At 36.7% G+C, this 288358-nt stretch overlaps 4 protein-coding genes and 1 long non-coding RNA gene across 11 annotated transcripts; 2 read left to right on the top strand and 3 right to left on the bottom strand.

Annotated features, from left to right (window-relative positions):
- The first annotated feature begins 73357 nt into the window (after positions 1-73357).
- Positions 73358-94163, top strand: POPDC3 (popeye domain cAMP effector 3). 2 transcript variants are annotated; one of them, XM_081293784.1, is made up of 4 exons: positions 73358-73669; positions 90693-91418; positions 92366-92474; positions 93701-94163. In XM_081293784.1, exons 2-4 carry the CDS (start codon positions 90934-90936, stop codon positions 93992-93994), a joined length of 888 nt encoding a protein of 295 aa, XP_081149910.1. In that variant the 5' UTR covers positions 73358-73669; positions 90693-90933; the 3' UTR covers positions 93995-94163. The 2 variants fall into 2 exon arrangements, 1 of the variants encoding a protein (XP_081149910.1); XR_014021912.1 differs by having other exon boundaries at positions 73378-73669; positions 90693-91047; positions 93701-93729.
- Positions 91425-110143, bottom strand: LOC308648778. Of its 2 annotated transcripts, XR_014021913.1 has the most exons (4): positions 110014-110143; positions 105431-105524; positions 92614-92694; positions 91425-91642 (listed from the first exon to the last, which is right to left on the bottom strand). It is a non-coding gene; the product is annotated as an uncharacterized lncRNA (long non-coding RNA). The 2 variants fall into 2 exon arrangements; XR_014021914.1 differs by lacking the exon at positions 110014-110143 and having other exon boundaries at positions 105431-105591.
- A 492-nt stretch (positions 110144-110635) lies between these two features.
- POPDC1 (popeye domain cAMP effector 1) lies at positions 110636-145780 on the top strand. Of its 4 annotated transcripts, none has more exons than XM_081293780.1 (9): positions 110639-110970; positions 112060-112150; positions 114403-114639; positions 117219-117343; positions 120085-120272; positions 120994-121102; positions 127986-128153; positions 129040-129181; positions 141992-145780. In XM_081293780.1, the coding sequence occupies exons 1-9, from the start codon at positions 110779-110781 to the stop codon at positions 142114-142116; spliced, it is 1377 nt and encodes a 458-aa protein (XP_081149906.1). In that variant the 5' UTR covers positions 110639-110778; the 3' UTR covers positions 142117-145780. The 4 variants fall into 4 exon arrangements, with proteins under 4 accessions (XP_081149909.1, XP_081149906.1, XP_081149907.1 ...); XM_081293781.1 differs by lacking the exon at positions 110639-110970 and adding an exon at positions 110979-111580; XM_081293783.1 differs by lacking the exon at positions 112060-112150 and having other exon boundaries at positions 110636-110970.
- Positions 145781-159689: 13909 nt separating this feature from the next.
- Positions 159690-160166, bottom strand: LOC308650168 (ATP synthase F(0) complex subunit C3, mitochondrial-like). The gene has a single exon (XM_081296179.1). It carries the CDS (start codon positions 160149-160151, stop codon positions 159741-159743), a length of 411 nt encoding a protein of 136 aa, XP_081152305.1. The 5' UTR covers positions 160152-160166; the 3' UTR covers positions 159690-159740.
- Positions 160167-173188: 13022 nt separating this feature from the next.
- On the bottom strand, positions 173189-287649 carry LIN28B (lin-28 homolog B; the record flags this gene model as incomplete). Of its 2 annotated transcripts, XM_081295401.1 has the most annotated exons (5): positions 173189-173558; positions 219017-219088; positions 221478-221662; positions 279796-279983; positions 287613-287649. In XM_081295401.1, the coding sequence occupies 5 exons, from the start codon at positions 287647-287649 to the stop codon at positions 173189-173191; spliced, it is 852 nt and encodes a 283-aa protein (XP_081151527.1). The 2 variants fall into 2 exon arrangements, with proteins under 2 accessions (XP_081151527.1, XP_081151528.1); XM_081295402.1 differs by lacking the exon at positions 219017-219088.
- Positions 287650-288358: the final 709 nt, after the last annotated feature.

Genomic DNA, 288358 nt, shown 5'->3' with positions numbered 1-288358 from the left:
TCCCTCAGAATCCAGAGAAGCTCCCAAATATACCATATAACCCCAGAAATACAACCATTTGTACCTCAACCCCCAGAACCACCTGTGTTCACCCAGCAGAAAGCAAGGAAGACCCTCTCCCAAACCCATAGCTTTGGGACTGCAGCTACTCACACAAAAGGGCTTGTCATTATCCAAGCTTGTTCTCTGGGAAGCTTGGAAAGAAGTTCCCATAAATATCTTGTAGCTCTAAGACCATGGCTACCAATGCCCCACGGCTCAGCCCCATCTGAGCATACCCTGCCTGAACTAGGGACATTCTCATGTATATCCTGCAGTTTCAGAACCACAAATACCAAACTATTTGCTGCCACTATCCATATTTAACCTGTGAGAAGTAGAAAAGGTTTCTTCCACATTCTATACCTCCAGTAACATGGATACTAGTGCCACAAGACCAAACATTAACAGCACATGTCCTGGGGAGCTTGGAGAATGCCTCCTTCACAGCCCATAGACTTGGAACCCAGCTGCTGGTCCCAGAAACCCTGGCATCATTTGCATTTATCCCTTAGGACCTGGAGAATACACCATCTAGGTCCTACAGCTCAAGGAAAGCTGCTACCACTCACAATTACCCTAAGACCCTAGGGGAGATCCCTTTAAGACCCATAACTTTAAGTCCATGGTTTCTGTGGTCATAAATCCCAGCGTTACCTGTGCTTATTCCATGGGACTGGGGAAGGTTCCATTCTGTCCTGTGGCACAAGAACAGTGGCTGCTGGACATCTTTAGAGTCCTAAGGAAGGAATACTTCATATCATATGGCTTAAGGACCATGGCTGCTGACACACAACTCTTGGTGTCACCTGTGCTTGCCTGGAGGTACTTGAGCACAGCCCTCTCCATATCCTGACCACTAAGCCCCACTGCATCAGAGTTCAACTCTGTGCAGCCTGACGACACACACCTTTGGAAGCTGAAGTCATTTTCAACTCTTGTCATAAACTGCTGCAGTCTAGACTGCTGAGGCCCTCAGACACTACTGACATCAATCAGAGCTGAACAAGTCACAGAGACTACCATTTGGGGCGTATCTATAACCAAAGTTAAAGACCCTATTTAAATGACACCCTATATCCCATCTAAATGAAACAAAACCTTTTCTTACAAAAGCTCTAAAATTAGAAGAGATGAACACTATACCAGAATCAACAAAGGAACAAAAGAAGCATGATATCTCCAAAGGAAAACAATAATTCTCCAGAAATAGATCCAGATTTGAAGGAAATCTATGAAGTGCTTACAGGGAGATGCAAGAGAATACAGACAGACAATACAATGAAAAAATAATTCAGGATATAAAGGAGAAATTCACCAAAGAGAAAGAAATCATTAAAAAAAGACAATCTGAAATCTTGGAGTTAAAAACATCAATAAAATAAAATAAATAAAAATCCCAAATTAAAAAGACACCATAAAGATCACAGCACAAATACAATTGAAACCGAAGAAAATACAAAAGACCAACTAAACAAAAGAGATAGTTTTTCAAAGGATAAACAAAATTGCCAAACCTTTAGCTAAACTAAAAAAAGGGAAGATCCAAATAAAAGCAAAGATGAAAAAAGAGACATTACAACTGATGCCATAGAAATACAAAGAATCATAAGGAAATACTAGGAACAATTATATGCTTTAAAAAAAAAAAATTGGGAAACCTGGAAGAAACGGATAAATCTCTGAACACATACAACCTACCAAAATTGAATCATGACAACATAGATGAGATTATCTAACAGACAAATAACAGTGACGAGTGATGAGATTGAAGTAGTAATAAAAAGATTTCCATCTTAAAAAAAAAAAAAAAAAGTCCAGGCTTTCCTGCTGAATTCTACAAAACATTTAAGGAAAGAATTCTAATTCTTTTTAACTATTCTAAAAATTCAAATGGAAGGAATTTTTATAAGGCCAGGCCAGCATTACTCTGATACCAAAAACCAAACAAAGATACAACAACAACAAAAAGACAACTACAAACATTTTGACACAAATGTAAAAATTCTCAGTAAAATACCACAAACACCTATAATCCCAGCTACTTCAGAGGCCAAGGCAAGATAATTGCAAGTTTGAGGGCAGCTGGGCAACATAATGAGAACCCATCTCAAAATAAAATATAAAGGGCTGAGGATGTAGCTCAGTGGTAGCGCTCTTTCCTAGCAAGCTTGAAGCCATGGGTTCAATATCCAGTACCATGGGGTGGGGAGCATGGGGGAACTATCAAACCAATTTCAGCAGTACTTCAGAAAGATCATAAACCATGATCAAGTGGGATCCACCCTAGAGGTGCAAGGATGGTTCAACATATGCAAATCAATACATATGATAAAACACATCAACAGAAGAAAGGACCAAAACCATATGATCATCTCAATAGATGCAGAAAAGGCTTTTGATGAAAGTCAACATCTCTGTGATAAAAACTCTCAAATCAGGCATAGAGGTGACTTTTTTTTTTTTTTCAAAATACTAAAGGATATATATGAAAAACCCACAGCAAATATCATTTATTGGGGAAAAACTGAAGACATTTCTTCTTAGATCTGGAACAAGACAAGGATGTTCACATTTACCACCCTCATTTAATATAGTAGTGGAAGTCTTAGAATAATTAGGCAAGAGAAAAACTTTCGACAGCCAAATTGGAAAGGAAGAAGTTAAATTACCCATGTTTGCAGATGATAGGATTTTATACATAGAAAAACCTAAATACTCCATCAAAAAGCTGTTAGAGCTGATAATAAAATTCATGTTGCTGGATACAAAAATAGACATACCAAAAAGTAGCATTTTATATACCAATAATGAACTTGCTAAAAAAGAAAGCAATCCCATTCACAATAACTACTAAAAATAAATATTTAGGAATAAGCTAAAATAAGAAAGTCAAAGATCTCTAAAATGAAAGAATTATAAAACTCTGATTAAAGAAATTATAGCAGACTATTCTAGTCAGTTTTCATGTCACTGTGACCAAAATACCCAATAAGAGCAACTTGGAGGAGGAAAAGTTTATTTGGGGCTCACTGTATGAGAGGTTTCAGCACATAGACAGCAGACTCCATTGCTTTGGGCCCAGCAGAGCAAAGCTGCTCAGCTTATGGTGGGGGTCAGGAAGTGGGGGGGGGTCAAGAAAGGGGCTACCTTTTCAGGGCATCCTACCCCCAGTCACCCACCTCCTACAGCCATGCTCCATCAGCCTACAGTTACCACTCAGTCAGTTCATTCAAACTGGGATGGACAGGTTAGAGCTCTCATGATCTAATCATAACACTTTTGAATGTTCCTGCATTGACAGAAGTTTTGGGGGGATATCTCATATCCAAACCATAATGAGGACATACCAAAAAAGAAATCAAAGATATTCCACTTACATAGGTACCATGAATACTGTTAAAAGCATCAGCATAAGTGAATGCCAACTTTCCCACTGAAATAAAAGGCTTACTTAATCTAAATAAATAAAAAATAAAAGCAGCCAACTGTTTTTTGACAAAGGTGCTTTTTAATAAACAGCATTGGAAAATTTGGATACGCATATGCAGATTCCTTCCTATCACTCCACACAACTCAAAATGGAGCAAAAACCTAAATGTAAAAATCTGAAACTATGAAATCACTACAAGAAAACAGAGGAAACATTACAAGACTGCGGTGTAAGCAATGGTTTTTCAGATCAGACCCAAAGGCACAGGCAATGGAAGCAAAAATAGACATACAGGATTATATCAAACTAAGAAGACTGCACAGAAGAGATCATCAACAGAGTTAAGAGACAACCTACAGAATGAGACAAAATATTTACAAGCTACTCATCCAACAAGGGATTCATATCCAGAATATATGAGGAACTCAAACAGCTGAATACTCACAATATAATAGTAATCCAAGCCAGGCATGGACACATAACCCTGAAACTCAGGAGGCTAGGCAGGAGGATCACAAGTTTGAAGGCAGCCTCAGAAACTTAGTGAGGACTTAAGCAACTTAGTGAGATCCTGTTTCAATATAAAAAAAATTAAAAAGGGCTGGGGATGTGGCTCAGTGGGAAAGTACCCCTCAGTTCAATCCCCAGTACCAGACAAATAACAATTAAAAATGGGCTATAGATCTAAATAGATACTTCTAAAAAGAAGACATACAAATGACCAAAAAGTATATGAAAATAATACTCATTTTTACTAATCAGGAAAATGCAAATCAAACACATGAGATATCACCTAACTTAGAATGGCTATCAAAAAAAAAAATTTGTAAATGCAAGCAAGAGTGTGGAGAAAGGAAACTCTTATATATTGTTTGTTGGGAACATAAGTTATTGCATGTATTGTGGATATTCCTCAAAAACTAAAAGCCTAGGACTACCATATAACCCACAAGGACTCCTATTACAATTTCCCTCTAAGCACTAATTTCACACATCCCATAGTTTGAAATGTTGTATTTTTATTTAGTTCAAAATATTTTTTTCTAGAGAATTCTTTGACTCATGTGTTATTTAATCTCCATGTATTTGGGGATTTTACCATTATTTTTCTGTTACTGATTTCTGGTTCAGTTTTGATGTGGCCTGAAAGCAGACACTGTATGACTTCTGTTCTTTTGTGAAGGTGTCTTTCAGGGCCTGGAAAGTGATCTGTTCCATGTGAGCTTGACAGGAACGTGCATTCTGCTCTGGTTGCATGAGGTAGACTGGGGAAGTCAATTATACACAGCTGACTTAAGGTGTTAAGTTCAACGATGTTCTTACCGATTTTCTGCCAGCTGGCTCTGTTCATTTCCAGTAAAGGGGTGAAATCTCCAACAATGTGGACTCATCTATTTCTACATATAGTTCTATTAGTGTCTGCCTCACATAGTTTGTATATGTTGAGGGCATATACATTGAGGATTATGTGTTCTTGGGGAACTGACTCCTTTATCACTATATAATGCTTTTGTTTATCCTTGATAACTTCTCTTGCTTTAAAGTCTGCTGTATCTGAAATTAACATAGCTACCCTTGCTTTCTTTTTCTTAGCATGGTACATACTTATTTGGTGCTGGAGGTTAATCCCAGGGCCGTGTACATGCCAGGCAAAGCACTACCACTGAGCTACTACCCCAACCCTTCATGCATTTACTTCTAATACACATTTAAAGTGGTTACTTGTAGACAACAAGTTGGCTCTTCTTTTTTGATCCACTCTGACCACATGTCTTTTCACTGGTATATTTTAGACCATTGTTATTCAAAGTTATTATTGGTATCATTAGATTAGTATCTACCATATCTTAGTTTTCTTGTTGCTTGTTGCCTTGTTCCAATTTTTATCTTCCAAACATTTTATGCCTTTTATAGTTTTATGATTCCATTTCCTCTCCTTTCTTAGCATATCCATTATATAGACGCTCCCTCGACTTACATACAGTACAGTTGTAACTCAATAAACTCATTATGAGTTGAAAAGATTTTAAGTAAAAAATGCCATACACCTAACAAAAAATATACACACGCATATTTAAAAAGGTAGTAGGGGTTAAGAACAGAGAGCTCTAAAAAATTTCATATGGTTCCTTATCCTCTACCTCTGCCAAAGTGCAAGGGGATTTCTCTGAGACTTAACCATGAGAACCTGGACAAGCTCCTGGAGATAAATCTCACAATATTGTAGGGACACCCTGTGACCAGGTCCTCCAGATGTTTTTAACTGTCAGTTGTCCAGCAACTTATCATAATGGTTCAGTTTTTCCTGCCCCAGCACTGGCTCCAGGACTCCCTGTATTTACCTGTCTGTCACTCCCATCTTGGAGTCAGCAGTTTGCCCAGGGTCTGCCCTTCTCTCACATATCTAAGAAGTCTTGATTTTTCAGTCTGCTCAGCTTTTAAACGTTGTTAGGACAGAATGGTGATTTCCAAACTCCTTACATTTGGAAGGAAAACTGGAAATCTACAAATGCATCATTTTTTAACTTTCAAGAAAAAAAATAGGGGACTTAAAATATGACAAAAATCTTAAGTAATGAAGTTTTGTCAGGTGCAGTGGCACATGCCTGCAATCCCAGCAACTTGGGGAGCTGAGGTGGAAGGATCACAAGTTCAAAGACAGCCTCAGCAACTTAGTGAGACCGTGTTTTAAAATAAAAAGTGCTGGGAATGTGGCTCAGTGGTTAAGCACCTCCAAATTAGATCCCTTGTACTCACCCCACCTCCCAAAAAGGAAAGAAATGAATTTTCTCATAGATAATACATTTTTTTGTTGTTAATTAACCAGTAAGATAAAGGTTTAGGGAGAAGATCTTTATCTTATACTCTGACCACACACAAGTGAGAAATTAAAAACAAACAAAGTATGATGAATTCGAAATATTCTGTTTATTATCTTGTGAGTTTGGAGGCTAAAATGTAAACCCAACAAACTCCAAATTAATTATTTATAAAATCAGTTGAAAGAACTTATCAGGGCTTATACTGTGTAGAATTTTACATTTGGGATTATCACAATGTCTTTAGTAAAAAGATTGAGTTATTACATCATAGGGTCAAACCACTACATTTTATTTGTTTCATGTGTGTACCTTGGAAGAATTACAGGAATATTCTGAAATTAAATGAGACACGAAAAAGTAGAAACCAGGAAAAAAAAACAACACATAAAACCTTAAAGGAACAGAGAAACTGATGTTCAGTTACAGGGTTGATCTGAAGTTGAACACTGAATTTGCACCGATTTTAACTCCTAGATGAACTTGGACAAATCATTCTAAACTTCAGGAGCCCAGACTCTTCAACTATTAAATTAAAATGCTATTTATCTTTAAAAGTTATTACACAATATGTGGGTTAAGGGAGTAAACGACTTCCCTGACCAGAGATGGTCTTCCTCTTTAGCTGATCTTATTCTACATCCTCTTCCTACAGGCTATCCCTGTGCTGCAGAGTCATAGTCTGGTCTGTGCCCTGTACTGGTGATAGCTGAGGTTCAACAGGCTCTCCATCTGCCCACTGGTGATAGCATCTGCACCCTGACTCCTTTCTCTGGCCATCATCCCAAAGAGGAGTTGTCAGGATATGCATCTCATCACCTGCTTCGCCTCTTTTTTCTCTTCTCTTTCAGACATTCTACCCACCCTAAGTCATTCACTGATTTCTCTCAAACCATCAAGTTTATTAAGATCTTATCCACCAGAATAGCTCTTGGAAAGTACTAAAGAAATTCTCTATCCATGGAGCTTAGCTTTAAAAGCTCATGATTTTCTGAAGATACAGAAGTACAACTCTTGAAGTCCAAGATCAAACATTGATCTTTCTATTTATATTCCCACCGTGGCAATCCTAGTCCTCCCCCAAGCCAAACAATTCTACTCAGAAAATACAAATCTGTATTTTAACATTTTTCAAAAAATGTGCATATTCTCCAGAATGCCACATTTCTCCCTATAACAATTTCTGTCCATCTCACACTATCCCTCTCCTCATTAGAAAAGTTCCTCTAAGAGGAATAACTTCAGCTAAGAACTTGAGGGAAATTGAGATAGAAAAAGGTAGTTGAGGATAAGCAAGTCAGTGTGGCTCTTTGCTTTTCACAACTACTGCCTTTATGTCACGTCTATACCCTAAGACAACTGGATCCAGCCCCTTTCCTTTTGATACTATTTCAGAAAATAATGGACACCATGCTGTCAGAACTTCAGAACACATTTTCAAACCTCTGAGTTACAGAAACTCCTTTTGCTGCCCTAGTGGTTGTCTGCACTCCTCAAAAAGTCTCCTCACTCTCAACCATGGTTCTACTGAGGACTTTGTGAAATTCCTTATACAGGCATTTTATTCATTCCTTGTGAGCAATGTAGAGATGAGTAAGTCCTGCATTCCAAGAAAGAACAATTGAATGAGGGACAGAGAAGGGAGGTGAGCAACATAATTAGCTGTAAGCAATGGAAAATATGGCAAGTACAAAATGCTACAGAAACTCTAACAGGATTCAAAGGATGCACTTGTCACATCAAGGTCATTGAGTCATGTCTGGAAAATGCCCCAACAACTATTAAACATCCAGTAGAAGGAGAATCCATGGGACTTGAGTTCTCCTAATGGTTACTAAGGAAACTACCTTGACACAAACCATCGTGCTCATGTCCATTGGCTTCTAATCAAGTGGAGGAGGTTGAAGTACAACAAGACCCTCAAATTAAATGGTACCACTGCCAAGTGGTATTAGAAGCTGGATGGAAAAGGGAGCCAGGAATAGAATACAATGGCCAGCATAGAAATCTGCTGCTGGGGGCTGGGGATGTGGCTCAAGCGGTAGCACGCTCGCCTGGCATGCATGTGGCCCGGGTTCGATCCTCAGCACCACATACCAACAAAGATGTTGTGTCCGCCGAGAACTAAAAAATAATAAATATTTAAAAAAAAAAAAAAAGAAATCTGCTGCTGTTCCATGTGGTGTTCCAAGTTTCTGATTATGAGTGGACTCTGGCTTTGGAAACCAGATAAGTGGGAGATAAAGCTGCTATTATACCCTGAAACTTGAGACCACACTTTTTACCCCCAGGATTTTCATCCAGTTAGAAGAGTGGGGTCTATAGAGAACCGTGAAAGCAAAGAAGCAAAAATGAGGAGAGCTAGTAATGGTTAAATGTAAAAGCAAATAGGGAGATATATTAAGAACTGGAAATCACTCACATTACTAACTATTGAAGCCAGAAGTTTATATATTAGATAAACTTTGAATAAATCATGCAAGGATGAGGAGGAAGGAATACAGAGCTAGAAAGGTCCCCTGGGATGGAAGCTAACAAATGTAGTGAGAGAAATCAAACAAAATTGAGAATAAGCAACCCAAACATTCATTGGAGAAATGTTACTAGGAACTTGGAAATTAAAACAGACCAATTTAAATAAACACTTAAGGGTCTCTTATTTCACATCATGTGCTGGGTGCTGGCAAAGCCCTATCAGAGCGAGCAGGGTACAACTCTAGGCCTGGGCTCTGGCCAAAGAATGCTATACTTCACTTCATCGTACCATAATCTGACAGCAAGGAGTAACATGCTTAGGAAACTGTCATTCAGTCTAAAGTCTAGAAAAAAAAGTGAGTCAAAGGGCTAGATATATAAGATTTAGCCAGGCCCATCCAGGAAAGGGGATGCCAATTCTGTGTATTTTATGTCTCTATGTAAATGAATAAATTGATGTTCTGACTTGCCAGTGAGGCCTGGTAACTCTGATGCAAGGTTCAACAAACTACAAAGGAAGGTGGAAAAGGGGATTTTTATTGAAGATGGACACATAGGAGGTAGGATAAGTGATAAGTCTTGCCATATCCTTTGAGTAGAAAAAATATTTCTGAAAAATCTATAGAACAAAAAGTTGAAAAGATAAAATACAAATGTCAGAATTGGATGTTAGTGGAAGGAAGCAGACCAAAATTTAAACTAAGAAATTTCTTGATGCTCACTTTCTGTGTGCTAATTCTACAAGGCTCACCCCAACAGGTTATGAAGATCATATGGATAAAAGCCCTATGATAAGAGGACAAGTACTCCAGAAATATTTCTTGACTCTGTCATTAGAGGAAGTAAGGCATTGTTTAAACATGATTATTTCTCAGTTTAATAAATTGTTTTTAGGGCAGAATATGACAAGATCTGAGTGTCAAAGGTCAAAACATGCGCCACTTAAATATTGATGCTGGAGAAACACCAAGGAAGGGGAGGAAGATGTGTACAAACTCAGAAAGACATGTCCTGGAAAAGATTATGTTAAGTGGAACAAAGTAGAACAGCATAAAGGCCAAAAGTCTGGGGACAAATAGGAAAATCTTATCTCATGGGATAGAAAATTGATTGAGAACATTGAGAAAGATGTGAAATAATACTCAGGCAGTTCATGCCACCTGTCTAGACCTCAGTAAATCTTCAAAACATAGAAACTGTATTAGACAATCTCTGAGGTCAGATGCATCTTTAAAATTTCATTACCAAATGATACTGAAGAACCAGCATAAAGCCTGGTTTTAGTGTTTTACAAAGAACAGATACACTAAAGGCAGGCAGGAAGGATAGAGCTGCCAGTCACTCCTCTCCAATTTGAAACAGTGTGGAAAGAAACACCTCCCACTTGGGGGAGGGATAAAGAATTAGGACCAGGCCTTAAGTTTGAAATCTAGTACCAGCCCTGCCACAATAAACCCCAAGGCTGGTAAGTGCAGCATGACCCTTACCCCAAGGCTGATACCTTGGACCAAGTCACGGTACTCCAGTTGGCCAGGTTGTTAACTGCCACCTCTATCCTTCTCCAAACTTGAATGGCAGAACGGGGAGTAAGTATCAACCTAGTGGGGAGCATGAAAACTAGCACTAGACTTTGCCTTGGAGCTCAGTGCTGAGCCCACCATGGTAAGGCTCAGCACCAGACAGATATCAAAGGTCACTATAACCAGGCCAGACCTCATAGAGCCTCTAGACTTGCCCTGGAATCAGGCAGAGACCTATACACCGGGAGGATGGACTGGAGTTTTGCTCTATATCATTTCCAGCCTGGAGTGGCCCTGGAACCTGCCTTGTAGAATGTGCAGGTCCTTATAGCTGTGAGACTCAGGTGCAACCAAGCTTAGTGTCAGCCTAGTGACCAAAAGACTGCCCTTACCAACGCTGTCCCAACCTCAGACACCATAGCATGAAGCAAGACTCCATTTACTGAAAGTAGGACAGGGTTTACTGAGGTAGCACAGGACTTTTCCTTGGAACTTGGTGCCAGACTGGTAGAACCTAATACCAGACAGATGAAGTCTCTGGAATCACCCCAGTGCCAGGTGAAGACACAAGGCTTGGGTCTATCGAACTTTTCTTCTGGCCAGCGTCACCTGGTTAATTGCAGCAGTAGGCAGTCCATAGCAGTATGGGCCTTGGTCCTTGCCCTGTGTTGGGGTCAGGTGGGTTGGGGGCTCAGGATGTGACACAGTGTTATGGTATTGTTAGACACAAGTAGCATAGAAGTCTGAGGCTGATCCTACACAGTGATCCTGCCCAGAACTGTGCAGAACCTCTTAGTGCCTGATCAGAGGCTGGTGACTGTAAAGAAGGCATTGAGTCCTACACTAACCACAGAGAGCAAATTGGGGGAAATAGACCATGCTCTTAGGCACTTTCCTGGTTTAGGCTGCATATATTGCAGATTTGGGACAAAGCTGGACTTGGATCACCCTCTAGTGCAGAAACAATGACAACACACCAACAACGAGCTCCTGGCAAACCAGGACCAAGGGTATCATCTAGTGCTAAAATAGTAGAAGTGTCTACAGGCTCAGAGAAAATAAGCAGATTACTTAAAATTTCTGGAAAGACAAGTACAAACAAAGCCAGATTAAGAAGATTGAAATCACACACCAAACATCAAGAACTTTCAGGAAACCATGAACTCATTTAGTAGTCTAAATAAAGTGCCACAACAGCCAAATTATAGAACCCAGCTGTCTGTCAATAGATAAATGGATCAAGAAAATATGATACACACACAAATGGAGTTTTATTCAGTCATAAATAGGAATGAAATAATAGCATTTATTGGTAAATGGATGAAAATGAAGATCATGCTAAGTGAAATAAGCCAGACTCAGAAATATCAAGGATCAAATGTTTTCTCTCATATGTGGAAGTTAGAGCAAAATAAGGGAAAGAAGGCAGTGGGGGAAGGGATCAGATATCAAAGATATAGGGAAGACCCATGCCAGATCCCAGGGCCTGGATCAGGACCACCCCTGCGGACCCATGTGTGAGGTTAGGCCAAGGTTAGGCACAGGACCACCCCATCAACCAGCAGACCCACAATGGAGCCCAGGCCTATCCTACCTCCAACTTGGGACACTGAAGCTATTGCCATACCCTCCCCATGCAGTAGCCTCCACCTTGGGACAACAGATAGGGCCTAGAGACAGCTGCATCTCCAAACGGGCAGCCCATCCTTTCAGTCCCATCTATGAAAGTGATTGTATCCCTCTATGAACACCCCCAGTGCTATCTTGAGTTACCTCTGCTATTGTCTCCACCACCTTTAGTTGCAATAGCATCCATCTTAAGACCCTAGCCAGGGACAGGAAGTCCAATACCAAGGTGAGGTACAGGTATTCTGCATGGATACTACAAGATTATAGGCTAGAAACTGTAATACCTCAGATCCACACTGCAAAAAAAGGAAGACACACAGACAATATGAAAAAAACAAGGGAAGAAAATGCCCCCAAAAAACCAAAATACTACAATAACAGACTCCATGGACAGCACAGTTGATGAAATGTCAGAGAAGGAGTTCAGAATGTACATAATTAAAATAATCTACAAATTAAAGAATGACCTAACTGAGCAAATACAGGCAAAAATTTATTAATTCAACAAAGAGATAAGAGAACAAATGTAGGCAACCATTGATGACACCAACAAAGAGATAAGGGAGCAAGCACAGGTAGCAAAAGATTACTTCAAGAAAGAGATTCTGAAAAAAAAAATCAGAAATCCTTGAAATGAAGGAAACAATAAATGAAATAAAGCATCACCATCAGACATCACTTGAATGACAGAACATCAGATACTGAAGACAAAATATACATCTTGAAAATAATGTTGACAACACAGTGAAGATGGTAAAAAAACATGAACAGAACATCCATGAACAGAACATCCAAGAACAATGGGATAGCATCAAAAGACCAAGTCTAAGATTTACTGGGATAGAGGAAGGGACAGAGATTCAAGCCAAAGGAATGCACAATCTCTTCAAAGAAATAATATCAGAAAATTCCCCAAACATGAAGAATGAATTGAAAAATAAAATATAAGAGGCTTACAGGATACCAACTGTACAAAATTATAACAGATCTACACCAAGGCATTATAATGAAAATTCCTAGCATACAGAATAAGGTAGAATCTTAAAGGCTGAAAGAGAGGAATCAGATCATGTATAAGGGGAGACCAATTTGGATCTCAGAAGATTTTTCAACCAAGACTCTCAAAGCCAGGGGATCATGGAACAACATACACCACGCTCTGAAAGAAAATGGATGCCATCCAAGAATCTTATCTCCAGCAAAATTAAGCTTCATATTTGATGACAAAATAAAAACCTTTCATGATAAACAAAAATTAAAATAATTTAGGCTGGGGATATGGCTCAAGCGGTAGCGCGCTCGCCTGGCATGCATGCGGTCCGGGTTCAATCCTCAGCACCACATACAAAGATGTTATGTCTGTTGAAAACTAAAAAAAATAAATATTAAAAAATTCTCTCTCCCTCTCTCTCAAAAAAAATTTTAAAAAAAGAATTTATAGTGAGAAAGCCTATAATACAGAGCATTCTCAGCAAAATATTTCAGGAGGAGCAAATGAAAAACAACAATGAAAATAAGCAAAGGGAGGAACTACACTAAGGAAAGGCCAATCAAAGGAGAAACCAAGTTAAAAACCCAAAATAAACCAAAATGTCTGGGAATACAAATCATATTTCAATAATAACCCTGAATGTGAATGGCCTAAACTCAATTAAAAGACAGACTGATAGATTGGATTAAAAAAAAAAGACCCAACAATATGCCACCTTCAAGAGACTCATCTCACAGAAAAAGACATCCACAGAAAGGTAAAAGCATGGGAAAAAAACTTACCACCCACATGGACCATGTAAACAAGCAGGGATTTCTATTCTCATATCATACCAAGTCGACTTCAAAGCAAAGCTAGTGAAAAAGGATAAAGAAGGACATTTCATACTGCTGAAGGGATTTATACATCAACAACACATAACAGTCATAAATATCTATGCCCCAAACAATGAGGCATCTATATATATCACACAAACCCTCAACCACAAGAACCAAATAAACCACAACACGATAATACTATGTGACTTTAATATACCTCTCTCACTACAAAAACTAAACAAAAAACTCTATAATACAATCAATAATTTGGACTTTACGGGCATATACAGAATATTCCATCCATTAATGAGCAAATACACTTTCTTCTCAGCAGCACATGGATCCTTCTCCAAAATAGGCCATATGTTATGCCATAAAGCAAGTTTTAGCAAATACAAAAGAATAGAGATACTACCCTGCATTCTATCTGACCATAATGGAATGAAATTAGAAATCAATGATAAAATAAAAAGTAGAAGTTACTCCAACACCTAGAGACTAAACAATATGCTATTGAATGATTCATGGGTAACAGAAGACATCAGGGAGGAGATTTTAAAAAATTATTAGAGTAAATGAGAACTCTGATACAATTTATCAATATCTATGGAACTCTATGAAGGCAGTGCTAAGAGGAAAGTTCACTTCATTAAGCTCATTCATTAAAAGAAGAAAAAGTCAACAAACAAATAACCTGAAACTATATCTCAAAGCCCTAGGAAAAAAAGAACAAACCAACACCAAAAGAAGTAGAAGACAGGAAATAATTAAAATCAGGAAAGAAATCAATGAAATTGAAACAAAAGAAACAATCAAAAAATTGACAAAACAAAAAGCTGGTTTCTTGAAAAAGTAAATAAAATAAACCCTTTGCCACCCTAATGTAAAGGAGAGAACTCAAATTACTAAAATTCATGATGAAAAAGGAAATATCATGACAGACACTATTGAAATACAAAAGACATTTAGAAACTATTTTGAAAATTTATACTCCAGTAAAATAGAAAACCTCGAAGATGCCAACAAATTTCTAGAGGCATATGATCAACCCAAATTAAGTCAAGAGGACAAATACAATTTAAACAGATCAATATCAAGCAAGGAAATAGAAGACGCCATCAAAAGCCAACCAACGAAGAAAAGCCTAGAACCAGACAGATTCACAGCTGAGTTCTACAAGACTTACAAAGAAGAATTAATACCAATATTCCTCAAATTAGTCCTTGAAATAGAAAAAGAGGGAACTCTTCCATACTCATTCTAAGAAGCTAGTATCATTCTGATACCAAAACCAGGCAGAGACACATCAAAGAAAGAAAAATTTAGACCAATATCCCTGATGAACATTGATGTAAAATTCTCAAAAAAAAAAAAAAATCCTGGCAAATCACATACAAAAACATATTTAAAAAATAGTGCACCATGATCAAGTTGGGTTCTTTCCAGGGATGCAAGGTTGGTTCAACATACGGAAATCAATAAATATAATTCATCACATCAATAGCCTTAGTGATTAAGAATCACATGACTATCAATTGATGCAGAGAAAGCATTTGACAAAATACAGCACCCTTTCATGTTCAAAACACTAGAAAAACTAGGGATAGTAGGAACATACCTCAACATTGTAAAAGCTATCTATGCTAAACCAAAGGCCAACATCATTCTAAATGGAGAAAAATTGGAAGTATTCCCTCAAAAAATGGGGACAAGACATGGATGCCCTATTTCACCACTTCTATTCAATATAGTCCATGAAATTCTAGCCAGAGCAATTAGACAAAATAAATCAAAGGGATACAAATAGGAAAAGAAGAACTCAAACTATCATTATTTGCTGACAACATGATTCAATACTTAGAGGATCCAAAAACTCCACCAGAAAAATGTCTAGAATTAATAATAAATTCAGCAAAGTAGCAGGATATAAAATCAACACCCACAAATCAAATGCATTTCTACACATCAGTGATGAGTCCCCTGAAAGACAAATCCTCTGAACCACAAGAATCAAATAAACCACACAAAACTTACCCTATTTACAATAGCCTCAAAAAAATTTAAATAAGGGGCTAGGGTTACGGCTCAACAGTAGAGCCCTTGCCTCGCACGTGCAAGGCCTTGGGTTCGATCCTCAGCACCATATAAAAATAAATAAATAAAATAAAGTTATTGTGTACAACTACAAAGAAATAAATATAAAAATTTAAATAAATAAAATAATTGGGAATCAACAAAAGAGGTGAAATATTTGTACAATGAAAACTACAGAACACTAAAGAAAGAAACTGAAGAGACCTTAGAAGATGGAAAGATCTCCCATGCTCTTGGATAGACAAAATTAATATTGTCAAAATGGCCATACTACCCAAAACACTATACAGATTCAATGTGATTCCAATTAAAATCCCAATGTCATTCCTTATAGATATAGAAAAAGTAATCATTAAATCATTTGGAAAAATAAGAGACCCAGAATAGTCAAGCAATCCTTAGCAAAAAGTGAGCAGGAGGCATCACAATATCAGACCTTAAACTATACTACAAAGCTCTAATAACAAAAATGACAAGGTATTGGCACCAAAGTAGACATGTAGATCAATGGTACAGAATAGAAGACACAAAGACAAACTCACATAAATACAGTTATCTCATACTAGACAAAGGTGCCAAAAACATACATTGGAAAAAAAATAGCCTCTTCAACAAACAGTGCTAGGAGAACTGGGAATCCATATGCAACAAAATGAAAATAAACCCCTATCTCTCACCATGCACAAAACTCAACTCACAGTGGATCAAGGACTTAGGAATTAGACCAGAAACCCTGCACCTAATAAAGGAAAAAGTAGGCCCAAATCTTCATGTTGAATTAGGCCCTGACCTCCTTAACAAGACTCCTAAAGTACAAGAAATAAAATCAAGAATCAATAAATGGGATAGATTCAAACTAAAAAGCTTCTTCTTAGCAAAACAAAAACAAAAACAAAAAACAATCAATGAGGTGAAGACAGCATCCATTTTGGGAGCAAAGTTTTGCCACACACACAGATACAGCACTAATCTCCAGGATATATGAAGAATTCAAAAAACTTAACACCAAAAAAGCCAAACAACCCAATCAATAAATGGACTAAGGAACTGAACAGACACTTCTCAGAAGATGATATACAATCAATCAACAAATATATGAAAAAATGTTCAGCATCTCTAGTAATTAGAGAAATGCAAATCAAAACTAATATTTCATCTTATGCCAGTAAGAATAACAGTTATCAAGAACACAAACAACAATAAGTGTTGGTGAAAATGTTGGGGGGGAAAGCACAGTCATACATTGCTGGTGGGTCTGCAAATTCTGGAAAGCAGTATGGAATTTCCTTAGAAAACTTGGAATGGAAACACCATTTTACCCAGCTATCTCACTCCTGGGTCTATACACTCTAAGGACTTAAAATTTGCATACTATAGTACCACAGCCACATCAAAGTTTATAACAGCTCAATTCACAACAGTTAAACTGTGGAACCAACCTAGATGCCCTTCAATAGATGAATGGATAAAGACACTGATACACACACACACAAAAAAATATTACTCAACATTAAAAGAGAATAAAATTATGGCATTTACAGGTAAATGGATGATGGAGTTGGAAAATATCATGCAAAGCAAAGTAAGCCAATCCCAAAAAACCAAAGACCGAATGTTCTGATAAGTGGATGCTGACCCATAAATTGGCGGGGGGGATGGAGAAACTTTGGGCAAAGGGGAGGGGGGATATGGGGGCAGGAAAGATGGTGGAACTAGAAGGACAGTATTACCCTAGGTACATGCATGACTGCACATATGGTGTAATACAACATTGTGTAAAATCAGAGAAATGAAAAGTTGTGCTGTAATTGTGTACAATGAATCAAAATGCATTCTGCTGCCATATATACCTAATTAAAATAATTAATTAATAAGAAAAGATATAGGGAAGATATGTGGAGTAGAAGTAGAATGAGAGGGAGGGAGGAAGAAAGGGAAAGAAATATGGAATGAATCTAACAGAATTATGTTATACACATATATAAATGTACTAAAGGCAGTATCTTTTTATGTATATGTAGAAAGTACCAATCAAAGTAAATGAGTGAAAGGAAGATCAATAGAATAGATGTAGAGGAGGGAGTAAAGGGGGAGTGAGGAGAGGAAAAAAGGAGTGAAGAATGAGGATTGAAATGAAACTCCTTTATGTATAATTATGTCAAAAGGAGCCCAAATACTATGTATAAATATGAGGCTCTAATAAAAAAAATCACAATCACTAAAATCAGGAAAAACCTCACCACTTCTACTTAATATGGTAAAGAAAATCCTGTTTAAGACACTTGAACATGAAAAATAAATTAAATCAGCCAGATAGAAGTGAAATAAGAAGACCTATTTCTATTCATGGATGATATGACCTTGTATATACAGAATCCAAAGAATCCATAAAATGACTTTATGAACTGATAATCAAGTTCAGCGGGTTTTCAGAACACATGGTCAGTAGAGAAAAAAATCTTTTTTAAACAAACTAGAATATAAAATCCAAAAATAAAATTAAGATCAAATTTTACTTAGTATCAAAAAATATTTAGGAATAAATTTAACATGTAAGTTCAAAACATGTAGTCTGGAAATGAATTGTCAGCAAATTAAGGAAAATCTAAGTATATATGAAGACAGATTGGAAAACTTAATATTGTTAAGATGTCAATATTTGCCAAATTAATCTACAGATTTAAAAATTTCTATAAAAATATTGGTTTTTCCTTTTTTTTTTCAGAAATTGACAAGTGGATCCTAAAATTTTTATGCATATGCAAGAACAGAATAGCTAAACAATCTTGAAAAAGACAACATTTGGAGAGCTCTCAACTTCAAAATATTTTGTTGTTGATGTTTATATAGTTACTACCAAGATAAATCTTGCATACAATAAAAAATAAAGTGCCAGAAAAGGAGCAGACAGTAACTAGTATGAGTGAGGTCTTGGAGAACTCAAATAGCTAATTTAAGGAAAGTTGACACACTTTAAGAAAACAAACAATTTAATATTTTAACAGATAGAAGCATTTTTAAAAAGTCAAACAGAAACCCTGGGCCTAAAAATACACCAAGCAAAATTAAAAATGCAATAAAACAGGATAAATCGAACAGAAGAAAGAATTAAGGGGCTGGGGAATGTAGTTCAGTGGAAGAGCATTTATAGCACACAGGAGGCCCTGAGTTCAATCTCCAGCACTGAGGTGGAAAAAACAAAAGAGCTCCAAGTTAGGCTATTTGGAAAAAGAGAAGGAAAAAGTTAAAAGAATGAAGAGAAATGAAGAAAAACCATGAGAACTTTAGAAGAACATTAAAATAGCAAATATTTAGGTTATTGGGGGTTCATTAAGAACTTGGAAATGGAAATAGAAATCTTATCTAAAAAGATAATAGTAGAAAGCTTTTCTAACATAGAATAAAAATAGCCAGGTATAGGAAGGTCAAAGTCAGTCATTTTTGTTGTTGTTTTAACTCAACCAAGTTTACCATGGGACATTATACTCAACTCTCAAGAGCTGAGAAATAAAGATTCTGAAAGTTTCAACACACACACACACACACACACACACACACACACACACACAACCCCAATAAGCCTGACAGCAGAAATCTTACAGGCCAGAGGAAAGAGGTATGAGATTTTCACCATACTGAAGGAAAAATGACCAATCAATAATAGTGTACTCAAAAAAGCTAAACTATAAAAATGATAAAGTCATGCCCAAATAAAAGCTGAGAGAATATGCCTCCACTAAATTTATTCTATAAGAAGTACCTACAGGGTTCTTCAAAATGAGAGAGATATTTTAGTGGAACTCCTTTCTCCACAGAAAAGTCTTAACTGGACTTCTCCAGAAATCTTCACCATGACTGATTTTAGGACTGTCAGCAAAAGAGTTTTTACAAAAGAGTTCAGTGTAGATAAACTTCTAATTTTCGCGTTGCCCTGTTTTACTTGGCCACTGACCAGGAAGAAATCAGCACTCCAGGTGCTGGACACCCCTTTACTAGTTTTTCACAAACATGTATTCAGTATAGTAGTTTGTAGAAATGTGTAAGCAAGGTCTCTGGCCTTGAGCTGGGGCTTCACAGAGATGTCTACATTTTTAAGATAAGAGAAATTACCAATTGGGCTCCATGGTAACAGCTGGCAGGGGAAGGAAAGAAAGGGGAGAAGAAGCTCTCCCCTCCTCAGGTGTTGTCCTTGAAGGGTTAACTTGCCCAGAAAAGGGAAAGAAAAAAGCTGCTTTATGTGAACTTCTGCAGACTGGGAACTTCTGAGCCTCTCTTCTTACACAGTGGACATAAAATTCTGAAACTACCTGAACTCAGGGTTCAGGGGATTGATTGATTTCAGCAAAAGCTGTGCCCACTGAACCTGGCTGAAGCCAAATAAAACTTTTTCCTGCTGTCTTTGGTGCCTTGCCTCATGTGTCCCTACAACAGTATTAAATAGTAAGAAGAAAACATCAGAAGATTGCATAATTACTTGTAAGTTTTTAGACAAGCTTAGAATGCACTAATATTGTCAACATGGCACATAAACCATTCATATCTTTAGCATGAACTAAAACCTGAAGTAATTGAAATCATTAATATGTTGATAGGCAAAAAACAGAGTCAAAAGGGGCCAAAAATTCAGAATATGAGGAGGAATGGAATACAAGTTAGAGTTTAATTAGTGTATTTTTTTTGTTTCTTTTTTCTTATTTTTACAATCATGTTATCATTCCAAAATAGTTTAGTTAAAAATCAAGACATGTTTTTTAGAAGCCTCACACTTACTACAAAGCAAAAATCTATAATTAGAAATACCAAAAATACCAAGCAAGAAATCAACACTAATAGAAGAAATCTCTTAACCACAAGGAAGATCCTAAGAAAGGGAGTAAGAAATGAAGGGCTATAAAATTAGAAAAAAAAGTTACAAAATAGTTATAATAAGACTTTACTTACCTATTACTACTAAATCTAAATAAATTAAATTCTCCAATTAAGAAACACAGAGTGGGGCTGGCATGGTAGCTCAGTGGTAGAGCGCTCGCATAGCCATGTGCAAGTCCCCGAGTTCAATCCTCAGCACCACATAAAAATAAAGGCATTGTGTCTTTATTTTTTAGCTATATTATCTTCAACTATAGCTAAAAAAATAAATATTAAAAAAACTTTTTTAAAAAAAGAAACACAGAATGACTGAATAAAAAGATAAGACCCAACTATACACTGCTCACAACAAACTCATTGCAACTCTAAGGACATGCATAAACTGAAAGTGAAACAATAAACTAAGATATTCCATGCAAACAGTATCCAAAAGAAAGCAGGAATAGTCATACTAAGATCAGATTTTAAAACTTCAAATCAAAAGTAGCAGAGAGAGACAAGGAAGGTCATTACATAATTAAGGGTCAATTCAAAAAGATGAAATATTTCTAAATATATGTGCACCAAATATTGGCACACTCAAATATATAATGCAAGTATTAATAGACATAATGACAATTGTGGACTTTAATATCCTTACCTTCAGCAATGGACAGATCATCCAGAGAGAAAAATCAACAAAAACAGTCAAACTACCCTCTGGACCAAACAGAACTTAAAGATATGTACAGAACATTCCATCCAGCAGCTGCAGAATACACATTCTTCTCATCAACACATGGAACATTCTCCAGGACAGATCATAAGACAGACTATAAAACAAGTGTCAACCAATTTTTAAAATCTGAAAATCATATTGAGTATCTTTTCCAACCAAAATGGAATACAACTAAAAATCAATAATATTGAAAAGCTAAACAAATACATAGATATTAAGCAATTAACAATTGATCAATCAATGGATTAGGAAGAACAAGAAGGAAATTTAAAAGTTTCTCAAAACAAATGAAAATGGAGACAAAACATATCAAAATATGTAGGTTACAACAACAGCAGAACTAAAGGGAAAAGTTTATAGCAAGCAATGTCCACATCATAAAAACAGAAAGATTTCATAACACTAAAAACATACTTGAAAACCCACTCAGTAAAAGGGCAAAAGATCTTAAGGGACATTTCTCAAAAGAATAAGTTCAAATGGCCACCAGACATACGAAAACATGTTTAACAATCTTAGTAAATAGGGAAATAGAGTCAAAACTACACTGAGATCTCGCCAGATGCCTGTGCTAGCCAGATGAGCTGGGTTCAAAAAAGCTGGCTGCAACTAAGAAAACAGCGAACAAACCACACAACACATGGACATGAGTTTCTCAGGTCTAGGGTGGGACTGCTCTGTGACCTCAAGGGTCCTCTTCCACGCTGGAAGGCAAGAGAGTGAGTGAGTGCACCCGGAACCCCTCTATTTATTTAAAAGACATTCAGTAGAGTATTCCAACAACAACCACCACCACAAAAAAAAAGAAAGACTTCAAACAAACCACTTACCACTACATCTCAAAGATAGAAAAATAAGAACCAAACCTGAAATAAGATGAAGAAATAAGATCAGAGGCCCAGCAAACAGGCAAGAGAAAATAGTCAAATTGTCACTATTTGCAGATAATATGATCTGCAAAAAGAACCCAAAGACTTTGCAAAAAAATTATGTGTGTATATTCTAATATATATATATATATATGTTATATATAATATATATGTTATATATAATATATATGTTATATATAATATGTATGTTATATATAATATGTATGTTATATATAATATGTATGTTATATATAATATGTATGTTATATATAATATGTATGTTATATATAATATGTATGTTATATATAATATGTATGTTATATATAATATGTATGTTATATATAATATGTATGTTATATATAATATGTATGTTATATATAATATGTATGTTATATATGTTATATATAATATATATATATTAGAATAAACAAATTATGGAAAATTGCAGGATACAAAAATCAACATACCAAAATAAGTTGCATTACTGTATACCAATAGTGAATTTTCTGAGGAAGAAATCAAGGAAATGGTCTCATTTACAATAGCTCCAAAAGGATGAAATATCTAGGAATAAATTTAAAAAGAGGTGAAAGATCTGCAGTGAAAACAATAAAACACTGATGAAAGCAATTGGAAAAGACAAAAATATGGAAACACATCCCATGTTCATTGATAGTAAGCATCAATATTGTTAAAATGTCCATACTGCCCAGATTAAATACAATTTCTATCAAAATACCAGTGATATTTTCTCATAGAATTAAAAAAAAAATCCTAAAATATGTATTAGACCACAAAACCCAAATAATCAAAGCCTTCTTGAGCAAAAAAAAGATGCAAAGAGATCATCTTTTTGCTACAAAGCTGTAGCAATCAAAACACCATGGTATTAGCATAAAACAGACACATAAACCAATCGTACAGGTCTGGGGTTGTGGCTCAGCGATAGAGTGTTCGCCTGGCATGCGTGAGGCCCTGGGTTCAATCCTCACCACCACATAAAAAATAAACAAAATAAAGGTATTGTGTACAACTAAAACATTAAAAAATAAAAATAAACCCAATGGTACAAATAGAAAGTTCTGAAGTAAACTCTCACATTTATAGCAAACTGATGTCCAACAAAGGTACCGATGACATGCACTGGAAAGAATAGTCATTTCAATAAATGTTGCTGGAAAATTAAATCTCTACTGACAAGAGAGATTACACCCTTATCTCTTACCAGTTACAAAAATCAACTCAGAATGGATCAAATAATTAAATGTCAGCCTCAGAACAAGAAAACTACTAGAAAAAAAAAAACAAAAAACAGAGGAAATGCTTCAGGATATTGGAATGGGCAAGGAGTTTTTTTGAACAGGACCTGAAAAGCACAAGAAATGAGCAAAACTTGACAAATGGCATTGCACGAAATTAAAAAGCTTCAATACAGGTAACAATTATCAGAGTGAAGAGATATCCTACTTAATAGGAGAAAATATCTGCAAACTATTCATTTCACAAGGGGTTGATATCTAGAATGTATAAGGAACTTCAAAAATTCAATAACAAAAAAAAAGAAAAAGCCAATTTAAAAACCAAGCAATAGACCTAAATAGACATTTCTGAAGAGACATACTAATGGCAGAAAGTATATGAAAAAATGAAAAATGTTCAACATCCCTAATCAGGGAAATGCAAATTGAAATCCCAGTGAGATAGCACACTTCTCCAGTAAGAATGGCTATTACCAAACAAACTGAAAGTGACAAGTGCTGTAGAAGAACCCTTGTGCATTGTTGGTGGGAATGTGAATTATACAATCGTTATGGAAAACAGTATAGACGTTTCTCAAAGTAAAACACAGAACTACCATGTGACCCAGTCCTAGGCCTATAGCTAAAGGAACTGGAATCAGTATGTAGAAGAGATAGCTGCACTTCCATGTTTATTGAAGCACTACTCATACTAACCAAGAAATGGAAATAACTTAAGTGTCCTTCAGCTGATAAAGGGATTATAAAAAATGTGGTGCACATACATAATGGAATACTGCCCAATTATTAAAAAAACAATGAAATCCTGTCACTTGCACAACATGGATGAAATTGGAAATGCTAAGTGAAATAAATCACATATAGAAACAGAAGCACCACATGAGTTCACTCATAGGAAAAAGCTAAACATTTTGATTTCATAGAAGTTGAGAACAGAATGATGGTTATCAGAGGCTGGTAATGTAGGGAAGGGGAGGATGGGAAAATGTTGGTCAGTGGGCAGGAAGCTGCTCTTCTACCACAGAGTAGTGTGGCTATAGGAGTGACTGTGTGCTATACATCTCTAAAAGCTAGAAGAAAGCATTTTAAATCTTTTCACCATGAAAAAGTGATAAATATTGAGGAAATTATGTATGTTGAACTTGATTTAAGCATTACACAGTGCATACATGTATCAAAATATCACATGGGACTCTATGTGTACAATTTTTATGTTTTGATGTATCTGTTAAATTTTTAAAAGGAAAATAAATCTTCAAAAAACTGCTTGTTGGCTCTTTGAGCAGCACCATGGTAGTTGGCAAGAACAATCACCTTACTGAAGACTGGTATTATGTGAAAGCACCTACAATGATCAATGTAAGAAATATCTGAGCAACACTGGTCATAAGGACCCAAGAAACCAAAATTGCACTGATGGCCTCAAGAACTGTGTGTTTAAAGTAATCCTTGGTCATCTGCAGAATGAAAAGTTGCATTTTAAAAATTCAAACTAATTATTGAGACTGCTCAGGGAAAAACTGCCTAACTTCCATAGCATGAATCTTACCCATGACCAAATGTGTTCCATGGCCAAAAAAAATGGCAGACCAGTTTTTCATTGTTAGAAAAGCAAAAATGGTGAAGAAGCATTAAGTTTGAACTTAGAAAACTCATGAAGCTTTGTGGTAAAAGTGGTAATTTCTTAAAAATCTGTTAGGAATCACGAGTCCAAAAAATCTGTTTGTATTTTTAATAGTGACAAAAATTCCTGTTTGGGAAAAAAAAAATGTGAGCTCAATTTCAAAGCCCTTCACAAACATCCAGCAGTTCATATTTTCAGTATCATTTAACTAGCTCAGTTGAGCATGGGTTGAGTCCCCAGTGGACTCTGGTCTTGAAGACATTTGAATACATGTTACAAAAACATGAAGTTGACAACCGATATCATACATAGACCAATTAAGACTGACAAAATAACAAAATGTTTAAATAATGATGTTGAAATTTTAGAAGGGCCAAATAACTCCAAATGAAAAGGAAGAAAAAGAGTTTAAATTTTTAGTGTCTTTAGGTCATCATTAATATTAGTACAGTGTATGAATGGTTTTAGTTAAACCCTTAGAAATCCCTCATGCTCTCATCAAGAGCACAGAGCAAGAAAGAATGTACTCCGAAATGAGAAGTCATAGCGCTCTTGTCCAGCATCCCACATATTTGAATGTTCTAACATTTGTTTCTTGAGAATATGTGCCGATTTTAGGTGAATTAATAGTTTATCTTCCTGACACTTCCATCCCCCTCCTGTCACCTTTGCCAAAGATCATCAATAAAAATCAGAAAGAAGTTTTCCTGCACTAAAAAGGGAGTCTATGCTGCTCACTGTTTGCTGTCACGATGACAGGCGGCTGCATCAAGCCAAGAAGTAGCCTAAATGTTTAATGAAGCAGGAAAGTCATTCTTCAGTTGCAGTGCAGACCCACTAGACAGCCTGAAAAGATCACCTCCGTTTTAAACTGGGAATAGGTTGCTGAATATTTAATGCATGCCACAGTATTCAGCTCTGTGAGAGGCCAAGCAAGGGTCAAGTTATGACTGCCTGCTGTTCCTGCAATTTCAAATTCCCTCCGGTTTATTAAAGCTGGAAGGTATCAAGGTTGAACCAAGACAGCCTTCAGCAGCACCCTTCGTAGCACTGTATAAGTGCAAATTAAAATGGGAAGTCACAGTTCTGTCCTGGTGAAGCATTATTAAGAATTAGAAGCAATCTTTCAGGAAAAACGAGTAGGTCTAGCTTTTATTGCCAATATTTACAAAGGTGATAGGAAGAGAAGTAATCAATAATCCTTACTGTGATGCTAGGAAAGAGATCTTACATTCAGTTGATTATTGATTTGTGGCGTCAAATAACTTCTACCAACTGAATAATCCTCGCCCAAAAAAAGAATATTTTTGTGAACAATTTCAGAGCCAAATTAAATCTTCAACTGGTTTAAAATCTGTTGAAATAATGTGGGAGTTGATAGTGGTTTGGACGAGGATAGCAGAAGTAGAAGAAGCATTGTTGATTAAAAATACATCAAGGATGACTGCAAGATTTTTGGCCAGAGCATGTAGAATGGAGTTGCAATTTATTGAGAATAAAAAGGAATGCAAGTAGTTTTAAGAGGAAAATAAAAACTACACTTTCAGAGAATGTTAAAATTGAGATGCCCACTAGACAACCAAATCTAAATGTCTGTTAGACACTTGGATAAACTGTTGTTCTGGGTGGAGATATTTCCGATTCATCATCATAGAAATGGATTTTAAAACCCACTTGAATCAAATGTATGAAATATGATATGTCAAGAAAAATGTAATGTTTTGAACAACCAATAATAAAAATTTTTAAAAAAGATTAAATAGCAAAAAATAAATAAAATAATATTCTCCCCCACACACACACAAAAAAAGAAATGGATTTTAATAAAACCACACAGGGAATGGAGAGAGTCGAAGAGTTCTGAAGCCTGAACCCAGTGGCACTCCAACATATCATGGTTATGAAGTTGAAAAGAACCTGCAAAGGAGACTGAGGAAGAGCCCCAGCATGCACGAAGCCATAAAAGAAGGGTAAAGGGAATCTCAAGTGAATAAAATGTTTCAGTGTGCGAATAACCAGTTGGGTCAAAGGCTCCTGATAGGTTATGTGGAATGAGAATTGGCCACTAGATTGGTAACATGGAAGTCATTAGTGTCTTTAATATATCTGAAGAATAACAGATAATTCTGAATATATGGGGGTCAAGAGAATAGGAGGGTTGGTGGAGAAGGTGAAATATAGGAGTGTACAGAAAAGTTTTGGTATAATGGCAGGCAAGAAAATGGGTGATGACTGTAACTGGAAGATGGAGTCAAGGGGGTTTTGTTGTTTGTTCTGTTTTGGATGGGAAATATTACCCTGCATTTGTACATTGATGGGAATAATCCAAAAGAGGGGGAAAATAGCAATGAGGAAAGAAAGTGCTATCCTGAGAGGAAGAGGATAGAATCTATGCAAATCTATGCATGGACAATTCATCCACTGAAACAGGAGAGGGGCAGCGTTAAGCACACAGGAGCAGATTACTAGATTTAATAGGGTAGGTTGTCTTTCAATTCTATTTTATAAAGCTGTATTTTGGGGGAAAGTGAATTATAAAATCTAAGATACTTTTGGCTACAAAAAGCAAAATATCCAAGCAAATATGGCTTAAATAATAATGGGGATTAATATAATAAGTTCCAAGGTAGACAGTTCCAGGTTTCGTCAAGTAGTTCAGGGATGATTCCACAGATCAAGCTCTTTCCAAATTTACATTTGAAATCTTCATGGTATTAACTTGGTCTTTTTGACTTGTCCCTTGCTGGTTGTAAGATGGCTTGGCAGAAGTAGTATCTGGCTGAACAAGGATAGCATAGATGAGTGTACTCTTCAAGGTTACTTAGAAATGGCTTGTGAGTTGTGTTGACTGAGCAGTCCCATAAAGGTTCTGCAAGCTGAAGCCCAAGGAAGGCAGATGGTGTGATCCAGTCCAAGTCCAAAGTTACAATGAACTGGATTCTATATCAAGAGAACCAGGAGAATTTATCTTGTATAATCCAATCCAAAATCTGAAAGCTGAGGGCCAGGAGTACCTCAGGTAGGAGAAAATTGATATTCCAACTCCAGCAATTAGCCAAAAAGTGGGGAAGTCTTCCTTCCTCTGGTTTTTGTCCTAATCAGGCCCTCAGTTGATTCAATGGTAAATGGATTCAATTCCCACCCACATTGGAGAAGGCCATTTACCAATTCAAAGGCTGATATCATTCAGAAGCACCCTCATAAACATACCAGAAATATTCTTTAATCTGGGCACCCCATAATGAGTTGATACATAAAACTAACCATTAGGGAAAAAAAAAAGAGAGCTTCATGGCTCCCTCACATATTTCATCTTTCTAGATGGGAAAATGTTTTCTGCCCAACGAACTTCTTTCTTAAGCCTATGGGAGAGGATTGTCACATGTGTATGTCTGGAAGGAAGACAGCTGGCCATGTGAGCATCTGGCATTTTCAAACACCTTGGTGAGAAGCCAACTCTATGTCAGGGGATGAAGGTTGGCCACTAGTCTGACTGTCAACAATGCCAGCACCAAAGGTAGAAAGAGACACAGGTTAATTTTAGACAACATTAATAAGCATGCATTTTAAAGATAACTACTAAAAATAGAAATAAATTTTATTTTAGATTAAACTTTTAGATTAAAGTAGAGATAAATTAAGAAAACAAATGGAGATAGGGAAAGTGATTCATCCACGGTCAAACAATTAACACAGAGATAAAACTAGAACCCAGAGATATGGATGCCTAATCGTGCACTTTTTTCATAAAAATTGTGGTCCTTGATTTACATTCTTAGCATTACACCACCATGGTTTCATTACTATCGTAAATAATGTATGTTACACGCATACATGCATACACGCACACACAGGTCAGTTTCCTAACCAATTGTCATATAGTGCTTTTTTTAAAAAGCATTGACAAAGATGCATTTCTTGTCATATCTCTTATATTCCCTGGATCCAAACCATATAGTCACACAGTTCTCAAATAGCATAATGGGGGCATCAGTGACACACTAGAGAAAGGTAAGGTCTACAGAGCCTATGACCTTGACAATCTTACAAATCATATTACCACCACCATCTTGTTCTCCATGCTTACCTCAAAGTCACTGCCATTCACGCTTCTCTTATAGATCTATAGCAATACTTTTTTAAAATTGAGTATGTATGTGTGTCTATCTCCTCAAATTTACCATTTAAACCACTTTTAGTGAATAATTCAGGGGTATTAAGTACTTTTACAAGGTTGTGTAACCATCCCCTCCATTTCCAGAACTTTTTAAATATCCCACATGGAAACTCTATACTCATAAAAAATAACTCCCACTCACTCCTCCCCACCAGTCCCTGATAATCACTATTTTTTTGTCTTTATGAATTTGATTTTTCTAGATACTTCAAATAAGTGGCATCATACATTTGTCTTTTCATGTCCAAGTTATTTCATTTGTATAGTGGTCCTCAAGGTTTATTTCATTTGTATAGTGGTCCTCAAGGTTTATTTCATTTGTATAGTGGTACTCAAGGTTTATCCATGTTTTATATGCAAGAATTTTAATTTTTATGGTTGAATAATATTCTATTTTATGAACAGTCTGCATTTTGATTATCCATCTGTTGATGGACACTTGGGCTAATTCCACCTTTTTGCCATCTAATATTCACACTGCCAAGACTAGAGAATTTGTCTTCCTTTTCTTTGTTCTTTTAGTTTAGCCTCTATATTCGATCCTAGCTTAATTCCCTCCAAGGCTCTTTGTTGATCTTTCAACCTGCAAACTACACCTTGGCTACTTTAATCATTCTTGTTCCCTTGCTTGAATTCTTCATCTTTCAACTCAAAAGGTAACTTCCAGTTGCTTCTCAATCCACACATTTAAGAATTATCAATGAGAAATACCCCTTCCTCCTTGTCTTAACTGGATTTCTTTCACTCTATACTCTGGTTAAACCAAATAGCTAACCAGTATTCATATATCACTTATTTATTCTTATAAAACAGATCTTTCTACCTAGTTAATATCCTAATATCCCCCTTTCTAATCATCTTTTCAAATGTTCCTAAAAGCATTTCTTTGAATATTCATAAACCATTTTTTCTATAAGCTTCTGACAAGTCCAAGTTGTCATTAATTGTACCAAAAATGCTCTTGGTCATGAGTAGATTTGTCTATTTGTGGAAATTGATCAATGGAGATTCAGGGGCTAACTGTAAATGGCTACATGAGGGTTGTGCAATAAGAACTTGGATTAAGGATAGGTAAGTATGTCTTCTATTTTATGTTTTGACGTTTTGTGGCCTTACTGGTTTGGGAAGTGACTGTTCCTCCCAGAGCTGGTTAACTCCTAGGAATAATAAACAACACATCTACAAATATGTCTTTCATATATGAAACCCTCCAGCCCCAAGTCCCTATTCTCAACCACTTCCTTTATCAGACTCAAACACACAAAGGCCAATATTTTCCTTGCCCTAAATCAACCAAGGACCAAACAACACACCAGATAACATAAGCTACTCATATGGCCCAGATATGCCAACATTATTTTGGACTAGCTAACCCTAGGCAGTTTCCCATGCCCTATCTTGCTTTTCCCGTGGAAAGCACAGTGAAGGCCCTGGCTGGACTTTCCTTTTACTTCTTCTGCCTCATACATAACTTGGTGCTTCTTCATGTGGCTCTTTGACATGTCATGTCCCCCTTCCCTTGGGAGCTGTAAGTAATTAATTCTTCTTTCAGTGTTATTAACCTGTGTTGTCACTCAATCACCTCCATAAATTAAAAACGCTGCAGGTATGGTAGAAATAAAGGGCCAGTCAAAACCACAGTGGTGTTCCTTACATTCTGATGGGGAGACTAGTGCCGAGGTTCTTTTATTAACTGCCCCATCTAAACCCAAAAACCATACTGTGCAAAAGGGGTTTACACAGTAAGTCTGATGTTCTCTTTCAAAGGGCCTATTTTGAAGTCTAGCCCTTGGTTAGCATCAGGGGACTCAGATTTTGTGAGGTTTACCAACATTAACTGATAAGAATGACTGTTTCTAAACTACTTGCACCACATGTTTTATGATGAACACATGTCTTCCATACAGGAGTCAGGAATTTTGGATATATGCCAGGCAGAGGGTGCCTCTGTGATTGACCCCAAATAAAAACCAGGACACCGAGTCTCCAATGTTTGCAACATTACTCATGTGTTGTTATAACTCATTCCTGGAGGAATTAAGCACATCTTGTGACTCTACTGAAAGAGAACCTGTGGAAGCTGTGCCTGGCCTCCTTAGACTTTATCTCATGTGCTGTTCTCTTTGCAATTGTGCTTGGTATTCTTTCATTGTAATAAATCATTGCCATAATTATAACTGAGTCCTGTGAGTCATGAAAGTCATTGGTACAGTTCAGATGCTGTCATTTTCCCTCGCTTTTCTACTCAAAGCAATCTTGGTCCACATCCATCATTCAAGTCTGATGCATACTATCATCATTTTCAAGGTTTTCTCCTCCCTATTATTATGAAAGCATCCCACAAGAAGTTTCCAGCCTACGGCTGCTATTTCACCATGGCCTCTTTTCCTATGGCCCAGGCAGTCTGCAATGGTGTCCACAAGCTGAAATATGGATGCCTTATGCCTCCTATCCCACCCTTCTACCAAAGTTCAGACAACCCTATCTAAACAGAACCCCAAAACCAGGATGTCATTTCTAGGAATTTCATCACAGCCCCTTCCTTACTTGAAGATACAGCCTCCCCTTCCTTTTCAGAGAATTAGTTTACATACTAGTTCCTCAAAATTTGGTCCATAGTCCCCAGTAACTGTTAATGACCTCTATAGGCTAGGAATCCAGTGTTCAAGAGCAAAAATAATACCCAATATATAGGGGTAAAAGGCACGTGTGTGTGTGTGTGTGTGTGTGTGTGTGTGTGTGTGTGTGTGTAACAAAGCGTGGAGATAAAGGAAGAATGGCTACAAATTAATCCTTTATTATTTGAATCTTCTGCAACAGTATGAATAAAACATAATAAATTAACATGTTATCCTGCTACAAATACAGTAAACTTTGTTATTTAAGGAACATTCTGACCAAAGTCATCTACTTCATAATATCAGTGAGCAACTTTCCTTATCTCACTGCAGCTAACAGGCAATTCACTATGACTCAAACTTTCTCTGATACCTAATCTCCACAGGACATCTCCAGCTTATTCTTTGTCTATAACATCCACACACACAACTTCCAACAGTGATCTATAACTGAGAAAAGATTCTAACTGAAGCTGTTGACACTAGAGGCATTAAAATTAATCCTGGAAAACTAACAATCACAGATAACCATAAAAGCTATTTGACTTAGATTTATTGGACTCAGGTATCCAGTTCCTGTTGGGAGACTTGGCAAAAAGATTTGCATTCCTCTGCATCAATGCTGAAATTCTGAGAGGGGTTTCCTGACACCTCACACCATCAAACCCTCTGGATCCATGCCCTGAAGCCCCTTTTAGGGCCATTTGATACTGGTGTCATTTAATCCTCTGGGCCCAAAGAAGATTCACTTGTGCCAAAATTTTCTCTACAAAGAGCACCATTAAAGCTTCTAGAATATTGTTAAATATATAGCACAATTCTTTGATAAAAGGAACCAGAGCTTATATAATAAATGACTGTAAGGCAGCAAAAGTACAAGGAAAGCCTTTCAGGCCAGAAAAGAAGTATTCAAAAACTAAGTGAAAGTTTAAAAGATGGGGCATATGGAAGGAACACAGGAACAAGCCTGAAAGAACTTCCACAGGACAAAACTGGAATGATCCGAGTAATGAAATAAATAACGTAGCACTGGATTATAACCCAAAGTACAACATGAATATTCCTGGGTCCTCACTGAGAAACAATTGAATAAATTTGTGAGAAGAGACAAATCCTCCTCACAAAGACCTCCCAATAACATGTAGATACTTCACCCCCAAGTGGGTAGAGTCTAAACCACCCTTCTATCTGGTGTAGTAACCTGCTTCCAAAGGCTGAACAGCAAGGGGAGCCGGGACAAAGTAGCAGCAACCTAGCAAACAGTACCTTGGCCAGGTGATCAAGGTTAACATCACCATGATGAGTCACATTCACTGTACATACCCTTCAATCTGATGTGATGAGAAGAGAAACAAACAAACAAATACAGACTCAGAAATGTCAGACCAAAGAAGAGTGTGGAGATACCACAATTCCACACAATGTGGCATCCTGGCTAGGACCTGGGAACACAGAAGTACAGTAGTGGGAAACACCAGTGTAATCTCAATGAAATCAGCAGTTGATATATCCCAGTGTAATTTCTTAGTTTTGACAAAATATATATTTATTTATATATATATATATATATATGTTGCATAAGATGCTAACATTCAGGGGAGTTGATACAGAAACTTTGTACTATATTTGCAATTTTCTATAAATATGAAATTATTCCAAAATAAAAAAACTTTAAGATATAAGCATACACACTAGACCCATCTCAATCCCTGGTTTCATGTTCTGTGGTTTCAGTTTGGGGCCATCAACAGTGGTCTGAAAATATTAAATAAAAAATTGTAGAATTAAATGACTTAAGTTTTCAACTGCCCAATGTTCTGAGGGTTATTTGAATGCAAACCACAATACCATGACAGTAGTTCTAATAACTGAGATGGCTAGTGACTAGCGGGCAGGTTGCATATACAGTGTGGATATACTGGACAAAGGGATGATTCAATTCCTGGTTGGGATAGAAGATTTCATCATGCTATTTAGAACTACTTCCCAGGATCAATGGAAAAGGTCAATAATAAATCTGTCACCATGTCTCTGTCATTCCCATTACCTCACATCACATAGGCATGTGTCATCTCACATTTTCACAAGGATGGGTACAGTACAGTACAATTAATTTTTGAAAGAAAGACCACTTTTGCATAACTCATTGTAGTATATTGTTACAATTGTTCTATTATTCTTTGCTTTACTCTCTTACTATGTCTAATTTCAAATTAAACTATCATAGATAGCATAGGAAAAGCTATGGTACATTTGAGGCTTGGACTCCGATTTCAGGCATCCACTGGGGGCCTGGAATACATTCCTTGCAGATAAGGGGGCTACTCTGTGTGCGCGCATTGCTATGGGCGCCAACTCAAGCAGATAAAAGTGCTTCAAGCAAATCAGTCTTCTCTTTATCCTGATGTTTCTATCTTAATTTATTCTTAATTTGCTTTGCCTGGAAGCCGAAACCCAATTCCTTAAAATCGACCAGGATAAGTGGATCTGGACAAGAGCCCTCTCCTCATGAATTAAAATTAGTATTATAGAAACACTTTCAACCCTAGAGACAGCACTTATGATGCTTTGGGGCAACAACTGCCAAAGAGGAGCAAATAAGAGTTATAGGTCACCATTGAGAAGGCTTCCTCTCAGCATTTTGTAATTAACAGTTTATTTCAGTGCCATAATTCAGCATAAAAGAATCCGCAAAGGAACCAGCAGCCTGTGCCATTAAAAATTGCTAGTGAATGTGTTATTTGCAGCTATTAACACTTCTCAGTTGTGATCTTTGGTAATTACTTTCATACTCCAACACCACCTTCATTTTTCACTCCAATTTCTTCTAAAGCTCTCTTGGAACATGGAATATTTGAATTTTATCTGCAAAATCTAATTTCTAAAAAATATTCACTGGATCATTTCTTTATTTTTAATACAACCCAGGTCTTTGCGTATGTTAGGTAAACACTCTACCACTGAGCTAAACTACCAGCCCATAGTCTTCATTTTATAGTTGAGGAACAAGGAGCTACAAAGATGCTAAATGACTCTGCCAAGGTCACCCAGCTAACCTAGCAGACATTGTTCACAGGGTATTTAAAAATCATCTGGATCATTTCTTCAATATTTATTTGAACAAAATAAAATCCCCCTTCTACATGAGAGCAAACATTTAAAAAATGTTACTATATAGTTTTATACCATACTTTTCACAACACACTTTCATACACCAAAACCCTGTCTTACAACAACCCTTTTAATGCAGGCAGGGCAGATGGGCAGGTCGGTTGGCAGAATCTCTCATGGTGGAAGGAGCTGGAGTTGAGAGGATAGGACTGTCTGACATCACAGAGACAGGATGTGCTGGGCATACCCTGACTTCTCATCAGGACCATGCATGGCAATCATTCAGGAGCCTGGAAAGCCCCCCAGCTGATGACTAAGACTCCCCAAGAGAGTATTCTGGCACTTGCTATGACAAGCTTTGATCCTGGGTAGAATATTTACCAAAACCACAGGCTAACACCTTGACAGGATACTTCTTACTCTGTCCTAAATGGAATCAGGAACTACACAGAATTTAGCCTCCTATATAAACCTCAGGAACATGGGTTTAGAAGCCTGGAGACACAGAAGTTGTAATGATCATTCGTTTTTACTTTTTAGAATTGGGGATTGAACTTGGGGTCTTGTACATACCAAACCTGTGCTCTACCACGGGACTACACCCTCAGCCCTTTCCATTTTTCAGATGAAGAAGTGATTTACTCCAAGTGAACTATGCAGCCAGACTGTCTGGTTTCAAATCCAGATTCAGTCCCCTGCAGTGGGACTACACCTTAGCAATAAGTAGCCCCTCAAAGGTGTAATGGTTCAGAGTTAAAGGTCATTTTTCATCTATGTGATATTCCAAGGAAGGCTCAGAGACCCAGGTTCCTTGCACCTGTGGCCCCATAATCCCCCAGGGATCATCACAGTCTGTACTCAGCCGGCAGAAACTGAAAGAACAAGGAAAGCACTTCTTAAAACTTTCATCTAGAAATGGTACACTCTCACCTTCCAGCTGCCATCCTCATCTGAGGGGGGCTAGGAAATACCCATTGGTGATACATCAAGAAGAAACACCCTGTGAGCAATGTCTGCTGCGTTAGCTGGGTGACCTTGGCAGAATCATTTAGCATCTTTATAGTTCATTGTTCCTCAACTATAAAATGAAGACTGTGGGCTGGTAGTTTAGCCCAATGGTAGAGTGCTTGGCTAACATATGCAAAGACCTGGGTTCTATTAAAAATAAATAAATAAAATATTGCTGCAAAGTTTTTATAAGGGTTCAGTGAGCTAACACATGGAAAGCTCTGGAAATCAGTAAATCTGCCGTAAACACAGGCTATTGTCCTTACCATCTTCACCCTGGCTATTTTTACCATGATTACTAAAAAACACAGTAGCAAGGATTAAGTCTACATCTTTTGACTCAATCCAAGGAGAACTTTTCCTACTTTTCCACACTGCTGCTACCGTCTGGAGCATTTATATAAAGTGATTCTCAACTGTCTTCCTAAAATACAAATGTTATTTCTCTAAAAAGCACAAATGAGAAAATCTGGTCACAATAATTGGAAACAACTGTTGGGAGCTAATAGAAGGACATAGACTTTATCTGATTTCAAGTTATATTCCAGTTTTTTTGTCTTACACTGAAATTTTTCATTTCAATGAAAGGCAGTACAAAAAAAAAAAATGCCATGCCAGGAAGAAAATCCAACTAGCAGCTCGTTGTCCTCTAATCCTGTATTTTGAGGGGAGAATATACATATTTAATTTTTTTCAGAGAACATTCTAGTATCTCTGCCTTCATTTTTTTTTTTTTATGAAGGACATATTAAAGCAGCCATGAGTGCTTACTTGATTATTCCTTTCCCTTCTAGCCTTTTGGCTAAAGCAAATTATCTTGTTCCATTTTTAGTTAATTCTATTTGCTTGATTATTAAGAATATCAGGAAATGAAAATTTCCTTCAGTAAATAAACCAGACACTTTCGATCACGTAAATAAAAATAGAAGAGCAAATACCACTTATGAACAATATAAGCTGTTCATTCAATATCCTTGTGCTATTTCACCATCTAATGTTGCCATTTGTCTGTGAAATAAACCAGGGCTTTATTGTAAATGTACTATGATTATGATTCAACTCTCAGGCCTGCATCTTGCCAACTGCCTAGACTCGATTATTATCCTATCTCACTTATCAGAGAGAAAAAGCTGCAACATAGCGGATCCAGCCTGTCATTGTCGGAATAATATAAAACTGGGTTTGAAGCATCAATTTTTTCTCACTGAAAAAGGCAGCATTAAACAAGTAGATCTTGAAGAGACATAATCTGGTCATCTTGTTCACTTCCAAAGTCATGGAAGTGAAAAGAAAGTCTGCTCACACTCTCTCTCCCAGATAGGCCACCTCTGCACTCAGGAAAATTCTGGGAGCGGAATTTTTCAAGTATGTGCTGAAGGAAAGAATGCTTTGGAGCCCTGTTCTGGAAAACCTCCTGAACGCTTCTGAGTGTACCTCAACTGATTGGGTGACCACCAGAGGTCTCTCTGGGAGGGGATCTTAGACCATTGTGGCAGGGACTGCCATTTGTCTGCCAACATCTGCTCTTTACTCTTTGATAGTGATAGAACTATAGCTGTATACACTGCTATCCAGCAAGATCACACTAGTGTAGCCATAGAAATTTTTACCCAAAGAATATAAGAAGTGATAACGTGCCACCTCCAGCCTGAGATTTAAGACACCAAAGGGACTCTCAGCCTTCCCCATTCCTGAAGGTTAGAGCCCAGATGTGGCAGTCTTAGCCTTGACAGTGCACAGAGTACCCTAGGGTTTCACTACTCCAGTGTGATCAGGAAACAGCAGCACCACATCCCCTGGGAACTCTTTAAAAATCAGAATCCCAAGGAAAGGTAGCAGAATACAACAGACACTAATATGGCATTATGTAAAAATGTGAATATGTAACAGATGTGATTCTGCAATCTATATTTGGGGTGAAAATGGGAGTTCAAAACACAATTTGAGTCTAATGTATGAAAGATGATATATCATGAGCTATGTAATGCTTTAAATAATCAATAAAAAAATTAAAAAAAAAATCAGAATCCCAGGTCCCACCCCAGACATACTAAAGCAATCTACATTTTAACAAGATTCCTAGAGGAATCCAATACACGTGCTGGCCAGAGGATGGCAGAGCTGAGGCCTGGAATGGACCCACGTTCTCCTGTGATCAAAGCTGTCCCATTGACCTGAAATGCTCACTCTGCTACTCTTTATAACCGGAAGAAACTTTTACTTAAGACATGGTATCTGGACTGTCTTCATTACCGATGCTTAGATTTATCCTTCAGTAATGTGATACTGTTTACAGGGTCTCATTTTAAACTTGCCTGGGGAGGTCCTATTCTAAAGTCATTCAGTTCTAAAACTCTGCCCACAAGTCTGCACTCTGAGGATCCACCAGGTGTGACCTCAGTTTCCAAAAGGTAGCTCCCACTACTAAGTGGGAATCCTTGTCCAATAAGAAGGAGCTAAGTCAGAAAGTTGAAAAGAGGAAAAGAGTTCCTAATGAGTGGTCACTATGGGAATCAAGGCTAAAAATCAAGAGATGAGCTGTAGATGAAACTGCAGAGGCATCTCTGGGGACTTGAGGGATTCTCGTGGCTATCTGCAGCAGCTACCTTCCAGGTGTGCCTTCATGCCCTAACTTCCCCTGCCTAAGTTTCTACCATCTATGCAGAGAATTGCAGTCTTTGCTCTGCCAAGCTAAACCCAAAAGTTGTTTCAAGGTCAACATCTCATTTGGAAGTGACCAAATTATATTCCCAATTGGTGCTTCTCACCTGAATTCAAGCATTCTTAATTACCCACACAATTCTAACATGTTAGCACAGCTTGCAACACAACACATACTGACAACTATGTTCATATCAATTCCTCTACCCTCTCCCTCATCACAGGACTCTTCCATGGGCCCTTTCTGTTTTTCCACACAAATACGTCGCCATTCCAAAGAAACTCTTTTCTGTCCCCTTGTTTTGCATGTGCTTTTTCCTCATGCACTTGTCAATTGTTTTCCTGTTGAGAACTTAATTTTTTTCTTTTTGAAACTTTCCAAAAATCTTTAACAAGATTTTTCTTTCCCCACTTGGATTTACCTTTTGTATCCTGCTACTTCACACTTCAGACTATGGCTCTGGATACCATTCCCCACCAAAATGAACCATGGCTCCCTGCAGAAGCATTCGTTCCAGGTGTGGGGCAGTGAACATGCCCAGAAGCATGGAAGTTCTCCAAGACTTTGGGGGACACATCAGGAGTCAGGAAACGACTTGCCATGGCTCCCACTGGCCAACAAAGGGAAGGTGGGCATGGATTTAGAAGAGAAAAAAAGTCAAGCATTAATCTTATGTTCCTTATTTGAAGTGTACTTCAAAGCATATAAGATGTCCTCATGTTTGCATACCCCAACTCTTCTTTGGCCAATTGCTACTGGATATTCCACTGCCACTGTTCCTGCTCTCCTAACATTGCCACCTGGCTTGCCTCCCCAGAGGTCAGGCTGGGCTTGGGTCTGGCACATGGTTATCTGATGCCCAGCTCCAACCTGAGGAGGTGAGCACCACAGCTCTGGTTCCTCCCATTATTTCTGGGCCCAGTTGAAGAGCTAAATATTAATGCAGGGATCTGGCTTCTCCAGCTGCTGCCCGGGGCAGTCTAACTCCAGAAGTTTAAAGGTGATAACAGCTCCTAAGGTGAAATTTCACCAGTGAAAGACAATATATGGGAAATCATCAAGATAAACTTGCCTTCCTCCCTCCCCTATGGACACTTCCAAAGTGTAGGATCTCCCCCTGGCACCCAGGAAGATGTCCTATGTGACCAAGAAGGCAGCTGTGTATTTTTGCAAGGCGATGCCAGCTCAGTAACATGCACTCCTGCCTTTGCTTTTCCTCCTTCCCACATCATTTCCCTTCAGATTCCCTCCAGCTGCTCTTGGGTTGTCTCCCCCAGTAAAACCTGCAACTTTCCCTCAGGCTTTGGGTTCTAGGGAACTTAGGGAATTCATAGCTAAATAAATGGTTGAAGCAGAAAAATTTGATAGATCTAGAACATCATCATTTTGCTACCTCTTATAAAATGAGCTTGTTATTTTATATCTATCAGTGACTGATAATATCACAAGCCAGATAAGTAGATACTCCTCCTAATTGAAGCAGGTAGAGAGAGAACTCCTGCGCACTGGTTTCTGTGGTGGGAGGAAGAGTCTTTCTCCTTTTCCTATTTTACTTTCTAATCCAGGTATTCCTCTGTTCCCTAAACACACCCACCATCCCTTGTTAATCTATGTCTAACTAAAATAGGCGGCAGTAGATATGTGTATATATGTGTGAACGGATAGACACACACCATATTCTTCTGTTTCTCATTTAATCCTAATTAAAATTTATGTGCCTCAGGGGTGGGATATAAACCTCCTCCGTTATTTCCTCTCCTAATCCTCCAGAGTATGCAAAACAGGCTTCTGCAGACTGTGGGTGGACACTCAATGAAAATTATTAACGAGCTGATGAGTTACAGTAGGGAATGTCATAATTTGCTTGGCTTTTCTAGGAAATAATGATTTAGTTTTTATGAATGTGAATAAAAAGCTGGCTCTCTGGGTTTCACAAAGTTATTTTCACTAACACATTCACAATTCTAAAAATTCTCCAGACTTAAGAAATCAATGGTTTAAGATTTAAAAGATTACATCTTATTGCATGGAACAATTCTCTTATGCAGGAATTCAATTTTGCAATAAGAGATTCCCATAACAACACAGATCAGTATGAGATTTAGTGTTTTATCCTTGGCACAGGCATTATCCTTAATTTCTGAGAGTACTAAAGATGCTGGAATAGGGAGCTAGCTGTGGCCTATTGGAAAATACACACACACACACACACACACACACACACACACACAAATGGGCTTCTCAAGAACATTGTTGGTTTGGGCAGCATGGCCTCTCATTGCAGAGAAACCCCTTCTCCATCCATTGTTTACAGAATCACATATTTGTACCAAAATATTTTGTTTCTTGAAGCTCTTTGGACTTTTGCCATAATGAGGATCTGAATTTTACAAGGTCAGTAAGGGTTATCAATAGACTCAGCGTCTACAAACCAATTCTAGCAAACTGAGCTGCAGGATGGCTATTATAAGAGAACCAGCATCAGCAGAATTAATGAAGAAAATTAATGACTTTCTCAGTCAGTGCAAAAAAGTGGGGACTTTGTAACAAGCTGCACAGAAGCTGCTAGCACAGACTGATTCCAAGACTTCTTTGTTTTATTCTGTACTGTTTACTGTGAGGTTCACAATGTAAGTAATTTCGCTTTGGGTTTTATTTTGTGCTGGTGATTGAAATCCAGGCCTCACACATGCTGGGAAAATGCTCTTCCTTTAGGCCACACCTCCAGCCTCACTGGGATTTTCTATCTCCTTTTTTTTTTTTTTTTTTTTTTTTGCTCTATTTTGCTAATATAAACCTAATTCCTAAATATAAGAAAAATAACAATTAAAAATAATAATACACATAAATACATCCTGGGAGCAAATTTTTACCCCTCACACATAAGATAGAGCACTAATCTCTAGGGTATATAAAGAACTCAAAAAGCTAAACACCAAAAAACAAAAACAAAAAAACAAATAACCCAATCAATAAATGGGCCAAGGATCTGAACAGACACTTCTCAGAAGAGGATATACAATCAATCAACAAATATATGAAAAAATGTTCATCATCTCTAGCAATTAGAGAGATGCAAATCAAAACTACTCTAAGATATCATCTCATTCCAATCATCTCACTCCAATGGCAGCTATTATGAAGCCAAACAACAATAAGTGTTGGCAAGGATGTGGGGGAAAAGGTACACTCATACATAGCTGGTGGGACTGCAAATTGGTGCAGCCATTAAGGAAAGCAGTATGGAGATTCCTTGGAAATCTGGGAATGGAACCACCATTTGACCCAGCTATCCCTCTCCTTGGTCTATACCCAGAGGACTTAATATCAGCATACTACAGGGACACAGCCACATCAATGGTTATAGCAGCACAATTCACAATAGCTAAACTATGGAGTCAACCTAGATGCCCTTCAGTAGATGAATGGATAAAAAAAATGTGGCATATATACAATGGAATTTTACTCAGCAATACAAGAGAATAAAATCATGGCATTTGCAGGTAAATGGATAGTGTTGGAGAAGATAATGCTAAGTGAAGTTAACCAATCCCAAAAAACCAAATGCCAAATGTTTTCTCTGATATAAGGAGGCTGATTATAGTGGGGTAGGGAGGGGGAGCGTGGGAGGAATAGATGAACTTTAGATAGGGCAGAGGGGTGGGAGGGAAAGGGGGCAGGGGGTTAGCAAGGATGGTAAAATATGACAGACATCATTATCCAAAGTACATGAATGAAGACACAAATTGGTGTCAACATACTTCATATACAACCAGAAATATGAAAAACTATGCTGTATATGTGTAATAAGAATTGTAATGCATTCTGCTGACATTTTAAAATAAGAAAATAACAAAAAATGTTCAATAAATTATTATTTGCAATAACTATCCCAAGAAATAAGGAAATTGGCATTCTCCAATCTGCCCTACTCCTTCTATGTACTTTTTAAACTAGATATTTATATTAAAATGATTAAAACTATCATATCCACTAACAATCAAAGAGAATAAGCAAAACACCAATTTTGTTCAAAGTCTGCTGGGAATGTTTGCTTAAGTGTGGTGGATCCTATCGGGAAGATTCTAAAGATGTTTACTAAATGCCAAAAAGTTTAAGAAAATATGGCTAATAACTTGCTATTGGGAATGTTAACAGTACTTTAATTTAATAGATAATGTAACAATCATGTTTCATTGTTTTGATGAAAAACAGTAATAACAATTTGGGAAAGATATATTGCCTATCTTTTTCCAATCAACTTTAAGGTATAATTTACATACAATAAAATATACCCATATTAAGCATAAAGTTTGAGTTTGATAACCATATATCCATGTGATCATCACCATAATCATTTATAAATATAAATCATTTCCCTCATGCTAAAGAGATTCCTCATATACTTTTACATGTAGTTCACCTTTCCCCTGGCAAACAAAAATCTGCCTTTCTGCCTCTTTAGGTTATTTTTTCCTGTTTTAGTATTTTATATAATTAGGATCATACAAATACACAGAATGTGGCTGCCTTCTTTTGTTCAGATTAATGGTTTTGAGATTCAGCTAATTTTGCATGAAAAAATAATTAACTTCTTTCTGTTTTAAGTGTTATCCACTGGGTGTATATTTCAAATATATTCTCTGGACCAGTTGTTTTTATCATGCAGTACAATGTAGTAAATTGAGAATTTCCTACTTTTAAACAGATGCCAGATTTTGATTAGATGCATCCAGTGTCATCACTATGAAAATGTTCAAATGGTTGTATTGACTAATTTTTGTTAAACTGATATGAAAATAATATTTAAAGGCTTAAATAATTGAATAGACACTGAACACAGTATGATTACAAGGACCAGTATTATGTTACTAACTGTAACATTGTTGTATTATATTACCTGCAATGGGAGATACATTGCTCATTGCTTAAAGACTTCTTTTTGTAAAAGTCATTCTTTACTTGTCTTACCAAATAAGCTTTTTTATATTCATGAATTTGTCATGCTTCGTTGAATGTGGTGAATAAGAAATCATCTTGATACCACCCTTGTATTTTTTTATTCCTTGCCCTTCTGCCTTTTTGCAAGTTGGAATAGTATTTTCAACTTCCTCAGAGACACTGAATTTGATAAAATACTCCATTTTCACTATCAGTTAAAAATTTAAAGGTTTAAATATTTAAAACATAAAACAAAAAATGAAGAGAAACGCACCCAAATCCTTATTCTGAGAAACTATATTTAATATCTATATTTGTCAATTTATTCAGCAGATCTCTGTAACTGACTTAAAAACATTTATCCATATAGATAAGAATTGGATCGTGGCAGATAAAAATAAAAAAAAATAGTTAGAATAGTACAATTGCCGATTTTTTTTATTCATTTTTTATGTCACCAGTAAGTTTGCGAAATAAGCATAATGCTTAAAACACACTTAGGCACAAAGAATTCTCAGCCAAGAAATTAGTATAAAAACATGAGCTAAAATAGTCATCTTGAAATTTCTTTTCATAAAAATAAAATTTGAAAAGTAGATTGTGCTACCAAATCAAGTGTTATATTTTACAGAAAACAAGGCAGAACATCTTAACTGAGTAAGGAGGAAGTCAGAACGTGGGAAGCGAAGCTGAGAGATTGTTGGCTCCCATCAAGTTCTTGTTTTAGTGCAAGAGGAGGGAAAAAATTAAAGTTTAAAAAAATACATAATGTTGTAAATGAGGGAAAATAATGCAGGGTCAGAGGACAGAACAGAGGCCATACCAGATAGGCTGGTCAGGAAAGGGCCCAGAGGAGAGACCTTTGTGCCACAGTGAGGCACAAAGCATGTGAAGATCTGGAGAGAACACACCAAGCAGAGGGAAGAACAAAGGTGGTTTATTCCCTCAACATAGCCTCCGTGATTCTTAGAATATGGTCTGGTCAGGTCTTGATCATGGATTCTCCAAATAAATGAAAATAATATAAGCCAGACTCAGTTACACACAGTCTATCTCTTCCTCCCCTCGTGCATCCCACCACCAAGCCAACCAGGAAAATGAATTGGCTACAAGCTTTCTGAACTGTTGTGTGCATGAGAGTTGGAGAGCCCACCAAAAGCAAAAGGTGAACATCACAGGTCGACTGAAGCCTGCCAGGCATTTAGTTAGCTCTTGCTTTTCATTGTGGTAATAAGGCTTCAGTTTTCTCTGCATCTAAACTTTTTCAGTAAAGGACAGTTTGCCTGTGGGAATCTAGGTAGCAAGAGGCATCATGAGAAGAGCTGAAGGCTACCTCCAGCTGAAAAGAGCAGATGAGGTCGCTTGGACCAATTCTTTCACTGACATCCCCTACAAAATCTGGATTAAAATTTTTTAATCTTAAAAGCATTATAGAAATAAATGATAAGAAGGATTTACCAGGCCAAAATTTTGAAGAGAGAAGCTCTTTTATCCTGGAGATTCTGGCCAATCTGGAAAGAGCAGCTACAAGGTGATCTTGTAAGAACAGGGAGGTGGTAGGAAGGCATGTTAAAATTAAAGTCTAGTACCAACAGAGATTAGAAGCTGCACACTCCCTCCCAAGGTCCAGGGCTGGGCCTCTGAAGGGTGACACAATGAAAGAGAGGATACTGACCTCTAATCAAATATCAAACATTGACCTTGTACTATTATCATCCTTGGGTGTTTGCAGAAGGAAATACTTCAGGAAAGAAAAAACATCATTCTAGTTTAAATTATTTCTGTATTTTTTTTCCCAAATAAAATGCCCAGCACCTCCCCCCCAAAAAATATGTGGTACATAAAGAAGTAAGACAACATGAGCCACAAACATTAGAATTATTAGATAAAAACTAATACAATTATGTTCATAATAATAAAGGGCAACCTTGGAAACTTTTAGTGCTTTTTAAAATAGTCTACAGTGAAGTCAGAGAAACAAGAGAAGAAAATTTAAAAGTGAAGGTATTAGGCAGAAGATACAGTACAGAAGTTTACATTCATCTTGAGTCACAGAAAGAGAGAAGAAAGCAGCAGAGTAATACCGGAAGAAATAAAATCAGAGTTTCCCAGACTTTAAAGATCTTAATCCACAGACTCAGGAAACCTGACAAAGTCCAAGAAGGATTTGTTTTAAATACCCCCATGGACTCAAAGTGACATTGCAGAAAGCCAAAGGGGGGAGGGAGGATCTTGAAAGAATAAGAGACAGGAACTAGGCTTCATTCCCAAGTCTTCTATGAATCAGCCATGAAACCTTGACCAAAGTACCTTTCTGTACCATTTCTGCACTATGCAAATAATAATGATTAGGGTCCGTGGTGGAGAAAATTTGACAAGACTATTTATGTAAAATTCCTCAAACAGTTACTGGCACATAAAATTCCCTTCTTTGAGATAGGTCTACAACTCAATCATCAGGACTTTGCAGGTCCAGCCTTGTGAACAATACTTTTTATTAACACTTCTAATTGTACAAATAAGTGTGTTTTACTGTGATACTTTCCTACATGCATATGCATGAATTACACATTGATCATGCCCACTCTCCCTTCCAGTCTCATCCTGCTTTCTCCCCTCCAACCAATCAGCCCATGAACAGTTTGAGATAATTTTAAACTTCCAATGCAGATTTTTTTCTTAAATTATTTCAAGATATAATATTGAATTCAGAAATATAGTCAGACATTCCATTAGGTTAATGACATCAATGCCTTTTAACCTTTGAGTTAGAAGAGGTAAAGGGAATACTGATCAGAAATTAAATAAGACCTCTGCCCAGTGCTTTGAAAATCATTTTCCACAAACACCTCTGAGAGTTGGTTTATTTTTGCAGTCTAAGTACTGTAACACTTCAAGTTCTTACTCAATTTTTCTTATTTGCCTTAATTATGAAAACCTTAAGGGTAAAATCTACACTGTCAAAAAAGAAAAAGTGGAAACTTACAAATACTGTCTAATCAAATTCTTCAACATCCTCTTTCATAATTCTATTAAAAATTCTTTTACTTTATGGTAAAAGCCTTTTTTCCTTCAAAAATTGGCTGCATTCTTGAATTCATATGTGCTAAAAATTTCTGAATGCAATATAGGAAATCTTGCAAAAAATTATTATATGTGCATGTGGGAAAATATCTTCTTAAGTAGTGATACAGCAAAAGAATGTTAAAAGAATGTTTATTGCTGTATAGAGGGAAACAGTACGCATATTTTTTATGTTGACTCTACATATCCTTTTTTATCTTTAAACATTTACTTTTGCATTACTAGAACTCACATTGCTAGTAGTTGAATAAGGCCCTAATATTTTATTCTTTTTCCTCTAAAAGGAAAATTCCTGTGGATTTTCTTTGTGTTTCATGTTTCCTGAGGATTGGCCTCATTTTATAGATCTCAAAAATCCACATATCTTATTTAATACTTGAAAGTCACAGTTAAGTCCTTGCTTCAATATTACAGTACAATAGATTAATTCTTTGCTCTGAGTCTTAGATGAGGAGAAAATCAGATCTTCATAACCAATAGAACTTCATGTGTTCTAAAAATTAAAAATCTTAGTCAATAATGAGATGTTTAATATTGAATGCACCAGAATAAGAACCCTAACTCCCACTGAGCATGAATAGCTATAAGCACCATGAATTCTCAAAGTTGGTTATCACTCCTTAGACATCATTTTTGAAGTTTTCTGCTTGATACTAAGAAGTCCTCCATTCCCCTCACCTGCTGGGGAATCATGATGGGAAATCACTTCTCCCTCTCCTAGGAATGAGAACATTCATCAATAACAGACTTGATCCAGCAGAAGAATGAGTATGTGAACCTGAAGAACAGGTCTCTTACAATATACCAGTCAGATAAAAAAGAAAGACTATTTAAGACATTAAGGACAGCACTGAACAAATAACTACATTTTTTAAAAAATCTTATTTATTTAAATTGTTGATGGACCTTTATTTTTTTTATTGATATGCAGTATTGAGAATTGAACCCAGTGCCTCACACATTCAAGGCAAGTGCTCTACCACTGAGCCATAACCCCAGCCCATATATCTACATTTTTTGATACCTGAAGGTAAGGAGAAAAAACTTTGGGACTGTGGCTCAGTGGTAAAGTGCTTTCCTCGCATGTGTGAGGCACTGGGTTCAGTCCTCAGCACCACATAGAAATAAATAAATAAAAGTTAAAAAAAAAAACTTAAGGGCACAGAAAACCTACTCAATAAGATCAGAAAACTTCCCTAATCTTGGGAAAGATATAGATTTTAATGTACAGGAGTTTTATAAGACCCCAAATACACATAATTAGAAAAGATATTCACTATAGCATATTATAGTCAAACTGGCAAAACTACAAGACAGAGAAAGCTCTAAAATCTGCAAGAGAAAAGCACCAAGTCATATTTAAGGGTATCCCTGTAAGACTCACAGCAGATTTCTCAGCAGAAACCCTCCTACAAACCAGGAGGAAGTGCAATGATATTCTGAGTTCAAACTTCCAACCAAGAATACTATAACCAGCAAGGATATCCTTTGGAAATGAGTAATAAAGTCCTTCCAAGACAAGCAAAAACAAGGAAGTCATAACCACCAGACCAGATGCTTCAAACTACCTTCGTGAAAATATAAATCCAACAATAATAGTAGACACACAAAAGAGAAAAGAACCAAATATTATCAATCCAGTAAACCACCATCAAACCACAAAATAAATGAAGAAGAAAGAACATTTAAAAGTTGAAGAAAATCAAAATGATAGGCGCTAAATGCTCACCTATCAATAATAACTTTAAGTGCAACTGGACTAAATTCTCCAATTAAAAGACACAGATTGGGCTGGGGATGTGGCTCAAGCAGTAACGCGCTCACCTGGCATGCGTGGGGCTCTGGGTTCGATCCTCAGCACCACATAAAAATAAAGATGTATCCACTGAAAACTAAAAAATAAACATTAAAAAATTCTTTTTTAAAAAAAGACACAGATTGGCTGAATGGATATAAAAACAAAATGTAACAATATTCTGAGTACAAGAAACTTACCAATAAATACACAAATAGACTAACAAGGATGAAAAATGATATTGCAAGCAAATGAAAATTTAAAGTGAGCAAAAACTATACTTACCTGGCAAAACAGACTTTAAGAAAAAGCTAAGGAAAAAAGAAGGTCACTGTGTAACAAGGGATCAATTCAAAAAGATATGATAGTAAATCCTTATAACCCTAATGTTGAAACACCCAATTTTATTAAACAAACAATAATAGACCTAAAGGGAGAGAGGTAGACTCTAATACAATAATAGAAGAAGATTTCAACACCCTACTTTCATTGATGGACAAATCATCCATATTAGAAAAAAGGAAATGCTAGCATTTTAAATCAAACGGACTCAACGGATATTTACAGAATATTCCATCCCAAAGCTGAGGAATGTACTTCAGTGCAAGGAACTTTCCCTAGAATAGACCATATATTGGACTACAAAACAATTGAACAAATTTTTAAAAATTAAAGTCATACTGTGTATCTATTCTTATCACAATGGAATAAAGCTAGAAGTTAACAAAAGAAATTTTTAGAAATTACACAAATACATGAAGATTCAATCCACTACTGAATGATCACCAAAAAGGGGGTGAGGGTGGATTTAAAAATTCCTTGAAACAAATGAAAATGGAAATAAATACCAAAACTTGTGGGATACAACAAAAGCAGTACTAGCAAGGAAGTTTATGGCAGTAAGTGCCTACATAAAAACAAAAAATCCCAGATTTCAAATAAACAACTTAACTATACATCACAAGGATTTAAAAAACAAAGAACCTACCCTGAAATTAAAAGAAGGGAAGTAATAACAAAGACCAGAGCAGAAATGAAATAGATAAGATACAGAAGATCAATGAAAGGGTTGGTTTTTCAAAATGATCCATGCAATTGACAAAACTTTAGCTAGACTAACCAAAAAGAAAAGGTAATGCTCAAATATAGTCAGGTGAAAAAGGAAAAAAAAATACAACCAATAACAGAGAATGCAAAGGATTATTAAGGATTGTTTTTAAAAATTATATACTAACAAATTGGAAAAACTAAAATAAATGGGAAAATTTCAGGATACATATGACCTACCCAAAGCCCATGAGGACATAAAAGAAACACTGAACTAGATAGATCAATTTCAAGTAATGAGATTGAATCAGATCTGATGTCTTCCTTACTGAGTTTTACCCTTTTTTTTTTTGAAGAACTAATGCTAATTTTTCTCAGTCCCAAAGATTAAGGAAGGAACCCTTCCAAACTCATTCTATGAGGTCAACATTTTTGTTACTAAAACCTAACATGACTACACCAACAAAAAAAGAACTATGTTTATTAGATGCAAAAATTCTCAACAAAATATTAGCAAATCAGATTCTACAGCACATCAAAAAGGTCGTTCATTGAACAGGTCAGTTTCATTCTAGAGATGCAAAGATAAATGTTATAATCAATAAAATGAAGGATAAAAATTCATATGAACATTTCAATAGATGCAGAAAAAGCATTTGATAAAATTTGCCAGAGCAATTAAGCAAGAGAAAGAAAGAAAAGACATATAATTAGGAAGGAATAAGTCAAGTTGTCCTTATTTGCCTTTGATATGATTCTCTATAGAAAAACCTATGGGGTTCTCCAAAAGACTATTAAACTGATAAATGAATTCAGTAAAACAGAATACAAAAATCAAGATAAAAATGATAGCTTTTCCATACACCAGTAACAAATTTACTAAGAAATCATGAAAGCAAGCTGGTTCCCAACAACTACAAAAAAGATAAAATACCCAGGAACAAGCTTAACCAAGGAAGTGAAAGACCTTTACAATAAAAATGACAAAACATTGATGAAAGAAACTAAAGACACATGAAGATGGAAAGACCTCTCACATTCTTGTACCAGAAGCATGTTGTTAAAATATCCATATTACCCAAAGCAATCTATAAATTCAATGCAATCCACATCAAAATACCAATGACATTCTCCACAGGACTAGAAAAGTAAATCCTAAAATTTATATGGAAATTTTATAAAAGATAAAAAAAAGAGTAGAGCTGGGGGCATTGCAATACCTAATTTCAAGACATAGTAACCCAAGCAACACGGCTTTGGCATCAAAACAGACACAGACTGATGGAACAGAATAGAAATCCTAAAATAAGCCCACATATCTAACAGCCAAGTGATTCTTTACAGAGGCACCAAAAACATATACTGGATAAAGAATAGCCTCGTTAGTAAAAGGTGCTGGGGAAACTGGATATTTCCGTCTTCAGTTCAGAAGTCTGAAACTCAACCACTTTCTCACCCTGTACAAAGCAAAACAAGATGGATCAAAGACTTAAGTGCAAGATCTAAAACTACCAGAATAAAACATAGGGGAAACACTTCAAGACATTGGTATAGGCAATGATTTTCTGGACAGCAAGCACACCAACACATGAGAAGCAAAAGTAAAACTTGCCAAATGGGATGACATCAAACTAAAATTTTTTGCACAGCAAAAGAAACAATCAGTGAAGAGAGAAACTACAGGAAATATTTGCCAACTCTTCATCTGACAGAGGGCTAATATCTAGAATATATAAAAAAGAGAAAACTTTTAAAAAGTTTTTTTAGTTTTTTTTAATCCAGTTAAAATAAATACAAATAATCAAATATATGAAATATATATTTGAATAATATATATGAAAATATCGCATTGATCACCAGGGAAATACAAATCAAAACCACAATGAGAGCTGGGCATGGTGGCACATACCTGTATTCCCAGAGGCAAGAGAATCACAAGTTCAAGGGCAGCCTTGGCAACTTAGTGAGGCCCTATTTCAAAATAAAAAAAAAATTAAAAAGGGCTAAGGATGTGGCTCAGTGATTAAGCATTCCTGGGTTCAATCCCTGGTACCAAAAAACAAAACAAAACCCATAACAAGACACAAGTTAGAATGGCAATGACATGGAGAAAAAGGAATTTACATACTCTTGATGGGAAGGTAATTAGTGCAGTCTTTATGGAGAAGAGTAGAGATGTTCTTCAAAGAACTAAAAGCAGATCTACCATGTGATCCAGTTATCCCACTTCTGGATATATATCTCCAAAGGACATGCAATGAGCATACCAAAGAGATACCTATACGTTTCTTCACACTATTCACAATAGCTAAGATATGAAATCAGCCTTGGTGCCCATTAACAACAGTTCAGTAGACAAAGAAAATGTGATATAAACAGGGTACAATGGTGGTGGCTGCCTATAATCTCAGCAACTTGAGAGGCTCAATCAGGAGGATCACAAGTTCAAGGCCAGCCTGGGTAACTTAGCAAGATTGCCTCAAAATTGAAAAGTCAAAAGAGATGAGGACATGCTCAGTGATAAAATGCCTCGATTCAGTCACCAGTACCCACTCCACAAAATGAGGTACATAGACACAATAGCATATTAATGCAGCCATAAAGAATTGACTCCTGGGCTGGGACTGTAACTCAGTGGTAGAGTGCTTGCCTAGCATGCATGAGGCACTGGGTTCAATTCTCAGCACCACATAATAATAATAATAAACAAATAAAATAAAGGCATTTGTCCATCTACAACTACAAATTTTTTTTTTAAAAAAGAGAATTGATTCCTGTTATTAGCAGCAAAATGGATGGAACTGTAGATCATTGTGTTAAATAAGTCAGACACAAAGACAAGTACCACATGTTCTCATATGTGGATGCTCAAAAAGTCCACCTGAAGGTAGGATAGTGACTAGAGATTGGTCAGGGGAAGGGAGCATGGACAAAAGGAGGTTAGATTAATGCACACTTATATGTATGGAAATGGCACGGAATCTCATTAATATATTAATTCTATACATATTACATATATTATTAATATAATAAAATTTTAAAACTCCAATGGGAGGAGGACATTCTACAAAATACCCAGCTAGTATGCCTTTAAACTGTCAAGGCAAGTCTAAGAAATGGTCATAAGCAATAGAAGCCTATAACATGGTAACTAAAGGTAATATGGTATTCCAATAGGATTCTGGAGCAGAAAAAGAACATGAAGTAAAAATTAAGGAAATATGAGGAAACCTATGGACTTTAGTTAATACCAATATTGGCTCATTAATTATGACAATTTCTCCTACTGCCAATGTTTTAGTAAGTTAAGCATGGAGTATGTAGAAACTCTGTACAACCTTTGTGAATCTTCTGTGTATATATAAAACTATGATTCTCTATAGAAAAACCTATGGGATTCTCCAAAAGACTATTAAACTTATGATAAATGAATTCATAAATGAATGTAAAGTTAATTTCAAAATAAGTTTCAAGAAACTAGATGTAGCTGGGCACAGTGCCATGTGTCTGAAGTCCCAGCTACTTCTTGAGGAGGGAGACTTAGTTGTGATTTCTAGTCTGACTAATAAAGATTCTCTTTCTGCCTGCACCAGTCTTTATAAATGAAGAAGCACTGGGCTTTATTTACTCATTCATATTTAAGTATTTGATTTTTAATTCTGAGTCTTGTGGTCTGCTTTACCTGAAATTCAGTTTTCATCCATAAAATTAAAGTGATGATAGAGGCAGTATGCAAAAATAGCTTAGGGAATGATTTTTTAAAAATACATGTTTGGAAAGATGAACTTGTAAGATTGGTGCTATGGTTTGGATAGGAGTTGAATGTGTCTCCTAGTGTCCATATGCAATATTGGGCAGTGGTGGAAACTCTAAGAGGCAGGGCCTACTAGGATGCAATTAGGTCACTGGGGTATCAACCTTGAAAGAGATTAAAGCCAGTTAGCTCCTGTGATACTGGATTGTCAAGAGAACAGTAATTCTGGCCCCTAAACCTGTCTGGCTTTCTGCCTCACCATGTGACCTCTCCCTTGAACACACACTCAACGTGCCATCCACCATATTGTAGTATAGCCAGAGGCCTTCAACAGAACCAAACAATGTTGATACTGAGTTCTTAAGTCTCCAAGGCTATGAACTAAACTTTTCTGTCAAAGCAACAGAAAGTGTACTAAATAATTGGGTTCTTACCAACACAACTCAATATCTCCAACAATGATAGGCAAGTTGGCTGCCTCCATTCTTCACAGGAAAGTCTAAACTGGCCTGCCTCTGGCTACCTCCTTTAGGATACCTCATTAACTTCCAAAGAAAAATAACTACCCTCCCACACTGGCAATTCAAGGCTTCCAGATAATATTTCATGAGATAAGGCTTTGCAAGAATTTTGGGTAGCCTGTCAGAGTATCAGCTCATCTGTGAGGCACATAGCTTTTCATCTTTGATGGTGTCAGAAAAGGTGAATGGAAAAAATTCATCAAGAGACAATAAGTAGAAAAATGTCACAGCAGCACTAAGAACACTCAAAAAGGGTCTATTGTTTTTCTGCATTGATATAGCTTTTCATGTATATTTATTTTCCATAAAAGAGGAGACAAGCACACAATTAATCAAGGACACAAATGAAAAGCCATGCTGTCTAGCTTTATTTCATTATGAATACTTCTAGCATTCTTTGTTTCAGCACTACTAACACAAGTGGAAATTAATTAGAACAAGAAAGGTAAGCTCTTTGGGGGACATACATCTATCTTTATCCTAAGGAAATAAATATAGTGATTATCTGAAGGGGTTTCAAGGTTGAGTTTGGAGGGGGTGTGTGTGTGTGTGTGTGTGTATAATAGTAGTTGTGATCATCAGAAATCTATTAATTAACCTGAGATAACACTAAACGCTAGAATTATAGTGCTATATACATAGAAGTTTTGTTCTTAGAACTGTGCGCAATAAAACGGCTTGAACTGTATGCAAATAACAGAAGGAATTAACATCTTCACCTGAAAGTTATCATAATTTGCTCCCCAGCCATCAAAACATTTTCATGAGTCTTAGGAATTCTCTACTTTATGAGTTGTGGTCAGAGGTAAAGTCCACCTTTCACCACCCAAGCCAAGATTTCCAGACTCATTCTCACAGCATCAACTGCTGTTAGCAATCTAGGCTCGATCAAATAGATACAGACTAAATCAAGGAATGGGGAGGAGCAGGGGTAGCAGGAATTGTTCCACCAGCAGCACCCAGTGCTATGGAGCCGCAGTGGCAGTGCCATGATAGAGTGTGCTGTCCAGTACCCAAGCTGTAAAATCCTGTGTGCAGTCCCAGCAGCAGTGTCCTCACTTGACCAACTTTCTGCTGTAATTTCGGATATCCCTGATCCAATCAGGGCTACCTAATTTCAGTGGGGAAAGCAGAATTCAATCTTCTGGTATTTATGTGAGGCACCAAGCATGTTTTATATAAATTACTGTTTAAATCAAGGTGGGTTGGCTTATTTTTCTTACAAAAGCAGCCTGATACAAGAATGATTATAGGAAATAGGGAGAAATCTGCAATTGATTACTTGACCTGGTTGAAGTAAAAAGCAATAAGAATTCAGTTAGTAGTGAAAGATGGGCAGTGGGAGGGACTCCAGCCTTCTGAGGACCTAAAGAGGTGAATTTATTTCATTGTTTTCCCATGGCTATATGGAACAAAGTACTCTTAAGTGGTTATTGCCACAGAGCAAGGTTTAACCAATCTCAGCAATGTTGACATTTGGGGCTGGACCATCCTGTTATGGGGCCATCCCATGCATTGGAGGATGTTTAGCAGTATTCCTGGCCTCTATACATTAGATGCCAATAACACCACCACACACTGTAATGACAACTGATGTCTCCAGACATTGCCATTTCCCCTGGCCAAGCAAGCAACAATGGCTCTGGTTTGAAGCTGAAGGACTTTTGAATGCGTAGCTTGGTAAAGGATAATGATAATCCTTCATTTTCCAGTCCTTAGTCCTAGGGATAGAGAAAACAATGGACTCCATTTACTTTGCCAAAAGTCTCCCTTATCTCTTATCTACAAGTCTATTAGAGACAAAGGCCAGTCTCAAATTACAATCCTGCTTCTAACTTAATGGGGTCAGTGCTACTCAAAGAGCTGCAAATGGGGAGGCCATGTGGAACTCAGGCAAGTCCATTCTAAGACCCATCACCCCCAGCTGCTGGGGTGGTGCCTGCACAAACCCTTCAGCTGTCCAACCTCTTTAGAATTGCTGCAGCTGAAGACAGTTGTCCTGTCCAAGGTCAAAACTCCTTCAATGGGAAGTCCACATCCAGTGACTGAGGACACAGGGGTATGATTGCCTGTTCCTTCACTTCAATCTCAGGACAACTCCTAAAGGCTTCCCCAGTGACTGAACTCTCTGTGGGTTCAGCTAAGATCTTGACTGAGATGCACTGGAGCCAAGGGTAAGTTGGCAAGGGGGCTCCCTGGGAGAGGGTGGGGAGGGAACCCCGATTTAAAGCATTTACCAATTTCCATGCAAGCCAACTACAGTGTACTGAGTCATAGCTTCTCCCTCAGCCTCTATTTTCTTCCCTTCTGTTCTACAGGTGGTAATCTCAAGAGCATATGCTGATGAAACTCTTGCTCCATTCCATCTCAAAGCCTGTTTCTTAAGGATTCAACCTGTGACACGTAGTGACCTGTTTTAAGTCAGCTATTTCATCACTGTGACTAAAAGACCCAACCAGCACAGTTGTAGAAGATTAAAGGTTTATTTAAGGTCTCATGGTTTCAAGGTCTCAATCCATAGACAACAGGCTCCATTCCTTAGTGCTCAAGTTTAGGCAGAACACTGTGGCAGAGAGAAGCAGCTCACATGGTGATCAGAAAGCAGATAGACTCCCCTGGCCAGATACAAATATATACCCAAAGCCACACCCTAATTCCCACCTCCTCCAGCCACACCCTTCAGTTACCACTTCAATTACCAATCAGTTAATCCCTATCAGGGGATTAAATCATTGAGTTATGGCTATAACCCAATCAATTTACCTTCAAACATTTTTGCATTGTCTCACACGTGAGCTTTTGGAGGACACCTCACATACAAACCATAACATGACCCATGAGTGGTGACCCCTATAAAGTGGGACAAATGTCCCTTGAGAGAAAAAAGTCTCAACATTCTAATCATGAAAAGCCTACTTCAAAGTATTTTGGGAAGACAGTGAAGCATGTTTAACAAGACCAAGCATGCATTTTAGGAAGGTTGCTCTGGAAGCAGAACACAGAATAAGCAGGAGTGGCAAGAGATCATTACAGTCCAGCTGGAACAGTGACGGTGGAGCTGCAGGGGAAAGCCCACTACAAATTGGGAGTACTTAGTGACGAATTAGTTGTGAGGTTGAAGAAGGGAAAGAGTTGAAGTTTACAATCACTGCTAATTTGTGAGACTGGTCAGACTAGTTCATGGCAGAAAATTTAGGAAGAAAGTAAATTTCAAGTAGGATGAGTTCAAAGTATGTAATTGTTTAAGTCAGCTTTTCTACTAAGGGACCAAAAGACCTGACCATAGCAGTTTTTTTTCTTTTTTTTTTTTTATTGTTGGTTGTTCAAAACATTACATAGTTCTTGATATATCATATTACACACTTTGATTCAAGTGGGTTATGAACTCCCATTTTTACCCCGTATACAGATTGCAGAATCACAACAGTTACACTTCCATTGACTTACATATTGCCATACTAGTATTTGTTGTATTCTGCTGCCTTTCCTATCCTCTACTGTCCCCCCCTCCCATCCCCTCCCCTCCCCTCTTCTCTCTCTACCCCCTCCACTGTAATTCATTTCTCCCCCTAGTATTATTTTTCCCTTTCCCCTCACTTCCTCTTGTATGTAATTTTGTATAACCCTGCAGGTCTCCTATTTCCATGCAGTTTCCCTTCTCTCTCCCTTTCCCTCCCACCTCTCATCCCTGTTTAATGTTAATCTTCTTCTCACGCCGTCCCTACTCTGTTCTTGGTTACTCTCCTTATATCAAAGAAGACATTTGGCATTTGTTTTTTAGGGATTGGCTGGCTTCACTTAGCATAATCTGCTCTAATGCCATCCATTTCCCTCCAAATTCTATGATTTTGTCATTTTTTAATGCAGAGTAATACTCCATTGTGTATAAATGCCACATTTTTTTTTATCCATGCATCTACTGAAGGGCATCTAGGTTGGTTCCACGGTCTTGCTATTGTGAATTGTACTGCTATGAACATCGATGTAGCAGTGTCCCTGTAGCATGCTCTTTTTAGGTCTTTAGGGAATAGACCGAGAAGGGGAATAGCTGGGTCAAATGGTGGTTCCATTCCCAGCTTTCCAAGAAATCTCCATACTGCTTTCCAAATTGGCTGCACCAATTTGCAGTCCCACCAACAATGAACAAGTGTACCCTTTTCACCACATCCTCGACAGCACTTGTTGTTTGACTTCATAATGGCTGCCAATCTTACTGGAGTGAGATGGTATCTTAGGGTGGTTTTGATTTGCATTTCTCTGACTGCTAGCGATGTTGAGCATTTTTTCATGTACTTGTTGATTCATTGTATGTCCTCCTCTGAGAAGTGTCTGTTCAGGTCCTTGGCCCATTTGTTGATTGGGTTATTTGTTGTCTTATTGTCTAATTTTTTGAGTTCTTTGTATACTCTGGATATTAGGGCTCTATCTGAAGTGTGAGGAGTAAAGATTTGTTCCCAGGATGTAGGCTCCCTATTTACCTCTCTTATTGACCATAGCCGTTTTAGAGGAGGAAAAGTTTATTTGCAGCTCAATGTTTCAGAAGTCTCAATTCACAGATGGCCTACTCTGTTGCTCTGGGCCCAAGATGAAGCAGAACACCACAGCGTAAAGGTGTGGAAGAGGAAAACATTTTGAGGTTTTGGTCACTAGGAAGCAGAGAGAGTTCCGTTCACCAGGGACAAAATATATACCCCAAAGGCGTGCCCCCGTGATTTACCTCCTCCAGCAGCACCCTATTTGCCTACAACAGTTACCACTCAGTTAATTCATTCAAATGGCTTAATGTGTTGATTAGGTTAAGGCTCTCATAACCCAATCATTTCACCTTTAAACTTTCTTGTTTTGTCTCACACACGAGCTTTTTGAAGGATAACTCATATCTAAACTATAACAACCATGAATTCAAAGTGGACCATCAAGGAGGAAATATTCAGCAGGGATATATATGTGTGCAGGTATATACGTGTGTGTGTGTGTGTGTGTGTGTGTGTGTGTGTGTGAGAGAGAGAGAGAGAGAGAGAGAGAGAGAGAGGAGAGAGATGGGACAGAGAGGGGAGAGAGGGGACAGAGAGGAGAGAGAGAGAGGGAGAGAGGAGAGAGGGAGGGAAAGAGAGTGAGACATACATCACATCATGTTACTTATATTCATACCCTGAATAGTTCTGAAGGCTGTATAAATAGATGAAAAAAATAAAGTGAAGGAGATTAAGACAGGAGAATTTAATCCACAGAAGACAGACCTTACACAACAACAGCTAAAGAAGGACGACCAAGTCTGTCCTGAACTTCCCTGTGGTAAAACAGAGGGAAATCATTGTGATTTTTCTTGGTCTGGTCTTTCTTATTTGGTCTTAACATTTATTCTGTCAAGAATGGCCATTTATTAAGATAGCTGTGAACTTGAGGGGAAAGTTAGGTTCCAGTGTATTGATCAAATGAGATGCTATGAGGAGATAAAACTAAATTGCATGAAACAAAAGTGTTACTTACAGAGTCAGAGAGTTTAGGGTTGCTGACAAGTAGCAGAGGAAAATCCAGGAGACGTCAGGGAGCTGAGCCAACACCAAGGAGCTGGAGAGAACTATGGGACTATTCTTTTAGTAAGGCCCACAGGCCTCATGGATTGGCTGATTTAAGGAAAACTCGTGCAAGGTGGGGGGGCTTGTTTGCTTGACTCTGGTGCTGACCCGTAGGTTCATCATGGTCAGCAGCTGTGTGGTATATTGGTCTGGGGTCTGTGGAATGAGGAACAAGGGGCTCTGATTATAAACAACCACACACACATGGAGGGAAAGTTTTAACAAAGACAAATGTGACAATTTAATGCCAAACCTATAAATGCATGTCAAGGCAGCAACTACCTTAAATTTGTGATAGAAACATAATTAAGCACATGGTTCATTGAGTCTCAGATTAAAAGCATGTCTGTGTGGGCTAGAGGTGTGGCTCAGTGGAAGAGCCCTTGCCTGGCATGCACAAGGCCCTGGGTTTGATTCCCTAGCACAGGGATGAGGCAAGGCAAGGAAATCAGTGGCTTCAGAGACTCACCTGTCCTCAGGCAGTGAGTTCTAAGGGGAAACATCTTCCAGAGCTAATCACAAGTTGGCTATAAACAAAAGGAGACTTAGAAGAGAAGCCCATGGTAGAGAAGGAGATGTAAGAGTCAAGGGGTATAGGTGGTAGTGATGATCTGGGCACAAGGAGAGTTTGTAATGAGAGAACTAGAACCTAACTTCCCCTCAAATTCACAGCTATCTTGACTTACGGCCTCTCCTGACAGAGAAACTTTAAGACCAAAGTAGAAAGACCAGACAGAGGAAAATCACAACTATTTCCCCTTTTTTTTTGCCACTAGAAAGTGTAGGACAGATTTGCTGGCCATTCTGTAGCTGTTTAACTTCTGCCTTTTGTGGATTAAACTCTTCTGTCTTAATCCCCTTCACTTCATTTTTCCATCTATTTTTTAAATCTTGTATATATTTATACAGCCTTGCTTTGGAACTATTCAGGCTATGACTGTGAAGCCTAAGGATGGAATCTTGAAGATGACTGATATTTAAGAGAAAAGCTGGAAGTGCAAGAGGGGAAAGAGAAGCATAACTGAGCTGCCCAAGGCTCACCACCATCCGAATTGCAGATGCACAAATTGGAAGTACTTGCAAATGTATTTAACTTCAACCATCTACTTACATGACAGCAGAAACTGTGGTCTTAAAATAAACCAATGAGAACCTTTTGATGTTTGTTTGAAGGGGGGGGGGGAATCAGGAATCTCTATCCTGTCTTTTCAAAAACACAGGTAAAGTCACTGTCAATTAACATAATCCAAACGCAGAGGGAATATTAGGTTATAGCAATGATGCCATGAAATAACTGGCATTACACTGGCAGATTTTCTATAGGAGGCATTAATAACATTTTCTATCTTGACTCTAATTTTAAAGTAAAAACTACATCACCTCAGGAGTAACTGAGTCATCAGGAAAGATAATATTTTTGAAGAATAAGTTTCTCCCACCAGCTTGTCTGAAGAGTATAAAAGTTATGTTCACTTTTTTTCTATTTGCTTTGCAAATAAATTCCTCTCTACATCCTACCTAAACAAAGGAATCACTCAGTTTATCTCTGGATTAGGTGATAAATGAAAAGAGGTAATCACTGCCCTGAAAAAAGTTGAGGTCAGCCTACTCTATGAGAAGGAAGGCTTGAAAGAATCAGTTCAGATCATCGAAGGCACTGTTTTCCATAAGAGGATGGTGAAAGCATGAACACCCAGAAAAAACAAAGAAACAATGTAAATAGAAATGACAGCATCTCCTTAATCCAAATAGTTTCTGACAAGTCTTCAACCAGTGGAAATGTCATGGGGGGAAATACACTATTTTGCATCCAATTTTAAAAGAAATAGAAAATGGGAGTGGGCTGTGGATTTTGTAGGAGAAAGGAATGAACAGATGTAAAACAGGCAACCATATGAAAAGCCCATTGAGGAGAACTGGATGATTAATACACTACAAACATGTTGGGACAGCATGATTTATCTCTATCTCAGACTGGAAACCTACGATGCAGAAAATGAGGTTAAAATGAAAAATGTAGGAATCCTGACAAACAGCAGAATAATGGATAATCTATGTTTAAAGTAAGGGGATAAATTAAAAAGGAAGAACCATGGAGCTGGGGTTGTGGCTCAGTGGTAGAGCGTTTGCCTTGGCATGTGTGAGGCCCTGGGTTCAATCCTTAGTACTGCATATAAATAAATAAAAGATACACTGATATGGCTGGGGTTGTGGCTCAGCGGTAGAGTGCTCGCCTAGCACATTCGAGGCCCTGGGTTTGATCCACCACATATAAATAAAATAAAGATACAACTACAACTAAAAAATAAATATTTTAAAAAAAGATCTATTGATGACTAAAAATATTTTTTATAAAGGAAGAACCAAAATTCTTCTCATAAAGAGTTCAAGAATCTTATGACAAGTCTTCATGAGTATGCAGAGTTGGAATACCTCCGTAGACAACTTGGGATTTTTCTCTAGCACAAGACAAACCATAGATCTAGAATGAAATAGACCACAGCATTTCTTAGTAAGATGATGATGTTTTAGTAGGAACAAAGAACATGTTACAGAGAGAGAAAGGGTAGGAAATGGAAGCCACTTACATTTTTCTGGTAGACAGAGGAATGATTCAGAATTCCCAAGAAAATAGCGGTACTCAGATAACTGTCATTGCACAAATTAAAACAACCTAGAACTAAACTTGCTTTTTGACATATTCTAATAACATTAGTAATAATAGAAATAAAAGATCACTCATCAAGTGCCAGGCAAGTTGGTTCATATATACAAATGGTTCTCTGCTTGCAGTGGTTTGGCTTAATGATCATGTAACTATACAATGATTCAAAAGCAGTCAGCATTTATTAGAAACCATACTTGGAATTTTAAATCTTAATCTTTGCCTAGGTTAACGATGTGCCTTGTGATATTCTCTCAAGATGCCAGGTAGAGGCAGCTTCCAACCAGCCTCATGACTACGAGGGTCAGCAACTGATATTCTCTGCTTTACTGTGTTGCTAAACTATGATGTTCTATGGGTCAGGTGTATTAAATGTTTTTTCAGCTATGATGGGTTTATTGGGATGTGATCTTGTCATAAATCAAGGAGTATTTGGATTCCTTTTTTATATATGAAGAAACATACTCAGAGTGGACAGAATAACTGTCTGAGAATAAGATTAATACATGAGTCAGACTTCTGATGCCCTAAGAGAACAGGGTACTTCATAAGCCTGTGGTATCATTTAGGGAAAAGTAGTGTTTTCCTATACCTAGAAGAATAAGTCTATTTATTCTCATTTCTCAAGAAAGACCCCCAAGCTTTCTGGAAAATTAATTAAACAGCTATAATTTAATATGTTAATGCTTTTGTTAGCACCGTCCTTTATTTAAAAATCAAGAGCAGTCTCATGTACATATCTTTCTTTATTAAATATTTTTATGACTTTATTTCATTTGGTATTTTTAAAAATTATTTTTAGTTGTAGATGAACACAATGCCTTTATTTTATTTATTTTTACATGATAGGCAAGTGCTCTACCATTGAGCCACAACCCTGGAATATTTTTTGAACTGTAAAATTTTATTGAAGTATATATAAAGTGTGCACGTGAGACCCTGTCTCAGAATAAAAAATAAAATAGGGCTGGGGATGTAGCTCAGTGGAAGAGCACCCCTGTGTTCAATCCCTCATACCGAAAACAACAAACAAAAAATTGTTTATGTATGAGAATCCATATAGTTGCACGTGGTGGTAGTTTGTTTTCATTAGTGTATAGTATTTCACCAGTGACAGATGTTTGTCCTTATTTTCAGTTTTGACAGGAAAAACAACAACATTGCTGCAGATACTCCATGTGCCCTTTTGGTGATTATGTGGGATCTTTTGCAATAATTCAGATTTTTTGGCAGTATTTTTGAGGACTTTGAATGGAACTTTAAAATATATCAGTTCTCTCTTTTTAGTGTATATTCCTCATGTGTTGTGTACTTAACATATCCTGTACATGTTCCAAGAGCACAGGTGCAAAATTTTACCTAGTGTACAAGTCAAGGAATAGAATTGGTAATATACACGCAATGTAAGAAGATTTCAAATCATTAATGCAATTTATCTGGGGAAATCAGATATTCTATTTCCTTTAAGTCAGTTTTGTTAAGTCAGAGATAAATTCATAGGAAATTATAATTCATAATTAATTACAGGACTGACTGTAATTGATGGAGCTGTGTGCAGGTACACAGCTTCATTGTATCATTCTCTTCCTTTCTGTGTTTGTTCGAAATTTTTCATATCAGAATATTTCTTAAGTTACCAGGGATGATTATATTTTATAAATGTCCTTTTGATTTACTACTCAATAGTTAACTTTAAAAATTAAACAGTGGGCTAGGGATGTGGCCTGGGTTCAATCCCTGGTATAAAACAAACAAACATTAAAAAGTGAATTCAGCTTTGCCAATATAAACTTGATACAACTTAAATCATTTGAATGCTTCCTTATCTGTTTTAAGGGAAAGACTTAGTTTGATATAACTTAGTAGTTTTATCCTTGAATACTTCAAATACTTTTTATAATAAAGTGAATATGAAGGAAAATTATTTATACTAATTGCTAAAACATATAGCAAAGAATTTTAATGGTATGAAGACTGTCAAAATCTCTCATTTTCTTGCAAAGACTGAATCTTTAAGTCCATTTCTTCAAGCTTAGCTTCTTCCCAAAATAGATACCAGCACTAACAGCAATTTCATGTCTCAATTTCCCTGCTACATAACCACTAGAATGCATTTCACTCTATTCAGAACAGGAATTTCACTGAATTTATCTTTGTATTTATAATCCAGCAGGGTACTTGGCCCCTGGTTCATACTCAATAAACAGGAGGGTTATATATTGCATTATGCCAGTTCCCGCCTCCCTCACCAGCTTATGGTGAAGTTTAAAGGAGATGAAAGTCAAAATCTTGTAAATTGAATATGTGATTAGGTTTGATCCTCTCCCCACCCCACCCCCAGGGAGAAAGCAGGGCTTTGTCATCATTGGAAGAAGCTTCTTTGAGTGGAGGAGAAGGCCACTTCTGTCACCCAGTCCACCATCACAAGCAAATGGAGACATGTCCTGCTGTTTTTATTTCTTCTCTCTAGGCCAAGTGGGTCTACCCAGAATGGAATGAAGAGGTTGGAGTCAAGGGAGAACAAGAAAAGCTATTGCCTGCTGCCACTTATGCCATGGTTATCTCTTCAGGGACATGCCACTCAGAGGATATTTTGACCTTAACTTAGTCATTTTGGTTAATGATCAAGAGGAACATGGTGAGAACACACGGGAGGGCACACATCATAAATAAAGAACACAAAAGAGTGATAATTGCTCCCTGTATTGTTACCCAATTTATTTTCTGAAATAGCTCAAACATTAAATGGAAGTAATATAAATTCAACCTCTCTCCTTTGTTCTTGATAAGGTAAGAGAAGTTTGAGAGGGCACTTATTATTCCTGCCTTTTTTTGTTCTTCCACAGTCAAGACAAAATAAAATAAATAAATAAAATAATTATATCATACTAATAAATATAATTAAATATATTTCATGGAGTGTGAAATTATTTCAGTTAAATTTGAGCTTGGTATTTAATATGCCAGTTTATCATAGAAATTGATTTTTCTGCACAAATCAAAAATAAAAGAGATTTTTAGAATAAATCTCAATGGAACTCAATAACTGGCCATTATGAGCAGATTTTAAAAAGCCACAATTAAGAGGTGGCCTACATATATTATATTTTAGGTGTTTAGAGGAATTTTTATAATTTCTCCTTTGTCTAGCAAATACTTGTTTTTCTATAAGGCATAAGATGGATAAATTAAAGGGCTGGGGTTGTGGCTCAGCAGAAAAACACTCACCTAGCATGTGTGAGGCACTGGGTTCAATCCTCAGCACCACATTAAAATAAATAAATTAATTAAATAAAGCTTTGTGTCCAACTACAACTAAAACAAACTTTTTTTTTTAAAGATGGATACATTAAAGAGTTACACACTCAGGACTGGCTAAGGGACAGTTTTACATTTGGATATATTTAAATCCCTACATCCACTTCTTTTCTTTCTGCAACTACCGATAGTTTCACTTCTCAAATCCTCCTGTAATGACTCTGGACAAGTTCTTCCACCCCTTGCAGAACACAAGCATACAAATTAGTCAATCCTAATCCACAGGAGCCAATAACATACATGTAGCTCAGAAACATTCCTCATAGCATACCTTCCTCATAGCATCCAGGAAGAACCTCACAACCTACTTAGTCCCAAAGATCTATTTACTCTTTGAGTCAATAATCTCAATTCATGAGGAGAATCGTGCACCAGATAGATATACTTTATACAATTTACCTAACTAGGTAATTTTTCTAGGGAATGTGGTTACCTACACATTGACAAGCTGTTTTCTTTACTCAATAGGGAACTGGAGTTTCTTGAAACATTGGAGGGAGGGGAGGGATACCTTCTCTTACCATTCCTTTCTAAGCTTCTCTACTCTCCAATCTCCTTTGGCAGCTCAGGGATGACAAAGAATTGCTGCTGGTTGTCTATACAAGTTAACCAGATCTGGCCCACTTGTATGTTTGCCTCTGAGATGGAAGGAAGTCAAAGTCTCTCAAACTAAGATCAGTTGCTTTGGTTCCATTTCCAATACAGGTTGGTTCATTTGTTTTTTGTTTTTTTTTCTATCAATCACTTTGGTTAGAGAGCAGTAGGTAACACAACAAAGGAATTCATATGGCCCAAAACAGAGAGTGTGTGTGTGTGTGTGTGTGTGTGTGTGTGTGTGTGTTGTTTAGGTAATTTAGAAAAAGCATACTGTATTTGAAAGATACCAGGAATCAGTGTCATGTAACCCAGTTTCCTGTTGCATTAAATGTCTCTTACATGCACATACTTGTCAGTGGCCAAGTGAATTCAAAGGCAAAACCTACGTAGCACAGCCTTCACACAGCCTTTCCCAGATTCTGAAGAACAGCTTGTGGTGCCTGTTTGATCCAAGGAAGCCTGGCTCCATTGCAAGGATGGCTTGCTCATTCTGCTGATGAATTAGTTGTATTAACGTGCCAGAAACAAAACAACAATCTGGAGATGATTTCTATAAAACTTGATGTTTCATCCAAATGTGATTAACACAGCCAACAATTTTGCCCTTGCTACTGTGAAATAACTCAGAGCCAGAGGTTGAGTTAATCAGGGCTAATCTTTTGTTCACATTTGCAGAACTGTGTCATTTGATTTTCCTTCCTTTCTGGATAATAGGTTTTTTTTTTTTTTTTTTGAGACAGTCATAAATAAGACTCTTGTTTTTCCAGTCTGAAGATTTTTTTTTTTCAGTTTGAAGATTTTTCAGTGAGAATCAGAATATGGAATTAGCCAGACAAGAGGTTCATCTGGGGTTGCAGAGGACTCAGGGGTATTGACAACTATGCAAATTTTGTAATAAACTGGACATTAGATAGATAATGGCTTTCAAAGCTACAGTGTGGTAGGTCAGAAGCTATAAATATTGTCTGGTCTTTATACGTGGGGAATCAGCAGAGGAGTATGGCTACATATGCATACTTAGGAATTAGAGTGAGAGAGTTTGAACATGGTCTCCATTACTTTAGGGCACAGTGGGAACTGAAAATAGTTGCCAGAAACTGTTCTGTGCCTCAATTTCCCATCAACAACCTCAATGAGAAACTGAATGAGAATAGTCTAAGTAAAGCTCCTAACACAAAGTAAGTGCTCAACAAATAGTAGCTTTTCCTATTAGCTGCTTAAATATTAAATGAATGTGCTTTAGATGATGGTAATGGTGACACACCGAATTGAAGAAAATAGTGAGAATTTATCTTATTTATATTAGTGCTAACTCAAAGTATTAATACACTAATTTTCTACATAATTCACACTGACTTTTTTATGTGTATTTAGTAGATTTTATATATATATACACTTTGTACATGGGAGAAAACTGGTGTACAGAATGCTTTCTGAATACATGATGATTTGATGACAGCAATCTGACTCAGAAGGTGGCAAACAACTCAGTGTTTGGGTACAGAACATGATTTCTATTTTAAACATCTGAATCCTTTAGATCTCAGTTTCTTTAGCAGGCAGGGTTTGAGATGCAGACAAGATAACCTCATAACCCCTCCCTGATTCTTCATTAAGTGGTGAAGCTGGGATTAAAATGAGTCATTTAGATACTAAAATATGTGTATTCAATTACTGTGTTAGACTGCTTCCCAAGTTAGGGCCAGAGACAGCCATTTGCTAGAATTTCCCAACCAGCAACATGCTAGAGCAGCAATATGGTGCAGCCTTAATAGGTGCAGCCTGTTGGAGCCCCTGGAGTGGAAATCCAGCTCTGCCACATAGGCTGTTAAACACTGGAAAAATAATCTCTCCTCACTGAAGCTTCCTTATCTAGAAATTGGGAATGGAAACAATATCTGCTTATAAATACATAGGAAGATTAAGCACCTTAATACATGGAGCTTGCTTAGAAGAGTGCCTGACCCCACTATAAGCAGTTGTTAGCTGTAACTTACTTTGATAGGCATCCTAAGATTTTGTGTTTTTTCATTTGTTTGTTATTAGATATCAGGCAATTTCTTTATTTGCAACACTTTCTATTTTGTTTTAAAAATCTGCGTATGGACCGTTTATCTCTTAGTATTGACTTCTTCAAACACTGCTCACGTATGAGTTTTTGTTTTATCTTTGTATTTTCTATATTGCAGGGCATTCCAGGAACTGCAGGAGATATTTCTAAATCAAGTCATCTCTCTTTGAGTAATATATATGTTAAATTATTTATCTTTGGGCAATAGTTCAAAGATCACTGAGTTTTTAAAAATGGGTTTTAGGAATGTTTTATAAACTTCTGGGATGCAAAACTATAGTCAAGTCTTATCTATGAATTTTGGTTCTGATCATAGAGCTAGGCTCTAAACTGAGCATTTAAGGCAAAAATTAAAGACAGTTTTTAAAAAACTCTTGAAAATTTGCTAGACTACAGGACAGTTCTGTTTTTTAGCAAATCCAGAGTTGACATATTTTCTCAGCTTTGAAAATTAATATTTCTTCCACTGAATACTTTATGAAGCAATTGCCTTGTATATAAGGAACTTTTATGTGAAAAATATATACAACATAAACCAAGGACTTTATATATGCCATCTTACTTTCTAATTATAATGACTTAAAGAAGTGTTATTGTTCATTTCATCTGGGAAGGACCGAGACCAGGCAAAGCCAATGACTTGCCAGTGGTCACCAGCAGCCGAACTACAAAGCATAATTTTGATCTCAATTCTCTTGGACATGAAAGCCCCTTGTTTCCCTGTACTACATGTTCCCTTTCCCTGGAGTCACTCTTAGATGGCATTGAGGGGCACAAATTGTCTTATATTCTGCTCAAGACTGCTTAGTATTAGAGAGAATTCTGAGTTTAGAGCTCCTCAACTTCAATTGAATACAAAGACATTGGAGACAATCCAGAGAAGATTAAGGAACCAGTTTGAAAGAAGTCCCAAGAGAGATTCAGTTGAAGAGTGGAAAGATTTAGAGAGGGACAGAAAGGGCATTACTGACTCTGCTGGGTTTTAGGGCCATAAATAACTCATGCAGGAAAATGAAGGAAAATCATCCCTGGCTTATTGCTGCTTGGTTTCAGCCCTTCTGGAAAATGGGGTTGGCTGGGTGAATGGCCTCCTGATATGTGCCTTTCTATATTATGATTCTAGGAATCCACTCCCAGGCATTGCTAATAAATGTAGCAAAGTGAGAGAGATTGGACACCATCAGCTGACTCCTGGAATGCCTTTCTAAAGGAGAACAGACAGGACTCTTTTCCTCACATTTACTGATGAGTAAATGAGACCTAGAGATACAATTCACAGGAAAATGTCTATTTAATGGACACTTCTGATGACCAGGAAGCCCCAAAGGAAAATGCTTTTCATGTCAGTTTCTCAGACTCCAAAGACATCACTGAAAGAGAGGGGAGGGGGGATGACAACAATTATGGGAAAAATGTCTAGGCCTGGAGGAGGTACACAGAGGTACTTAGTCACTCCCAATTGGTGGGTTGGTTCGATTAGAGGAAAGGTTGTCCTGTGTTGCTTGTGGCTGTGTCATCTTCCAGTGGCCCTATGAGCAGCCCTTCTCTGCTATTTAAATAGGTCTTTAAAAGGGGATAATTATCACCTGGTCCACAATAAAGTCAAGATTCTTTTTGAGGGATGAAGGGTGTACAGGGATTGAACCCAGGGGGCTTAACCACTGAGCCACGACCCAACCCCTTTTAATTTATTTTTTCTATTTTGAGACAGGGTGTTGCTCATTTGCTTAGGGCCTTGCTAAGAAGCTGAGGCTAGCTTTGAACTTGTGATCCTCCAGCCTCAACCTCCCAAGCCATTGGGATTAAACACTTGCACCATAGCACTTGGCTCAAAATCCTTTCTTGTGCTTTTGGCTCTTGCTAAAGAGTTCTTTGCCTTTTTAATTGCTTTTTTCCTAATTATACACACAATATAATTCATATAAAAAGGAAAAAGGTGTAAAAATGAGATAAATATCACTTTCAATATCAAAGATCATATATTTGCTATACATATTTTCCCTTACAAAACTCAGATATATGTGGGTACTGATGACAATTAGTTGTGAAATAACTTATGTGCCAAATACTGCTAAGAGCTTACTACACTTCATTTCATGGAATAAAAGCAAACCCAGAGAGGAGATGCTTGACACTTCCTCCAGGTCCAGTTCAATCTGGCACCTTTAAAGATCCAGATAAATTTCTTTACCCTTTCCTTAAAAAGAAAAAAAAAGAAATGATACTATACATCTGAATCATCTTATCATCATAATTATAGTCTTAGAAGCATGGTTAATATTAAGACCTAAAGAGAACTAATGAAAATTAAAACTGATCAGCCTCCAGGCTCTAGTAATCTGAAAATTCAACAATGGCCCACCCCACTTAGTCATAAGCACAATGATGGAACTAGCTGTCCAGTCTCAGAACTGTTAAGAGTTTGTGAATCAGCCACACTTTATTCCAATGGTATTCTATGTGGATCTACTATTCCATTCAGTTCTAGCAGTTATTTTGTGAATGCAATGCTACTATGCAGCTGGCAGTCCTGTAAATTGCCATAGCCACTTTAGAGAACAGTTTGTTGGTAGTAGTAAAATGAAAATGGATATAACTCAGAGCTCTACTTCTGGATACATGCCTTAGGGAAATCACATATGTATATAAGAAGTCATGCACACAGCATTGGTTTGTTATTTCAAAATTCCAGAAACAATCTAAATAGTTAAGGGAAAGGATATATTGTGACATACAAATATAATAATAATAATAATAATAATAATAATAATAATAATAGAATAATATCATGAAATCATTTAAAAGAATGATTTATATGTTAGGAGAGAAATGAGTACCAAGCTATGTATTGTCCAAAAAGATAATTAACAAATACAGTTTGATGCCATACAATATATATTAGTATATGATACTATATACACATGTTATTTGTATAGTAAAAATACATAATAATAAAAAAAGAAAATGAAGGATATAGAGAAAAGAGCTAGAGAAAATTATTAAAGGATTAAAGAAAAAAAAATCAAAGAAGCATCAAAGGAAGGAAGCAAGGGAGAGCAAGCCAGACTAGATAGGATCTGGAAACAGGGACAATTAGCAAGGGGTTGAGACTGAAGCAGGAGCAAGTTGATGTCAAGGGGCAGGAAGAGGGGAGACTTTGGAAGGCTCAAGTTAAAGCTTTACCAAGCGGATTAAGTGAGATTTGATTTAAGTACTTTGCCTGCTCCTAGTTCTTTACCATAAACATTCCACACATTGCTGAACAACTTTTTATGTAAGCAGAGTTCACTGTCATGGTGGCCTACTTCATGGATCCTGTTTGAAGTGCTAGGACCTAGGTATGGTAAGAAAGTGTGGGTGGCCTCTAGGAGCTGAAAACAGCTTCTAGACAGGAGAAGCCAGACAACTGTCCAGCCACAGCAGTTGGAGTCAAGAGAAGAACCTGAAGGGCCTGAAGGAGGAAGACTATTGATCTTGGACACACAATCTTTGAAGCAAAAACACAACTGGAAGTCCCTGGGAATCCTAGACTTTTGGGGGTGCACCATTCCATCAGAGTTTTTGTCCTGTGAAGACTCTGTGTCTGATCAGGGCAGGAAAATACATGTGAAGGGGTAACAAAGAGAAAAATCTTAACACATAACAAGGCAGCAATATTTAACACACTTACCAATAAACAGATTGTAATTTATGTACACTTTCACAATTTGGGGATGAATCAGGAGCCCAAACATGAATTATCTGGGTCCTCTGCTGAGGGTTTCTCAAAGCTGCAAATAAGGTGTAGTCTATTTTTGTTTCTGACCTTGATGCTTGACTTTGGAAAAATCTACTTCCAAGGTCACTTAGACTGTTGCTAGAATTCACTTCTGTGCGTTGCTAGGAAAGAGAAGCCTGACTTCTAGCTGGCTGGCTGTTGGCTGGAAGCTGTTTTTCAGCTCCTAGAAGCCACTCACACTTTCTTACCACTCTTAGGTCCCCAGCATGGCAGCTTCATCAACTGGACAGGACAGTCTCTAGAGGAGCTTGCCAGCAAGAGGGAGTCTTACAATGAACTGTAGTCACAGGAGTGACATTCTTTGCCTTTACTATATTTATTTTTTAGAAGCAGGTCACAGGTCCCAACTCATTCAAAAGGAGGGGATCCAAACGAAAGATCAGTGCAGAGGATCATAGGGGCCACCCCAGAATCCATCACATAGCATGTCTTTGTTGCTTTTGAGTTTTTAAGTTTATAATAATCCTGAATATAATCCTTAAAAATTTTAAATATGGAACATTAAATAAGAGGTCAGATCTAAACCCAGAGTACATCTGATGTCAAAACTGAGAGCCTTCTCACTTCCCTAGCCATATTTCTCTCTCTCTCTCTCTCTCTCTCTCACACACACACACACACACACACACACACACACACACACATATATATATATATATATATATATATATATATATATATATATGATTAGATCCAGTTCAAACTGAATTTCCAACATTTGAACAAATTCCTAAAATGAAGACAAAGAGCTAAGGCCTGAGAATCCAGTAGTTTCTGGCCCTTGATGAGATGTAGGAATATGATTTTTTGACCCTTAGTTCTAGTATCAATAAAAGGGACATTTTGTCATTCATTACTTCTGTGGTTATTCTGGGACTCAGAAGAGACACCGATTACTCAATAAATATTTGTTCCTGGAATTACTAATAGCAACATGGTTATATAAGATAAAGCGAGCAAGAAGTAGTGGAGAAAAATCCTTGGATAAACTGTGTTTTACTGACATCTCACCAACCACCACGTGGTTTAGTTACCCAAGCAAAAGCAAAACAAAACTTTGCTAATTTCCTAGAAAGAAAAAAAGTACTGGATTATTGCTTTAAATTGCATGCAATTTAAAATTTGAAATTTTAAATTTTCGTCGTGTTTTCAATTTTTTTTCTTTATCCATTGCTCTATGCCCTTTAATCATTTTTCTTAACCTATGAAACATAAATAACCATGCTCATTGATTTGGATGAAGAGGTAAACCTTTCTCTATCTTATACACCCATATATTCTCATTCCCCCTCTGATCGTTTCCCTCTTCATTTTGCTTATGGACTGCGTGGAGTAGGAGGTGAGAGGGCAGAGACAGTGGCTTTTGGGTCTGCTACTTAGCTCCACTGCTCTCTGCGTAGTATAATAGCGAATTCTGGATTCATTTACACTTCGGGAAGGACGTCTTTGGAAACTTTGGTCTTCAGGGGTCACGAGACTCCCTAGCAATTTTGCACCCCAGGGGCCTCACGGCCAGCTCCAGAGAGGAGTTGGGGATGTCCGGCCGAGGCGCGGCCGCCACCCCCCGCCCGCACGGCTGCGACCCGGAGCGCGCGCCCGTGCCGGGCCCCCGCCCGCGCCGCCGCTCGGTTCCGAAGAGGACTGCGGTCACTCTGAGCCCGGCGGCGGGGTAGACCACGCGGGGCGAGCGCTGAGGGCTTCCACCGACCAGCTGGCCCTGCGCACTCAGCTGGGAAACTTCTGCAGGTGCAAGGCCGGAGCTCCGCGCAGGGCCGGAGAAGGACAGGTAAGGAGGAGCCCAGGGGTGCCGCGGCCTCCGCCTTCCGGAGCTGTCCGCACCCTAGCACCTCGCAACCGCTTCTGCAACTTTGCGGGTGAGGCTTGGCTTGGCTTGGGCCCCGCCCGGGGGTGGGGGCTGCCAGGCCCCCCGACCACAGGGTGCGCAGGTGCTTTGCCTTCCTGCGTTCCAGCGCTGCCCGCCCACTCGCGCCACCTGAGAGCTCCGGGGTACCCGTGGCGGGGCTCGCTGCTGCTCAGGTGCTGGGGTCAGCTGCTGCGGTTTCCGCCAGCGCTGGCCCGAAATGCGAATCATCTGCCCTAAGGGCTTCCAGGAGAATACTCCTTCTAAATCTCCCACAGGTCTCTCTTTTACCCCAGGCACTTTGGGTTCAAAGAAAAAGGACAGATTTGCGAGGGAGAAAAGCTGCCCAGAGGGGCCTGAAGGTCTGGGGTTTCACCTTGGGGAAGTCTTGCCACCACCCCGAGTTTCTTTTCCCCTGTCTGTAAACCAAGGCCCTGACTGGGATCAAGTGTTTCCAAATGGAGTTGGCACGAAGAAACTGCTCATCAAGATAGCTCTGACTTGTTCTCTATACTTGAGGATCCCCCATGCCAAAAAGAAAGAAAAAAAAAATACGGAATTTGTAAACCACTAAATTTCCTCTTCACCAAAGTCTGTTACAGAGGCATAGTTTTGAGGGTCTACATTTTAGAAAGATTGAAGCCACAGAATAAAAATACAGTAAGAGGGTCAGGGTAAAGAATTAATTTAGCCAGGAGGCATATGCAAAAAGTGAAAAATACTGTTTCTCAATTATTTAAAATTTTATTTAATCTATTGGGAAGTATATTTAGAAGACCACTTTTGAAGGTAATTTAAATTACTAAGCTTGCTTCCTGAATTTTCACTCTCATTCTTCCATCATTTCAAATTTGAAAGCCTGAAAACCGCAATTGAGTTTTATGGCAGCCTTAAAACATTATGGCTGCCTATTCACACTAAGTTTAGTGGCTGTTTTGCTTTTAGTGTTAAGGCTAGGGACTGTTGCATGGAAAAAAAAAACTGTCTTGTAATAGTATTGAAATTTGGTATTGTTCTTTATGGCATCAGAAAAACAAACAAGAACTACATAAACAAAAATTGGATCTCAGCTACTATATTTGCAAAATTAAGAGATCTACCTGAATCTAGATAAACTATGAAAAAAATTGTGTTTGTGTCTTCAAGAGTTGGGACCACAAACATTAATTGAAATGTAGGCTAAGATCATCTGTCCTCAAAATGTACATTTTTATATGGGAGATATTTGATAGTTGAGTTTCCTTAGTCATATAGATAAGTCTCTTAAAATAGCTCAGTCAGGGGCTGGGGCTGTAGCTCAGTGGTAAAACACCTGCCTCACACTTGTAAGGCACTGGGTTCCATCCTCAGCACCACATAAAAATAAATAAATATTGTGTCCATCTACAACTAAAAAAAAAAAAAAAATAGCTGAATCATTGTATACCCAGTGCTTCTAAACAAGTAAAAATGTGTCATGGGAACCCAAAAATCTCTTACCACTTACTACAGGACTGGCTTAAGGGTGTTGACACACTAGAGCATTCCTGCCTGCTTATTTTGAAACAGTCTGCAAGAAACATTAAGAATGTTATGAAGCAATTGCTACAGTATATAACAATATATAAGCAACATGGCAGGCAAGAAATTTCAAAACTGCTTTGGAAAATATCTGATAGATTTGCAAACCTGCAAATTGCAATTGAGGTTGTTTTGTAATTATGGTATTGGCCAACAGGGATTATGGGCTATACAGAATATTAATTTACCTGTAATAGAAGAGTCATGAATTTGATTTTTTTAAGAAAAAGGGAAAATATTTCTCTGAATAGTCATAGGAAAATATCTTGAAAGTTACAACAGGTATTTTCTAAAATAAATAACCCAAATTTGCTGGTTTATATCAGCAAATATATCTAGAGAATCCAAGGATTAATTCACAGACCTAAAATGAGACATGACACTTTGTGTTCTGTAACCCAACAATAACCTCCAGTGGCTCCCACACACTGACTTTGGCCAAGGAAGAAAGGAACTGTGGAACAGTACTAGAAGGACAAGCCACTGGCTAAACTTGAAGGAAAATCTGCATCTCTCTGAGCCTTGTTTTCTATTCTGCACAGTGCTGATACCAGTTGAGCATCCCTAATCCAAGAATCTGAACTACAAAATGTTCCAAAATATGAAACTCTTTGACTGCCAGTAGGATGGTCAAAAAGTTGCAGATTTTAGAATATTTCTGATTGTGGATTTGGGGAGAAATAAGAATGCTCAACTGGTGTGTGTGTGTGTGTGTGTGTGTGTGTGTGTGTGTGTGTACACACACACTAAACCTGAGATTTGAAACATTTCAAGTCCCAAGCATTGGTGATAAGGGATACTCAATAATATTTGGATTGTGGAGATGCAGTGACTCCTAGGTAGTTTGGTGTAAGAGCTAGTGCCTTCACTTAGTAAGATTGCTTGTGCTTAGTAAGAGCACAGATAATCTTGGTTCTCTCTGCCCTCCTTAGAAGGTGTTTATTGACTGAATAAATTGTAGGCAGAATAGTAGGTTTCAGTGTTTGCTTTTAATTTAAAAATTTTGATTGGAAAAATCTTGGTATTTTTTTGAATCTGGGTAATGGTTATATGGCATAATGAGTTCACTTTATACTATTTTGTATATGTTTAAAATTATTAGAAAACAAAATTTAAGTGAATCTGAAAAGAGCACATTATAAGAAACCTTTCTAATTCAGCATTTTATTTAAAATTATGATTTTCTTATTAGTATATGTATCTTGGGTATTTATTTATTTTTTATTTGGGGTATTTAAATGTGGGTAAGCACTAATTATAAATAGGGAGTGGATAGGACAAGAATGGTATGGAGAAAAGAATCCATGGTGATCATCAATTATTTTGTGAAATCTACCATGAAATGATCTAAAGAAATATGACAAAGTTGATATTTGTTAGTTCTGGTTCTTCCATTCATGGATTTTTATTGTATTATTTGAAATTTTTATATTTAAAAATTTTCCAATGTAAAGTCCCCTTATTGTTTTCTAATATCATTATAAAGAATGGAAATAATGCAGATACTGTTTATGAAAAGAAAAAAGTAAAAATAGTGTCACTATCCAGAAATACTCGTCTTTAACATTAAAGGAAAATCGTTCTATGTCTATGCATTTATACAAACAAGATATGTTGAAAAAAGACAGAAATACTTTACAACAAAAAGTAGGATTATTAAATAAACTGTCTCCCTACTTTGAATTCCTTTATAACAAACTGTAGCCTAATTTTGTGTGTAAAGAAGCAAAACCTTATATAAAAGTGTATTTTTTGGTAACAAACAGCCAAGTTTCAGCCAATCATAGACAGTCAACTCATCATACCACGACTGTGGCCAGTCAAGTGATTTCTTCCTTTACTTTGGCTCCCTGTTAGGCTATGAAATTTTGCTACTTATGCTACTGGGTAGAAATCTGTGAATCTCTTCTGGTCCTAAATTCTGCCTGATTCATGGATAATTTTTTGTTCAAATAAACTCAATTTGTCTCAAGTTTTTCTTTTCACAGAATAATAATGGAGTTGCTTTCTAAATAAAAATGTTATGATACAAAGAAAAAACTGTAGTGAAAATGGAGAAATTGGTGAACTTATCATCAGTATTCCTCCATACTAAGAGATAACAAGTCCTAAACAAATCTTCCAGATTAAAAGGCTTCTGGATACTCCTCAAGATCAGACTGTTTAAAACATGTACTGGTTTGGACAGTCAGTGGCTTCCTGTTAGAAAAGACAAAGCCCTGGCACTTTTAATCTATCCCTCCCATACTTTCACTCCTCCTATCCCAATTTTGTTTCATGTATTTATGTTTTCATCTTGTCAGGATCCATAACATTTGTACTGTTTTACAAGCCTCATTTCAGACATTTTTAAAATTATTTTTAGTTTTATAACTAAATAGAATCACAGCTATTTACTGGTCCTTTTACAATGGTGTCTTACATATCAACTTTTAAATTTTGATTCATATATCCATGGCTAGATTTTGGCACCATTCTGTGTGTGTGTGTGCTCACATGAGTGTTTAAAAAAGGGCTCATTTTCAGTGTCTTGTTATGGTTGGAATGTATCTTTTATTCCTATATTTGAATCATTGTTTGGCTAGTTGTAACATTGTCCAGCAGACTCCTAACCTCTGAATTATATAGCCTGTGCTCCATTTGCTTTTGGTATCTAATGTAGCTGTAAAGAAGTCTAAGGTCAGCATCTGGATTTTCCCCTCTGCAAATGACTTGCTTAATTTCACAACTTGGCTACTCTACATCATGGTTAAGTTCTGCATTATTTTTTCATGGAACTTGTTACATCCTTTCTATAGGAATAATCTGTTCCTAATTTCAAGATGATTTTTTTCCTTATATTTTTTCTTTCCATTTTGTAATTTTCTACTTCAAAGACACCAGTAATTTTTACATCTTATCTTTGTCCTCCATATCATTTATGGTCTGTATTTATTTCTCCAGAATGATTGTCTAATGATTAAAAATGTAACTCATAGCTGGGCACAGTGGCACACACTTATAATCCCAGCAGCTCAGGAGGCTGAGGCAGGAGAATCTTGAGTTCAAAGCCAGCCTCAGCAACTGCGAGGCACTAAGCAATTCAGTGAGACCCTGTCTCTAAACAATATACAAAACAGGGCTGCCAACATGGCTCAATGGTCCAGTGCCCCTGAGTTCAATCTCAAGTACCAAAACAAACAAACAAACAAATAAAATGTAACTCATGCCAGGGTGGTGCTGCATGCCTGTAATCCCAGCAGCTCGGGAGGCTAAAGCAGGAGGATCTCAATTTCAAGGCCTGCCTCAGCAACTTAGCAAGATCCTGTCTCAAAATAAAATATAAAAAAGGACTAGAGATGTGGCTCAGTAGTTAAGCGGCCCTGGGTTCAATCCCTAATACCCACCCACCCCAAAATTATAACTCATTGCTGGGCCCAGTGGCCCACACCTTCAATCCATACCCTGTCTCAAAATAAAAATGAAAAGTGTGGGGGAGTATGTAGCTCAAGGGTAATGCACCCCTGGGTTCAATCCCTAGTACCCCAAAAGGAAAAAAATAATTAATTCATTCATAAACAAAAATGTAGCATGGCATAAACAACAATAGGCCAGGAATGAAGATGTCAGGGCATCTTCTGACTTGGGCAAGTCTTTCATACAGACTTCCATGAAGAGGTTTCCTTGCTTGAAACAGGAACAAATACTGCACAGCTGCCACTACCTCCCCAAGTCCCCAGGATCTGCACAGCTATGAAACCACATAGATTGAGCACTTCATGCATGCAAGTCCTGACAGTTACTGCTCAACAGATGCTGGTTGTTATTACTTAATATTTTCCTCTCCATTCAAGATCAGGGATGGATGATGTTAAAAACCAAGCTCCAAACACATGTTACATTATAATTGTTCTGGAAGCCATGGTGCATGAATGATAGATAGTTCCTGTTTCCTCTGTTACAAAGGGAAATTTAATCTCCACGAAAAAAGAGATAAACAAATACACTTTTAAACCTTCTGTTTGGAATTTTATCTTATTGTAGAAGCTAAGCTTTGTTTTCTGTTCCTTGTGTTCATTTTCAAATTTAAATGAAATCTTAGAAACTCAAGGAAACCCATCAACTAATGCATTATGACCAATGCCTAGTCAGATAGGAAAGGAAATTGAATATAAAGATTTTGATTTCACTGTGGGGGAAAATAATTCCTGAAAAAGAACTTTTGTTTGGGAATGAGAAAGATAACCATAAACAGATGTAAATGTAGTTATTTTAGTCTAGATTTATTTCACCTGATACAGATCTTAGCAGCTGAGTTCTCAAGACTACATGCAGAATGGCAGTTTGCAGCCAGAGTTGGCCTCTGAAGTTTTGTCTGCTTAGCACTAGCTCTTAACAGTATTATTTACCATCATTTTAAAATCAGGAGATTGCCAATAAACTCTGGATTTCTGGCTTTTCTTGCACAACCAGATGATCTTTTAACACTGGGCTCACCACAGTCAGCTAGGGCTAAGGATGGACTGGTACCTTGGACGGAGTATACACAGTTCAGGTGGATTTCCTCTTACCAGGCTTCACTCATTTATGTGGGCTGCCGTTGTCTAGGAACCATTAGTGTGTGCCCTGGTGATCACAGCATACTCTATTCCTTATCTCAAGGATGTAAACTGAGGTCCAGAGGTTAAATACCAGAACCAGGAATAGAGCCCAGGTCCTCTGTGTCCATCATTTAACTACATCATGCTCCCCTCCTTCTTGACCACTTCAGACTAACTCAATAAAAAGGTCTTGTGATTTTTTTCTGTCAGTGTATTATTGACAGCCAATGCCAAAGACTGATTTCCGTGTAACCAAAGACATCTTATGAGCAAAGAAATATTCTACTATTATGTATTAATATTCATCACAGTCTTTGTGGAACTAACAAAATTGTAAAGCTACAGATGTATCATAGCAGGAATTGTTGACAGATATAGTAAATATTCACCATTAAAATATGCAACAAGACAAGAATTAAAAGGTCAATGTACTAATAAAATATTTTCATAGGCTAATTTAATAAAAGGGTAAGTCTGATTGTTTTTTAATGAAACACTTCAATTATTTAATGAAATTTATATGTGAAGATTTTTTTCAGTGTCATGTAACTTATGTCTTAATACTTAAACCCATAAGAGAATGATAGTTGTTTGTGATGAGTAGAAGAATTTCAGTATACCCTTTAGGCAAAATGAGTTTTGTTACTAAGGATTTAGAAAGAAAAAAATACTACCTATGTGTTAGTTTATACCTCAATAAACCTATTCTTTGTTATCCAAAATGATATATATCAATACAATATGCTTCTCCAGTGATGTTTGAGGGGATTGAGGATGTTTTTAGTCTCTGATGGAAACTGTAAAAGACAAGCTTGTTTGCTTTCTGACTTTTAAGACTTTAGACTGTCTTTTAAACGGTAGCACTTATTTAAAATTTAGTAATCAACAACTGACTTTAAATGAGTTTTAAGTAGTTTATTTTCAGATAAGATATACTTTTAGCTATATAAGATAGTATATGTAACATAGACCACATAATCTGGAAACTGGACTTGAATAGTGTCAACATATGAATTTCATCAAAATGCAACTTCCCTGAGAGCAGGCAGGGGATTTGAATCATTGACATATTGACTGATAATATTTTACTGCCATTTTGACTGTTAATGATACAGTCAGTTATGTTACACTGCATATTTTGAAGACAGGCATTGTTCTTACACAGCTGATATATTAGAAAACAGTTTGAGCATACTGCAAACTTAATGTTTGTTTGTGTATGATTGACTCCATTAGACAGGGTGTGTGCATTGAACTGACAACATCTGAACTTGGCCATGGAGGAATACTAAATGCAAACCCACAGCTTAGACATCTGCAAGCTATCTTGGTTCTCTGTGCATTATCCTCCCAGTCATCTTTGCTACTCTTTCATACCTATGAACTTTCCTATATAAAAGAAAAAAAACCACATTCATTCATCACTCAAGTATTCCTATGCATCTTGGTTCAAAAATGTCAAATAGTGCATGTAAAAGGGAAAGCTTTAATATTGAGGAGAAGCTGGAAACAACTGAGCATTTTGAAAGAATCAAGAGAATATGTGTTATCTCTTGAGCATCAAGAACAAGGAAATAATTCACATGGAAGATTATCAGAGACAACACCACAAAAAGAAAAAGGTAAATGGCTGGAATAACTTTAGGTACTACAAAGATAGATTTAAAAAAAAAAAGCTTAAAGAAAGAGATTGTTGGGTATGTGGATTGAGTACTAAACTGTGGACAATCTTTCTTGGGAGAGAAAGCACCAGCCCTATATGAATACCTTATAAAGAAAATGACCACAACTGCAGAAATTATCTTTTCAGGCCTAGCTGTGGCTGTTACTGGGTTGGTGGTTTCAAACTCCACAAGATGTCAAATGATAAAACAAAAGAATTCCCAGAGACAATACAGAAGGTAACCGAAGAAGGCTACCTACCGCATCAAAATTTCAATTTTGATGGAATAGGTATCTACTATAAAGGCATACCTCAAGGACCTATACTTCAAAGGTTAAAAAAAAAAAGATGCCCCAGAATTTCAGGATGTGAGATAGAACAGATTGTTATTCCTTCTTCCACCACTTCCCAATAACTTACAAACTTCAACCCTTCCCATGCCACTTCCCTAAGCAAACTGCTAGTCCTTTAAAGGTTGAATGTCATGTTTTACTATTATTTTTATTAATTTCTGTCTTTTAAAAATATGCCACTGATGAAGATTTCTAGTATTATATTTCTCACTCCATTTTTCTCATAAACCCTTTTGTTTTTATTGCAGTTTTGCATACTGCAGTGATTTTGGGGGAAATCACAAATGTGTTAGCAGAACTGACTCTAGGCAATTAAAAATAACACAAAATTACTAAGTGTCACTATTGAGAGAATAAGGGTGATACCTGCTCATGGCATTCCGTGTACCAAAGATGCCCCGTTGGGACTAAGGGTCAAAAATGCCTCCCCTGACCCAGGTTATTTACCCAGCAAAAAGATAAAGAAAATATTATATAGCCAACTAGATAGCATATATTGTCTTGTTAGAGCTGTTTTCCAGGAAGAACTTGAGAACCTAAACAGAAATAGTTGAGTGGAATCACACAATTTGAAGAATTATAGACTTATTTGTTTAGAGTTAAACTGTATTTTGAGTGTCAGTCTCTGGATGTGTGTGAAACATCAAGTATTTGTCCTATCTGTAATGTAGATCATTAGTTTAGTGAACAGCCTCAAGCATAGTGAGAGGTCATAACTGTATGTGTGTGTGATTAGTCTTCTGTTGCTGTGTAAAAGCACCACACACATAGTGGCTTAAAGCAACACACATTTATTATCTCAGTTTCAGGGAATCAGGGTTCAGGTACTGTTAAACTGGATCCTCTGCCCAGCCCCTCACAACCCTATAATCAAGGTGTCAGACACATGTCTCGTTCTCTTTTGGAGCTTGGGGGTTCTCTTCCAAACTTTCAGATGGTTATAGGCTAAGGTTCCGGTTATCTTGGAAGTTACCCTGGTGGTTGGGAATTTTTTTCAGATCACAGAGGCTGCCTGCAGTTCCTTTCCTCAGGGACCCCATGAACAGTTCATAAGTGGATGTTTACCTTCTTCCAGGACAGCAGGAGCACATCTCTGATTTCTAGTCCTTCTTCAGTCTTATGTGGAGTCCTCCATAATCTAACATCATCATGGGAATGACTGTTCTGTCACCATTTGCCACATAATGTTACCTAAATAAAGGAACATCTATCCCATCCCATACACAAGTATTGCCCACCTTGGAAGGAATTATACAGGGCATATCCACCTCGTGTGGTGATGGGGATAAAGGAATCTTGAGGGCCATCTTAGAATTCTTCCTACTATAGTGTGTGCTAAATTAAGAGATTAATCGTGGTTGGAGATAATGTGATATCGACTGAGACGCAAGAATTGGAAAAGTCCAGCATAGCCTATGGGTATGCTTTGTGAAAGTGTCAAGGAGACTCCAGGCTCTCATGGTTAGGAGGATAGAAGGCATGCAGCAGCCTATTATAGGACCAGTGGTGCATGAGGAATCTCCATGCATTCTGTGGAAGCACAAGCTGGTGTGGACCCTCTGGAATCCAGAAGGACACAGTCCAATTGCCTGTATAAAAATTATGGGATTGTGTGGTATTTTCAATGTATACTGGAGGTGTCACTGGAAGATGAGATGAGAAAATTGAATCAAGTAACATAATTGCTCGGGAAAATGGAACTTTCCTAAGGCAAAAGGAGGAAGCATGCTTCCCCTGGTAGGGTAAAGGGGCTAAGAGCTTTAGGGGGTTGGCCAACCAAAAGGCATCAACCAGATGGTAACATCTATGCCTTGGGTAACATCTTACTGACTGTGGCATCTGAATATTGTAGCCAATATCATTTACATTTATATCAACTCTGTTCATAATCTTGGATAATTTATTTATACATGGATGCCTTATACATATGCACTGTTTGCAGAGATCATGCCAAGTTTTTCCATTTCCTGTCTCTCTTCCTTAAGGCTCTAGACCAGCATTGTCCAACAGAAATATAACACAAACCACACGTGTAATTTTTAATTTTCCAGTAGCAACATATTTATGAAGGTGAGAACAGGTGAACATAGCTTTAATAATAGATTTTATTGAAGCAAATATCTCCATAACACACTCATTTCAACATATAACCAATATGAAAAACATGAAAGACATACTTTTACTTTCATACTATCTTCAAAATCCATTGTGAACAACACATGTCAATTTAGACTAGCCACATTTCAGGCATTCAGTAGTCACAAGTGGCTAACATCTGCCATATTGGATAGCACAGCTCTAAGGTGCTGACTAAAGCCTCTGATCAAGGTCATTTAGCTCCAATCCTCATTTGTCCCTGTAGCTCAGATGTGGATAATCTTGCCAACTCCAGGCTTTATTCAGAGTTGTCCTGTGTGTATATAACTTTCAAGTCTGTCTTGAGATTTGAAAGGTTAAACATGGCTAAAACTGAGTTCCCTTTTCCTCTGATTACTTTCCTAACTTCCAGATCTTGTATAATTCCAAAATGTCTTCAGCCCTTCTTTGTTCAATAGGTACTTTAATTTCTTCCTTATAATCTGATATTTGGTTCCCTTTTTGCCAATTCAACATTTCAACCATTGATTCAAGTTTGGTCATATTCCACTTAGGCTTCCTGACGTGTTAACCTGCTTGTTCCAAAACTGTATTCTAAACACTGCTTGCTTTCTTCTGAGTGTTGTTATCATCATCAGACAGTGAACACTTATTGAAGGTCTACTCTAGGCTTATTTTAGAATATATATATATGTATATTTTCTAAAAACACATATAAAGTATTACTAAAATATACATATAAAATGACCAATCAGTGAAGCATACATATCATATACACACACATACATCACACACACATAATTTGTTTTCTATGTTAAAAATAAATAAATGTTTGATATGTATCCCAACTGAGAAAAACAAATTGTGACCCTTTAAAAGGCGCGCGCGCACGCACACACACACACACACACACACATATATATATGCCAGTATAGCAATATATGATGAAAGTCATGTAGTCAGATAACAAAAATCATAAAAACTGAAGGCACCTGTCAGTCCACCTGCTGTGAAATATCTGTAAACCTTGAACACTTTTGGAATGAATGCTCCTGACCTGAGCAAAGAACAGAAATAAGAACACATGCGTTAGCCAGGTTTCTGTTACTGTAATAAATACCTGAGATAGGTCAACTTATGAAGAGAAAATGTTTATTTTGGCTCACAGTTTTGGAGGGTGTAATCCATGATGGATTCATCCCATTGCTTTTGGGCCTGTGGTGAGGCAGCACATAAGAACAGAGAGAATGTGGTGAAGTAAAGCTGTTCACCTCATGGCAGCTGGAAAGCAAAAGAAAGGAAGAGGAAGGGGCTGATTCCAACATGCCCTTCAAGGGCACTCTCCCAATGACCACAGGCTCCCCCGCCAAGCCCTGCTTCTTCAAGTTCCCACCACCTCCCCTGGTGCCAAGCTGGGGATTAGGCCTTTAACACGTGTGCCTCTGGGAGACATTTAAGACCCAACGTAGCAGCATACAAGGGGAAAAATGCCTTCCTTCCCCTCTTAGAACTCAGGACTTAAAGACCCGATCCTTTATGCTGTGGTGCCTTCCCTGTCCTTCTAGATTAGTGCCTTAGTTCCTTCCCCACCCTGGTTGCCCATCAAAATTTCTGGGAAGTATGTGAAAAAAAATGCCAGTACCTGGGCCACACACAGGCCCATAATTAAGTAATGGTGTTCACTGTTGGGCCCCAATCTTAAACCTGGTGTTATGATCTGCAGTCTTCATTCAACTCTGCCACTCGGCTCTATATCTTACCAATGTTTGAAATAATCTACTCCTATCATATGGAGCCATGTTATTTGAGTTAAATTTTTTATTTTCATATTTTGTTGTCCAATTCTTTTATTTACCAGTGAGGAAACAGGTCTAGGAAGGTTAAATTCACACAGCTCTACAGGGGCACAGCTAAGACTCTTCTCAAAAGAGTGGGTCATCTCAGAGAACAGTGTGGTTACCACACACGAGCTCCCTCCCCTGGACAGACAACTAGGAACCAAAAAGTGTCACCAACATAGTCAGCATGGAAGGACAGCCAGGATCAGCAAGGAGTGGACAAAGCTGAGGTCCTATAAGCAAGCAAGGGTGACCCAGAGATCATTCAGGAAAAACGTAAATTAACGCTCTCACACTTCACTATGCATAAGAATCAATAGGGGTCTCCTTAGAAAGACCTACCTCAGGGAGACTGGCTCAGTTATTCTGGGTGGGGCCAGAGAAGGGGCATTTTTAACTAACCACTAAGGTGCTTTTCATGTGAGTAGTTAGAGGGCATCTACTGGGAATCACTAAGCACCAAGGTAGAAAATTGCAGTTGGCTTTCACAAACAGCCTTTTGGCCTCTAGAAAGTGAAGACCGGTGAGCTGGTTATTGGTCTATACCTGTAGAGCAGAAGGTCAGAACACAGAGGAGAAAAACACAGAGCTCAACCCAGCAGGACTAAGTAAATTTGTAATTTATAATTGAAAGATGAATAGCAGCCAAATTGACTCATCTGTACTTCTTCTTTAAGTTGTAATCATCTGGGGCAAAGAGGCTTTTTTTAAAACTATACTCTCCTTGTGGCCCAGATCTGTAACAGGCAAGGAATATTAGTGGTAGTGTTTGTTATTTTAAAATTTGCAAAGAATTTTTTAATACAAATCTTTTCATTTGAACTTTCTAGTACCATGTGAAGTGGATAGAATAGGTGATATACGCTCTGCTTTACTGTTAATGCCCAAGTTCACCAAGGGAGCAGAACGGAGACTAAGGTCCACATTTTCTAAATCCTGGTTCTGTACAGTGGAAGCAGAAAAATGTGGTGTAGACCGAGCTTTAGAATCAAGCAGACCTGGATGGAATGTGACCTTGAACAACTTATTTACCTTCTCTGAATTTCAATTTTCTTATCTGTAAAATGCAGATTATAGTACCTTCCTCCTGGGATTGTTAAATGAGATAACTTTTAAAATATGTCTTACACATAGTTGCTGAGTAAATGTACCATCTCAGGGATAAATAGAAAAAAAAAAGAGCTTAAGAAAATGAGAATTTAGCATATGGGACACATACCAAAGTTGGGATCTGATTCTAATTAATGAGTAGAATATTGATGGAATTTTGAGCTTGTGGGTTGCCTAGCAACCAAAACTAACTCAATACCATGGGCTACCAGAGTTGTTGTTTTTAATCAAAGCAGTAATTAAACTGCTCTTAAGAAGCTCAAGGTCATAAGCAGACAAAAGGATTCCCCTGTGAATTTGGAGTTGTGCCAGACATTTTGAAAAAGTGATGCCCCAACTCTTCAGAGTGTTTGTGCTGAAATATCTCAGATGTTGGCATCTTCCTCACTTCTGCGCCCCTGGGAGACAGAAAATGTTAGGACATCCCATGATAAAGAGGGATAGAGAAGGCAGAGTGCTTGCCTTCCTTTCCCAGAGTATTCAATCAACATTCATGGAGTGCCAGGGGTCAGGCATACTAGAACATTTTTCTTTGCCCTTGCTGCCCTTTAGAATTTCAGCATCAAAGGGAGGAATCAGTCAATGTTTAACAATACAGCAGATTATTTCATGAGTGGTTGTGTCTCCAGTATTCTGAGCATTATGGAATGAGAAGTACAGCAGGTATAGCAGGTCTTAAATATTCACTGTTCGGGTTTTTATTTTCTTGGCAAACCAGTCCTTCCCACTTGGGTTTCCCAACACATTTGTACTACTTGACTCAGAGCCTTATTGAGTGGCGACTTGGCCTGTTGGAAAGGGCATGAAGTTGGCGGGAAGGGGGCTTGTGCTTCAGACCTCAAGTGTGACTTTTACCTGAAGCCAGTGACTTCACCGATCTGTGCCCTGCTTTTCTCATTTGTAGCCTGGGCATTATGGTTCCGATTCTGCCTCCTTCGGTCAATGGGAGTGATGCAATGAGATAATAAATGTAAAAGTTTTGAATAGATAAATGCAATGTCTGAGCTAATTTGATCAATTTGTCACAGGGTTTTATATTGCCTATCACGGAGCATCCTTTATCTTCTACATTTTTCGATTCCTTTTATGATTCACAGTTTTACAACTTAAAGAGGGGAAAAATAAAAAAGCCTAGGAGCTGGGAACTATTGTGTTAATTTGCACTGAATTTTGTCTCCATCATTTGTAGCTCAGTGTACTCACTTCTTTTGCAGGGAAGGCCAACTTTATTGCTTAGGGAAGAAATACACTGGGCCACTGGGGCATTTCAGCATTTATTTACGCACAAACATGACTTAAGGCCTGAGGGCCTTTAAGGCAGGCAGGTGGTTGATGAATCATCTTCAACATTCACATAGCGCTGCTGGCACATATCAGAGGAACGCTCCTGCTCATCACCTGCCCCTGTCAGTTCTTCCTCCTCCAATAAAGTACATCTGTTTTGGTGACTGAATAAAAACACACCAAGTGGAGAAAGGCTGATGGAGTAATTTAATCAGGCAAGTCAGCACGCTTGAGCAATAGTGTCAAGGATAGAAAGATGTCTGGTCACAGTTTAATGAAACAGAAGTAGACAGGGAAGGAAGCACAGTTCCTCTTATAATCATACAGGGTCACATTTCTGGAATGTAGGGGACCCAATATCTCTGACCCATCAAGATTTTTAAGGGGGCAAGATTCCTGTAAGTATCCTTCTGAATCGCTGCAAACATTTCCCATGGCCTTTCTCTGTTAGCATCAGTTTAACATTTCATCGAGGATTATAAATTTTTAAGGAAGTTCAAACCAAAGTTCAGAGCTCCACTGGCCATTCTTTTTAATATTGGCTTTCCTGGCTATGCTTGGTATCCTGAAGAACTGATTGGTTTAGAATACCCTAGTTTTCAAAGTAAAACAGCAGGGACACTGACATTTGCAGACTGGTATTTTGCAGTTCTCACTACTCTTTGCGTTTTTTAAAAACTTTTCTTTGTTGTGACAATCCAGTAGTGTAGACTTTTGTATTTTGTTTAAAAGAGGAGACATCGAACATGCTCAGGATGCTGGTCTGCCTTGAATCTTATGGTCTCACAGATTGAGTAGGGCCGGGGAGAGAATAATGAGGGATCTGCAGAATGCTTGAAATGTATTTGAAAACAAGTAAAAATAAAAAATATGACTGTAAGTTGTAGGTCTGAGTAATTTTTCCCTCCTCCCCTCCCTTTCTTTCTGCTTTCCTCTTCCTTTCTTTTCTGATTTACCTGGAAGTATTCTTAAGTTCATCATTTCCTGATGCAAAGAATCACTGACCAAAAAGAAAAAAACAGCAACTGCAACACCAGGTGCTTCATTCTGCCTGTTTCTAGTTCTGTTGGTGAGGACACAGCTCCTTTTTACTCCAACGAAGAAGTCATTTCACCTCTACTCTGCACTCTACTTCCCTCCCCCTGCCACACACCCCTGGGGACAGGATCCGTGCTATCTGATACTCCATTGACAAGTGTTCTAGAAATTTATTTCAGAAATAAAATGCTAAATATAGCACACAAGTTCAAGACTTTTGAATGTTTCTGTGTTTATAAAAAGTCAATCTAATGAATACTTTACTCTGAAACTGTTTACTGTTAGGAAATCTGGTGGCAAATAATACATATATCCTGTAGTTCTGTCATCATGGCTAATTCTTTCCTGACTCAGATCACATATTAGCATTTTTACCATATGGCTGAAAGGGTAGAGAATATATGTGTGAGAAGCAGAGTCGGAAACATTTTTGACCATCTGGTAAATAAATGTGTAAGTAGCAGGAACATTAATATTTATTTAGTTATATGGATGCAATCTTTAACCTGAAATAACCACTAATACAGCAAAATAATACTAAATTTATATTTCTGAAATAATTTCAATCTAATTTACTAAATATTTTCATGGTCTATTATGTGTTCTAAAAATCTGAGTCCTCATTTTGTGTTTTTTATGATGATTGACTTAGTAGGGCTCCTACTATACAGTGCCAAATTTAAAACATCTTTTGGGAGAAGCTACATGATGAGATCCAACACATGGGCACCAGTGCTAAAGTTCTGCTCTGCCACTGACCGCTGTGTGTGGCCTCAGATAAATTACAAGTTCTCTCTGAGCCTGAAGTTCTTCGTGTCTAAAGAGTAAAAATCAGCATCAGACAGCATCCCTCAAAGGGCCATTGAGGGGGCTGGGGTTGGGGTTGTGGTTCCGTAGTAGAGCGCTTGCCTAGTATGCGTGAGGCACTGGGTTCGGTCCCCAGCACCACATTAAAAAAAAAAAAACTAAATAAACAAAATAAAGATATTGTGTGTCAATCTACAACTAAAAATATTTTTAAAGGGTGTGGGACACGGAGGACCCTGTATTCATGTATCAAAATCACATAGGGAGCTTGTTCAAAATACAGACACCTGGGCCCCACCCTCAGCAATTCTGCAAGTCTGGAGGCAGTCTGTGAGTCTGTGATTTTAGTCCCAAGTGATTCTGAGTAGATTGAACAACTGCTATTGCTACAAGCTGATTACAGAGCACTTAGCTTCACTGAAAAATATGAGGCTAATTCTAATAAATATGTTTTTATATGATAAAAATTTAATTAACACTTAGCAGCATTTGTGCTTAAAATATTCTAACTGTAGAAAACAGGAGGTCAACTTACATAAGTAGTGCTGTTGATTCATTAAATATAGTACCTCTCCATTCTTTTTAATTAGATCTTTTATCCTTTTTTCTCTTGCACAGAAAATAGCAAAGTATTCGTGGACTAGGTCTAAATCAGGAGCCCAGATGAACTTGAAGAAACTAACCTGGGATTCTTAGTTTTTCAAGATCCACACCCACCGAACCTTAATCACTGTCAGCTCCAGTGTTCAGGCTCCCTCTGGTTTTGTGAAGACTCTGATAATGGAAAAGCAAAGGACTTAATTTCTTGCTTCAGTATCATCTAAAGTCAACTGAAAAGTGAACCAGCCAAAGCACAGCCATGGAAAAGAATTCAAGTTTATGGAAGAACCTGATAGATGAACATCCAGTCTGCACAACCTGGAAGCAAGAGGCCGAAGGAGCCATTTATCATCTTGCCAGTATTTTATTTGTAGTAGGTTTCATGGGTGGCAGTGGATTCTTTGGGCTCCTTTATGTCTTCAGTTTGCTGGGGCTGGGTTTTCTATGCTCCGCGGTCTGGGCATGGGTAGATGTCTGTGCTGCCGACATATTTTCCTGGAATTTTGTACTGTTTGTCATCTGCTTCATGCAATTTGTTCATATTGCATATCAAGTTCGCAGCATAACCTTTGCCCGAGAATTCCAGGTGTTGTACAGCTCCCTTTTCCAGCCCCTGGGGATCTCTTTGCCCGTCTTCAGAACGATTGCTTTGAGCTCTGAAGTGGTTACTTTGGAAAAGGAGCACTGTTATGCCATGCAGGGGAAAACCTCCATTGATAAACTCTCCCTGCTTGTTTCAGGAAGGTTTGTACCCTTGGTGCTTGCATGTCTTTCCTCTGTATGAATTATCTATCTGTGTTTCTTTGCACTACATTTCTCCATTGTGCCATAGTCCTGGGTGGCATTTTGCACCCAGAGGCTTGGGAAAGTCTTTTGAGACGTGAAGACTAGATGTAAGCTTTGTTTATTTGAAGCAGTACGTGATCCAGAGGCTTACTCTTTCACCTTAGAAGTCAAATGATGTGAATCTTAAAAACAAAATGATGAATGTAGTTATTTGAATACAATATTGGTTTCAGAGCTGATCACTGCAAGTCAAAAAAGAGGATGATGCCTCCTTGAATTAATAGAATATTTATGTTTTTAAAATACTTATTTAAAGGTATTTAAATAGACTCTTTGTTAGGGTAATCTTTTAAATAACAGAGAACTTTTGTTTTTGTAATTATCTAATTTATTCAGTAAGTTCTTGCAATTGCCCACTTGTTAGAAAATAGGAGAACTTCAAGAATATATATAGTAATATAAACTTTGAAAAGCTTTGGGGAGGAAATAATAATGTGTTTATTCATATTTGAAAAGGTTGAAACTTTAGTTTACAGAGGTATTTATGGCAGAACACCATGATGCTCTTAAATGTTCTACTTAATTTAAAATCTGACTGAGGGCATCAAAACTTGTCAACATATACTGTACACAAACAAATGGACACAAACCATAAGGGTGCAACTTGATAAACTTTCTGATGGATTTCACTCCATATTCCAGGTTACCAAGGGAAGAACATCAGTATGTGAATTTTACAGGATATTGTGTCACTTACTGTGATGCATGAATTTTGTATTTTTCCCTTCAAAATTCTAAAGGACAAAAAAGTCACCAGAGATCTGAAGCACATTTCTCCATCCTCCTACCCCTAGTGATGTGTTCACTTTCTCCTTCCTTCAAATGTCGTTCTTATGTTTTGGTAGGATCAGAGTGACAGTTGATGGGGAGTTTCTGCACTACATTTACCCCTTTCAGTTCCTGGACTCTCCTGAGTGGGACTCACTGAGACCCACAGAGGAAGGCACTTTTCAGGTAAGGGACACAGACCACACAGTTAATGCTTCTTTCCAAACAGATAAACAGTGTCTGCTTAAAAATAAGTAAACAAACACGTAGAACAACAGATACAAGAATAATTATATTTAACTTTGGGATGTACTTTGCAACCTACATGAATTCCCAATTCTGTTTGACTCCTGCTGATTAATGCCGCCCGCCATACAGGTCCAGCAACAAGGAAAATAGATGTTCCCTAAGACAGAAAGGAACCATGATAAATATTCTTTTTTTTTTTAAAGAGAGAGAGTGAGAGAGAGAGAGAGAGAGAGAGAGAGAGAGAGAGAGAGATAGTTTTAATATTTATTTTTTAGTTATCGGCGGACACAACATCTTTGTTTGCATGTGGTGCTGAGGATCCAACCCTGGCCACACGCATGCCAGGCGAGCGTACTACTGCTTGAGCCACATTCCCAGCCCAATGATAAATATTCTTAAGCTTTCCTTTGTATAACTGCATATTTAGGAATTAAAATATAATTAATTGAGATTTGACTATAGCCTAAAAATTGCCAGTGTGACAATTTAGAAAACAGCAAGAACAAAAAACTGTACTGATTACAAAATAAATGTTTTAAAAATTTAAGATGCTGATGAACTTGAGATATCTTCTAGCATCAAAGTGCTTATTGTTACTATTGTGCCATCACATAGCAGTAGTTTTGAAAGATAATCATTTTGGTGGGTTCCATTTATTATGTTATACTTTCTTCCTATGGATTGATAATTCATATGCATGCATGTAAATACAAATTAATATACATATGCAAAATAGTTATATAAATTGTATACAACAGAACTATAAATTTTGTACTACAGAAACTCAGGGTTAAATGTCTACAGTCTTCAGAATTGATGTGGATTTACTTCCCTAACAATAGCCAACTTTATGTTTATAATATCAAGTAGATCTGCCTTCAATAAAATGCAAAATATAAATCCCCAAACTTGGAAAAATAGGTAAGCTGGAGATGAACACAACATCATAAATATTCATATTATAAATTATGTATATCATAATAAGTTATATGGTTTTCTTTTTCTATTTTTTACAATATTTTTTACAAATATTGCGTGTTAGTGGGATTATTTTAACCTAAAGAAGACATCAAGTCAGACTCCCTCAAACTTTGGAGCAGAAAAAATATGATTTGGCTTCTTGTTTCCTAATCTTTGTTTACATGTGGTCTTATGTTTTTTAGGTAACCCTCACAGCAGAAACTGATTGTCGATATGTGACCTGGAGAAGAAAGAAATTATATTTGCTCTTTGCTCAGCATCGTTACATCTCCCGCCTGTTTTCGGTTTTAATTGGCAGTGACATTGCAGATAAACTCTATGCCTTGAATGACAGGGTGTACGTAGGAAAAAGATACCACTATGACATTCGGTTACCCAACTACTATCACATGTCAAGTCCACAAATGTCGAGATTGCCACTGACAGAACAGTTTCGGAATTCCAGGGAAACGGTAATGAATGACATCAAAGTCTGAAGTTTTCTAACTACTAAAAAGACTCTTCATCATTCCCCAAATAAAATAGCAAAATAAAGAAAATTGAGCTCACTGATATTTTTATAAAACGAATTCAGAGGCAAGAGGACACTACCAACTGTTTCAGTCATCTCAACTTTTGTGTTGTGAATAAATTTTACAAATTGTTCTTGTATTTCTTATTGTTACCATTGGGGGAAGGCAATGCATAACTGGGAAGTTTGCCCTTTTCTGCATCAGAACTGGGAGAATGTAAATTGCACATTCTTCATCATCTTGCCCCGTTGACTTAGGCATTGCTTCTCAAGCAGCTGCCTAGGAGTTCCCACAGCATCACTGCAGGTTGCCAATGCCCCATAAGCATTTCCAGAATTCACTCTTTGGCTACAATCTCTGATGAAAGCAAGATGTATTACCATGGTAAGCAGCAATTATTTATTTTACATGTGAAGTTAATTGATATGCCTAAAAACCAGAATAAATGTGAAAGATAACAATATGCCAAACTTGAAGACTATTTTCTTGCTACAAATGAGTCCAAAGCTTAATCTTTATAATACCATTTAAAAAGAAGCATTACACAGGAAATAAAACTACATAATAATTACTGAATTTAAAAGACTGCCTATAAACAAATAGCGAAAATGTTGCACAGCATTTCAATTTCAAATGTTCGGCTGAAAGGTCAAGTGTCAGTGGTTTGACTAGACAAAGCCTCATGGTGAATACTCAGCCCACCACATGCCCCCAGGAGTCTGCCTTACACCATTCCTACAGTCTGGTGAAGAAGATGTTGAGAAAGAGACACATCCTTACTTGTAGCTCTGGTCTCTGTCTCTGAAATTGATGTGCAGGCTATTTTGATATAAAGATACACATTTAATAAGTAGGTATTGGACACTTTCTATGGCTTCAGTACAGACCTGGGCACTGAGTGTACATCCAGTAACAGATGGGATCCATTCCTCATGAGCTTACATTCTGAGGGTGAGGGAGAAGATGATAAATCAGAAAAGCCCATGGTTAGGAAAGGATAGTGCCGTGAAGAAAGATAAATCAGAGAAGGTGGATAGGAAAGAGCACTGCCATTTTACTAGAGTGTTCAAGGAAGGTGTTTCAGTCAGCTTTTTCACTGCTTTGACCAAAGGATCTTTCAAGAACAATTAGAGGAGGAAAAGTTTGTTTGAGGGCTTCACAGTTTAAGAGGTCTCAGTCCACAGACCATTTCTCAGGGCTCGAGATAAGGCAGAACATCATGGCAAGAAGAGTATGGTGGAGGGAAGCAGCTCAATACACCACATCAAGAAACAGAAAAAGAGAACTCTGTTTAATAAGCACAAAATATATACCCCCAAAGGCACACTCCCAGACCCCACGTCCTCCAGCCACACCCTACCTGCCTACAGTTACCACCCAGTTAATCCCTACCAGGGGATTAATTCACTGATTGGGATAAGGCTCTCATAACCCAATCATTTCACCTCTAAACCGTCTTGCATGGTCTCATGATCTTTTGGAGGACACCTCACATCTGAACCATAAGAAGGCCTTAGCAAGAAGGTAATGTCTGAACAAGGACCTGAAGGAGGCAAAGGAGCATTCCATGCAGATACCTGGGGGACAACAATCAGGGCAGAGGGAACAGCATGTGAGAAGGCCCTCAGAGCATAACAGACTTGTTCCAGGAGTGGTTGGAAGGCAAGCAAGATGGCAGCAGAGTAGATACTAGGGATTGAGCGAGAAGTAACTACAGGCATATTGGGTAAGGCCTAATAAGTCATGCAGGCATTTAGACTTCAGAGAGTGACCAGAGCCATTGTGAGGTTTAAAATAGAAGAGTGATATGATATGGCCTAGTTTATAGGAGGACTCTGGCTAGCCTGTGAAGAACTGGTTGGGAACAGGCAGGGCAACAGTGGACTTGGAAAGGAAGATCAGGATTCAGAGTGAGATGTCCACTGACCATTAAAGTAGACAGGCAGCTATGAATCCAGATTTGAGAGAAAGATCTGAGCTAGAGACACAACTTTGGAATATTTAGCATATAAATGGTTTCTGAAGCTATAAACCCAGATGACATGGCCAAGGGAATAAGCCTCAATACCTGCGTCCAGCACTCCAATGTTGAGGGGATGGGAAGGTGGAGGTGGGGAAGAGTCAGCAAAGGAGATGAGAAGGAGCAGCCAGTGAGACTGGAAGAACACCTGGAGAACATGGGGTCCCAGAAGCCAAATGAAGAAAGTGTTTCCAGGAGAAGGGAGTGACAAACTGGGTCAAATATGGCTGAGGCTACACCATTGGGTCAAGTGACACAGAAGTCACTGGTGGACTCAGCAGCAACAGTTTTAGTGGAATGACTAGGGATGAAAACTTTAGTGAGGCAGGTTAATGAGGGAGGCAAGGCGTAGGGAGAACAAGAATAGGTATGTGTTTTAAGCAGTTCTGATGTGAAGGGAAATAGAAAGGGACAGTAATCTCCACAGGAAGCGGAGTCCAGAGAGGTATTGTTTGCTGTTTTCAAGGCAAGAAATAATGGCCTGTGGATGGGAATGACCCAAAAGTGAAGGGTGAGTGTCTGGACTGAGGACCTTGAGCAGGTGAACTGCTGATGGGATCCACTGGACTTAAACAAGACCATGGAGAATTGATCGTGGGTAAGAAGAGGAGGCAGAGCCCTGGGGAGTGTGGCTGTTAACAAGGGAGAGAGGTGGTACGAGCTCATGAGAGTTCCCTAGGGATGACTGTTATTTTGTTAGTGACCTAGGAGGCACAGTCATCAAGGGAAATGGGAGACAATGTATTGGGGTTATGTAAAGTATAATACTTTTTCTGTGTGTTAGCATGCACTGTAAGTGGGACACTGTGACAAAGTCTGAATCATTAACCTGAGTGAGCTACTGAATGATTCAAGGTCAGCTTAAGCTAAGGGAACAGCTGGGATGATTTATTTTTTCCAGTCTCTGGCTACACTTGGCCATCACAGGTAGCTCTTACAAGCAGACACAGTGGCAGCTATCTGCTGGTACAAAGGCCTTTATGAAGCCCACTGGCTCATCCGTGGGGCTTCACACTGGCATTGGAAGAAATTCAGATTTTTCCATCTTTAAGACTGTATGGTGTTAAGTGTTAAAATAAGAGAATTCCATCTTAGTGAATACCAGGTACTTATTTAAGTATTAATTTAATAGGGACTAATTATCAGATAACTTTCTAACCATGAAAGTCAACTGAGAACAAAGCCACACTGAAATGGGATATATTTTTTTGGCTTAAATTACCTGGCATGTGGAGAATGAGAAGACTTTATATACAAGTTTTACAGAAATCTAACTATTTTTAGTATGGGGAGGAAGGAACACAAAATGGGATGAAGGGATTTTGAAAGAGGGAGGAGAGGGATGCTTGAAACCTCACAGTCTTTGTTTCCATGCACTCCGCACCCCAAGGAGATCATTGTTCTGAGATTAATCTAAGAACAGATTAATTAATTAATTGAAAGTATGTCTCTGAGCCATTACAGAGTGAGGAATTTTTCTTTCCCCTTCAATAGTGGAGCAAAAGGAAATTCATTTGCCCTCTACTCATCTAGATAGTCCGGGATGTCATATTGTAACACTGCCCAGACTCAGAAGGACAGAATTGATTTGACAGAGCAGTTACAAAGTGATACTCCTAACTAAACAGACAGAAACCATAAGAAAAACAAACTAGGCAGACAGTCCATGTTATTGTAAAAGCAATACATTATACAATATGATCTCCTGGAGATGCCTGATTGACCCAATTTATGCTCATGTATTGAGCATACATCCATACATGGCATTGGATGCTCTTCCTAATTATGTTCCATGCTCCCCTATATTGTACACTGTTAAAGAAATTAACCTTTAGAAATGATGTCCCAAATTAATATTATATTTTATAAAACTATCTATACATATCAAAGAGATCAATGTACCAAATTAATTCCACTATTGTTTTGTCATACTAAAATGTAATATATATACATATAAAATACAAATAAATATTAGTATTATATAGACCTTTTATAATAAATCAACAGTTTAATTTGATAAAATTATACATTACTTGAAGACCAAAATTCTTAAGTTATGAAAAGATGCAAAATTAAAACATTAGTTACTTTAGTTCTTAGTCATCTCACCATTAGTATTACTGTCATTTTAATAATGAATTGTACATTAGCATGTAATATCCACATGATTTGAGCATAATTTGAAGTTTTATTATTATGCTAAGTTTGACTACTTTTAATACCTGCTAGCTATTAAAGATTGACAGGGAACTTTGAAATATGATTTTTCTTCTTAAGAACTGATTTGTACCTTGAACTATAATTTACCCCTTTACTTTTTTATTTCAATTAAGACTTTGGTGATCTTAATAAGGGTAATTTTATTTTATTCATAGGATTCCAAAATATTTTTTAAACATAATTTTATAGTAGGATTTTAGCTCCACTTGATACAAAACCAGATGTTTGGGGTCATCAAAACCAAAATTACTATTCATTAAATGTAAAAATTATCTCTCAAATTATAAAACACTGTTTTACATCCATTTAGTACTTCATAGTTTACAAAGCACATGCCTACACATGATTTCATTCACTTGTTTCCTGGAATCCCATTTTATGGAGAAGGATTAGAGGCTGAATCACAGAAACGGTGACACTCAAGCTTAGCTGTAAGTCAGTATCCTCACATTTTTCATGCTACAGGTTCTCCTGATTGTATTCCTGACTTGGAGAGCAGTCAAATGCCCCCAATCTGAATTGAATGAAGATTCAACGCCAAAATGCTAATTACATATCTTGGAATTTGTCAGTGATCCCATGAGGAACGTGAGCCAAATGAGAACCTGTCTTCTGAATCGTCAGCAGTTAGCTGGAGCTCAAACACAGTCTACAAGTAAACTGTGTAATCAAGTGTAATGCTATTAAAATGTCTGGAAGTTTATACAGGGAAAGAGCAGGGCAAAGTTTCATTGATACAGTTTAAATAAGTTCTTTAAATTTGAGGTCTGTCCAATTTCATTTCAGATATTTCCATAGCTTGTGTGAGATGTCTCTAGATGCTTTATGCTCCTTGTGATACTGTTTCGCTCTCTTACTTCAGGTAGAATAAAACTTCATTTTCAATGAGACTTTGTAAGCTAAAGCTTTTTCAAATAGTAGCCAGTAAGGGTTCCAAGATATGGAAGAAATTTTTGGTTTGATAAAAGTGGTTTCTAAAGAACAGGCTATTACTATGGGGTGTACATTGGTTCTCTTGAGAGAAAAGTCTAGCCAATGAATAAGCACAATATCTGTTTTTCTGAAATAAGGGAATTCTCTCACAGTCTGTATACCTCATTCTTCACTTGGGAATAGGGCCTGACACATAACAACTTTGTAAATATTTGTGGCATGGAAGGAAAGTACTCATACCTGTTCTTGAATCTGTATCTGGATATTCACACTGAATCCAGCTCCTGATTTGATTTCAATTCTGCAGTGCCATTGGCAATTTTATCATGGAATAAGGCCTAAGACCCGTAAAAAAAAGTGCCATTTTTTTTTTCTTGCTGAAGCTGTTGAAATGAGCTTGAACAGCACCTGTTCAGAATGCACATTTATTAGTCTTTTGGTTCCAAGATCACACTTTGGGCCTGAAAATCTGCAAAATTAATTTGCTTAGAGACTCTTTGTGTTGGATGTGTTAAAAGATGAAGTTAGGCATATTGGAAGTTGGAAGAATTTATGTGAATAGACAGTTCACACACTGGGCAGCACCTGAGCACAAGAGGTTCAGCACTCCCCTGTTTGTGGGCTGGAAACTGTATGTATGTGTTCAGGGCGAGACAAATAGAATGTACTGGACTGGTTAAAATGGAAAGTCCCCAGTTAGAGGTTGTTTGGTGGTTTCTGGTGGGTAGAGCCTCTACTTGGGGGTTGTTTGGCGGTTTCTGGTAGGTTGGCTTACGTTTCATTTTACAGCATATGCTGGGCTTTGGTTTGCTTAGGTAGGAACTCAAGGCACTGGAGCCCTCTCAGCCTAATGGACTCCCAATTAAATTTTTTAAAGAACAGAAAGTGAAAATAAATTATTATGTCTCCTGTAAATAATTTCCTTTTAAATGATAAATAATGTGGTTGGTATTTGTATTTCATTTTTCTGAAAAACAAATAGTTTGGGAGTGCCTCTTACCTCACTTTCTATTTGAAATTTACTTTGCAAAATTCATCCCTGGTCTAGTGCTCGGTATAAAGAAAATTCTGATTAAATTCTTTCTGAAAAACATGAATACAATGTGCAGCAGGTATGAACTGAAGAGACACTGATTCAGCATGTGCAAAACACACCTTTCCTTTAACTTGCTATTGACCCCATCTGCACTCACACCCACTTCCCAATGATGACAAAAAAAAATTCATCCAGATCATTAAAATAAGTTTCTCTCTATTTTAGGCAGTTATTTAAAATGAATCCCTCATCTTTCTGTTTCCCTCTTTGTTCCAGGGATTCAGGGATAAGTTTACATGGCCCCATGGCATAACATAATGTCACCTTGTCCTTGGGTCAGCTGCTTTGTTGCTTGACCAATCCTTCTCTTTGGGTATCTGGCTGTTGGCCCCTAGAGGTGGCTGCCTCTGCTGTTGCTTCTGACATTGGGATCTCTACCTTCTTCCCCAACTACAGCAGCCTGACTCAGGCAATTCCCATTCAGCAGACCACTCGGTGTTTATGAATGAACCAATGAATCGTGAAGGAATCTCTGGATTAAACCATTTGGCTCCATCATCTCTTCCTACTTTCTCCAAATCTGTCTTGACCAAATTGTGAGAAAGGAGGAAATGGAGGTGACAATGGGGAGTCTGAGGAGGGCAGGGGAGTGGGCTTTCAAAATCACAGTGGGAAGGCCAGTATAATTTCAACAAATTGATATAACCCTATAGAATATTAACTGCCATTTTGTTGATATTTATCGATTCTATTAGAAAGATAATGTGACCATATTATAAATGAGTAAGAATAGAAAAAGAGAAAACTTTCACTATTCTAACTCAATTTCTATTGACCTATTGGTATATATTTCTTATGTTATTTTGCCTATTCATAATAATTTAAGTTGTAAAACACAATTTCAAAAAATTTGTTCTAGTTATGCATGACAGTAGAATGCATTTTGACACATCATACATAAATGGAGTATAACTTCTCATCTGACTGGTTGTACATGATGTACATAGAGTTGTACAGGTCATGTAATCATATACACACATAGAGTAATAATGTCCGATTCATTCTACTATCATTCCTACCCCCAGGATCCCTCCCCTCCCTTCACTCCCCTCTGTTTAGTCCAAAATACCTCTATTCCCATCCCTCCTTATTGTGAATTAGCATTGGCACATCAGAGAGAACATTCAACTTTTGGTTCTTTGGGATTGGCCTATTTCGCTTAGCATAATATTCTCCAGTTCCATCCATTTATCGGCAAATGCCACAATTCATTCTTCTTTAGGGCTGAGTAATATTCCATTGTGTATATATATACCACAGTTTCTTTCTTTTTTTAATATTTATTTTTTAATTGTAGTTGGTTGGACACAATACCTTTATTTTATTTATTTTTATGTGGTGCTGAGGATCAAACCCAGGGCCTTGCACGTGCTAGGTAAGTGCTTTGCCACTGAGCCACAACCCCAGCCCCTCCCACAGTTTCTTTATCCATTCATTTATTAAAGGTCATCTAGATTGGTTCCATAGTTTAGCTTTTGTGAATTGAGCTGCTATAAATATTGATGTGGTTGCATCACTGTAGTCTGCTTATTTTAAGTCCTTTGGGTATAAAACTAGGAGTGGGATGACTGGGTCGAATAGTGGTTCCATTCCAAGTTTTTTGAGGAATCTCCTTACTTTTTTCCATAGTCATTGCACCAATTTGCAGTCCCACCAGCAATATATGAGTCTACCTTTTCCCCCACATCCTTGCCAACATTTACTGTTACTTGTATTCTTTTCTTAAAACATTTTTTAAGTTGAGGCTAGGGATGTGGCTCAAGTGGTAGCGCGCTTGCCTGGCATGCGTGCAGCCCGGGTTCAATCCTCAGCACCACATACAAACAAAGATGTTATGTCCGCCGAGAACTAAAAAATAAATATTAAAAAAATTCTCTCTCTCTCTCTAAAAAAATATATTTTTTAAGTTGTAGATGGACACAATACCTTTATTTTATTTATTTTTTTATGTGGTGCTGAGGATCAAACCTATTGCCTCATATATGCAAGGCAAGTGCTCTGCCACTGAGCCACAATCCCAGCCCTGTTACTTGTATTCTTGATAATTGCCATTCTGACTGGAGTGAGATGGAATCTCAGTGTAGTTTTGATTTGCATTTCTCTAATTGCTAGAGATGTTGAACATTTTTTCATATATTTGTTGATTGATTATATTTCTTCTTCTGTGAAGTATCTGATCAGTTCCTTTGCCCATTTATTGATTGGGTTATTTGTTTTGTTTTGTTTTGTTTTTATGTTAAGGCAAAACACAATTTAAAAAAAATATGTACCACATCTTCTACTAGAAAAACATTTACTAATTCTTCTATTGCAAATGCATACAATAATTCAATCAACCAATATTTCTGAGTTGCAAATGTATGCAAACAACATGCTAGGTACCCTGTAGATAAGAAATATGAGTCAGAAACAATTCCTACCCTCTAGAACTTACAACCTAGGAGAAATGACACTTTTAGACAAATATGTAAAAGGTAGCAAGTGATAAAGACCAAAACAGAAATAAAGCGAGAATCTGTAACTCTGGGGAATATATACTTCCATAATAGCACTTTAAAGTAAGTAGGAAACACATGCCAACCTGTTAGGTCATTGATAATAAAGGAGTATTGAATGTCAAGTGAGTAATAGTAATATTTTCTACTATTTTTCCCCATTCAGCATCCATTTTCTAGGTACTAGAAATTTTATTTATTAAGTCAAGTCATATGAAAAGTTCAAAACATATGGGAGATTCACTGACTTGTTTCTTTCATATCTAGAAAGTTTGAAACCTTAATCTGTTCCATCTTTAAAAGTCACCAAACTTCATCATGGTAACAACACTCGATCTTATATAGAATCTTGAGCTTTTTTTGCAGGGCTGGAGGTATTGGGTATTGAACCCATAAGGGCTTTACCACCAAACTTTTTATTTTAAGACAGGGTCTCCCTAAGTTGTTTAGGGCCTTGCTAAATTGCTGAGGCTTGTCTTGAACTTGCAATCCTCCTGCCTCAGTCTCTGAGCCACTGGGTTTACAGTGTGCTTTTAAAAGTAATTGTAGAGTCTTATCTGACTCCATAGCAAACAAGCTAAAGTACAAAGTGCTGACATTATTCCTATTTTATAGATAAGCAATTTGCATAGTTTTTAGTCTTAGGGCCCCTTTACATTTTTAAAAGTTATTGGGCAAAAAAAAAAAAAAAAAAAAAAAAGACCAAAAAACTTCTATTTTTATCAGTATTTAAGATCTTAAAAATTAAAGGTAAGAAATTATAAAATCATGTTTACTTTAAAATAACAAACTCATTACATGTTAACATAGATATTTTAACAAAAAATAATATATTTTTCAAAACAAAATTATGTAGAGAGAAGAGATACAGCCCATGGAAAACACTGTACACTCACAGGAAAATGAGAATGACAAACAGAAAATAATATCTTATTATTATTATTACAATGAAAATATTTCTGGCCTGTGGACCCCTGAAAAACCTCGGGACCTCACTCTGAGAAACACTGTAAAATTGACGGCACTGAGGCTTGGAGAGGTAAAGCCATGTGCTTAAGATTATCCAGCAGGTTAATAACAGAGGTGGAACTAGAATCCTGTACCTTCTTGCTCCTTGGAGGAACACTTTTCATACTATAATATTAAGAATTTATTTCATCAAATATTTATTTTATACCTATTTATTTATCACCAAGCATAGTGACTGGCATCACCATTTATCTATCTGACCCTGCAAGGCAGAAATATCAGTATTGGGCTGGAGCTGGAACTCAGTGGTACATGAAATATCAGTGTAATCCTTAATTCATACATTTGTCACCCATTCCAAACTGGTTGACAAAATGCTTTATGAATCAGAGCTGGGAGCTCAGTGGTAGAGCACCTGCTCAGCAGATGCTGATCCCAGTAGCATAGGGAAAAAAAATAGAAAGGACAAAAACCTCACATCTGGCCTTATTTTCATGTCTACTGCCACTGCCTTAGGATAAACCATTAATATTTTTTATCTGGGTTGTTCAAACAGTTTAACTGCTCTTTGTCTTTCATTTCGATTCATCTTCCTCTTTGCATCTATCTAGAAAACTAATCCTATTAATGCACTAGCCTGCTTATATTCTTCTTAGGGCTCTTAATTGACTAAAGGATAAAGTCCAAATTAGAAATGCTCCATTTCTTTTAGATGCCATCTTCTGAGCTTATAATATATTCATATATTTCCCATCAGATAAAATGGTGGATGTAAAAAATCATAAGAAATCCCTAAATTGAGGTATGCAGTAAAAATGCACACAAGCAGTGTTGTATATAAGCCAAAATTATCTTCTGTCAGAAACTTTTACCCAAAGTATTTTCATTCCTTTCATATATTAAAAGGAGATTTGAAGACTAAAATCCCACTTTTCAAAGCACTTCTGTTTTTCTTCTTTCATAGAAGTGTGTGAGGGTGTTTGTAATTGTCAAACCAAATATCATCATGATTATTGTGTGGAGCTCTAGATTGTGCTAAATTGATCTTGGATTAAAGAAATGTTTCATCTTGTTTACTATTTTTTATGCAAAATGATGAAACTGCAAGTATGTGGCTTATAAATATATTATCAGGTATTATATATGTATTTAGCTAGAGAGGTGTCTTATTCTCATGAATTTATTACAACAATTTAAGTAGTAGTAATAATAAAAATTTGCATTTAAATAATTCTTTTCTCCTGGGAATTCTGAGTGCTTTTGCACATCAATTAATGTTGGATGGCAGTATCATCCTTCCCAACTTTATTATTCCATCTTTCTAATGTGTTGCTTTGGGTTTTGTTTCAGCCCTATGTCAATGACTTGGCTGGCTATTATCAGGCCTCCCATTTGCCTCCAAAACCAGCCATTTTTGAGAATTGATTTGTAAAACAATGATATTATATAATAGAAACTCCATGATCGAAAATTCTGCTTTCACCAGATACAGTTTAAAAGTCATTCCATGGCTTTACTTTCAATGATAGTCTCATCTATACCATCGTATTAAGAATTGTAATTAAGAACTGCCAAAAAGGAATTTTTCTACCGTTTATATCTTTTCCTTTCTAACCATTAAATACCTCATATAAACAAGTTACTTACATATGGGGGAAAAAATGTACCTTAACAATTGCATCCTTAGGGACCCAGTGGCTGCCACATTTCTCTTCCCAGAAAGTAGAGGTGCAAGTTGATACAGAGGTAGTCTTCCAGGGTCTGTGGATTCGTAGGAAGTCACAAAAGGGAAAGAACAAGAAACAAGAGAGGTTGTCACTACGGTTGCTGCCAAACCTTTTAGTCTGCCTTCTGGGGATGGCTGACTGGGCCTGGATCAGGTTTTGTTTTGAAGATCCAACTTGGCTCCCTGCCTTTGAGGCTTCTTTGGGAATCAAATGGAATTCAGAGCAACTTCTCTGATCTTTAAAAAAAAAAAAAATTTTTAAACATGATTCTGTTCTGCCTGGTTACTTATAATGAATTTCTTCATTTTGAAATAATGTCCTAAAGGATTAGGAAAGCCTGTTAAAGGCTTCACCTGTGGCCTTTGTAATTATTAACATTTAAAATAAAAAAAAAATTCACAAGTAGAACTCCTTTGTTTTAGAAGAAAAGCCATGTAAGAAAGAATAGACAGAGGGAATTTCAACGCTCTAATCTTTGACATTAAGTCACTGTATGCACATTTCTGCCAACCCAAAGATGGGTGAATTACTGTAACTTAGCTCTGCCAATGCCCAGTTTCCAGGATCTATATTCTTGCATATTTCATAAGTTTGCCTTTGAAGTCAATATCTCATTTCTGGCTACTCCAGGGAAATTCCAAACCACTGGAAATTTTAGCATGCAGCAAAGTCTTGTAATTTATAGCAAGTTTTGTTTGAAATGTCTTGTGTGTGCTGTATTTCATCTATTTAAAATAGTCAAATGCATAGAAAATGAAGCTACGCCTTAACTATTCCACATGTTCACAGGACAGTTTAATTAGTTCTTCAGACCAGGGAATTTTGATGACGGAGATTCATTTCAATTAAACAAGTAAACCGAAATGCAAATAATTTTCATCGATTGTATACTATTGTGTACGTTGTGTACTATGTGCAGAGCACTACAAGGGGGGATAGAAAATATACCCTATGGTTAGAGTAGGTAGCTAGACAGACATGAGCAGGGGAGGTGGGGAAAGGAAATTCAGGTGGTGCCCCTGGGCCGTGTCCCATGGCAGTTACACTGCTGGGGACTGCCTTCCTTTGGTCAAACAGCTCCCTGTCAATCTGGAGAAAATGGATTAGTCAGAGTCTCAGGGACTGGAACATGCTCAGAAGCACAGAGATGCTGTCCTTAGGTGATCCAGGGTTCATTGTAATATCACTACATCATGGTTCCCCTCCCTGAGACCCGACACCCCCCCACACACACACACACTGGGTTTCACTACAAAAGCCCATAAGACGGCCGCATTTCTCTTGGGCAGGTCAACTCCACATTTGCATGCTTCTCTCCTTGATGTTCTGCCTCACCACAAGCCCAGAATCAATGATGTCCAAGTGACCGTGGACCAAAATAAATATTTCACCCTTTAAGTTTATTTCCTCAGCTATTTTGTCACAGTGATGGAAAGCTAACTAACACATGTATTATTGTTGGCTTTCCAATTGTGACAAATGAGCCACACTAATATAAAATGTCAATTATCAGGGTAATAATGAGCAGACGAGAGAGTAGGTATATGGAAACTTTCTCTACTATCTACTCAATCATCTCTAAACTTAAACTGATCTAAGTCTACTCATGTTTTTTAAAAGCAAAAGAAATTGAAGAGTAAGCAATGAGGTTAGTTGTCAAACTGGTCAATGAAAAAGTTAATACAACATTTAATGAGAACCTGGAGCTGGGTATATTGGAATATGATGATAATCTTAGCTAAGGAGGCTTAGGCAGGAAGATTGCTTCAGCCCAAGAGTTTAAGGCTAGCCTAGACAGTGCAGCAAAAATGTCCCTCCCCAACCACAGAAAGAAAGAAGGTAAGAGAAAAGAAAAAAGAGAAACTTGAGTTCAGAAAGAATCTAATTAAATTGTTTACTGACCCATCTTTGACTAGCATTGTCTATAGACTATATCAGAAGAAGCTATGGCCTCCATGCAATTAGGAGTGACAATTGAAATAAAGCCTCTGATGTAACCCATGGGCATGTACTGGCTAAGAAAATACTGCTATTTGACATTGCAGTCATACCATTAAAACCAGTGACTCTTTCAGGTCTTGTTTTACTTCCACAAAACTTATTCTGTCTGAACTTTGAAGTCTCATCAGGATTTTGTCCAACTGGTAGAGGTAGACTAGAACAACCATAGAGAAATAAAGGTAGAGGGGCTGGGATATAGCTCTCACAAGCACAAGGCCCTTGTTTCAATCCTCAGCACCACAAAAAAAAAAAAAAAAAAGAAAAAGAAAAGAAAAAAGAGAAATAAAGTTAGAAATAACTGTCTATGCCAATCCAAACTATACTGGCCAGAGTTTTTACAAAATAGACAGGCTGCCCTATATTGTGTTCTTTATGCATCTTGCTCTTTTCATTGTACACATCTGTGTGAGACACCTCCTTGTTTCATATAATTCTCAAGTAATGCTCAGATCCTTTCAATTTGGCCTTTCTATGGCTAGCAGGAGGAGACCAGGGAGGCAAACCCAGAGGGTTTTGTCCAGAATTTTTATTTTGAATTTCTATTATAGAGTTGGTATTCATGTATCTATGATAAGTAATTAAACACGATAAGATACTTGTTATAAACTACGGTTTTAGTCCTAAAAGAGGGTGTGAGCCAGCTTTCCATTACATTAAAAAGTACATGAGACAAATCAACTTTAGAAGTGAAAAGGTTTGTTTGGGTTCATAGTTTAAAGGGGTTTCACTCTATAGTAGTTGGCCCAGATACTGTGGGACCTGTGGTGAGAAGCAGCACATCATGGCATAACTGTGAGTTGGAAGTAGCTACTCACCTCATGGTAGGTGGGAAGCAAAAGAAAGAGAGGCAGGGCAGAGTTGTGGCTCAGTGGTAGAGTGCTTGCCGAGCATGCATGAGGCACTGGATTTGATCCTGGCACCACATAAAAAATAAAATAAACAAAATAAAGGTATTTAAAAAAAGAAGTGTCAGGCTGGGGTTGTGGCTCAGTGGTAGAGCGCTTGCCTAGCATGCGTGGGGCACTGGGTTTGATCCTCAGCACCACATAAAAATAAAATAAAGGTATTGTATCCACCTCCAACTAAAAACTAAATGTTAAAAAAAAGTTTTTAAAAAGTGTCTTGTTTAAAAAAAGAAGAAAGAAAGAGGGAGGAGGGGGGTTTCAATATCCTCTTCAAAGGTATACCCCCAATGACCTAGCTTCCTCCAACTATACTATCTCTTCTAAAGATTCTACTATAGTCTGGAGACCAAGTCTTTGACACAGAAGCCTTTGAGGGACATTTCAGATCCAAACTATGACAAATGGGTTACAGAAAGAGGATGAGTTTGTTTCAAAACTTCCCTTTCTTCAAAAGATTACCAACCAAAAAAAAAAAAAAAAAAAAAAACCCTGGGACCAGATGAATTCTCAGCCAAATTCTACAAGACCTTCAAAGAAGAATGAATACCAATACTCCTCAAATTATTCCATGAAATAGGAAAGGAGGGAAACCTTCCAAACTCATTCTATAAATCTAGTTTCACCCTAATGCCAAAACCAGACAAAGACAAGGAAAGAAAACTTCAAATTCCCTGATGAACATAGACGAAATAATATACTAAACAGGGTATGAGCTTGCCATCACTGTTACAAAATACCTGAGAAAATCAGCTTAAAAGGATGAAATGTTTATTTTGACTCACAGTTTCAGGGGTTTCAGTTCATGGCCACTTGATCAGGTTGCTTATCTGTGTGTGGCCATACAGTACATAAAGGTGGGAGCAGGAGGAGGAGGTGAGGAGGGAAGCTTCTTACCACATAGCAGCCCTAGCAGCCCACAAGCAAAAGGTCAGGGTCCTAATAACTCCTTCAAGGGCATGCCAGTTTTTGGACAGCAACTATGGTAACTTCCTCCCACTAGGCCACACCACCTCCTAATAGTGTCACAGGCAGGGAACCAAGCCTTCAATATAGGGGCTTTTGGGGGTTCTCCAGATCCAAATTATCCCACACAGTAAGCTAGTACTAGGGACAGAATTCAAACCTTGTTGGTACCACAGTCCATATTCATGAAGGCCAGGCTGCATGCCTCTTCGCTAGAGACTTGGCCAGTGTCTTCCAGAACTATCTCTCTCTCTCTCTCTCTCTCTCTCTCTCTCTCTCTCTCTCTTTTGAGAGAGAGAGAGAGAGAATTTCAATATTTATTTTTTCAGTTTTCCGCAGACACAACATCTTTGTTTGTATGTGGTGTTGAGGATCAAACCCGGACCACATGCATGCCAGGTGAGCACGCTACCGATGAGCCACATCCCCAGAATTCTCTTTACAATGTACACATAGTGGTCTTTTTTATACTTGGATCAACTATATTTGGCATGCATGAATGACCTCATGTTCCAATAACTGGGGAAAATTCTATAATGTAATGGGACACTTCTGGTGGAAACTGGATCCCTGTCTCACAGTTCTCATTTGTCCTACAACTCTTCCCAACGAATGTCAACTCTTCATTTCTGTAATTTTTCCTGCATTTCTTACCTAATATTGTTGTCCAGTAAACAGTCAAGATTGATTGGAGCATAATTTCATATCTTACTTTTCAATTATTGGTCCCAAATCTATGTGGCAAAAATGCAAGGTGGGGCTTTGCCCACAACCAAGGGCCCTGCAGCACCACGGGAAGGCCAATTTCGGATAAGTACCCTTCTTGGAAAAAGAAAAAATAAATTAAAAAATAATAAGGTGGCATGTGTGAAAAGTCTGTGTTGTGTGGCCTCTAGAGCGACAGCAGCAGGGCGGGGCACTCGCTGGAAGGTGGTGTCCTGCGTCTTTGTGAAATCAATGTCCAGCCTCCACCGCCAGACTCCGAAGCTCAGTTGCACGCTCTCGGGGACATTCCCTGCTTGTGGGCGAGTGTCCTAGAAAAGAGTTATGTGAGTGGGTCGTTCAACTTTGGGGGGAAATGAAGAACCAGTTTTCCTATCTTGTCCCTAGGTCTCGAATTATCCTCATGGGGATGGGAGACCAAGACCCCTGGCTCAAAAAGGCCGTCCGCCCCCATTCATGCCCAAACAAGGGCAGAATTCAGAAGTAGAAAGGAAGTGAGTAAGAAACAAGCGGGCGTTTCAAACTGATAACTCGTGTGTGCAGAAAGGCCGCGGAGCTGGTGCTGGAGCTGGAACAGCCTCGCTGGGGGTCCGGGTCCCGGCGCTGTGCTCCGCCTGCCTGGGGAGAGCCGGCGGCCGGCGCGTGCGCGGTGCGGCCCCATCCCTGGCCGCCGCCGCCTCCGCCGCCGCTGCCGCGATGCCTATTTTAGTCAAAGCCGCGGCGGGCGCTGGGACCTGCCCGGGGCGACCCAGTCTCCGAAACCGCCTGCCGGCGGAGACTCGCGCCTTGGGCGCCCGTCGAGCCGCTGCGTCGCTGTTCCGCTGCCCTGCCTTTCCATCGCCAAACTTTGGGCAGCGACGCCCGGGCTCCGTGCCGGGGACAAACCAGGTAAGGAGCGGGAGGGAGGCACAGCTGCCGCCGGCTCTCCCTGGGCGCCGCTCTTTTGCAGCCCTGAGCTCCGCGAGCTAAATCGGGAAGCGAAAGTTGTACCCAGCTCCGCTGGGAGCAACTTTGTTGGCCTCCGGGGCAGCTGCCAGTGTTTCGCGCCCCGGCCAACAAGAGCGCCGCCCTCTGCCCTGATCGCTGTCCGCGCCCTCGCGACGCTCCTGTCCTTGGAGGCCACCCATCTGCTCTGATCTGGGCATCGCGACCACCGACCCTTGGATGTCAGCTGCCAAAGCTCGGGTCAGACAGTACCCGCGTTCCCAGGCGCTTGACCCACCGGGTGCCGGCTCCCGCGCTCTGCAGCGGGCAAATCCCTTGGCGAGCTCGGAGTCTCTCTCCCTAGGGCTCCTGGGGCTCCCGGGGCTCCCGGTCCCTGAGCACTCCACGGCTGCCCCGACCGCGGAGACTGCGTGCAGTCAGGTGCAGGGTGTCGCCCATCCCGGGTCCGCGGTAGAAGTGCGAGGTGGGGCATTGTGCTAGCACCGCACTTCTCGCGGCACCGGATCGTTTAGTCCCGGAGATCAATTGACCCCGGCCTTCTTTAAAGACCAGGGTGAGCGGGGCCTCAGGGGAGCAAATGACTCGCCACTTACTCCGCTTAGTTCCCGAGCCTTTGGGAATTGGGTTGTTGGCCAGACAAGTCTCAGAAACTGCCTGCTTTGGAGCATGAATAACTGCGTAAAGACTCTCAGCCATAATGCCATTTGCCATTCCGGAGATGTTTGAAGATTCAGTTAGAATAACAAAATTAATTAAATCTATTAGCAAGGTTTTACCCTGTGCTGTTTATCTTAATTTTTGTAGTTTGGTTAAGGTTTAACATTAGCTTCACCGTTTAGCTATTTAGCCTTGCCAATACCTACTTGAAAAACAAGTTATATAGGATTTTACTAGAACAGGTAATTTAAGGAATTAGACTTTGAGGATCTAATGAGAAAAAGATAACTCTTCTTGATTTAGTCAAAATTAATATGAAAGTTTACCAATTTACCCGTCTAACCTTCCTCATTACACCCATTCATTCTCGTTTAGGGGCAGTTCAGCATAAGACATTTAAGTCCACTCAGGAGTAATCAAAATAAGCTGAAACCCATAAGATCCCATCAATATTTAATGACAAGTGGTAAGTGGCATTTCACAATAGATATATATTATATCTATATATCTAGCTGTATCTGCATATCTTTAATAAGGTGTGGTGCACCAAAATATGTTTTAGGATAATCCTAAATTTTTAAATTTGCCATTGATATTTTTTGGTTCCTGTGTCCTGGATTGTAGTTTTCCTGGGCCAGAAATTGGGACTTTTAATGCCACTTGAAGAACTTTCAGATGCCTAAATTGAATCACAGTGGCTTAGTAGGCAATATTAGTATAATGGAGTGGCTGCAAGGGGGAATGTGATTAAGTCGTTACATAAACCATAGACCTTTAAAACTTAAAGGAATTTCAAAGACCATCTAGTCCAGCTGCCTCCATTCCAAGGCAGAAACAGACTGAGGAACAGCAGTAACTTTGCCTGGCTTATGTGGCTCCCTGGTGGCTTGTGCAGAAGCTGACTGTCAGCCTAGGAAAGCTAGGCACTCTTCACCAGTGAAAAGTGATTTCTAAAAGTATGTGTCATGTTTATATCCCTTCCATGTGGCTTTCATCTCTGTCTCAGTGGCATTCTTTATAGAGGCTAGGCCTTGTCATGGATGAATAAGCATTACCCTTCTTCATAGAAGACATAGAATAGTTGGAACAAATGGGACAATGGAGATGCAAATACGTTCTAGAGTACCATAGAAATGGTACTTGTTATTCATTTATGTAATGCTAGGGGACTTGACTTTAGCTTATGAGTAGTAAGGGGACACTTAATATCATCCACTCTCCTGCAGAAATTATGAGATGAATTTTGGTTTAGCTCTCAAAAGCAAACTTGGTATAGAGTAATTAAAATTACTCTCCATCCCAATAGGCTTTTTATTCATTTAGAGATTTCAAAAGTAGTTGAATTTTTGTTTTTTTCCTTTTGTAGCAAATCAACATTTAAGGCAATTATTTCTATTTGTGAGCTATTTCAGAATTACACGAAGAGATCTTTAATTTGACTATCATTTCATTGACAGTTTATAAATTTGTATGTTTCATGTATGTGTGTGTTTTGTCATCTTAAGAAATGTCAAATTCTTTCACGTTTGTCTGTTAACATCCTTTCAAAATGCCCAACCTATTTCAATTATTTTACCACCTAAAATCTTTAATATGTTAAAAAAAAAACAATGAATGGAAAAGTAATGTTAATTGTGTGGCATTATTTTGAAAAAAAAGTGTATATTTCTAAATTAGATTTAAAGGTATTCTGGGTGCCCACTTGTCATTCTTTTCCTAAACAGATTAATTCGTGTGTTCCATAAACCTATCTAGTTTTGGTCAAGGACCAAATTTGTATAATTAATAATAAAGTTTAAGGACCAGACATCAAAGATAGGTAATATAGTCAGGAAAGAGTGCTATTTTGTGTTAAGTTTTATATAAGCAGGCATAAAATATATGTTCCTTGAAATGTATTTAAATGAATCTTAATATTAGTCAAATATGTATCCGTGACCCTCCTGCATATAAATAAATTGTAAGTTTACAATTTTTTAATTTGTGAGATGCCATCAACTAGAATTATTATTTCTTTATGTATTATATCTTTACATATATATAAATAATGTATCTGATAATATTATATGCATATATAATTACTTAGTATGAATATAATGTTATATAATGATTTAATGATGTTATAAAAATAGAGCATTCAAATATCCCAAGTCTTCTAAATAGCCTAAGATTCCAAATAGCAAATTTGGGGGTATCAATTATCTTTGAAAGTATTCAAAAAAATCAGTTTTCCAGTTATTTTTCCTGTGTTTAGATTTAGTATCATCATTGTGAATATGATGAAACACTATACTGAATAAATTTGGAACTGCCGTGGTTTATGAACATTGGTGATTTTCTTTTAGACTTTTTCTTTTAGACTCCTCCCCATCAAGTACATATATATATATATATATATATATATATATATATACACACATACAAATACATAAAATATGCACATACACATCGAAATACATCGAGAACAGTTGTGCACTATGTGTAGTATTTTATATATTTCATTTAATTTGAGCATAAAACAAATGAGGTATTATTAACATCATTTAACACATAAGCAAAGAGGTATATTTAATGAGCCTATCTAGTTCTTAAGCACTGAAACAGACTATTTACCAACATTCAATTCACAGAAATAATTTTGGCATAGCCCCTCTCACAGGGGTGATGTGATATAGTTGCTACTTTTATGATTTTCCTTTTGTTTATTTGTTTTTACAGGAATTTTCAACATGAATTTTACAGAGTCCAGCCCTCTGGCAGAATCAACTGCAATAGGTTTTACACCTGGGTTAGAAAGTCTCACACCTGTGCCTTCCAATGAGACCACTTGTGAAAACTGGAGAGAGATACATCATCTAGTTTTTCATGTGGCAAATATTTGTTTTGCAGTTGGTTTGGTTATTCCAACTACTCTTCACCTTCATATGATATTTCTTAGAGGGATGTTAACTATAGGTGAGCTGCCTAACAGATTTTATATAAATGGGCTTGACCGGGGCTTCAGAATATTCCTTGTCAGGTCTATAGCATACCCCAAACTCTAAATCTTTATCATAAAATCAGTTGTGTATCAGGTAACTTAGAACATAGGCCTTCACATACTGTATCTCCCTTTTTAATTTGAAAAAGACTATTATGTTTTCATATATTTCGAATTTCCAGATATCCAGAAAATCCATGCATATGCAAAAGTGTACACGATTGTGTGATTCTTATCTTATTTCCACTGCTTGCTAACTGTGTAATTTGGGCAAATAATTTAGTTTTTCTGTCACCTCAGTTTCCTTACATGTCAAGTGTTAAAAATAAAACTACCTCCTGGGTTGTTTTAGAGAGTTAAATGAGGTGTGTCTGTGAGATATATATTTGCCTTAGAATAGTACCCGGCACATAGTAGGTACTACACAATCTCAATCATTATTATTTGAAAAGATATTTGCTATGGCCAGTAAAGCAACATTGGAAATAAAAACAATTACCCACATATAATAGTTCCAAGTAAAACTCGATATTGACGTTCACAACTATATATAGTATAGGTAGGTAGATAGGTAGGAAGATTGATTTGGCCTAGTAACCTTGATGAAACAGGTTAAGTTGAATCACATCAAAATACTGAAACAATTGAGTCTATTATTTTAGCCAGTAATTCTTGAAAAATTATTCTCCATGAAATTATTTCTGATTATCCATTTATTCAGGTGTATTTTTTTATATTTATTTTTTAGTTGGACACAATATCTTTATTTATTTATTTTTATGTGGTGCTGAGGATCGAACCCAGGGCCTCACATGTGCTAGGCGTGCGCTCTACTGCTGAGCCATACATAACCCCAGCCCATCAGGTGTATTTTTGACACCTGTAATGTGTCCGATCAAGATTGAAGAAGGCAATCTCCATCCTTCTAAAGACTGTTATGGGGACCAGGAGAAAAACGATGGGCAGTCACAGTGTGGGGGGTCGGAGTCTATGACACAGGTGTTTTCCCAGTGCCTGGGTGAGGGGGAGTGTGGGGAAGGTGTCAGCATTAGTAGGAGGTTGGAGCAAGGTCCCACTGAAGGGGTCACATGACAGCTGGCTTTTAAGATGAGCAGGACTTCTCTGAGAGTACAGTGTCCCTATTAAGGGGCACAGAAGAGAGGAAAGGAATTTCAGCATATCAGAGTGAATGAGGAGTAGCTCTTGTCCCTGAAATATATGAGAAATGACAAGAGGAGGCTGGAAGGGTAGCTAGAAAGCAGCTTGAGTGTCTTCTGCGGCTGTGTGATTCAGACAAGGTAGAAATAGTAGCAGAAGGAGCAGGATGTTAGGTTGAAAAAGAAAAAGCAAAACCCACAACTTTTTTTTAAATCCAATTACGAATCTTAAAATCAGAGTTTAGAGATGGAATGGTCCAAAGGGATCATTTAATCCAATACTTTATAAAGAGATAAGTGAAGACACAGACAGTAAAGTGATAGGCTTTATTCAGATGCTCTAAAAAATGAAGTTAAGAATTGATGAAGTTAAAAATTACAAATAAATGACTTTTTAATGTCTAAGCTTAGCTTTTGTGTGCACATATTGATATATTTGTTTCTTAGTGATCATTTCATATTAGATTTAAAATATTCACTCTCCCACCATAAAATTGAAAGAAACTGAGGATATTTTATATAAGAAACAAGAATTGATGAGAAAAAGTGGGAAGATTCCAGCAGTTGAATAGATAATTGCTGAGGTAAATTCAGATGACTAAAACATTTTGTAAAACACTTGGGTTCCCCAGTAATCACAAAAATACAAAATAAAGTATTTAATTCCTCACTATTAAGAATTTTCAAATTTTATAATATTAACAACTTGATACTGACATTCCCAACTAGTAGGTTCATTCCCTAGATTCACCTTCCACTAATTAATGACAAGCATGAAGTTGTCTACTAATTAATCACAACTTTATACTGGCTGGCATTCCCAACTAGTAGGTTTATAAATTTGTACAAATGTTTTGAAAAACAGTTCTGCAGTACTATCCAAAGCTAAGCAGTTCATTCCTAATCACAAATAAAAGATATGGTTTTATATATAAAGTTGCTTTTGCTACTTATCAAAAATTATAACCCCCAAAATATCTGTCAGTAGGGAAATGGTTAAATAAATTGTGTTTTAATCAGTTACAGCCATTAAAAACTACACATACAAAGAGTTTTTAAAGATGGGAAATCATTATTATAAGTTTTAAAAATAGGTTTTAAAATTGTCTGCTCAAAAAAAAAATTATCTGTACCATAGGTTTTCCATCAGGTAAAACTACATGAAAGTTTTAAGGCAGTATTAAATATCAGCAGTGATTTTCTTTAAGTTGTAGAATTATGAACTTTGTCCCCTTTTAACAAATATTTTTTTTAGTAGAAAACCCAAAGGAAACTTAATGCAATATTCAGTATAAATACTTCTAAAATGTGTTCGTTTATATAGAGAAGGTAAATTTGTCAAGCCACTTGCAGAAGTCATTCTAGATATCTAACATGATAACTTTGTTGTTCAACAGGTTGCACTCTTTATATCGTCTGGGCCACTCTCTACCGATGTGCCTTGGATATAATGATCTGGAACTCTGTGTTCTTGGGCATCAACATTTTGCATCTTTCATATCTTTTATACAAGAAAAGACCGGTAATTACTAAAATTATCTAAAAGGAAATATTTTAAAGATAAAAGCCTTTAAAAGTACTTTCATTCAGACTTGAAAGTGAACATCTAACACATTTATTCCCTTTAATATCATTTCTCTGAAGATTAGACTTTCTGTTTATATATTGCCTGAAAGTAAAACATTCTAGAACTGTGAAATTTGTCCTACAAATGAGTTTTTAAAACTTTTTAAATCATTAAAACATGAAAAAACATGAATAATATTCTCTTTTTTTAAATCTATTACTTGATTATATCTTTATCTATTGGTACTCAAATGTCACTTGGGAATATCTTTGCCTATTTCTAAAATGGCTAACTAATAGCCATTAGTGATAATTTCATATTAGATCTAAAATATTTATGGCAACTTCCATAAATCTACTAATGATTTCCTGAGTTTATACTCTTTTAAAAATTTTTTTTAGTATTTATTTTTTAGTTGTAGTTGAACACAATACCTTTATTTTATTTATTTATTTTTATGTGGTGCTGAGGATCGAACCCAGGACCTTGCATGTGCAAGGCAAACGTTGGACCACTGAGCCACAACCCCAGCCCCATGAGTTTATACTATTTTCTTAGTGTAATGGTTATGTATTTTTTCATATGTCCAAATTGTTCATTTTGGGTGAATAGTTGCCAAAACACCCCTATTTAACTGTTTATTTTCAATTCTGATTTATCTTGTGTTTCCTTGGTCATACCCAGAACAAAAATAGAATAGGAAAACAGCAGGGCTCCTAGAAACTACTTGAGGATGATTCCTGACTGTCCTAAGCACAAACATTTAGTGAAGGATGTAGCGCTTGCTCTGATCTTATGTCCAAGTTCAGACCTGCTCGTAGAGAGCTGCTAGGAAACACAGTGACTTACAGGAAGCCACAATTTGAATGATACATTAGATGTATACAGTAGGCATTCCACTTTGTAACCTCCTCAAACATAGTAACTCAGTTTGTTACTTTACTGTATTACTCAGTTTTCTCTAGGTCATGCTGGCCAATAAGCAACCTGAAAATCTCAGTGATATATAATAGCTATGGGCTTTTTTCCTCATTCATCTAATGTGTTGACTCGCAGTGGTGTGCAGCTGTGATTCTGTCTCATTATCATATTCATTTCAGGGTCTCTTAAGGAGCAGGTTCTGTTTGGGCCATGCATTTTCATGGCAGAGGCAGAGGTTCAAGAAAATGAAAAAGAAAATACCCATTGTTTCTTAGAATGTTTGCTCAGAAGAGACACATGTCACTTCTGCTCATATTTCATTAGCCAAAGCAAATGACATGGCCAAGCTTGACAATGGGTGGGTGCAGTAAGGGCAAGTATAATCCTTTTACAGGGGTTGGGAACAATAATATAATCTAACACACTTAACTGTTGTAGCTTGTTTCTATCAAGCATGATTGGCACACAGTAGGTGCTTGGAAAAAACTTGATGAGTGGATGCTTTCAAAGAGGAGCAGAATTAAGAGGGCTTCGTAAAGAAATCTGGGACTTGTAGGATAAGCAGAATATGAGTATGTGCCACTAGACTTCAGATCTGACTGTGCCATATTGGAGAATGTGCATGCTAGAAGAAAGATGTGTGCAAATAGTCTTAGATGCTCATTACTAGAGCTCTGGAGTTGGGGGAGGTAAGTGATTGTAAAATGAGGATAACAGTTCCTGGATACCAGAATATTTTGGAACCCCAAAATACAAGGTTCAGGAGTTGCTGATGTGATTGAAGCGCCAAAAAGGTAAAGTACTTCACATCTGTGCTTTGGTTTCTTCTTGGGCTATCGGCCTATATTCTGAAAAATATAAATTCTGGTTCTTCATCAAAATGAAACAGAGGACAAGTAAGATCACTACAAATGTTGGAGCAATGACAGGTTGGAGCAGCTCTTGTGATCTGGTCTGTAAGCTTACAAGTACATCTGCCAGAGCTTTAACTGGGACAGAGTTCATTCACAGAGCAGTGCAGCTTTCCATCCACCCAATTAGTGTGGCTTCCAGAGACATTGCTGGGCCCAGAGATGGGCCTGGGAGAATCTGAAAACAGGCGATTAAGCTGTTTTGCTTTTCTCTTCCTCCAGTAGCCAGCCTTATTCACCGGTGGGCTTTCTCCATTCTGCAGAGTTCATTTTAGTTTAGGATGAGATCAGTGCACTGAAACTGAAACCCTTTTTTCCCCTTCAGTTTGCTCATGAAGACATAAATGTGAAGCAGTGATTGCAGTTGTAGATGTTTATTTTCCTATATTGATACATTAAGTAATCATTACATGGTGATTAGATGCTTAGAGTATCTGACTATTATTTTTGTCAATTTGTTTTCACATTGATTCTTATTTTTATATAATGTATTTTCTTGCTATAATATTTAAAAGTTAATGTAATTTCTTTTGGTGTAGAATGTTCTGGGGTTGGGAAGGTGCATGTCCTGACAATATTCAGAACCTTAACAGCTGCATCAGGGTCCATAAAAAGAGGTGTGATCAATACTGTCAGTCTTCCCCCTTGTGCTCTCAGAGTTGTGTTTACTGCAAAAGTGCTGTTTTAGCACATAAAGTATAAACTCGCATCACTACTTACTCTCTAAGACTCCATTGACCTACATGCAGAAGAGTGATGGTGTTTACTACAGATTTGTTTATTTTCCAACCACATTTAGACAACAGAAGTGAGTGTTTAGGGGTTGTTGCTTTAGTGCAGCATCTGGTCATTGCTCCATTTCAGGTCAAGATTGAAAGGGAACTCACTGGCATCTACCGTCGATTATTTGAACCACTCCATGTGCCTCCAGATTTGTTCAGAAGATTGACTGGACAGTTTTGCATGATCCAAACCTTGAAAAAGGGCCAGACGTATGCCGCAGAGGATAAAACCTCAGTTGATGACCGTCTGAGTATTCTCCTGAAAGGAAAGTAAGTGCTATATGGAAGCAGGAATTCTTAGCTTGCCTTGAAATCTTTCCATAGCCCTTGGCAAGGAAAGGAGTAGAAGGACATATTGCCAACTAATGCAGGAAGCAGTCTCAGAGTATGGTGTTGATGCAGTTTTGTTTTACAAGTCAACTCTGGCACTCAGTGGAGCACCATGTTAAGGCTAGGTAGACTTTACTACTCTGAATCTTGTAGATGTCAAAGTTTTCAATTGCAGACATTTTTAACTATTTTCAAATTTTGTTAAGTTAATGAGTCAAAGTCAAAATAGGTTTAAATTTGGCTCTAACATTTAAAAAGCTTATATCTGCAATAGAGGTGATTTGCTTATTTTTGAATATCACAAAAATATATCTTCCAGGGATGTCAGTCTTCTGGGGAAAGAGCCAGTGTGTGTTGTACAGGTGTAATTATTAATAGCATCCCTTTCCTCTTAAAAGTCTCCCAGTTTGAGTAACAAATTACAGTCACTCCAGCCATAAGTGCAATGATAACCTGTTTAATAGTGAAAGCTAGTTTTTTTTTCCTTCCATTATTTTTTAAATGATGGTGTGCCTCAACAAGAGCTTTTAATCATGTCTATCATCTGTGGAATCTTTAAAACTTTTGCACAAAATATAATCCTATAAGTGTATGGTAATTTGAAGGGTTGTCATGTTATTTTGTGAAATATATGTATATTAACATTGATTTCTGTTATCAGAATGAAGGTCTCCTATCGAGGACATTTTCTGCATAACATTTACCCCTGTGCCTTTATAGATTCTCCTGAATTTAGATCAACTCAGATGCACAAAGGTGAAAAATTCCAGGTATGTTTGGCATGGTTTTTAAAAAGATAAACACTAATTCATATATCATCAAAATCTAATAAACATTAATAGAAAGGTGACCATGATTTATTTTTTTTAAAAAAAGAGATAATCACATAGCATATATAGTATTATCCCATCTTTTTTTTAAAAAAAAAAAAGGTTTAAAATATTGTGTGTATATGTACAAATAGAGGGCTAAAAAGATATCCAGTGTTAGCCATGGTGTTAACACTGTTGTTTCTGTGTTGTGAGTTTACTTGCTTTTTAAGTATTTTTCCTTTTTGCTTATTGACTTTCTATAGTTTTCCTATAGAAAATATTTTTATTATAGGAAAATGTCAGTTGTAGATAATCAGTGTTCCTGAAGCATGTAATTGATTATTTTATTAGGGAAAAATGGAAAATCAGTTTTGCCCTAGAGAATTTATTTTGTTGATACTTGTGGAAAAAAAAAAACAACTAATCACTACCCTTTTATACTCAGTGAATATGTTTAAAGGCAAAGAATAAAATCCTTCACAGTAGCAATAATTTGAACATGACCTGTTCAGTGTCATTCCTTCTGTGTGTATGTGTGTTTCATTGCTCCCTTTCATGACCCTTTGTTCTAATTTGTTTCTGTAAGTGCCCAGCCCTCCTATTGTATTTTTTGTTGGTAGAAAAATAACCAAGAACATGGTTGAGGATGTCCTTTAGTTTCAGCCTCAGGAAAAACAGAAGTAAGAAATACCCTGAGAATAGGATTGCTTATGAACAAGATGATACAAATATTCAGGTGGGAAATGGAATTGAAGGGCATGTTCCCAGCTAAGGGAGAAGAAATGGCAGTATTTCTTGAGGGCAAGATCTTAAAGTCTTGTTTTGAGATGCCACAGAGTGAAGATAAAAGAGGAAATTTGGAGTTATATACTTTAGTTTATTTCATTTACAATGACTTCAGCCCTTCCCTACTCCCATCTGGCCTAAGTAATCACACAGCTTGTTAAATTTAGGTGCATGTACTAGGAGGTCTCATTTAAGTTCCCCAACTGTGTGTGTCAGTGTTCCCATGCTAACTCCACTTAAGATACAGAAAGAAAATGCTGGTTTTTATCCTAGCCCCTATCACTCTTGTTATTGTGGAGGTCAGCTGTGGCCTGAGATTTATGTTCTTATTCTATCTTTAATCACCACCATCTGCATACTGGAGGAAGGCCACTTCTTTCTCCTCTCCTTTCCTCTGTCCTCCTTATAGCTGCTTTTTTCAAAGCACAATATTTATCTCCTGCATCTGTTTTTGTATATAGTTGCAGGTGGTTTTATGAGATAACCCAGGCTCATCCTGAGGAGACTGGGATTGAGGACTAAACTTTTGTTTCCAGAAGCAAGTGGTGCCTGAGAGGCCAGGCATACAAATATTATCACCATTTTTTCCACTGGATTTCAAATTATAAGTAAGTTTAAAAGAAAGAAAAAGAAAAAGAAAACTCATTATTTCTACTTATAGCTCTAATTTTCTTTCTTCTTGGGGACTAGGGTTGGATTTTGGTAGTTGAGAATTTTTCCTGATAACTAATGTGGAGATTCTAAGAACATGACCAAAATTGAGATATAGTAGCTTGAGGAAAGACACTGATTTGTCCTTGGCTAATCCCAGTCAGCTTTTCTCTACATAGAACCTGGGTGGCATTTCATGATTGGCCAGTGGGTGAAAATTACTCTAGTATCAACCAGCCTATGACTGTACAGTCAGAGCCAACTCCATCAGGGTAAGCTCTGGGAGAGATGGCGCTTTGATTGTTTATAAATGTTCCTGTTGACAGATACTCAAGAGTAAGAATTAACTGGTACACATTTGTGTAGGAATACTCTGTATATGGCCTCTTACTGAAGCAAGTTTACAAATGGAAAATACTATGTGCTTCCAGGGTCAACTTCTTACTTCCTGTGCCAATCACAGAGGACACTTGAAGTGGTCACTGGTCAAACTTCTTTCCCCATATGCTTTTTACCTCTAAACTTATCTCCTTCCCTAACTCTATTTAGGGAGTTTTCTAAAAAGGAGCTTCAGGGGCTGGGGCTGTTTCTCAGTGGTTAGCGCACTTGCCTGGCATGTGTGAGGCCCTGGGTTCGATCCTCAGCACCACATAAAAATAAATAAATAAAGTTATTGTGTCCAACTACAACTAAAAAAAATAGACATTTTTATTAAAAAAGGAGCTTCATCCTTTGAATTTTTATATCTTTAAATTCATTCTGTGGCCAGAGTGCTGATGAATTATATAATAGGACAAAAAGAAGAAAAGAAAAGGCAAGTCCCTAAGCAGCACAGAGTATTGCTCAAGTAAATGTGTAGTAATTATAATGACAATACACATGGTGATAGGGGTGAAGAAACAGACTCTGAACTTGCAATTCATTCTCCCTAGGTACTGGTAGGTATATACAGATCAAAGCTGCCACTTAAATTTGTTGATAGAATCTTGAGTATCACAGCCATGTATCGGTGGTACATGCCCGTAATCCCAGCAGCTCAGGAGGTTGCAGCAAGAGGATCGTGAGTTCAAAGCCAGCCTCAGCAACTTAGCAAGGTGCTAAGCAACTCAGTGAGACCCTGTCTCTAAATAAAATGCAAAATAGGACTGGGGATGTGCCTCGGTGGTAGAGTATCCCTGGGTTCAATCCCCAGACCAAAAATAATGATGATAATAATAATAATAATAATAATAAGAAGAAGAAGAAGAAGAAGAATCATCATCATCTTGAGTATCATCCTTACACCTTAAATGGTGTTTTGTGTTTGGTTTCTTTTTCTTCATGCAGTTGTCTTATCCGAAATGAGCATTCCCATTTGCACATTTTTCTTTGCATTCTATCTCATACTTTTGCCTTCCCATAGCCAGTAGCATGTCCTGGTGCTGAAAAGCCTGGAAATCAATTTCATTCACCTAAAGAGAAGAGGAAGGTCTTGGAGGCATAGGTGAATGTGTATATGTGAAACAAATGAATTGTGAAATAAGTTAATGCTAAGTTTTAATTGGTATTTAAAGAAAAGAGTATCTTAATACTAAGTAGATATTTCAGTGACACTAATAATTTGCCAGTTTTAACTCTGCTGTATTTTACTGCCCATGAGAACTCAATGAGCATCAGTTGAATAGAACAATTCTAGGATGTTTTCATTTTCCTGGTATGTAAAATGCTGTATGATGCATTAAAAAAGTAATAAATTCTTCCCTTAGGACAGTTGAGTAATCCTTTCAGACAGCTCTTTCTCTTCTTCTTTTCAGACAGCTCTTTCTGATATTAGCTCATTCCGCAAGTCTCCCAGATGCCCTCTTTCCCCCGCAGGATAGAGTCCACTATCTTTTCTTTATGGCAGGTGTAGAACTGGTTTGGAATCTAAAGTCAGGGACTCATCCAGTCAGTGCCTTGAAATAATCAGGGCAAACCCAGTTGCAAACAGTCTACTTCTCCATCTGAAAGATTTTTTGTGTCTTGCCTTGCTGTGTTTCTTGCTTTTATTGCTTTGCTTTTATTTCTTCAGTAAAATTCTTCACAAGAATTCAGACATGGTACTGCTGAAGTACCCTAATAAGAAGTAAATTTATTTTATGGAAGCTTTAAAAATTCTTATGTTGCTTTATTTGAATTTTTTCATTAAAATACACTTGACCGTTGTGACAGGAAATCATTAAATTTAACTATCTATTTGGCAGAAGTGAAACATTAGCTATCAAGCAAAATAGCCTCCGTGAATGCACTAGCCACTGGTCCCAAATACTATAGGTATAGTTTGTTATATGCATGCTGTTATTAAATATTCAATAATAATTTAAACAGGTATAAAGTAATTTTCAACTGTAAGTTAATAGATGGATTTGCTAGACAAATTATTGTGTCATGATAAAAAGTATCATGCCTCAGAGGAGACTTGAGGTAATTCACATGGTTGAAGAAAAATTAAATACATTACATGTATTGTCCAAGTCAAATTTCTACTCCTGGATGATTTCCAACTTCTCCTGTAACTCTTTGCCCCACTGCAGGTGAATTGTATTTTCCAGAGTCTCAGATGACATCTGCATAATGAAAGGACCTTAGGTCCCCTTACTCACTCTTCAGTGCTTATGTGTGTGGCTGTGCCACCATGAGTACCCAGTGCTCACTTTTCCGTTATTTCTACCATTAAACATTTGCCTTTCATTTACTTATCCACCCCCTACTCTTTCTGGGAATTTTCTATGGCTGGACCTTATACTTCTCTTCTAATAAGTCTTTTCATATTTTAGTCATACTACTTTATTATCAGCTTCCTTCATTAGAACACGGAAATAGTGGTCCTGTGTTTAGCTGTTCTTTATATGAAGGGCTCTTGATGCACTGTACAGCCAAACTTGTGGTCACTTAGCTGAATTACTAGTATGTGATTGTCTATGACCATGGGATGCATTGAATTGGATTTGGCCTGATAGGGAAATGTCTGGGCTAGCAATGAAAAGTACTCACACCACCCCCTAACTAACATGTGTTCATGAGTAAGTTTTTTGGTCTTTCTCATTTAGCATCTGACAAATGAGAAATATTGCCTGCCTTATTTTAAAGGCAATGTTAAGGATACACTTACATGATAGATGTAAAGGCATCTTAAGTGTTTAAAAGAACAATACATATATAAAATAAGTGACATTATATTCAACTATCATCCCCTGGTTACTCTCTACCACTTTCCCATGTTCTATATTTGTCAGACACTTACTGTCACCTGAGGTTGTCATATTTCTTCATTTATGATCAGCCTTCTTCACTAGAACATAAGCTTCATGGAGCAAGGATCTTATCTTGTTTACTTTGCAACTTCTGTGTAAGTCTGTATTAGTGAATTGAAAGAATGAATGGAATTTAGTGTTTTATGGAGTTTTATAGCTGCTGGTTAATTTATTAAATTCAAACATGTTTGGTTTTGGAGACACTGACTTTTTCTTTTAATATTTCCTTTTAGTTGTTGATGAACCTTTATTTTATTTATTTATATGTGGTGCTGAGAATCAAACCCAGTACCTTGCACATGCTAGGCAGGTGCTCTACCACTGAGCCACAACCCCAGCCCCAACACTGACTTTTAACATTAAAAAAAAAAATCTGAACTTTCTTTTTTTCAGGAACATTTACCCATTTTTTAAAATAGCTGAACCCTCTAATTTGCTAAAGATTGCAGATTTCAGCCTATTGGTGTAAAGGAGAGAAGCTGTGTTGCCGCAGTCTGGCTGGGCACAGAATCACGAGCCACTCAAGCAGGAACAAAACTTTATTTTTGAAAATGCCGCCAATACCCCGTACACGTCCGGGCCGGTCCACCCACGCGGTGGTGTTCTACTGGAACCCCAGAACAACTTCCTGCCCCGGAATTCCCTCCTACTGTACTTCCCCAACCAATGGGAACTCTCCAGGAGTCCCGAACAGCAGGAGTCCAATATCCATATGAATGCAAATCTTAACATAATCATATCATCTCAATGGCTAGCTGGCATCACCTTACAACCAAACGTGCCATGCATCATATTACTTGGCTGTGGCTCTTAGCACTGTGTTTTTCATTTTTTCTCTTGGTACACTTAAATACACTCTTAGCCATCTGAAATGTGTATAATTTTTGTGCCTTATGAAGGGGGGAAATTTTCTTTGAAAATATTTGCTCTGAGGCTCAGATAAGACTTCATGCCAGTTTACAAACCTTTATTATTCTCATACTGGGGCAGGCATTGGGTTTAATGTGGAGGATGTAAAAATGGTTTTTGCCTTCAACAGTATCTGCATTCATCTGTTAATTCCTTTATATAATAATCATGCATGAGAACCACTGTGTGTCAGAAGCTTGGCATTCAGACCTGAAGACACAGGATCCCTGCCATCAGTGTGCTTAGGAGACACAGATGTGTTAACAGATAAGTTTGGAGGTAGTGGCATGAGTGACATATGAAGAGGAGTACTCAGTGCTGGAAGAGGACCTGCATGGGAGAGTGGCTTATAGACACTGAGCTGTGAGAAGGTGACCCTCACTCTGGAGAAAGGATTTATTCCAGGGATTCTTGAATTCTGGGTGATGCATCTACAGTGTCCCCCCACTTCTTGTGCATCATACTTAGCAGAAAGGGTATGGCTTCACAGTCTGAGCAAATCGAGGCATCTCTGTGTGTATCCCCAGTGGGCTACCATGGAGCTAGCCTTGAAAGGCCAAGGATGCTCACCAGCTGTACTCATTGGTAACAGCCTAGGGCCTTAAAGTTTCTCAGTCTCAAGTGTGTATTTGTTGGGTCAGCTTGGCAGAAGGTCTTTTTCTGCACTGTGCCTGACAAATCTTACCTCATTTCATTTGTTTGAAGCTCTGTTCTTAAAGCTCATTATCTTCAACAGGATATAAAGAAATATTCACCTGTAAATGACAGATCCATTGTAATATCAGTCTAGCACACTCTACGGCAACATGTTGACAGGGGCCATTCTTCTGTCCCCAGACCTCACAAAACAAAACAACAGAACTCAAGAGATTTGCTTCTGTTTAGTCTGCTGAATGGAACTCAGGGGCACTCGACCACTTTAACTACCCAGCCACATCCTCAGCCCTGTTTTGTATTTTATTTAGAGATAGGGTCTCACTGAGTTGCTTAGTGCCTTGCCATTGCTGAGGCTAGCTTTGAACTTGAGATTACCCTGACTCAGCCTCCAATGCAAAATGTTTTGAAACCTAATTTTATACATGATTATAGAAACTTGGAATATAAATAATATGACAGAATCATTGCTATGATAATATCTGCTAAATGTACTCTTCCCTTCGTCCAAATTACTAGAGTCATAATTCATATTGGTAGATGTGTTTTTTCCTTTGTGTCTTTGGCAGGTCACCATTATTGCAGATGATAACTGCAGATTTTTATGCTGGTCAAGAGAAAGATTAACTTACTTTCTGGAATCAGAGCCTTTCCTGTATGAGATATTTAGATATCTTATAGGAAAAGACATTACAAATAAGCTGTATTCATTGAATGATCCCACCATAAATGATAAAGTAAGTGCTTTTCTGATTTTTTTTCTTAAATAAATATGTAGGGTGGGGTATTATTCACTTTACCCCATGTTTTCCCGAATTTTTATTAAGTAGTCTATCCTAAGTGCAAAGGGATACTTGTAAAGGAGAGATCCTTCAGCAAATTGTTTCTTAAGAGCAAGGAAGTATTTCACAATTATTTAATTTGAATCACTTAGTGAGGAGTCTATAACTGTCAGGGACCAGAATTTATGGGTATCAGGTACTGTCCTCTCTAAGAGTCTTTTAAACAAGGACTCGGGTTAGAGGGGGCCCGGGGTGGTGTGGCAGTGGGAGGCAGCAGACAGGGAAGGGCTGACAGACAAGGCCCCAAGTGCAGGAGGTTGGCATTTTTAGCCCTGGTGTCTTCTAGTCTTGCACATCTTCCTGGCCACTCCATCTCCCGGGAATCCCACAGGTAACAGGAGAGTGTAAACTTGCAAAGCTGCAAAGATCAACAGTTTGCAATTTGATCATAATCTCCCACATTTGTTTAGAAGGAAATTGAACTTATTACAGAAGAGAACTTGCAAAACACTGTTTCTGTGATGAAACGTACCGTTCTCCAAGAACATAGACTATGGCATGTGTCTCTTAACTCATCTAGTCTAGGCTATTTATCACATTAAGTTTGAACTTATTATTTCAAATTAGTAAATAGGCTATTGAGTATATTAAATTTTTATAATGTGTTTATAATAACAGCTAATAATAAAAATCATAGCTCACATTTATAGGGCACTAAATGTGTCCCAGGTCCTTTTTTCTTTTTGCACTAACTTATTTCAAGGAAAAGTACATGCTGCTTACAGGGAATAGGTGATTCAAGTTCCATAAACCTCTGAAATATTAAAACTTTGCTTTGTAGAAGGCCAAAAAGTTAGAGCACCAGCTCAGCCTTTGCGCACAGATCTCCATGCTGGAAATGAGGAACAGCATAGCCAGCTCTAGCGACGGGGAAGACGGTTTACACCAGTTTCTGCGGGGCTCCTCCAGCTTGTCTTCTCTTCGTAAGTTACCTCGAAACATAATACTCCAGGGTGCTGATCGACGTTCACAGGAAGAGGCAATTGACAACTTTAGTCAGAAAAATAACTGTGCAAGCAACTATTTAGAAACCGAAAGGTAGCAATGAAAGCACCAAATCTTCCTTAGCTTTTTCTCCCTTTACTTTGTGTCAGCTACAGTCCAACTTTAGAACACTTATTGCTGTTTCAGAAATCATTCACTTGTTCTGTCAAATACTTAAATACTGGTTCACTGGAATGGTGTAACAGTTCAAGTGGTCTGGTGGATATATGACTTTGTTGTTCTCATGATTTTGGAGTGGAAGCTGGACCCAGCAATGTGTTAAAAATGGTAGAAGCTGGGTGGAGTGGCACAGGCCTGTAATCCCAGCAGCTTGGGAGGCTGAGGCAGGAGGATCATGAGTTCAAAACCAGCCTCAGCAAAAGTGAGGTACTAAGCAACTTAGTGAGACCCTGTCTCTAAATAAAATACAATATAGGGCTGGGGATGTGGCCAAGTGCCCTTGAGTTCAATCCCTAGTACTCCCCTGCACCCCCCAAAAAAGATAGGAAAACTATTGCTGAATGTTTTACTTCTACTGATCATCTCACCCTGAGCACTGAGATTTAAAAAGTTATGGGGTAATGGGATATTCCTGAAGGTGAAAATCATTCAACAACCTGTGAGTTACCTCATTCACCTACTTACCGAGAGGTAAATTTTCCAATACTCATTTATAGTTTAGATTGCTTTATATCATTTTAAGTAACACTAACAACACAGATGTTGAAAAATTATAAGGAAAATGAGAGGAACTAAATTATTTTAATAATTTGGTGCTTAAAATTTAAGAATTATTCTGAGAGCAAAAGGACTTGGAAGAAATTCATGTGAAATTGCAAAAAGGCAGACAAATTCTTTCACTGCGTGAACTAAAAACTCTTTACATTTCCAACTGTATTCTAAACCAACTTTTTAAAAAAATGCCATCACTCTGAATACTGTTTATGTAAATGACCTTGTAACTTTGTTTAGATAAATTGGATTAAGGATTTTAAGTATTACGTAGTCACAAGAGGTTGGAATTTACAAGGCTGTATAATGGGTGAAGGAGGGGAGGCAAAACTTCACCTCTTCCCTTTTAGGGTTTTTGGCTGTGCCTAAGAAGTAAATTGACATAAGACAGATTAACAAGAGAAAAGCAGATGTATTTAGTGTAAATTTTTCATGGCCCAGAAGCCCTCATAAGGATATGAAGACCCAAAGAAGGAGTTGGAGTCAAGCACTTCTACATACTGAGTTGGACAAAGGAAGTTGTAAAAATAGCAACTAAATTATGTTGGAAGATATAGTTCGAGTTATTTAAACAAAGTTTGTACAGAATTCTATCTCTACTTCCTGTCCTTGATGAAAATGTCGTTTTCCTTCTAGTACATGGAGGGTACCTTTCACCTGGGAATTTCTTTTTATTGAAACAGAAGGAAGGTCAGAGTGATCCTCTTTTACCTGCTGTTTATTTGTTTTTCTAGTGCCTTTAACTCAAAACAGTAAATATGCCATAAGAGCAGATTGTGTGTGTATAGTGCTAGGGATTGAACCCAGGGCCTTATGCATGTGAGGCAAGCACTCTACCAACTGAGCTATATCTCCATCCCAATAAGAGCATATTTTTAATTCCTATAGATGTAAGCTTCCCAAGCAAAGTCTAGGCATAAAAATAAGTTATGGACCTAAATGGGATTTTTATTTTATATTTATTTATTTATTTTGGTACCAGGGATTGAACCCAGGGGCACTTAACCACTGAGCCAGATCCCCAGCCCTTTTCTTATTTTTGAGATAGAAAGTTGCTGAGACTGGCTTTGAAGTTACAATCTTCCTGCCTCAGCCTCCCAAACTGCTGGGATTATAGGTACGTGAGACCATGCCTGGCCCTAAAGGGGATTTTAAGGACAATATTCATGAGAAATTGGAAATGACTGCATTTCATTCCATGATAACTTTTTGAAAGTATGGACTGAGGCTCACACACAGGTTGAGTGTTACCTCAATCCATGTCTTTCCAATTCTAACAAAGGAGTAGCCATCTCAGGGCTGTTGCCATTGTTATGACAGAGGGAAGATGGTGGTGGCAGATTGTCCTAGCAGCTCCTAATGCTCCACAGTGACATGTGCTATGTGCATCCTTGTTCTCTAGACCAGAGAAGGTATTTAGCCAGAATTTTCAATGACAGGGGGTTTAAAAGCAACCCAGAAATTGTATTTCTGCCCTGCTGGCAGAAAGGGGTTAATAAGAGAAAGAAAGCAGGTAGTTTGACAGCAAGCCAGTCTACTTCAGTGGCTATTATTTTACTTCACAGATGAGGAAATGGGAAATATGAGATGCTTATTCACGTGTTCCAGTTCCACAAGGGTTTTTTTTTTCCTGGTATATAAATCTAGAGAGAGCATTTCTGATTGTAAAGCTCATGCTTGTAGACCAGATTCATAGCCATCAAGGGCTCACTGCCCAGTGTACATAGAAGCCAATACTATGGCACCGGGTTTTTGCAAAAAGAAATTTATTGAAGGCCAGCTGAAAAGGAGGTGGGAAATAAGCTCAAGTCTGTCTGTCAATCAGCCACTAGCAAAAGAATTTAAGTGGAGAAATTAAAGGCTGAGGGGTTGTAACTACAATCTTGCTAGAATAGTCCTCGCCCCATAGTCCAGTCAAGGTGAAACGTATGGATAATTGAGAACTGTTGACAGCATCCCTTGCTTCTAATCTAAGTTTTCAAGGCCCTGTTCTCTTTCTCAGGTTCTGCTTCTTAGAAAATTTTGGTTCCACCAGGCTCTCAAAGTCATTTTAGGTCTGGTACTAGGGCTCTGTGCCTGCATCCTGAAAAAACAGCTTGAATAGTTTTTAGGAAGAGAGAAGTTGCCATTTTATGGCTCAGTTTCAAAATTGCCTCTATTTTTCAAAAGAAAATAGATGCAAGTAGCATTTGACTAGTGCTGTATGATTTATAGATCATTTTCACATCCATTCTTGCATTTGAGTTTGACAACTCTGTGAGCTAGTCTCAGCAGCTGTTTTTATTCCAACAGCATGCATACATCGTGTTTGGTGGATATATTTCCAGTCTCTTAATTTCTGGGCTCCAGCAGGTATGCTAGTACCTGCATGTAATCTCAGTTACTTGGAAAGCTGAGGCAGGAGGATCACAAGTTTAAGGACAGCTTGGGCAATACAGCAAGACCGAATCTCAGAAGTCATACATTTCTTTTTCTTTTTTGGGGTTACGAGGGATTGAACTCAGAGACACTTGACCACTGAGCCACATCCCCAGCCCTACTTTGTATTTTATTTAGAAACAGGTTTCACCAAGTTGCTGAGCGCCTCGCTTTTGCTAAGGCTGGCTTTGAACTTGCGATCCTCCTGCCTCAGCCTCCTGAGCTGCTGGGATTACAGGCATGTGCCACCGTGCCTGGCTTCTCTTATATGTTTCTATATTTTGTTTTGTTTGGTCCTGTAGAACATTGTTTCTTGAATGTACAATTGAATCTCTTAGAGACCCTATTAAAGATCCTGATGCAGCAGGTCTGCAGTGGGGCTGGGAGTCCACAAGGTTAAAAAGGATCCTAGTGATGCTACTATGGTCTGGGAACTACCCTCTGACAGGCTGCAGAATTCCAGAACAGAGGGAATTCTGCAGATCGAATACTGTGGAGTGATTAGTGTCCTTGTATTTCTCATCTGCTGAGAGTTCAGGCTGGTGCATGGACTCTGGAAGGTACTACTTGCAAAGACCTCAGCCAGTGTGGGACATAATGTCACAGACAAACTTGGTATCACTACACAGTAGATGTGTCATTAAACAGAAATACAGTTCACCGAAAGGTGAGGGGAAACTTTATGGCAACTGTTTCATTGAAATGACTGCCACTCCACTTCTGACATTGTGCTTTCTTTTTGTACATGTCACACAGTGCTAAATCTACAGCAAGATCTCTGTTCCCGATCACACAGATTGTGTTCCACTTCAAACTGTCATTTAAAGGTAGAAAGTGAAATAATGAGACAACCTGAGAAAAATGCATTCAATTAACTTTTTTCACATTCCCATTCCTTCATGTACTGGGTTCCATGTTTGTTTGCATGATTGTGATACAAAAGGCAGGATCAAGAGGGACAAGAAGTCCAAGATGTGGGAGAAGGGTCTAATGCCATCACATGCTTAGCCTTCCTCTCTGCTCCTGGGCCAAGCTGCTTCTCATCAGGAAACCTGGCCACCTCCTCTCCTCATAAGGCTTTATCTCCCTGAAAATAATGTGTAAATGTTCCCCCCTCCCCTCCCTCACACACAGATTGCTTTTGCTTGGCAGTTTTCCACTAGTAAGTGGGGTTGAGCACAAGCATTGCCGTGGCAACAGGAGGGCATGTTATGTTTCCTTGAAAGTTGCAAAATTTTATTTTAGTTAATTGGGGACAAATAACCTATTGTCTGCATTGTTTTTTTTTAAAAGTGAGAGAAGCCGGGTGTGGGGGCACATGACTGTAATCCCAGTGGCTCCAGCTCCTCCGGAAGCTGAGGCAGGAGGATTATGAGTTCAAAGCCAGCCTCAGCAATTTAGCGAGGTCCTTAGCAACTTAGCTAGATCCTGTCTCTAAATAAAATATTAAAAAAGGACTGGGGATGTGGCTCATTGGTTAAGCACCCTTGGGTTCAATTCCCAGTACCAAAATAAATAAATAAATAAATAAATAAAAGTTTTAAGAAGGCAAGAGAAAATATAAGCATTATAGCCGATTAAACTCAGCTTTGCAAAAATTTGTTAAACTGTTTTCTTCATGAAATAATTAAATTTGTGATGTTGCTGAAGATACTATAAAATATTTAGAAAGATATTTCTCACTGAGAAGAAAGTCCCTGTGAATATTTTTATTGTTATTAGTGTCATGATGGTTCTCTGGAATCTACTAATCCCATATGACCTGGTTATACAAATATGCCTAAAAAAAGTTAGTTTGCATCTGGTTAGTATTCTAGTCTGTAAAGACTAGCAATGTGTTCTGATATTGAGTTTCTCTCAGATCTCTTAGGTATTCATTTACCTGGAAAGATTAAACAAAAAAAAAAAAAGCCAATATAGCATTCTTAGTTTCAAGGCTGGTTTTATAAAATAATCTCTTTAACTCAATTTGTATTTCACTCCCACTGTGAATAGACATAGACTTGTAAACAACAAGCTTTGCATGAATTATACAGAGTAAAAAGGAGATGTGATCAGGCATCACACACAGGGGGGATGAGTACATGTGTACTTCTTAAATCAACTCAAAGGGCAAGAGAAAAGTAATACTTACATTTTTGCAGATGAATAGCTTGGAGAGATTATATAACCTAGACAAGATCATTCTTGAGCGTTAAAACAAAGAAGTGTTTAATATTTTTTAAGGTCGTGCTTTGTATTTTACCTCAGTTATCCCTATCAATTTGTCAGTTTGGGAATATCAACCACTACTGTAGCAGCTGACACATCCTGAACCCCTCCATTTGCATTTCCTTTAATTCTCACAGTCGCCCTGTGGGTAGGTGTTCACCACCCCTTCTCAGGTTGAGGAGTATGATGCTTCTTCATGCTTGGTCCCCGGCCAGCAGTGGCTGTACTGACTCTAGAGCCCCATTCTCCCTGTCTAGCAGATGGCCTCTAGCCTCATATAGTATTTTCTCATCTATAAAGTGACAGAAAAGGGATTTTAAACGAGGGGGGAGGGAGAAGGGCATTTTAAATCAAATATTTAAAAATTATCTATACCAGATAGTTATTTTTGAAAAAGAAATCTTACTTTGAAACACACACACACACACACACACACACACACACACACACACACCTCACTTAATTTTAGTCCTGCTTCCAAGAAACAGTAACTTTGGAAAAAGTTTTGTTCAGAATGCTAAATAATGTGCTTTTTAAAAAATATTTTAGTGTATCCACTTAACCTTTGTTTTCTAAGGTAGCTCACTTCTAACTTCCCTTCCCCTTTCTGCTCCATATGGTAACATCACTGGTTTCTACATTTTTATTGTTTACCTTTGTAACAATAAGTGATCTTCATAAGCCTCCCCATCTTTTTCTCTGCCATTTTTAAAGCTAAGTGCACTGGCAGCCCTACCCTTCTTTATTTTTTTCCACTTCGACCTTCAGACTGTTGTGGGTCTTTTGTTAACTACCAAGGTTGTTAACCATTCTCTTTTATAACTATAGTTAAATTGTTCTTGCCTTGTGCATGGGTTGTTTCACAAAGTTTAAAAGAAATAAAAGTTGACATTATTATGGCTTCACCCAGAACCAAATAATGGACTATGCCTAAGTTTATTGCTTTTTGGTTCCAGTGTCATGACTTATTTTGTAAAAGGAAACTATTCCTAACATTGAGTACAGTGTATTCTTTTTTTGTGTACAACATAAAACTCATGCCAGTTTTTTTTTTTAAAATCTGGATACTTTTCAAACTTGTTTTATTTTTAATTGACACACGACTGTCCTTTTTTTATGGTACAGTCTGATGTTTTGACACATGTATACATTGTGTGATGCTCAAGTCAAGGTAACAGCCGTACCTTAAACATTCATTATTTCTTTGTGATGAGAACATTCAAAATCTTCTGTTTTGAAATATGCAACACATTGTTGTTAACTCCAGTCGCCCAGCTGTGCCATAGAACCCCAGTTATGTGTTCCTACTGTCACCTTGTACCCGTCACGCTAGCTTACTTACTACTTACACCCTGTTCTTTCCCCTGATGTTGTTTTGTGGCCCTGCTTGTGTTGGGAGGAAATGTCTTACCCACTGTGTCCCCACCATCTCCCAGCTTCTTTCTTATTCTTTTTGCTGAAAGCCACTTCGTTTCATAACGTATCTGAGGGGTTCCTTCTCTGTTTGAACTGTGCCTTTCCATACTGCTTTCTGCTTCTTTTTTCCTTCTCTTCTAGACCTTTTTTCTTCTCTTTGGCTTTTCTGTCTTTATATCCCCACTTTCTCAGTCCACCAATTCCGTCTCTTTCTTCCCAGTGACCTCCCTCTCAGAGCCTCCCAGCCGCCTGCCTCTTCCTGGACTGGCGGTCCCCTGGGCTGCTGCAGAGCTGCCATCTTGGAGCCTACCTTCACTCTCCTCCTGGGTTTGTCCTCTTCTTCTTGACCCCATGGCAGGAAGGGGCCGCAGGACTTCCCTTCACCACAGCTGCTCACTCACAGCTGATGCCCTCTGAGAGCTTGCCCCCTCCCCCCATGATGGTCAGGAAATGATCTGAGGATGACCCCTTGGACCAGAGAAAACCTGTTTCTAGGAGCCACTTACCTACAGGCCAGTTGCCTCCCCACCCCCTTTTCTTCTTTTGGCAGTACTGGGAACTGAACTCAGGAGGGCTCTACCACTGAGCTATACCCCCAGTTCTTTTTAAATTTTACTTTGAAATGGTTCTGCTGAAGCCAGCCCTGAACTTTCGATCTTCCCACCTCCGCCTCCCAAGTTGCTAGATTACAGGTGTGCACCAGTATGCCCAGACATCTACTCTAATTTTGTACACTTTGCTTGAGTTCCTCAATGCTGGTGCTGAGTCCATTTAAAGGAAGATTGGGAGGAAAGGCAATAGTAACCCTTCAATGTTATTGTTCAAAAAGCTTCAATTCAAACTCAATTAAAAAGAAAATAGTCTATGAAGCTCTAACTCAATGGGAGAGCACTTGCCTAGCATGCACAAGACCGTCCCCCGCCACACACACACACACACACAAAGAAATCTGATAAAAATAAGCAAAGGCAAGAAAAAGGATGATGATTCTAAGAAGTCATTACATTCTTTCCCATCCCCATTCATCAAAAATTGTATAAACCTAATTAAAATTCTAAACCCCTTATACGATTTTTAATTACTTGCTAAAGCTATTGGCCAGATGGTTAAACATAATAAAAATAATAACACTCTGAGAGGAATGAAGAAAATGTTATCAAATTGAACAGGCGAGAGGGAGAGTAATCTGAGAACATTGCATTTAGATAGATCGCAGAAGCACTGTTCCTTTTAAAAAAAGTGTTTCTTATAGCAAGAGAAGTCATTTGACAAACTTCATATCATGCTGCTTATTTGCATCTCTGACTTGAGGTAGGTTACTAAACCTCAGGAATACGCATGACTTTTCACTATGGATTTAAGAATAAAAAATATGTTTGCTTTTACTTCCTAGAAGAGGGCCTCAGACCTTCATGCAATTACAAGACCACTGAAGTAGAAATGAGCTTAGAAGGGACAGAATTATGACAAAGGGAATGTCTCTTGCATTTGTCCTACTGTGTGTACCAGTGTTTAGACACACACACACACACACACACCACCCATCTCTGGTTCATGTATAAAAAGGTTTCTGTGGCTCCTGACTCAGGAAGACAGGGAAGGCTGTGCCTTCACAGAGGCCTGTATCTGGTTTGCACTTGTGGGCAAGGACCCTGGAGGGCATGCATACGTGCCTCACAGTAAGATCCCATCCTCCTCAGCTAGGAGCAGGCAGCAGCCTCTGTCCAAACAGGTCTGCTGAGGAGAGACCCGGATGGGTGCCATGGTGCCGTCACCCACTGCCTTCTGGAACAGCAGAGGTTTCTTCTTTTTGATTCAGGGCTTTTACTACTAATTAGATGTTAGTTTTCTACATTTGCTCAAAGCCTGGGATTTTGATATTTTCTTTCTGACCCTCCGGAATGCAGCTGGTGCTATAGTTTTCTCCCTCACCTGAACATACTGGGCACGTGACATCCAGCTCAGAGACCAGTGCAGCTCCACTGGCCGCACCTTCTCGGCTTGCTGGTATCTACAGGAAAGGATGGGGCAGATGTTATTTTTTGCCACTTGGTGTAATATGGAACGTGGCCCAAGCAACAGTAGCTCTTGACATTACTGTTTAACAGTTTCACACCTGATAAGTGTGGAGTACAATTCAGTCTGAAACTGTATATTTCATGTACTTTTAGAGTAAACTGTGCTAATTAAAGCCAGAGTCCAGCAAATTGAAAGACAGTTTTAGCTAAGAGCAAAAAATAATAATAATAATAATAATAATAATAATAATAATTATAATCTCTTCCTGGTCATGACAAATGCTTCAGGATGTAGTTAACCATCCCTGTCTCCCAAATGTAAAAGTGACTTTAATAGAAGAATTATTTAATAACCAGTTTTCTGGAAAATTTATGGATATGGAATTGTTTGCCCCTCTAAAATTTAGAGTCAGTGAAAAGCAAAGCATTATTCAGAGGTTGTGGATATCCTAGTAAGATCCTTGAAGGGCAAAAGTAATGTAAAAGGCACTTAACTAATGATAAGCTCCATTTCTTCCTCTCTCCTTGCATTTATGTAAGGTGGTTGGGCCTTCAGGACAAATTTCTGATGATGCTTCAGTGCATAAAATTAATGAAAACCCAGGCAAACTTCTAAAAGGAATACATTAAGGGCCAGCTTGTGAAATATAAGCTAGTTCCCTTGCAGTGTAATATTCCCTGATTTTGGTGGTGTTGTTATTGTTGTTGTTTATACTCCAAATTGCTTTTCTATTATTAGGGAGGAAAGGAAATCATTTCCAGCCATGTATTGATGACCTGATCTATGCATTGAACAAGGAGGTCTCCTGGTAGGGTTAGGGAATAACACATATCTAAGTGGTGCCAGTTGAGCTCCTTGTATTTCAAAGCCAGCCTTTCTGTTAGCATCACAGTCCTGGAGTCCTAGATCAGACTCAGGTGATCTTTATTTTGTTGACTGTTAATATCACAGTTGGCACCAGTGATGCATGAGGCCCAGAATGACATGGCCATAAGAGTGTGCACCCTGTGTGGCTCTGATTCCTAGTAAGGGGTCAGGCAGCCAAGAGGCAGTGGGTAGCCTCTGTCAGTTACAAGGCAGGCCTTGTTCCTCACATCTGCCACCATGGGAGAAGCACATCCAGGCAGAGTTCTTGAGGCCTGGGACTTGTAGGGTTTGTAGACTCTAACTCAACCACAGGGTCTAAAGTAAAAGTGAATCAAGTATTCTCAGAATTTTGTAGAGAAATTAAGTCTTGCCAGGCTCTAGTTGTCTGAGTAGCTCACTCCCCCTCATGAGAAATGAAGTCATCCACAGCAGCTAACCTTCTGTTTTCTTCCTCAGGTTTTCCTTGCTTTAGCTTCTGAGTATAAAACAGAAAGAATAGTGTGGACACAGTGAGGATGAATTGCTCTGAAAAGCATTTTGCGTTCCTGAGAAATAAAGTGAGAGTCAGGAACCAGGTCTGATCCATTTTGGAGATCTGATCCAGGACAATTTAACCCAGAATATAGCACCTTGCAGTCACTCACTGACTCTTTTTGCTGATTCGATGAAACGGTTTTAGCAAGTGATGGCACTATGAAGCCTTATTGATGTTTCCTTGAGAAGACAGAGCTCTGGCCATGCTGTAAGAAGTGTGGAATCAGCCAATTATGTGAAAGTGATTTCCTTCAACTGCAGTGAGGGATAGTCACTCAGACTCAAAAAACAAGAGACTCAGAAAATATTTTCATGGTTCAAATCTCTGCATGAAGGGGAATGAGGTTTCCTAGTGAGATTTTTCCAGGACCTGAGGCCTGCCTGCCATGACGAAGGTCAGCAGTTTGGGGCTCGGCCTGTCCCAGATTAAACATGTTGGCCATGCATGTTTCCCACATCTTCAGCATCAACTTGTGAAATTCCCCATGTGTTGTTTCAGAGGAGGGATTTTTCCCCCCATCACTGTGTGCTTAATTCTGATGGCTCTGGCTTTGTATGGGGAACTTCTGTGAGACTGCAGGAGAGAAGAGCCTACAGCCTCAAGGTGCTTGCTTTCCAGTAAGGAGAGAAGCAAGTACTGTTACCACAGTGTGATGCAGAATTGATGCTAGAAGTTCCCCACAGAGGGAGTTGGGATTGCACATGAAGGAACCCTGTCAAGGAGCCCCGTCTTGAGGAATATGTGGATAGGAATTTGGTGACAAGGATAAGAGGTGGAAAGGAAAGAGGGAAAGCCTGGGGTGGCTTTAGAGAGCAGCAAATTTCCAAGGACTTAGACCAGAAGGAAGAAAGAGGCCCACGTTGGAGAACCCTGGATGTCACTTCTAGAGTTGTAGTCTCTTCTTACCCTTTTAATGTTATATAGTAAGTACGATGACTATTTTGCCCAGACAAATATTGTGAGAACAGAATAAATTTTTTTCCCAGAAAAGCTGAAAGTTCTTGTGAAGTCTTCACTTGGGGTTGTGGGGGTATAGCTCAGTGGTAAAGTGCTTGCCTATTATGCCCAAGGCCCTGGGTTCAGTCTCCACCACCACAAATAAAACATAACAGGAAGTTAATTTTTTCTTATTTCTGAAAACAATGCAATGATAAGTGAAGTAGTCGAGAGGGTCCGATACCCTTTGGGCTCCAAGGTGGATACCAGCCTCAGTATACTATAGATTATCACCTCCGGTTTGACAGACAGGCTTAACAACTATAGACCAATTAGTCCAACTTCCTCAGACAAAATAAATGGAGCATGTTTCTGGTATGTGGATCATCAATTATGTCTAAATGCTCTGTGTTATTGATTTGGCTTAGCAATGCCATCTTATGCCTTAAGGGTTTGTTTTATCTGATCACAAATATTCAATATCAGTTAATATTTTATGAAACTTGATCATAACTTGAGGCTAGGAATAGGATGGAAACCATGGCTATGGCAAAGACAATTTTGCTATACTCAGGACAGCTGAGACCAGAAACACAAACCCCTACTGAGCACAAATCCCATTTCCTATATTGATGTTTCTATGGGCAACAGTGAGTTTTGACAGATATTCTCATTATTTATATAATCACTTTCCTCCAAGGACCATATTAATCAATGTTATATTCTCACAGACATTTATAAAGTGATTATTTACATCCCAGGTATGATATAAGAGCTTTACAAATATTGTCATTTAACCCACATAATCACCATTTGAAGTAGATTCTGTTTTTATTATTCCTGTTTCACAGAAAAGGGAATCAAGACACTTAGTGGTCCCAAGGTCATATAGATGGTATTCATTGCCATTTGAATAGACTGGTGAATTAAAGTTGTGTCTTGTGGGTTGTTTTGATGTCTCTGGAGTGGAAACGGATAAAAACTTGCCTGAGAAGATTGCATTCTATACTCTGCGGCAGGATTCTGTTCTTGGACCATTTTAATTGAGCTCATTTTTCATAGTTTATGTCAGTAGTTATCTTTCAAGAAACTTTCCTCCCCTCCCCCCAGGTCTTTCTTCCTGATGGCTTGACTCTCCCCTCCCTTATCAGTCCAGGGAATGGCTGGACCAGAGGTGGCAAGAAACATACATTAGGAGATAGTACAGATGGAGTTAAATTCCTTAGCTTAGAAATAGAACTATTCTTTAGGGAAATTAGGAGTCAAATCAACTTTCAAGGGCCAATACTGGATACCAGTCACCATGTATGACGTTAAAGTAGGAAAATGTATTCTGAGTCCTACATAGCCTTTGGGCAGGCACTATCTATGTTTAAGAAGCTCATATCAACTAAGCACATGTGGTGGAAATCTGTTCCACATCTGTTCCATTTTGACTCATTCTTGACTTCATTGTTTTGTTGAAATACTAAATTTAGGGACACTGTACTCCTCCTAGTAGCCATTGATTCCTCCAGAGTTTTATTTTCAAGTGGAGGCTCATGGTTGACACATCACACCACTATTGGGGCAGGTTGTGCATTCAGCAGTTTTCCTTTCTGTGTTTTCTCCACAGACGTGTCTTCCCCACAACAGCGATCTTCTACCAAGATGAAGCCCATAGAGGAAGGGGTGGAGGATGATGACGAGGTCTTTGAACCAGTGTCTCCAAACACATTGAAAGTTCATCAGCTGCCTTGATCAGAATTCAACTTACCCAGGTGGAAACTGTCCTGAAGAGATCATGAGAAAATACCAGCACTTTTTCATGGCTTTTAGATTATTCTACTTCACTGCACTAAAGCTGGCACAGTCTGAGGGCAGGAAAGTGAGGAATGGTCAAAGATAGAAAAGTCATTTTCCCTGTCCTTTTTATTCTCCAGCTTTTTTAAGTTTTATTGAGCCTTCTGTACTAAACCTCATTCTATTTTGAGATAGATATTTTCACAGTATTTTCTAGATACAGCCTAGTATTGTTTTAACTGTTAAAATCTTAGGGCTCCAATGCAAATGCTTTTTCACTTATTTTTCCAAGTTGCATCTTATTTTCCTCATGGAGAATTTTTTTTCTCTACCATGGCAATCTAAAATAGGTTGTCCATTTGATAATTTTAATAAATGATATAAGTTGAAATTAAGGCTAAGGTCATGTTAGAAAGCAGAGAATGGTTTGCTTTGCTCAATTGATTTTTTTATGGGAAATTTTAGAGAAAGATGCAATTCGACTGGTTTTCTTTTTCTCCCAGGCTAGAAGTGTTCCTTCACTAGATTACATTACTCATTTGAGCACTGTAAATAGCTCCATAATGACCAAACTCATCTGAGTGAACTCACATTGCCCTTATATTATGCCATGTATCTGCCGGTCTGAAAACTGAAGCTGGAATGATAATAAACAGAAGCATTTCTGAGCTCAGCATCATATTCAGCTCAACTCGGGCTCCTTGCAATTTGGAGCCATCTTGCACCAAACCACTGGATATAGAAATGCTTTACTTGCAGGGAATTGAGAGAAGTCAAGTGGCTGAGCAAGGTCCACAGGATAAGGTAGTGGAGGTCAGCTTCCTTCTTTGGTCTGCTTCTAGAGTGTCATGTTGTTCTCTAGAAGCCAGATCTAGAGCGGTGGACTATGAATCCAGAGCTCAGTTCCAGAGCTGTGGACTATGAATGGAGCTGTGGGGTACATGGTTCACCTCAGGTCATGCTATGGATGCCCACCCAACCTACAGGGCCTCTGGGGGCCTTGATTCCACATCTCACCTTTCTGCTAGAATCATATTTCAGCCAACAGTTATATTTGCCTGGTGGGAAATGACTTGCTTAAATAGTCTGGTTATTGTGTCTGTGGCACATGGCCAGGCCACTCAGTTGAATGAGGCCTGTTGATTGGCTATGCTAGTTGCGTCCCATTCGTGTTCATTTTTTTTCTCACCTCCTAGAACCATCCCCATCACATTAAATAGCTAAGCAAAGTTCCAAATGAAATTAGCTTCAGGTGAACCGAGCCCAAAACAGTATCTCTTGCCATGAGGTGACTTCTGTTAGAGAACTAAAGGAAATGAGCCAGTCTAGGGCCACCTCATTTTCCTACATCCATTTCTTTGAAGCTAGGTATTTTATATTTCCACTTGAGTTAAATTTACATGCTAGGTCACTCCTCGACATTGACAGCTCCAGCTGTGTCCTCTAGCTCCTGACACCTTTATCAAATACTAGCTCATTCATGTCAGAGTGAAAGGGCCGACTTCTCTTTACCAGTATGGCAGTCTCTTCAGTGTTTTAAGTTAAGAATTTATTTTGGAGAAATGAAGCCATGGTGAATGGTGTACTTGGCCTTGGCTTTAAGATTGGAGCCATCTATTAGACTGAACCATCTCTTTATGATCTGAGAGCGCGCGCGCACACACACACGCAACTATGATGTGATCATGTGGGTGCTGCTTTCCTTTAACCACTGGAGTGAGGTCAGGTAGTGCATTTAGTTTACACATGCATAAGACTAATTTTCAAAATCATTCTGTAGAGTAATTAGATATGACATCCTTCCCTGAGGACAAAGTAATTTTAGATTCTGCTGCAGCTACATTTTAAATGTTCTATGGATCCATGGAAACTTGGGAGTTTTCTTACCCTGACCCATCTTCTGACTGGCTCATCTCACCTTGTTAACCCCAAGTGGCAGAGAAGGTCATCTCTAGTGAACAGCCTCGTTGTGTTTTGCAGGTTATTTTCTACAGTGCTGGGAACAAACCTGTTTTTAAAGCACACTGCTAAAAGTAGGTGATATAAAAAGAAAAGAAAATTTACTGTTTTGCTAAGATGTGTATGTGTGAAAGAGAGAGAGAGGCTCTCTAGATAAGACTGTAATGTCAAGGTAGAAGAGCCACTTAGCCTGAATAGGGAACATGAAACTATTTTTAAGTGCACACTGCCAAGGAAGACAATGAGACTCAGAGAAAAGGAGCCTTAAGCAAGCCATTGAATAGGCCTCCCATATGGGCTGGACTGCAAGTTAGCAGATAAGAAAACAGAAAAGAATATCAAGTGTAAAACCTCCTATGGATGACTTTAAATTTATTCATATAAATGAACAACTGTATCTTTGTGTCACACATAAATACATAGATAAAAACATGTTTGCTGCCAAAGTCCCCAATAGGATGCTTCCAGTGTTTTTGGCATTTACTTAGCTGTGTGATCAATGTTCTGAAATTGGCCTGAAAAAAATTATTCTATATATAACCCTGAATCTACATTTAAATATAGCATCAAGTCAGTTGTATGAATCTAGAATGTAATTATACTAGAATCTGTCATTTAAAATACTTTGAGATCCCTCAGAAATATTTATATTTATAAAAAGAATAAGATAGCAAAGATACTATATAAATCCTCTATGATGTTTATCTAATATCTTAAATTAGTAATAATGGGTGCTACATGATTATATTTCAGTCACTGTCCTTGGTTTTTTGGAGTCTTTTCCATTTCTCTCATCACTCAGTTTCATTTTAACCACGGGTCACATTTTGTGCTAGGAGCTACCAGTTTCTGCCTCTTAGGTCCTATTATGGCCCCAAAGACAGTCATTTGACTGCCGTTCCTTTATGGAAAGTTGATGTAACCTACACACTGCCATGTCCCCAGTACACCCAGATAAAGAGGCAGGTGCCCGTAGTAAAATTCCATGCTACTGTGTGGTAGCTCCCAGCCAACCACATGGTCTGCAGCCTCCACCCTTGGGAAGGTGATCTCTTCCTCCTTGCAAACCCCAGGGTGCAGCTCCAAGGATTTGCTTTTTTTTTTTTCCTTCTCCCTTTAATTTCCCTGGTCATTTCTGAAGCTACTTTATAGAAACCTTTGATCCTGCCACACCTCAGTTTCCTCTCCCTTTTCCCTTCCCAACCCTGGTTTTCCAAACTCATTTTCTAACTGTTACCAACTAGAGCAATTAGAATTCCCACCTACTCAACTCAGAGTAGCAAGGATTCAGTGGGGTGTTATGAGGGGACTGGGGGCCGAGGAATATGCTCTGCCCTGATTCTACCCCTCCAAAGACAGCTCTCACTGACGTAGCCATGATTGTCCACAGAGCCCAACACCTTGTGTGTAACTGGTATGTCATAAACTTAAGAAGTCTGCGTCTAAGTACTATTTGCAGGGTTTTCTGTTATCCTTACAACAGTTTTAAAATACGTGAGGATTTTATGAGTGCTTTATACAGACACATTATAGCAAAGTGTTTTTAGGTACCATTGACATTGATAACATTATAATAAGAATACATTATGTCTGAATACAGACTTATTGTTTAAAATGTCTTCATATATTGCTACTCGATCAAATAAATTTCTTAGAAAATGTGCATGTTTTTTATTTCACTCCTCTTACAAATGACTGGTTTAGTGTTTGATTCACTTACCTCCAGAGGTTATGGGAATTGCTCTGATTTAGATAGATGGTCTGAGCAGAGTGACAAAAGTGATGCTCTTGGGTCAGTGTCACAATTTCAAGGTGGGTGTGCCATCTTGGCTGCCTGAAAGGTAGAAGGCCACAGGCAGCAGAGACAGTGTTGACTGGATGCAGCACCTGAGAAGACTTCAAAATTTCACCACATCTGATATTCCCTTCTAGTTTCAAAAGACTCAGAAAATATAAGGAGTCACATGAAGGAGTTTCAGAGAAACTTTCCCTGGATCTGTTCTGGGGTGGGCAATGGGGAACAGTCTTCTCTTGGAGAAACCCACATTTTCTTCCATGACCTCTCTGAGGTATTGGAATGGAAACTTGACAGACCACCTCTTGGCCTTCAGGAGCCAGTCTCTGGCACCTGAAAAACGTGCCCCAGTCAACTCCAAGGCTAGACTCAAATGCATTTTATACAACCAGTGACTCAATGATCCACATCACCTAAGCCTGATGTCCAGGTTCTGGGGCCCTGAACTTCTTGCTGAGCCAATTGTGGGATAGCTTCTCTTACCTGTCTGTGCTAAGGCCTAAGAGTTTCTGTGTGTCTACTTGTGTCTATGGACAGGCATGGATACACTCTACTATCAGGTAATATTGACAGGCCTTGGCTCTGGGTTTATGGGAACAGAGGTGGTAGTGAGGGAGAGGGACATGTGAGGGGTTTCTGGCTTACATTCCTGCTGATCTTTTCCTGGCTAGTGACATGGCAGACGACCAGCTTTCACTGAAAAGCCTGAGTATCTTCTTCATGCTGAGTTTTTGAGGGGCCTTTGGAATACTGAAGAAATGTCAAGTAGGCAGCTGAATACCCAAGTCTGGAACTCAGTGGAGAGGTCTTGGCTGAAGATTCAGATTTCAAGCTGAAGATGGCACTATGAGCTTGACAGCTTCCTAATACACAAAGATTATTTTGGGAAGGTGTTTATTTTTCCCCTAGTGAATAAATGAATAATATTTAACGAACAAGTAACTTTTTGATCTTTTATTTTGAAATGTGTTAACATCGAAGATATGCATAACTCAGAGAGCCAGCATTTTTAAACAGTTAACACATGATGTTGTAAGGTCATGTAAGAGGGCAAGGTCCCGTGGTAGCTAGAACAATGTAACAGCACAAGCACATAGTGTGGTTTCAGGTTCCACATTGCAACTGACCTTTCAGAACTCTCACTGGTAGACTTTTCTTGTGGCATTAAGAATATCCACAATTAGCCGGGCACAATGGCACATGCCTGTAATCTCAGCAGGTTGGGAGGCTAAGGCAGGAAGATCACAAGTTCAAAGTCAGCCTTAGCAACTTAGCAAGGCCCTAAGCAACTTAACAAGATCCTGTCTCTAAATAAAATATTAAAAAGGCTGGGGATGTGGCTCAGTGGTTAAGCACCCTGGGTTCAATCCCTGGCAACCCCCACCCCCCATAAAAAGGAATATCCACAATTGCCTGTAAGGTTTATTAAAGTCTCCTCCCTTTTCCAAAGTCTATTTCAGGCCATATTTTCTTTATACACTTCAACCAAAACACCATACTGCATCATACGGAATGCAAAGCAGATGTGAGAATCCAGTTCTGTCTTCTATTAAGACAGACTTTTTAAAGAGTTGTAAAAATATAACACAAAGTCACTCTATAAAGATATAACAAGGAGTGAGTGAGCCGCTCCGTGCTCCTCGCCGCCGCGCCCGCAGCGTATGTTGCCGCGTCTTAAAAGAAAAAGTAAAGATCATTAAAGGAGATCTGTCGACAAAGACTAAGCACCGTGTCAAGAATGGGGCCTAGGTGGAGTGAATCCGTCACGACTCCAGCCAAGGTAGAGTGAGTCCGTCACGATTCCAGCGCAAGCAGTAAGGCTGCAGCCCCCGAGCTGCCTGGCTCTGTCGGCCCCTTTTCCTTCTCCACTCCGCCTTCCTGCTTTGCTTCTCGCCTGCCATCTCTGCTCCCACGCTCACTCCCTAAATCTAGATCTCAATTTCTTTCCCCCGCCCCACCCGCTCTCTCGCGTGCTCAGACACCCTGCGTGGGCCCCGCAGGGCTGCCTCCCTTCCCCCAGCCCACACCCCCTCCCCGGGCGTTCTGACGGCTGCGGGTGGGCTGCGGCCGCCGCCGCCACTTCCTGCAGAGCACCTTAGAGCAGACTCTTCACCGCGCGAGTAAGCCGCCAACCCGCCGAATAAATGGAACAGCTGATGAGTGACAATTTAAAATCTAAGTGATCCAAAATGGCGGCGGATGCGGAGAGATCAAGTCTCTAACCCCTTCAACTGCGCGGGCATAGGGAGAAGTAAACTATCAAAATGCTGTTTGCTCAGGACCACTAGGCAATGTAGAGCTGAAGTGGATCCGGGGCGAACAGTCTGGCCTTCTCAGAATACACCGAGCCCGGATTGGCTGCATTCTAGCTCCGGTTCACCTGCTTCTCGTGACTCAGCACTAATGATCCCGCTGAAATAACTAGTCAGCCCACCTGAACTCACAGAGGTAAAGGCCAACTGAGCATGATAGCCAGACCGAGGGTATCTGGAGTGAAGCGGGACTAGCAGCGCAGAACTCCCGGCTACCGCTCCCACCAGTGCTGACAACAGAGGTCCCTTGCACCAGCTACCAGAGGAGTTGCTACCTGAGGGCAAACAAATTCACTGGGGGTCCTCAGCCCCAAGCTCTACAAACTTAGGGTCTGAGGGAGGCAAACAGAAACGGTGTGCCCAGGCATCCATGAAAACAAGGCTTCCAGGAGCAGCAGACCTGGCGTGTAGCCAGTATTGTGGTGAGTGTCACAGGTGAGCAGGGCCTGGCTTGAGGAAACACAAGAGAGGGACCTAGGCACTCAGGATTGGAGACCCGCACCGTCTGGGAGGAAGAGCTGATGCACAGTGATTGGATCCCACCTATCAAGAAGAGAAGCTTGGCCCAGTGGGCATAGCTCCACCTACTGGAAGAGAAGTTAATCGAACTCTATGACTGCATTTATTATTATTAATTTTTATTTTTTTATGATTATTATTAGTATTTTTTAATTTTATTTTCATTTTTTGTTGTTGATGTTGTTGTTGTTCTTTAACTTTTTTTATTAATGGTTTCAATTTTTTTAATTCTTTTTATTTTATTATTATTACTACTATTTTTTAAACTTTAATTTCCATTTTTTTATTATCATTATAATTTTTTTTGGTTTTAAATTTTTGTTTTTTCATTTTTTCTTTCTTTCTTTTCACTTTTTTCTTTTGTCTTTTCATTTCTTTTCAATTTTCTTATTCCCCCTTCCTTGAATTCTACCTGCCTACACTCATTCTCTGTAGTGACTTCTTCCCTTCCCTTCTAATATCTCTCCTCCCAAGCATCAAATAAATTTATAAGAGTAAACAGTAACTCAGCAGTCAAACAGAACAAGAAGTAACATGAGCATTAAAAAGCAAGGAAGAAAAGGAGTACAAACAATGAAGGACAGCCTAAATATTCAGGAGGACCTAGAGTCATCAGAAAAATGGCCATATAAAGAATTCAAGGAATACCTTAGACAGATGGAAAGGAACCTTAAAGATCACATTGAAAATGAATTACATAAACAGATAAAAGAAGAAGTTAAGCATCTTTATCAGGAGATAGAGATTATAAAAAAAAATCAAACAATAATTCTAGAAATGAAGGAAACGATAAACCAAATTAAAAACTCAGTCGAGAGTATCACTAACAGAGTGGAACAAGTAGAAGCCAGAACATCAGATAATGCAGACAAAATGTATCATCTTGAAAAGAGTCTAGCCAACTCAGATAGACTGGTAAAAAATCACGAGAAAAACATCCAAGAGATTTGGGATAACATAAAAAAACCAAACTTACGAGTCATCAGGATAGAGGAAGGTACAGAGATTCATACCAAGGGAATGAGTAACCTGCTGAATGAAATAATTACAGAAAACTTTCCAGAAATAAAAAAGGAAACAGATATACAAATTGTAGATGCATACAGGACACCAAGCACACAAAATCACAGTAGACCAACGCCAAGACACATTGTTATGAAGATATCCAATATACAGAACAAAGAGAAAATATTAAAAGCTACAAGAGAAAGGTGGCAGATCACATTTAGGGGTAAACCAATAAGGTTAACAACGGATTTTTCATCACAGACGCTGAAAGCGAGAAGATCCTGGAACAATGTATTTCAAACACTGAAAGACAATGGATGCCAACCAAGAATTCTGTATCCAGCAAAATTAAGCTTCAGGTACGACAACGAAATAAAAATCTTTCATGATAAACAAAAGCTAAAAGAATTTGTAGCCAGAAAACCAGCATTGCAAAGCGTCTTGAGCAAAACACTACACGAGGAAGAAATGAAAAACAATAACCAAAACCATCAGTGGGAAATGCCTTGGTAAAGACAGAGGACGGGGGGAAAGCTAATCATGGAGAAACAAACTAAATTAGAAAAAAAAGAGATAAATAATCAAACATGGCAGGAAGTACAAACCATATATCAATAGTAACTCTAAACGTTAATGGCTTAAACTCTCCAATAAAGCGACATAGGCTGGTAACATGGATTAAAAAAACAAATCCAACAATATGCTGCCTCCAGGAGACACATCTGATTGGAAAAGACATACACAGGCTCAAGGTGAAAGGTTGGGAAAAAATATACCATGCACACGGTCCTCGTAAGCAAGCAGGGGTGGCCATTCTCATATCGAATAAAATCGACTTCAAGACTAAGTTAATCAAAAGGGATAAGGAAGGACATTATATACTGTTAAAGGGAACCATTCACCAACAAGACATAACAATTATCAATATTTATGCACCAAATAATGGCGCTGCGACATTCATAAAACAAACTCTCCTCAAGTTCAAGAATCAAACAGACCACAACACAATAATTATGGGTGACTTCAACACATCTCTCTCACCATTGGACAGATCCTCCAAACAAAAGTTGAATAAAGAAACTATTGACCTCAATATCACAATCAATAACCTAGACTTAACTGACATATATAGAATATATCAACCATCATCAAGTGGATATACTTTTTTCTCAGCACCACATGGATCCTTCTCAAAAATAGACCATATATTATGCAATAGGGCAACCCTCAATAAATATAAAGGGGTGGAGATAATACCATGCATTTTATCAGATCATAATGGAATGAAACTGGAAATCAATGATAAAAGAAGGAAGGAAAAATCCTACATCACATGGAAAATGAACAATATGTTACTGAATGATCAATGGGTTACAGAAGACATAAAGGAGGAAATCAAAAAATTCTTAGAGATAAATGAAAATACAGACACAACATATCGGAATCTATGGGACACAATGAAAGCAGTTTTAAGAGGGAAACTCATCGCCTGGAGGTCATTCCTCAAAAAAAGGAAAAACCAACAAATAAATGAGCTCACACTACATCTCAAAGCCCTAGAAAAGGAAGAGCAAAACAACAGCAAATGTAGCAGAAGGCAAGAAATAATTAAAATCAGAGCAGAAATCAACGAAATTGAAACAAAAGAAAATATTGAAAAAATTAACAAAACAAAAAGTTGGTTCTTTGAAAAAATAAACAAGATCGACAGACCCTTAGCCATGCTAACGAAGAGAAGAAGAGAGAGAACTCAAATTACTAACATACGAGATGAAAAAGGCAATATCACAACAGATGCTACAGAAATACAGAAGACAATTAGAAATTATTTTGAAAACCTATATTCCAATAAAATAGAAGATAGTCAAGACATTGATAAATTTCTTAGGTCATATGATTTGCCCAGACTGAGTCAGGAGGATACACACAATTTAAACAGACCAATATCAATGGATGAAATAGAAGAAGCAATCAAAAGACTACCAACCAAGAAAAGCCCAGGACCGGATCGGTACACATCGGAGTTTTACAAAACCTTTAAAGAAGAATTAATACCAATACTTTTCAAGTTATTTCAGGAAATAGAAAAAGAGGGAGCTCTACCAAATTCATTCTATGAGGCCAACATCACCCTGATTCCGAAACCAGACAAAGACACCTCAAAGAAAGAAAACTACAGACCAATATCTCTAATGAACCTAGATGCAAAAATCCTCAATAAAATTCTGGCGAATCAGATACAAAAACACATCCAAAAAATTGTGCACCATGATCAAGTAGGATTCATCCCTGGGATGCAAGGATGGTTCAACATAAGGAAATCAATAAATGTTATTCACCACATCAATAGACTTAAAGATAAGAACCATATGATCATCTTGATAGATGCAGAGAAAGCATTTGACAAAGTACAGCATCGCTTTATGTTCAAAACATTAGAAAAACTAGGGATAACAGGAACTTACCTTGACATTGTAAAAGCTATCTATGCTAAGCCTCAGGCTAGCATCATTCTGAATGGAGAAAAATTGAAGCCATTCCCTCTAAAATCCGGAACAAGACAGGGATGCCCTCTATCTCCACTTCTATTCAATATAGTTCTCGAAACACTGGCCAGAGCAATTAGACAGACAAAAGAAATTAAAGGCATAAAAATAGGAAAAGAAGAACTTAAATTATCACTATTTGCGGATGACATGATTCTATACCTAGAAGACCCAAAAGGGTCTACAAAAAAACTACTAGAACTAATAAATGAATTCAGCAAAGTGGCAGGATATAAAATCAACACACATAAATCAAAGGCATTTCTGTGTATCAGCGACATAACTTCTGAAACGGAAATGAGGAAAAACACTCCATTCACAATATCCTCAAAAAAAATAAAATACTTGGGAATCAACCTAACAAAAGAGGTGAAAGAGGGCTGGGGATGTGGCTGAAGCGGTAGCGCGCTCGCCTGGCATGCGTGCGGCCCGGGTTCGATCCTCAGCACCACATACCAACAAAGATGTTGTGTCCGCTGAGAACTAAAAAATAAATATTAAAAATTCTCTCTCTCTGTCTCTCTCTCCTCTCTCACTCTCTCTTTAAAAAAAAAAAAAAAAGCCTTCTTTAAAAAAATAAAAAGAGGTGAAAGACTTATACAATGAAAACTACAGAACCCTAAAGAGAGAAATAGAGGATCTTAGAAGATGGAAAAATATACCCTGTTCATGGATAGGCAGAACTAACATTATAAAAATGGCGATATTACCAAAAGTTCTCTATAGGTTTAATGCAATGCCAATCAAAATCCCAATGGCATTTCTTGTAGAAATAGATAAAGCAATCATGAAATTCATATGGAAAAATAAAAGACCCAGAATAGCAAAAACAATTCTAAGCAGGAAGTGTGAATCAGGTGGTATAGCGATACCAGATTTCAAACTATATTACAGAGCAATAGTAACAAAAACAGCATGGTACTGGTACCAAAACAGGCGGGTGGACCAATGGTACAGAATAGAGAACACAGAGACTAATCCACAAAGCTACAACTATCTTATATTTGATAAAGGAGCTAAAAACATGCAATGGAGGAAGGATAGCATCTTCAACAAATGGTGTTGGAAAAACTGGAAATCTATATGCAACAAAATGAAACTGAATCCCCTCCTCTCACCATGCACAAAAGTCAACTCAAAGTGGATCAAGGAGCTAGATATCAAATCAGAGACTCTGCGTCTGATAGAAGAAAAAGTTGGCTCCGATCTACATATTGTGGGGTCGGGCTCCAAATTCCTTAATAGGACACCCATAGCACGAGAGTTAATAACAAGAATCAACAAATGGGATTTTCTTAAACTGAAAAGTTTTTTTCTCAGCAAGAGAAACAATAAGAGAGGTAAATAAGGAGCCTACATCATGGGAACAAATTTTTACTCCTCACACTTCAGATAGAGCCCTAATATCCAGAGTATACAAAGAACTCAAAAAATTAGACAATAAGAAAACAAATAACCCAATCAACAAATGGGCCAAGGACATGAACAAACACTTCACAGAGAAGGACATACAATCAATCAACAAGTACATGAAAAAATGCTCACCATCTCTAGCAGTCAAGGAAATGCAAATCAAAACCACCCTAAGATACCATCTCACCCCAGTAAGATTGGCAGCCATTATGAAGTCAAACAACAACGAGTGCTGGCGAGGATGTGGGGAAAAGGGTACTCTTGTACATTGCTGGTGGGACTGCAAACGGGTGCGGCCAATTTGGAAAGCAGTATGGAGATTCCTGGGAAAGCTGGGAATGGAACCACCATTTGACCCAGCTATTGCCCTTCTCGGACTATTCCCTAAAGACCTTAAAAAAACGCACTACAGGGATACTGCCACATCAATGTTCACAGCAGCACAATTCACAATTGCTAGACTGTGGAATCAACCCAGATGCCCTTCAATAGATGAATGGATAAAAAAAATGTGGCATTTATACACCATGGAATATTACACAGCACTAAAAAATGACAAAATCATGGAATTTGCAGGAAAATGGATGGCACTAGAGCAGATTATGCTTAGTGAAGCTAGCCAATCCCTAAAAAACAAATACCAAATGTCTTCTTTGATATAATGAGAACAACTAAGAGCAGAGCAGGAAGAGTAGGAAGAAAAGATTAACATTAAACAGAGACATGAGGTGGGAGGGAAAGGGAGAAAAAAGGGAAATTGCATGGAAATGGAGGGAGACCCTCATTGTTATACAAAATTACATATAAGAGGTTGTGAGGGGAACGGGATAATAAACATAGAGGGAAATGAATTACAGTAGATGGGGTAGAGAGAGAAGATGGGAGGGGAGGAGAGGGGGGATAGTAGAGGATAGGAAAGGTAGCAGAATACAACAGTCACTAATATGGCAGTATGTAAAAATGTGGATGTGTAACCGATGTGATTCTGCAATCTGTATTTGGGGTAAAAATGGGAGTTCATAACCCACTTGATTCTAATGTATGAAATATGATATGTCAAGAGCTTTGTAATGTTGTGAACAACCAATTAAAAAAATATATAACACAAAGTTTTTCTTTAGTTTTCTATAATATTTTTCAAGTCAAATGTTCTTTAGTATATTCTTTTTAAAATGAAATATATCATTCCCTAAGCACCTCCCCTTCTGGCCCCTGTCACCTTCACCTGGTTCCCGCAATAGAACCCCAACTTTTCCCTCAGCCTCTGACTTCATGTTTGCCAGTCAACCTTTGTGCAGCTCCTAGAGTAATCTGAAAATTTTCAAGAAGGCCGGGTACAATGGTGCACACACATAATCCCAGCAGCTCGGGAGGCTGAGACAGGAGGATCTCAAGTTCAAGGCCAGCCTCAGCAACAGCGAGGCACTAAGCAACTCAGGGAGACCCTGTCTCTAAATAAAATACAAAATAGGGCTGGGGATGTGGCTCAGTGGTCAAGTGCCCCTGAGTTCAATCCCTTGTACCCCGTCCCCTGCAAAAAAAAAAAAAAAAAAAAAAGAAAGAAAATTTGCAAAGAGATGAAAACCTTTTGATGGGGTCTCCTTACCTAAGAGAAATGCCTATGTTTTAGGCACTGCCCCTATCTAGTCATCCCTCTCCCTGCACACCAGGAAAGCAAGCAGTGACTTTAGTCTCCGAGTGCAACACACTCCAGCCCACCTCTGCTGGAAATGCCTGCTCTTCCCCTTCCAGCAGGGTCCATGATAAGCTCCTGTGTCTCCCAATTCTCCCAGTTACATGCTGCACTTCTGGAGAGTTAGCCTCCCCCCACTTCCCCCTCTGCTGCTATGGGTGCCCACCCACAGTGTGGCTGGTTGTGTTATAGCTGGTTCTTATAAGAACTTTCCACACCTGCAGATTTAACCCACCCTAAATCAAAATATTGGGTGGGGGGGTGGATTGTGTTTCTACTGAGCATGTATAGATGTATAGATTTTTTCTTGTTATAATACCCTAAACACAGTATAATCGAGTTCATAACATTTCATTGTATTAGATGCAATAAGTAATCTAGAGATGATTTAAAGTATACAGAAGGTGGTATGCAAAATAGGGATGCATTTTGCATAAGGCACTTGGGCATCTGGTGGGACCCTGGAACTAATCCACCACAGGCACTGGGGTGACTGCATAGCCACAGCAGGGGCGGAGCTGCTTAGGTTCTAAAGGTCACTTCAGCTCCTTGTTGAATTTAACAAAACTTTCTTTCACTTAAGCCCTCTATTTGAACATACAACAGTTCTGGAAAAGTGGCTGAGCAGGCATTGATGTCTCCTTTCTAGAAGGGAGAGAAGCACAGAGAAAATAAATGGCCTAAGGTCACATGGCTCCAGGTGACACAAGTAGGACCCAACACCTGGTTGGTCTGGACCCTTTTCCACTTCCACCTTGCAACTTGGAAATCCCTGTTTGTTCCAATGGTGTTTTTACTTTAAGGCCTGATTCTCATTGCATTTGGGGGTCATTTTCATGTTCACGGTTCCAACACTGTCTGTGCCCACTTCCTCTTGGTTCCTGTGTCACTGGATCCTGGATGGTTGATGCTGCATTAATTATTAACTTGCTATTTACTGAGACAAACTTAACCTCAATGACTTCCAAGGTCTCCCAGCTCTCTTCTTCATCCTGTCATGAAAAAATTCACCTCCTTCTGTTGCCGAAAGTACGGTCCTTATCCCCGATGCCAATCCAATAATGGGGACAGAGTTTTGAGAAAAAGGAAAAAGATGGTTTATTGCTTTGCTAGCAAAGGAGAAACACAGGAGACTCCTGTCCCAAAGGCTGTGATTCTGCCCATCAGCAGGAACAGGGGGCTTTTATAAGAGGTGTTTCAGAGAAAATGAAATTAGGGAGGAGAGATCAGGGAAAAGTTTCGAGAAAAGAAGATCAGGGAGGAGAAGGTCATGGAGAAAGAAGAAGGTTGGGAAAAAAGAAAATAAAACATGCAAGTTTCAAAGCCACAACGGATATAGTCAAAGCATCAAGTAAAACCCTGTAACATGTCCAATATCCAGCTATGCCTGTCAAACTTCTTACCTGCCATTTACTCATCAAGCATAACAATGCTATGGTACTTAGCCTTGCTGGGCCAGCACCCAGGCCTGCTCCCTAGAGAAGGTAGCATCACAACTCCATATTTTTATGCTATTTTAAAACAACTCATACAGGAAGGGTACCTTGTACCTTAAATGATTATAGCCATTTAATTCTACATATAATTACGCCATTTGTGCAGAGACTGGCTGAGGTGAAAACTCAGAAGGATACAGATATGGAACAAACCTCTGGCCCAGTCTCCCAATGAGCCAGCTCCATTCTACACAAACCACCCAAACTGAACTAAACTGAAGCGCAAACGGATCATGTTCATAAATGCAACCCAGCTAGGACGCCACCTTTTTCTCAAAACTCTGTCCTCATTATTGGATTGGCACTGGGGACAAGGACCCCACTTCTCTGTTTCCCTCCTCTCCAGTTTTCTTAGATGGTATAAAGCTACCACCACATCTTGGTCTCAGATTCTTTCCTGAGGTTATCGAGGGGTTTGCATGCTGAAATGCACACATATTTCTACAGCGCCCTTTTCTTAGAAAAACTTAAACTATTGGCCTATGATTTGTCAGCTCATGTGAAAACGTGGGGTCCCAGTTACATTTTGCCTAACAGCTTTCTCATCTATGTGGTTCACCCCGACCTTGCTTTTAGATCAAAGTGGCTCTAAAGCACAAAGATAAAAGAGACAGAATCATGCCTCAGACTTGGCTCTAAGGTCAGATGTGTCTCTGAACACCAGCTGTCAAAATCTCTGGGGGCCACAGTATCCTATATGTACACTTTAAACTTCCCTAACATATACTTGGCTCTCAGTAAGGTGAGTCCTCATCCCCTTTCTGATTGTCAAGTTGAATCCTTAAGCCTTCTGGAATCTTGGCAACCACATCCTTATAGAGAGCCAAAGGGACAGGGGAACCCTTACAAGGCCACTTCTGCTTACTGCGGAAATGGCTGAAAGCTGGGTACCTCAGCACTCCCTCACTTCTCTGGACATGTTTGACTGGGGGCAGAAGAAGAGCCAATCCTCCACATCAGGCTGTGGAGACGCTCTGAGGTGGTAGAAAACACCAACACTTGATTCAATCACCTCCACGAGGTGGCAAGAAGGAAGAATGTGTTTAGCTGTGGCTAGCATTTAGCACATTTTGAACTAATTCCCTTCCTTATCTCCAAGGCAAGTACCTATAAACTAGGAGCAGGTAGAATGGATCTGCATGGAACACCTGATGGGTATGTTTTGGCCTTAAGAAGGATGGAGAGCTGGGCGTGGTGGTACATGCCTGTAAACCCAGCAACTCAGGAGGCTGAGACAGGACGGGGGTGGGGGATTGCAAGTTCAAAGCTGGGAATTTCTGGCTGTTCTCAAAATAAAAAATAAGAAGGGCTGTGTGTGTAGCTCAGTGGCAAAGCACCCCTGGGTTCGATCCCCAGCACCAAAAAAAAGAAGAAGAAAATAAAAGGATGGAGAGAAGTTCTTGTAGAAGCAGGTTTTCAAAAATTCACAGACTTGTATTTGGCCATTAGTTTATGTTGGGGGATTGGGCAAGTCATATCTCCTATTTGGGCCTCAGTTTCACCTGTACAATAAGATTAGACCAGGTGAGGGCTCTTCCACCTCTGTGTCCCTGGTTCCAAATGTGCACACTTGAAGGACTGGAATGATCTCTCTTGGCTCCATATGTCTCTTGTTGTCCAACTGGATGAAGGTGAGGATCATTTTTTTTTTTTTTAATGAGAATGATCTGGGTGATTAGACAAAGTCTCCCCAGCTGCCCCACCCACTATCCTGCCTATCCAAAAGAGCATTTACAACCTTGCCCTGTCCTTCAATAATGCTGTGTTGGATTAAAGTCACATCATTATTACTATTCAGAAATGTATTGGATCCTTTCATCACCAATATTCACTATTTTTCCTTTTAAACCATTCAAGAGTTTTTCAAAAGTTATCCTCAAAGCAGCTAAAAAAAAAAAAACCTCCAGAATAATGTTAATTAAGACTTTCCTCTGTAGAAGACAGAATTGTTGAATTTTAGAGAAAATTGAGTATGTAAATTATAACTAGTGCAAATGTCTCAAACTGAAGTATGCATCAGAACAATCTGGATGCTCCCAGTTTGCTGGGCCCTGCCTCCAGAGTCTGATTCTGTACATCTGAGGCAGGGATCATAGATCTACATTTCTAAATTCTGATGATACTGTCATTCAGGGAGATGTTATGATTTAAACATGAGGTGTCCCCCCAAAACTCATGTGTAAGACAATGCAAGAAAGTTTGGAGGTGAAAAGATGGAGTAATAAGAGCCTTAATCTAATCAGTGCGAAACCCACTTGAATGGATTAACTGGGTGGTGACTATAGGCAGATAGGGTGTGGCTGAAGAAGGCGTGTCACTGGGGCCTTTGGGGAATATATTTGGTGAGTGGAGCTCTGCTTCCTGATTGCTATGCCCTGAGCTGCCTTCCAACATCCACCAGGATGTTCTGCCTCACCTTGAGCCCGGAGTTCTAAAGCTAGTCTATGGACTGAGACCTCTGAAACCATGAGCCAAATAAACTCTTCCTCCTCTAATTGTTTTTGTCAGGTCTTTTGGTCACAGTAACGAAAAGCTGAATAAAACAGGGGACCACACTTTGATGGCCCTTAACTAGTCAATCTCACCCCTTTACTTGACAGATGAGGAACTATGGTTAGAAAAATTAAATGCAAGTATCTTATTCTTTCTGTTCCTATAATGAAATACCTGAGGTTGAGTTAATTCTTTTTTTTTATTATTTTTTATCTTTAATGAAATGACTTTGGAAATAATGTGCATTTCCATGACACCAATGCTACCGTTTTTGGAGTCACACAGTAAGATACACAGAATTACATCCATAATTACTATGAATGCCAACATTTCAAGTAGTAATTTCTGTTATATGGCAAACAAGATCAAGAAAGCGACCATCAAACAAAAGAGACCCATAGCTTCAGACAAGGCAAATCCCAGGAGAGCATACGAGAACAGCTGCTGCTTCAGCGAAGGATTTCTGGCATAACCAATGATAAGGCTGCCAAAGACTGTTCCAATACCAGCACCAGAACCAGCCATTCCTACTGTTGCAGCACCTGAACCAATAAATTTGGCAGCAGTATCAATGTCTCCTCTGATTGCACTGGTCTGAAACTCCCTTCGGATTAGCTGACATTCACCATTCTGGGCCCCATTAAAAACTGTAGAACCCTCTCCAGGTCTAGTCTCTGGTGGAGATAACACTGATTCAGAAATTGGTCTGTAAGCAACTCTGGATCCAGCTCGGATCAGAGCCGGGGTGCAGGTAAACATCTTAGACTCCTTGGGGCGGTGGGGTTGGAGGATCTAGGTGACAGGCGACATGACGTGGGCTCCTCTCCTGCTTTCTCTCTGCCCGGGAATTGGCAGCGGAGGCGGCAGAGGTTAAAGGAGTGGGGCCTGAGTAAGTTATTTTTAAAAAGGTTAATTCAACTCACAGTTTTGGAGGTCCAAGGGTCATAGGACCACATCTGGTAAGGGTCTCCTTACTGGTGGGGATTCTGCAGCACAGGGCAGCACATGGCAAGACAGAGCCAGCTTGCTAGCTCAGGCCTCTCTGCTTGTAGAGGAACTAATGTAATCCTGAAGGCCCACCTCAGGCCCCATCTAGTTCTACTCACCTCTCAAAGGCCCTACCTCCAAATACTATTAAGAGATGAACAGGTGGATCAAGTTTCCAACACCTGACTTCCCACACACACGTTCAAACCAGAGCACCAACTAAGGCTCAAACCCAAAGGTTTCCTGTTCACAGACAGACCAGTGCTTTTGTTGGCACTGTTACCAAAAGCTCAGTCCTTGTCCCTTACGCCAAGCTGATAACAAGGACATGGTTTGGAAAAAAAGGAAGAAGTTTTATTGCTTTGCAAGCAAAAGAGAAACACAGGGGACTCCAAAGTTGGAGTCTCCAGCTGCCCCACCCCGCTATCCTGCCTACCCAGAAAAACATTTACAAGCTTGTCCTGTCCTTCACTAATGCTGTGTGGGCTTAAGGTCATATCATTATCAGAAATGTATTGGGTCCTTTCATCACCAATATTCAATGTTTGCTTTTAAACCATTTAGAGTTTCTCAAAAGTTATTCTCATGTGATCGTGTTATCCTGTTCATGGAATGTGATTCTACCCATCAGCAAGAACAGGGGGCTTTTAAAGGGGTGATTCAAAGGCTACATTGTCGCGGGCCAGCCATGGGCTGTGTGTGTGAACTATGAGCATTTGAGTGTATGAGAGGAGTGGCCTGGTGTTGCGTGCTCTTTGAGCCCTGCAACAACACGTGTGCCCTTTCCTCTTGCTCTGCCTGTGTTCCCACACAGCACCTGAGATGAGTGTCAATCTTGCCAAGATGTCAATCAGTCTACTGACCACAGACGTCATGAAGCTAGACTCAACCCCCTGAAACCTGACCCTTTGCCTTATTTGGAAAGAACATTCCATGGAACCTCCCTCTGTGTCCCCGCTCTTTCCAACAGATGCCTAAGGTTGTGAGCCGTCACTGGACCCCAAGAAAAAGGTACTTTTAGTGTCCGTGTAATTATTTCATGCCAACCCAAATTCACCTGGAGTGACCCTGAATGATTTAGTTGCATGTTGCAGCACTACATTCCACCTGTTATGTGTTAGAGTTGTAATTCACTTGTTAATTTGGGAGCTAGATATTTCTGAGGTCTTCTGGTGCCATCCCAAAAGTCTGGGTTACTTTGTTCCTATGGTGGGTGTGTGGTCAAGGACAGAAATTCTGCCTAAATAGGGGAATAAAGGTAATCCTCTTCCCCTGAGATTAGGGAGGGGGAGAGAATAGGGAGGAGCAGGGAGACAGGAAGAAAAAGAAATATATGTCTATTTTAAAAACATATTGCAGTTAGTGGCTCGGGAGGCTGAGGCAGGAGGATTACAAGTTCAAAGCCAGCCTCAGCAAAAGCGAGGAGCTAAGCAACTCAGTGAGACCCTGTCTCTAAATAAAATACAAAATAGGGCTGGGGAGTTCAATTCCTGGTACCCACCTCCCAAATAAGTTGCAGTGACAGAGCAGCAAGGGCTACATTCAAATCATAAAGTGGATGACTGTTACAGCACTAGGTCAGGGTTCCCAGACTTTTCATAGAAGAATTACTCAAGGAACCAGTTAAACTTCTAGCTCCAGGAACTCATGCTGGGAATAGTGTTTCTTAACTCTGGCTGCACGTTGAGATCAGATTCTGATGCAATTTATCTGGGCATCAGGAGCCCTAAAAGCTTCCCAGGTGACTCAGATAGGTAGTGAATGTGAGAAGCTCTGGTCTAGAGTAGCGTGCAGGAGCCTCCCCTCATGCAGGCACACCAGGTGATGTGAGTGAAGCTGCTGGCCAGCCTGAACTAGGCAGGCTAGTGCAGTCAGGGATGGTCCTACCTCCCCCTAGGGGAAGTACAGTGGAGCAGGAGTGTTAGAGTGAGTTTGCAGAATGACTAGGAGTGAGTGGCATGGATGCAAACATTTGGACCAAAGCAAATGTAGGCAGTCTCATTGGCGGGAAATTTTTATCTTTTTAACTCTCATAGTTACTTTTTTTGGCTCTCTTTAGCCCCCCCTCCCCCCCCCCCCGGCCCCAGTACTGGGGATTGAACCTTTGAATCCAAGGTGCTCACCACCAAGCCACATCCTCTGTCCTTTTCTTTCATTTTGAGACAGGGTCTTGCTAAATTGCTGAAGCTGGCCTTGAATTTGTAGTCCTCCCCTTCAGCCTCCCCAGTCACTGGAATTATAGGCTTGTGTCCTCACACCCGGCTTCCCTGTACTGTAGCTTCTTAAAGAGTCAAAAAGGCTTGGTGTGGCTGGGTGTGGTGGTGCATTCCTGTAACCCTAGAAGCTCAGGAGGCTGAGGTAGGAGGATTGCAAGTTCAAAGTCAGCCTCAGCTGAAGTGAAACACTAAGCGACTCAGTGAGACCCTATCTCTAAATAAAATACAAAATAGGGCTGGGGATGTGGCTCTGTAGTCAAGTGCCTCTGAGCCCTGGGTTCAATTCCCAGTACTCAAAAAAGAAAAGAAGAAGAAAAGAAAAAGAAAAGCACCTGTAAAGCAAATTGGGAGGCTGAGGCAGAAGATTGGTAAAGTTCAAGGCCAGGCTGGCAACTTAGCAACACCCTGTCTCCAAAAAAAAAAAAAAAAAAAAAAAAAAAAAAAAAATCAGAAAGATGCTTATTTTACTGATTCTGGTATTTGGGAATAAAGAATATTCAAATCAGAATTCTAAGTGTCTTTTCCAGCTCTGAGCTTGGTTATGTGACCTGAGCAATAAATACAATCCCCCTGAGCCCAGTCATACATGCTTTTATAACCTAAGAATATTAATATCTTCCATCTTTAACTTCACAAGGTTTTAAGAGAACCAAATCTCAAAGAACCATGTATACTATAAATCACTATAAAAATGAATGCTATTAGTATATTAATCAGTGACACATAACTGAAAACATAAGGTGAAATATCTCCTATTTTCAAGTTGCCTTTCATAACTCATATCTGATTTGTTCTTGCTTCTTGGTGCACATAAACATTTAAATTCAATACACAGAACACCTGGGTGTGATAGCATTGCTACCTTAACAAGATATTGTTTCTCCTAAGATAATGGGGGCAGGGATGGACCTCTAAGAAGTCTGTGTGAGAATAATAACACCAAAGTTTTAAGTAATATAATCCCAATCAAGAAGTTTAGAAGTCTTTTATTTCTTATAGCCAGAAAATTGAAGGAGAAATTTAGGTTTAGTAATGTGATATGTGTTTAATGCAATATGGGCAATGACCGTTTAATTCTCTTATTACAATAAGACCTAGAAATACTCAGATAAGATTTTTTTGCCCTAGAGCTGGTGGTGTAGCTTAGTGGTAAAGCACTTGCCTATCATGCTTGAGGTCCTAAATTAAATCCCAGCAGCCCACAAAAAAGTGAGAGATACAGTGTCCTGGACATTTACCAATATTGATATTTTATCAGAATCATGAATTACACATTGAGTTCTTTTACATAAGAGCCCACAAAATCCATATAATTACACATTTTCCCAGTTAGAAATCCTCCTAGATAAGTTTATCAATCACCAAGGGTAACTGAGGTGGTAAACTCAGAAAGCAAGTGAAGGGCGCCCTCTGGTGGTTTAGAGCAACAACGGGAATGAATTAGTTCAATCTTATTTTTTTCTTAAACAATGTTATTATATTTTTCAATCTTTAAATCAGAATATGAAAATCTAGTTCTTCTAGTTTCTTAACGTCAGACACCCCCCTTATCCATAAGGAATTTTAAAAACTATGCTTAACTGATACACAAAATATTGTACATATTAATGGAGTACCATGTGATGTTTCAATACATGATACAATGTGTAATGTTTAAATCAGATTAAACATATCTATATAATTTTTATCTATAGTCATCCTAATATGCAATACCACAGTGGAACTTCTTACGCCTATCTAACTGTAACTTAGTACCCATTGATCAACCTTTCCCGGTCCGCCTCAGCCCATGCCCACCCTAATAAGGAGTTTTTGTATTTCCAAAGACTCATTGTATAATGGACTACATTAGGATACACTATTTATATTGTCATATATTATTTAGGATATCTTTTACATAAGCCTCGAGGAAAATTTTAGCGGGGGAAGTGTTTTCATTAAGAAATAATTCTTAACTAAAAACAAGCCAATATGGCACTTGTAAATAGAACCTCTTAATCTAAACTTTTTAAAATTTTTTTTTCTTAATTGTTGATAGACCTTTATTTTATTTATTTACATGTGGTGCTGAGAATTGAACCCAGTGTCTCACACATACCAGGTAAGTGCACTATGGCTGAGGCTTGGCCCCAGCCACTTAATCTAAACTTGACTCACAATTTACTGTGTATTTGTTTTGTTTTAGGGTGGGGTTGGGATTGCCTTGGGACAGTTGGAGTTTGTGATGAGGTTCCAAAGTAATTTACAGTAATTCCTGTTATCAGGCATATGAGCAGAGAACTCCTTCTCTAGAACCTCCCAGCTTTACTCATTTTTGTTTTGAGAGCTCCTCACAGATGACTCCATTTTGATCCTGACAACTTTCACATTACATGGGAGGTGCAAATTGGGGTAGGTAAAACAAATGCAATGCTCTGCCTTCACAGGAGGACAGGATAGGGTTCTGGGTCTTCCTGTGATTCTAAACGGGCCTTACTTACATTTGTTCTTTAATAGAAAAAAAGAAAAGAGACATTCATTAGAGAGCCATCTTGGATTGGATCACTGATACTTTAGTTATCAAGTTCTTCTATCATTTATATACTACAACGTCCTACCTTCCCCCAGCATAGCTTCCTGGGAGGCGAATGTGGTAAACTAGGCTTTACAAAGTCAGCAGGAGGTGCAAATTCAATACCATTGTGTATTTTCAAATGTTTATAAAACTTCAGATTGTCCAAGCCCCTACTTTTCAATGATGGTATAGGGAATTTTGTTATTAAAACACCCAAATTTGGGCTGGGGCTGGGGCTCAGTTGTAGAGCGCTTGCCTAGCATGTGTGTGGCACTGGGTTCGATCCTTAGCACCACATAAAAATAAACAAATAAAATAAAGATATTCTGTCCATCTATAACTACAAAACACCCAAATTCTTTCTCAGAACCAGTGTATACACACAAACTGATAATTCCATTGTGTTCTTAAATGTCTTAAAACATAAAACAGAAACAAAAGGAAAGGAAGTGATGAGAAGCCCCTTCACCCTTGACTTTCCACAAAACTAGTTTCACAGTCTGCCTCTCTTGTAGAACCTTCCGACTCACTCCACTGGTTCCATTCCTCTCTGTCTTCAATCTAGGAGATCCTTGAAATGTGAAGAACAGGTCATGAGAAGACACTATTGAGGAATGGAGCAAGTATCGTTTTAAAATCTGACATTTAAATCCACTTCTCTATTCTTTGTTTTATTGTCACATTGACTAGTTTCAAATTCACAATGAGGAATGGGTAAAGATATCTACTTTTTAAGCATAAAAGCAAAGAACAGAAGTGCTATGGGGTTTCTATTTATCATTTTAGCAAGAAAACTGTGAAGTAATTTTCTTGCAATATAATAATGTTGTTAAGGAATCAGCTGTTCAATTGTAATAACATTGCATTTCTGCTATTTTATGTTATTTTCTCCGATAACTAAATAAAACAGTAAACAAAAGAGTGGGTCAATTCTTTTCATCTTGAAAAATCAACTTACCTTTTCTAGTTGCTGCATTATATTCTTTTTATTCCTATTCAAATGAATAATATAGGCCATGTTGCTATTCCCCCCACACCAAGATTCTGCTATTTACTTTCATACACATTGCACCAAAATTTTCTGTCCATCAATCTGGATACTTTCTATTGAACTGTTTTCCCATTTAGTAATCTTCTGTTGCTTCTAGCCTGTTAACCTCATCTGTTGAATTCTTATTTTCAGGCATTCTAAGTTTTAGTCCTAGAATTTGTTTCACTTCTGGAACTTCTCCTATATTTATGACATTTATTTTTAAAGTCCTTGTATAATATCTGCAGTATCTTTGTGTGGTCTGTAGGTTTTGTTTCCAGCATGCTACATATGATTGGATATGACCTTACAGATGGAAATCCATTGAGGCGCTGGATGAGAGTATGTTCTCTCTCAAGAAGGGCTAAGATTGCTTTTGCAATTAGACAGCTGCTAGTGTCCAGCTAGCCACCTTGGTTCCATTAAGTGTTAGTTTTAGGCTCTGTTAGGATTGGTCTGTTTCCATTTTGCTTTTTCCAGGTATGTGACCCTCAGTTCTGGGGCCTGACCTTTATTCCTAGTTGAGCCCTCCCTCTTGTAGGATAACACAAAAAACTCAGGATGTTGCCTAGATGCATCTTAGTTGCCGAGGAACCCTGTGCTGAGGAAATCTCTAAGTCCTTTAGCTTCCCAGACAGGGGTGGGATTCAGGTGAGATAAGGAAGGTGTCTAAGGCAAGGCACCACCATGAAAATGAGCACTTGTACTCCTGAGGGGCCTCTGGCCTCACCCTGGTCCTTGATGCTGCTCTCTGCTACTGTTTCCTGCGGAGTTTTAGGATTCATTGTCTTGAAATGATCCCATGTGTTGGGGGGGCCTGCCTTCTCTGTACACTCTCCTCTTTTGAATTTGTCCTTTAAATTTCTAGCTTTTTGTCAGTTTTCTCTGCTCAGTAAGACTGCCACTTTTACATTCCCTCCCCTTCACCCCTCAGGGAGCTGTCAAGTGTTCTTAGGGAAAAGATGGGGGTGAAGGTGTGCTGGTCCCAATGCTTGCCGTTTTTTAAGGTTCAGAGCCCTTCATGCTCCTGGCTATACTGGTTACCCTCCAACACCAACAATGGGTACTTATGCTTTTGTCTAAACAAATTAGTCTCTTTTACTGATTGCTGGCATATGCAATAGACCAGACTTTGGTTCTGGTCTTTTGGGGATGCTGTTTCAAACCAGGCCATCCTTTGGCCTCAACCAAATGTGCATTTATTGTGTTGTTTCTGAATAATTTTTATTGATATGACAAAACGTTGTTTGTTTGGTGCCAGGGATCGAACCCAGGGCCTTGTGTATGCAAGGCAAGCACTCTACCAACTGAGCTATATCCTCAGCCCTGATATGACAAAACATCGTATCATAAATGTTAAGGAAAAAGCATAAGCTCCAAACCATATATAATGTAACCTAACTTTAAAAATCATCCTCATCTGTACATGTATACACACCTGTTTATCTGGCCAGATGAAAAATAAAATGTTAAGTTATTTCTAGGTAACAGAACTATGTATTATTTCTACTTTTAAAGGGTTTCCATGTTTTGAAAGGATCAATTAAAATATTACTAGCTACTTTCAGGTGATAGGATTGTGTTTTTTTAAAAGGTTTTCCATATTCTCTAAAGGTACAATACTACTTTTTATTTTTATTTTTATTTTTTGGATACTGGGGATTGAACCCAAGATTTCTTAACCACTGAGCCACATCCCCAACCCTTTTTAGTTTCTATTTTGAGACAGGGGCTCAATTAAGTTGCTTAGGGCCTCGCTAAATTGCTGATGCTGGCTCTAAACTTTGAATCCTTCTGCCTCAGTTGCTGGGATTACAGCTGTGAACCACCATGCCAGGCAAACACTTTCTTTTTTAACAAAAAGTTTTTATAACAAAATGTTCTTCACATCCTAAGTGAATCATATATCATTGAACAAGAGTGTGAATATGTGGATATATTCGATATACTTAAAGATGGCCAAGAAAAAAGTAGGAGTCCTAGTAGACTGCCAAAAAAATAAAGTGAATTATTCATGTGTCGAGTGATGGGAAGTTAAAATAATTATGGGATTGCCCAGTTTATAGAGCTCAACAGTTTTATCAAATTGTACAATGATGCATAAATTGCTGGGTCCACTTACATTCACATTTTAGATTTTTGATACTGATATATCCAGGATTTGATTGTTCCTTTCAACACCATCATAATTATCAGGAAACCCTGTTAAGAAAATTCTAAAATAATTTCTCCAAAAGGCTTTAAAATTTTTTTATGTCAGGCCACTCTTTCTGACCAAAGTATGACTTGATTCACAAATTTTCACAATCCCTGTTGGAAAACACAAGATAATTCCTAATGATGGCAGGACCCACTTTTCTTGTTTTGTATTTTTGTAAATAAATTTCACGATAATAAATAACCACCACTATCTGAGAATGTTAAAAACTTAACTTATGGTGACACTGGTGTAGGTACTGACTAAGGTGCTGACTAAATGGTGTAGGTACTGACTAAATTTTTCAAATTTAGCAATCACCCAACTCTCTCTCTCTCTCTCTCTCTCTCACTCACACACACACACACACACACACACAAACAAAATCTCCAAAACCAATCATAAATGCCAACGTTATATGTTTTATTTTTAATCAAGTAATTTTAAGCCTCAAAATATCCATAATTGAAAGAATAAGACATGAAGCATGAAGTGAGAATATAAACCCATGTCTACAGAAAGACAAATAGCGCTTCAGTCCACCGAGGTGACTGACCATGCGAGAAGTGCCATTCCAAACATCGACTCCATTTTTGTCCTTTAGAAACAGACAGTTCAAGTGTTTTTCTTCTTCACTTGTAAACAACATGAGTCAAAATGGACAATGAGGTGATCTAAATACTACGCAGGATTACTTCAAAACACTAGATAAAACACCGTATTAAAGACATATAGAAATCAGGGTCCACTTTGGTCTCTAGTATGGTTAGAGGTGTTAATACCAAAAAAGCAACACACACTAATTAAAGCCAGCTTGGTAGCGGGTGCCAGTGGCTGACAGATGTAGGCGATTCAAGAGGTAGTCAACAACATTATGTTCAAGCTGGTAACTCTCACAAGGGTTAAGCCACAGATGTATTAAATATAATACTTTCTCACAGTACAGTACTTTACCATAACTTTGCAGCTTTGTTCCAAACATAAAATTAACAAGGAATCATAGGTCAACCTTCCACTCTAAGTGAACAACTAGGAATCAGATCACACAATCACCACATCTTAAAGAGGTTGTTGACAGTTATGCGAGACAGAATTCGAAGCTTTCAACAAGTGTTCTTTCCTAAAACAAATCTCATTAAGACATCTAGAAAATTAAAGTCAGTGCGGCTGTACTTGTACATACTTTCCCAATTTTTATAACCGTGGGAAACACACATATATATTTTATGATAAACATTTCTTAGAGAAAACAGATAAATTAATTTAAGTTAACTTTAAGACTTAATGAGATTTCCCATGGCCTGTATAACTCATCATACAGTGAACATTAGAATCTATTAACACTTATGGGCTTCTATTCACAAACTAAATACAACCAGCAGTAACTTGGGACTGCACTGGTGCAAAATAAAACTGAGCCAGAATTCAAGGAAAAAAAATATTGGCAATAAAAAATATCCTATATTTGGAGGTGGGCTGATGTTAATAACATGTTGCTGGTTTTTTTTTTACATTGCACACTAAACTTCCAAGTTAAAAGCAGGTGAAAATCTTTCTAAGAATCTTTCCATTTTAAAAATACATCCCAAGACTAGAAATGCAAATATAAAAATGTTTCCACTATAATCTGCCATGTAGCAAATATGTAGCTTACAGGCTAAGAGACTGGTAGTGCATCTTCTTTAGGAATTACATTTGTGTTGACACGAGGGCGAGGTCAAGGGACAGCTTAATTCGCAGACCCTCTTCCCTCAGTAGCTAGGAATGCATTGCACTTTTGAGTTCACTCCTTGGCAAGCCAGTGCTAGCTAGTTAAGCCTCGGGAGCTGCAATATGCTTTGGCTGCAGGGCAGCAGAGATATGTAAATAAAGGAGATTGGCATCTTTTATAACTGTTTGCCCAGCATGAGCTCCCTCATCCTCAAATTCCTGCTACCCCTTCTTGCCCCCCACCTCTGGGCAAAGCAGCTATTTCCAAGATTGCTTCTGTGTTCTGTTTTGCTTAAGTAGAAGAGTGCCCATAATTCTTTAAACTAAATACAAGATAACTTCAAGGAAATACTTGGAGCCTTAGCTGACTAAAACAAGATGCTTCATGATTCACAAGAGTTTGTCAAAAACCACAGTTGTGATTTGCTATCTATAATATAGATAAAAAAGATTCTGTACCAGAGTTGTCAGCCACGTGAGGCTGGAGCAGCATAAAGGTGTGCTATGTATCAACTATGAGGTAGCTGTGTGCTGTAAACACAGTATTTAACCCATGTAAATGAACCATGTGCTCACATCAGCGATCTTCACATCTGGAAGGAGTTGAGGGATTTTCACATGAAATAAAAACAGAAGAACTGATATCTGCTATTCAGGATTTTGATCTCGGTCAAACTTGGAGGTAGTTGCTAATATCAAGTACACATACTCACACAAAGTTCTGTTATTTGGCTTGTTTTGAGTAAGCAGAACTGTGGACTACACTGTAAAGAAACAACAACATTATATGATATGTTCCCTGAGCAAAGTTCTTTGTCCTGAGTATGTTATGTAATAGTGGCAATTTTCTCATATAAAAAATAAATCCCAACTCTTAACCATAAGATAGGTTTGGTATGTGCTTTTAGTAGTTCAGTCTGGTCAGATGCTGGAACAGTTTTTAAATTGCACCTATATGGTCCACAGTTCTCAAGTGTTTCTGTTTTCATTTTTTACCATGATCTCAGCTCTGAACTTTTATATGTAAACAGGAATGTCCAATGTTCAAGTCCATAATTTCCTATGTCTATAAAGTCAAGGAACTTTGGTTTGAAATTTCAAAGTGACGTATTTTGCATTTTACTGTTAACCTGCTTGTTATACCTGCTAAAAATTAAGCAATGCCACTTTGATTTGTCTACATAATTTAAATAAGCTTGAAATCCTCACATAAGGCAAGGAAGTACTTCTCTACAGCTATATCACATTCAATATCGTCAAAGGTAAGCTTTGCTTCACAGCACACTGATATTTCAATATATACCATGGAGATTCTCAAACACTGTCATAAAATTCAAGCTGAGCTGTAAAGCACTGGCAGGCCAGTCTGAGGCATTTTCTTCTGGTGGCTAGCTGAAACAGCAGTGACTATACCAATATCCCACGACAGCACATGTGGGAGAGGGAGCAGGAACTGTTCAGCAGAACATATCACATTTGAGTCATTCTAATTTCTTTCTGATTATCTGAGCTTATGCCAACAGGCCCATACAAAACTATATTTATTGCCAATATTAAGCATATAATTAACTGGTACCTTCTTAGAGGTGTTTCAGAAATTTGCCTACAACATCTAGAACCAGGATGACTCCAAAATAACTCTGTTCATGACTGAAACATTAAGGGACCGGTACTACAACTGGTCCCTAGCTATTTGTTACTATAACTGAGAACCAATCCCAGAAGATTCTCATCCTCAGTATCTGTTTATCCTGAATTCACCATATGGGTTACTTCAGCCTAAGCACTGAAGGTAACTTCCATCAGATCAATGCTACTGTATGAGATACTTACAGCTGCGTGGTTGGAGAGGTTTTTCCCTCTGCCCCAGGCTTGTCACTCTAGTTGCCTGCCACCAAACATAACACTTTTTAGCATCATTCACAGGTCATACCTATTGGGCAACTGGGAACATCTGCTGAATTTTCATTCTCAACCCCAGTATTTTATTCATTTCCATGCTGCTTTTTTGTTGTTGTTGTTTTAGAAACGAGTTAGAGAACTCTCCAGGGGAAATAAAACCAGCCACCAAAATATATACCAAATGATTGGAGTTTTCCTCTAAGGTCTTCAGTAGTTAAAAAAAAAAAAGGAGGGCTCCCTACTCTACGTGATGGTCAGAAGATCAACTTGGTCAAGGGAAGCTGCTATTGCCACAATCCTTTAAAAACTTCAGAACATGTAAAAGATAACAATGATCTGATATCAAAATACCATTGAAAATAATCAAGTCACTACATTTATACATCACCCTCCCCTTCATTTCTCTTAATAGGCATGTGATTTATAATCAAAACATAGAATTAAAAACATTGAAATATCGGCACAGAAATTACACATTCATTGTCTTTTCTGGAGTTATGTAGCCCAGAATCAAAAATGCTTATGGCAGTTAGAGGCATATGGAGTTAAGGTACTACCTTCAAACAGGAGAGAATGAGAAAAAAAAAAAACCCCATAGATATATTTTTTAAAAAAAGGCAATCTCAAACTTGAGAGAAAATGGATATCTTAAAAACCTTTAGTACCATATGATTGGCAGCTCTGAGATCTGAAGTATCCTTTGGTTCACACAAAAGGTAACAGTCATGTTTTTATTTTTATGTAATATAAAAGAAGTGGTACTCAAAAGAACTCCAGGGGTTGTTTTTGAAACCATCTTAAATGCTTCACATGGATTTTCAATTCTTGGAGATGTCCAATTATGTGAGGGAGGGTGTGTGCTTACAGCTACATACACACATATATAAAGATAACCCCTCTTTATATGTATGTCTACATTCCTGTGTAAAATCTTCATACACACACACACAGATTCAGGCTCTCTCCCTCTCACACATGTACATACTGATACACACAGTATCTCATTCTCTGAATTACATAAAACATGACACCCTGCTCAAATGCAATTTACTTAGAGTGATTTGTCTGTTTAAAAAAATTCACAGTTCCTCAACAGTAGTTAAAATCCCAGGTAAGCTGCTGTCTGTGAAATACTGTTCCCCTGTACTTGCATGAGGTAGACTTCCCAACTGGGTAGAGAACATGATACGTTAAGAAGTATTATGTCTTTTTCCTTTTCTGAACTGAAGGCCCCTTCTTGTTTTGCTCTTCTGGTGCTGCAGAAGCCTTTGCAGAGGAAGCTTCTTGGGGTGACCTGCCTGACCGTTCTGAGATCTCTGACCTAGCCTCCTGAGGAAATGGTGGGGATGTGCAGCCGTGCCCACCTCCCACTTCTCGCGGGGAGGTCGAAGCGCATGGCTGGGATTCTGCTTCCTGTCTTCCCTGAGAACTGGCAGGCAGCTGTGCAACAGTTTTATGTGGGCAGTTTGCCACCATGTGCATGATGCTCTGACAGTAATGGCACTTCTTTGGCTGAGGAGGTAGACTACATTCCTTAGCATGATGATCAAGGCCACCACAGTTGTAGCATCTGCAAGCAAGAATGAAGAAAACATCTTAGATGTAGGTAGTATGCTTTGTTAAAAATTTAAAGTAAAAATTTGATAAGCAATGCAATTATGTAAAATAATCATTTACACAGGAATGTAGACATTAGCTTTAAAATACCAAAATACACAAACTGTCTATGAGATCAGCTTATTTTAATGTACCTTCTTAAAAGTAATGTTATTTATACCGTTATGTTATACTGGTTGCTTCAAGGACATCAGCACCAAAACATTCTGGCAACTTTAAAAAATTAATTTTGTTAAACATAACAATCAATGAAAAGCATATAAGTACTAAAACATGAAAGAATACTCATTGCCATTTACAGATGACTTGTTTAAATTTAACAGGGTATTATATTTTATTTTTGTGGTACTGGGTATTGAACCTAGGGACCCTCTACCACTGAGCTATATCCCCAGCCTTTTTTATTTTGTGACAGGGTCTCATTAAATTGCCCAGGCTAGCCTTGAACTTGCAATCCTCCTGTTCAACATCCCAAGTGTCTAGTATCACAGGTGCACATCACCACAACTGGTGCATCAGGTTATTTTTAGAGAACAGGTTAGTCCACTAGAGGGCAGTCAATATTCAACAAAATAGCCAGGTAGCTTTGAAAACAACAGTATAAAAATACAGCTGTTTGCTGTGATGTGAAATAGCAATTTGCTCAGCAAATGGAAAATATGGACCAAACTAAATTTTATGAATTTAACACCTCTTTGGGTGTTAATTATTTTTACTGTGGAAGCCAGTAGAACTAAAGCTTTTCCTTTGTACAAAATTTAGTAGTACACTGAAATTTGATATATAAATAAAATATCAAGTCAGAAAATCTGGCAAATTACCAAGTAATTTTATAGCAACACCAGGATAATACTATAAAACAAACATTCTAAATACTTAGATCAGATTAATAAAGTATTGCACTAGTTTAGTGACCAGAAAAGTTTACTTTCTTTTCCCTGTGGAAATTAGTTTTCCTTAGGGTGAATTTTTCTACATTGGAATAAAGAGTAATCCATAATATTTGAATGTACACAGGAGGGACAAGGTTTTGTAGTAGATGTTTGAAAATTTAAGTTAGTTTCTAACTTAAATTTAAATTTAATTTAGCTGAGCAAGGAAATTATTTGGAAGCTATCTCGGCTCAATTTCAATAGTTTTTCTTTTAAATTGAGATATTAAAAACAACAAAAGAAGTGGAGAAATAAAGGAAAATTTATATTTACAAAGGTTAATCTGAATATTGCAGATAGAATTTATTTAGTGATTTGTTTTCAAGTAAAATGTTTTAAAAGCTTTCTAGTCTAAATTTATTTTCTAAATACATTTATGATTCCACAATTCTCATTACAAAGCACAAATAACAGGTTACAATGTTAAAAAAAAAACACAGATAAATATGTAGTAACTGCGAGAATTACTGTAAGACCATAGGAACAACAAAAGTTAACTGTAACTAATTATATTTGTACATGTGTGAGGCAGTATCCAGCTCAACAACTTACACTACCTTATATGTCAAAGACAAACTCCTAACCTAATAAGCAGTATATGTAGAATACTTAATATTTTATCTTCTGGGATCCCTTTCACAGGTGAATTTTCTCAATTGGCAAAAACAATGGCAACTATTGTCTTCCTTCTAGTTATCAATATTAACCTTACAGATTGTAGAATAATGGATTCACAAGACAGGCTTTTATGCTGTGCAGTTATTAACCAGTGTTAATTTGTTAACTTACTATTTATCCTTGTGGTGACTTTTCCATAGGTTAAAAAAATGCATATAATTACTTATATCATGTATATTATCTTTGCAACATTAAGGTGATTGATTATACTATATTTATGTATTATCCTGTTTTTTTTTTAATTTAAGTTTAGGTTTTTTTTTTTTTACTTAAGTTAGATATATATATTCAACACAGGATCATGCTTACAAAAAATTAAAGGGAAAACCAAAAAAATCATGTGTTTTGATTATTTATTGTATTAACTCATAAGTTAACAAAAAAACATTACAGTACAGATTCAATACTGTTTCAACCATATGCTCTAAGAGATGGTGTCAAATTAAAGAATAAAAATTACTGACAAATGCTTGAAATCCACACAGAATAACACTCTCAAAATGGCATCTTTGAAATGTGACCCCATTACGTATGATAATATTTTCCCATATAGTTCTTTTCTATAATGGGTAAGTGAATACTACATTAAATTTGCCCATCTGTAAAGTATCTTTCTTTTGAATTAAGTCCACTTGCTGAGGATAACATCCAGTTAGGAGCTCATCTTCAGAGAGAGAAAAACAGGGCAGAGGGCTCAGTAAAGAGCTGGCTCTCCTGCTGACATGTCGATTTCATGTCACTGTGGCATGCACCGTGGTCTTCGACTAGGGAACTATTCTGCCCACTTTCACAAATGGCATCTTTGATTACACTCTATGCATTTAGTACCTTTGGGTTGTAAGAGTTGTTTATAAGGATACTATATAATTTTGGTTTTCATGCATTCTGATCTGCATGGTTAATTCACCCCCTTGGCTTTTCAGATACATGCTATCATATGGCCAGGCTTTGCCTTCCACATTGAAAAGATTTGCATTCAGTGTATATGTGCTTGGTTTTAGAAGGGGGAGGAGTGGTATTTATTCTCCTTTTCTATTTAATCATTCAGTGTCAATCATTCTTACTAAGAGTGCAGATCACATCCCATTAAGAAATCCCTTCCTTCCCAAGGGACTAACACCAAAATGGAAATGTCCAGCTACCTTTCAGCTCATAAATGATACCATTACCAAAAACTCCGCCAAGCTATATGTGGTTCTGGTCCCTTTTGTTCACACTCCACGCTTCTCCAAATCAGCTTGTTTTTTATTAGTTTGTATGAATTTTACATTGTGATGTGAGTATAAAAATGGCAAGTGTGGCCACATACAGCTACATGCTTAAGAAATATAAGGGTATAGTGTCACAATCAAAGACTACACAAAGAAAACTACAAACATATTTTGTTATATATATGCATAGCCCCACATAAAAAATAAAATACTTTGCTTGCCTATTACAAGTGAAACCCTGGGATGGATCCCCAGCACAGAAAAAAAAATTAAAATAATAGACAAATAAAATTATACATGTTAAGTATTTTATAAAATGCTGAACCAATGATACAAAGTATGTTTTCTTACCTATTAAACCTAAAGATGAAACAAAAATACTCTATTTAATCTTAGAATGGTTAAGTTATTCATAAAATTATAAATACTTCTAACAAGCTAACACATTCTCTAAGTATTATTTATTTTAAAAACTCTAAAGAGTAAAACAAAAATTGGAGTCATTTTAAAAGACTATCAAAGTAAGATTAAAATTTTTAACTGAAAGGAGAACTGCCTATCAACAGATAGAGCACCTAAGATGGCCAAGTAAATAGAAACCAATCTTTTAGGCTTTTATAAATCAAGACTACAAGACTGTATCAGATAATAGGTTAATAAAAATATCCAAATTTCCTAAGCCTTCATTTTTAAAAAGAAAACTGTGCTTAGTAATAAGAATTTAGGTCTGCTATGACCCTTGAAAAATCTCAAATTTTGAGGTCCAAACAAAGAAATACATAAATTATATTTTCAAATGATATCACAGCAATAATGTTCAGAACTAAGCTCAACTGAGGATCACTATAAGTATACAGAGATTTTCAAGTGATACTTCAAATGTCTTAAATTAAAGGCTTCATCAAATGTAGGTTTCCCTTGATCCCAAAAGTGATCACAACAAAAAAATTAGGGAGAGATATGATATTACAGAGAGAGAGAGAGAGAGAGCTAGCCAACCAGATGTAGCTGTCTAAAAGTGTAAGTTACGTGCTTCTCCATTGACTAAGAATTTATATGGAAATTCAAATCTACGAGGGTCAGACATTAAGGACAAAGATACAATGATCTGCAAGCTTCTCAACAGAAAGGAAATGTTGAGAGAATAGTAAGTAAAGCAGTATCAGGGACAAAGAATAGAGTGGAAAAAGTGATAGTTTTAGGCAGGAAAAGGTATAAGCCAGGAATAGATAAAAATCCCTGGAAAAGAAAGATGAGAAAAAGCATTGGTAAAGTTTCCAAATGGGATGCCAGAGGGGCTTAAGAAAAGTCACAGACTGTACAGAATTTCAGGACCCAAATTGTAAAGATAATCCACTCTCTGAAGAAATTATCATATTTAATATAGGTTTCAAGTGAAATCCAGAAAGGAGGGGTTGGGAATATATCTTAGCATGCATGAGGCCCTTAATTCAACTCTCAGCAGCAAAAAAAAAAAAAAAAAAAAGAGAGAGAGAGAGAAAAAAAACCCCTCACACAAAAACCAAATAACCCCCAAACAAACCAAAAACAAAACCCAGAAATGATACTAATAACATTCCTCAATTTTATATTTCTGATTCTAATAAATCTGAATACTTGTTTCTAATCAGTAAGTGTCAATTAGCCCAAAACATGGGAATGCTGGACCCCAGCCTGGTGGTGTTGGAGGTAGGTGGGTAGAAATATTATCAGAGAACTCAAGAGAGCCAAAAGGAAAAGACCCAGAACATAGCTTTTGATAGGAACAATGTGCCCACCCTATGCCTCCTGAGAGTAAAAGGGATTGAGATCAACCTTCCAGAGGTCCCATTTTGTCCTGATAGCTTTTATTCAATCTACATTATATATGTTTGGGTATGGCTTATTCTTTCCATAGGCTCTACCCCAAAATACCCAGAAGAGAGTTAAGAAACTGATGAGAGTTCAAAACACAATTTGAGTCTAATGTATGAAAGATGATATATCATGAGCTATGTAATGCTTTAAATAATCAATAAAAAATTAAAAAAAAAAAAGAAACTGATGAATCACAGAACTAGAGAGGTCCTTCAACAATACTCACGTTTCTCTATCAAAAACAAACATGTGCTCTATAGAGTTTGCTTCTTTTATTTCATTCTTCTTAAACCAAACTCCTAAGACTGTAAGCCAGACTATATAACATTTAATAAAGTTAATTTTAAAAATATTCTTCCTGGGCTGGGGATGTGGCTCAAGCGGTAGCACACTCGCCTGGCATGCGTGCGGCCCGGGTTCGATCCTCAGCACCACATACCAACAAAGATGTTGTGTCTGCCGAGAACTAAAAAATAATAAATATTAAAAGATTCTTCTCTCTCTCTCTCTCTCTCTCTCTCTCTCTCTCTCTCTCTCTCCTCTAAAAAAAAAAAAAAAGAAAAAAAAATATTCTTCCTAAGTACAATAGGTAAGAACATTGAATTTTCAAAAATATCAGTGGCAATGTTCTTTTAAGAAGTTTCCTAAAGAATATATGAAAAAAATATGCATTTAACCCCAGGCAAGTTTTCCTTAGTATCTTTTGAAAGCTAAAAGTCAGTATCACCCTCCTCTATTAATTTAATTAATGCTGAAAAAACAAATCTATATACATTAGGGCTAAACATACTGTTAACAAAATTAAAATGACAAAAATAATATAATTCAATTAATTTAGCACTATGTACTAAAAGTTTTTAATGTTACATAATTTAATCTTCCTCCAAACCCTGTGAAATAGGTACCACAATATCTATACTTTATTGGTGAAGAAATGAAGAAACTCAAAGAATTTACCTAGTGAAAGGAAATTTTAATTGAAAATAGTATGTTTCACTTCCGTTTTTTTTTTTTAGGGGGGATACTGAGGATTAAACCCAGAGATACTTACCCACTAAGCTACATCCCCAGCCCTTTTATTTTTTTTAAGACAGGGTCTTACCAAGTTGCTGAGGTTGAGCCTTGAACCTCCTGCTTCAGCCTCCAGAATCACTGGGATTATGGGTATGCACCACTGTTCCCAGCCACTTCCATTTTTATTATACCACAGTGTTATAACCAATAATATGGATGCCATTTTATTATATATAAATATATGTCTAAAAAATAAAATCCTGAAAGGACTCAAAAAGTTAAACACCAACAAAACAAATAACCCAATCAATAAATGGGTCAAGGACCTGAACAGACACTTATATATACAATCAATCAACAAATATATGAAAAAATGTTCAGCATCACTAACAATTAGAGAAGTGCAAATCAAAACCACTCTAAGATTTCATCTCACTCCAGTTAGAATAGCAGCTATTAAGAACACAAACAACAGTAAGTGTTGGCGAGGATGTGGGGAAAAAGGCACATTCATACATTGCTGGTGGGACTGCAAATTGGTGCAGCCAACATAGAAAGCAGTATGGAGATTTCTTGGAAAATTAGGAATGGAACCACCATTTGACCCAGCTATCTCTCTCCTTGGTCTATACCCAAAGGACTTAAAAGTAGCATACTACAGGGACACAGCCACATCAAGGTTTATAACAGCACAATTCATAATAGCTAAACTGTGGAACCAACCTAGATGCCCTTCAATAGATGAATGGATTCAAAAAATGTGGCATATATACACAATGGAATATTACTCAGCAATAAAAGAGAATAAAATCATGGCATTTGCAGGTAAATGGATGGAGTTAGAGAAAATGCTAAGTGAAGTTAGCCAATCCCAAATAACCAAATGCTGAATGTCTTCTTTGATATAAAGAGGCTGATTCCTAGTGGGACAGGGAGAGGAAGCATGGGAGGAATAGAGAAACTCTAGATAGGGCAGAGGGGTGGGAGGGGAGGGGAGGGGCATGGGGTTAGAAATGATGGTGGAATGTGTTGATCATTATTATGCAAAATACATGTATAAAGACACAAATTGGTGTGAATATACTGTGTATACAACCAAAAATATGGAAAAATTGTGCTCTATATGTGTAATAAGAATTGTAATGCATTCCGCTGTCATATATAAATAATAAAAAAATACCAGCATACACTCCTATGTGTGTGTGTGTGTGTGTGTGTGTGTGTGTGTGTGATTTGAAGTAGATTTTTCTTTGTCACTACACTGGAGAGGTCGGCCAGTTCCTCTCTTGAGCTTTCTATAAAATGAAAGGCTGGGAATAGATTAGTTCAGATTTTTTTCACTGCCAAAGCCAGGTTTTATTTCTATCCCTCCTATATTTCACACAATGAAAATTTTTGTTTTAAATATCGGCAAATATTTTTTTCATTCTCTTTAATCATATTTTTCAGACTATAAATGGGAACCTTAGGTTGATAGGCCATAATCTGTGTTACCAAACTGACTCAATAAAATTCAAGTCAAAAGAGAGAAGCTTGGGCTTGGGTTGTGGCTCAGCAGTAGAGCGCTCACCTAGCGCTTGTGAGGCCCTGGATTTGATCCTCAGCACCACATAAAAATAAATAAATAAAATAAAGGTATTGTGTCCAACTACACCTACAAAAATAAATATTTTAAAAAAGGAGAGAAAGAGAAGCCTGACATTTCAGTTAGCCCATAAAATCATACCATAATGTGAATGAAATATTTGGCCTTGAGATACCCCCATCAGATTCCACTGGTTGCAGTGAGTGTAAGTTGACTCTCTCAGAGAATAATTTGATAGCATATTTCAAAATACTGATACACATACCTTCTGATCTGGCAACTTTAATTCTAGGAATCTGCCCTCCTGGAATATTCACCAACAAGCACAATATTGTGGGTACTAAGATATGAACTAGAGCATTGTCCATATTAGTAAAAAGTTAGAAAAGGAAAATGACAACAACAACCAAACCCAGGTGGTCTGGCTGCAAAGTCCATGCTCTTTACCATTAAGCTATAAATATGTAAAACTGAAAAATAAGTTCAAGCCTGCACACACTAAGAAACACTTAGCAGATACTAAAAGGAATGAAGTAAAATAATTTTTAAAAATTGAGATTTTGGGCTGGGGTTGTGGCTCAGCAGTAGAGCACTCGCCTAGCATGTGTGAGGCCCTGAGTTTGATCCTCAACACCACATAAAAAATAAATAAATAAACAAACAAAAATGTATTGTGTCTAACCAAAAAATAAATAAATAAAAAAATTGAGATCTTTGTGTAAGATCTCCAAGAAAAACTTAAGTTAAAAAAAAAAACAGGATAATACATAAATATAGTATAATCACCTTAATGTTGCAAAGATAATATACATGATATACGTAATTATATCCATTTTTTTAACCTATGAAAAAGTCACCACAAGGATAAATAGTAAGTTAACAAATTAACACTGGTTACATCTGGGGAGGAAAACAGTTGTATGAAGAGGAATTTCCCATGAATTTTTATAGTTCCTTTTTTTAAATTACAAGAAAGAATTAATATATTATTTGTGTAATTAAAAAAGAAAAAAGAAGGACCGGGGTTGTGGCTCAGTGGTAGAGCGATTGCCTAGCATGTGTGAGGCACTGGGTTCGATCTCTGGCACCACATAAAAATAAACAAAATAAAATAAAGGTATTATGTCCATCTACAAATAAAAAATATTTTAAAAAAGAGAAAAGAAAAAAGCAATTATATGATTCCATTTCCATCTTGTAATTTAATCTTCACTGTTATTGTTAGTCACATGAATCACCTAGGAAGCTTTTAAAAATACTAATGCCTGGGTCCTACTGCAGACCTACCTCTCAAACAGAATCCTGTAGAGGGAAGCTCCAGCTGTCAGTATTTTTTAAAAAGCTCCTCAGTGGACAGTGGCAGGCAGCTACTTGAGAACTGCAACCCACAATGCAAGGGCAATCTTACCATGGGATCACTCTATAATCCTCACTACTGTAAGCAATATGGCTCAAAACAAAAAAACTGTTTTCAACAAGTCACTGATGCCTCAGAAAGGAAAAGGGGAAGAGATGATAGGAAAGGAGAAAGGGAGGGAGTGAAGTGTGTATCTTATTTCCTTTCTGGGAACCAAAAACAACTCCCTGTAATTGCTGGTTGTGACAGTTACAACCTTGCAGCATTACTGATCCCTGCTTATTTTGGAAGGAAAACACTACCCAAACCTACTGAGTTTAAATTCAGAAGTGGTTCTCTGTTTTGAGGCTATTTACATAATTATTAGTTCATAATGAGGAATAGGTTCAATGTGTATTTTCACTGTCATTAAAATGGATAAAAACTTAACAGTTCCTTGAATCAACTGCTACCTTCCCTAAACTTCATCATCATTACTGACCAACAACTGATTTCCCATAATAACTCTTTCAGTTCCCATTTTCAGTTATTTTTGATATGTCTCTTACTAAAACAATATTGACAAGCATATGTATTTGTTTGGTATGATATGCTCTTGCAAATGTTTCTCCTGATTGGTTAAATTCTGTTGGCTTTCAAAGAGAAAATTATGTACTTTCTTATGGATATTAATCTGATAATTAAAAAAGAAAATAATAACAATACTTATTAACAATAAATGTTTAGAATCAAACCCAGGTGGACTGGTTTCAGAGTCCATGCTCTTCACCACTAAGCTATAAAGATGTAAAACTAAAAAATAATTTAAAGCCTGAACATATCAAAATATGGGTATAAATAAATCTATACCCATAAGAAATCAGTAGGTAAATATGTATATATGGTATATAAATAACAAGATCTCTGCTTTTTATAAAAAATTATTAGCCATTATTTTTTTTACAAAGTTAGTATTTAAACTATATATTTCCTAAAAGAGTATCATTAACAGGGAAACTACTGCTCACTCTGGTTTTCAATATTTAAAAAGCCCAAGATAATGCTTCCTAGTGAATAATAAGCAAAAGGTGTTTGGATGGCTCTGCATTACCTTATTCTGTGGTGGCATGGAACCAAAGTGAATTCAAAAATTAAAACTGTTGGCACTGGAAATGAATTCTGTATGTCTTGCCTAAAGCTTAGTTTTTAGACCAACTAAACTGATTTGGAGTTTGTACTGATTTAAAAAGGTGTTTTTTTAATTGCCCACTGCTATGCTAACCTCTTCTGTTGTTTGGTTATATGATAAGAAACTCTCTACAGACCTTGCCTATTAGTGAATTGATTCAAGTGCTTATAATATGCATTCAATCATTTTCACAAAATCAAATGAAAAAGAAAAAAAGATTAGATACATTATGTGCATAATTTTGCATGAGATGCCAGTGAAAGGTAGGAAAATAGTCATCCGGGTAATAAGGTTTATGTACCTCACCTCTTCTGATGTCTTCTTCTGACTGCCTTTGGGGTTGTCTTCAGTTAATTAGCTTTTGGGCTCCATGATTAATGACATGTCTTATAATACCAGTTAAAAATGTACCACAGCATCTTGGAAACCAGCTAAAACACACAATAGCTCTTTTTGTAGACCTTTCATTTTATAGAAATAACATGATAAGATGGAAAATATGAGGTAAAGATATATAACATTCAGATGGCAGTGCAGGTCACCGAGAAGTAGGGATGGACATGCAACTGAATTAGAAGAGGCCACAGGGGGTGAAAGAAATCATCAGGGCTTAGGGCACTTCAATCATGGGAAATTACAAACCAGATTTTTGTATTTCATTCCATTATATTTAAAAGTACTTGGTAGATTCTGCTGCAGTCCCATGAAATAATAATCATTTGTTGAGCATCTTCTATTCTGTACCATTGATTTAAAAAGGTACATAATGATGAATTCTAAATCATAAGTTAAATATTTATTTGAAATTAAAATGTTATATCTCCTTTAGGTGACAAACAACATCCAAAGTTGAAAGAGGAGGGGGAGGGGGAGGGGTGAGGAGAAGGAGAGGATATACTCTATACTCTATAGAAGGCTGTTGCTATTAATCAAATATAAGGAAAAGATAACAATTAATTCATCTCCAAATGGTTAAAATTAGATGCTTGCTTAGATGTAAGAAACAGATTATAATATGCAATATGAAAATGTCTGCTTATTTATCTATTACAGCAGCCTGGCTAAAAACTTAAAACCCTAGAACCACTTATTTTCCACCAGACCATTCCAAATTCACCTCCAGCAAAGGTATGCCTGTGTAGTGACATGTGATCGGCTCGGCCTAACGAATTATAATTCTGCTACTGCTCTGTGTCAATTTTTTGTTTCTTGTGGTACTGAGGATCAAATACAGGGCCTTGTACATGCTAGGCATCCTTTACCACTCAGAGACATCCCCAGTTCTTTGTATGAATTTTTATTAATGCTTTTTTTCTTGCTCATCACATGACTTCTTCTAGGCTTTGGTTCTGTAAACCAGCATTATTTTTATCTGTGACATTATTTTACAAATCATTCTAAAGTCATATATACATACTGAAGATTTTAGTGCATTGAAAAAAACTTTATTAAATATAATCTGACTGGAGCACAAGAAATTTTAAAAAGAATTTTATCATGATTTTACTTAATAAGTAAAGCAATAATCTGTTACCTAGAGAAGTGAATGTAAACATCCAAATAAAAAGAATTTAAATGCCACAATAAAAATAGCTTTAAAATATTTTAGCATATAAAAAATAAAGACTTCAATATAACATAGTGACCAGCTTTTATTTTTTATATCACACACACACACACACACACACACATCTGTTAAAGCAGAAGGGAGACAGCATGATAAATTCAAAAGAAAAGAAAAGACACAGAAGCTAACAATCAGTTTTGGTGGCATGACTAATGGTACAGGTGAGGGTTAGATAAAAGTTTCAGTTTATACTGGTTGTTTGCAAGCCACAGGCAATGAAGAAGCTAGATTAAAAGATGTTATCCTAGGTTCAGTCAAGGGAACCTAGGTTGCTGGGTTATTTAAAGCTGTGGCATTACCATGATTGAGTTACCTTTAATACAAGTAATGGTGACGGTTTCTGGGTTTTTATGAAAATGATGTCAAAACACCTCCCTACTGCTATATTACTAAACTGCTAGCACTGGACTAGTACTTTATTATTGAATTTCTAAGAAATATTCACAAACATCCCATTTTGACAATGTTTATATGAACAACATTAAAAAATATTAATAGACGACCAGTATCTTAGAGCACATTGCCTGGTGTGATCATTCCAAAATGTGCCTCCATGGGCAAAGGGCAAAAGAAAGCTGTGCCAAACCATCTCCTGCCTTGATAGCTATGCAGGAATTGGAAGGAGTTTAAAGTATTTTGCTGAAATCACCAAGGAAAGGCTTCTAATGATTAATCAAGTTTGATCTCCCATTCCAGCAGCAGCTATGGTTTAGGAAAATGATGAGATATAGATGAGAAGTAAATAACCCCTGTCCATTTCTAATCTAGTCAAACTGGTCTTCTTGTGACTAGCTTTACCAAAAATCAGCAGTTCTTAAATTGTTCACCACATAGGTAGTTAGGTGTAAATTGAACAATTTTACCATGTCCAGATAATCTCTATAACTGCGATATTTTTCTCCTCTTATGTAGGTCAGTTCTGGAAAATGAGATTTTGAAGACAAAGTCATGGAAGGTATTCTTGACCTCACAGCTACTTCACCTTTCTTCTCCTTATTGCTTAGACTGTCCTTAATGTTAAAAAGCTTTATATGTGTCTAAAGCTTGATGGTCAAGCTTCATAAAAACCCAGATAACTGCAGATCTCTGTTACTGATCCCTTGTTTTCCTACTTAACTTTTTCTTTTCTTTTTCTTTTTCTTTTTTTTTTTTTTTTGGTGCCCGGTACTGAATCCTATGGTGCTTAACCACTGAGCCACATCCCTAGCTCTTTTTATATTTACTATTTTGAGACAGGGTCTCACTTAGTTGCTAAGGCTGCCTCAGCCTCCTAAACTGATGGGATTACAGGTGTATACCCCTGAGCCCAGCCCTACTTAACATCTTAAGGCTGTGCCTCTGTGAACACATGGCCACTGAGCTAAGGATGGAGGTAAAAACAGAAGATAAGTATGAGGAGGGCATTTAAGTCCTTGAATGGACTCACATTTCTAATACTTTTAATGTTTGCTAATCACAGGGCTTGATTACATACATTCCAAACTTATTTGTACATATTGTACAAGCCAAAGTTAAAGTGGCTTTTTAGTGAGGATAATTCTGTAAGTCTTTGAATGATAACTTTTCAAATCCTTTGGTTACCCTCTGGCTTTGGCTGGTAGAAGTTTACATGAAGAACTTGACACTTATTTTCTTAGTGGGACAAGAGAAACAAAGCTACTACATACTTTTTCCTAAAAAAACAAAACAAAACTCGAATAATACCCTAACAGGTGTGGTAAAAGGAAGTAAACTTGTTCAAACAATACTTAATTATTATACTCTAAAATTATGCTTATTTCAGAAAACTAACAAATATTTTAAAATATAATAGCTGCATATGGTACAATGCTACTTATTTATGACAATGAATGCAAAATTCTCTTCAATTGCTTTGTCTATATCCAGAGCATACACTTCTGGATTATCTGGCTCTATCAGGGCTATGTTATAGTTCTTCACATGACTGCTAACTGACAGCAATGCCAAGTTATTCTCTATAGAGAGAAATAGTCTATCCTGACAGAGATTCAACTGATTTCCCTACCCTACTGCAGAAGAAGTTAGTTTTGCCTCCACATGCACATTCATTTCAATACTCCTATTCTTTAGTCCTCTGAACTAGTTATAACATCTGTCTGGTTGTATCCTTTAATTGTATTTAAATAAAATCTTTTAACATTTTATTCATTTATATCTGTGTAAGAGTCATTAAGTTATCTTTTTTGAAAATTACTCTTTAACATAATAAACATGCACTAGAGAGGTCACATAAAATACAGAAGTTATCATGGGCACAGTCATTGTTCTTTTCAGCACACAGATCTAGAAAGGAGATGAGTTAAATGCACAATTAACTAAAATTCAAGGTTATTAAACCGAATTTAGTTTTTGTGTTTCTTTCTACAGTAATTTTATTTATCCTATATTTTGAAGCATTTTCCTATTTCACCACTCTGGGAATCATTTCCAAATACACTAAAAAGACATTAAAGTAACAGAAATATGATTGTTATAAAAATACTTCTTACATTTAATAAGACATAATAAAATAATATTATATAAGAATGATTAAAGTAATAAGGAGGAAATTAAAATAAGATAAAGATATAATCACTAGAGAGACAATAAGATAGTGAAACAAATCACCTCTATCTTTCCTTCCTTCAATTTTCTTATTGCATTTCTCAAGGTACTGCCTGATCTTTCAAGAATGTGTAGAGGACATTGTGAGACAGCATTTTTAATCTTTTCTCTTTTTAACCTTTCACTGAATACAGTTGAGAATTCAGAATCTTTCATTTTCTGTTCATAAAGGCAGAGAATTGACAGAGGTAGTTTCATAACTGCTAGATAAACAAGAGCACAAAAAGAAAAGTAGCTGCACTCCAGACATTAATATGATGACAAAATTAGTTGTGTAAGCAAAATCTCAGATTATGAGACTTCATATAAGGTAATATCTTCTATACATTCTCTCAAGTTCAAGAGTCAATGAGTGAACAATATATTTCTAAGGACAAAAAGGAAATTTGCTATCTAGGTGATCATTCTACAGTGCCAATGTTATTATGCACAATTTCTGAACAAAAATTTTGCTAAAAGGATGTATAACAGTATTCTTTCACCTTTTAAAAGGCTTGTACTGGGAAAATCACTTAAGATGGTTCAGAGTTTCACAATTAGTGAAGACACCGAAAGGTTGAACAGAAATTAAAACCACCATTGAAATGATCATTCTAATCAGTATCAAAAATACAACATGTTTTGAAATTACAGGCTAAGGAGAATGATTACCTTCTCTTCATCAAAATTATGAGCCATAAAAATTTTCAACAGTATTCCACTTTGGAGGTGCAAGTGAAAGAAGAACCAGAGTAATAATGAGCTGGTACTTATTAGAAATATATTTGAAATATGGGTATTTATAACACAAGTATGTTCCAGAATCATCTATGTGCAGTTACCTGCATTCAAAGAATAGTGCCCATTTTTTATACATATGACAGAAAAATATGGAATAAAAATTTGGATTTGTTACACGTAAATTCTTATTAACTTCCGGGTTTTTTAAACCATCCTTAACTTGTAAATTATTTGTAATATTATTTTAAAAGAGTCCAGTGGACATAATAATAAATGATGATGACTACTCTTCCAGGCATATTTATGGCTAATAAAATGTAGACTTTGACAGTTGCTGTAATAAAGAATGTTAAATTTTTTCAAAGGAAGAGGTCATCATCATGATCATTGGAACAACAGGTACGGCGGCTATGCAAAGGAGTTGGCCTGGCTATAGTAAGGTTGTTAAAAGCTATAAAAAAAGAGTAAGGTCTATATAGATGCAGAAATAGAAAAGAAAACATGCAAGATGAGCAAGTGGCAAGATTAATTAGACACAAGTAGAAAACTGGAAGGCATGTTTAGAAAAGTAAGTTGGCTGGCTTGGAAAAGAAAATAGAAACCTGATGACAATATTACATATGTTTTAGAATTTAATATTTTAAAATATTTCACCTTAAAATAGGGGAGAAATGAGTTTCAAAGTTTGTGCACATGCACTGTTCATGACCACAAACCTATTAATGGGGACTCCAGAATTTTAGCATATAATTCAGATGATCCATGATAAAAATCACTAATCTTACTCTCTGGATTTGCTCATCCTTAAATTCACCCTCTTGGAATCTGTTTTTAAAGATAAATGTAACTCCCACTTAGTCCACATGGCTGCTGCTGGTCTCAAGTGAGATAAATATGTTATAGTGCTTTGTAAACTATAAAGCTCTACACATAAATGCTAGGTGAAATTTCTTCTTCTACTCTGGGGTATTTATATTTCTGAACCATTTCTACCACACTAGTGGTAAGATAATTTATGGTAGAACTGAGTCCACATGAGTAAGAATAGCAAACAAGCAAGAAAATAAATAAAACAAAATGCTTAAACATTTTTCCCTTTAAAAAAAGCAGTAAAGAAGCCAGGTACAGTGGTGCATGGCTATAATCCCACAGTTCAAGAGGCCGAGACAAGGGGATACGAATTCAAAGCCAGCCTCAGCAATTTAGCAAGGCCCTGAAGCAATTCAGTGAGACTCTGTCTCTAATAAAATATAAAAGAGCACTAGGGATGTGACTCAGTGGTTAAGTGTCCCTGGGTTCAACCTCCAGTACAAAAAAAAAAAAAAAAAAAAAAAAAAAAAAAAAAAAAAAGACAGTATAGAAAGCAAACCAAATAACCTAATAGTGTGCTATAATATCTATGGAAACTATAATTAATTTATTTTCCATTCCTTATCTACTTATCTTTACTGTTCTTTTAAAAGGCGAAAGATTTGTACGATCTGAAGAGAAACCAGAGTATTTTACTGTTCTTTTAAAGGGAAAAATATCCCTTTAAATAGTTATTGCTATAATGATTATTCAAGTAAGTAATAATGGAAGAACAAAAGTTAACTGTACCTTGATGGGCATCTCTGGAGACTGCTAGTCTGAACCCTGAAGAGATGCATCAAAAATTTGGGAGACATCATTGAACAAATGGTACATAAAGCCATGTGAAGTGGAAGAGAAATTCGGGCAATGCTTTTAGAGATATTACTATTTAAAAAGTAAGAGCAATAGTAGGAATGTAACAAAAGAGGTATTTCCTTAACTAAAATCTAAAATATACTTTTATATTTGAAAAGGTCGCTGCTATTGGAGAGACCAAACAAGATGAGATGTTAAAATAGGTTGATGAATTTAAAGCAGGAGGCAATAAGGGGCATCAGGTACAATATAAAATGAATACAAAAGGACTAAGGAATGAAAGTGGGACCACACTAGTAGCATTAAATTTAACTTCCTCAAAGTTAGACAACCATTTTTAGGAATTTGATCTTCCACAGGCAGCAATTTTCTCTTAGAGTAGAGAAGATGATCTTTAAAAAGCTGTAACATATCTGCAAATCAAGAGTCCAACAGAAAAACAGAGAACAAACATGAACAGGCAATTCAGAGAAAGAGAAATGACACAAATACTTAAAAAATACCCACAGCAGCAAAAACACAAGTTGATATAAAACAATTTTAAAAAAATCAGAGGTTGGGGCTGGGGCTGGCACTCGTCTACCATGTGTGAGGCGCTGGGTTCGATCCTCAGCACCATATAAAAATAAATAAAGATATTTTAAAAAATCAATGAAGTACACATTCTTTAAAGTAACATATTCTGAACAACTATACCACTGAAAACAATAAAAAATGCTGGAAAATATTTTTTAAAACATCTTTTGGAATACTTTGTTGATGAGGTAGGAAAGTTAAGTCATGCTTATAAGTCAAAAATGAAATGAAAATTAGGATGGTAAGAGGAGCAGTGAAATAGATGTGCACTCTGGAAAAATCTGCAGAGTAGTGGAAACAACGTATGCTTTCCCTTGTGAAGTGGGTGATGCAGCAGAGGAACCAGGAAACAAAGTTTAGATCCTGCCTGAAATTAGGAATGTAATGGGAGTTCTTGCCCAATAGAGCTGGAATGCCTTAAACTTATGTTGCAATGAAAAGATGAATGAAAATGGAAGTTGCCACAAGAAAGGAGATGGAAAGAAAACTTTCCTGATTCAACTTGGTGCTAGGATTCCTCCAGAGAAAACTATCTTTCCCTTGGGCAATGACAACCACAAACCAGCCTCCACAGGCCCTCAGCTCAAGTGGGACTACGATTCAAGATGAGAATTTCTTTTAACATGGTTTCCAGTTGGTACAAATACCTGCAGGTACATAACAGAGTAAAGATAAGTTCACCCCAGAGGAAATGTACTTTCAAGTCAGGAGTCACAGAATTCTTAAGATAAAAGATCCAGAAACATAACTTTATGGATAAAAAAGAAAAAGTCATAAAAGACAAAAGAAAATTAGGCATCATGAACTAGTGAGTAGATAGACCCAAAGACTTCAGATATTAATCTGGCCAGATTCAGAGTATAAAACACATACATCCTGACATATTTAAAGAAATATTTCTTAACATTATCCAGCTAATATTTAGTTTTTATAATAAACATTTCTTTTGCCCCTATTCATATCCTAAAAATGTTTTAAATAATCTAATCTACATATATACATTATTTAAGATATATCAATCATCCTTAATTTAATATATAGGAAAAGGTATTTTATAGGAAAATAAAACACATTTCAATTAAAAATACAGTGGCAAAAGTACACAGGAAACCCAATGAAATTACCAATACTTGTATTTACCTATTATAAATGTGAATTTAAGAGAAAACAGTCTATACAAATACATGGAAGTAAGTGAAAGACAGGAGATATAGGGGATACCAGCAGGAATGTACATATAGTCAATGAGAGGGAAATCATTTTGAAGTAACATAACATCAAGGCAAATTAGTAACAAAAAAAAATGACATAATACCCTTCAAATGAGCTATACCTTACATACATGTATAGTACACAAGTAATTCCCTGTGTCATTAGATGGCAGATGACAGTGATGAAGTAAGTATAGCAGAAAACATACCACATACATTCATGCTGAGAAATAAATTCAGTGTCAAGTACATAAAAAGACCTTGGAAACCATATCCTTTAATATATGACAAGGAATACCTAATTAGAAACAAAAAATAAAATATAAGAGATTACAAATAAATTATTTCTACAAACAGCTATCACAGTATGGCTGAAAGATATTCTACATGTAATTATGAAATATAAATATTTTATCCCTGTATTACCAAAAAAATTGAGAATATATTGTTTCAATGGGCTTCTGACCATGGTAGACTTATTGTTACTACACCAGTTCTTCAATCTACAACTTTAAAACTGAAGGATACAGTAGAATAGAAGAATACATAGTGAAAAGCTGTGATGGCCAGGTATAGTAGTGCAGCCTGTAATCCCAGCTACTCGGGAAGCTGAGGCAGGAGGAGCCCAAGTTTGAGGCCAGCCTCAGCAACCTAGCGAGACCCTCTATCCAAATAAAAAAAAATTAAAAGGGCTCAGGATATAAAAAAGAAAAAGAAAAAAGGGCTCAGGATATAGCTCAGAGGAAGAACATCCCTGGGTTCAATTTCCAGTAAGCCCCCCCACCAACCAACACACACACACACACACACACACACACACACACAGAAAAAGAAATGCTGTGATGCTTGGTGAAAAAGATACACTCAGAGTAAGCCGCCATGTTTGCCCTAGCTTTGTGTAAACTTAGAAGCAAGGGGCAAAGAAATAGAATATAAATATAGCACAATAGTGTCAAAGAGCTGAAGAAACACAAATTTGAGGTCAGGGTTCCTGAAGCAGTTGTAATTCCTGGAACAGGCTGTGGGACAGAAGCAATATATGCATGGAGGACTACCCTCTCCCCTGAACACACACTCCTAAGCTGCATGTCTACAAGTTGAGTCCCTGCAAAGCGGAGCAGAAAGAGACTTTATCATTTGGCATAGAAATAAGCAAATATATCCAAGATCACACAACATAGTAGATATTAAGAGTTCTAGGCTATCCAGGGTGCAGAAACCACACTAAAATTTAAATCTAGAAATGGGCATTATATTTATTTAAAATCCTAGTTAAGCTCATGCCTTAGGAAGAAGGACCATATGCTAAAGGAAGAAGGGTTGTGTACCAGTAGTAAACAAAAAACAAGATAGATCTACTTTACTACTGAATGAAAACAAAGCTGGCAGAATTTAAATGTACCTGAAATAAAACTGCATGAAAGAACGAATCTCCATAATCTCATAAAGAAGATAAAATAAGTCAGACTCCTCACAACCTAACAGTCCAACATTTTGCATACAAGAAAGAAAATATTAGACCTGTAAAGCAGGAAAAAGCAACCCATATGTAAATAAAAATTTAGTCAAGACCCTAAGAAGACTCAAATGTTAAAAACATCACAAAGGAACTAAAAATAACTATCATAAATATGCTCAACAACATATCCTGCTTTATTCAAAAGTAAAGATAAGCAATAATTTTTTTAAAAGGGGGGGTGGGGAATCTTGGAAGAAAAAAATGAAGGGACAATTAAACAAACAGGGAATTCTACAACTGAAAATTACAATATTTAAAATGAATATATTCACTGATTGAATGACAGCATCTTAGAAGCTTTAGAAGAGTCAATGAACTTAAAGAGTGATTACAGAAATAAAAACTGAATGACAAAGAAACTAAAGGATTATAAAACATGAACAGAGTCTCTGTGATATATGAAACAATATGAAATAGGCTGATATGTACAAAAGTAGAATCTCAGAAAGGGAAAAGGGAAAGGTGCAGGAAAAAAATACTTGAAGAAATAATGGCCAAAGTCTTCCAAACTGTACTGGAAACACCTTGGATCAAGAAATATAAAAAAGCTCAGAGAACCTCAAACAAGATACAAAGAAAAACAAACCTTGATATATCATGATTAAACAAAAAGCCAAATAAAATAGCAAGGAAAAAAAAGACACATTTCATATTATGAAACCAAGAAACAAATGACGTGGGATGTCATCTTAGAAATAATGAAGGCCAGTTAACAATGGAACAACATCTTAAAAATAGTAAAAGAAAATATACTTTAAACAGAAAATTCTAAAACAGTTAAAAATATCTTTAAAATGAGTAAAATATTAACAAAAAAAATTCTAAAATTTTGGCCAGTTGACCAAAGTTCTTCAGGCTCAAGAGAAATGTTACTATGTAGAAACTTACATCTACAGGAAGGAGGGATGACAGTTGAGGATACAGCTCAGTGGAAGACAGGGCTTGCCTAGCAGAGGTTGGGTGCTGGGGACTAGAATTGAGAGATGCATACAAAAAAATAAATAAATATCCAAAGCAAAATTAATAACAGAATTGTGGAATTTTAAAATGTTTTAAAAAATATATGACCCAATAGCAGAGAGGATGACATGGGGTGGTGAGTGAATACTTTTACAGGGCTCTTATATTTTATAACACATGAGACAATATTAACCAAAAGAAAACATAAAATGAAGAGCAGAGGAACAAAAAAAAAAATGAGAAAAATAAAAAATGAAGAGTGACATGGCAGGATCTAACCATATTAATAGCTACATTAAATATAAATGGTCTCAATACTCCAATTGAAAGGCATAGATGGTCAGGTTTGGTGGGTATACCTAATTATATCCTAATTAATTAATAAAGCTAGTTGTAGTCATATTAGTATTAAATAAAGGATACTTAAAAATAGGATGTATTGCAAGGGAAGTAGAAAACTTCATAAACAAAAAAGGTCAATTCATCTGAATATGTAATATTCCCCAAAATGAACATGTCTCTGCTATTTATGGAGTATCAAAGCAAATACTGTTAGAACTCAAAGAATCAGAAAAACTGCAATCCTTATTGGAAGTAAGCTTCCTTTTTCCAGTAACTGATGAAAACACACACACACACACACACACACACACACACACACACACACACGGCGTAAATACATATTTGGGCTATATTATGAATCACCATTACCTAATTAACATTATAGAACAATGTAGTCAATACTTGCTAAATGGTGGGCTGGGGCTGTGGCTCAGTGTTAGAGGACTTGTCTGGCATGTGAGGCACTGGGTTCAATTCTCAGCAACACATATAAATAAATGAATAAAATAAAGGTCCACCAACAACTAAAGATATTTAAAAAAAAAAAAAAAACCCTGCTAAATGTGCATTCTTTTCTATATTGGAACATTATCCAGGATAGAAATCTGAGACAAAAATCAGCAGTAATAAGTTTTACAAGGATGAAATCTTACAGAATGTTTTCTGACTATAACAGAATTAAATGAAAAAATAAATAAGACAAAGAAATTTTAATATATCTAGGAAATCATACATGTTTAAATATTTAGATCAAAGAATAAATCATAAAGGAGATACAAATTTAAAAAGTTAAAATTTATGGAATACTACTACATCAGTACTTAGAGGAAAACAAGTTGCAAGTGTTTACATTAGAAGATTTAAAAATCAGTGGTTTAAGTGTCTATCTAAAGAATCTAGAAAAAGAGCAAAAGAAACCCAAAGTGAAGTAAACTAATCAAAAGAGCAGAAACCAATGATATAGAAAATATGAAAAAAATTCTAAAGCCAAAAACTGGCTTGAAAAGAGTAACCAAGTTAACAAAGTCCTAGGAAAAATGAACTAGAAACAAGAAAGAAAGAAAACAAATTATCCCTATCAAAAACAAAAGAGGAAATATTGGTAATATCTTAGGCATTTAAGGACATAAATGAATATCATGAACAACTTTATGTCAAAAACATTCCACATATCAGATAAAAAAGAACCCATTCCTGAAAAAACAATGAAAGTAAATTCACATGTGAAAAAGGAAAAATCTGCATTGCCCTCTTAATGATTAATTTTATGATATTACATGGCTAGGACATAGTAATCAATACTTATTGAAGCACCAGTCTAGCTGTTTTTGTGAAGATTAGTGTTATGGTTTCACTATTTGGCATTCCCCCCAAACCCCTGAGACAATGGAACAATGTCCAGAGATTAATACAATTAGATTATCAGAGCCATAACCTAATTATTGGATTAATCCATTTGATACGTTAAAAATTTGAAAGCATTACTATACTAGGCAGAAATTGTAGATAGGTGGGTCAAGCCTGAAGAAAGTGGGAGACTACATTTGTCCACTTGGCTCCTCCTTTTCTCCGGCTTTCTGGCTTCCATGAGCTGAGCATCTTTCCTCTGTCATACCCTTCCATCATGATGCTGTGCAATGGAATAGACTGACTATGGACTGAACCTCTGAAACCAGGAGCCAAAATAAACCTCCTCTAAGTTGTTCTTGTCAGGTGTTTTGGTAATAGTGACAAAAAGGTGATATACCCAGGATAGGGTTATTGCTGTGATCAAATCCAACCATGTGGTTCAGAAGTCTTTGGAGCTGGTTTGTCAGGAGTTTAGAAAACTTTGGACATGTCTGCATCAGGGTAGAGAAGCCTTAGACTACAGCAAGCAGATTGTGGTAAGCAGAATATAGTAAGTGATTCTGGTGGGAGCTCAGAAGACCAAAATTACAACAAAAGTGCAGACAGTAAAGATTGTGCTCATGAGGTTCAGATGGAAATGAGGGCTCTACTGGGAACTGGACGAAAACAATGAAGCTACATTCTGGCAAAAGAACTTGTCTACATTTTGCCCATGTCCTGGGACTTTTGTGTGAGGCTGAATTTAGAAATGGTGAACTAATGAATCTAGCAGAGGAAATTTCAAGGCAACACAGCATTGAGGCAATGGCATGGGTATTGCTGGCAGCTTTCAGCCAGTTTTACTGTGACAATCAGGATAGAAAACAGAACAGAAAGAATTCAAAAACCTAAGGTAGAAAAGTGCATGTAAAATAGGAGCCAGGGAAGGTATGGTTACTGAAGAAATTTATAACCCTAAAGAAAAGCTAAGTACTTTGCACAGAGACAATAGGAAAGATGTCTTGAGGACTTCTCCGGGCTCAGGAAGACCACACCCATGGGATGGTGTAAAAAGGAAAACTCTTCTAAGAAGAGACTTTGGGGACACCCTGCTCACACAGGTATGTTTAGAAAGTTGTTCACCTAGGATTTGGGTCACTATGCTCAGCTACCCAGTTACTCAGAAGCCACAGTCATCATCCAAGGGACCTGGGAACTGCAGCTGGTATCAGAGTTTGGCATCATTCATGTGGTGCTGGTTCTGTGGGCATGCAGGATGCTGGAGTTAGTGTGTCATGAAGGCTTCACTGAGATTTCAAAGGAAGGCCTGGGAGGCCAGACAAGAGGGTTGGAATTCCTGCAGACAGCGCCACAGAAGAAAGCTAGGATTGCAGTGCAGATCCTCCATATTAAAAGATGTTTGTAACTATGGAAAGTCCACTGAGGAAAGTTTCTGGCTGCAGACAGAGCCAGTCTAAGAAAGAGGCTATGTGGGCGGCAACCAGCAAGGCCACTGGGGAGGGACTACACAAGCCTTGGGAGATCACTTCTCACTGTCATGTGCCCCAAATGTTGAAAGTAGAGCTACAGAAACTAATGATTGTCCTGTTGAGTTTTAGTTTTATTTTGGTCCAATCCCTTTATTTCTCCCTTTTGGAATGGAAATGATCATGCCACTGTGTAACTGGATAAATGTAACTTGCTTTTTTAATTTTACAGTAGCTCACAATCAAGAGTTTGCTGTGAGTCTCAGAGGAAACTTTGGACTTGATTTTGGGGTAATTGTGGAACTACTGAGACTATCAGGATTGTTGGAGATAAGACTCAGAATACAAAATGCATTCTGAGATGGGCATAAGCTTTTTGGGGGCTGGGGCAAAATGTTATGGTTTGAATACGTGATATCCCCCAAAAGCTTAAAAGACAATGCAACAATGTTCAAAGGTGAGTATATTATGACAGCAGCAACCTAATCAGTAGATTAATACATTTGCTGGATTGATAATTTGAAAGGTCTACTGTATTGGATGGTAACTGTAGGCAGGCAGGGTTTGGCTGTAGGAAGTAGGTCACTAGACACATGTCCTTGGGCTTTATATCTTGTCCCTCTGGCTCCTCCTCCTTTCTTTCTGCTTCTGGCCACCATGATCAGAGAAGCTCTCCTTAGTCATACGCTTCCACCCCATGTTCTGCTTCACCTCAGGCCCAGAGCAATAAAGTCAGCTCACCATGGACGAACCTCTAAAACTGTGAGATAAGCTTTTCCTCCTCTAAACTGTTGTGGTCAGGTATTTTGGTCACAGCAAGAGAGTTTTCAATGTTATAAATACCAAACAGAGGTGGAGTAAAGCAGATAACCCTACCCATTGTGTGAGTCTCTTCTAATTAGTTAAATAGAGATACCTGAGGAAGAAGGATTGCTGTTCCCAGAGTGCCTCTGGCCTTGAGCTGCAAACATCTACTCTTCCCTTCCGGCCTATTGCTTTGCCCTTAGATTTTAGACTTGCCAGTCTACAGGAATTCTGCCTCCAAACTGCTTTAGGATTCAAACCACAACATAAATTCTTACATGGCTCTTTATCTTGCTAGCTTACCCTACAGATTTAAGATTTGTGAGCTCCTATAACAATGTGAGAAAATTCCTTTAAAAAAAAAAACTGTTCATCTATCTCTACACCTATTGGCTCTGTTTCTAAAAAACTCTAATTAACCTTCTGTTTGCTAAAAGAAAAAAAATGAATTGATAATAAAATAATTTAACAAAGAAATCTCTAAGTCCATATTGTTTCATAGGTGAGTTCTTCAAAACATTTAAAGAGAAAAGACTAAAAAATTATAAAGATTTCAAATCTCACACCAAATCATACTACAGATAAATGCAGTGCCAATCAAATTTCCAGAGGACAGGCTCAGTATATGATTTATAAAAAAATGCAAAATGCCTTGAATATCCAAGGCAATTTTGAAAAAGAAACACAAGACTAAAGAACTGGTATTATGTGATTTCAAGACCTACTCTAAAGCGACACATAGTAGGACCTTTCAACTTGGCATTATGATATTCTGGGCCAAATAATTCTTGTGGAGACTGTCTTATACATTACTGGATTTTAACAATATTGCTAACCTCCTCCCACTTGATGCCAATGCAACACCTCTCCCCAGTTATTAATAAGATCAAGGACATTTGACATAGTCAAATGTCTCCTGTAGGACAAAACCACGTCTAGCTGACAATCACTGAGATGAAGTAAATAAAACTGTATTATATTGGCATTAGGATGGACAAACAAGTTAATATGGAATAAAAACCTTAACTATGATACCTTTATGAAGCCAATGATTTCCAACAGAAGTACCAAGGCAAATCAATGAAAACAAAAAGCCTTCATCAAAAAAGAATTAGAGCCAGGAGTGGTGGTACACACCTATTATGCCAGCATCTCGGAAGGCTGAGGCGCAGGAGGATCACCAAGTTCAAAGCCAGACTCAATCTCAGTAACTTAGTAAGACCCTGTCTCAAAAATAAAAGGGGCTGGGGATATGGCTCAATGGTTAAGTGATCCTGGTATTCAACCCTCAGTACCAAAAAAATTGAAAAATAAAAAAGGAATTGGAACAATTAGACAAAGAAATGGGGGTGGGGAATCATTCTCTACTTCTGGATAAGTATTTTCTGGGTAATACTTACTAAGTAAGTATTTCCCCACCTCAAAGATAATATATGAACTGTCCCACTACACTATCCCATGTCAAAATGAATTCATTTATGAATCACCCACTTAAACACAAAAGTTATATGCTGGGAATGGTGGTAAACACGGGGCATGGTGGTATAGGCCTATAATCCCGATTGAGAGGCTGAGGCAAGAGGTTTCCAAGTTCCAGAACAGCCTCAGCAACTCAGTGAAACCCTGTCTCAAAAGGAAAAAATAAGGGAGGTGGCGCTGGGGATGTGCAGATATATCTCACCAGTAGATTGAGTGCTGCTGGGTTCCATCCCCAATACCACTAAAAAAAAAAAAAAAAAAAAAAAAACAGATATAATAAGCCTAGGGCTGTAGCTCAGTGATAGAGTGCTTTGCCTTGCATGTGAGGCACTGTGTTCGATCTTCAACACCATATAAAAAAATAAATTAATAAACAAAGATACTGTGTGTCCATCTACAACTTTAAAAAAAAAAGATATAACTATAGAACTTCTAAAAGAAAACAGGAGAATCTTGAGGTAGCTAAACACTTCTTAGAACACAATAAGCTCCAGATAATTTTTTCTTAAAAATAATGAATTGCATATTACTATAATTGAAAAGCTTCTGTTCATCAAAAGCCACTAGTACAAAAATAAAATGATAAACCTGAGTTGGAAAAAATATTCTCAGTACATTTTATCTGTCAATGAAATTATGTGCAGAACAATCTAAAAAGCTCTTTTAAGGTAACAATAAAAGGTCACCAATTTAGGAAACAAACTAGCAAAAAAGCAAACACAAATGGCTCAAAGTACATGAAAGAATGTGTGTTTAGCATCATTGAAATAAAAATAGAACTAAAATAAGCTATTCCTATTCAATCAGTAGAAAGGCTAAAATTTAAAACTCTAAAACTTGAAATTCAAAGAAAATGGAACAATCAGATGTGGTGGCACACCCATGCAATTCCATCTGTCTGGGATTCTGAGGCAGGAGGATTGTAAGTTCAAAGCCAGCCTCAGCAACTTGGCGAGGCTGAAAGACCCTCTCTAAATAAAATATTTTTTTAAATGTCGAGGGGATCTGGGGATGTGGCTAAGTGGTTAAGCGACCCTGGGTTCAATCCCCAGCAAAGAAATTAATTAATTAATTAATTAATCAAATAAAATGGAACAACCTGAAAATTACTGGTTTAAAATAAAAACTGGAAGTTTCTTAAAAGGTTTGTACAACTACTCTGTGATATAGCAACTCTACTTTTATGTAATTTCTCAAGAGAAATAAAAATATGTGGCCAAGAATGTTTATGGCAACTTTATTCATTATACCAATACATTGTTAACAACCCAAAGGCCCAAAGACAGGTAAATGAATACACATATTGCAGTACATTCATAAACTACACATCAAGATAAAAAATGAACTAAGTGATACAGACAACAACATGGGGTGACAGCATCCGAATTTACTTCTATGTCCAGGCAGGGATACTTGAGATTAGTTACAATAATCAGAGCCCGCGTGGCAATGGCAACTCCAGACAGAAGCAAACACAACTCCCTCTAAAGGAACGCTTTCCTAATTTAAGCTTGCTGTGTATTCCACAGATTATAATCAAACATGTATGATTTAATAAACAAAGATCATGAAACAATAAGAAAAAAGTCCATCGTTATGCATGAGAACCAGGCTAAACAACACTCTAGGAATTTAGATCTCCAAGGACATTATTTGAATTGTCAAAAAGAAACTCTTAGCTAGAGATAAACTTTTTTAAAGAAATAAAAGGTGAAATCACAAAAATGAATAATCAGCAAGAGACAAAAAAAATAACCAGGCGCATTTCAAAGTATAAAATCCAACAGAGCTATTAGATTTGAAAACAATATTGTTGATATTTAAAACTTGATGGACTAATTCAAAGGCATCTCAGACACAGTGAAAGGTAGGCTTAGTAAGTTGACAAATGAATCTGAGAAATTACATGAAACCCAGCAGTGACAAAATACAAGGTTAAAAATATAAAAGAGTGGTTATAAACCACCGGGATCAGAGTGAAATATTTTAAGTGTATCCTGTACTCACATTTATGTGTGTGAGAATAGAAACAATGAAGGAGAAGCAATATTTGAAGAAATAGTAACAGAATTTTCTAGGATGAATTAAGCACACTATTACATATAGCAAGCACAATAAGTGAAAATACATCCACATCTACACTTGATATCTGAAACTACAGAAACCTAAGATAAAAAGATCTTACAAACATCTAGCAACGAAGATCATCTATTAAAAAAAAATCAATGAGACTAATGGTAGATAGCTCTTACTGTAACAATGGAAAACTAGCAGCCAGCATACTGTTTAAATGCTGAGAAAATATCTGTTAATTAGAAAGGTACAACCTGGAAAACTAGCTGCTTCTTTTTTTTTTTTTTTTAAACAGGGTCTCACTATGTTGTCCTAGCTCGTCTCAAACACCAGGTCTCAACTGATTCTCTCACTTCAGCTTTGCAATTAGAAGGAATTACAGGTGCATGCTTCCATATCTGGCTGAAACTGGTGTTTTAAAATAGGAGTAATACACTTGTACACTGCTGGTGGGACTGCAAATTGGTGCGGCCAATTTGGAAAGCAGTATGGAGATACCTCGGAAAGCTGGGAATGGAACCACCATTTGACCCAGCTATTCCCCTTCTCGGACTATTCCTCAAAGACCTTAAAAGAGCGTATTATAGGGATACAGCTACATCGATGTTCATAGCAGCACAATTCACAATAGCTAGATTGTGGAACCAACCTAGATGCCCTTCAATAGATGAATGGATAAAAAAAATGTGGCATTTATACACGATGGAGTATTACTCAGCACTAAAAAATGACAAAATCATGGCATTTGCAGGGAAATGGATGGCATTAGAGCAGATTATGCTAAGTGAAGCCAGCCAATCCCTAAAAAACAAATGCCAAATGAGAAGAAGATCATCATTAAACAGGGACGAGAGGTGGGAGGAAAAGGGACAGAGAAGAGAAATTGCATGGAAATGGAAGGAGACCCTCATTGTTATACATATAAGAGGAAGTGAGGGGAAAGGGAAAAAAAAACAAGAGAGAAATGAATTACAGTAGATGGGGTAGAGAGAGAAGATGGGAGGGGAGGGGAGGGGAGGGGGGATAGTAGAGGATAGGAAGGGCAGCAGAATACAACATACACTAGTATGGTAGCATGTAAAAACGTGGATGTGTAACCGATGTGATTCTGCAATCTGTATATGGGGTAAAAATGGGAGTTCATAATCCACTTGAATAAAATGTATGAAATATGATATGTCAAGAGCTTTGTAAATGTTTTGAACAACTAATAATAAATAAATAAATAAAAGAAAAAATAAAATAAAATAGGAGTAAAATAAAGATATATTCATATTTTTAAAAAATAGTTTACCACAAACAGGTGTTCCTACAGAAAAATCTAAAAGATATATATTAGGAAAAAGGAAAATGATCCCAGTAGAAAGGTTAGAGACAGAAGAGGAAGAGTAAATGCAAAGTTTGTTAAGCATATCGATAAAAATAATTATCATAACTATAGTAATTAAAAACAAAAACAAAAATTAAAACACAGCCTATAACTTGGGAGGATTTTAGAATTTAAAATACCCTAAGTGTTATTTGTTTGAACAGAAGTAACAGTAAAAATATTTAACTATTGTTATTCTATAGGTATTAAACAATCTGAATGGTGAAGAAAATAAACAGTATGTCTACACCAATGTGTGATCACTGAGTATCAGCTTTAATTAACTTGTTGCCTAACTTAAGACTTTGTTAACTTGATAAGATTGATAGAATTTTAACGGAACCACTAAAGAAGTAGAAATAATATTACATGAACTTTGGACTACTGGGAGGGGGAGATGAAATAAAAAAAGCAATAAAAACCTCAATCGACAATAATAGAGAAAGGAGAACAAAACCAAAAAGAAAAGAGAAAAATGCAAAGTAAATAAATAAGGAAACCCTTGTAGTAAAAAATATATTAATAATGGTAGTAAATGTAGACAGTCTAAGTGTACCTACTCATTTATAGGTTTTCAGATAGGATTTTTTAAATACAAAAACAGCTCTATGTTGTTTATATGGGGCATATAAAACACAAGGATACTGAAAGAATTGAAAAGAAGGATGAAATGATATCAGGTTGTTATGGACCAAATTGTACCTCCCACCCAATACTCATATGTTGAAACCCTAACCCCTAATGTGACTGCATTTGGAGATGGGTCTTATAAAGAGGTAATTTAAGTTAAATAAGGTCAGAAGAACGGGGCCCCATTCCAATGTAAGAGATGTCCTTATCAGAGGAGGAGACAGCAGAGGTGCATGCACACAGCAAGAAGGCAGCCACCTGCATGCCAAGAAGAGGCCTCAGAAAACAATAGACCTGCTGACACCTTGATCTTGGACTTCTACTAGTCTCCAGAACTGAGAGACACTAAATCGCTGTTGTGAAACAAGGAGTATGATAAGAATATGATTTTTTTCTCTTGCCTTATGTGTATTTTAAAGTTTTGGGGGCTGGGGATGTGGCTCAAGTGGTAGCGTGCTTGCCTGGCATGCGTGCGGCCCAGGTTCGATCCTCAGCACCACATACAAAGATGTTGTGTCTGCAGAAAACTAAAAAATAAATATTAAAAAAAATACACTCTCTCTCTCAAAAAAAAGTTTTATAATGCTTATTTGTTGACTCATAATAAAAGATAATTTATTAAAATTAACAAATTAAAAAGGGGTCAAACAGTGTTATATAACATTTTCAATCAATTGTATATACGTTTAAAAACCTCTACAATAAAAATATAACAAGAATAATGGTTAAACACTGGTAGAATGAACACTAGGGTATGGGAGACAGAACTTTCACTCCATGCCTTCTTACACATTTTGGTGTTTAAACCATATGAAAGCAGTATATATCCAGAAATTTCGATTAAAAAGTAAAATAATTAGAAAGAAGAAAGTCTAGGGGAGCATGGTGGTATGCACCGCTATTCTCAGCTGCTTGGGAGGCTGAGGCAGGAGACTCACTTAAGTAGAGGAGTCTGAGGCTGGCTTGAGCAATATAGTAAGACCCTGTCTCCTGAGAAAGAGGATTTTAAGATATACAAAATATTTTTAAATAAAAATATTACTTATTTTAAAAAGAGGGGTTTAATTTACAAATTACTTTATTCTTCTTGTATTGCTACAATTTTTTTCTAAAGTGGTTTTACATTACTTTTGGAATTAAAAATATATACATGGTTTTTTTGGTTTTTGGTAGTGCTAGGGTATTGAACCCAAGGCCTCCCACATACTCAGCAAGCACTATAGGAATAAGCTGTATCCCCAGTGCAATTTTTTTTTATTTTGGAACAGTATTTCAAAATAAACTAAGTTGCTTACGGTCTTGTGAAGTTGCTGAGGCTGGCTTCAAACATGTGGTCATTCTGACTCAGTCTCCCAAGACTCTGGGATTACAGGTGTGCACCCTGCTGCCCAGCAGAGCTACTATTTCTTAATAAAACACTGCATTATTATATAAAGTTTAAAAAATTAAATTTTAAGACCAAACTTCTGAACAATGAGGAGAGTCTTGAAAACTCACCTAACCAGTGATTAAATAATTAATACTTTACATTTTAATTCATTTACTCCTTTTTCCCCAAAATTGAGAACAAAATGACTACATAATACATACATAAAATGAACATTAGCTGGGCATCATAATCCCAATGACTCAGGAGGCCGAGGCTGGAGGATCAAAAGTTTGAGGCCAGTCTCAGCAACTTAAGACAAACCTAAGCAACTTAGTAAGGCCCTGTCTCAAAATGAAAACAGATGTGGATGTTCCTTAGTGGTAAAGCACTTTTCGGTTCATTTCTCACCACAAAAATGAATACATAAAATTTCCTATCTTTCCTATCAGTATCCCCTTCTCCTGTCTTGTTTTTTTTTTTTTTTTTTTTTTTTTTTGTTCTAACATTGCTTTTTGAATATTGAGTTCTTCCAGAGTATTGACTGAGATCTCAGGGGTGACTCTCTTCTTTCACTGTTTTTTTTTTTTACTCAATTTTAAAATTTGAAATTATATTTTTAGTTCCAGAGAGCCTTCATTTCTCTTCTAAACTGATATGTTTATGTTAAAATTCTCTTCAGATGTCAGTAAGAACCACATTTTCTAGAAGTGCAGTTTTCTCTCTCAGGTTACTCTGTAAATGAATAACTGTTTGTTTGTTTGTTTTTCCCCAATCGTGGTTTTTCGTTCCTTTATGTGAATATAGAGCTGGCTTTTAGCTCCCTTGAGCAGAGTCAAAATTCTGAGATATAGAAGGTGTAATTTCTACTCTTGGGAACTGTCAGTAAGCAGACAAACCATAATTTTTCTAAGGGAGACAGGAAGATGACTGACCAAAAAGAAAGAAGCTCTTGCTCTGTACCTTCCTTTGCTCACTGAAGAATGTGTTATTTATCAAAAAAAAAAAAAAAATGAAAATACTTGGGAATAAAGTTTAATAAGAGACAAGCAAGACCTTATTGAAAAGTAGTAAGACTATACTGAGTCAGCATTAAAGAAAACTTGAGTAAATGTTAAGACATGTAAATCTTGTCCTGGGTATATTATCTTTGTATGTGTGTGTACTATTGAAAATGGTATATTTTCCTCCTTTTATTCTTAAGCACTTAAAAAAAATAGGATGAATTTTGTATAACTTTGTAATCAATCACTTCTTGTAACAATTTTAATAATTTTTAATGTATTTATGGTTTTCAAGGAAGGAAATATTTTTGCCCACCAGTAATAATAGTTTTACTTCCTCTGTGGTAAATCTTGGCATATTCAATTTTATCATTCTTTCTTTCATTTTGTTTCTGCCTTTGTTTGTCAACCTACCTACTGTTCAGATAAATGTTAGCCTCTATGTATATATATACATATTTATATTTTTTTCTTTTGAAGTACTGGGGATTGAACACAGCGGTGCTCTATCACTGAGCCACATCCCCAGCCCTTTTTATTTTTTATTTTGAAGATAAGGTCTCACTAAGTTGCCTCAAACTTGTGATCCTCTTGCCTCAGCCTCCCGAGTCACTGGAATTACAGGCATGGAGGAATGAGAACTCAAGAGGGGGGGGAGCTGGTAAAGAAGAAATACATAAACTAATAAAATTTCTAAACACATGAAGAAATGAATATTTCATGCAGGTGATACTTCCTGACAAACTACTGGTCAACCTCTTTGTCTGGTAATAGTGTGCAGAAAGTTTTCTTTTAGTTAGCACTGTTTCTCTGTATATCAGTTATTTTTGTGTATCCCCATTCAGTATCTCCCCCTTCTCATGGTACTTTGATCTTCTTTTGGAAAATCCTCCCTGCCCTACTTTTAATCTTTGTGGTCTGGATGGGACTTACCTGTCTCCCCAAAATAAGGAATTGGCAAATGACTCATGTCTGGCAAATCAGAGTACCACATTCTAGGCTGGATGAATAAAATCAATCCTGGGATCTTGGCAGAATTGCTGGGAACCATACCCCTCTTGACACTGGGATTGAACGCTCAAATCCAGATGCACCTGAAACTACTTTAATTCCTGGAATGATAAATTATGTGAGCCAATAAATTTTGTTCTCCTTCATTCAATCAGTGTTTCTCAAACCTGGGAGCATATCAAAATTACCTGCAGGGGCTTTTAAGCACAGGCAAGGACTTTCTCAACAGGACCTCTAAAGCTCAAGGGATAATGCCAAGAGTTAATAAATGGGACATCATTAAAAGCTTCTGCACAGCAAAGGAAACAATTAGGAATGTAAAGAGAAAACCCACAGAATGGGAGAAAATCTTTGCCACTCTTCCGAGAGAGGATTACTATCCAGAATATATAAAGAGCTCAAAAAACTTTATGCCAAAACCCAATTAATAAATGGGCAAATTAATTAAACAGACACTTCTTAAAAGAAGAAATACGAATGGAAAAAAAAATACATGAAAACAACGTTCAACATCATTAGCAAGTAGGGAAATTCAACTCAAAAACTACACTGAGCTTTCATCTCATACTAGTGAGAATGGCAGTTATCAAGAATACAAATAATAATAAATACTGGAGAGGGTGTAGAGAAAAAGGAACACTTTTACACTGTTGGTGGAACTGTAAATTAGTACAACCATTACGGAAATCAGTATGAAAATTCCTCAAAAGATTGGGCATTGAATCACCATATGACCCAGTTATTCCACTCCTCAATACTTATCCTGAAGAATGAAAGTCATCTTACTACAGTAATACATGCATACTCATGTTTACAGCAGCACAATTCACAACAGCCAAACTATTAGTCTAGGTGTTCATCAACAGATACATGGATAAAGAAAATGTGGTATATATACACACAATGAAGTTTTATTTAGCCATAAAGAAAAAATGAAATAATGGCATTTGCAGGAAAATGGATGGAACTAGAAACCAATCTGTTAAGTGACATACAGGATATGTGTCAGTCTGTTACCATGTCTAACAATGAGGCCCCTGCAAGAATAATGGCTTCTCCTTCACTTTTGCTTTCAAGTCTTGCACAAGTTCTTCTTTTGGGCAACCCTAACATGAAACCATCTGCAGAAGGGAATTACCAGTTACAACCATATGGACATAAAAATTCCAGCACTAAGAATATAAACAGCTAGAGAATAAGAGAGAATGGGGAAAGATATTTGTAATGTTGTAATTGCTAATGCATCAGCATCATAGTCAAACTCAGAATGTCAAGGGTCATAGATTTTCTCTAATCACAGATATTAAAGAGAAAAGAATGAAAACAAAGCTGGGGTAGATATCTTAAAAATCAAAAGATCAGTAGAAGAAAGGAACCAAGGGGTGGGAGGAAGCAGGGATGGGGGAAGTGCTGGGAAGTAATAATGCCCAAATTATATTGTCATATTGTGTGCATGTATGAATATGTAACTACAAATCCCATCAATATGTACAACTATAATACATCAATAAAAAATGTGGAAAAAAGATATTTTTAGATGTCACAGAAATAAGTTAGAATAAAGCTGGATAGGGGCTGAGGATGTGACTCAAGCGGTAGCGCGCTCGCCTGGCATGCGTGCGGCCCAGGTTCAATCCTCAGCACCACATACAAACAAAGATGTTGTGTCCACTGAAAATTGAAAAATAAATATTAAAAATTCTCTCTTTCTCTCTCCCTTAAAAAAAAAAAAAGAAAAAAAGAAAGCTGGGTAATGTTAATTAAAAAAATTACCTGGAGAGTTTGCTGGGGCAGGGGTGGGGACACCCATGGCTGAGATCCACATCCCAGGGTAACTGGGGTGAGGCTAGAGAATGTGCATTTTTAATAAGATCCTATGTGATGTTAATGCTAGTACCTTGTGCATGATAAACATACACTCTACCACTGGCTATGTGCTCATGGTCTCCAAATGAACTTTTTTTTTTTAATTCTACTTTTTTTTCATTCAGTTTTATTTTTTTTAAAAAAATCTTTTTTTAATTTATTTATATGTTGTGCTGAGGATCGAACCCAGTGCCTGGCACGTGTTAGGCAAGCGCTCTACCACTGAGCTACATACAGCCCCAGCCCCCAAATGAACTTTTTTGAACCTACAGTTTCTAATTCTGAGTTCCTGAGGTGTACAATAATTCTTACGTTCCTGATGTTAAGTTGTTCTTAGTTCAATCTGTATGTTATACTTTTATAGTCAGTAATCTTGTTAGATTTTTTAAAATTTATTCTGATTAGTATTCCAATAATTTACCTATAAATAATCTCAGATATATCTCTGTTGGTGTACCAGAGAACTTTGGTTAATTCTTTTTTAATCTTTAGATCTTTTTATAAGTTTGTCTTCTCTTATTGCATTGGTAGTACCACCAGTAAAATGTTACTAAGAGGGGACTCTATATGGACTACTGAAAACAAGGGAACAAAAAATCAAATGCTGAAATCAAAGAACAGTATCTGAAATCAGCCAAGTTAGAAAAAGTAGGAACTGGTTTAATAACAGTTTCAAACAATGATCCTGTTTAAAAAACAAAAACTACTATCCATGGAGTCTTTTATTTGTGACAATAAAGAATAGTTAACGGGGAGGCAGGCAAGTCCCTGGTTCCCATTTAACATAAGGCAAATAAGCTCCTCAAAAGATCATATCCTACTTTCTCCATTAATAAGGATGGTTATGAAATCAACTGCCTTTAGTGTATGATTCTTGGAAAACAGAGTTTTAAATTTGTATTCACTCAAGTTTCCAATTGTGAAGAAAGTTACCACATAATTTGATCCTATTTTTTATAAAATAAAAGTTATATTTTGTAGAATTTTTAATTTTTGATACATGTATACATCTTTTAATTTTTTTAATTTCTGGAGATTAAACATTTCCTATAGTCCAATCAACAAACAGCTTTCCTCCCAAAGCAAGGGAAACAGATGATTTTGTTCCTTATTAATCTATTGTTTCAAAAAATCATATAATAGATGAGATTAAACTCAGAGCATTTTACAAACTAAAATTCTTAAATTCTTCCTTGATTTATTCTAGACTTTAAGAAAATGAGCATTTCTTCCTTTCCAAGTGTTTTAAAATTTTAATGTTTCATTTCTGCTTATATTTAAAGTACCTACACTTTCAAAAGCCTTACGTTGTGTGAATGCATATATTAAAATATTACTTTATGTCAAAATTGACTATAAATCTAATTCTACAAAAAGTTAATCTGTTTTCCTGAATTACTATTTCTTACCGATAAGTACAAGCATATAATTTATATTATCATGTTATAAATTATAATATTAATGGCATAATCCTACTATACCAACAGAAATAAAAAGCTCTATGAGAACAGTTAAGTCCTAGATCTTAATCTGTTTATTTTAACCAAATTTCAAAAGTTTAAATTCCAACATAAATACAGAAGGACCTTTGCTCAGACTTCAACTTTATCAGACTACATTCCTTACTAATGGAGGATAAAGGTTGCTAAGAACTTTGTGTTTCTCCTACATTGTTACCTGGGTTGGAGGCATAAGACTAGTATTTCAGTAGGAGAATTTAGCAGCATAAATGTGGAAATTTTCTGTTGATTACTCTTCAACTTGATCAGCTCTTACTCTGTTCACACAGGAAAAGACTGGACATCATAGCTAGCAGACACAAAACATGAGAATTTGTGTTTAAATTTAAGACATTTAAGCAAACTTTAAAATTCAAGTGAGACTTTGAACAATCTCATAACATTTATTAAAAAAAACACACATACTTAATACTGGAGGCTAAACTGATTTCTCTTTTGAAAGGATCTCAAAGTTTTGAAATATTACCCAATTCTCACAATACACTTTTACTGAAACCATACAATAAATATGAGATCTTCTTTTCACTAGGAATATAGTATAAAGAAAGAAAACTAAGTTACTTCCTAAATCCATAATTTCAGCTTGCAATTTTATTAGAGATGCCTCTGGAACTTTATTTCCCCCATAGGCATTATTTTACTGCTTATTCTGCTTAGAATAAAACAACAATCAGAAATTCAACCTAAAATTCTGATTATCTGCCACTTGGCTTCTGACCGTTCCCATCAGGCATCTTGAAAGACCTATGCAGCGCCAAAATGAAGCTCAGCCCCACACAATGTCTGGCAGAGGGTGAGGGAGAACAGCACATTGTCTGCTTGGTCTGAACAGAGGTCACAGCAGGGAGAGCATCTGCTAAGATAATGCGAATGAAGGAAACAACTATAATTGCCTCATTAAGAGATCTCTGGCCAAATAATCACAAGAAGAAAGGACTTAGAAAACCACCCTAAAATTAGGTCTATAATAAGCAAAAATTAGAATAGAATAAAAAATGCAAAATTAAGGAGACTTGGGTATTCTATTGGTTTTACTAATTTCCTTAGTCACTACATAGACGAATGAACACTTGGATGCAACAGTTCAGTTATTCAACTCTAGCCCCTTGCTAATCATTAGTAGGAAGCTTAAGATGCAAATTCACAGCTGTCCAGGATACAAACGAATGTAAAATAAAGGGTTTGGGGGAATGTCTTAAAAGGGAACAACATATAGGAACTAAGAAAGAATACCTACTGATCTGTATTTTGAAATTACAATGAAAAGCATAAAATTAAAAAGCATGAGGAACATTTTAAGAGATAAAATTTAAAAGATAAAAGTCTCAGAAAGACAAAGGAGAAAAAAGAACAAATTGTCTGCCTGATAAATTTACTTTTTTCTATTTTGTACTTCCAGCTTTAAAAAATATTTAAAAAGTCAACAGTACATTATTACAGTCAAATCCTCACTCACTTCAACTATGAGCCAGTAAAGGTATATATTTTTTATTCAACATTGTTGATAAATTAAAATATTTCATATCAAAAGCTAAGAAATGTTTTCCAAGTTTAAATTTAAATACCCAAATTGGATAAAAGATTAAAATGTACTGATAGTGTGACAAACTATTTTTGCATTTCTTGATATTTTGAGGTTAAGCTCTATGAACTAATTTGTATTCTACAGTTAAAATTTACTGTTATATAAATAGTACCTTTAAGTGAATCATGGTTATTATTTTTTCTGATTCCTATGAACAGTAAAATTAGCTTGTCATACCCATAAGCCAGGTTTAAAATAAGCAAACTATTTGATGACTTTGATGTTTTGCACCCAAAATGTGCTGGCTAATTTTTCCATTCCATTTACCATTCTGGTCTTTAAACTGCCTTAATCTCCTGCCCTCAGATGTTGACCCTGTAAGAATAGGGGTCATAGGTCAGAATAGACAGACCTCAAAGGATCTGGACTATCAATTCATGCCTGAAAGATTTCTCTGCCACAATAGGAACCTACTAAACAGCAAATTCCTAAATCTAATCACACAAGTATCAGGGTGAAACAGTTATTTATTGGAATTTGTTGATTTACATTTTCAAACGTCTCTACCACCTAAACAGAATTTTAATTTTTCTTTTAGAAACAGGTACTGGGCTATTAAAAAAAAAACATGAAAAAAAATTACTGACAGAACTTGTAAAGTAAAACATATATTCCTTAGGAATGCTATGGAGATTTCAAAATACGTAGCACTAAATTTCCCAAGTATAAAGTTAATGGAAAACTTCAAATTATATCACTGAGATAATGAGTGGAAAAGGTTGTACTGCTGCAAAACAGGCAGAATTACCACTGGTTAATTTTTAGCTCAAAGGCAAATGAGGGCAATAAACAAATATTTTTCATTTTAATAAACACAATATATAGCCTTTTAATAAGGAAAGCCTAAGTTGATTATTTTAACCCCCCAAAATATAAATCTAATGACTTCCAAAATCTTCTTGCATATTTAGAGAAACTTAAGCCCACAAAATTTTGGCCCTGTAAAAAATAAGTTTAGTATCAGACATCTCCACTTTCTTGCCAAAAGGCAAGTTAACTCTTCTAAGCTGAAACAAAATCTGACAACATATAATTAGTTTCTGTTTATGTTCACCCTGGTCTTCCTGACCATAAATGTTCAACATATCATAATGTACCATTTTAATACTGGATTAAAAGGAATGTAAAGTTTCATATCAAATTTTAAGAGCTTTTTAAAAAATGATAAATTAATCAGTCTTTTATGATCACATAAAAAGAATTCCCTATACCCATACCAAAAGCAGTTATACCAAACATCTCAACAATTAACTACCTTTCTAAACAAAATACCTTACCACTTTAACTTGTGTAGAAAATTTAAAAAGCTAATGCAGTTATGCAAATTAAATATTGTAGCAAGTGAAAGGAGAGTAGCAGAATTCCAGTATTCTTTTCTAAGTTATTTTTAAAACTCTCAAGTCAACACTCTGAAAAAAGAGAACTTGCATTATTATGAATAGTACTTCTTGGAGAGTGTGGTTGGGTCAAAAGATGTGGAAGGTTAAGGAGAACAAAGACAATAGCAGTACCCCAGGAAAAAAAACAGAATTAAAAAGAAGGTAAAAGGAAAAGCCATAAACAAAAAAAAAACCCCAAAGCTATATGTACACATTCAACGTATATATCTACCACATCACTGCAAATGTTCCTAGAAGTTATATATTTATTATTAAAGATTAAAATCATTTTAATCCTTTTGCTCATTAAAAATATTTGCAAACATAAACTAAAAAGTTATTCCATAAAATATTTAATTTTATACTACAGGCTGATGTGATTATTTCATATAAATACTAAAAAGTCAACAGGAGCTAACAAAATAATCATTCTATCACCCTCCCCTACAATTTTACTGTTAGAAATTACTTCTTTTTCCTCATAGTAAATTGTGTTTTCTTAAAAGTTACCAAGTATAGGACAACTTTTTAGAAGAAACATAATTTTTTAAAAATCTTTTAGTTACAATCATCTTCATTTTATTATAAAGAAAGCTCTATAAGGCCATTAAATGTCCTACTTTTTAAAATAAACTAAGAAAAACTAAGCAGAATAAATCTAAAATTATTTCATTTGAAATTTTAAGAAACTTCTCAAATCTGGAAAATTTTAAATGAAATACAACTTTTACTATTACTGAATAACTGGACACTAGGAGTTAGATATTAAATTCAGAAGAACTTTAAAACAGTGAAAAAATAATCCCACTTAAAAAAAAAATATATATATATATATATATATATATATAGTTAATAATTAAGGTACAATCCTTAATACTATATTTTTTCCACAGAAAATATGGTTCTAACAGTAAGTTCTCTTGAGAGATGGGCCAGATTTTGAATTTGTTAAACACAAAAATTCCATGAAATCAAAATTTTAAAATTTCTACTTTTTAATTTGAAATGATAGAAGTTAAACTTTATGATCTAAAAATCACTGTAGGAGAAAGAATATTCAACAAATGGTATAATAGTCACAGGTAAAAAAATCAATCTTGACCTAAGCCTCACACTTTATTACAAAAACTAACTCTAAGTGGATCATGGATAAATAGGAAAATGTAAAAGTATTAAAATACTAGAGAAAACACAGAAGGAAATCTTTGTGACCTAGGATTAAATAAAGAATTCTTACACATGACATCAAATAAACATGAAATCAAATAAAAGTGAAAAAATTAGCTTCATCAAAACTAAAAACTTCTGCTCTATAAGAAATATTTAAGTGACTGGAAAGACAAGCCACAGACTTGTCTTTGAAGAAGCTATGTGCAAGTTATATTTCTAGCAGAGTCTTGTATCCACAATGTCTATGAAGAGTACTCTAAAACACACATAAAAAAAGTGAAAAATGGGCAAAAGACCAGAGCAGACATGTCATCAAAAAGGATACAAAGATGACATGAAAAACCATAAAAATATGTTCAGTATCAGTAACTACTATGGAAATGAGAATTAAAACCACGATAAGACATCACTACATGCCCATTAGAATGGTTAATATAAAAATTTTTTAAAAGTGACAATACCAAATGCTAGCAAAGATGCGTAGCAGGTAGAACTTTCATATATTGCTGGTGGGAGATTAAAAATAGTACACACACTCTGGAAAACAACTTGGCAGTTTCTTAGAAGTTTAAAAATATGACCATGACCACACAATTCAGCAATCTCACTCCAAAAATGAAAAGTAATCTTCACACAAATCTGTGCTGTGGCTCTGTTCATACCTGCTACAACTGGAAAACACCCAAGTGCTCTTCAACAGATGAACATATAAACAGTGTTCTACCCCCATGAAGGAATAACACTCAGCATTTTTGTAAATGAGCTATTGATACATTAAACAGTGTGAATGAATTTCAAAGGCATTATGTTAAATAAAAGTGTGTTATTCCTTTTAGATGTTGCTCATAAAGATAAAAGTATAGTGAAAGAGAACAAGTTAGTGGTTGCCAGGATATATGGTCGGAGGCAGGATAACTATAAAAGATAGCAAGAGGCTGGGTTTTGGCGGGTGATAAGACTGTTCTGAATACAGACTACATTGGCAAATACAGGAATATATACTTGTATTAAAATTCACAGAACTGCATACTCAGAGAAAAAAGTTGTCAGGCATGGTGATGTTCCAGCAGCTCGGGAGGCTGAGGCAGGAGGATCTTAAGTTCAAAGCCAGCCTCAGCAAAAGCAAGGCACCAAACAACTCAATGAGACCCTGTCTCTAAATGAAAATACAAAATAGGGTTGCGGATGTGGCTCAGTGGCCGAGTGCCCCAGAGTTCAATCCCCAGTAACAAAACAAAACAAAAGGTTAATTTTACTATACAGCCATTCAAAATAAAATAAAAACAATGTTCCAGGCAAACAAAACATATAGAAATATAACAGTATTTACTTCTCTTTTAATATAAATTAACTGGACTCTAGCTTTCAAGCACTTCAGCAAACCAAACCAATCATTTAATAACACTATTTTAAATATTTTGTGGACTATGAGTATGAAGGTGTTTTATACCAGCAAGTTCTCAAAAAATGAAAGGGACCTATCTAAAGGATCCAGAAGTCAGCCAAATGTGGGAAATTTACTCTCTACAATAAATCTGGATAGCTACAGATTATAACTCATTTAAAAAAAAAAAAAAAAAAAACAGGGCTGGGTTGTGGCTTAGTGGTAGAGTGCTTGCCTAGCATGCATGAGGCACTGACTGAAGCAGGAGGATTGTGAGTTCAAAGCCAGCCTCAGCAATTTAGTAAGACCTCAACAACAAAGTGAGACCTTGTCTCTAAATAAAATATAAAAAAAGGGCTGGAGTGTTGCACAGTGGTTAAGTGGCCCTGGATTCAATCCAAAAGATAAAAATTTTTTAAAAAGGTAAAAATAGCTCTCTGCTTTCTGATGCATGTCTGTAGTTGCTTTCCTCTGCTACATCCTCTGCCACACCCTGATGTTCTGCCTCACCACAGGCCCAGAGTAATGGAACTGGCTATGTATGGACTGAGCCCTTTGAGCCCTCTAAAAGTGTGAGACAAATAAACTTTCCCCCTTCTGTTTATTCTTGCCAGGTCTTTTGGTCACAGTAACGAAAAAGCTAACTAAAACAAACTAGAACTTGGCTGAAGTGGTAAATTATCTAAAGGAAGACATGAAATGGTTCCAACAGAGGGAAGAAGCAGAGAAATACGCTAAGGCATTTTTGAAGGAAGAGACTGATCAGATGATGACAATAAGTAACATTTCCTTTAGCATTTGCCCTATTTTAAATTTCTACCACAGACCCATGTAACTCTTTAGACCCGTGGACTGTGCATACCCATTGACAAACATTCATTAAATTTTGGTAAAAAATAAAATGAATGGAAAGGAAATATTAAGAATAATCACAGAATAAATTAGGAAAAAACAGTGTAACTTATTAATACAGGACTTTGTTCTTTGAAATACAATAAAATAAATAATGAATATGACAATAACTAGAGAATCCAGAATAAGATTTTTTAGGATACTTTATACAATTATGCTAATAAACATGAAGTATGAATCAAAATATAATTTTATTCTCATTACTAGAACTGTTTCAGAAAATAGATATGGTTAATATCCACAGAAGAACTCAAGAAAGTCATTAAAGATCTCTGAAGCCTTTTAAAGATTCAGGGAACAAATCAGTACCTTGGTAACTAACTGTTCCAGCCATCAGTTGATAAAGACCCATCTTCAGACACCACACTGTCAAACCTTGTCTTCTATTTATTTCAGTTTATAGTCAGTTGTCACAATGTTTATTTTAATATTTTATTACAGATTATAAAAAGTGGAACATGGAAAACTAGAGTGACAAAGATCATGGGCATCCTAAACTTTAAACAGATAGTTGAAAATCATTAAATATCAAACGTATCAAAGCTTTAACCACAATAAGGCATGCAATTAATGTCAGTGGTTGGCGCAGTAATTCACCTTTGACTAACACCCCCTCCTGTCTTGCTAGGTCATTCCTTCTAGGATCCCAACTATAATTCTTTGACCCCACTGCAACCTATGTCCATGAGCCTAATACCTTTTCAATGTCTTCATTCCTTACCCAGTTTAGCTCATATTTTCCATCATTACAATTGTTCCCTTCACCTTCCAATCCTTTGTTTCTCTTCCTTTTCTTTCTCAATTAGAAAAAAACTAGTTTACCTACCAACTGTAGATAATTCTGTTTTAATGCCTATTTCACATCCATAATCATGAAGTCAATGAAGGAGGAAACAGAATCATATCAACTGACTTGACTTTAAACTCATGTCCACTAACTTTAAGTGGATCTTTGGTATGGCTTGGAACTCTTTCTTCCTCTTTTCCACAATGTGTTCACTCTTCTATTTTCCTATTTCATACTTTCTCCTTATTAAATCTCCAAATCTCCTTTTACCATCACTCTCAATAAATGATCTTGCTTCAAATTTCAATAAACAAACAGTATAAAATGGTGAGAAATCTTACTTTACCCCACTTTTGTATCTGCCTACCTACCTGTATCTGTGCCTGTAGGCTGTGCCTTGCCTGAGTTTCAAAGAATGAACCAGCTATATTCACAACAGGCTCTCCCAGTTTGCTTTAAATCCCAATCTTTCTACCCAAAGAAATCACTGGAGCAACTGTCCTCTTCTACCCTGCATGTTTAATCTTTCCTTTCTATTAGATCATTTCCCATCAACACATAAACATGCTATAATTTCTTCCCTTTGGCTATGGCTTCATTTACAGCCTACTTACCGGTAAATGTCACTTATAGGTTATACTTGCTGTCTCTTCCTCTCCTTTAATTCTCTGTTGAACACAATCCAGGTAGGCATTAAGTCCCACTAGTTCACCAAACCAGCCAACTTTACTAATGACTTGTGTGTTACTAAGCAGTTCAGGTTTCAGTGGACATTTTACTTGCTCATAATACCACTGAACATCCCTGATAATCTCCCCTTTTTGGAACTGTTTCTTTCCTTCTAAAACAAAATCCCTTCTTGATTTTCCTCCTGCTTCTCTCCTTCATGCCTTTTGTTATTCTTGCTTCTCAATGCTTAGCATGCTCAGGACTTGGTCCTCTTTTCTATATATACTTATTTTGATGGTAATCTCATCTAATATTATAGCTGCAAGTATCATCTTTTCTCTAAATAATTTCATCTCCAGGCAGATTACTCCATATGCTTAATCCATTTGCTTAATCTACATCTCCACTTGGATGGTTATTATGTCTCTCCAACTAAATATATCCAAAACCACACTTTTGATTTATTGTTCCTTCTACAGTATTCCCCATCTTGGTAAATGCTGCCTCCACTTTTCCTGTTGCCCAGACCAAACAAACCTTGGAGTCATCCTGGACTCTTCTTCTCTCACAGTCCACTTCTGATCCACCAGTAAATCCTGCCGTCTCCACCTTCAAAACATATTGGAATTTTCGCTCACCACTTCTACAGCTAACATCCCAGTCCAAACCACCACCATCTCTTTCCCACAGCATTGGAAAAGCCTCGTTAATGATCTCTCAGTTTCCAATAGTACCTCTCAAATTATGCTGTAATCACAGCTGCCAGAATGATACTTTAAGGAGGTAAGTCATATTACACTACTTTTTAACCTAAAAATTTCCAATGACTTCTCATTTCCTCCAAAATCAAAGTTCTTCCAATGATTGACAAACCCCTATATGAAGGAATGACTTGCTATCTTATGCTTTAACTCTCAGCCTCCACCATCCTCCCCCTTACTGATTCCAAATAAGAAAACATATAAGGCATTAAGAACTATACTGTTATTCAGGCGAGGTAGATCATACCCATAATCCAAATGACTTGGGAGGCTGAGGCAGGAGGATCACAAGTTTGAGGCTAATCTTAGCAACTTAGACCTTGTCTTAAAATAAAAAAATAAAAAGGGCTGGGGATGTGGCTCAAGTGTAAAGTGCCCCGACGTTCAATCCCTAGTACCAATTAAAAAAAAAAAAAGAACTATACTTTTAAACATTTAATATAAAAAATAAAGGATTGTTTTCTTTTATTTTACTTTGCTTTACTTGTATTTTATTATTGTCATCATCATTATCATCTCTCTGGGAGCAGAAAACCACTCCAATTAGTTAAGTGTATCATTAAACTTTCAAACATATTCATCGATTTTCTTTAGTACAAAATGTGCTCTGAAAAATGTGGGATAGAAATAACTTATTCTCTTACTGGAGAGCTTTTCAAATCATTGAGAAAATACTGACCCGGAAATAAATGCAGTAATGATAAGTAGCTAGCTGTTTGGAAGGGAAAGAAAAGTTAGATCCATATAGCCTTCTCTCTCTTCAAAAACAAAAATAATGAGAAGAGAGAGAGAGTAATATTTAAAAGGTAAACAAAAATAGTATGAGAAAATATTGATGTATATAGTGTGCTTTTTTCTTTCTTTGTGTGTGTGTGTGTGTGTGTGTGTGTGTGTGTGTGTGTTGGGGAATTAAATCTGGGGCCTCACACATGCTAATAAGCACATGTTCTACCAGTGAGCTACACCCAGCCTCATAATAATATATTTTTAACTTTGTAGTTTGGAAGGTAGATAGCAACTAAAGTCAGATAGTATTATGGAGAAAGTCACAAACATGTTCCCATAAAAGTTCAAAACTTCAATACTATTTTTAAAAAACACTATCATTAAAATTAAAATATATTTCGTTAGTTGAAAAATATTTCTGATTTTTTATTTGAGACCAAAGATTCACATCCTAAATATACAGAGAAATTACAAGTCAGTAATAACAAATGAACATCAATAGATCAAAGGTCAAAGAATTAGAAAAACGCAATTTGTAGAATAAAAATTGAAGATGAATACCAACATAAAAACCTTTCAACTTCTAAGGTCATCAAAGGACGCAAAGTGGAACAATCTTAATTTATTAAGATTAAACAAATGACAACATTTGGTGAGAGCTGTTTGACTTTCGGAGGGGCTGTATTTTGGCCTTCATGATTCTGGACAGCAGGTGGGAAATAGGCAACAAACATTTTAAAGCATCAATTTTTTTAATCCAAAATTTTCTCTATTAAATATTTTTTCTAAGAATTCAATCAGACTTTTCAAAACTGCACATGAAACGACTTGCACAGTGCTATTATTGATAATTCAAAATACTAAAATTATCCTAAATATCCATTAACATAGTATTGTTCATTTAAATTAAATTCTGGTATGTCCATGTGGTGGAAATTTATGCAAATGTTAATGATTGACATGAAAGAGTCTGATATATTATTAAGTGAAAAAGATTTACAAGTTTCAAAACAGCATATATTTTATGATTCCCACCTATAGTTAGGATTTCAAATTATTTTTTTCCTTACTTTAGTTTTTTATGTTGTTTGGATTTTTCATATGTTAACTGGCTTTTAAAAACAAACAAAACCATCAGTATATTTTCATCTGAAAAAACAGGTGAAGTGCGGCAAATTTTGGATGTATGAAGAGCACCTCTGTCTACTGGGAACTTCAGCTCCCTATGTGTGGTCTCAGAACAGTCTGGTGAAAAAAAAAAAAAAACTATAATTTTTTTGGTGGTCAAGGGACTATGAAGTGTTTCATGTCAAATACTCAGTTTAGCACTCTCTGCAGATAATTCAAATTGCAGAACTGACTATATCCTTGATATTTGCTATTCAATTACACAGTAGTGGTATTTTCTTTTGGTACTAGATGAAGTCCAATAATATAATAAAAATAAGGAAATGTCAGAATGCTTTTCCAAATATAACAAACTCATAAATTAGCCAAGTGATAAAGATTACCTGTCTCCCTTTGGTTTTCTTTTTTGTAGTGTCTTCCCTTTGGGTCTTCTTTCACTTCCTAAGCAGGGGCTCCCACCAGGTCCTGTTACCCGTATTGATTCAAGGCCTTTGGAAGATTTTTTAAATGTGAATTCCACTGGTTCACCTTCTTTCAGACTTCTAAATCCTTCCATGAATAGTTTGCTCTATAAAGAAGGGAAAATGAACAGGGAGAGCAAGATCATCATTATCACCTATTTATAATTTCTCTCAATAATTTTAAAATTAACAAAGTAAGATATCTTGTGATCCATTACAAAAGTATAGGTTTTTAAAAGTTCAGTGACATTATTATAATGTTTAGCAATACATACAAAAATGTAAATGTGCATATTCTTTGACCCAGCAATTCTTTTTTTATATATTTACTTAGATATTTACCATTTCTTTTATTTCCAAACTATAAAGCTTTCAGCAATTCTACAAGAATTCTACTATAAACAACTTACAGAAAGTTCAAAGAAAAAAAAGGACCATCATAGTACCGTTTGGTTAACAACAACAAAAAAAATCATAACTACCCTAAGGTCCATTTAATCCCAATGATTACATTAATTACAATAAAGCCAAATAATATAATATTATAAAGTCAGTAAGATTTTGTTGTTGTTGTTGTTTTTGTTTAGTTCTACATGTATTTATGTGGGAAGATGAGCACATAATACTGTTGAGTAAAAGGTTAAGGCTAAAGAACAATATGTGTACCATGATGCCATCTATGTCATTTTTTTAAAAAGATATATGTTATTTCTGCAGAGATGGGATTTGGAACAAGACACTAAATCATAAAGAGTCATTTTCTTCAATCCTGGTCTAGGAAGGTAGGAAAGTTTTCTATATACACTTGACTGCACTTTTTGAGCTTTTTATAATTTGAAAACTGCTGAGTTCTGCAAAAAATTTAATTTCCAAATGACAAAACTGTAACTTTAATGTCAAATGCTCATTGGCTGTTTCAATCCTACTATTTTCATCAAAGTCAATATGCCAATTCAAAATCTACTAAAAATAATTCAGTAATTAGTTTTATTTCTTCTTCAAACCCTTTTATGTACAATTGACAAATCTAATTTGGAATACCATGTAGTTTGAAGAGACTTTTCTGCATCTGGGGGGAAGGGGCAAAAGAAAGAAATACAATATGGTAGAAGACCTTGGTTCAAATCCAGTTCTTCAAGTAAGCTTTGAATAAACTATTTAATTTACTTTCTATTTGTCTGTAAATTCAAGCCATTTGAATTCTGAGTTAACAATAAATCTGAAAAAGACTCCACAGAAACAAGAATTCGTGGTAAAATAAGTTTGTGAAATCCTATATGTTTCTTTTTGGGCCAATCAGATTAGCATATTAGTCTCAGAAACATCTTCCCCTCCATCACTGCCACCATAATAAAAATCTTGTTTAATGTGTCTAAACTCAGCAATTTCCTGAATTGATTGATCCTGACTTATGGGGATCAATTAAGGTTCTTTATTAATCTTCTTTATAAGCACAGATCACTAGTGTACTTAGGGAAATACAGAACCAGAAAATCTTCACCCTGACTCCGGCCAAGTTCATGATTCCAAAGGCAATTCACTGTGGTTTGTCCCCAAGGGTTCCAATACTGGAAGCCTGGTCTCCTGATGCAGCATTAGAAAACAGTGTGAAACCGTTAAGTGGGAGATTTTTTTTTTAGGGGGGGGGGGCGGGGGGGACCAGGAATTGAACTCAGGGGCACTCAACCACTGAGCACATCCCCAGCCCTTTTTGTATTTTACTTAAAGTCAGGGTCTCACTGAGTTGCTTAGTGCTTCACTGTTGCTGAGGCTAGCTTTGAACTCTCAATCCTCTGATCCTCCTGTCTCGGCCTTCGGGATTACAGGTGTGCACCACCACACCTGGCTAAGAGGGAGATCTTGAAGAAGTCAGTCACATGCATTTGGAAGCGACTGTGAGACTGCAGAGTCTCTTGTTCTCAGATGTGCCCCTGCCATGAAGCCATCTACCTTTGGGCCTTTGCCAGAGATCTAACCAATGCTCTCCACCCCACCTAGTCTTGGCCTTTAAACTTCTGGAACTATAAACTACATTAAATTTTTAAAATTACCTTGCCACAAGTGTTTTATTAAAGTAACAGAAAGCAGTTAAATACAGTAGTCCCCTTTATCCATGGTTTTGCATCTCAGGAGTTCAGTTGCCTGAAAGTCAATGGCAGTCAGAAAATATTCATACGTTTTAAATCGCTTACCATTCTGAATAGCACAATAAAATCTCTGGTCATCCCACTCCATACCACCCAGGACTTAAATCATCCCCTTCATTCTGTGGGACCACTCTGCATACACTTCCCACAGTAGTCATCTTGGTTATCAGATAAACTTGCTGTATCGTACTGCTTGTGTTGAAGTAGTCCTTATTTTACTTAATAATGATCCCAAAGGGCAGGAGTAGTGTTGCGGGCAATTAAGACACAAAAAGGAGAAGCTATAAACTGCTTCCTTTAAATGAAAAGGTGAAAGTTCTTGACTTGATGCTGATGTTGCTAAGACCTATGATAAAAACAAATCTACCCATGACATTGTAAAGAAGGAAAAAGAAATTCATACTAGTTTTTGCTGCTGCACCTCAAACTGCAAAAGTTATAGCCACAGTAGAGTGTCAAGTGCTTAGTGAAGCTGGTAAAGGCATTAGATTTGTGTTATGGGTTTAAAGGACAAAACAGTACACACAGGGATAGGTACACAGTGTTTTTCCCATGGGTCCTTGGTTTTAGGCATCCCCCAGAGGGGTCATAGAATGTGTGCTTTTCAGATAAAGGGGACTGTAATTATATATAATCCAAATCATTACAAGGAACAAATAGAAACACTTCAAAATGTAACACAAAAGGAGACTGTTCATTGTGATAAAGTAATATGATACATGATATCAGAGTTACTAACCTATTTCTAGTGATGATCACCTGACAGTGAAATCCTTCATGATGAAGTCTACAATTTGATAGCACCACTTTGCTACCTGATAGGGCAAAAACCCACAACTGTCCGCACTCTTTAAAATAACAAATCATCATTTTTAAAGCTATTTTAACAATTCTACAGCATCATCTCATTTTTTCTTCTAAGCTTTCTCTGCACTAATTATAAATAGCTCTTTTTGTTTTCATTCCCTTTCTTCCTTCCCACTCAAGAAACTGTATATGTAAGTGGGATGAAGTGAAACACAGCTGAACTACTGAAATTATGAGAATGAAGGAACAGCAGTTTTAATTTTAGATATTGTATGTTCATGTTTTGCTTCAGCAACAAAAATTCTATCACTTATCTCCTAGTTCCTAGCATACAGGTGCGTTTTTCACCAACTTAGTTTCATTTAACATCATTAAGACTTTTGATAGGTTATCATTTATAAGTGAACTACTTTCTCAAATCTAAAGCTAAATTCTGACTATTTGTCATGACATTTGGAAAGAACACTTTTTTTTCTAATTCCACCATACACACTCTCCCCTCCTCCCCTGTCATAATACCTGAGCAAAAATAAGAATGACTATCCTTACAATGGCTCTGCAATACAAAGACTACAATTCACAGAGAATTATGAGAATATTCTGTCTTTGCTATTTTATTAACATAGCTGCCATACAGGTGGAAAAGATTTGTTAAAAGGTAGGGAATTAGTTCATTATATTTGGTCACAAAAATGAACTTCTCCCCTTGATCTGCAAATTTTTATTAAAAATCCATTATTTGGGGGGGGGGTGGTGGTGGCAGGGATTGAACTCAGGGGCACTCGGCCACTGAGCCACATCCCCAGCCCTATTTTGTATTTTATTTAGAGAAAGGGTCTCACTGAGTTGCTTAGCACCTCACTTTTGCTGAGGCTAGCTTTGAACTCTCAATCTTCCTGTCTCAGCTTCCTGAGCCACAGGGATAACAGGTCTGCACTACTGTACCCAGCCAGTCATATGGATTCTTAGTTTTACCTAAACCATTTACTAAATCTTATACATTCTTTCTCATAATCTCTTTTTCATCTGCCCCATCTGGATTGCCGTTACCCACTTCAGAGCCCTAACATCCTCTATTAGGATATGTATAATAGTTATTATATTTCAACATGAGTCTCCTTCCCAATCTACAGTATCTTTCACATCTGCATATTCCCTCTGAATATATTTTTGCTTGTTAGTCTCACATCCCAAAATCTACAATAACACTCATATCTTGCTTAGATGAGAATTTATAATCTTACCTCTACTTACATTTGCCATATCCTTTTCCATTTCTCTAAAATGCAACACTTTTCTTAGTAAAACTGGTACACTTGAACTTCCCTGAAGATCATCTCAGCTCTCTATACCAGCTTATTTTGGTGAGGACACACTCTTCTACTCAGCTGTCTACCAAAAATCTTACTCACTCTTCAAGGCATAGTTCCATGATCCTTTATGTCACCATCCTCAATTGTCCCAAATTCTTTTCTTTTCTCTTTCACCTAATTGAATTTTCTATTATAGTTTCTATAGCATACTGCCATGTAATGCAAATATCTGTATATGCCTTACATCTCATTTGCTCTTTTGGACTCATCTTCTACTCTTTAGTACTCTTTAGTTCACGCACTAAGAATGTAATATACATCTTTTTTCCAAGTATTTTCCAAAGGGCTTAACATAATGCCTGCAAATAGCTACCACTCAATAAGTACTTAAAATAATTCTACAGTTAGCATCAATAAACTCAAGGATTATTAGTCTAATTCTCAATTGAAAAAAGAAAAAAATGGACTGAATTCTTTTATAAATGAGTTGCACATGCAAAACCAGATTTTTTTCTACCTACTTCTACTTCCAGTGCATAAAATTCTTTCTTTTTTTTTAAAGAGAGAGAGAGAGAATTTTAATATTTATTTTTTTTTTAGTTATCGGTGGACACGACATCTTTGTATGTGGTGCTGAGGATCGAACCCGGGCCGCAGGCATGCCAGGCAAGTGTGCTACCGCTTGAGCCACATCCCCAGCCCAAAATTCTTTCAATGTCATAAAAAGAATGTCACAAAAAGAATATCATAAAATTCATTTAATGTCAAAGACACTATATATGGTTCATCAGAAATAAAATGTAGCCACAATAAATAAATAAATAAATAAATAAATAAATAAATAAAATGTAGCCAGGTTCAGTGTTGAATGCCTGTAATCCCAGCATATTAGGAAGCTGAGGCAGAAGGACTGCAAGTTTGAGGTCAGTTTGAGCAACTTAGTGAGACCCTGTCTCACTACAGAAAGCAGCAGAAAGCAGCGATGTAGCTCAGGGGTAAAGGGCCCTTGGGTACAATCCCCAGTACCCCCCAACACACACACACACACACAAAAAAAAAAGCAGACAGTATTGCAATGGTTCAAGGTAGCAATGCTATCCAATGACTCCTTTCAAAAGTTAAAGTGGACTTTTTTCTTGTTCTTCCTTCTACCCATTATCATCTACATTTGATGTGTCTCACAATACATGAAGACTGGTCTAAGAATATAGATTGGTGATTTTTTAAAAAAAAAGTTGTACATAATAATAGAAGAACTTTTGACATATGGGCTTATATTTTCATCTATACCTAATTTGTTGGGACAAAATAAAACATACTCTGTATAGAAGAAAATCAGGAACTGAATGAATAAAGGAACAAAGTAATAAATGATAAATGAATGAAGAGTATTTAGAAGGAACTACTGATGTGTGCTAAAACACAGTGTGCTTACAATGGGACAGGCCAATTTTGAATGTGTATATCATACATGAACAGCTAATTTGGTTCCTCTTCTTCCAACAAAGTGAGATTCCCTTTTCTCTGTTTCCCTTTATTTTTATTCCAACTTTTAAAATTCATTGTGACACAAATATATTACAGAATTACAAATAGATGAGCTTTCAATTTCCTTGCTATACATATGTTCCTCCTCCCTACTGTTTAAAAGAATAATAACAGGAATATAGAGTCAAATGAGAGCAGTTCAAATGCTATATTTTATTTGTCAAGTATTTTTACCCATGTCTCCAGACAGTAATGATAGCATTACCTATTTCTCTTGGCACATAATTTCTCTCCAACCAGATTGGGAAGGCACGTAAGTGTAGCTATATGATTCTCCACAGAAATAAGAATACATTTTATTCCAGTTCAAGATAGCAAGCTGTACAGACTCACCTCAAGTTGGTCTTTAAAAGCCATCAAAATGACAATATAATAACAAAATAAAATAAAATGGATTCACAACAAGGAAGATAATGGGAAGGATGCCATCAACAGAAAACAGAATTCAGCTGCATGGCAGCCAGGAGTGGTGGCACACACCTGTAATCCCAGCAGTTTAGGAGTATGATCATGAGTTCAAAGCCAGCTTCAGCAACTTAGCAAGGCCCTGAGCATCTCAGCAAGATCCTGTCTCTAAATAAAATCTTTAAAAGGGCTGGGAATGTGGCTCAGTGGTTAAGCGCCCCTGGGTTCAATCCTCAATACCACATGTACACAAAAAAACAGAATTCAACAAATTTATTTAAGTTAGAATGTTCACTAAAAGCTGAGCTAAAGAAACCACACCCTAGAAAACTAACAGAAAGAGCTGCACTGAAGTAGGAACCAATATTCTTCAAAGGCCTAATAGGCTGTGCTAAGACACAATGCCTGTGACAAAGGACAAGAACACAGTAGGTCTTAAAACTGAGGTGTTAATGGTGTAAGAACCAAAAGCTCATTCCCTTCTTCCACCCCTATACCTACCTACACTCATGACACAGCCAAATAATGCCTCAAGGCAAATAAGAGGCACTTCTCTACAGATACTGAAGGAAATATCAGGGAGATGCTGAAGCCTGCACACAACTAGAAAAACACTGGTGTAAGTCAGCTACCTACCCATTCAACCTTAAATCATTCCTATCCCTCCTTCTTATTCCTCATTCATACACCTGAAGAGTTCTTCAAGAATCACAAAACATGTGAGGTCAAGATAATTGATAAAACCAAAAAAACCTGATACATCATTTAATTAGTACTCCCAGAGATATTTAAGGCAACATAGCTTTAATAAAACAAGAACAAAAACAATCAGAGAATTCAAAAGCCTTTTCAGAAATATGATCTTTGAGTCACACACCATGGTGCATGCCTGTAATCCTAGCAACCTGGAAGGCTGAGGCAGAGGGATCTCAAGTTTAATGCAAGCCTCAGCAACTCAGCAAGAACATGAGTCAAAATAAAAAGGCTGGAGATGTAGCTCAGAGACAGAGGTCCCTGGGTTCAATTCACAATTAAGTGTTTTGGAAGTAAAAGATGAAAAAATATTTAAAAATTTGGACAAAAACAAAGTAAGAGATGGTAGGAAGGAAGGGAGGGAGGGAGAAGAAAGAAAGGATGAAAAGAGGGAAGGAGGGAGAACGGATAAAATTAATGTGCTTCCTATATAACCTTGGACAAGTTGGATACAGTTGGACAAGGCTCCCTCTTTTCTTTTTGTAATAAAATATACATCACTACTTTTAGTTATAAGAATTTTAAAAAATCTTTATGACTTCTCCTTGTCTATGTGGACACAGATAGAAATGAATGGTGACTATTTTTTAGTCAAAACAGAAATTTTCCTTTATGCATGCTTAGTATGTCCCAATTCAGTAAATAAGAGCAAGATTTTAGGTTTTTTTTTTTTTAAATTTAAATCCCTTAAGAAAACAGAAGCTTAAAAACTATGGTGGTAGTGTTGAAGTAAATGTTTGCTGAGAATTTTACTTAAATAGAATAAATCCAATTTACTCCAAATTATCAAATAATTGCACAAGAATAGGATCATTACTTGTCTTGAATATTAAAGGAAACCTTACATAAATCCCTCCATCTGACCTGTACTTCAAAGCTGAAAAGGATGCAATAAAATTGGCAACACTTCTCAAATGACATTGGAAAAAATCCTGGATTTGAATGTTGATTCTCCTACTTACAAATTCAAGCTGCCTGACCACAAACTTACTTAAAATAAGTTTTTTTTTTTTTTTTTTTTTTTTTGCTCCAAGGGCTGGGGTTGTAGCTAGTGGTACATGTAGCATGTACAAAGCCCTAGGTTTGATCCTCAGCAACACACAAAAAATAAATTAATTAAATAAAGGCATTATGTCCATCTACACCTAAAAAATAAATATTTTTAAAAAATGTGCTCCAATTTCCTTATATATAAACTAATAATCTCTCTAGGAATAACAACTATCTGCTATAATTATTAATGGGTCCCAAATAATAAAATGTAAAATACCTAAAACAGTGCTTAGCCCAATGTCCGCAGTTCAGTAAACAGTTTATATTATTTAAGTTTCCAATGTGCTCCCCCACTTGCACACAGGTAAGGAACAGCTGAGACAAAACAAGTATGTACTGAGCATGTATCATTAGCAGCAATGGCTGAATGCTTTTACCTGCAGAATCATTTGATCCAAACTACCTTATCCCTTGTCCCCACATGGCAAATGTTTGTACATCACTGAGTTTCAATTTAAATATTACCTCCTCTTCAAAGCCTTTTATATCAATTTCAAGAAAAATGTAGGCATTCCTTTTCCCTTGTTCCAAGTGCATACCATATGTAGCACTATTGTAACACCATTCCATATTACAATATGTTTGGTTCTTAGAAAGTTATGAACTACTGGAAAGGAAATATAATTTCTCACTTCCATGCTTAAAACCATCCCAGAAACATACCAAGTACTCAATATATGTTAGAGGCAGACAGAAGCATCAAAGTGAGAAAGAGAAAGGGAGAAAATAAAAATCAGCTATATCAGGGCTGGGGACGTGGCTCAAGCGGTAGCGCGCTCGCCTGGCATGCGTGCGGCCCGGGTTCGATCCTCAGCACCACATACAAAACAAAGATGTTGTGTCCACTGATAACTAAAAAAGAAATATTAAAAAAATTCTCTCTCTCTCTCTCTAAAAAAAAAAAATTAGCTATATCTTTTCATCTTTAAGAGGAAATGAAGAACCCTAAGGTCTTATCTGATAAATGGCAGAACCAGGACTCAAAGCTCTACCTATTACCACCAAAAGCCCTGTACATCGAAATGCCCAGTATAACATACTCTGGAAAAATTCAATCACTCCTCAATAACACATTCACAATCAATATAAGATTTAGAATCCTGAAGCTTTGGCTTCCAGCAGGCCTCCCTACTCAACCCATACTCACCCTTTATCCCTTAATTTTCTTAGCTTTTAAACTTTTACCACAAAACTTCTTAGCTAATATAATGAATCATATGAAATTGATTCTTTTATGGAAGAGTATTTTATTTTATTTCTCCTCTTTGAAATTAAGTACTCAGTAAACAATGGCTAAATAAACTTATACAATTATCTACTTAACAGATGATAGCTAAATAAAGCAACTTTAAAAACGAAATTTATTGGGCTGGGGTTGTGGCTCTGTGGTAAAGTGCTTGCCTAGCATGCATGAGGCACTGGGTTTGATCCCTAATACCACATGAAAAAATAAACAAAATAAAGGTATTGTGTCCATCTACAAATAAAAACATATTTTAAAAAACAAATTTATGATCCTATGTTTCATCAAATGGAAAAATTATAGACTTGACTTTAAAAAATACATAACTCTGACTTCACATGAAGTAGCAAAATATTAGGCCCACATATACTATGTATAATTTAAGGAGGAACATGTATTACAAACCTAGAGCAGTGCTCTTACTTTTTAATTATACTCTCCCATTAGGAGCCTTTTTTTCCTATTTGTTTCCCAATGTGAATTTTAGTACCATAAATATTTGCTTATGTACTGTGGCTCTTTTTTTAAAAAAAATATTTTTTAGTTGTAGGTGGACACAATACCTTTATTTTATTTTTATGTAATGCTGAGGATCGAACTCAGTGCCTCAGGCATATTAGGTGAGCACACTTTCTCTGAGCCACAACCCTAACCCCTACTGTGGCTCTTTGAAGGACCACAAACTACTATAATATTTAGAATCCTTTTGCCCCAACAAAAAATAATTCTCACCACCATACTGTGATATCATCCCCTTTAGAATGGACACTCTAGAGCAATTACTAAAAACAGTACCAAAAAGTATATAACTAGGAAACCAATGGATTAATTATAGAGGAATTTTAGAAATACACTAATATACAAGTAGGAGAAATGGAGGAAGTTAGCTATTCACAAAAAAAGAGGTAAAGAGGAAATTATCAAAGTGGTACATCCAAATTCAGACATACAAACCATTATTACATTGTCAATGGAGTTAACACAACTAAAATGCAGAGATTAATCGATTTGCCGCCTACACGAGAGCCACTTTATAAATACTCAAAAAGGCTGAAAGAGGATAGAAAAAGACAAAATATGAAAAAAAGGAATAAGAAGGCTACAGCTTTGTTATACCACTAACATCAGAAAAGCTTTAAGACAAAGTACAATCAGAAATAGAGAAATTCCATAATGAAATTTTTAAAAACAAACTAATTAGGAACTGGGGTTATAGCTGTGGTAGAGTGCTCACCTCACACATGCAAGGCCCTGGGTTCGATCCTCAGCACCACATAAAAATAAATAAATAAAGTGAAGTTATTGTGTTCAACTACAACTACAAAAAATAAATATTTTTTTAAATAACCAACTAATTAAAATGTCGTAACAACCATAAATGTATATTGCCTGTTAACAGAGCCCTAAGACATATCAAGAATTGTAATTATAAAGAGAATTAGACAAATCCCAAACAGAAGGATAGCTGGAGATGTTTTTTATATACCATCCTCCATGATTAGAAGTAGAGAAAAAAAAAATCACTTGAGACCTTTAAAAACTATCATTTATTTTATTTATTTTAACCTACATTCATACAAAAAAAAAAGAAAAACAAATGACTACACCCAACAAATATAAAATAATTCTCTGCAATTTCACATAGCCCATAGACAGTAATAGTGGGTTATTTTTAAAAAGTTTCAAGCTGGGCACCGTGGCGCATGCTTGTAATCTTGGTGGCTATGGAAGCTGAGGCAGGAGGATAAAAAGTTCAAAGCCAGCCTCAGCAAAAGCGAGGCACTAAACAACTCAGTGAGACCCTGTCTCTAAATAAAACACAAATTAGGGCTGGGGATCTGGCTCAGTGGCCGAGTGCCCCTGACTTCAATACCTGGTACCTCCCTTCAACAAAAAAGTTTCAAGGCTGGGGATGTAACTCTGTTATGGAAAGTGTGTTTAGTATGTGTTAGGACCTGGGTTCAATCCCCAGCACCAAGGGAAAATAAAATTTCAATGTATTTCAGAGCATGTCCTCTGATCAAAACAGAATTAAAATAAAAACCAATAGAAACATCTATAATTAAATAATGTATAATATTAATATGATGGATCAAAGGAGAAATCACATGGAAAATTAATTTTTAATCAAATGATAATTTTAAATGTATCAAAATTTGTAGGATGTAACTAAAACTATCCATGGAGAAAAACTTGCAGAATTAAGTAATTATATTTTTCATATAAAAAGAGAGATCTCAAGCCAATGTCATAGGGTTTTTCCTAGGAATCTATGAAAAAAAAGAACAAAGCAAACTCAAAGTTGGTAAAGGAAGAAAGTAACAAGAAAATAAATCAACAGGGGCTAGGGATATAGCTCAGCTAGTAGAGTGCCTGCCTCAAATGCATAGGGCCCTGGGTTCAATTTCCGGCACCACAAAAGAAGAGAGAGAGAGAGAGAGAGAGAGAGAGAGAGAGAGAGAGAGAGAGACAGAGAGAGAGAGAGAACAAAAGAAAAGAAAAAAATCAATAAAATAGAGGGTAAAACAACAGAGGAAAACTAAGACAGCCAAAAGTTAGGGCTGTCAATAAATTGGATAAAACCTTAGGTAGCTTGGCAAGAAAAAAACAGAACGTGAACTACCGAAACCAGAAATCAAAATGGGTTTATCACACCCATGCCACTTTCATGTCCCTCGTTATTATTATAAGTGACTAAAATAATGTCATGGCACTTTAGGCCTCAGAAACCAAAATCTCTCTCCCTCTGACCTACTCCTGTTCTTCTTTCATCTGCTCTTTTATTCCCCAAGGCAGGTCACAGAGACTAGAATTTATCTTCTTCAAAACAGATCACAGAAACCAAAAATGTATTCTTATCTTTCCCTACCCACAACCTGCTGGCTATTAAGAAATTCTCTGACTAATCCTGTTTGATAGTAGACCATTGGACCCCCATTTCACAAGGTGTCCTGCCCATCCCCTTAAGGAAGGAATGCTACACAGAGGCCAAGAAGAATCTGAACAGACAGGCTGCGCTGAATTTCCCCACTCAGTTTATCGGCTTTATATCAGACCTTTTTTGTCCAATCGCATTTCTGCATGGTTGTCCATGCTTCAATCCAGCCTGTGTAATAGTCTCCATAAATACCCAAAGTGCGGGGTTTAGAGAGCTTCTACACAGCTGAATACATGCCAGCTAACAGGAAGGTGAACAAGAATTCATTCCCAGGGCTGGGTAACTCAGTGATAGAACACTTGCCTAGCATGCATGAGGTCCTGGCTTTGAATCCCTGGTATTGCAACAATAATAAAAAGAACTCATTCATGTGCCAGGAGGATGGCATATCCAAACTCCCCAGGGAAAGAAGCTCTCTGTGCTTAGGGTCCTTACAGACCTTGTCCTATGTATGTATGTCTTTATCTAGCTGCTTATTTGTATCCTTAAAACATTCTTTATAATGAACAGGTAAATGTAAGTTTAGTATTCTTTTGAGTTCTATGAGTTGCTCTAGCAAATTTATCAAACTCAAGGAGGAAGTAGTGGAAATCCCAAATTGCAGTTACTCTGAAGTTCCGGAGGGCTGGCTTTGCAATGAGATGAGGGCAGTCCTATGGGACTGAGCGTTCAACCTGTGGAATCTGACACTATCTATATAGTGTCAGAAATGAACTCCCAGCCCATGTCTGTTTGCTTGCTGGTGGTGGAAAACCTCAAACATTTGGTGATTTTTTTTCCATATAAAAGAGAGATCTCAAGGACTCTGTGTTGTGAGTATACAGTAGGAGAAACTGAGTCTAGGTATGGTTTTTCTACTCACTAACCAGAAGAGGTACAAGATGAAATGGAATAACTGAAAATAACAAAATGAGCCAACTAAAATATAATCCAACAAAAATTCTCAGCAGACTTTGACCAACAGAAAATATTCCCAATCCACTAAATGGCACTTCTGAAAAGTCTAAAGCTAAGTCAAAGTTAATAATGAAATACTGAATCCTTTCTCCTGGGAATGGGAGGCAATGCTCAGTACTAGCCATTACAATAAAATGTTAAAAGGCAGCAATACTGGAAAGGAAAAAGCAAACATGTCTCTATTTACAGATATTATGACTATTTATGAAGAATCCCCTAAGGAATCTTCAAGGAAACCACTAGACCACCATAATAAATGAAGGGAAGCAAATCTGATACCAATATCTACTGTATATTTATGCATTAACAGCAAAAAAACTGGAAAACAGAAATTAACAAATAGATCCCATATCAAAAACACAAAATAACTGAGAAATTATTAAAGGAAAGATGTGTAAGAGCTTTCCAGTGAAGTCTACAAAACAGCTAAATAATGGGGAAAGCCACTATGTAATGGAATGGAAGATACGATGTTGTTAACTGTTCATTCTCTACAGTTTGACAAATTCAACAAATCCCAACCACAAATTCATCAGGCTTTTGGGGTACAAAATGCTTCTAGAATCCATATAGAAACATAAAGGGCAAAGTATACAAAAGAACTGAGTATAGCACTTACACTACTTGACTACATCACTCAGTATACAGCTATATAACGATGACATTTCATACATTAGATTGAAGTGGGTTATGAACCCCCAATTTTACCCCAAATGCAGATTGCAGAATCACGTCGGTTACAAATAAACAAGGAGAGAAATGAATTACAGTAGATGGGGTAGAGAGAGAAGATGGGAGGGGAGGGGAGGGGGGATAGTAGGGGATAGGAAAGGTAGCAGAATACAACAATTACTAATAGGGCATTATGTAAAATAGTAATCTGACTTTTGACAAAGGTGCCAAAGCAATTCAGGAAGAGAAAAAATTATTTTCAATAAATAATGCTGGGAATATCCACATTCTAAAGAATAAAACTAGATCTCGATCTCTCACCAGTTACAAAAATCAACTCAAAATGGAATAAGGTCTTAAATGTAAGACCTGAAACTATGATACTACTAGAAGAAAATATAGGGCTGATCATCAGAACAGGCAAGAGGTTTTTTTGGACAACACCCCAAAAGCAAGGCAACAAAAGCAAAAATAGACCAAATTTACACCAAACTAAAATGCCTCCTCACAGTTGGGGGAGGGGGAGCATCAGGGTGAAAAGACAACCTACAAAATGAAAGAAAAGGAAAGCTGGGGCCATGGTTGTGGATCAGTGGTAGAGTGCTTCCCTAGCATGTGTGAGGCTCAGGGTTTGATCCCTGGCACCACATAAAAATAAACAAATAAAACAAAGAATTTTTTTTAAAGTTTGGCAACTATACATCTGACAGGGATCAATATCCAAAATATACAAGGAACTCCAAAAACTCAATAGCCAAAGGGGAAAAAAAAAATCAATTAAAAAATAGGCAATAGGCCTAAAGAAATATTTCTCAAAAGAAGACCAACAGGTATACAAAAGTGTTTAATGTCACTACTAATCAAGGAAATGCAAACTAAAACCACAATGAGATGTTACTTCTTTACAGTTACAATGTCTATTTTCAAAAAGAAAAAAAAAAGAGAGAAAGAGAGAGCTATCAAGCAAATGCTGATAAGGATGTGGTAGTGAAAAGGGAACCTCTGCACATTGTTGGTGGGAATATTAATTATTACAGCATTATAAAAAACAGCATGGAGGGTAACCCCCAAATTTAAAAGTAGAACCACCATATGCTCCAACAATCCTACTACTGGGTGTATCTCCAAAGGAAATGAATCAGTATGTTGAAGAGACATCTGTACTCTCATGTTCACCGCAGCACACTCACAATATTCCAGAAACAAAAAGCAACTATCAACTGATGAATGGATAAAGAAAATGTGGTACACAACAGAAAAACATTCACCCATAAAAAAAGATCACTGTGTTAAGTGAAGTAAGCCAGGCACAGAAAAACAAATACCACATGATCTTACTCATATATGGAATGTAAAAATGTTGATCTCGGGCTGGGGATGTGGTTCAAGCGGTAGCGCGCTCGCCTGGCATGCGTGCGGCCTGGGTTCGATCCTCAGCACCACATACAAACAAAGATGTTGTGTCCGCCGAAAACTACAAAATAAATATTAAAAAATTCTCTCTCTCTCTCTCTCTCTCTCTCTCTCTCTCTCTCTCTCTCTCTCTTTTTCTCACTCTCTCTTTAAAAAAAAAATGTTGATCTCCTAGAAGTTGAAAGTAGAAAAATGTCCAGGGACTGGGGAACACATGGAGCAAAAAAGACTGGGGAAAGTTTGAGTCAAGAGTCAGTTGAGGCTGGGAATGTGGCTCAAGCGGTAGCGTGCTCGCCTGGCATGCGTGGGGCCTGGGTTTGATCCTCAGCACCACATACCAACAAAGATGTTGTGTCCGCCCATAACTAAAAAATAAATATTAAAAAATTTAAAAAAAAGAGTCAGTTGAATAGGAGTAGGAAGTTCTAGAGTGCTACAGCATAGTAAAGGGACTATAATTAACAATTATATGTTGCATATTTCAGAAAGCTGGAAGAGTTTTGAAAGTTTTCAGCACAACATGATAAGTGTCTGAGGTGATACATATGTATGCTTGAACCGATTTAAACATGACACAATGTACACACATACTGAAACATCACACAGTAGACCATTAGTTTGTATAATTGTCAGGGTTTTTTGTATCTGTTCAAAAGAAACAATTCAAAAATTTTAAATCTTGTGGCTGTGGATATAGCTCAGTTGGTAGAGTGCTTGCCTCACATGCACAAAGCCCTGGGTTCAATTCCCAGCTCCACACACATAAATAAATAAAAAATTGTAAAAAAATTAAATCTTGTGAGATTATGGTATAAGCCAAAAGGATGCAAAATATGATGTAATTTTTACGTGGGTCTATTTATATCAAAGAATCCATCACCATTACACCTAGTGAACTACTAACAAATGTCTATTCCTTGTCTATGCTAGATTCAGATCTGTTAGAGATCTCAGCATCTAAAAGAGGAAAGCTTCCATTAGAGATTATGACAGTATTTCCATTGAATTCTAAATTCAATAATTTGTATACCTGTTGGTCTTGTATACCCTTCTGTCTTCTGAGGCTCTTTATGCCACTGAAAAGGCAAAAAAAGAGAAGATTTTTATAGCTCCAAAAGGTTGATCTTAGCTATCAATACAGAAGAGTTATTGCTAAACCCAGTGGCAGGAAGGCACCTATCTGGAAACCAAGGGATATTCTAGACCACTTCTTATTGCTCCCATATTCAGCAAAACCTTACAAGAACTCAAGTTCACTAGGGATGATGTAATAACATCTTCAGAAAAAGAACCTTAACTTAGACCCAAACTGAAGAAGATGTAGTAGAGAAAGTTATAAATACAAATGATAGCCAAGTAAAGACTTAAAGAAACAAGAAGTAGCATAGTTAACTGTATTTTCTCCCCTAACTGTTCTATTTACATTTATTTAACTCATCTCTCAATTTTTCATTCCCTGAAATATACGTTGTATTACTAATAGTTGTTTAATTTAGCCCATATATTGAAATGTTTGTGTATGAAACAGAGGAAGGATGAAAACAACCAGCGATACAAGCAGTGACTTGGTAAGACCCTTCCAGTAGAGGAAAAAACAAGCTTGTCCTATATATCTATATACTTATAGATATATCTATATGCCTATAGATACATATCTATATATCTCTATATATAAAAATACATTTTTTTAAAAAAAAATTTTATACTGAGGATTTAGCCCAGAAGTGTTTTACCACTTAGCCACATCCTCAGCCCTTTTTATTTTTTATTTTGAGACAGGGTCTCACTAAGCTACTTAGGGCCATCCTAAGCCTAAAATTTTTGATCCTCCTGTCTCAGCCTCCCTAGTCCCTTGGATTACAGGCATGTGCCACTGTGCCCAGCAAGCATGTCCTATATTTTGCATGTATACCTGCACTACTTAAAGCTGAGGAATGATGCTTTGGCTATTCTGTTGTGTGGAGATTAGGAAAAGTGTCAAAGGTGTGTAAATAGACTATACTACAAATTGGCTCACACAATCCCACATCAACCTAGGTAAGATAAATATCACATTTCTCAGATTGTTTTGTAGATGCCTAAGTCACTCTTAAAACTGAAAGCCAACGTGGGGCTATACCTCAGGGGTAGAGAACACGTTGGTACATCCGAGGCCCTGGGTTCCATCCCCAGCATGAAAATAAAAAGACCAGAATCACCATACACCTCCCCATGAGAGAAAGGAGCCAAAAACGATAGAAGAGAGCCTAGAGGAAACAGAAATGCTGTCAGGAGAAGTCTTGTAAAATTGTAATTAATGTCCTTAGGTAGATAAAAATTTATAATGTACCTACGAAACAAGACAGGAGCTTCCCAAAATCCTAACAGAGCTCTTGGAAATTGAATTATAATTAGAATCAACAGAAATGACAGTTGATAAAATGCTTTAAAAAGATAACAAAGATAAAAATGCTGAACAAAATGAGCCAAAGATTAAAACAAAATATAGTACCCACCAATTGGAGTTACAAAAAAAAAAAAGAGTACTTTATTGAGCATAACTCCACACACAGAAGACATGAGTTTTCACAGAAACAGGGTCAGGTCATTAGAAACCCCAGAAATCACTGTGTAGCCTCAGAGTAACCCAGCATGGCCAGGTGGGGAGGCACACACCTGTAGCCCCGACAATGAGGAGGCTGAAGCAGGAAAATGGCAAGCTGGAGGCAACACAGAGAGGACCTGGTCTGAAAATAAAATAGCTCAGTGGCAAAGCGCCCCTGGTTTCAATTCCCAGAATTGAAAAAAAAAAATTAATTTAAATTTAAATCTATATGTCAAATAAAAATAAATGATATTCCATATTAACTTACCCAAAGTCTTATAACCAGCTAGTGGCAAAAGTAGGAAAAAGTCATAATTTCCTGTCTTCTAGGTTAGTAACTCTGAGGCCCACAAGTTACAGTCTGACATAGTAAATCTCTATAACTGATTAACTTGAACAAAATTGCTGTCCACAAAAAGTTACCTACATTGCCAATTACAGTCATTGCAATGTACGATGAAAGTTATAATGAATAACTGCCCAGTTTGCATAAGCGCAATAGCTTCTCTTCAGTAAACTGGTTGTGTGTGTGTGTGTTGTGTTGCTTTGTCTGTGTTAGGGATTGAGCCCAGGGACTTATACATGATAAACACATACCATACCACTGAGCCATGGAGGAGACAAAATGATGACCTCCTCTAAAGATATATGCTGTACAGAAGCGCTAACAATAGAACTTTATGCAATGATGGGTATGCCCAAGATGGTGCTACCAACTAGCCATGTGGCTATCAAGAACTTGAAATGCTATTAGTACAACTAAGAAACCTAGTAATTTAATTTTTAATAATTTCAATTCAAATGGCCATATGAGGGCTAGGAACAACCATCGCATACAGCACAATTCTACAGTTATGTTATTAACTGAGATCAATCCCATTAATGTAAGAGAATTAATAGACAGTGACTATGATATAGCATATTATTTTGGAATGTTCTTATTTACCTGAACACTTTTGGCTTCCAATCTATACATTAGAGAGCAGTCTTGGGAGGAAACCTTTATGGCTGGTGCAAGGCTGGGTGAAGAATAAACAAATCCTCCTCTTCTAAGAAAATTGGAGGATCTCTTCAAGTACTCAGCCTGCTCCAATGATCACAGAAGGGTCACAAAGCCCTAAGGGATCTTTCCAGGCATGAAATAAGTTCTACAACTCTTTATTCTTTCATGGAATAAGTCACTGGCTACACATAAACAATGCCCAGCTTTACCATATTAAAAGTTTTGTTGTTGTTGTTGTTTTACATTACTGAATTATTCTCTCCCCAAACACCTCTACTCCTGGAAAGAGAAGCTCATGACCAGTTTGGAATGCCTGGAAAGGAAACAGAGCAAAGGTAGTGGTTGTAATCTGGTACAATGAACTGATGAGCTGCATTTTATTTAAGCAGATAGAAAAATAAATAAATAAATAAAATTTTAAGCAAAGGCTTCATTAACTTATATGATTGTGTGTGATCTCTGATACATACATTGGAAACCAACTCTAATATTTGAAAAGCTGTCTTTAAAAATTATCTCCCAGCTAAGGATATGAATTTTTTTAAATCAAGAAACACCTGAAGAATGGCTCATTTTATTTTAAGGATATCAGCACATCTACTTAATTAGCTCATCACCTTTCAATAATCCTACTGGTTTCATTCTCCCCCAGGCTCCCACCACTTCTCCAAGCTGGGGATTGAGCTAGGGAATTCTTAACCATTGCACTACATCCCCAGCTCTTTTATTTTGACACAGAGTCTCCCTAGTTGCCAAGTTGGGACTTGGCATTCCTCCTGCCTCAGCCTCTGGAGTCACTGGGATTACAGGTGTGTGCTACCACGCCCAGATTACTATTTTCTAAGGTATTTTCAGCACCAAGCTTCCTCTTGACTTACTTTTCCCTGTCTTTTTAACCTATTTGTCATTATACTTGATTGACCTTGTTAACAAATCTTCCTTTCTCTTACACATGTCCTTTTCCCTTGGAAATCTGATCATTTGTTTTTAAGACACTCATAAAACCAAAACAGTATTTTGGAGGTATGCTATCTGGGAGGGAAAAAAAGTATCTATAGAGATTATTAGTCTTTGCATGCACACATGACTTCCACCCAGCTTCCTCAGCCAGGTTCACGGAGTCACAGAGGGTCATGGGGATAATAGAATATGTGGATGGTTTAGCACATTCAGTTACCGGAATAAATAAGTCAGGCACAGATACCACCGACATGGGAAGCCTGGATTAGAATATAATACTGAAAGGAATGCCATTTTCAAGTATGAAAAACTACCTGTGTATGTTCCCAGGACTAATGATTTACATATGTTCCAAAGACACAGCATATTAGATAGGCACTGTATATGTAGACACATGTGGTACTCAGCTTACTTTTAAAAATACACCATAGTGCCAGGAATGATGGTGCAAATCTTTTATCCTGGCAATGCAGGAAGCTGAGGCAGGAGGATTGCAAGTTCAAGCCCAGTCTTTGCAACTTAGAGAGGCCCTAAGCAACTTAAGGAGACCCAGTCTCAAAATAAAAAATAAAAAGGGATGGGGATATGCCTCAGATGTTAAGCACCCCTGGGCTAAATCCCCAGTACCCAAAATAAAAAAAAAATGAAAATGAAAATTTAAAAATATCAGTAACTCAAAGCCAGTGATACCACAGACAGGATTCTAAAACATTTTCATAAGAAGGAGCTAGTTCTTATGGAATCCTGAGTTAGCAATCATGAGAGTAAGTTGAGCAACATGAGCCCTCCCACTTGCTCTGGGCTTCCTGTCTGGAGATGTGTTCTTTGGCTCCTGCATGTGCTCCTGCCATTATGCAATCATGAGGCCTTCACACAATCAAACAGATGCCAGCCTACCCTTGTACCTCCAGAACCAAAAGCAAAATAAATGTTTTTTCTTTATAAAGTTACCCAGTCTCGAGTATATTGTTATAGCAACAAAAAACGGACAATGTTTGCATTCAGCCAATAGCCTCTAACAGAATGAGATTTTAAAAATATATAAGATATATGTACATGCCAATGTATTTATATATTTTTTAGCATCTGCCATCTAAATGAGCTTTAAATTTTAAGGGAATTAGTAATGTGAACCAGATTTCAATGAGATAGAACTCTGATCTATCAGGTAGCTTTAATCAGCAGTATGACTTTGGTCATATTACTTACGCTTTCTGAATATAATAGCAATACCTTGAAAACAGGGTTATTAATAGATAAGTTAAAATAGGTCAACTATTTAGAACAGTACCTGGGATATAATAAATCATATACTTAGTCTTTATTATTCTAAGTTAAGGGCAAATTTTCAATTTAAGTTTAATAAATATCCTTAACACTTGCGTGTTCTTTTTTCCTATTTTTGAAACTAAAATGATTTTACCTGTTAAATTCAAAATCCTAGTCCAGTTACAAAAGCATCTTATTATACAGATAAAGACTCTTGAATAGTTACCCTAAGGGCAAAGCTAGATCTGAGCAAATCAGGACGAAAGGGAACTTTGCATGTGAATGTGTAAACACATTTGAAGTATTTATAAAATGACAGAAATGTTTTTCCCCCTCATCACAGTGTCTGTTCATGTTAGAAAATACAGATAATGCCAGGTGTGGTGGTGCATGCCTATAATCCCAGCTATCCAAGTAAAGGATTGAGGATGTAGCTCAGTGGTAGAATGCTTGCCCAGCTTATACATGGCCCTGGGTTCAATACCTAGTAGTGCAAAAAAAATAATAATAACAATAATAATTAAAAGAGGCAAGAATAAGGAAAAAAATAGTAAAAATCATAACACCATGATCACTTTTTTTTACCTTTTCACTACCATTACTATCATAAACTTCCTTTTATTCACTCACACATATAGATGGAAAAAATGTAACTTTCTTTTAAATACTGGGTTCCTGCTATACCCAAGAATTTATACACTACTTTTTTTAGGAAAGTAACACAAATTTCTTTCCGCTGCATTGAACATTTTAAGGTCTTGGTTTCAGCAGCTAAATGTTCCCCCTCTCTTATCCTTTTTCCAGAAAAAAAAAAAAATCTTATTTGAAACTTTTATATTAAAAAAAAAACAACAACAAAGAAACAGAGGACAGAAGTATAGTTCAGTGATAAAGCATTTGAGGCCCTGAGTTTGATTCTCAGCAAAACACACACACACACATACACACACACACACAAAAAAAAAATCTGTTGTGGTTGATGCAGAAGAGAGATGTGTTCAGCCTCCCTTCTCCCAGGGGTACTCAAAGTAATGCTACGGAAATAAAAAAAACTGATGAACACAGTTCAACAATCTGAGTTTTAGAATTTTATTCTTTTTAAATGGCTATACAATGAATGTTCCATTACACTGATGTTCATAACATAAGTAATCACCAGATGATGAGCATTTAGTTGTTTCCAATTCTTTGTTACTACAGATAGTACTATAATAAATATCTTCATGTACATCTGTCTTTATTTACACATTTTGGACAAAGATTGTCAGACTATACTCTAGGAACCTGTATCAGTATATAGTCCATCAGAGGTATATTTCTCTGCAAGCTTGCCCACTTCAAGTATTACCATCAACACTAACAACATCTTTATCAAATGTTCATTTATGATATGCTGCTTTCAACTTACATTTCCTTAATTTCTATATTTATACCTTTGTGAATTTCCATGTTCCTCTCCTTTGCCCATTTTCTATAAGGATGCTTTTTTTCCTTCATAATTTGCAAGAGTTCTTTACATTATAAGGATATTAACCTTGTAATGTCTATCTATTATAAGTAATTTCCTTACTTTTCAATTTGCCTTTCAATTTCCTTACAAGTTTCTACCAACTATTTAAGTCTACTTAATAACAAAAAAAATATTAAAAGATTAAGATTCACAGTCATGGACAATATCAAAAAATTTACCTGGTCTCCCTTACTCTCCAGATGTATTCATAGTTAATTTAGACACAATTTATTCACTTTACTTAAGTGTATAAGATTCTAATGTATAAGTAAACTTTATAAAATTAAAATAAATAATAGATTTTCTAACTAAATAAACAACTACCTTCAATAAATATAGTCATCTAAATATAAAATTGACTTTAAGTGTCAATGTCAGTGAATGATTAAATGATATTGGAGTCCAAGAGGAAATGAATGGACATGAAGAAATTAATTTTTTATATATGCAGTTGTAATATGATACAGCTGGCAAGTCTAAAGAGGAAAAAGCAGTTAAATATAACTAGTGACTTTCAACAAATTTTATACACACAAATAATGATTTAAGTATTAAAATCTGTATTTTAACAATAAATTAAACCTATATTAATAGTTTAATGTCAAAAATTAAATGAAACGATAATAAAAATCTAAATTCTATCTCTCTTTAAATTGGATTTTATACTTCATGGGCCATCTCAGAACTTCGATTATATGACAGCTTAAATTCTACCACTGTGAAACTTCATTTATTTCCAGATTTTCTTCCTTATAGAGTTAATAACATAAAATTTTTAAAAATACGGGTATGAATTAGGTACATTTATTTTAATATTCTATTATAGCATGGGTTTGATTTGTATTATACATATTCTGTCTAAAACTACTCTAATTATGATTAAAACAAATAAGATGGGTAACAAAAGTACTAAAAATTTTACACAAAAAGGACTTAAAACAATTTGTCAACAGACTTCTCCAACAATGTAAGTTTTCCTTCCTCAGTTTATTACTGTGTATAAATTAAGACATTATTTTCAAAAGCATCTCAAGAAAGACAACCTCATCAAAAAGCACAAGGGAGGAAGGATGCTCCTTCCGCTGAGTATCGCCAGCACTAATGGGGATGCTGTGCATATGAGCCCAGAGGTGTCAGCCTCCACTAATGTGCTCAGATTAATTTTTATGGGATATGAACCCAGCCACATGGAGATTATAAATTCTGATTTCAGTATGAGTGTATACATCTTACCATTAGAAATTCTACCCTTATTTTTCTCTACTGTTGTCACCAAATGTTAAACCTTTCAACCTGAAAGCATTTTATCATTTTATCTGTTTGTTATATACATGCGTATAAATTAAAACCATGTACCAACTGGCCTTTCCTTATCTTATCCCCACACCTTCCTTAATTATTGTCTCTATTGTATCCCAACTACTACTAGAGGAGTTCCTAAAACCCAGCATTTATGTCCAAGCCTTTTGGAATTCTCCTCTTCCATTATCACTGTTACACACTGAGAAAGACAAGAGGAAGCCCTGTCAGCAGGGACTATCAGTTGGGCCTGGTGTTCTTCTGTTCACCATAACCAATTCAGAGAATATCCATATCAGACAAGGCTACCAGGTGACCTCATCTAAACAGAGACAAAAACAAGAACACTCTTCAAACTGAAAAATCAATCAAACACTCCTCTTTCCTGGTTAGTATGGTTTGCTCCCTTAACTCCAGTTTTAGCTTCACTACTACACTCCTCTTGCTTTCTTGATAACATCAAGATACCCAATCACAGAATTACTCCTGCTTTCTGACAATACTCAACCCAGAGCTAACTCCTGGTTCCTTGACCCTGTCCCCAGATCGCCTAATACATAAACTTGAATCCTAGTAAGTCCTAACATCCTCTTAACTAAAATGCTCAAGATACCACGCTAGTGCTGGGGTTGTGGCTCAGTGGTAGCGCACTCACCTCGCACGTGTGAGGCCCTGGGTTTGATCCTTAGCACACATAAAATAAATAAATAAATGAATAAATGAATAAAACAAAGGTGCTGTGTACAACTACAACTAAAAAAAAAAAAAAAAGATACCATACTAAGTGCTCTGTCCCTCACTACTCCAAGTTAATAAACCCAATTTTGTTGAACTCAGTATATTTCTAGTGGTGTATGTGTGTGTGTGTGTGTGTGTGTGTGCACGCGCGCGCACACACACACACACACACACACACACGCTGATAATTACATAATAGATAATACTTTTTATTTTAACTTCATTCAAAACACAATACCTAAGAAGGCTCCCTTTATTATTAAGTGAAAGCTATTTTTAATTGGTTTTAGCTTTTTTCATTTTCAGTTTATTTTATGTTTAGTTCATCATATGCTTTTATAGTTAATACTTTGTTTCATGCATTTAATGTTAAGTAAAAAAAATTTCATTACAACTACATGTATGCACATGATATGTCCTCAACTTCCATAAAAGATAAGCTTTTTACAGTCCAAACATTTATAGTTTTCTATCATTATAAAGAGGGCCACAGATAATGTCACTAGTCCTTCTTACTTCTTGGTACTTTCTGAAGTTCTGTTCCAAAATCCTTTCCCCCACAAACACTCTTTAATTCCTTCTTTTTTTAAAAAAAATATTTTTTAGATGTTGATGGACCTTTACTTTATTCATTTATTTATATGCAGTGCTAAGAATCGAACCCAGTACCTCACACAAACTAGGCAAGCAACTCTACCACTGAGCTACAACCCCAGGCTCTAATTCCTTCTTTTTGATGTTATCCACCTCAGTTTCACCAAGATCTAAATCTGATTAGTTCCCAATCTATAATTAAGACCCACATATATATTCACCCAGAGGGTCACAGAGTCTTCATGCTCACATTTCTAAAACAGAACTCAATATCCAGCCCCCCAAATGTGCCCTTCACCTAGAATTCTCATCCTTATGTCTCTTCCATCCACTTAATACTATCCATATACCATACTTTTTTCTTCAACTACTCTCCAAGATACTTTACACCAAACTCTTAGTATAACCTTTGTGTTTCCTATCTTCCTGTCCCCACTGTTAGTGCCTTCATTAAGGTCTTCAGCACCCTTTTCTCAGAATTATAGTTCTCTTACTCCTTCAAATCCCAATATAGCACCAACCAACTACAGAAAAAATCTGTACCAATTAGTTATTTGTTTAAAATCCTCCAGTGGCTCCCAACTTTGATATCCAATGCCAAAATTATCAGCAAGTTAAGGGACAAACCCCCACCCTTCCCACCTCTTCAAGTGGCTCCCTCATCATTCTAGCACATTCAGCTATTGGAATTGTTTGATTCTGATTACAATGCTCTATGTACTTCCCCTAGATGCCTAACCAAGACTCTCCTCTTATGATGGAAAACTTAATAATTACCTCTTTAAAAAAGTATTTTCAGCACCTCCACAAATCAAGCACATTTTCTTTAGAATTCCAGTATACAAATTTCTCCCAAACATTATGTCACTTTAATGCCCTTCTTTTGTTTTTAGTTTTCTCGTCTGAACTACAAGGTCATCCAACACAGAGCTGATGATATCAATTGCTTCTTTATCCTAAATATCCTCCCCTTCCTAATTTCCCTGTCTCAGTGCTACAGAATGAAACTAGGACCTAATGTGTGCTAAGCAAGTGCTCAGCCACTGGGCTATGTTCCCAACCCTGTATCCTAAGTATCTAACATGATTTCTAACATAAAATAGAACTAAATACAAAAGTTAAGTAGTTGATTTGCTCTCAGTTAAAAAAAAATTAATTTTGCCATGAATTCTGTTCACTAAAGTGTAAGCTTCAAAATGTTTCTATTGTTATAGTTTAATGACATCTTCAGAGATAAACAGCTTCTTTGCACAAGTTACAGGAAAGAGTGACCTCACGATATGATTGGTTTATTGTTCTTGGAACTGCTTAACTGTACTGATGCTCACAAGCCACAATTAAAATTCAGGCTTTTAACTTTTATATCCTGAGATGAACAAATTAAACAATGGCAATTGGAGATATAGCTCAGTTGGTAGAGTGCTTGCCTCACATGCACAAAGCCCTCGGTTCAATCCCCAGCACCACCAAAAAAAAAAAAAAAAAAAAAAAAAAAAAAGGACATTTACTGAACAGTAGTCTTAATAATGCTAACATAAATACATAATTTCAAAGACCTTTAAATGTGAAAGAAAATGTTTTAAAGCTTTAAGAAGAAAATGAAGGAAAGTAAGCAGTTTTATAATCTGAGGATATAAAGCTAATATGAATAATTCTAAGACAAATATGAAAGGGATAAATTTTAAATACAAAAGCTGATAAATCCAATTACATTAAAAGAAACAACTTCTCAAAAGATACCATGAAATTCTTTTGGAGAGTAGAAAAGTACCAAAGTGCTCTAAATTAAATTAAGGATACATGCTATAACTTCTAGTTAGAATTAAAAATAATAATTTGAAAAGAGTAAAAATAAAAATCTAATAGAGAAGAAAAAATAGCAAAAAAAAAAAACTTAGATCCATACAAAATTAAGTAAAACAGAAGGAAAAAGGAACAAACAATAGAAAGCACAACTAGAAAACAATTCCAAGATGGCAAAGCTAAATAAAATTATATTAAGACATAAATGAACCAAAGACTCCAATTAAAACATCAAAAATTTTGAACTAAATAAAAACAATGTTAGTAAGAGACACACTAAATGTAAGATCAGAGAAGCTGAATGCAAAGGGGTCAAAAACAACATACCATGCAAAACACCAATCAGCAGAATGCCAGTACCCTATTCAATATCAGAAGAAATCCATTTTAAAGCAAAAAGTACTAAGAAATGCAGGATAGTTCAGGCTGATGCCCTGAGTTCAATCCCCACTACCCTAAAAACAAGCAAACAAAGAAAAGTGGGACATTTCACAAACGTTATTGAACAGGAAAATATAATGATCCTAATGTGTATGCACCTAATAACATGGCTTAAAAGCATATAAAAAGAAATTAATGGAATCTAAAAAAGCAATAGATAATCCTCCATTATTGGTTTCTGCTGATGATTTAATAACTTTTCTTAGTAGAAAAAGCAAACAAAAAATGAGGAAGACAGATTTGAACTACATGACTGACCATCTTGCCCTCCCCTCTATACTGCAGAACACACACTGTTGAATTGGACATAAGAAAGATCACATTCTGAGGTATGTGGTTCAGGGAATCTGAAAAGACTGAAATCAAACAAAATGTATTCTCTGATCACTATGGAATTAAACGTAAGCAAAACAGAAAATAACTACAATATGACCAAATACTTAGAAATTTAGCAACATACTGCCAAATAACCATTGGTCAAAAAAGAAACAATGAAAATATGTTGGGAACTGAATGATAATGAAATTATGACACAGTAGAACATGCTAAATGGAGTCAAAGTAGCCTCAGAGAGAAATATACAGCTTTAAGTACATTTATAGAAAAGAAAGATATAAAAATAAATAATCTGAAATTTCATTTCAAAGAAGAAATAACATATTAGCATTAGAAAACTGGAAAGAAGGAAATAAAAAGAGCAGAAATCAATGCAATACAAAGAAGATACAAAATATTTTTAAAAATTACAAAGCAATGGTAATATTGATAGATCCACTTGAAAGACAAAGAGAAATCTGAGGATATAGCTTAGTAGTAGAGCATTTGCCTAATTGTGAGGTCCTGGGTTTGATCACCAGTATAATGAGGGGGTGGGAGATAAACAGAGAAAACACAGATTTCTAGTATAAAGAATGAAAGTAGGAACATTCGTGTAGATTATACGGAAAATAGGAAAATAAGAGGCCATTATGGTCTATTTATGCAATAAATTTGAAAATCTATGTGAAATACATAAATTTCTTGAAAATCACAACTTGCAAATAGTTGACATTTTAGAAGAAAAAAATTTAACAATTCTGTACCTAACTAAAAATTTGAATCCATAATTTAAAATTTTAATTAAAAATCTTCCTATAAACAAACAAAACAAAATAACAACAAAAAAAAACCCTCCAGGCCATCTGGCTGCACTGGTGAGCCCTTTCAAACATTTAAAGACAAAATAATATAACTTAGCTGGGTGTGGTTGTGCACACCTATAATCCCAGTGACTCTGATGGCTGAGGAAGGAGGATTGCAAGTTCCAGGCCAGCCTCAGCAATTTAAAGAAATCCTGTCTCAAAGTAAAAAATTAAAAGGGCTGGGGATGTAGCTCAGTGGTAAAATGCCTCTGGGTTCAATCCCTGGTACCAAAGTAATAACAATAACAATAATAATAATATAATACTTAAACAACCAAAAAAAAAAAAAAAAAAAAACACTTTCAATGGACTAGGGATGTAGCTCAGTGACAGACCACCTGCTTAGCATGAGTGAGGTCCTGGGTACAATTTCAAGTACTGTTGAAAAAAGAAAGAAAGAAAAAAAATTACCAAGATTATAAGATGAAAGGACAATACTTTAAGATACTGTTTTTCTGTAAATAGCAAAAAATAGAAAATAAAAATTTTAAATACTATTTAATAAGATCAAAATAGATTCCATTCTCATGTATAGCTAAAAAGAACCAACAAAAAATACATATAAAAAAGAAAGAAAAATTAATAAAGCTCTAAATAGAAGCATAAACATGTTCATGAACTAAACAATGAAACATTATTTAAGATGGCATCTCTTTCCTAAAGTGATCCGTGAGTGCAAAACAATCAGTCAGAACCCCGATAGAAATGTTTTTTTCCAGGAGAAAATAACAAGCTCATTCTCTATTTGGGAAGAAAGGACCCAAAATAATGAGACAAGTATTGAAGAAGAATGAGTTTGGAGAACTTAAACAACCAGACACTACCTCACTATATTTACATTAACTGGTAGTATAATTAATGCTGGTGCAAGGACAGACAAATAGACCAAAGAATTAGCACACCCACACGTGTACTGTCACCTGATTTATGACAAAGGCTCTATTGTAACTCACTGGAAAAAGGATGATCTTTTAAAAAATTGGATGCTGGCTTAACTGGACACCCAGAACCCAAGATAAAATGAAACTTAAAATCTACTGGATTTAGCTATTCAAAAGGGAATAATTGAGGGACAGAGATAGAGATGGCAGAGTGCATGTTTGTCAGGTATGAAGCACTGGGTTTAATATCCAGCACCCTGGCCCCAAATTATCTGGATGTGGGTCATAGACCCATAAAGTTAAACCTATAGTATGTCTGGAAGAAAACAAAGGGAATATTTTCTTTTCTTTTTTTTTTAAATAATAATATATCCAGAATTTATTTTTGAGAAAGTGCAACAATGACCTTAATTTTGAAACAAAGAGTTAACCTTTTTTTTTTTAAGAGAAAGTGAGAGAGAGGGGGACAGAGAGAGAGAGAGAGAATTTTAATATTTATTTATTTATTCTTAGTTCTTGGCGGACACAACATCTTTGTTTGTATGTGGTGCTGAGGATCGAACCCGGGCCGCACACACGCCAGGCGAGCGCGCTACCGCTTGAGCCACATCCCCAGCCCAGGGAATATTTTCTTATTCTTGGTTTATGCAAAGATGTCTTCAATAGCATACATAATGCTGTCTTTTACAAAGAAAAATAAAACAAACTGGATATTATCAAAAATTTAAAACTTCTGTTCATGTACCATATTAAGAGAGTTAAAAAGGGCCGTGTGCAGTAGCACACACCTGTAATCCTAAAGACTGGGGTAGCTGAGACAGGATTATAAATTCAAGGCCAGCCTCAGCAACTTAGTGAGGCCCTAAGCAAGTTAGTGAGACTCTGTCTCAAATTAAAAAATAAAAAGGGGTAGGGATATGGCTCAGTAGTAAAGCACCCCCAGGTTAAATTTGTTAGTACCAAAAAATAAAGTTAAAAAAGCAAACCACAGATTAGGAGAATTTTGCAGAACATGTGTATAATAAAAAATTCCTATCAACTAATGTACTAATGGACTGAGTTTACAGCTCAGAGGTAGAGCACTTGCCTAGTATGCATAAGGCCCTGGGTTCAATCCCCAGCATATTTAAAAAAAAAAGTGTACTATTAAAACTATATAAAGTACTCCAACCCATCAATAAAGTATAATCAACTAAAATACAGGGAAATGATTTGAACAGGAATCAAAACAGGTCTTGGAGCTAGGGATGTGGCTCAAGCGGTAGCGTGCTTGCCTGGCATGAGCGGGGCGCTGGGTTTGATCCTCAACACCACATAAAAATAAAGATGCTGTGTCCACGAAAATTAAAAAGTAAATATTAAAAAATTCTCTCTCTCTCTCCCTCTCTCTCTCTCTTAAAAACAAAACAAAACAAAACAAAACCAGGCCTTGCTTAGTTTCCCCTAGTTTACTGCACTTAGCTTACACCCTTTTTGTCTTATTATAATTTTCCACTCTTCATTCAAACCTAGTACATGACACCACAATATAGCTTGAAATTGGCTATGGTAGAAGTATTAATAGCATGAAAACTGGCATATGTTACCGATCAATGGCTTGATTTATTGTTTTGTTGATTGTCTAGACACTTCGGAAAATGATGAAGATGTTAGTGATACAGATTAAATCTAACAATGTATCGTGTCTGCAGCCATTACACTCTAAATGCAGAAAAACTTAAGGAATAATTTTACAGTATTCAAAACCTATTAACCACTGCAACAAAGAATATTGCTCACAACATTTTAAAATAAAATTCTGATATATGTCTTTATGTTTATAGTTTATTTTTGTTACTCATTAGTGTAAAAAATACTATTTAATGCCATGTAGAACTAAAAAATAAACAAAAAAATTTTTAAAAATACCATTTAACATTCATGTAAGAAATGCACTTATTCATGTGTTGCAAGCAAGTTTCATGAGAGATATGAATGTTCAGAAAAAAAATCTATTTGGGAGGCTGGGGATGTGGCTCAAGCGGTAGCGCGCTCGCCTGGCATGTGTGCGGCCCGGGTTCGATCCTCAGCACCACATACCAACAAAGATGTTGTGTCTGCCGAGAACTAAAAAGTAAATATTAAAAAAAAAAAATTCTCTCTCTCTCTCTCCCTCTTCTCTCTTTAAAAAAAAAAAAAATCTATTTGGTGAGAATCCATTCGCTATATGAAATTTTTAAGAGTCTTGTATAATTATTATTTCTTACAAATTGTGTCCTGTATCCTTTATATCAGTAAAGTTCATAGCACACACACAAATTATTTTTGGAAAGTTAATTATGAAACATTTACTAAATCACCTGGGTTTTTTTTTTTTATGTTTATTGGTCTGAAAATTACCAAAGTCACATTCAGAATTGTTTATACTTTTAAAATATCTTCAACAGGAAAAATTTTAGGCATTCATTCAATTCAGTTCATTTTCAGTTTAGGAGCTGGACAGAAGAGATACTCTAGTACAGTGCTAGTATGGCCTAAGGCTTAATACTGGTCAATAGTTCACCACTGGACCAAGACAACTACATAAACTGAGAGTAAGCATTTGTACAAGTATTTGATCTGTAACAGATCAGAAAACTTTTTATAAAAAAGACTGAGAATCAATGCTCCAGCACACCAAAATTTGCCCTAAGAATAAATCTGACACTATCCTGCCTTCAAGAAAAGGAAGCCAGGGCTGGGATTGTGACTCAGCAGTAGAATGCTGGCCCCGAATGGTGTGGGGGGATGGGGGGCGGGACCCGGGTTCGATCCTCACCAACACATAAAAATAAAGGCATTGTGTTGTGTTCATCTCCACCTAATAAATAAATATAAAAGAAAAAAGAAAGAAAGAAAAGGAAGCCAGATGCTCTTGGCCAGAGGTCATTCCCAGAAGCTATTAGTGAAATAGGAAAATATATTAGTTAGCATCATTTCTCTTCTTTTCTTCTTCTTCTTCTTCTTTTTTTTTTTAACCTCCCTAGCTGAATTTCAGCTTTACTTACCTCAACTAATCTTGGGCTATCCTAACTCTCCTTTTAAGATGTCCAAAGTAGATGTTCTCTAAATAACTGATTTTAGCCCATCTATTGTGTCATTGTTATACAATAGATACACACACACACACACACACACACACAGTTTTTCTGGATGCCTTGAACATCATCTATGTCTCTGGCTTTGTAAAATAAAAATATATCATTAAAAATGCTTAGAAGAGACTAGAGATGTAGCTTAATGATAAGAGTGTTTGCCTAGCATTCATTCATTGTGGTGCTGGGGATCAAACCCAGCACCACAAAACACACACACATGCACGCACATGCACATACACATACAACATTTTAAGTTCATGTTATGAGCTACATAGTAAAGATGTTAATACTGATCTATAAGTCAAGTATTTACCAGTGCTTGCCCCCATAGAACCAAAACCCAAGAGATGATTTTTTTTTTTTTAAAGGAGGGTGGGAGAACATAAGGGACCAATATTCAGTAAGTATGAAATATACTATATCCTATGTCCTTGTCTTTGGAAATTGATGTATACTACATACAGTATAATAATACATTCAGAGGTTACATAGTAAATAAAGAAACAGGTCAAATTTTATATAACGAGGGAGTTCTCCAACTTATTAAATAAGGAATAAGGAATATTTTTGTCTTTCAGATAACACTAACAGAACTACTTGTTTTGGGTTTTGTTTTTGTTTTTGTTTTTGCTTTTATATTTGTTTTAGTTATAGGTAGACACAATAACCTTTATTTAATTTTTATGTGGTGCTGAGAATTGAACCCAACGCCTCATGCCTGCTAGGCAAGCTCTCTACTGCTGAGCCACAACCCCAGTCCAGAACTACTTGTTTACCAAACATGCTTTGGGCATTAGTTACCATTCAATCTCATCACTGAACTGAAGGCTAATCAAATTAATTCCTTTTTCCTATGATAATTCTATCTATAAAACTGTGTACAAAAATGTTTATGTAATGCCCAAAGGATATCCCAAATACATTCTAGCCATTTTGTAAATATTCTTTCAGTTCCTATAACTTTATTTCTAGCTAACTCAGCAGTTCAAATTTATCCATGACCTACAAATTCTTCTAACTCTGTAAATATAATAACACTTGACATATTTTAAAGAAATATCCTTGTAAAAGGGCCAAAAAATAATTTGCTCTTATTTTTCTAGGTATCCTTCCAAAAGTTTCTATGGCAACATGATTCCCTTTCAAACATGTTGGAATTGCTTTCGCTTGGTTATTGCTGGGAAGTCAACAAAAGTTTAAAAAGTTAAAAATCCTCATTTAGATTTGCAGTCATTGTCTTTTGAATAGGAAACCACTTTATAAACTGATTTATCCAAGTATTTAAATTAGCTGCAATCATTGAGGATACATGCATTACAATGAATTAGCTCTTCACTTACCAGTACAAACAAGATAACTGAAGGCTAAGAATTAAAAGTTTATAATAAAAGAGTAAAGTGATAGGGCCAGAAGAAGACAGAAGCTAAGCAGCAATGGGCAAATGATAGAAATTTCAGTTTAGTTTTCTTTTGTTAACAGCAACTTCTCCAGTAAAGAAAAATTGATTAATCAGAGAAACTGACAAGAATCACAGGAACCTAGTCAATTTCTCTCAGCAGCCAGCTCCATGTGTTAAAAGACTCTGAAGCAGAAAGACACGGATTATCAATTTTCAACAGAAGCTCTTTACACCAGGAAGACAGAGTAGGGATGGGGAGTTGAGAAACAGGGGTGCTGCAAAATGATGAGGAGCAAAAATAAATGACATTTTTAAATAACAGTGTTTTAGAAAAGACAGGAAATGATAACACTAACAATAAGGCTAAGGTGTATTTATAATGTGGAAGGCTGTCCTACATTCTTTGTGATATGGCATGAAACACATAATAGAAAAGATACATTCGACATACATTTTAACATGTGGGAATAAAATTAGTAATAACAGGTCAGGGATAGACTATAGCTGTGTTGAGAAAATTACAGTTTAAGTGGACATGGTATGAAAAGGTTAATTCTGTTTGTGTGCAAAAGGAGAAAGTAAGTATAGAGAGGAGATGCAGCAGTGAAAACCAATGAATATGTGGATGAGCATATGATGAATCAATCACTATAGTGAAAGCAACATTTTAAAACAGTGTAAAGGCTGTTGTTTCCTTTAATATTAAGTGAAAACTCTTCTTTTAAAACCGGGTTTTAATTTCTACAATTCAGGACAGAACCTTAAGTACGTTACCACTTAAACAACCAACATATGACCTAACAGAATATACATATTTGTTTATCTCTGAAACCAAATCCATGTCACATAAAATTTTCTACCTTTTAACACCATATCCTCCATCTAGAATGCTTCACCATCCTTGCTCTTCAGCCAAAACATCTTCCTTTCTCAAAAAAAATAAAAATTTACATTCTCTCAATTACCTTGGTTACATATGTAGATTCATCAAAACTCAGGCAAACCTATACATTTTAATAACAATTATTTCATGGTATTTTATTAAAGGACTATATTACAGAATTTTGAACATAGTTTAGAAGTGAAAGTGATCTTTAGATACAGTTAGCAAAATTCAATTTCATATTATCTATAAAAATTAATTAACTAGCCTATAAAACTTAAAAATTACCTTAAGACTTAAAGATGACCTAAGTTTTTGTACAAAATAAATACACATACCAAATGCTTCTACATTTTTCATGTGAAAATAAGAACACAGGGGCTGGAGGTATAATTCAGTGGTAGGGGACATTCTCAGCATGCTTGAGGCCCTGGGTTCAAAGGAAGGAAATGAAGAAGGTTGGAAGGGAGGGATGGAGTGAGACAGAGGAATAGATTAAGTTTGTTGCTTTTTCTTGAGTCAGATAGCAAAATTTCCCATTAAATAATTAAATAATTTTAAATAATTTTAAACAGTGTAAAGGCTATTGTTTCCTTTAATATTAAGTGAAAACTCTTCTTAAAATTATTAAATTTCTTTTTAATAAAATGGCTCACATATTCAGACTACTGGAATTACAAGTGGATTAAGTAAGAAATACTATGTTAGATTTACTCTTATTTAAAGAAATGTCTACTTCATCAACAAATATGATTTGGAATCTGTCACTGAAATGTGTAATGTTTTCTTATATTTTCTTTTTTCAACTTCAAAATTAATTTATATATCTATATATTTTCTTGGTAATTTCATTTTAAATTCCTCTAATTTGTAATAGGTAATAATATGACAAAGGGAATTAGAAATTTTTTTCCCATCATTGTAAATATGGTTTTAAGCAAATAACATAAATTATTCAGACATAGTTTTTTTTTTTTTTCTAACAGAGAAAGAAAATATACTAAAAGATAAATGATAGTTATCTCTGGGTTGTGGAATAATGAGATTTTTAAACTGACTTCATGCTCTTTCTTTACCTCTAAATTTCCATCAATATGTGCTACATTTACAAGCAGAAAAACATTTTATATATATATATATATATATATATATATATATATATATATATATAAAACATTTTAAAACTAAAAACTTTAAAATGTTTCATTTAGCATTTAGTCCATATTGTTACTTAAATTTCAAATAACTCAGTAGTATTTAGGCCTCTAAAATATTTTTTCCTATATTTGTGTCTAAATAAAAGATATAGATATTAACTACAAAGTATCATATATTTATTTAAAATACTTACTGAATTCACTTAATCAGACTTTCTCAGATGGAGGTGATTTTGCCCTCCAGAGAACATCTAGGGATATTTGGAGACATGTTTAGTTGTCACAATGGGGAGGTGTGCTGTGGCACCTGGTGAGTAGAGGTCAGGAATATTGCTAAACAGCAGGCATATGGTCTCTCGCAAGACAGAATCATTTGGCACAAAAGGTTCACTCTTATCCGCAGTGCCCAGGTTGAGAAATTCTGCTGCAGATTATTAACCTCAATTTTTCTTTACTAACAATGCTAATATATACAACTCAAAGTATAGTTTAGAATGCTCTAGAATTCGGACTTCTCATATTATTTTATTATCTTCCCTTTTCCACAAAATAAAACACCTTCTTTTTTTATGCTCTTCACAGAATGATTTCCAAATTTCAAATGTTAATGTTTAATTAAAGATGCTGAATTTTGTACTAAAGATTATTAGTCTACTTTCCTATTTTTCACATTGGAGATAGAAATACAAAAGAAATGAGTGAGAGGTGGAAGTTGGTATATGAGGGTAGATATTTTCATTTGTTCTATTTGGCTTCTTGCTGTATATCACACAATAGCTGTCCAATAATTATTTGTTGAATAAATAAAGTAATGGAGTTAAGTCTTGATAGAGACTGTTTGCCCCAGGTTCCCTGTGAAAAGTAACCTACATGCTCACCAAGACACTACCTTCAGGTCACATCACATACCTGCCTTTAATTGTAATGCTCCATTATCTGATTTGCCTAAATTCCAGGTACTTGTTTGTCAGGTATGGACCCAACAGCAGCTACTCAAGATTCTGCTCTGATCATTAAGATCTCAAGTATAGATGATATAAAGTTGGGTGGCATTTGAGATTAAAAAAAAAAAAGAACTTGATTATTGATTGGACATAAGTCATAAGAAAGAAACAACACTAAGTTTTCACATCTCAATAATCAAACATGTTGGAAAGGCTGAGATGCGGAAGGGTGAGAGGCATGAAATCCAGACTGGGAATCAGTACACACAAAAAAATCTGCCCAAAGAAATAGAATAAAAGCAGAGGAAAGCTAAGAAGAGCCATAGAAATAAAAGGATAGTGAATCTGTTAGCAGTATAATGTAAATAACTGCTCTCCTCAGACTGGGCAAACTGAAGCTTCATTCTAGCTTCTGTATTAATAATAATCATGTGCTTAGACTGATAAGAAACTACCTCCTTACACTGGGGATAGAGTCACTGCTCCTGGGGGGGCATACAGCAAATAGAGGTAGATACATGAACAAAAGAACTGGGATTCTGATCAGAAGGAAAGAAAAGGATGCTGGATATGTAACAAACAGTGCCTACTACAAGAATCGTAGATCTTTCCCACACAATCCAATATTTTGACAGACTAGCCCCATACAATCCTTGTGGAACTGACTTGCATCAATTATGCTCTTGTGTTACTAAGATGCCAATTTCTTAACAGGTTTTTCCCCCAGTGCTGGCGACTGAACCCAGGACCTCATGCATACTAGGCAAGCATGTTACCACTGAGCTACATTCCCAGCCCAAGATGCTGATTTGTTTTTCACCATTAAATGTTGTATTGTGTAGTTAAATTGCATCTGTCTGCTATACTTAATATTGGCCTTGTCATCCCTTAGATCAGATACACCTCTCTGCATTATAGCAATATACATTTTTTAAAAATTAAAATAAGGACATTAAGGATATTCTTTATTTCTATTTCAAGGCACTGGACTAAATGCTTAAAATATATTAACTCTGATCCTCATAATCCTATAAAATTAGTATTGGTAACTAATTTCTATAGATAGGAAATGTGAGATAAAGTAATTTGGCAAAATTCAAGTCCCTAGTAAGCGCTACAGCCAGGATTCAAACCCAGGTATCTCCCACTCCAATATCTCCATGGTTTACAATGACCCTGTTACATCTCATCTTTCCAATAGTACTGTCACTTAAAAATACATATTGGACATCCAATTCAATGTTCTCTTGACTTAAAAAGAAAATTAGATATAAGGTCCTTCTCCATCAACAAACTGCAGATGTTTTTTGACTTAGCAGCAATGGTAATAAATATAACACAGAAGCCACCATTTTTTCTGTTCAATAAAAAGGCAGAAAACCAAAACTGCCCTGGACCTACAAATGCTGCTTATCATTTATCATTCAATGTATGATGAACATCTAAGAATTATGCCATTAAAAGGGAATTAAACACTAGATTTTCTTAAACACAAAGAGTTCACACATGTTCTATTACAGAATATGAATCTGGTTAGTTTCCTATAATCTATACTCTTTTATCCAGTAAAAAACAGGGGAAAATGATACTCATTTATTACAGTTTTTTCTTTTTCAAGAAATGTTTGGGGCTGGGTGCAGTAACACATGCCTGTAATCCTAGCAGCTCAGGAGACTGATGCAGAAGGATTACAAATTCAAAGCCGGCCTCAGAAACTTAGTGAATCCCTAGGCAACTTAGCAAGACCCTGTGTTAAAATAAAACATAAAAAAGTGGGGATGCTAGGATATGGCCCATGGTTAAGTACCCTTGAGTTTAATCCCCAGTATCAAAAAAGAAAAGAAGGGCTGGGGTTGTGGCTCAGCGGTAGAGTGCTCTCCTAGCTTGTGCGAGACCCTGGGTTCAATCCTTAGCACCACATAAAAATAAATAAATAAAATAAAGGTATTGTGCCCAACTACAACTAAAAAATAAATAAATATTTTTAAAAAAGAAAATAAATTTTAGGGAAGAAATGATAAGAAAAACACATCTGGTGCTGGCGATGTGGCTCAAGCAGTAGCGCGCTCGCCTAGCGTGCGTGTGGCCCGGGTTCGATCCTCAGCACCACATACAAACGAAGATGTTGTGTCCGCCGAGAACTGAGAATAAATAAATGTTAAAATTCTCTCTCTCTCTGTCCCCCTCTTTCTCACTCTCTCTAAAAAAAAAGAAAAACACATCTAATTATTGTAGGAATAAAAAATGTGGTGAAACAATTTCCACTTGAGTATATAATTCAGTGAGCAAAACAAGAAAACAAAATATAATAGAAGATGGAGCTGGGGTTGTGGCTCAGTGGTAGAGTGCTTGTCTGGCAAGCATGAGGCACTGGGTTCAATCCTTAGCACCACATCAAAATAAAATAAAGATATTGTATCCACCTAAAACTAAAAAATAAATATTTTATAAAATATAGACTAGAAGACAGTCTATTATTTACAAAGTATTTTGGAATTAATAAGGAAGTAAGCAATTCTAGCTATAATGATGAGGAAAGTTCTGAGAAAGACCTGACTCTGGTACTGATTCCAAAGGATGGCAATGACTTCAAAAAATAAATGCAGGAAAAGAATTTGGGGGAAAGGCAGTACTGTTCGTGTAAAGTGAAAAGGCAAAAGAGTGTAAGCTACGTCCACAAAGTAGAAGGTCCTACTTCACAAAGCAAGCAATTTAAATAGGAACTATGAAAAGAAAAGCAAAGAAAGTAGATTTAATCAGATCAGAAAGAACTTGGATGTCTGCTTAAGAAATCTAAATTTTATTGAGAAACAAATAGCCAATGAAACTTTAAGCAGAGTGGATACTTCAAAAGAATTCACAAATAGCAATGTTCAGGATCAGGACCAGTAAGAAGGATAAACATGCCTGTTCACGAAGTGGTCCTCCTTGGCTTGAAAGTCATCTTCCACCATTCCTCCACCATTCCTGTCCCTCCTTCTGTCCATCAAGGCCCACTGCCCTGGACACACAGTGTTCTTTCCAGGAGCTCTTTCACTTCTCTGTACTCTTGTACATTTACAATATGGGATGCACTTGCAGGCTAAGTTCCTAGGTCTTTCCAGGGCTCATTTCAAAAGTTCTCTTCTGGACTCAGTGGAAGAATGTTTGCCTAGCACACTAGACCCTGGGTTTCATCTGCACCAAAAAAAAAAAAAAAAAAAAAACAACCAAAAGGGCTGGGGATGTGGCTCAAGCGGTAGCGCACTCGCCTGGCATGCGTGCGGCCCCGGGTTCCATCCTCAGCACCACATACAAAGATGTTATGTCCTCCAATAACTAAGGAATAAATGTTGAAAATTTCTCTCTCTCTCTCTCTCTCTCTCTCTCTCTCTCTCTCTCTCTCTCTTCTTTTCTCTCTCTTCAAAAAAAGAAAAAACAACCAAAAAATTTTCTCCCTTTATAAAGTTTTCCCTACTGCTAAATCATGCATAATTCTTACTGTAATTTTCTTATCCTACTTGTTAGCATTCTGTTGGAACTGCTTTTGAAGACACAGATTGAATATTACTGGTCTTTGTAATCTCAATACTTTGTAGAGCTAATACTCAATGAAGTTCTGTTTTCCCCTCCTGCTACAAAGCTCCCACACAACCTCTTCCTCTGATACAATGCCCTTTCACTTGTTTTTCCTGGTTCTTTTGTCTACTCATTTTTCATTCCACATCACAAATCTTCTAAACCAAAGAAGTCTTCCTCAGCTGGAGACTAGATTAGATCCCTCCCCCCCCCTCTATCTCACACACACACACACACACACACACACACACACACACACAGAGCAAGGTACACCTTTTCTTTTTTTTTTTTTTTTTTTTTTGGTGGTGCTGGGGATTGAACTCAGGGCCTTGTGCATGCAAAGCAAGCCCTCTACCAACAGAGCTATACCCCAGCCCTCACCTTTTCTTCATTGACCTGTTACAGTAGTTCTAATTTTACTTTGATGTGTGTAACTGGATTATCTGTCTCCCTGACTGTTCTTTAAATTCCATAAGGTCAGAATCCCTCTCAGCCTTTGTTCACAACTTAAGCTCTAGCGCCTAGCACAAAGTAAGCACGCTGATAAGAAATTAAAACTGCTCTAGAGTTAGGCAAGCAGCAACTCTACAATCATTTTCTTCATTAGCAAAACTGGAACAATAATTATACTTATCTTTCAGAGTTGTAAAAATCTAACAAATATAAAATGCACAGTACCTGGCACATGCAAGTACTTTTTAAGTCTACACAATGTCATTATCATTTTGCGTTGTCATTACCAATATCATGATTATTATTATTACTATAATACCAACTGTTGTAGTTGAAGGATTCTCTTGTCTGGCAGAACTAAAGCCTTAGTGGACAGGTGTGATACCAGTGGCTTTGGATGATCGGTTAGAACTCATTGGCCATTTGGTGGCAAACAGGGGTCTGTGCCTAAGGATTGGTAGTTGTGGGACTTAGTGTTGCAACCAACTAAAATACACACACACACACACACTCACTCACATACACACACAAATGTTAATCTGCGTTTTTCACCAAAAGGGAGGAACATGGGATTACAACCTAACTCTATTTTAAAATATTCTATTAAAAGATTACTTACACACTCTTAACCTTAAATCTTTTTAGCTGTTATATTTTTGTATTTTCCTTTAAACCACTAATATTTTAAAATTTCAAAATGTAAACATAATGCAATAATTTTTATTATATCTTAGATATAAATTATGACTTATAAAAATCCTGTTTAAGCTTAATTGTAAGATTCCATGACCATGTTTGAAGTTTTTCAAACAAGGGTCAACAAGATAACAAATTTAATCAAATGCATGTGTATCTAAGTAAAGAGATTACCCTTTAAAATGAAGAAACACTAGCAGAAATATCTATACCATAATGGAAAGAACTTTAGCCCTTCAGCAATCTTACCCTAGAGTTCATAGTGTTGAAACTTTATGCCACTGAATCTGCACTTTTTACTTATCCTGGGGGGAGGGAGACTGATATCATAAACAGTCTCTCTCACTTAAGACATTTCTTGATCTATCAATACCTGTTTATTTTCATTGTCAGAGTATTTTGTGAGTCGGTTTGTGGTTTCAAAAGACTTCCTGGTAAAAATGTGCTAGATACACAAATGATGTAGAGTAAAACATTCACATATACTTTCTTTGGGAATACCGGTAATAGCAGTAAGTGTATAGAAATTTTTTAAATTACCTAACCATCCAAAGTTCATTTGTTAAGAACTCACTCTCCTCCTTAATGTCAGGGAAAGCACTGGCAGAAAACATTATGAGAGAATGTGGTGAAGGACTAAATTTGACTTTATTAATGCCTAAACATACCATATAGACTCCTTTATTAATAATGACAGTAATACCTAACTATATCAAAAATAAATTCTAAATGAGTTTAGAATAAAATTTGAAAACTTTATGTTGTTAACCTCTTCTCAACTCACACTCTTCTCCAAGGAAACTTCTCCTAAAGACAGACACTTTGTGCTGAGCAACTGCTTTTTTCCTGGTATCTCTAGAGTTAGAGCTCCAGACTTCCTTCCAGAAGAGGAAGTGGGGGGGGGGGGGGGACTAAAGAAAGAGACCACTTAGGATTGTTAGGGTTGTAATAATTCCTGGTCCCTGAACAGATTATAATATTAGGACAGGGAATAATCTGGAAGAAGCAAAATGCAATCATAATTTGAGTAATTTCTTTTTTTAAATTTATAGCTGAAAATTCAAATATATAAATCAAAATAATGAATTCTGTTCCATTAAAAATTCACTCTAAAAATATTCCATGTTTTATGAGATTTTTTAATATGTTGAACACTTGATGTCATAGCAAATTCTGAATTACCTTCAGGAATAGTTATGGTTTGACAGTAACCAAATACTTTGAAACTAAAAGCTAAGAAGATGGAAAAGTGGTCATCACCTAAAAAAATAATCTCCCAAACATACATTTAAGATTCTTTTATATCAGAATTATCTTTGAAAAATACTCAATCCTAAAGAATGTGGGTATAATATGAATATATGGCCCCATTAACTTGGCTCTTCATATATTTCAACTACTTGAAAATATATTTCCTATTTATTATTAAATTTCCTTTAAAAGAAAATAAAACAAAATGACTCATCAACCTTATATTTACAATAACTTACATGAAAATACGTAGCAATACATCAAATGGTGTCACCTTCACCCCCTATCCCCAAATGAGCCCTGTACAGCTTATAGAACCTGAAGACAAAGTTAAAAAATTCATTCATTCTAGAAACTACTTTTCTCCACATAGGCTAAAGAAATATTCTGCAGGAAGAAAAATTGGTTATAAAAGGAGAAATGTTCAACTTTTTTTTTCTTTTCTTTTAATATCAAACTTTATTATTAATTAACACCAAATTTGGTAGGTTAAAAAAAATGTATCACACAAAAGACCCTGGCAGCAATTTTTAAAAGCTTTTGGGGCTGGGGATATAGCTCAGTTGATAGAGTACTTGCCTCAAATGAACAAGGCCCTGGGTTCAATCCCCAGCACCCCCCCACACACACACACAGACACACACATGCACACACACTCACAAAGTAAGCTTTTGTTTATCTTTACATAACTTACTGTGACAGATACCAGATGGATTATTTCAACAAATGTCAGTACTAGATTGATTCATATTATTAAAATGTTTAATGACAGTTGTATTTCAGGAGTATCATTCCATCCAAATAATAAATGAAGGCAGATCATGGATTTGAAAGATATGGAATTATAAACTTTTCCCAAAAAGCAAAATTTTGGTGACAATTAAAAAATCACTACACTTTTAAAATTTAATTAAGTAATAGAAATTGAAACATTCAATTGTAAAGGACACACAAAAATCATTTGCTGTAAATTTTAATGTTAGCAAAAGCATGAACCAGCACATTAATTACAGAGCTCACATCAGATCCAAGTTTTTGAAAAGTTGATAACCCACAGTTATTAACAGAAACTTTAGTTGCCTTTTTTTTAGTTGCTCAACAGACTTTAATTTTTAAAGTTTCTTAAAAACTCACCAGAACACACATTGCTAAAAATTAACTGATTTTTAGTTCTTTCATATTCATCCTGAAGAGTAGCAAAATCATATTTACAAATCAGGTTAGCTATCTTAGATTGAAAGCAAAATTATATTATTACCTATCATTGTCTTTTAAGATCTACAAGTCCATGGAAATGCAAAGAACAATCTTTTTTATATAACAGTGCTCTGAAACATTTTATTGATACAAAATATTTAAATTAAAATTCATATTAGAATTTAAAATAACATTCTTCCTAGTCCTGAAAAGTACTTACATGCATGGAAATATCATGTGCCAAAGAACAACATATTTTAAACATCAATGAAATAGAGGATACTGTTTAGGAAACTGCTATTGTTTCAGATAATCTATTTACTATTTGGAGACAAGCTACACTGTTTATTAAAATATAATTCAAACACTTGAAATGTAACTTAAGAACAAACCGAAATAATTGCAAAGATTAAATACTTAATGGTTCATGCTATCATGATTAAATCACCATATTAGGACTAAGCAGCCAACATTTATCCTCACTTAATTTCAAAATGAAATATTAAGAGTAGGGCAGTATTTTCTCCCAAACACCAGCTACACTATGCTTACAGGTGAGAGAGAAACAAGAACATATATATCTAATCAATTCTTTTTTACATTTATATATTATATATTATATTTATATATTTCTCTCTACCAGGAATTTTTCCTTGCTAAAGTCATCCCAACCACCACTTCTACATTGTTTATATTTTAAGTTCTGAGAAATAAGCTACAATTTGAAAACCTCATATGATGTTAAAATATAACTGGTTAAAAAAAAAAAGTACACTGAGACAAAAAACATCAGTATTGTCTTTTTTTTTTAATCTATTTTAGGATAGAACTTAGAGGCTTATTTAGATTTACATTAAAATATAAAAAATCTATTTGATAATAAGTTTCTTAGGACTCCTAAAAAAGAACAATATGGATGTAAAAGAAGGTAGTCATTCAAAACTCTTTAATGTATAAAATACATGAATAAGCACATTTCAATAAGTATTTCCTATAAATGTAAAACTTTGTCATCTTATTCATTCTGAGATTCACTTCAGCCCTATCTGTGACTGACTAAAAGGGAAGTCACATGACTTAAGCAATGAAAGAGAAAGAAAAGTTTTCTTTCTACAGGAAGAAACAAAAGCTTGGTATTAGCTATCCAAGGCCAATGGGTGGGGCCTGCAAGCCAAAAAGCTGTAATGAATTGAGGTTAATCTTAACGGGGCCCACTTTAACCTTCTCAAAGCATCAAAAATGTGAATATAACCAGTACTTACATAAAATAACAAACCTATAAAATAAATTAGGGTTTCACATCTACAGAATTCTGAAGGAACATAATTCAGTTTACAAACAATGTTGCTGCTTTGTTGGGGTAAAATCACCTTTACTGTGATTCCCTGCATAGATACACAGCCCATCCCCCACTGTTACACAGATACTTCACAAGCCTCTTGAATAAATAGGAGTATCCAATGTCCAGGGTGATGGGTGGTCCTGAGGTCCTGAACCAGAGCTGTATACTTTTAAGGGATGCTGAGATAAGAACAAAGTGTTTTGTGTTTGTTTAAACATGGGTCTAGATGTAAAGTCTTTACACCATTATGGTACAGCTCATAAACTTGTGCTATTATTGATTTAGGCAAGTTTTAAGTGTCAGCATAAATTAAGCACATCAAAATAAAATACTTTGGGGCTTTTTCTGATTCAAATTAACAAATGTAATTTTCTTAAAAATAATCACTACATTTCAAAGATATAAACTCTCAACCTAAGAGAGAACACCGTATCAACAAACAAGCTTTCATTCAACAGGACACTTTCATAATAATATAAAATAACATGTACTTAAATAAAATCATGTACACCAAATAAGCTGTGATGCAATGAAAAACTTCTCAAGAAAATGAAATTAACCCATGTGGAGTCACAATCAACATCAACAATTATTTCTTTTATGCTCTAGGTTTTATATAAGTCCATATAAAAAGGGGTTTTTGTTTGTTTGTGTGTTTGCTTTGTTTTGTAGTTCCAGAACAGAAAGCACGATTTACAAGTAACTTAAGGAAAAGATAAGCAATGAATAGTCCTGACCCTGGCTTCTCTGGCTTGATCAAGTGGGCCTGCAACCTGAGCCAAAGGGCGCAAATTCCTCACCATTCAAAATTCTTCAATGGCATGAGGAAAAAAACAGGGAAAGGGGCAAACATGAAAATCCAACTGTCCCTAGATTTAGTATTCAACTAAAAATTTCAAAGAGTTTAAAAAGATGAAGCTATGCTAGGTATGTCTCTCTAATATTATTGCATCTACTTAAAGGAGTTGCTGAAAACCATAATTAATTTGCAAGCACCAGTGTTTCTGTATTATAAGCAAAATCATTTACTATTAAAATCATATTTAAGGAAAAAAGTTTATATTACTCATTCCAAACTTTACAATATATCATTGACTTATTAAGTATTTAAAGTGGTACAAATAACCTCTGTGGTCAGACTTGTGTTACAGACTAAACTAAAGACAAGCCAATTCATTTAAATGAAAAAAAAAAAAATGTTACCTTAGAGAAAAGAATTTAGGCATTACAGGATGTGGGAGCCTTCTAGTTACTATTGATAATGGCCTAAGGAAATTACTTACAAAGTTAAGGAGAGAAATGGTCATGAACAAGTCCTGGCCAAAGGAATTTGAAATTTGTGCCATATAGCAAAAACTATAAAATTAAACAAAAATCTTAGGTTGATGAGTAAATTAAACTTACAACACTTTAAAATAGAATCCAACTTTTGTGATTAACAAAAGTAATAAATCTAAGTGGACTTTGATTTTTAAAAGTAGACTTATAAAAAAGATTCAAAGCAACTGGTACAAATTAAGTGTATTATTAATAGTACAATAAATTAATATGATTTTGAGTGGTGGCAAAGATAGTTTGTCCACCTATCTGAAAATTATATATTTTAAGAGTTGAGAAATCACTGTATTTAGTTCAAAACTTTAAAACTAACTTTTTGATTATTTATTTTTTATCATATTTATCCCCAAATAAAGTCAGTAAAGATTATACAATTTTACTTTGTAAAAAAGTGAACACAGTAGTATATAGAAAAAATGACTCTTTTGCTTTTATGCCTTTTATTAAAAGAAGAACCACCAACTGAAAATGTTTAATTAAAATGTATGCCATCATTTAAAAACTAAAAAATACGGGCTGGCGTTGTAGCTCAGTAGTAGAGCACTCGCCTAGCACGTGTGAGGCCCTGAGTTCAATCCTCAGCACTACATAAAAATATATAAATAAAATAAAGGTATTGTGGCCGACTATAACTAAAAAATAAAATTTTTAAATTAAATAAATAAAAATTTAAAACACATAGGCAGCAAGAATGCAGAATCCTTGAATATATCATCCAACAACGCTTTTTAATATTTATTTTTTTAGTTGTAGTTGGACACAATGCCTTTATTTATTTTTATGTGTCGCCTCGCACGTACTAGGCGTGAGCTCTACCACCGAGCCACAATTCCAGCCTCCAACAATGAATGCTTTTTACTTAGTTTTTGATCAATAAAAATTAGTTGACTAGAAAAAATTAAGAAGCAATTTTTCAAGAGTAACCTTTTCATTAAACATTATTACTTCTCAATGACAATGAGCCACCATCTTGATTATTTATACCTCTAAGGACATTTATAGAAAAAAAAAAACAGTTGAGACAGAAATTCTATAAATTTCTGAAAAGAAACAGAAGCACCAATAATCCTAATTATGCCCTTTTTTATTATTTTTTATCATATTTATCCCAAATAAAGTCATTTTCTTTTACTTTGTAAAAAAGTGAATACCAGTAGTATATAGGGGAAAAAAAATGACCCTTTGCTTTTATGCCTTTTATGAAAAGAAGAAGAACCAACTGAAAATTTTTAATTAAAATGTATGCCATTAAGCAAGCAGTGAGTTTATAGTGTATGAAAAAGTGCCATGAAGTTAAATGAAATTAAGATTGACGATTAGAGCCAGGTGCAGTGACACATGCCTATAATTCTAGCTACTTGAAATACTTAGGCAAGAGGATCACAGGTTGAGGCTGGCCTAAGAAACTTGCCAAACCCTGTCTCAAAATAAAAATAAAAGGGCTGGATTTGTAATTCAGTGGTAAAGCAGCGGTAAATTCAATCCCCAGTTACAACAACAACAAAAAGACTAACGATTAGTAAAATGCTTGTGAATTAATTTCTATCTAGCTCGGAGGCATAGAAACTGCTGGTGTAAAGGAAATTTCCAGGAAGAAATAACTAAAGAAAAACAAATTGAGAAGAAAACATGGAAATAAGTGTGGATCTTCTTTGATAAAGGATTTGGGACTGTAGCCTGTGTCCAAACCAGGTCAAGCCTGGCACGGTGGCACATACCTGAAATCCCAGCGACTCCAGAGGCTATGGCAAGAGGATATCAAATTTGAGGCCAGCCTAAGCAACTTAGACTGTGTCTCAAAATAAAAGGTAAAAAAGGCCGGGGATGTATCTCAATGGTAAAGCACTCCTGGGTTCAATCCCCAATACCTAAATACATAAATAGAGGAACCTAAATATAACAATGATTATATAGGTCAACTAGGTCAACTGAGCCTCTTCAAGAATGACTACAAATGGGCATAAGAAAACTTTCTGAAGTGATAAAAATGTTCCATGTCATAAGAGGAATGTAATTATAATTTTTCAAAACTCATTTAAGTATACACTTATTTGGTAAATTTGATTGTATATAAATTAAACCTCAATAAAGCTGATAAGGCAAAAAATAATAAAATTAATGACATAAACAGTATCTTTTAAGTGTTCTGGCAACCATTTATATGGTAAAAGTACTAATAAAAATACAGTGTTCAAATAAGGATCAAAACTAAAATCTGAGATTGCTATCTTTGAATTATTTTCATGTACTTTTTTTTTTCACTGTCTGTTACTTTACTCCTGTAAAATAGGGAGGAAACATTACTGACCACATTTTACTCATAGGAACACTAAAGCTACCAGGAGTGATTAGCCAAAAGCCAGAAACCCACCAAATAGTACAGCCAAACTAAAACCCCTCATTCCCAATGTTTTTTTCCACCATGATACCATACTACTTCTCCTTTATAATAGTTAACTGTGTGACAAACTTTGTTGGCATCCTCACCCCCTGCTTATAATAGTTAACTGTGTGACAAACTTGGCATCCTCACCCCCTGCCAAGTCCATGTTAAGTGCTTTACATATATAATAGCACTTAACCCTCATAACCTGAGTATTTTTTTTTATTTTTGAGTCTCCCCATTTAGACGCTAACAAAGTAACTTTCTTTCCCTACAGACATCTAATAAAACAAATTGGAATTTGAATTCTGATCTATTTGACCAGTCTATACCATGTTATACCATGCATTTCAATCTCACAAGGATTAATTAATAGACCACTATAATTTATCACAACAGGCCTAATTAAAACAATAATTTAGCTGGTTGTGGTGGTACATGCTTGTAATCCCAGCAACTCTGGAGGCTGAGGCAGGAGGATCCCAAGTTCGAGAACAGCCTCAGCAATTTAGTAAGACCCAAAACAACTTAGCCAGATCCTGTCTCAAAATAAAAAATAAAAAGGGCTAGGGATGTGACTCAGCAGTTAAGCACCTTAGGTTTAATCCCCAATAAATACACACACACACACACACACACACACACACACACAATAAATAAATAAATAATAATTTTTTTTCCTTCGCTTAGACTGAAGAATATATTATGTATACCTGAAAATACAGGTAAAAAATCTCATGGTGGGGCTGGGGATGTGGCTCAAGCGGTAGCACGCTCGCCTGGCATGCGTGCGGCCCGGGTTCGATCCTCAGCACCACATACCAACAAAGATGTTGTGTCCGCCGAGAACTAAAAAATAATAAATATTAAAAAATTCTCTCTCTCTCTCTCTCTCTCTCTCCTCTTTCTCTCTCTCTTAAAAAAAAAATCTCACGGTACAACAAACCATCAAAACAAAAATATAACAAAATTATTTTCAAGCCTCAGTTTATACCCTCATATTTTAAACAATGTTTTTAAAAGTGTCTTTAGTTGTAGGGGCTGGAGTTGTAGTTCAGCGGTAGAGAGCTTGCCTGGCATGGGTGAGGCACTGGGTTTGATTCTCAGCACCACATATAAATAAATAAAGGTCTATCAACAACTAAAAAGAATTTAAAAATATATTTAAAAAATATCTTTAGTTGTAGATGGACACAATTCCTTTTATTTATTCATTTATTTTATGTGGTGCTGAGGATCAAGTCAATGCCTCACATGTACTAGGCAAGTGCTCTACCATTGAGCCACAACCCTGGTGCTAAAGAATGTTTTTTGAGATGGGGTCTTGATATATTGTACTGGCTGACCTTGAACTCCTTAGCTCAAGTGACACTATTGTCTTAGCATTCCAAGTACCTGGGACCATAGGCCTGTTAAACAATACTCTATGCCACAAAACTATAATTAAAAGCCTTAGAGTTCACTATAAGAAAAATTAAACTATTACTGAGAATGTAGCTCAATGGTAGATTATTTTTGCCTAGCATGCACAAGGCCTTGGGTTCAAACCTTGTACACATAAATAAACAAGCCAACAAACTATATTAAGTATTAAGCTATCAATATTATGCAACACATTTGGCCCAACTGTAAAGAAAGTTCACAATTTAATTTTCAAGAGTATTAAGTATAAAAACATTTGTATTGAATATAAATTGTAAATAATTTAATAATGATGTTATTTTCACAAAGACAGTTTATTTATTCAACAGCAGTTTATATAATATTAGCTCTAGTCTTCACAAAAACCTAAAAAAGTTATGTTTTATTATTAAACCTTATAGTTGATGATAGAAATATAAATTATTTCTACCAATTACCTATAAATCTTATTTCAGAAGGCAATTCTAAATTGTCAAATATTTAGATCGTAGGGGAGGGAAGCAATCATCACACTATCATACCTTGCTGCTACTTAAAAGATCGGATGAATCTTAATATACCAAAATGCAATCTAACACTTTTATTATTTCTTTAATAAAATACTCTTTAAAAGATCATTTTCTACTGCTGGGCTTGGTGGGGCACGCCTGTAATCCCAGCAGCTTGGGAGGCTGAGAGTTCAAAGCCAGCTTCAGCAACTCGAAGCACAAAGCAACTCAGTGAGACCCTGTCTCTAAACAAAATACAAAATAGGGCTGGGGATGTGGGCTCAGTGGTCAAATACCCCTGAGTTCAATCCCCGGTACCAAAAAAAAAAATATTTTAAATGTACCCCCACTAGTCTGCAAAGTACTTTCTTGAACATATTATTGTCAACAACTTAAGATATTAAGATGACAAAATCGAATAATAAAATAGGGAAGAATGGTTTAAGCTTCTAATGGACTACACATGATACAACTCCACAAACTTAGAACAACTAGGGGAAATATCTCAAGGTATGAAGAATTAATAATTGATAATGATAAAAATATCATATTCAGTCCTAAATCAAATCTAATAGCATATCACATTTAAGATATTTCCAGTTTAATTAATCAGAAATATTCTCACTTTGCTGAGGTCATACTTGGTTTAGAACTAAAAATATTATACATCATATTTTTGCTTAACAACTTTTAGGTTAATCTCAATACCAAAAGAGCTGCTTGCTTAAGATATACAAAACTATCTGCAATATTTATGTAATTTCTAAATAGGAAGAATTAAATCAAACCAAATAGTGTTTCATTGCTACCTGAAAGCAACAAAAACTGCAATCAAGGACTCACTTTAAAAAAAAAAAAAGTTTTTAGTTGTAGAACACACAGTGTCTTTATTTGTTTTTATGTGGTGCTGAGGATCGAATCCAGTGCCTCATACATGTGAGGCAAGTGCTTTACCACTGAGTTACAGCTCCAGCCCTCACTTTTTAATCTCTATGATGAGTGTAGGTAACAAACAAGATTTTAACTTTTCACGAAAGCCCAAAACTCTAAAGTAAATTAGACAGGTTAAAGAATACTAAATGCTTGTAAGTGATATGTCACTTAACTATCTATTTAAAAACCAATTCCTTGATGTACTGCCTTCATTTGTAGTCAATTGTCTTTAAAGAGAGAGGGAGAAGACAATGAATTAAAGTGGTACCCCCAGTAATCCTGGAGACATAGGAGGCTGAGGCAGGAGGATAGTAAGCTCCAGGCCAGCTTCAGCAATTTAGAGTCCCCCAGCAACTTAGCAAATAAACACTTAAAAAAAAACAGGGCTATGAATATAGTTCAGCGTTAAACCACCCCGGAGTTCAATACCCAGTACCCAAAAACAAAATAAAAATAATCAAAAATGAGTAACAAGTGTAGGATACCAAGAGCTAACTCTAATGTCAAGTATAGACTTTAGGGGATAATGAGGAGTCAAAGTAGGTTCATCAGCTTTTACAAATATACTATTCTGGTACATGATGGGAGACTGCATATATAGGTGCAGGAGGCATAAGGGAAAATCTCTGTACCTTCTCCTAATTTTGCTGTGACCCTAAAACTACTCTTGAAAAAATAAATCTAAAAAAATAAATAAATAAGTGAAAGACTTAAGGACATGGTTCAGTCATTGAATAGATACTTAGGATCTGGGTTCATTCCCAAGGCCCCCCCCCAAAAAAAAAAGTAAGCAAAAATACTTTAAAAGTAAAGCAATAACTATGTCTTAAAAACTTAAATTCATCTGTAATCCCAGCAGTTCAGAAGGCTGAGACAGGAGGATTGAGAGTTCAAAGCCAGCCTCACCAAAAGCAAGGTGCTAAGCAACTCAGTGAGACCCTGTCTCTAAATAAAAATACAAAGAGGGCTGGGGATGTGACTCAGTGGTCGAGTTTCCCTGAGTTCAATCCCTGGTACCCACTCCCCCCGCCCCCCCCCACAAAAAAAAAAAACTAAAATTCACACTTCAAGATTAAATTGAATAGGAGCATATTTTTAAATATAAATACACAAAAAGAATCTGGAAAATGAATCCTCACTTTAAAATCAAAAGGGAAGTGTTACCAAATAAAAGAGGAAAGTCTTTCAAAATGTTAATGTAAATGCCTCTTAAATTGATGTTATGGTTAAACATCTGTAAAGGATTTAGTTTGAGATTCTTCTGAAATTATCAACTAGGAAAAACATCTTAAAATTTTTGTAGATAGAAATCATCTTCAGAATATTAAAATACATAACTAGTTATAAATTTTTAGTTATAAAAATGAGCTATGAATGTTTATGATCATATTAAGTTTTCAAGATTTATTTTTGTATAAATATATTATAAAATTGGCATTTGGTTCTGGGGCTATAGTTTTGTAGAAAAATTTAGTTAACATGCCTAAGGACCCAGTTTCAATTAGCAGCCCAGAAAGAGGAAAAAAAAAAAAAGATAAAATTGCCATTTTAAACAGTCCTGATAGTAACAGTCATATATTCTGCATATAAAAGGTCTTCATGCTAAATTATCACAAAAATAAACATGGGGTCCGAGGTTGTAGCTCAGTGGTAGAGCACTTGCCTAGCACCTGTAAAGTACTGGGTTCCATCCTCAGTACCACATAAAAATAAATAAATTAAATAAGGGTATTGTGTCCATCTACAACAAAAATATTTTTTTAAAAAAGTAAATATGACTAACTGATTAGAAATATTATGAAAAGCCTTCAAACATGAATACACTGGACTAAATTTATCTTTATAAATTATATAATTAATATTAAAAATGCACAGACATGAAGCTGGGCACTGAGGCTCATGCTTATAATTTAAACTACTAGGGAGCTGAGAGAGGAGGACCCAAAGTTTGAAGCCAGTTTGGGCTAAATTTAGCCAGGCGGTATCTCAATAAATAAATAAATAAATAAACAAGGGTTAGGTTGTAGCTCAGTAGTAGAGTACCCCTGACATGAACTCTATGCTAAATCAACTGTGTTGTAACATTTAAAATTTTCATATATTTATATTACTTATCTTCAAATATTTGCATAGTCTGACACTGTTAATACTACTTTAAACTTATTATATATGATTTCTTCTAGCCATTACTCCCTGAGGTGCTTTCTAAGCCAAGTAATAAAAGGAAATTAAAACAAAATCTCTGTAAGCTGGGAATTTTAAAGAAGAAAATATAAATAAGATATAAAGTACATAAGAACACCTATACCTGAAAAGTAAGGGATGATTTAAAAACCAAACTCATATATATGTAAGACTACTGTTAAGAGTAATTTCATTACAGTCATTTTGAAATTACTATCTTTGGGAAAACTTACTGCATAAATTATTAAATAAATGAAATATGCTTCATTAAAAGTCTTGGTATTTTATTTGGTGGCGAAGAATTACAAATACATATATAAACCCAATATTTGAAGAAAGCATTCATCTGCAAATAGGCTGAGGAGAGCTCAATAAGAATGGATTCTATATTTCTCCAGAAGAATGAAATTCAAGTGATCATGTTTTCTTAGGTATCAAGATGTTGTAAAGAAAAACTTACATGACAACAAACATCAACAGGTAGTACTGTGCAACATTCCCTTTTCCAAATATCTAATATTAATTACCATATGATTCTAAAGTGCTATCAAATATTTAAGTCCTAATGAATATTTATATTTCAAAAAACTTCTAATGACCTTTTCCAGGCAATTTAAGCATACACTTTTTAACTTATTAATATAAGGAAACTGTTAGGAGTATTACTGACACTTATAAAATAATTGATGAAATTATCTTATTAAGAACCAAGACTTGGGGCTGGGGATGTGGCTCAAGCAGTAGCGCGCTTGCCTGGCATGCGTGCGGCCCAGGTTCGATTCTCAGCACCACATACAAACAAAGATGTTGTGTCCGCCGATAACTAAAAACTAAATATTAAAAAAAAAAAAAGAACCAAGACTTAAAGATCTATATTAATCATGAGCCAAATCTTACTTCCACTGAGATAAATCTCTGGATTTTGCACTGGATTCTTGAGACATTCCTAAAACTTCATTCTATTTTACAAACTGAATCACCATCAATATTTTCAAATTTCAGTTAAATATTTTATCACATACCTCAAAAACAGTGAAGTGTGACAAAATATATAAATATAGTGCTTACATATTTAGGTCAGTTTTTAAAACTAATGTTCATTATTAAATTCTATTAACGTTTCACTATTACTTAAAATGGTTTCCGAATATATACATTCATTTTCCAGCCATAAAATACGATTTTAATTCACAAGTGAACTTCAGAAAATCACATGAAAACTGTCATTTTTAAACCACCAATTGTCACTATACTACTAGAGCACCATCTCACTGCATTCATCAACATCAGGGAAAGCGCAGCACCTGTGCATGTGTTTTTACCACTTCAGAATTTACAACCATCAACTACAGAACTACAGAAAGTTTGATTACGTTAATACCAACAAATTTTATAGAGAATTAAGTAACAACATATCTATAGCTCTAGTTTAAAATACACACACTTTTATTTCATAGCAACTAAATTGGTTTAATATGTAGTTATTTGCAGTCAATATTTTTCCTGGGTACATATTGGCATGAATTTTTAAGTATTATTTTAAAAAATAATACTAAAATCATTTTTATTTCCCCAAATACATACCATTAAAAAATGTGTTCAATATACTTACCGTATGACACATGTACTTCTGAGCACCCACCAAAAAAACTACACTATATATTATTTTATTTTTAAAATGAAAATTTTGATACTGGGGGTTGAACTCAGGGGTACTTAACAACTGAGCCACATCCCCAGCCCTAAATAATGCACATAGGTATTGGTCTACCTGAACACTGAGTTAAATTTTCTAATTGTCTATGATGCACATTATTGTATAACAAAATTATAGACACAATGGAAAAACTCTAACATGAATAAAAACTGATGTCTTCAAAAACGTTTGCATAGTAAAATTTATGGCTAAAATAAAACATTTTTAGAAATTGTACAAAATGATCTTGAATTGCAATCTGATTCTTCAGGGGATACTCACATAACACCTATACAGACCACTTATAACCATCTAATTATTACTTGTTGTTGCCTAGCTAAACTCAGTAGGATTCCTGTCTTCTTCAAAACAATTATTCATACAACTTATATGTAATTTATGTAAATCTCAATAAGAACTGCTTTAACTAGGTATCATTTAATATTGTCTTTTCTTATATACATGATGTGCAACATAAAATTAATGCAAGTAAATATTTAAAATAATGTTTATAATCTGGAAACTATTAGCTATATATAAAAAAACTTTACCAGCAATATAATCTTTCTAATTCAATGGATACAGGAATGTTTATAAACATATATCAATTAAATAGCTTAAATTTGGATGTCTTACAATTCTAAATATTAACATTGATTAATACAATGTCTAATATTTGAATTTTTTGTTAAAAGCCAAATTATAACAAGGTATCATCAGACAAAGAAGAAAAGTGCTATTTTTTCATTCATCTATAAAACAAATTTATGAGATCGTAAAGAACAATTTAACAATCTAAAGAAGGTTCAAAGGGGGAAACCAGAGCCTGAGAGAAAATGGATTTGTCAATTATTTTAGTCATTCAGTCTAAGGAGGAGGAAAGGATAATAGAAAATTTAGCTTCGTTTTGCAATATAAAATAGAAGGCATAAAATTCAGTAGCCTGCATGTGGACTCCTATTTATGCATTTAAACCCTATTTCAATTCACAAATTATGCTGATCCTTCCACATGTAAACAGCCAATAATGATGACCAGGCCTTAAGAAAAGGAAAACACACCATACAGCAAGGTCAGAAAGCTGCCAAGCACCATAGCACAACAGAGCAAAACAGGATGGTTTCATATGTTCCTATTGTTTATACACATAATTTAAAGATGTTATTACAAGGGTGGGTGTAAATATTTCCAATTCCAGAAACATACAACACAGCATTAAATTAATATATCATTTTCAAGTAGAGATACTAAGTATTTCATCTATGTCAGTCAACCTGTAGTATTAACAGCCATTCATTCAATTCTTTTTAACTTAGAAGTCAAGCCAAAATAAACCTCTTTTGTCCTAAGCCTCTATTTCTTACTACAAATTCACTTTAGAGAATTTATACTTCCTTACCTTCTTTTGATGGAAAAAAAATAGGCTTGCAAATTGTAAATTTTTTTTCTATAAAGAGATTAATTAATAGGAATGAAAGAGGAAGTGGTATTAATTTATTATTTCCCGGACAAAGTTTTGAATGGGAAGCAATGACATTCTGCCTTGTATTTAAACATCTTTAAAAACTACAATAGAATATAAGCAAAGGTGGAAATTTACCCCAAGTAACAGACAAGGACATTTTAAACACACAATCTAGAGCCGCCTTTGGCCACATTTTTTTTTTCCAGTTCAGTCTCTTAAAGAGACAGTATCCTTACACCAGTTCCCTACCGGGAGTACATTTCTTAAAATGTTTAACTACCAAGAATTCTCTTTGGCATTTCTACAAATCCATTCTAGCCCAACAGTGTTCTATTTTGTTTTACTGATTTCAAGGCAGGCAACGATAAATAGAAGAGCTACTGTGTGACTAGGTGTCTAAAATAAAAACATATACATTTCATATTACAAAGAAATGTGTTGCTTTTGTTTTTAAACCTTAAAATGATCATTGTTTCTTCATTCATTTTTCCACTCATTCATGGGCAAAGGCGACCCAGTCTGTTGTAACCAATAACACTGGAAACTACAAGAACGCAATTTCACTGCCGAATGAAAAGGAAGAAATGCTAATAACGTCAACCAGGGTCCCAATAGTCCAATATCAAAGATTTCATTTTCTGTTTAGGAAAAGATATCCTGGAAGGAGCTCACACACGTGCCCTAAAAACTGGATTACCACGTGATTTCAAAGATTTGTGTTTTTCAATATATCTAAGAGCACATTATCGTACATCTATTAAAATAACTATAGATCAATTCCTCCGCATGGAAAAAGGTGAAAAGGGGGGAAAATTTGGCTTACTTGGTGTACAAATACATCCACCGGAATATCCAAGGGGCTTCCCTCTCGGTTTATCATGGAGATGAATCCAAATCCCATGCGCACGTTGAACCACTTACAGTGGCCAGTTCCGTGCAAAACCTGGGATTCCTCCTCTGCCTGCTCTGGCAGCTTCCCGGGCTCTTCTCCACCACCTTTGCTTGCCCCGCCTGAGATGGAACAGGACAAAAAAAAAAAAAAAAAATCAGTCTGTATTTCCATACTGTGTTCATAGAAAAAGGGAGAGAGGGACTGTTGGTGAGAGAGGGAAGCGGACTAAAAAAAAAAAAAAAAAAAAAAAAAAAAGTAAGTAGCTGGAATCCTTTCTCATCTTCAGAAAATATTTTAAATGAAAAGGTTAAAAGGAAGCAGAGGAGGAGGAAGCCACACTGTTCTATCGATCATAGCAACTTCCACGTTTCTGTACATACGTGTACTTTTTTAACTCCCGGGTTTTTTTTTTTCAGCCACATATTATGTAGTACAGCATGGGAGACTTTACTTGCATAATACTGATTTAACACTGATCCCATTTAGAAAAAAAATTCAAATAAACTATTTTCTCTGGCGGTATGAGGAGGAAAGAGAAATTGTGAAGATGGTAACAACTACTAGTTAATGCACACGCGGCAGCAGTGAATCCACAGTTATTCGCAATGTGCACTCCCCTCCCCCCATAACTTTCAATTAAAGTTGGGGTGGAATGGGGGAGGGGGCAGGTGTATAAAAGTTTTCTTGGGCTCACCAACTGAAACTGCGCTTAATCACACTCACACAATTCAAACAATAGCCCCCTGAAAGCTTTTCAAGTTGTGAATCAGTGTGGGCGGTACAAAACATTTTTGGAGATCTATAACAATAGGTTTGCATAAAGCCCCATTGCGCGATAGGGGGTGAGGAGGTAATGCCCAGTATTGGGGTAAAGGGGGAAGTGGGGGACAGGCGAAGAAGGATGAGAAAGCGGGTGGGGGTGAGAAAAGAAGAAAGAAATTCACAGTAAAACAATAGAAAAGAAAATTAACCTTCGGCCATGTTGCCCCACGGGCCCTCTGCTCCAAACTCGTGAGATGAAAACTTTCCCTTTGGAACGGAGTGATCTTCTGCATCAATCTAACATCTTGATTTTGTGCGTTCACAAATTTAGCTCGCATGGTCTAATGTGCTTTCCTTCTTTTGATTTTTTTTTTCTCGTCTCTCTCCAGTTTCTGGCCCCTGGAGCACACGTGACTTTGTCAATTACATGCTTTCTTGCTACTAATTTCACCTCGGATCCTTAAGGGGCCGGCAGGAGGAAGAGATAACCAATCGCCATTTCATCTATGCTGACATCAAAATAATTTATGAATGAACACGAAAAACTCAAACATGTTATCTTAAAGACAATTTGGGACGCTTCTTTACGATAAATCAGAGTGCTGATTTTGTGCTTCTACTTAAACACAATGGAGGGTCCTTGTGAATCGTCGATTTAGAAAAAATCATATGTACACACGCGTGCCCTATCTAAATAATCTTATACCAGGGAGTCATTTAAATAAAGCAACCGATGTTATGACTTTTTTCTCTTAAAATTCAGCTACTTCATAGCAAACCTACTTAGGACCAATTTCATACTTAACACTTAGAGGAAAATATACAATTTATAAATATATAGATTAAACCCAATTACATCCCCCATTAAACTACTGTAATATACACATACCAAAAAAGCACACAATTATCTAAATGTGTCTCAAATTTTTTTATAATTTTATAAATTTTTTTTTAATAAAGTTTCACGGGGGTGGGGGGATCACTATCGCCTTTCACGTAATCAAATTGTGTTTAGATTTATCAGTTTGGGAAATTTTAGAGGGGGTTGGTAAGGAATTGTACTTCACAGGTTTCTCCGCCATCTCTTTCCGGGGGAGGAGATGTGATTAATGACTTCCTAAATAACAGCCCAGTTTTCCAGCCTAACATAGAGTGAACCTCAATCAGTGGCGATTGTTCCCCAAGAGCAAGACCACGTAGGGTGGAGGGGGAGGGGAATGCTGGGCAGGGGAGGTGCTGAAGAACCGCGAGGAACCGCCAGGAGAGGCGGCTGCAGCGCAGAGCGAGAAGGTGGGGGTGGCGGGCACTGTGGGGTCGGTGCAGAGCTGCGTACCCAGGAAAAGGTAAATTCATGATATTGACTGGACCATGACATTTTAAATGTCCACTACCAGCGGGCACAACAGTCGAATAAATGAAAATTTAATAACGGATTAGGTTCTTCCCGTCTCTTCCCCGCTGGCCCCCACTTTCAAAATGCTTACTTTTTAACCTTTCGAATGGGTTCAGGAGATTGTTGATTAGGAGATGCTGACAACATCACCCCCCATTGAATACTAACTACAGTAAATATTACAGATTAACTAGAAATGCTTTGCTTTCTTTAAAATATAAAATGTAGCCTGTTTTGAAAAATTAAAAGACCCACCAGTCTTTTTCTACCCCACCCCCCATTTCTTAAACAAGCAGTTTACGGAAAAACTAACTGCACAGATACCACTTCCCTTCTGCAAAGCTAAGTTCACCCTCCCCCACCATGCCTGCATCCCCCTCCCCATCTCCAAACAAGTCCATGTTCTCCAGCGTTTCACACATAAAATGTTGGGATTTTGAAAAGCTATTGAAAACCCCACATATACTAATTAATACCTCTTCCTCATATTAAACAACTAAAAATAAATTTAAACTAATTAGTTCAAATATAAAGAAATCGGTGCATATAAAAATGGAAGTTATTTTCAGCTGTTTCTGATAAAAGGTGTCAATCAAAACTGATCAATTTCGAAAGATTTTTTTTCCCTATGTTTCTTTTGTTTCTCAGGAAAGAGGACAAGCTTTCTGTTTTCATTTATTTTGAGGGGAATAAGGTGCCAGCTGTTTGGGAGGGGGAAAATATAAAATTCCAAATGATTTTGAAAGTGTAACAAAAGTTCCACACTTTGAAGATTTATTTCCTAACAAAACATTTACTAGGCATTGTTTTAATGGCAGAAATTGATTACTACAATTATTATACTGACTTGAGTAACTTTAATGATAGTATTAAAGGCTAAATATTACATGCAAAACAAGATAGAAACTAAGTTTTTATATTTTAAAGAATTACTTTAAAAAAAACAATAGAGAAGCATCTGAGAAAATATTCAATGTAAACCGATGTGAGGTTCTATTATTTATGTAAAAATAATTATAAAATTCACAGGCCAATATAGTTTAGTTTTGTAAGACATGATAAATCACATTTTATCTCTTTTATTAGAACATAGTTTACTCACAACTCAGGAATACAATATGCAAGTGATTCTGAATCTATTATTAAATTTAATAAAATTCAAACTTATCAATATGCGGATGCAAAGTGAGGGATAACATGGCTTAACCATATTTGGATGGTATAGTTACACAGTTGTGCCTGATTGGGGGCTTCCAGTATTAGAGGAATTAAGGTAGGGTTCACTGGACTGGTCACTGATGTCAGAGGTTATCGACTCATTCATTTCCTGAGAGGGACATCAGCCTTTCAAGTTGTGTAGAAGGCTTTTTCAACTGGGAACCCTGAGAAATACTCTAAAATTCATTCACAAAGAATTTAAGGCAAATGCATTTACATACCTTGGGGTGGGTTAAAGAAAGGGGGAGAGAAAGGGAAGGTTTTAAGGAAAAAGAGGAAGGAGGAAAGGAAGTTAAAAAAGGGAGAAAACGGAAAGCAGGAGACAGAGAATCCCACTCACCAATTCTGCCCCCTCTCTAAATCTTTTGAGCCTAAGATCCTTTTTAAACTGACCATAAGCTCTTATAGCTCATAGAGTGTTTCTTTCATATAAAATAGTCCTGTGAGTCTCTTACAATGCTTTCCAATTTGTCACCTTCCTTAAGTCTTCTGGTTTTAATTCTTTTCTCATTTCCTACTTGTTTTTAGTCCCAGAAAGACCTGTGTTTGACTCAAAACTCATGTTTTATACCTGAGAAAGCCAAATGTTTTATAGCTTGATTTATCATAGTTCTTTCAAAATGTCTTTAAAATGAGTTCAAGTAGCTACAAAGAATCGTCAACGCAATAAAGGGGGAAAAATCAGAGATAATTTAACACATGCCTGTTGGTCATCACAATCTTAGTTTCCCCATTTTAAAAGGAGGTACATGCTTTCCCAGCTTAACAACATCCCCGGTTCCCCGCCCTCTCCGCACCCCCCCCCCGCCCCCGCCCCCGCCCCCGCCCCGCAGTACAATGTAAGGAACCAAAAGGTGCCAGAGCCCACCGTGGTTGTTTTCAACTATAAGCAATGAATAACTTCTATAAAAGTACAAACAATGCTTGGTTCTTAAAACTAGGAGGAGGGTCTGCAGCACTACAGACTCTACCGGTCTCTCCTCCCGGCAAATAAGACACAGTCCATAGCCCCTGCGCGGTTGTAGTCCCCGCGCCTCCACGCGCCCCCTTCGCAACAGAGTCCCCTAAGTCCCTGGCCAGCAAATCTCCCCTTTCCTTCCACCTCCTACCCAGTAACTTCCTCTCACCTTTCTCTATTCAGTCATCTTTCCTTTTAGTCATCATATCACCACCTCCTCTGTAGAATTCCAGCCATTCAAAAGGCTGATGTTGTCTTACTAATTAAGAGACTTTTACATTTGTCATCCTGTTCCCAAGAACAAAAGAAACCCTTGCTTTCACAACTATGGCAAAAACACCGGGCACAATCTAGCATTTTTACTCAGTTTCCACATATACATTATGATTTGAGTCCTTTACAGGATGCCAGAACCTACTAAATTTAAGATAAGTAAGGTCAAGAGGAGAGGGAGAATAGGAGGACCCAAGAAAATGCCTGTCCCCGCCCCCACCGGGCCGTGCCTAAAATGGAGCTGTCTTCAAACAGACCCCAGTGCAGTCCTACCCGTCCTATCAGGAAGCCGTGAAAACATCACCACCCCAAGCGGTACCTTCTAAAGGTCTGGTAAAGCCGACTGGAGGGGCTGGACGCTTGGCTAGTTGGTTCTGGGGAACCCTGTCTGTCCTGTTTTCATCGTTCCCCGCTGCAAACTGCCAACCCACACGTCGGGGAGGATGAAGCCAGCCACTGCGTTTCAGGACACCACTTGGGAGTTACTTTCTTGACATTAAAAACATGGAATTAAACAAGGAGTACCGACTACCCGTGTTAATCTTATGGTAGAGGCTCCTCAGAACATACAGGCATGTTGTTTTTGTTTCCAGAAGCAGAAATACGTTTTCATTTAATTTTCCTATCTGAAGACAAGCAAGCTCTGGCTTAATACAACTGTTCCTTTTAGAATTTTTCATGGCTGCAGGAAATCTTAAAATTTTCTGTAATGCCTTCTTAACACATTTCTCGAGGAATAACTAAGCAAAATTGTGGAGATACAGGTAAGGATTAAATTTTAAGTTTGCCACTCAAAGTGCCTTTTTGTTTAAAAAACAAAACAAAAACAAAAAACAAGTACTTATAAACTCTTCCTTCTTTTTGGTCAGTTATGTTTCAACAAAATATTTAGAGCAACAAAATCATTTCAGAAAAGGGGCATTATTTTAGGACCACCATTATTGTAGAAAATACCTCTTTGGAAAAGTTGAAATTTCAAAAACAACTGTTATATTAACACACTTCTCTCCAAATAAATAGAAAAGAAATAAAATTTTATGATTACTACTTCTGAGTATTTTCCAAGCACACTCAACAAATACTTGCTTAAATGATTTTCATTAAATTAATAATATTATTAAAATCACATAGTAATAAGCCTTTCTTTGCTTAGAATAGCACAAAAAAGTTTTATGATTTATTTGAAAAATAAAAGGCACTATTTTTGGCCTATACTACTTGAACATGTATTTTTTAGGGTTGTTTGGATGGTTGGTTTTTGCGACAGTCTCCTTAAATTGTCCAGATTGACCCTGAACTGTGATCCTCCTGCCTCAGCCTCCAGAGTAGGTGGGCTTACAGACATCCACCACTATGCCCAGCAATTTAAAGATCTTCTTATAGTAAATATTCGGAGTTTGTGAAGAAAACTACAATTTATTTTTTTAATGTTTTTTTTAGTTGTAAATGGACACAATATCTTTATTTATTTATTATGTGGTGCTAAGGATTAAACCCAGTGCCTTACACATAAACAAGGCAAGGTCTCTACCACTGAGCTACAACACCAGCCCCAGAAAACCACAATTTAAATAATGAAAATATATAATTCTTTCACTCTCCCTAAAGCCTTGAATCAATTTATTCTTTTAAACTTTATCACATCAAAAGAAATAACTGAAAGAAGACTATGGACTATATCCCAGGTATTATTTCAATATTTATACTGTTTATTTTGGAGGGAGAGGGCAGGTATTACAAAAATAGGGAGAAAAAAGAAAAGTGGGGAGTAAAAAATGGGAAAAGTGAGAAGAAATCTTGGGTTTTAAGGAGGTTTGTGTGGGAAGAAAATCTATGGGAAAAACAGCAACCAGTTAGAAACTGGAATTCAGAGTTCTGGTCCCATTCATGAACCTGTGGTCTTGGTCACCAATTTTTTCTGGGCCTCATCTATGAAATAAGATTGGACCCAGTTGATATTCAAAGTGGTTTAGATTAAAATGTAAACTTTAGAAATAACTTTCCTTTTGAAAAAATTGGTACCTCTCCTCTCCAACTCCCTTTTAATCACATGAAACTTTATTGCAGTCACTTAACACATTGGTGTTAACACTATTTCCCAAAAGAAAAAAAAAATGTCCCTGGACTGCCCCCTATTTGCCCCTAGAGAAAATGCACAATCAATAATCAGGGGAAAATAGTTGGTATATTAAAATAGCGTAGCAACTTTTGCAACTCTTCTTTTTCATAAAGAAGAGCATCATCTCCATGTTAAAGGATTCATTCTAGAAAAAAGTAGTGCTTGTCAAATGGCAGTACCTATCCCAGCTTTTTCCACTAAACCTTCTGATCCTTACAGCTTTCCTCTGGTTACTCACAATCCTTATTTGTTCAGTTTAATAGAATATAATTTTATTTGTACTTTAGAATGCTCATAAACTTTGCTTTATCAGCTCTCATGTGTGCTTTCAAAGTACTACTAATCAAAAAAGTATTAAATTCATCAGGGCAGAATTAGTAACACAATATTATTAAATGAAACTTTCTGGAAAAGTGTGATATAAGTTAACTTCAATAATATGTGAAAATATATATCAAAATGTTAAAAAGTTCAAAAAGACTCAGTTTTGCAATAGGATTAGTAACAAACTTTGACATATGTACATGAAAAACATTGTAAATGGTGTTTCCTGGATTAGAGAAATTTTCTCACAAAAGTTGAATATATTATATTGTACAACTTATGTTACAGTGAATTATTTGAAACAACACCATGTCTCTATTTTTAGTTTAATTCAACAGATATGTGTAAATGCCTACTGGAAATTACAAAAATGAATAAGCCACAAATACTTTTCATTCATTATCATAAGCATTTAAGTGTTATTATATAGCTTTAATTCAAAAAAGGGAATCATAAATTCCAATACTGCTAAAATCAGGGGGAAAAGGAGTTAGAAGATGCCATCCATGCAATATGGTGGTAATACAAGTTTTATAGATGGACTGATCTGGATGGAGTCTGGTAGGACATGATGCTCATCTTGCCAAGGCAGAAAGCCAAAGTGGAAAATTCTAGAGGGCCTGTCAAGTTCTCTCATGTACCACTAGTGGTTTCATAAAACATCAGTTAGGTAAAATATTTAATTTAAAAAACAGACTAACCTGGGGCTGATGAAACCTGGTTGAATGACCTCATCATCTTCTGAAGAACCTAAAATCAGAGAGCTCAAGTCAGTACTACATTAATCGCCTATTTAATTGCCTTTTCTTCAACTTAATGGATCATTAGAAAGCAATAAAATGTCCAAGTTTTGACTCTGTGAAGTGACCTGTAAACTTTTTTTTTTTTACAGTTTAAAACTCACCTAGCAAATTAGACAACCAATTGGCATAAACTTGTCTTTTATTTCTATTAAAAGACATGGGTTCAAAAAAACATTTAAAACAAGATTATTAAGATGGAGTTAAAGATGACAATTTCATAAACAATGTAATTGTAACATTGTTAATTTTATGCTGTAATTTAATAATTCAAATAATTTTTCAACCACAGTTAAAATTTACCTAACCTACATTATGTGTTTATTCATGAACTAAACTATTCTCCTCAGGTATATTTTGGAATTTAAATCATCAGAAACAAATTATGATTATATACCATTGATAGTGAATCTCTGTTACATTCAAATGCTTTTTGATAGAAAATAACTTTAATACACTTAATCACTAAGTATATTTGAAGGTATCTAATATACATTAACCCAGATTTTATAAAACAAAACGTGTTCATTTAAAAATAAAAGTATTGGTGTTTCTAATATATCCATTAACAAATGCACAAAAAGTGAAACTTGCAATAAAGAGACCATCCAATAATAGCAATTGAAAGGGAAACTCCTGGTTGCCAT

Source organism: Spermophilus citellus (genome assembly GCF_964194105.1).
Source record: "Spermophilus citellus genome assembly, chromosome: 5".
Classification (NCBI taxonomy): domain Eukaryota; kingdom Metazoa; phylum Chordata; class Mammalia; order Rodentia; family Sciuridae; genus Spermophilus; species Spermophilus citellus.
This window is presented reverse-complemented; position numbering and strand designations above follow the sequence as displayed.

Excerpts from the sequence above, each read along its gene's own strand:
- POPDC3 (XM_081293784.1), top strand. The coding sequence starts at position 90,934 with ATGGAAAAGAATTCAAGTTTATGGAAGAACCTGATAGATGAACATCCA. Across the intron at positions 91,419-92,365 it reads TCCCTGCTTGTTTCAGGAAG|GATCAGAGTGACAGTTGATG; the intron begins GTTTGTACCCTT and ends ATGTTTTGGTAG. Across the intron at positions 92,475-93,700 it reads CAGAGGAAGGCACTTTTCAG|GTAACCCTCACAGCAGAAAC; the intron begins GTAAGGGACACA and ends TATGTTTTTTAG.
- POPDC1 (XM_081293780.1), top strand. The coding sequence starts at position 110,779 with ATGCCTATTTTAGTCAAAGCCGCGGCGGGCGCTGGGACCTGCCCGGGG. Across the intron at positions 114,640-117,218 it reads TAGAGGGATGTTAACTATAG|GTTGCACTCTTTATATCGTC; the intron begins GTGAGCTGCCTA and ends GTTGTTCAACAG. Across the intron at positions 120,273-120,993 it reads AGTATTCTCCTGAAAGGAAA|AATGAAGGTCTCCTATCGAG; the intron begins GTAAGTGCTATA and ends TTCTGTTATCAG.
- LOC308650168 (XM_081296179.1), bottom strand. The coding sequence starts at position 160,151 with ATGTTTACCTGCACCCCGGCTCTGATCCGAGCTGGATCCAGAGTTGCT.